Source organism: Nomascus leucogenys, chromosome 17 (genome assembly GCF_006542625.1).
Source record: "Nomascus leucogenys isolate Asia chromosome 17, Asia_NLE_v1, whole genome shotgun sequence".
Taxonomy (NCBI): Eukaryota; Metazoa; Chordata; class Mammalia; order Primates; family Hylobatidae; genus Nomascus; species Nomascus leucogenys.
In genome coordinates, this window is record NC_044397.1 from 73,462,339 (window position 1) to 73,750,696 (window position 288,358).

At 39.4% G+C, this 288,358-nt stretch overlaps 2 protein-coding genes across 3 annotated transcripts in view; both read right to left on the bottom strand.

Moving 5' to 3' along the window:
- The window catches only part of PPP1R17 (protein phosphatase 1 regulatory subunit 17), a 21,882-nt gene extending 11,791 nt beyond the window's left edge, over positions 1–10,091 (bottom strand). The window contains exons 1-4 of one of the 2 annotated variants that reach the window (XM_003282279.2): positions 9,802–9,923; positions 4,581–4,698; positions 1,472–1,624; positions 1–127 (exon numbers count right to left, since the gene is read on the bottom strand). The exon at positions 1–127 is cut by the window's left edge and continues 26 nt beyond it. In XM_003282279.2, coding sequence (XP_003282327.1) covers positions 1–127; positions 1,472–1,624; positions 4,581–4,662 — 362 coding nt within the window. In that variant the 5' untranslated portion in view covers positions 4,663–4,698; positions 9,802–9,923. Of the gene's footprint in view, positions 128–1,471; positions 1,625–4,580; positions 4,699–9,801 lie in introns of both variants that reach the window. The other variant, XM_003282280.1, reaches the window with a different exon arrangement.
- Positions 10,092–38,673: 28,582 nt separating this feature from the next.
- ITPRID1 (ITPR interacting domain containing 1) lies at positions 38,674–166,674 on the bottom strand. Its single transcript, XM_030796177.1, has 15 exons — positions 166,613–166,674; positions 143,035–143,220; positions 141,692–141,740; positions 141,314–141,357; positions 126,172–126,223; positions 123,796–123,882; positions 121,266–121,468; positions 117,576–118,147; positions 112,797–112,854; positions 61,783–61,865; positions 60,056–61,360; positions 52,526–52,653; positions 51,752–51,863; positions 51,119–51,284; positions 38,674–38,750 (listed from the first exon to the last, which is right to left on the bottom strand). The coding sequence occupies exons 1-15, from the start codon at positions 166,665–166,667 to the stop codon at positions 38,674–38,676; spliced, it is 3,177 nt and encodes a 1,058-aa protein (XP_030652037.1). The 5' UTR covers positions 166,668–166,674.
- Between the last annotated feature and the right edge of the window lie 121,684 nt (positions 166,675–288,358).

Here is a 288,358-nt window from a genome sequence, read left to right on the forward strand (position 1 = left end):
GCAGGTGTGTCTTTTCTCCTTGGCTTTTTCTGTTCCAGGTCAGTGTTATGAAGAGCAGGGATCATTTTGCCCTTTGGATGTCTCTCTTGAACATCGTATCTTTTAATTAAATGTTCTGAAAACACACCTGCGTGGTTAGGGGAACACAGAGAGAAACAGGGTCAAATACATATATCCTAATATATGAGGACTGCATATTTATAGACATCTGGTGAAGACAGTCAATATAGCTTTCCAAACTTACTTTAATAAAGCAAGTCTTTTCATAAGAAGCATTAGTATTTATTGAGGCTCCACTAGGAACCTTGTCTATACAAAAGGCTTTGCATGCTTGATTTTATTTTAGCCTCACTAAAACCCTGAGGAATTTAGTATTATGGCCACCATCACAAAGCTGAGGGAAGTCAGGCAAAGAAATGCGCCCAGGGTATTACAGCTCATAGGTGTCACAGAACAGTTGAGCCCAAGTTTTTCTGCCTCCAAATCTCACCCTCTTCAGCCAGAGGATTTCATTTGATGTATTGCAAGCTGCATCTGCACACTTCCACCCTGATACCTCCACCCTCCTGCTTTCTCACCTCTATGCTACAGTGAAATTTTTCTCCATCATTGAGTAGCTCTCTAAAAACAGCCTCTTGCATAAAATTTTCCACAATTCACTACCCACACTGAGCCCCAACAGTCCTTTTTAAGAACTCCCTTATGATGTCACTTCTTACTACATATTTCAGCTATTATGTGCTGTTGTTATTTTTTAGAAAACTGAAAGATCATTCCCAGAAAGATCTATGTTTCATTTGTTTTGCAACCCTCAAGGTGTGTTGTGAACAGAGATGACAGTAAATTAGTGATCAAGAGGGAGGAAGAAGAGAAAGCAAAACAAGTCAAAACTTTTGAGAATAAGAGAATGTCATGTATCACATCCAAGGGTGTTACAGAGACATGTTAGCTGTTCACCAGACTGCTTTGCTTTTCTCTTGGGCATTGAGCTGGGTCCATTTCCCAGCTTACTTCATTGTCTGCGGAGGCCTCGTGACTGATGAAGGCCTGGTTCATGTAAATCTCCCTGTCAATCCTCCACTCTGTCTACCTCCCATGCCTGCTGGACCTTGGTACTCATCGTGTCTGTGGACGCTTGTGGTGACTTTGCTCACCATGTGTTTATGATGTCAAAACACATGAGACTGGGTCTCTGAATGACTCTTTGGAGCAGAGCTTGCCTCCCCACCCCATGGTTTCACTATTGGTAGGTAAAAAAATAAACTTTTATTTTATTAAGCCTCTAATATTTTAGAATGTATCTAAATGTTATAGCAGCTTGCTATATTGTAACTAATAAAGAGATACAGAGGTAAGGAGTGCACAAATTACTTTAAAATACCTGAATACTTAAGGAAAAATGTGTATGACCAATGCAACCTAGTGGCAAGTGGCTCTCCTTTAGAGCTGTGCAGATGACTTTGTCCATTACCTGGTATGAAAGGTGGGATGTGCAGCGCCGGTGTATCTTTCCTCCTTGGTTTTTTTTGGTCTGACTCAACATTCAGGGTGGCCTGTACATTTTTTCCCTTTCTAGGCTTCTTTTTGAGATCACAGTCCTTAATGAACTGGTCTGAAAGATCATCTAATTTTGACAGGATACAAAGAAATAAATAATATAACATGATTAAGGATCCAGTCACAAACTGTTTGGTTCCTAATTGCACTTGATGACAAGGCAGAGGTGATTTGGCCTGAAAAGGAAAAGTGTTTATTTATTGTGGCCTATTCCACAAAGGACTTTATTAGCCTTGCATAAATTCATATAACAAAATCAAAAGCTAGACTGCTGTAAAACTCCAAATTAAGGAAACTCAAATGGATGGATCACCAAGGCAAAGAAAAACTTAAAAAATATGGTCCAGCAAGCCACGGAGTGGGTTTGAGTTAACTTTCTGATGGGAGAATAGGTACTCTCTGCTAAACGCGCCTCCATTCTTTTTGCTCAAGACTTGCTCTCTTTGGAGACCCCAAAGGCCAGTAAATCTCCCTCGATCTTAGAAGGGTTCCCTCGGTCCTCAGTGAATTTCTCACTTGCCTTCATCATTGTGCCAGTCTCATCCTCCTGGTGATCCAGACCTAGGGTTTTGTATTTGTCTTTTCACTGTTCCTGGCTTTGTAACCCTCCTATTTGCCCAAACTAACTCAAGATCCTACTGTCTTCTAGCTCATTTATTTATTTTTCTCAATCCTCTGCATTACCACCAGAGCTTTGAAGCCTGGCTTTTACATCGAGTCTATCAGAAGTCGTTACGGGTAATGAATCCAATCTGATCACGCCCTGCCCATTCAAGTCTCTCCTCTGCTCCCTCTTACTCCTCTATCCTTTGTGTTGTTCTGCCTTGGGCTTCGCTGTCATTGTTTCAGCAATGGTTCACTGTTTCATAATGGTTTACCCCCTGCTCCAGACACATACTTTCTGGAGATTAAGGATTATAGTGTTTTTGTAATTTTATTCTTAATTGCCTCTCCCTCCAATAAATGGATGTTGAATGTTTAAATGGAGTCAAGCTGATCTGAGTTCAAACACGGACTCTTATCATTTTCTAGTTCTGAGAACTTGGATTTTCATTTCTAGAAACTTTAATATTCTCTCAATATTTAGAGTGGAGATAATATTAATATTAAATCTGTGTGTGTGTGTGTGTGTGTGTGTGTGTGTGTGTGTGTTTGAGAGAGAGAGAGAGCTAAAATTGTTAATGTTTGCAAAGCATCTGGTACAGTTGATATATTTCAGATGTCCCAAAATATTCACTCTGGCCATTGCTCACCCTGTAACCTTCCACTAAACTTAAGGGAAAGCTTCCCATCTTCATAAATCTATCTGTATTAACTCCAGTCCTGAGTGTTCTTTCTCATTTTCTTAATATCCACAGCATTTTTGTTCAAGTAACATATTTAAAAGATGATCTAGTTATTATTTCTGCGTATGTCTTCTCTGACCTCTTTACTGACAGGTGCTTTATCTTTTAACTCTTCAGCAGCAATTAATAAATATTTGTTGAATGAATGCTTGATGAATAAACTGGAATATATTTTGTATAAGGAACTATTCTGTTAGGATTCAAAGAAGCCACAAGACAGTGAAGCTTTTTGTCTTCTTTGGACACTCTAACTATGGCCTGGATAAAGTTTGGCTAGATCTACAGATATGAATAAATATGGAGAAATTTTAAAAGAGTAATTGGATATTTTAGCTCCTTCCCTTCCCTTTCATTTCCTTCTCTTCCTTCTCTCTTTCTTATTTAAAAAGTATTCAGGTAAATTTCTCTCTTTCCTTCTCTCTTTCTTATTTAAAAACTATTTGGGTAAATTTCCTTAAAATGTTGAGGATTAAATGTCTTAAACCTTGGTGTGTCTAGATGCAAACTCTGTTATTCATTCATTTATTACACCTTTTCTGATTTTTCAATGCCTATGCTTTATCAGTTGTTAAATATGAATACTATCCCTGAACATATGATCTCATTGAGTTCTCATGCTAAGTCTACAACGGTGTTATACTCTTCTCCATGTTGAAGATGAGGAAACTGAGGCTCAGAAAGCAAGGTAAAAAGCTGAGAGGTACACTGCTGGCAGGTTATGGTATCAAGATTAAACCCAGCCTCTTGGGACTATATATCTTAATGTCTGGCTGCAAACACAATTTTAAAAGTTTATTGCCACATAGCACAGTTAATCTTTCCCCAATATTTTACATGCCATAGTCATGTGTTGAATAAATGAATGCTGCTGTGAATGGGTACTGCCCTGCTGTAGGTCTCTGGAGGTACAAACCTGTCATGGGCTACAGTTCAACCCCAGGATGCTGCTCAGTGCACAGCCATTTGCTTTAATTTTGACTTTTACTTCAATTGCACTTTTCCCCATTTTTGGAGAAATCTTGAACATAAAATATCTTGATGGCAAATGGGGAGAGGGTAGAGGAGGGGGGAGTCATAACCAGGCGAGGCATAGACAAAGGCTATGAATATGCAAAAGGCCCATCCATCAAAAGTCTGAGTGTCTCATTTTTAGAAATGGGTAGAGGCAGAAATGTTTCTGGTATTTTCATTACAAAGGTTATGCAAAAAGTCAGTTCTGGAAAGGAAACAGATTGACAATAAAGCAGAAAAAGGCTATTTAAAATTCTGTCTTGATAGGCAAAGAGAGATATTTGAAATATTTTATTGGCACTGCACAAGGGGTATAAGTGTGTCGGGAAATACTGGAAACAAGCTATACTGACACATTCCATTTATTGCCTCAAAAATGCTCTGCCTGGGACTCTGTCAGACCCAGAAAAACAGGACAATGCTTCCTCTCTCTCTCTTTCTCTCTCTCTGTCTAATGAACTTCTTACTGGTGCTTCAGCTAGTATTTACATGGCAGACCCCACAGACCCATGGCTATTTGCCTGCCCATCTGGTGTTGGCTGTCACCAGAAGGCACAGACTATCAGGTTTCGGGGGGGCTCTCTCTGACTTGCCTGCAAACTGCATGGCTGACACGCCTCTTTTCTGACTTCCACCACTGACATTCACAATGGAGCATTTGTTTACCTAAGTGGCTGCAGCGAGGGTCTAGGTTGTCCAGTCTGTCTTCTGAGAGTTCCAGTGGCTGCATTTGCTCAGTGGACATCATCAAAGGAGGGTGGGTGGATGTATTTCTTCTCTAGCACTGAGGAAGTATAAAAAACAGTTAATAAGTATGGCTCTATTTATTCATTCATTCATTCATTTACTAAGTAAATACAATTGTTGAGCACCTGCTATTGTGTTCCCAATCCAATCCTGTTTCTTTATATGTGCTTCTTGAACTTGGCTATTAGAAACTCTAAACTTGAGATTTAAGCCAAAATAAAATGAACCCCCCCCACCCTCACACCGACATATTTATTCATAACTGTCATGTATCAAATGTCCAATATTTGCCCTCTCTCAGAGACACTTTTTTGAGAGTTTCAGAATGAGCAATTGTCAAGTCTGAATGTGAAGTGAATTAGCTGAGAGTCACAGAAAATCATGCTTAAACCTTGCCTATGTTTTTTCTGTTGAATTCTGCAAAGTAGGATTATGTCTACTTCACAGATGAGGAGACAGAGTCTCAGAAAATTTAATTAATTTAGTCATCTATTAAATAGCCAAGGCTATATCCAGGTCCAGTCCTGCTGACTTCCATTAGACACCTGAGTCTCTTCAAAATAAAATGAATCCTTTGAACCCGAATTGAATAAGGCTTCTGTTGTGGGTTTTTTGCTTGTTTGCTTTTTTTTTTTTTTTTTTTTTTTAATCATTACATTCTACAGCTATTGTATGAAGTAAGGAGACTACCTCCCCATCCACGTTATGATGGTGGTAGAAACATGGTAGGAGAAAATCTGGATTTTGGATAGATCTTTATTTTCTCCCTAGGGATTCCAGACGTGAGAACAAATCTGTCCCCCTCCCCACCCTCCATCTTTCCTGGAAAGTTCATTGAACTTTCCAGAGCTATTAGTTATAGCCGTCGCCCAGGAGCAGTGGAAATCCAGAATGGATATGTGTCAGGTCTGAAGGAGAAGTGCATTAGCTGAGATTTATAGAAAATCTTCATTAGAGCCTGGCTAGATTCTGTATCTTGAGTTCTTTTTAGATCATTTATTACTCATGTCCTACCATAGCAAGAGTGGTGGGGGAGGAATAAATAAGATTAAAATCACCCAACCAATTCTTTTCTTGTGAGATTTCTTGACAACCAGCATGCAGATGAACACACAGACCAGTTGTGCTAATGTTTCAAGCTCATAAAATGAGTTCAACTCTGTTGCCTTTTGAGGAATAAACCAGTCTTCTCTGAAAAGGCAGGAGGGTCTCTTCCTCTGTGTGCTGAGATCACTGGATAGCAGATGGAGCTATTAACTGATCACTTGAGCACGGCTTTTAGTGTCACTCTGTGCAGACTGATTGTACTGAGTGACTTCAGCAGAAATCAATTCAGACCATTGTTTTCAGTGTTTGTATAGAGATTGTCAACTCCCTGCGACCATCAGGAAGTATGCTGTTAGTTTGGATGGGCCATGGGAACATCACTCAGGATGAGTGCTGAGGTCTCAAGGCGGCATCAGATATGGTCTTATGTACCTATTTAACCAATTTTCCTCCTCTTCAGGCAGAGTCATGGGCCCAGTCATACATATTATGTTGAAAATTACCCCATAGGGGATCTGTTGAAAATATTCATTCCTCAGAAGAAGAAACTGAGGCTCAAAAATGTTGAAATGATCTACCATTAGTAAAACACTTAGAATCAGAGTAATCATTTGAAGCCAGGCACTTACTATCTACTGAAGGTCCTATCTGGTATTAGTACCTTTCTCCTCTCCCCAACTCTTGAAAGGTAAGGCGTTTTTTTTACTTGGATCCTATGGCTGTTCTTATGTGCCTAATAGCACATTATTTATTTTGAATCTGGATTCTTGAGTCAAATAGACCTAGTTTAAATCTCAGCTCTTAAACTAAAAAGCCATATGACTTCGAAGAAGTTGCTAAATCTTAAAGATGTAGTGAGAGTGAATGGAGCCCAATGTAATAGAATCATTTTGGCCCCCTCTCCCCACAAGTTAAGTCTGCTATAATAAAATTTGCAAAGGCTAACATCTTTGTGGTGCCCACACAGTCTCGCATCCAGAAACATATGTCCCTCTCTGTCCCCTGAGCTTACCCTGATTTCCTCATCTGTAAAATAGAGATAATCATACCTACTGGGTGGAGTAACTGTGAAGATGAAATAGCATAGCTGCATGCTTAGCATATTGTAGTCATAATCCAAGTGGCAGCTATTTTTATGTAATGTTGTCTATCTACCACGCTAGATTTTTGGCTAAGGAAGACCCATTGTGTAATGAAAAGATTCTAAAAAGCAATTGAACTTTTCTTTCAGATGCTGAGCCATGGGAGGTCCAGGCCTCCTATGAGCAAAGCAGCTATGGTAGCACCAGACTAGAAAAAGAAAGCCTGCCTCTGGCCGATGAATTGAATAATCAAATATGTCAGAGGCCCCTGGACAAGGTGAGGGAAACCAGTGATTCATCACAAAACTGACACATGCTTCCTCCGCAGCATAGCTCATCTTGTCTATGGGAGAAACAACACTGTTTCAAATCAGTGTGATTTAAAGAATGATGGTGGTGAACCAGCAAGAGTGTTTGCTAAGGGGCGGAGAGACAATTTCCAGATCTGGGATTTTACATTACAAAAATATCCCATGCTGTGCAGGATGTGTTTTGCTCATGGGGTTAGAAGATACTTTTATCATGAATGATGTCATTATGGACTTCTTAGGAGAAATTTTTCACACAAAGAAAAGAACAAGTAGGTGGAGGGGAAAGACGTTTGGAGTTTAGTGTTGGCTTATTGATAATTGTCGTAGCCTGTTAGTATAATGACCCCATCTCCCAACTCACTGTCCATTTCTATCCTCAGTGAGAAGGGGCGCTCTTTATGAGTGAGCTGTTTTAAGACATGAGCCAGTCTAATTCTTGACATAGGAAATGGAATATTTCCATTTTCTATTCCTGACTCTACCCATGCCTTCCTCTCTTTAATTCAGTCTCTACCCTAAGCAGGTGTCATAAAGGGATGCTGTACTTGTTGGGCTGCCCAGGGAAGGTTTCATCAACTCTCTGTAACTTGGGAACTTTCTAAGTCACCAGCTCTTTCTTTCATGCCTACATAATTGGTCCTCTGCATCTTCAGAATTCAACCAAAAAGCTAGGGCCTCCAGAGAGGCTTGTTATCTAATACTTCACATTTGGGGGTGTTTTCGTAAACTGTGTCTACTACAAAGACTTGTGACCTTTTTAACATCCTTTTGCCACTTATTGGTTCAGTGTGGGCTCTGAATTCTAACACACAGAGACGTGGACTGCTATTGTCATTGAAATATTGGCCACCCACCCTTGTGACAAGCCTGGAGCCAAATGTGCTGTGGAAATCAGGACTGTTTAAATTATATAACAGCTCTAGAGGGGTCTCAAGGAGCACCAGCAATCACATCCATTATTTCTGCAGCAAAACTATGAATATTCACACTAAGTGACATAAAGACAAACCACAAAAAATTCACATTCTTTCAGGTCAGGCTTTGCTACCAAATGAGTTTGTGTTGAACTTAACAACAAACCTTTTGGTTTTCAAAATGTTTCAGATTTCTTAATTAGAGAATGAAAGATTGTTGATCTGAATTATTCTTCTGGTGGTGGTTGTTTGACAGAATGTAGGTAATCAGCATAGCATGCAAGAGACCAAGAGATATGATTTCAGGGTTTGAGAAAGGATTTCAGGATTTCAGATTTTAAACTCTTGTAACTTCCTCTTACTAATCCTTACCTTCCTTTTCACAAGGGACAAAACCTTTCTTTTCACAGAAAGACGTTTGTAAATGCAAATACCACTAACAGCAGCAATATGTAAATTGATGTCACAATACACAGGGATTGTTAATGACAAAGGTCACCTTCTCTTTTGAGAACAGGAACTGAAAGGGGGAAGGAACTGGGTGCCAGAAAAGGGACCTATATTGCGGAAAGGTAACACCAGCGGAGCTGAAACACATTAGTTGGTTCAGTGTGTGGTCAGAAGTTGGTCTGGATTTTTTATCTTTTCTCTTATCATTGAGCAGTTTTCTCAGTTGGATGTGAGAATGTGTGGTTTAACTTATGGGAAGAAAATTCCTCTCACCTGTAAGATTGGATACTGTGAGTCAATATAAGGTAGAAGCCCATGTTTGGCTGCTTGTACCACTCTCTAGCTGGGTGAACTTGGGACAGTTATCTGTTCTCTCAAAAATTTAGTTTTCAAATCTGCTGAATGGGGGAAGATAGCGGCTGGCTCTTCTCCAGGGTTGCTGAGAGTATTAAGCATAGAATGTGTATGGAGCCCCGAGCCCAGGTCCTGCACACTGACACTTTCATGAGTGTGGGGGGCCTTCTTGGATCTTTCAGTCCTCTGTTTGTGATTATATGTCTATCTAAATTGATCCATCAGAATTATCTCCTTATCCCATCTCTGGCCTTCTCTGAAGCTGGTAACGAGATGAGAATAGTTCAAGACAAAAACCAACCGCAGAATACCCATTTCTAAGTCTTGGGAGCATAATAAAACTGATTCTCAGAAGCGAGCTGACACTTAGCTTACTCTACAGTATTCTGAAGAATATCCCCCAAAGTAATCAGGTCTTGATTTACTTGATAGAATAAAAAGGTAGAAGGTTGTATCCACAGCCTATGTGCTATCTCGTTAATGTACCCTCTGGCTATGTAAAATACATATTCATTGTCAAACCTCTTTTTAACCAGAGGATTGAATTCAGGTCAAAAAGTACCATCTTTTAAAATCAGATTTGTTCATTTAGAAAACCTAAATTGGCAGTATTCCTGGAGGAGAGACTGACTTAAAGTAGGGCATGGAGAATGTGTTTTGAGAAGCATACTTTCTGTACTTTCCCCAGCCTTGGAAGAGAAACCTCTCTATCCTGTGTGAATATGCAGATACACCAACTTCATCTTGAAACTTTGCAAATGAGTTTGTGAGGATTCGGGCTTTTACAGGACTCGTTTCCCTCCCTTGGAAGAATGACTTGAAAGTGGTAACTTTTTCTGCTCTCCACTCAGCCCCAGCTTAGCCTTGCTCCATAAAGCACAACCCGGTGCCACCAGCTACAGCCTTCTTTGTCCTAGTAACTTACTGGAAACTTGCTTTTCTCACCACAAAAGTTCTTGGAGTAAAAATCTGAAGCACTTACCAATCGGTGCAGATGCAGGGAAGCGAAGGCGAGAGACAGGGAGGGCGTGTGTGCTCACCGAAGCTGGGCCTGGCTTCTCTGCGGCAGTGGCTGCTGCTGGCCGGCTCCAGCTCCTCTTATCTAGGGACCAGCTGCTGCTGTTGCCATGGGGATGCTCTGTTTCACAGGCACCAGGGCAAGGGGGATGGAGAAGGAAAGAGGACTAACATCTCCATCGCTGCTCTCCATAGTAATAATTGTACATTACAAAAGTACAATATAGAGTCATGCTTTGAGTTTCCAGTGTGCACACCAAAGAAATTCAGATAAACCAGCTACATCATTGAATTCCCATGCAATGGATTTTTTGGCCTGATTTTGTAAATATGGAAACTGAGGCACAAAAAAGTTAAGTGATATGCCCAATTTGAAAGGCCACAGCTAATTTCGACTCTCAAACCTATTTGAGTTTAAATCCAGAGTACTTTCAATCACTACTGCTGCTTCTCAAAGTATTATCATGAGGAGGAAGAGAAGGGTAGCTACTGCTAACATGTATGTAAGGCTACCAACATGCCAGACACTCTTCTAGAGACTTCACACATATCTACTTACTTAACCCTCATGCCAACCCTGTGAGATGGGCTACAGTCATCATCCCATTTTATTGATGAGTAAGCTGGGGCTCAAGAGTTACCAAATCATCTGACCAAGGTCTCCCCACATGGTGAAGCTAGGGTTTGAATGGGGTAATGAAATGCTAGGGTCCATGCTCGTAACCACTTGCAATACCTCTCACCAAAGAGAGCATTTGAAACAGCACATAGCAAAGAAAGCAGCCCCCAACTCTATGGGTTATAGTGTGCAGGCCAGAAAAAATTTCCTCCTTCAAAGGAACAAAGCCAAGTGTACCAATATTAGGAATACATAGGCACTCATGAGTGGATGTGTAAACAAGGTGGGGGAGGGGGGAGACACGCTGTCTTCTGGAGAGGAAGGGTCTATGTTTTGGCTCTGCTTACTGGAGGAGAGCCCACTGGGGTTTGGAGGAGCAGCAGTTTGGACTCCAAAGCAGGAAGGCCAGTCTGGGAGATCAGGTAGGTATCAGGACCCACTGGAAGGACTCCAGACCCCCTGATGGCAGCCAATGGACCACCCAGTGATGCCCAAGAAATATGTTCTCACAGAAGATACGTGAGCACCATCCACACATCCACATTTTTTCCAGTCTTTCCTGAGGTTCCCTGCAGAGCAGGTCCCTGGCAACCCCTTGTTGGTTTCAACTGCCTGCTTGCCACTGGCAATGTGTTGGTTGGTGCCTCCCTCCCACTTGCCAGGATCTCAAATAACAGGGCTAGAACCATCGTAAACTCACGAAGAGGTTGACTCCTAGGGTTAGACTTTTGCCATGGTAACAGAGAAGCAGAGAGTGGACTTCTTTGCCTGTTCCATTTTGTGGTGATCCTTATTGGGACCTCCTGGAAAGAGATGAGGGTTGCTGAAAGGTGATGCTCTTGTCTAGGAAGGGAAGGCCCTAGATGTTGAGAGACAGGGCCTAGAAGCAGGTCTGTGTTCCAAACTGCCTGCTTTATCTTCTTCATTTTTTAAATTTTATTTTAAGTTCTGGGATACATGTGCAGGACGCGCAGGTTTGTTACACAGGTAAACGTGTGCCATGGTGGTTTGCTGGACCTATCAACCCATCACCTAGGCATTAAACCCTGCATTACTTTATCTTCTTAACAATAGCCTTGTTGGCCAACGAGTTAGCAGCATCTTCAATCCAAACTTGAGTGGAAAAGATATACTTTCCTTCTGAAGTCCTTACATTCTTCTTTTGAATTAAACTGTTTTGAGATAATAGATTTACATGCCGTTGTAAGGGATAATACAGTGAGATCCCCTATACATAAGCAGTTACACCCAATGGTAACATCTTATGAAACTATCCTACAATATCAAAACCAGTATGTTGATATTTACGTGAATATATACAGAACATTTCCATCACCACAAGCCTCCCTTGTCTTGCCGTTATATAGCCACACCCACCCCATTCCTTCCTAACCTCCTGCTCCCAATCACTTTTTAACCTCATCCACCACGAATCTACTTTCCATTTCTATAATTTTGTCAATTCAAGAATGTTTTAATAATGGAATAATACAGTAGGTAGCCTTTTGGGTTTGGCTTTTTTTTTTTCACTCAGCATTATTCCCTAGAGATCCATTCAGGTTGTTGTGTGCATCAATAATTTGTTCTTTGTTATTGCCGAATAGTATTCCATAGAATGGACCACAGTTTGTGTGACATCTTATATATACACCTGGACTGTTACCAATGTTTGGCTATTATAAATAAAGCTGCTATGAACATTCATGCAGAGAGGCTTTTGCATGAACGTAATTTTTAATTTCTCTAGGATAATGCCCAGAAAAGTAATTACTGACAATTGCATGTTTCCTTTTACAATAACACCAAAGTGGCTGTAGCATTTCCCATTTCCACCAGCAATGTACGAAGGGTCCAGTTTTTCTGTATCTTCACCAGCATTTGGTGTTGCCAGTATTTTTAAAAAGCCATTCTCAGAGGTAGGTTCAGTAGTAATATCTCATCATGGTTTTAATTTGCATTCTGTGCATGGCTAATTACGCTAAACATTTTTTCATGTGCTTATTTGTCATCTGTATATTTTCTCTGGTGAAATGTTACTTCATGTCTCTTGTCGACCTTCTAATGGGACTTTTTATATTACTGTTGAGTTTTGAACTGGATCCTAGATATTCCAGATACTAGTTCTATATTAGAAATATGGGTTGCAAATATTTTCTCCCAGTTTGCAGTTTGTATTTTTAATCTTTTCATGGAGTCTTTCACAAAGCATAGCTTTTAAATTTTTTTAAAGTCCAATTCATCATTAATGGATTTTAAAATATATAATTTAGATTTTTCTAAGGCTCTTTGGAGAAGCTTAATTGCGTTAAGCATATTCCAGCCTGTAGATTTTAACAAATCCTTTTGTCACTTAATTTCCACAGTTCAAAGGGAATATTTTCAAAGAGAGAAGAGTATGAATCCCTTATTTCCCCTTTGAATAGACATGTCTACTACTCCCAAGTTCAGGCTGTTGTTGCTGTTGTTGATTTTTCCCAGGGCTTTGTACATACTCTTTAATTGATTATGCCCCTCCCCCTTTTAAGGCAGATGTAAATAGCAACTGACAGGGCAGATGGTAATGTCAATCTATACCTTGGAGAGTTCTAAATAACAACCACATATGTGCAGTGCTGAAGTCATAGACCCTCAGCCTACAGTGCTCCCAGCGTAAGTGCAAGGAGCCGTTGTGTCCATGGCATGATTTGTAGTCCAAGAGCCCTTTGATGTATGGCTGAATTCACTTGTGCCTTCATTCCTGATGGATGCCTAATGGTAACTAGCTTTAAATGAATATATTTTCACTTTAATCACAAATATCCCATCTTTATGAATAAGAATGATTTATAAAATGATTGAACATTTCCAGACAATTTATTTTAGTCAGTAATCTATAAAATGTTCTCTTAAAAGATTTGCCTTTCATAGCCAATCTAGGGGTAGTTTCTGTGTTGATGAGTGATAAGGCTCTACCTTCTCAATTCAGGGAGACGGAAAGAGAGAGGAAGAGAGAGCACTGAATATTCATAGGCCTGTTGTATCCCAGAGATCTTGCTGGATCTCGTTGGTTGTCTCCATCAGCCTCTTAGAGAGGAGAGTGAGCTGTCTCAGATCAATATCCCCTGGTAAGTGAGCACTGTGTCTTTGCTCTGGGCGGTTTTGAACACATGTCAGGTCCTGATAATAGGGAACTCTTTAATCTGTAAGAAAATCTGATGTCATTTATTGTCCTTTCACTGAAAAAAAAAATAGAACATATTTAATCTTTCAGATATGAATTGTCACATTAAATGATAAATACCTACTAAAATAAGAGGCAAGGTGAATGGTTGTCTTTTCCTATTTTATTTTAATTGGCATTTTAATTGAGATAATTGTAGTTCACATGTAGTTGTAAGAAATAATACAGAGAGATAGATCCCTTGTATATTGTGCACACTTTCCCCCGATGGTGACATTTTGTAAAACTACAGCACAATATCACAGTATCTCAAAGACGATATCGGTACAGTCCACCTATCTTCAGATTTCCCCAACTCTGTCTGTGTGTATTGAGTTCTATACAATTTTATCATTTGTATAAGTTCTTGTATCCAGCACCAGTCAAGATACTAAACATTTCCAACACCACAGAGATCTCTCCTGTTGCTCTTTTACAGCCATGCCCCTTCCCTTTACCCTCCCAGACTCCACAGCGGTCCCTGACAACCAATAATCTGTCCTCTATCTCTATCATTTTATTATTTTGGGAAAGTTATAGAAAGTAAATCATACAGTATATATAACATATAACCATTGTTATTGTTTTTTCACTTAGCATAATTCTCTGGAGATTCATTCAGATGGTTTCATGTATCAATAGTTCATTCCTTTTTATTGCTGAAAAATATTCCATGTTATGGATGTACCACAATTTATCTAACCCATTCATCTGTTGAAAGACATCTGAGCTGATTGCAGTTTTGTCTATTGCAAAGGAAGCTACTGTGAACAATTGTGTACTTCTTTTGGTGTGCACATAAGTTTTAATTTCTCTAGGGCAAATAATCAAGAGTGCAATTGCTGGCCCATATGGTAGTAGCATGTTTAATTTTATAAGAAACTGCCAAACTGTTTTTCAGAGCAGCCTGGCCATTTTTCATTTCCACCAGCAATGTGGGATGATCCAGCCCCTTTGCATCCTCACCAGCTCTGATGTTGTTACTATTTTTTTTTTACCCATTTTGATAGGTGTGAAGTAATACCTGACCAAGTTCTTAATTTGCATTTTTTGATGGCTAATGATTTTGAACATGTTTTCATATACTTATTTGCCATCTGTATATCCTCGTCTGCAAAATGTCTCTTCATGCCATTTGCCCATTTTCTATAATATTTTGTCCAGACCAGAAGTTCTCTCTTTTCCTTTCCTATGTTTAACATAGGGCAAATTGTCAACAAAAATGTTTGGTGCTTAAGTGGTTACTACATGCCCGACACTGTTCTAAGCATTTATTACCTATTTGTTTAATTCTCAGTACAATCCTATGAGATAGGTACCATTGTTATCATCCCCTTCTTATGGATGAAGAAAGTGAGGCCCAGGGAGGTTAAGCAGACAGTTAAGAATTGGTAGAGACAAGATTCAATCCCAGACAGTCTGACTCCAGCATCCACGCTCTAAACCACTAACAAGACTCCAAATCTAAAGCTGCTTGAGAGTGAGAGAATACATACAGTTCAGGGAGACTCACTTTCAGAAAGACACAAGAGGACATTTTGCTAAAATTTTAACTTGTTATGGTTACTGGTGCTGACTTCCTTGGTGAATTTCATCAGAAGATACCAATGTGTGGACTTCTCTGCGAGGCCTTAAAACATCTGCTGTGGATCAAATAAAGCAGCAGCCAATTTTCGGCATCCAAGAACTGAAAGGAAGGTCTTCTTGCATGAGGGGAATAAGTTTATTCAATTATCATTCACCGAACGTTGACCTGGTGTTGTTCCTGGTGTTAGGGAGTAAATGTGAATAAGAGAGAGCATGCATCTTTTAAGAGCTCGTAATCTCATGGAAATGAGAGAAACAGATGCAGAAAAATCACAAGAAGGTGCACTGGGTGCTCTACCAGAGATATGAGCCAAGTGCTCTAACAGCCCAGAGCAAGACACAAGAATCTGCTTCTGAGGAAATAAGTTAGGGTGGCTGAAGAAAGGAGAGATGGTTTTGAATAAAAGGGAGGAAAAAGATAATCTAGGAAGACAAATAATAGCATATTTATCCATCCATCCAACCATCCATCCATCCAACCGAACTGTAAGGAATTTCATGAAGGTGGTATGTTAGGTACTGAGATCCAGTGGTGAATAAAGTACAGTACCACCACAATTTCAAAGTCCTTTGTGTGGATTGAGGCAGGGAAGATGGCCAAGTACAGCCAAATTCTGAATGTTAGAAGAATGCAGTAGCTGTTTACCTACCCTTCTCAAAAAGAACAAAAAATTCCAATCTGTCTGTAGGAACAGTGTCATATGGTTTCAAGAACTACCAGATTTTAAGTAAACCATTGAATTATTTCTGATGTTTTGGCCTCAATGATAGCATTTCCCCCAGGAATGTAGGTGAATCACGTTAAGTGGCTAGGCTGATCCCTACTTCCTGAGGTCAATTGGCTGGCCTGAATATCTCTGAGGATGCACCACTCACTTGTCAGGACCAGGTATCAGAGCTTTCTGATGCTTGACTGGGCATCTGATCTGCAACATGTCTCCATTTTCACACTTACCCTATCCTTTGTCCCACCTCTTTGCCCTTTCACTCTTTTTTTGCAGCTGACTTACTTCTAGGGTTTGCCCTATCCAGGTGTATTTTTTGTTCAGTCTCTGGGTCCTGGCCTATACTGGTTTATCTTGTTGAATGGAGACTCAGAACCATGAGGTCCCTAAGTGTCATTGTGACCAAAGGGGCCATAGTCACACTGACCTTGAGCACCATTCTGATCCAAGGGGCCACAGTTACTCTGACCCAGCTACCTTCCGTTAAATTCCCACTGTGATCTCCTAACTATATTCTGGCTAATGCTCATCACAACCCTCTAATGTATATGTTCTCACTTTATGTTACAGGTGTAAAACCTGATTTTCAGAGACCAAGGTCCCTTGCCAATGCCACATAGGTAGTAAGAGCAAGGGAGTGACTAGAATAGAGATCCCCCTTCTCTGAGTCAGTATTCTTTCTTCCACTTCACTCCATAACAGGCTTGATGCCTTCCCCAATTGGCTCTGCATTGATGGTCTTCATGCCCTTCTATTCTCCTGCATCAATGAAATGGGTAGATCTGAATCATCATTTACTTGCTCATGAAAACCAAGCTGATTTTATTCTTTTTGAGTATCATGTTCTCAAAGCTGGACATCTGGCAATTGTATGAAACAGTGATCACCACTCAGCCGAACAGCAAGGGAGCCATGTGGCTTTCATTCGGTTACTAATCCAAAGCTTTGCTTGAATATTAATTTGATCACGGCTTCTCTGATGTTCAATTAAGTAAGTGTACTAAAGATGAGACACATGCTGAAAATATGCTGACTAATGCAGCTCCTGGTTATTAAGGTGCATCCGGACACTCTGGTCGCTGGTTACCACCTGCAGCACATGGGAATGAATAGGCCTGCAGAGAACTAATTCATTGCCCTCTTCCCTCGCTTGCTTTCTTCCAGCTAAGCTATTAGAATTTTTCAAATCTGAGAATTGCCCAGATTCTGAGAAATCTCCACCAGAGAGGCAGCACAATAAAGGAACCAAGCCTAATCCCCACTGTGTCGCCAAAGCCTGTCAAATATTACCTCAAGCGTTCATATAAGGCTGCCTTGTTGGAGGAAATTGGCAAGGGAATTGATGTCAGCTACCAGATGGTAATAACAGCAGACACAACGCACCATTTATGGGGGCTTCTGAACACAGAGGGAGCAAGCACATATATTTTCCCAAAGGGCACATAGAATTTTAAGGTATGTGCAATATAGTTTAAAGCTTCTGTTGCTGAGAGAGAAGTGCTTAGATATGAGGGGATATCACATTTGAATTGTAGCTGCAAAAATATTAATAAGTAAGTTCATTAACTCTCTATGAACATAAGGAAAAGTGTTGACTAAGGTTTTTATGATGTGGAAAAAATCTTTTAAAGTTTTAGGACTTTGCCTCTTTGGTTTCAACTGCATGAAAAATGACACACAATTTAGGAATATGGGAAAGCAAATTTTAAACCCAGCATGTATTCAAAATAGCAGCTATAACTTCTGCACTTGATTTCAAGAAAATTACATGCCTCATATTACTATACTCATAAAGCCCGGTGGGAAACTCTCTTGCCTTTTGCCAATGAGAAGGTCAGCTACCCAGTTTCTGGCAAGGGTCCCTGTGCAGAGTTTTGGCTTTCTTCTCGCATCTGTCCAGCATACCCTGGCCTGGAAGTGGCAGCTCTGGATTGCCTACATAGGAGCAGCCCAGGGGTGCATTCTGGTCGGAAAACGAGGTTAGAGGATCTGCCTCCAAGCTGTATTTACAAAGTAAGCATGTAGTTTTTACTAGATTACATGTTCATTTGGATTTGGATTGGTGGCATAGACTAAATCAACCATGCTTTATTTCTGCCAATGCTTTCAGGGAAACTTTTCTTACATTTGCATCACAATCCAAGAAATTGTAATAATTCCTTTTGCTTTTGAGGTCAATTTTGCATATCTTAACAAGAATCAAGGCTCTCTTGACCTAATCCCATCTTACCTCTTTGACCTGGCTGCCCACTGCGCCCTGAACTATTTCCTCCCTGATCTCCATACACACTCGTTTCACATATACTGGAAAAGAAAGCACAAGATTTGAAGTCATACAGAACTGGGCTTAAATCCTATCTTTTCTATTTATACTCTTGGTGACATCAGAAAATTTAATCTCGTAGACTTCATATCTCAACTATGAAATAGGAATAATAATAACTGTCCCACAGAACTGTGCTGAGTATTGAGATAATACTATCGAAGTATCTGATACAGTGCTTGGCTCCATAGTAGGCACCTAATAAATTCTCACTGTCTTCCCTTTCCTTTGTCTCATCCTTTATTTTCACATTCCCATGAATGGTAAACTTAAGTTTAAAAGTTTACTCCCTTCCCTCACTCTTTTGATTGGTGATGTCATCTTTATCGTATACTAAATTTCTATTTGCAATTGAGTCTACCTCTGAATTTTCTATTCTGTTCCACTGCTCTGTTTTACCTAGTCAAGCACTAACAGTACACTGATTTCATACCCGGTTTATGATATGATGTAGTATCTGGAAAGGCTATCCCCTTCTTTCATTGTTCTTATTTTTCGGGGGTTTTCTGCTATTCTTGCTTGCTTATTTCTTTTAAAGAACTTTAGCTCCAGAAAAATGGTGTTTTTATTTGAATTCAATTAAATTCATAAGTTTATAAATCATATAGGGAAGAACTGACGTCACCCCTTTATGAGCTTCAAATCTACTTTTTTGTTCTTCTGGACTGTTTTTTAGTCTTACTCATAGAGCTTTAGAACCTTTTTTATTAAGTTTATGTGTATATTTGTGAGTTTATCTTTACTATTATAGGTGGGACCTTTTATTGTATCTTCAAACTAGTTTTTATTTATACATATAAAAGCTATTGCTTTTTACATATTGATTTTACAATCTGCTATCTTATCAAATGATCCTATGATTTTTAGCATTTTTTCCGTTGATTCTTTGAGTTTCCCACATATAAAATTATCTCATATGTAAACAGATAATTCTACCTCTTTCTTTTCACTTTATGTATCTCTAAGTTTTCTCTTTATGATAGCATTATCTGATACAATATGATAACAATGCTTAATTGCTGAGGAAATGCCATAGCTGGCATTTCTATCTTGTTCCTGACTTTAGAGAAAAAGCCTAGAAGTTTTCTAATACATAAGGTACTACATTCACTATTGCACTGAGTCATTTGGGAAGTATATAATAATTCTTATAGTTTATTGAGGTTTTTTCTTACATGAATGAGTTTTGAATTTTATCAAATACTTCTGCACCTGGGGAGAAAAAAATATGATCTTTCTCCTTAGCTTGATTAGTATGATGAATTATGTTCAAAGACTTTCTAATGTTTAACACAGTTTATATGTCTGGGAAGAGGAATCACTTAGGACACAATATTTTTTAATTTTGCCGTTATAGTCTATTGGTTGATAGTTTAAGGTTTTTGCATGGATAGTCATAAGTGAGACTGGTTTATAGTTTTTGTGGTATAATCTTTTTCAAGTTTGGTGTCAATTGTCTCCCTTCACAAAATAAATTGGGAAATTTTTCTTCTTTTCTGTGCTTTGGAATATGTAAGTAACATTAGTATTATCTGATCTTTAAAAGTTTGGTAAAATTCACCACAAAACTAAGATCTGATCCCAGCGCTTATTTTGTGGGGAATCCACAAAACTATTTCCTCTTTGTCTTCTGGGGTGATTGGCCTGTTTAGACTTTTGTCTCTGCTTTGGATAATTTTGCTGCTACACATTTTTTAATAAATTATTCATTTCAATTTATGTTTTCAAATTTATATATAGATTTGTGTACCATTAAGGCGAGCATAGAAATTATTTTCCAAATCAGGACATTCTTGATTGCTGCAGAGTGTGGTTACTGGATGGAATGCTGGGAGCATAGGTAGCCACTGAGTGGGACTAATGGTCACTCAATGCCAAAGTCATTTCTTAGGATTTGTTGAGAGTCCATGATTGAGGTTATTTCTCCTTTATCATTTCCCCACCATGACTTTTTTTTTCTTTCATTAGGCTGGCTAATGAATTGTCTATTTAAATTTTGTTCAAAGAAACAATTTTTGTGTTTATCTACTAATTCTAGTATTTTTCTGTTTTCTAACCCATTAAATTCTACTTTTGTCTTATTAGCTCCTTCCTCTGGCTTTTTAAATTTTGCTTTGTTTTTCTAGTTTTTGGAGTTAGGAATTAATTATACACACACACACACAAACACATATATGTGTATTCTTTATATAGCATATATTTTTTCCTTTCAGTGCTTCAACTATACATCTGATATGCAATGTTTCCATTTTTTTGTTTTTGAGAAATTCTGCAATTTTGCTTAGTATTTCCCTTTTGACCTAGGGGCTAACTGTGTGTGTGTGTGTGTGTGTGTGTGTGTGTGTGTAGTTTAAAAAACTATTATTATTTTTAATTCATTCCTAATTTTATTTCACTGGGGTCAGAGAATGCTCTTAGTGTTATTACTATTCTTGGGAATCTATTGAGGTTTTCTTTATGGTCTAAAATATGGACAATTTTCCTAAATGTTCCATGTGCCCTTGTAAAGAAAATGTAGTTTCTATTGCCAGGATTTAGGATTGTGCTGGGTACATCTTAGACTCTGGCTGACATTATCTAGTCCCACTATTTTGTTCTGACCATTGTGTACAGCCCTTGGCTTGGCTGCACTGGCGTTTCTCTTGCTTGCTATCCTGGGCTTCTCGGCTGCTGTCATGCGAAGCATCTGTAGGGGCCTACATAGTCACTCCGGAGCATGTACAAAGCTGAAAGCATCACAGTATTAACAAGGCATTAACATGTTTGAAGGCAACTCTGGGAGATGGGAGCCAATGGTTACATATTCTCTTCCATGTCTCAGGTGGTAGATTCTGAGATATATTATACCCAGATCTTCAGATGGATACCTTGTCACCTGCTTTGCTGTAGATGCTGTCAGTGGGCTTAGATTTTGCTAACCTGTTGCCTATTTCCTTTCTTTCTCTTTTACAAGTGGCTAATTTAGTGATAGTCAAAAATCATATTTTCATTGCTGAAATTTTCCAACAGATTTTCTTTATAAATTTAGCACACATTTTTAGCCCTAACCAATATATTATTTTTAATAATATTTATTTATTATATTTATTAAATTCATATGAATGCAATTATACTGTTGGCATTCTGCTGCCATTGCCTTTCTTTTTCAGGTTTCTGAGATTCATTCCCAGTGATGTTTGTAGTTGTGTGTATCAGTCAAGGTACAGCCAGAGAAATAGAAACCACTCTGCATGAGACAAAAGAAATTTAATACAGGATGTTGGTGGCATGGAGGATGAAAAATCTAGGAAGTCCAGTGGGGGATGTTGGGGCAAGCCAGCTATTAGCAACAACACAAAACCACCACAAACACTAATGCTTGGATGGTGTCAAAGAGGGAGTTAATTCTGATGAAATCTACATTAGCCTCCAGGAGTAGGATCTAGGTTGAGCCTCCAGAAATGACTCCCAGAAATCACGAAACTGACCTTTGCACAAATCTGGAAGAAGGTAATCAAAAGGCCAAGACTGCAACTATTGAATTCAAGGATGTACCACTGTAGCTATGATCCAAGATCAGGAAATTGCAAATTGGCCATGGCCAAAAAATCAACCACATCTTGACAGCTCTGAAGTCAGTGACCAAAGCCTTGGACAGAGCTCAGCTACTGCTGCCAGTGCACCTGCCCCCTCCACCACTCAGGCAGGTGGGCAAGCAGTGGGGCTCTCCATGGTCTTGCCTGATGCAGAAAACAGCCCAAAGTAGCAAGCGTAAGCCTTTTTGCCACCTTCTAAATCCCATGTGAGTGTACCTGAAAGATGAGATCTAATTTGTATCAACATCCTTAGCTGCTGGGAAGTTGGGATTTTGTTTGTTTGTTTGTTTGTTTGATTTTTGAGACTTCCGATCTTTTGTGACACATATCAGAAGAAAGTGGAAATGGATTCTGAACATCAGTCAACTACATCTAGCACATCTTCTAAAACTTTCACAGGTTTGCCCTCCCATTTAATCTGTAAGTCATTTGGCATTACACTGTTAGAAAAGGATATTATTTTATTTTATTTTTCCATGTAGACAACTAATTGTGCAAGTATCATTTCTTAAAAAGTCCATTCTTTCCCCACTGATCTGCAATGCTCTTTCTGTCATAAGTAAAGTTTCTGCATACGTGTAGGTCTATTTCTGTGTTCTCTATTCTGCTCCACTGTCCAATTTTTCTATCTCTATATCAATACATTGCATGGATTTATATATCTTTATATCTTTCTTGATATCTAGCAAGATATATTCTCTGATCATGATCTTCTTCAGAAGTGTTTTAGCTCTTCATTGGAATTTTTCTTTTCTCATTTCTAACATTTTATTATGTAAATTTCCAAGCATATAGAAAAGTTGAAAGCATTTTACAGGAAATAGTCAAATACCTACTACTCAGGTTTTATCGTGGCATTATACGTACTTTCTTTGTTGCATAACTATCTCTCTATTCATTCTTCTATCCTTCCATCAAAGCATACTATTTTTCAAGCATTTCAAAGCAGTTTGTAGATGACAACAGACAAAGCTAATGTATGATGATGAAAAAAATCAGAACAGTAATTGCTTCTGTAGGGTTGGCAGGGGCTGATTGGGAAAGAATATGAGAGAACTTCTAAGGTGACTGTAATGTTCCATATCTTGATAGTTTAAGTTGCACAGGTGTATGCATTTGTGCAAAGTCACTGAATGGTTTAAAGATTTGTGCATTTTACTGTATATTTAAGACAAAAAATGTACACACAGTAAGCTTTTGTGAATGAAATGCATGCCCCAGCAAGTTTTTCTGAATTTTCTTCTTGCTGCCCATGATGATATTTACTACCTGCCCTTCTCCAGCTGGACTCTGATCATTTAAGGATCTGAAAGGCATTTTATCAGTTTAGAGTTTAATTAAAATTCACTCTCTGATATTATAATTTCATCAAAATCAAAACTCTTACTGGAAAATCCCTTGCTAGGGAATGAATATGTTTACCAATCAGTGATGTTGAGACAACTGAATATCAATTTGGATTAAAAAAAAAAAAAACTAGTTTCTACCTTATACCAGCATAAATTCCAAATAGGTTAAAATAAGCAATGTAAAGAAAAAAGTAGCACCATAAAATTACCACAAGAAAATACAGGTGAATATTTTAAATCTTTGAATGTAAAAAAGAAATAGAGGTCATAAAAATGATAGTTCCTATAAAATTTTAAAACACATTAGAAAAATTCAAAACTTAGGATCAGTTTGCAATGTACATAAACAAATATAGAATCCCCTTAAATCTATACTTAATATCTTGAATATTAAAGAGAGAGAGACACACATCTTTCCCCTTCTAAGAGACTGAAAATACAAACAGACAATGGCCAGACCACATATAAAAAGAATTCTGACCCTCAACTTCTGCAGCAATTGAACTTGGCCCAAATGGTAAGGACTCGGTCCTGTCAGCTTCTCTAATTACACTTTCAACTTCATAAATCAACCAGAATCTTCATCTATAAATCATATAAAATCTCCTCCTTGTAGTTAGTCAGCCTCCAGCTTCCCTATGCCAACAGTTTCCAATTAGGGCATACCTGAAAGCTTCTTTTTTTCCCCACCGTATTAGCCCATTTTCACACTGCTATAAAGAAATACCTGAGACTGGATAATTTAGGAAGGAAAGAGGTTTAATTGACTCACAGTTCCATGTGGCAGAGGAGGCCTCAGGAAACTTACATTCATGGTGCAAGGCGAAGGGAAAGCAGGCACTTTGTTCACAGGGAAGCAGGAGAGAGGAAGAAGGGGAAGGCACAAGACATTTATCAAACAACCAGATATCATAAAAACTCACTCAGTATCACAAGAACAGCAAGGGGAAAATACTCCCCTATGATCCAGTTGCTTCCCACCAGGTCTCTCCCTCGACACATGGGAATTATAATTTGAGATGAGATTTGGGTGGGGACACAGAGCCAAACCATATCACCCTCACTATAAAGCTTTCCCATTCCCTTTACTGCCCTTGAGTCTCTGACAAAGAGGAGTGATGATGGCTGATGGACTTGCTATGGCAAGCTCTGAATGTATAGTCTCAACTTCTTTTCATGTGAATGGTCTTTATTTATTTCTACACTCCCCAAAATGTACTTAATAGAAAAATAGGCAAATAATTTGAATATACAATTAAAAAATAAAAAATGAAAAAGAAAAAAAAGAAATCAGAGAAGGTCAAAAATGTATAATCTCATTATCACTCAGAAAAATGCAAAACAAATTGATCAGATTAGCAAAGATTTAAATAAATGATAATGACTTACTATGGAGAGGGTATGGAGTAAGGTTGTTGTTGGTGAGGTTTTTTTTTATGTGTATATTGAGAGGTGATATTTTAGTAACAGGAGAAGTTATCTATATATCAATATGGGGAATTAGCAGGATAGGAACACAATTTATAAGAATATAATACAGCCATGAAACAACATCCATAATAAGGTTTTGAAAATTCATACGATGTATTTTCTCTTTTTGGTAAAGTATACTTCCATCCATCTTGCCAAGCAGTTTTTCTGGCATTCAGACTTGGCTGAGAGTCTGAGACTTTTTGCTCCAGGAAAGGGGAAGATGGACAGTGCTGAGAACAAAAAAGTCATAGTTCAGCTTTGAGCATTTTAAAGTCCCTATCAAGACAAAAATCATAAAAACAGGGCATTAGGAAAGAAAAATAATACTGTTCTAGAAAAATCCCAAATGGGGTTTTCACAAATCAGGAATCAATCATCGAAGCCTGAAAGAATAGAAGTTATGCCAGAAGGGACATTTCCATCACACAAGTACAAAAGACCTTGTGGGGCTAGGGGTAGGAAAAGCTAGGTGAGAGAGGAGGAAAAATTAATCTCATTTTAGTGTGGGCTTTGTGTCCTGGTTCCGGTGTTCTATTAGATCTCTGGGATTCCCTGTGAGGTTTGACAATCCCAGAGTTCAGGGAATTTATAGCTTGCTTTCCATATGATATTCTGGTTTACCATCTAGCAAAGTGTCTTGTGGCTATGTGGAGTGGGCACAGCAGGAATGCCAGCATGGTGGACTTAGGTGGAGAGGGCCTGAGACAGGGTCCCATGATTCCCCTTAGCCTGAGCATAGTGTAGAAGATAGCCAGACATTCCAGTGTACCCAGTTTGGAGGTGTGTGGTGGGGTGGGTCGTGCACAGCAGGTGACTGACAGCTGAGAGCTAGTGGACCTATCAGGCTACTACCATGGCATAAAGCAATGAGTGATCACGGTGAGGTACAGTGTTACTTGGCAACAGGTGGTAATGAAGCAGGAAATTTCCCTGACTCCTTCGCAGGTGGGAACTGGGGTGCACAGGCAAAGGCACTCAAACTTGCTGTGCTCAACCCCTTGTGGGAGGGAGCACATAGGTGAGCAGGTGCAGGAGCCAGGGTGAGCACTTTTGGGTGCCATCAGGAACGAATCCGTGCTGGCCCCGTGGCAGAATCTATGGGGGTGCCTGCAACACCTGAGGCCCCAGAAGGAATGTTACAGTCAGTGCTCCTTCAGTTTTGCTGTCCATGGATGGCTTAAGTGTTAACAGCTCAGTGAAGGGTCAGTATGGCAGCCTTTTGCAGCCACACTCAAGTTCTTGTCCACTGTCCAGGAGGAATTAGGTCGCATGAACAAATTGGAGATGGCAAATGCAGGGGATTTTATTGCCAGTGAAAGTGGATCTCAGTGGGAAAGGGAGCTGGAAAGGGGATGGAGTGGAAAGGTAATCTTTCCCCAGAATCTGGCTGTACCCAGCCAGACTCCTCTTCGAAGCTGTCCCATCAAGCTGTCCCTCTGAAGTCAAGCTGCTCCTCTCTGACATTCAACCATAGTCTCCGACCTCCAGCTGCTTCTCTCTGCTGCCAGTGGATCCTGTGGTTTTTATGGGCACAGGATGGGAGGCCAGGTGGGCCATGGGTGGTTTTGGAAAAGGCAACATTCAAGTGGGAAAATAGGAATGTATGTTCTCACTTTGGGCTGCGGTTCCAGGCTTGAGGGTGGGGCCCTTGCCAGGAACATGCTCTCTTCTGCCCAGAATTTGCCTGCCTCCTATCCCTATCAGTAAGACAGTGTCATATCAGTTTAGAGACAGGACTTGAGCTTTAAGTTCTAAAGCTACCTGCAAATCTACTTTAATGCATACTTCAACCTTTTTAGAATCTAAGCTATAATTGGGACAAGAATTAACAGTTAAAGGGGTTAGGGGCACAACAAATTTCACAAGGGGGTGCAAAGGATTATGAAGGGTAGAACCTAGAAGAAAATCGCACTGAGACAGGAGCAGATTTAGAATTGATTAACAGGATCTGTAACCAGTGCAGGGGGGATGTCTCAATTTTATAGAGAAATGAATATGTGGTACAGTTTGAGCATCTCCAGTTTGAAAGTCCAAAATCCCAAATGCTCCAAAATCCCAAACTTTTCGAGCAACAGCTTGGTGGTCAAAGGACATGCTCATTGGAGGACTTCAGGTTTCGGATTTTCACATTAGGGATTCTCAACTGGCATAATGCAAATGTTCCCAAATCCAAACAAACAAAAAGTCTGAAATACTTCTGGTCCCAAGTGTTTCAGATAAGGGATACTCAGCCTGTATATGAATGTTTGGGGCTGACTGAAAGACAAGGTGTCAAATCACTTCATACTTTCAAGGTTGATTGGCTCCTGACATAGAAATATCTGGGGCATCTGGAGAGATACCTTGGGAACTGTCACGGGATGGAAGGAAGGCTGGAGGAGTCCTAGATGAGAGTCAGACATTCCGAGGTTGAGCACATTTCCGTGATATGCAAACCTCCTCTCTATTAGATAAACTGACAAACTCAAAGGGTAGGGATTAGAGAAAATAAGGGGTATTTTGTCCTTTTTTACTTTTAAATTATATTTGGTAATCAAAATGTCTGTAGGCAGCAATTTAGCCCTGGGGAAAGTGCCCATTGAAAATTGTGTTGAATAGCAGACCTCAAATCTCATTACATGAGTAATGGTCTAACAAAGCCTGCCTATTCTCTGCCACCCACTTTAGTTTGCACAAAGCAAATAACCCCTTGGGCAAGAAGAGTCTGATGTAAATTCTGTTTTTCTGCAGATGCCTTTTTGTTCCTGTTCCAAATTTAGAACTGATGAACGTAGTTTATGATGAAGAAAACCCATTTTGTTGCTGTGAGCTAGGGAATTAGTGTGGAAAGAGTTGTCAGAGACACAAAAAGTGGCCCATGTTTTACCTTGACAGTGCTTTTTGAAGGGAAAAGTGAATTTAGATACTAAATTGGGATAATACTTCCTTTATAAATACTAATGATATAAGAGTAGCTTAAACTTTTCAGTATTAACAGATTATTTGTTGTATATCTTGTTTAGGGTAGTAAAGATTAACAGTGGGTCAAATATTTTGGCTAGCGTCTTGTCCTGGGATGGCTCATGAGAACTGTTCTATTAAATATAAGGTGACCTTGCTTTTTGCTTATGAAAAAGAAAAAAGAGAAGAAAAAAAAATCTACAGCATTTCTGAGTCTTACCCAAATTGCTACAATGGCTACTGGCTGGTCTTACTGCATCCTTTCATGCCCCCAGAGTCAATACCCACAAGGTAGCCAGACTACTCTTAAAATGCGTCACATCATGTCACTATCTTACAAACTCTCCAGTGACTTCTCATTACATTCAAAATAAAATCCAAACTCCTGGCCATGCCTTAACAGACCCAGGCTGAACTGGCCCCTACTTCCTTCTCCTTCCTCAACTAACTTCAGCCCTACTGACATCCTCTCTGTTCCAAAAATAAAGCAAATTCATTCCCACCTCAGGTGCTCAGACTTGCAGTTCCCTCTCTGGAAACGCCTTGCCCCTCAGGTATTTTCATGTTGGTCTCACTTTTTTTTAATAGTTCATTGATATATAATTTATAAACAGTACAGTTAAAGGGAACAATGTCCTGGTTTTTAGTATAGTTACAGAATTGTGCAACCATCACCATAATCTAATTCATAGTATTTTCATCATCCCCCCAAGAAACCTCCTATCCAGTCACAGTCACTCCCATTCGCCCTTCCCATTCTCCAGCCCTAGACAACCGCTCAGCCACTTTCTGTCTCTATTGATTTGACTATTCTGAACATTTTACATAAACGGGATCATAAAATACATGATTGTTTTGTGGCTGGTTTTGTTCACTCAGTATGTTTGTGAGGTTTATCCACATTGTTGTAGTAGATATCAGTATTTCATTTTATTTTTTTATTGCTGAAGAACTCTCCTTTGCATGGATAGACTGCATCTTGTTTATCCATTCATCAGTTGATGAAAATTTGTGATGTTATTTCTACTCTTTGATTATTATGAATATCACTTCTGTGAACATTCATGTACAAGTCTTTGTGTGAACATACATATTTATTTTCTTGGGTAGACAGAAGTGGAATTGCTGGGTCAAATGGCAACTCTATGCTTAGCACTTTGAGCAACTGACAAATTATTTTCTTAAGTGGCTACAACCACTTTACTTTCCCACTAGCAATGTAAGAGGGTTCCAGTTTTGCTACACCCTCACCAATACTTGTTAGTATCTTTTTGGACTTATAATAAAGTCACACAAAAGCTTGATTTTGTCTATTCCCTCTTTTCATATGTTTACTTTATCTTATGTAAAATGTAGATTTACTGAGCAGGGATAATACATAGTCCAGTTTTTCTCTAGTCCCTCTTTTCACATGTAAAAATGCAGATTTACTGAGGCTAATCAGAGCCTCACAAGAAAGTAACCGTCTTCCTCATTGCCTATCCTCCCTCTCTTTTTATTTTCCCCTCCTGCTTGCCCTTTGAATACTGAAGTTCCCCAAATCCCCTTTGGAAAAAGCACTGGTCACAGATCCTCCTGTGGCTTGAATTTTTTTTTCCTAGATTCATCCTCCACCTCAGCTAAACAAACCTCTATTGATTGAGACCTGCCTCAGTCATGTTTCAGCTTACAACCCCAATGACAGAGCCATCCTACCTCGATGAGCCAGTACAATATGACCCCTGCCATCGTGATCCTATTGTCTATTGATTATATAAAAGCACTTCACCATTATTTGAAATTTCTTTTTTTTCATATTTGTTTACTTGTCTATTCATACTCTGCCCTCCATCACTAGAATGTGAACCATATGAAAGCAAGGCCTATCTCTCTTGTTTTGCCTGTTGTGACCTGCCTGCTGTGACCCCTACAGCGGTGCCCAGCATAGCATATGCGTCAATAGCTATTTAGTGAATAAACCAGTAAATATGGTTTCACTATATTTAAACTGTTTTCTGACTATGTTGTTCTTCATCCAAATTAGCAAAGCAACATATAATTATCAAAGCAAGTTTAGGAGAAGTTCCTTGAAATGCACAGTCACACAGGATAATGACTCTAACTTTGATAGTCTGTGGAATTCCACAGGGCGGAGTCCTCCTAATTTTTTAAGCTAGGGTTAAAGACTCCTTCCCAAGGATCCACTGTCACCCCAGATTCCGGGCCTGAACCTAGTCAGTCACAAGAAAGGGGTATTCCAAAAGCTATAGGCCAGTAGGTCAGCCAGACATCAGTCACCATCTGCTTCTAGTATGACCACCCTTGTGCCCCCATCTCTGTCACCTCAGCTTACTCCTGTAACAAGCTTCCACCTGAGACCCCTGCCCAGTAACCATGTCCCTAATGGTTAGCCCAGATGTTCTTCCTGACTTCATATCTCCCATCCCTAATAGAACAGGGGTCTTTCCTTCTCTGTTGTTTCAATGAATGGCACCTACTCCAACCCCCTAGCCCTTATGCCTAGAGCCCTACAACCTCCTGCTGGACTTTTGTCATGACAGTTTCTCTATAAAAGACACTGTTAAATGACAGTCTATATGCTCAGAGAAAATATTTGGTAAACAACATATATTTGGTAAAGAACTTGTATTCAAAATATACAGGACCAAAAAAAAAAAAACAACAGGGGGGCTGGATTTAAAACTGAGTATTGACAACAAAAAGCATAAGGGGACATTTGAGGTGACAGAAATATTCTATATCTTGCTTTGTGGTGATGGTATATGACTAAATGTATTTGTCAGAATTTGTAGAACTGTACACCATAAAGGATGAATTTACTGTATGTGACTTATACCTTAATAACCTGACTTTAAAAAGCAACTAATTTCATTCCTAAGAAATCCAGCAGATTTACTTGCCAAATTTATTTTCCTTTTAGTATAATCAAACCTATTTATACAAATTACAGCATTAAGTTAATTGTGTAAAATATATAATTTTCAAAACGATTTCAGAAAATAACTTCATTTAAATACATACTAATTGTCCAAATGTTACTAAACTCATTAATGAGGGAACTAGCAAGATAACAAATCTAATTTGAAGGACAGCATGGGAAAGGTTTGCTTATATAATGAGTGAAAGACAAATGTTTGATAAAATTGCTACTTTACATAAAAGAGCAGTTAATTTCTCACAGGTCAATAAACTATACCTTAACTTTTTCAGTTTTCTTCATTGGATTAATATTACTTGCCTTTGTGATTGGATAAAAAGTCATTTGTATTTTATCAGGTTTCTACTAGCTAACATCCAACTTTACAGAGCTGCTAAATCTCTTGGCTCTAACCAATAGCAAGTCAAGCAAGTGTACTTTCCACTGAAGCATCAGATGACCCTGATGTGAATTTATAAAGCAGCTCCCTGGTCTTGGGACAAAGAAGTTTCTAACAACAAAACGGGGCACCCAGCTAAAGTGGTTTCTCCCTAATCTTTAGGTTTTTCCACCAGAAACAATAGTGCAGGTGGCAGGGAAGGAATCTTTTCTGGGCCTGCTCCAATTTGCCTGAGTCCTGCACAGAGGTAAACTATTAATCAACGTCCACTTTTCCTAGTGTTCAACCCCCTGGAATTGCAGAGTATATATTATCTATATACATCAAAGGAAAGAGCTTCTTGAGTGGGAGTTTGTTCCTTTTAGAAGTTTCCCTGAGGGCCTTCTCCTGAGAACTTGCCCCTTTCTGAGCTATTCGCCAACAGGGTAGAAGAAGTATGACTGGATGCCCACAAGTCCGGTTTGCAGCAGGAGAGATCAAACTAATTTTGGCAAAGTGCAGGAAGTACTAGCAGGAGAGGACATAGTTTTCCTCCCCAAACTAAAAATTCCTTGTTGGATTAAACTGCCTTGTTTGTGCATAGAGATTGCTTATTAGTGTTAATATACTGATTGATTAATATTAATTCAGTATCATGAAATCCTTTGTGAACTTACTATGTACCAGGAAGTGCTTTAGGCTTGGGGATAAAATGTGGAGAGAAGAGAGCAAGTTTGTCTTCCATAAGGCTTACATTTCAGTAGGAGAGACAGCTAATAAATAAAAATACAAATAATACACGCTATGAAAGAAACAAAATAGGGTCAATGGATATACACTGTGCAGAGATGTGTGTAGGAAGAGCCTCATTTTGGATATAATTGTCAATGAAGTCTTTTTGAAGAGGTGACATTTGAACAGAGATCTAAATGAGAAGACACCAGCAATGTGAATATCTGGGAAAAGTAGAAAAGCAAATGTAAAGAGGGAAGAACCCCTGGCATGAGAATGAGCTTTAATGCATTCAGAAAATAGCAAGAAGACCCATGAAGTCATGATGTTGCAACACAGTGAGAGAGGAAGGAGGAAGGAAATGGCATGAAATTAGGTCAGAGAGCTATGCAAGGTCAGGTCATGTAGCAGTTTGCAGATCTTGGTAAGGAGTTGAGATTCCATTTTAAATGTACTGAAGAGCCTTCGGAGGTTCTTAAGTAGGTGGCCAATATACCTGATTTATGTTTATAAAAGGCCACTCTGGCTGTTGAGTGGCAAGTAGATAAAGGAAAGAATGAGTTAAATATTATTATGATACTACATTATGAGCATGGATGTTTTGATCAGGTGAGGTAAATTGAGTTTCCCAAGACATAGAATGGAAAATGTCCCTTCCAGCCATTTTTCAGGGATATCATCATGATGTGAAAAGACTCAATTAATCTCTTTGAAGGGAAAGGTTGCTTTGAGAGGCTATTCCTGTTGGATGAGGTCCTGTGCTGTTGGCAAAAGTTTATAAAGCACCTTTCCTTCAAGCCATCTCAGACATGATAATCCAGGAGGATTCAGGTACTGCATCTTAATTCTTGTCATCATAAACAGTTGCATCTGGTTGTTGGGAGAGCCAGACATGTGAGTCTGTGTCCCATTCTTATGGCAACTGGAACATCATTTTCTATTATGTTTTATTTTGTTCTAACAGACAAATGATTAATTAGCACAATCATCATCTCTCCTTGAAAGTGGCCATGGATCAGTGTGTCCCCCTCCATCATGTAATTGAATCAGGGCCCACACACCTGTTTCCACTTCCTTTAAACAAACACCTGCCCAATAACTAACACAAAGCAATATTAAATCTCAACTGGCACTGTGCGTAAGTACATCTTTCAACTTGACCTAATCAATGCTGAAAGCTAGAAAAACATGGGTTTCAGAGCAGACTGCTGCCTACTCCTCACCTGTAATTGGAATGTCTCTGGCTCTGGCCTAACTTGGGCTGCATGATAGAGCTGGCCATTGTTATACTGGACAGTGGTTCAGAGTTTGGTTCTGGAGTTAGACCAACCTGGGATCATACCTGGTTTTCTAGTTGTGTGACACTGAGCAAATCACTTAATCTCTGGAAGCTTCTGTTTCCTCATCTTTAAAATGGGGATGATCCTATTTACTAGAAATGTTTGTTATTCTAAAAAAAGTTTGATAAGAAAATGAACAGAGACTCAAAGAACTGTGGGACAATATCAGAAGTTATTATATTTGAGCTACTGTACTCCTGGAAAAAGAAGAGAAAGAAATAGGTGCAGAAATATATTTGAATAAATAATGGTTGAAAATTTCCCAAATATGGTATGTAAATTATGCATATAAAGAACTTAGCACAGTATTAGCACATGGTAAGCAAATGTCAGCAATTTTTACTATAATAAGAGAATATTAAATACAATTAGGTTGGCAAATTTCATTTCTGGTTCAGATGGCATAAGTACATGCTATATTTTCCACTAAGCACAGTTAAAAGTCCTGAACAGAATATATGAAGCTGAGAACTCTGAAAAGTAAATAATAGCAGGTCAACTGGAGGAGAGAATAAAAAACTCAAAGAAAAGCAACTATGGAAAAAAGTTCCTGCTTTTTTATTTCCTCAGATATTTTCTAGCATAAATTCTAGAGCAATCTCAATCTGGAAATTGTGCAAAAGGTGCTAACATAAAAAGCTGCAAGACAAACTCTCTCTCTCAGGCCAGAGGACTGGGAAAGAAGCCCCCGGAAAGCAGAAATCTTTTGCCTATCACAGTCCTACTCCCGACATGTACTGGTAACAAATGGCATTACAATGGCAAGAGCAGCAGCAGTGGTGGCGGAATCGGGGCTAGCAGCTACAGCAGTAGAGGCTCTGCAGACTCTCTCGTCTTGCCCACTTTTCGCTGAGGTAGACCCAACTGCAGGAAGTTCATGATAATGCAGGGAATCCAAAGCTACAGTTTTCTAGCTGGAGCCAGGAAAAGGAGCCCATGAGAATCGGAGAGTATGAAGAGGATTCACAGACAGGCAATAGCTGGATAGAGGACTGAGGAGGCACAGCAGTGTCCCTCACTGGGAGTTATAAGAGGCATACAGGGTTTGAAGAGGAATTTGGATGGGATAAAGCCAGATAGGGGCGGGATCACGGGGCTTTGTAGGACAAGGAAGAGTTAAGACTACATCTTGCATGCAATAAGAACCCATTGAAGACTTAAATTAGAGAATCGCACAATCAGATTTTTGGTTGTTTTGGTATAAATATGGATCAGAGGGATAAATATTAGAGAAAAGAAATCACCTAGAGGAATTTGGAAATCATCTAGCAGTGTGATAAAAAGGGCAGAATCAAGGCAGTAGAAGTAGGAATGGGAAGTGAATTGAGGGTTTTATATAATTTTCTTACCGATTATGGAAGGATTCAAAGATAATTCTTGGAATTCTGGATAAGGTAACTAGCATTTTAGGTTACTTACACATTTACAGGACAAAATCCAGCACACATACATGCATAAAGTCACACAGAGTCACATACATCTACACAACACAGACACATACACACACTCAGACACAAAAACACTGTGAGTTCCTAATTGGCCAGGTTCCAAAATCTTATTGAAAGTGCAGCGCCCACACAGGTGGGAACAAATACAGCCTACTCGGATTTTTTTCCAGGTATTGAGCTTCTTGGTGGGACACACGGTTAGAGATGATTCTGTCTGTGGAGAGTAGAGTCTTCCTCTTCCAGATCTGAGAATCAGCCAAATTTTTGCTTCATTTCATTTTTTTCTACTTAGGAGTGACCTCATCACTTTAGAATAATCTTTACTAAAATCTCTGTATGTTCATTTAAGGACATTTTAGTGGATATTGGGTTCTTCTGGTCCTTACTCAAAATTAGTGCCAGCAGGACCATATTCCCTTCCAGGGTAGATAAATAGAGGCAATATCTGGGTGCCCTTGAACAATATCACTTTTCCAGCTCACTAGGTTTCTGGAAGGACTGGCACCCTACAAAAGTAAAAGTGATGACAGTATTACCTGATACAGGTAGCATAGGTCACATAGAGCTGGTTTAGAGAAGGAAATGATGACTCCAATAACCATAACCATTTGGAATGGAGAGCAGAGGTCTGAGTTAGATATATGCATATGTGAGCCATCTGTACTTGGAGAATCAAAGGTGCAAATGCGATTGCTCAGGAAAAATGGGAAAAGAAGAGATTCAAGGAGAGATACTTGGGGAATATCAACTGAAGGGAGTAGGCAGAGGGAAAGAAATTAATGAAGTAATGAAGAAAGATGGCAAGTGTGATGGGAGTACTGACTTTTACTTAGAAGAATTAATAGAGACAACAGTATTCCCAATATTATTATAATTATTTTTTGAGACGGAGTTTCGCTCTTGTTGCCCCAGGCTGGAGTGCCATGGCAGGATCTCGGCTCACTGCAACCTCTGCCTTGCAGGTTCAAGTGATTCTCCTACCCCAGCCTCCCAAGTAGCTGGGATTACAGGCATGTGCCACCACGCCTGGCTAATTTTTGTATTATTAGTAGAGATGGGGATTCACCACATTGCCCAGGCTGGTCTCGAACTCCTGACCTCAGGTGATCCGCCCACCTCGGGCTCCCAAAGTGCTGGGATTACAAGCGTGACCCACCGTGCCTGGCCCAATATTCCCAATTATGTAAGTTTTCTTCCAAAGACTCTCTTTCCCTGTGGGGTCAATGATTCTCAGGTGAATCAAGCACAGAAGATTAGCAGTCAATAGCTTTGCAAGGTCTTAACATTTTCTTTATTATATTCTAGAGATAATGATATCATGCATCCTAGGTAGAAACACACTTTCTAATTGACATTGTTATATATATATAAATTACAGGGCTTATTGGATGCTCAAAATAGGCAGCAGGCTATCATATTCATCAACATGATTCTGAATGTGGAAAACTGACTAATATAGACTTATTTGACGATCACATACCTCTCTTGTGGTACTGAATTTCTATGTGTGACTTTTACTGATATTACCTTTTCTTGAGCTTATCTCTACCCTGTTCAACAAATCTGATTCCCTTGCAACCAGGAACTTCATCACATTTCTTTTTCTCATCAACATTATTTCTAAGTGTTTTATTTGTAATCAGAACACTATATATAGACATATATATGTGTGTATATATATGTGTATAGACACATATACACATACATATATGTGTATATTATATATAATATATATTGCATGATTGACTTTCTAATGGTAATACTGCTTAGTTTTCTCTAGATATGTATTTTCATATTTAAATGAATATGTATGTGGTATTAATTGGCTTGTACAATGCCCGTCAAAGAGATTTGAGGTGGTTTACAGAAAGGAACATAAAAAACACCGTGATGAAAAAAGATGAAGATATCAGAAGAATGGAAAAATAAGGGCTGACAAATAAGATAAAGTCAGAAATAATAATTCTTCAAAAAGTTTTGTGCTCCTTTTATGTACAGTAGCCAGAGGTGGGCTGCAAAACAGTCTTGGATTTACTTAATCAAACCAAAACAGAAAAATAAACAGACAAAAAAATGGGGGAGGAACACAATCAATTTTCAGAATAAATAAATCAATTGCTCTGGAACAATCTAACCTTTCTTGTTAGCGATTTAAAATAAATTTCTATTATGTGTCTTTATAAAGGGAATATTATATGATATAGTAGACCATGGCTTTACATAGATATATGTTTAGATATTTCCTTTGATCATAAATAAAGAAATCCCCAAACATTGTTTTATAGACAGAAAAGCAGTTTTTAGAAATTTATTTTAATAAGCATTAATAGAAAAGTGACAATGGGCTAGTGTATTAGTCCGTTCTCAGGCTGCTAATAAAGACATAACCAAGACTGGGTAATTTATAAAGGAAAGAGGTTTAATTGACTCACAGTTCAGCAATACCAGAGAGGCCTCAGGAAACTTACAATCATGGTGGAGGGCGAAGCAAACATGTCCTTCTTCACATGGCGGCAGCAAGGAGAGGTGCCAAACAAAAGGGAGAAATGCGCCTTATAAAACCATCATGAGATTTCATGAGAACTCACTATCATGAGAACAACATGAGGACAACTGCACCCATGATTAAATTACCTCCCACTGGGTCCCTCCATGACATGTGGGGATTATGGGAACTACAATTCAAGATGAGATTTGGGTGGGGACACAGCCAAATCATATCAGCTAGGTACTGTTATTATCAGATGTTATGAAAGCTAAAAAGGTGAGTAAAATAGAGTTGGAAGTTTCTGCTATAGCTCTACATGATTTGAGTGTTTTGCAGAAGGCCACACAAAGTTTTCCTGCAATATAGAGCTTTTCAGAAGCAGACCACCAAACTACAAGAAAAGAGACTGAAGTTTCAAGGAACACCCCTAGTTTAATAAGTAGTTTTCAGAGAAAGCAAATGTGTGGCTCTACATTTATTCAGATTAAATGGAGAATAAGGGATTGTTTTCTGAAACAAAATACAAAAGTCTACACATATAGTGACCAAGTGATGAACAAATAGCCTGGTCTACCCCTTGCACTATCTGGCCCTGAAGCCTCCACTGGGGGCAGAAGAAGAAGCAGAGAGGTTGGTGGAGTTTGGGGCTGTGTGGAACAGACAGGGAAAGAGTGAGGCTGGGCAGGAATCAGAGTGCTGCTGCTGCCCCAGGCAGGAAATCTCCCCTTCCAATGTATCAGTGTCAATGTACTCCTCAAAACAATGTGAAGTTCACAAGGTTCAACAGCTTTCAGCACAGCGTGTAACACAAAATATAAGTAAATTATTTATTTTATACATAGGAGTTGCTAACAAAGCAATGCATTTGACAAATGCCTATCCATGTCCATAGAAGAATATAAATGATCCAAAGTAGAAACAAGTGACTCTAAAAATATATATATAAACACTTGGTTTCGGGGATAGAGAATACTGGAAACATTATTTCTTAAATCGCATCAACTACACAGTTATAAAATATCCCCAAATACTTTCAGTTTTTAAAAAGAAAAATATATATGCCTTGTGACTCTGGTAGATTGCCGTGAGCAAATAAGCAATTACTAGATGATCATGGGAATGAAGAAAGCATTGGTACATTTAGGAAATGTTTTCTTTCATTTTCCTGATGAATGAATAAGGTTTGGCTCTGAGTTTTGGAGGGGATTAGCGCATTGGATGGCATTGAGTTCTTAAAGTACTCAAAAAGTAAAAATCTTCAATTTGATTCTTATGATCTGAAATCATTCTTGATGTGAAGGGTTCTTTCTTAATTGGGGATAGATTCTGAGAGGAAGCATCCCATACCAACCTCTGATCTGCCAATGTTTTAAGATTAGGCAATTAGAGGCTGAGTTTGGGTTAGAGAAGAGTGCCATCCATATTTTGGCTTCTGTTCCTGTTCTCTCAATTTTCAAGAAAAACAATTTGACAAGGCTTTTAATAACCTACAATTCTTGCACATCATGAACTATTTATTGTTTTAAATTACAATTTGAAATTACATATGCAACCTACCATTCCACATTAAAACACTCTAAAACTTTTTCTTCTCAAAGAGACAACACTTTGATACTCTAACCTCTTTACAAATGTTCTATTTTGTTCGACATGTGTTACACCCTGGAAACTGATTATTTTCTCAACAAAGAAAAAACAATTACAACAGACCAGAGTCTTGTGTCTTCAAAAAGTCTTTTGATTTTATTTTTTCATCTTTAGCAGAATTATTTGCTTTTGAAGAAAAAAAAAGGGCTCCAGCTCTGCAGACAATAATTCACCTATAAGAGAATATCTGTTAAATAAACAAAACCTAATGCAACATTTTTTCTGGGGAGTGTTTTTCTGTGGGCTAAAAAACGAATATCCTTACACAAATCTACATGGCCTATGCATACACTGTGGTTCAGAGCAACCTTCAGGGTTTCATCTTTTTGTCTCCATGATGCAACTTGGGTCTTCACTCATGCGAAACGAAATCAAGGAAAATATGTGACTTGAGTTTCCAAGTAATGTTTCTCAAATTGATCTTACGTTTTCAAAGCTTTTGGCTTTGAATACTAAAATGGAATCTGGATGGAATGAAATTAATACAGGGTAGGACCCTGTGCTTTAATGTAGAAGAGGCCACATTTTTCCTTGGCTGATTTCTAAATTTGAAAATAATCACATGGTGTGATTTTACTTTTTCTTCTTTTTCATTTTCATTTAAATGAGATGACTCTAAACTTGAGTTTGGTCTCATAATCAAAAGGTTTGCTATGCTAACTTTCTGCAAATATTTAGTACAATGATACCATTTATTTTCTTTTTTCTTTTTTTTTTTTTTTTTTTTTTTTTTTTTTTTTTTTTTTTTTTTTTTTTTAAGCAATTCTCCTGCCTCAGCTTTCCTGAGTAGCTGGGACTACAGGCACACTCCACCACACGCAGCTGATCTTTTTAGTAGAGACAGGGGTTTCACCATATTCACCAGGCTGGGCTCGAACTCCTGACCTCGTGATCTGCCCGCCTCGGCCTCCCAAAGTGCTGCCTCAAACTTTTTTTTTTTAAATTTTATTATTATACTTTAGGTTTTAGGGTACATGTGCACAATGTGCAGGTTTGTTACATATGTATCCATGTGCCATGTTGGTTTGCTGCACCCATTAACTCGTCATTTAGCATTAGGTATATCTCCTAACGCTATCCCTCCCCCCTTCCCCCACCCCACAACAGTCCCCAGAGTGTGATGTTCCCCTTCCTGTGTCCATGAGTTCTCATTGTTCAATTCCCACCTATGAGTGAGAACATGCAGTGTTTGGTTTTTTGTCCTTGCGATAGTTTACTGAGAATGATGTTTTCCAGTTTGATCCATGAACTCCTCATTTTTTATGGCTGCATAGTATTCCATGGTGTATATGTGCCACATTTTCTTAATCCAGTCTATCATTGTTGGACGTTTGGGTTGGTTCCAAGTCTTTGCTATTGTGAATAGTGCCGCAAGAAACATACCTGTGCATGTGTCTTTATAGCAGCATGATTTATAGTCCTTTGGGTATATACCCAGTAATGGGATGGCTGGGTCAAATGGTATTTCTAGTTCTAGATCCCTGAGGAATCCCACACTGACTTCCACAATGGTTGAACTAGTTTACAGTCCCACCAACAGTGTAAAAGTGTTCCTATTTCTCCACATCCTCTCCAGCACCTGTTGTTTCCTGAGTTTTTAATGATGGCCATTCTAACTGGTGTGAGATGGTATTTCACTGTGGTTTTGATTTGCATTTCTCTGATGGCCAGTGATGATGAGCATTTTTTCATGTGTTTTTTGGCTGCATAAATGTCTTCTTTTGAGAAGTGTCTGTTCATGTCCTTCACCCACTTTTTGATGGGGTTGTTTGTTTTTTCTTGTAAATTTGTTTGAGTTCATTGTAGATTCTGGATATTAGCCCTTTGTCAGATGAGTAGGTTGCAAAAATTTTCTCCCATTCTATAGGTTGCCTGTTCACTCTGATGGTAGTTTCTTTTGCTGTGCAGAAGCTCTTTAGTTTAATTAGATCCCATTTGTCAATTTTGGCTTTTGTTGCCATTGCTTTTGGTGTTTTAGACATGAAGTCCTTGCCCACACCTATGTCCTGAATGGTATTGCCTAGGTTTTCTTCTAGGGTTTTTATGGTTTTAGGTCTAACATGTAAGTCTTTGATCCATCGTGAATTAATTTTTGTATAAGGTGTAAGGAAGGGATCCAGTTTCAGCTTTCTACATATGGCTAGCCAGTTTTCCCAGCACCATTTATTAAATAGGGAATCCTTTCCCCATTTCTTGTTTTTGTCAGGTTTGTCAAAGATCAGATAGTTGTAGATATGCAGCATTATTTCTGAGGGCTCTGTTCTGTTCCATTGATCAATGTCTCTGTTGTGGTACCAGTACCATGCTGTTTTGGTTACTGTAGCCTTGTAGTCTAGTTTGAAGTCAGGTAGCATGATGTCACCAGCTTTGTTCTTTTGGCTTAGGATTGATATGGTGATGCGGGCTCTTTTTTGGTTCCATATGAACTTTAAAGTAGTTTTTTCCAATTCTGTGAAGAAAGTCATTGGTAGCTTGATGGGGATGGCATTGAATCTATAAATTACCTTGGGCAGTATGGCCATGTTCACGATATTAATTCTTCCAACCCATGAGCATGGAATGTTCTTCCATTTGTTTGTATCCTCTTTTATTTCATTGAGCAGTGGTTTGTAGTTCTCCTTGAAGAGGTCCTTCACATTCCTTGTAAGTTGGATTCCTAGGTATTTTATTCTCTTTGAAGCAATTGTGAGTGGGAGTTCACTCATGATTTGGCTCTCTGTTTGTCTGTGATTGGTGTACAAGAACGCTTGTGATTTTTGTACATTGATTTTGTATCCTGAGACTTTGCTGAAGTTGCTAATGAGCTTAAGGAGATTTTGGGCTGAGATGATGGGGTTTTCTAGATATACAATCATGTCATCTGCAAACAGGGACAATTTGACTTCCTCTTTTCCTAATTGAATACCCTTTATTTCCTTCTCCTGCCTGATTGCCTTGGCCAGAACTTCCAGCACTATGTTGAATAGGAGTGGTGAGAGACGGCATCCCTGTCTTGTGCCAGTTTTCAAAGGGAATGCTTCCAGTTTTTGCCCATTCAGTATGATATTGGCTGTGGGTTTGTCATAGATAGCTCTTGTTATTTTGAGATACGTCCCATCAATACCTAATTTATTGAGAGTTTTTAGCATGAAGCGTTGTTGAATTTTGTCAAAGGCCTTTTCTGCATCTATTGAGATAATCATGTGGTTTTTGTCTTTGGTTCTGTTTATATGCTGGATTACATTGATTGATTTGCATATGTTGAACCAGCCTTGCAACCCAGGGATGAAGCCCACTTGATCATGGTGGATAAGCTTTTTGATGTGCTGCTGGATTTGGTTTGCCAGTATTTTATTGAGGATGTTTGAATCAATGTTCATCAAGGATATTGGTCTGAAATTCTCTTTTTTGGTTATGTCTCTGCCAGGCTTTGGTATCAGGACGATGCTGGCCTCATAAAATGTGTTAGGGAGGATTCCCTCTTTTTCTATCAATTGGAATAGTTTCAGAAGGAATGGTACCAGTTCCTCCTTGTACCTCTGGTAGAATTTGGCTGTGAATCCATCAGGTCCTGAACTCTTTTTGGTTGGTAAGCTATTGATTATTGCCACAATTTCAGAGCCCGTTATTGGTCTATTCAGGGATTCAACTTCTTCCTGGTTTAGTCTTGGAAGGTGTATTTGTCGAGGAATTTATCCATTTCTTCTAGATGTTCTAGTTTATTTGCATAGAGGTGTTTGTAGTATTCTCTGATGGTAGACTGTATTTCTGTGGGATCGGTGGTGATATCCCCTTTTTCATTTTTTATTGCATCTATTTGATTCTTCTGTCTTTTCTTCTTTATTAGTCTTGCTAGCAGTCTATCAATTTTGTTGATCTTTTCAAAAAACCAGCTCCTGGATTCATTAATTTTTTGAAGGGTTTTTTCTGTCTCTATTTCCTTCAGTTCTGCTCTGATTTTAGTTATTTCTAGCCTTCTGCTAGCTTTTGATTGTGTTTGCTCTTGCTTTTCTAGTTCATTTAATTGTGATGTTAGGGTGTCAATTTTGGATCTTTCCTGCTTTCTCTTGTGGGCATTTAGTGCTATAAATTTCCCTCTACACACTGCTTTGAATGTGTCCCAGAGTTTCTGGTATGTTGTGTCTTTTGTTCTCGTTGGTTTCAAAGAACATCTTTATTTCTGCCCTCATTTCGTTATGTACCCAGTAGTCATTCAGGAGCAGGTTGTTCAGTTTCCATGTAGTTGAGCGGTTTTGAGTGAGTTTCTTAATCCTGAGTTCTAGTTTGATTGCACTGTGATCTGAGAGACAGTTTGTTATAATTTCTGTTCTTTTACATTTGCTGAGGAGAGCTTTACTTCCAACTATGTGGTCAATTTTAGAATAGGTGTGGTGTGGTGCTGAAAAAAATGTATATTCTGTTGATTTGGGGTGGAGAGTTCTGTAGATGTCTATTAGGTACACTTTGTGCAGAGCTGAGTTCAATTCCTGGATATCCTTGTTAACTTTCTGTCTCGTTGATCTGTCTAATGTTGACAGTGGGGTGTTAAAATCTCCCATTATTATTGTGTGGGAGTTTAAGTCCCTTTGTAGGTCACTCAGGACTTGCTTTATGAATCTGGGTGCTCCTGTGTTGGGTGCATATATATTTAAGATAGTTAGCTCTTCTTGTTGAATTGATCCCTTTACTATTATGTAATGGCCTTCTTTGTCTCTTTTGATCTTTGTTGGTTTAAAGTCTATTTTATCAGAGACTAGGATTGCAACCCCTGCCTTTTTTTGTTTTCCATTTGCTTGATAGATCTTCCTCCATCCCTTTATTTTGAGTCTATGTGTGTCTCTGCACATGAGATGGGTTTCCTGAATACAGCACACTGATGGGTCTTGACTCCTTATCCAATTTGCCAGTCTGTGTCTTTTAATTGGAGCATTTAGCCCATTTAAAGTTAATATTGTTATGTGTGAATTTGATCCTGTCATTATGATGTTAGTTGGTTATTTTGCTCGTTAGTTGATGCAGTTTCTTCCTAGCCTCGATGGTCTTTACAATTTGGCATGTTTTTGCAGTGGCTGGTACTGGTTGTTCTTTTCCATGTTTAGTGCTTCCTTCAGGAGCTCTTTTATGGCAGGCCTGGTGGTGACAAAATCACTCAGCATTTGCTTGTCTGTAAAGTATTTTATTTCTCCTTCAGTTATGAAGCTTAGTTTGGCTAGATATGAGATTCTGGGTTGAAAATTCTTTTAAGAATGTTGAATATCAGCCCCCACTCTCTTCTGGCTTGTAGAGTTTCTGCCAAGAGATCAGCTGTTAGTCTGATGGGCTTCCCTTTGTGGGTAACCCGACCTTTCTCTCTGGCTGCCTTTAACATTTTTTCCTTCATTTCAACTTTGATGAATCTGACAATTATGTGTCTTGGAGTTGCTCTTCTCGAGGAGTATCTTTGTGGTGTTCTCTGTATTTCCTGAATCTGAATGTTGGCCTGCCTTGCTAGATTGGGGAAGTTCTCCTGGATAATATCTTGCAGAGTGTTTTCCAACTTGGTTCCATTCTCCCCGTCATTTTCAGGTACACCAATCAGATGTAGGTTTGGTCTTTTCACATAGTCCCAAATTTCTTGGAGGCTTTGTTCATTTCTTCCTATTCTTTTTTCTCTAAACTTCCCTTCTTGCTTCATTTCATTCATTTCATCTTCCATCACTGATACCCTTTCTTCCAGTTGATCGCATCGGCTACCGAGGCTTCTGCAATCTTCGTGTCGTTCTTGAAACTTGGCTTTCAGCTCAATCAGCTCCTTTAAGCCTTTCTCTCCATTGGTTATTCTAGTTACCCATTCATCTAATTTTTTTTCAAAGTTTTTAACTTCTTTGCTATTGTTTTGAATTTCCTCCCATAGCTTGGAGTAGTTTGATTGTCTGAAGCCTTCTTCTGTCAACTCGTCAAAGTCATTCTCCGTCCAGCTTTGTTCCATTGCTAGTGAGGAACTGCGTTCCTTTGGAGGAGGAGAGGTGCTCTGCTTTTTAGAGTTTCCAGTTTTTCTGCTCTGTTTTTCCACATCTTTTTGGTTTTATCTACTTTTGGTCTTTGATGATGGTGATGTACAGATGGGTTTTTGGTGTGGATGTCCTTTCTGTTTGTTAGTTTTCCTTCTACCAGACAGGACCCTCAGCTGCAGGTCTGTTGGAGTTTGCTAGAGGTCCACTCCAGACCCTGTTTGGCTGGATGTCAGCAGCAGTGGCTGCAGAACAGCAGATTTTTGTGAGACCACAAATTCAGCTGTCTGATAGTTCCTCTGGAAGTTTTGTCTCAGAGGAGTACCTGGCCGAGTGAGGTGTCAGTCTGTCCCTACTGGGGGGTGCCTCCCAGTTAGGCTGTTCGGGGGTCAGGGACCCACCTTAGGAGGCAGTCTGTCTGTTCTCAGACCTCCAGCTGTGTGCTGGGAGAACCACTACTCTCTTCAAAGCTGTCAGACAGGGACATTTAAGCCTGCAGAGATTCCTGCTGACTTTTTGTTTGTCTGTGCCCTGCCCCCAGAGGTGGAGCCTACAGAGGCAGGCAGGCCTCCTTGAGCTGTGGTGGGCTCCACCCAGTTCGAGCTTCTTGGCTGCTTTGTTTACCTAAGCAAGCCTGGGCAATGGCGGGCGCCCCTCCCCCAGCCTTGCTGCTGCCTTGCAGTTTGATCTCAGACTGCCGTGCTAGCAATCAGTGAGACTCCGTGGGCATAGGACCCTCCGAGCCAGGTGCGGGACACAATCTCCTGGTGTGCCATTTTCCAAGCCCGTAGGAAAAGCGCAGTATTAGGGTGGGACTGACCTGATTTTCCAGGTGCCGTCTGTTACCCCTTTCTTTGACTAGGAAAGGGAACTCCCTGACCCCTTGTGCTTCCCGAGTGAGGCAATGCCTCGCCCTGCTTTGGCTCACGCACAGTGCGCTGCACTGACTGTCCTGCACCCACTGTTTGGCACTCCCTAGTGAGATGAACCCGGTACCTCAAACGGAAATGCAGAAATCTCCCCTCTTCTGTGTCGCTCACGGATACCATTTATTTTCAAATGCATGCTCTGGATTTTCCTGAATATAGTCATGTTGAATATGGTCAATGCATAAAGCAAACAAAAAAAGGAATACAGGATCTTGGGACTTGATAATGGAATAGTAAGATTACACAGACAATCATTCAGGAACTGCAAAAGGGCTCTTGCCATTATTCTTGGCAGTGGGCAAGTGGTATTAAGCTAAGAGTTGCTAGCATGGTGGTTTAAAAGGATTCCCACGTGGTGGAACTCATCTCCTTGTATGAAAGCAACTCAGAACCGATACCTGACTACAAGCGTCAGATGCAATTAGCACAGTGCAATGTTTTTCAAATTTTTCTATAGCAATGAGATCTTTGTTTTTTTAAAAAATAAATTTCTGCTAATGTTCAATGTATAATGCAGACAGAGGCAGGATTCCTCTGGTTGACTTGGGCCTAGCGTCAGGCACCACATAAACCCCAAAGCTTGGCAGAGCCATGACAAACCATTGATTTAACAAATCAGGAAATCAGAGAATCAACTCAATCCCTTAATGGTTGCCAGAGCTTAGACAACTTACAGTCTTTTTGAACGAGTGTGCGTGTCTGTGTGTGTGTATGTGTGTAGATTAATTCCTACTTTTCAGGATTGTTGTGAAGATAAGTGATAATGCAAATAGGCGCTTAGCCCTGTCCCTTGCCTGTAGGTAGATATTCAATAAATTGTTCCTACTCTTGTTACTTTAATCACCATCCTAACCATCATAGTACTACTATTTGCTAAGCACTAACTATGTTCCAGGATTGCTGTAAAGGGCTCTGTATGCATTAACTCCGTTAAATTACAGATGATGACACTGAGGCTTAGGGAGGTTACATAGTTTATCCAAGACAAATAATAAGTAGTGGAGTTGGATTTAAGTCCCAAATCCTGAATTTAACCCCAGAGCTCAGTTGCTTCTTATAAATAATAAGCTGCAGGACTCAGTATGTATTTTTGTAGGATAGGCTCACCATATCTTAGCTCTTCCTTACTGTATTAGTCAGAGTTTTCCAGGGAAATAGAACCAGTAGGTTTTCTTTGTGTGTGTGCATGTGTGTGCCTGCACATAGATATATATACACATACATATTTATATGTGTATTCATATATATATATATATAGTGTGTGTGTGTGTATACACACACACATTTATTACACAACCAGGAATGCCAGTGGTATAATTCAGTCTGAGCCTAAAGGCCTGAGAATTGGGGGTGGTATTTGGCGGCAGCATCAGCAAACATTGTTCATCATGCACTGAAGGCAGCAAAGGTCCTGGGTGGGATACAGCAGCCTGTCTACTGTTTTGGTTTCCCTTCTATGCTCTGTTTTGAAGAGTTAGGAGAGTAAACCAGGAAGTACCATTAAATGTTTGGAGACCTTTGGGGATTCCATTTGCTACTCTTCATCAGAAAATAATAAATGGTCTTTTCTCTCCTCCATCACACATGAAGTCATCTTTCTGACTGTCAAAACCATCCACAAATAAGTCCCTTTTTACAATCTAAACTCAGTTCCTTCTACAGCCTATAATCGTGCTTCTACCATAGTCAGTTCATTTTCTTCATTGTCTCCTGAGACTGATAATTTATCCTCATCTCATTCATTCATCAAGCAGTAGGTAATATTCTTTGTGCATAAAGTACTTTGCTAACAGAGTTCTTTTCAACAGAAGGAAGACAGTAATTACAGTTAGCATTTATTGAGTTCTTGGTATGTGCACTTGTAATAATAGCCAACATGCATTGAGCACTTACTATGCAATGGACATTGGATTAAACACTGCACGGGATTCACTGTATTTATTCTGTCCAACAACTCTATGTTGTTTTTCTTCTCCCTATTTTACAGAGGAAGAAACTAGGGTAAAGAGAGCAAGTGCCCGAGGTCACACATGATAAAGAAAGGAGTCTGTACTTTCCTCTAGATAGTCTCTCTTAAACACAGGGTAGTATGTGCTACACAGTCCTGAAGTAGCTTTAAGTTTACTGAAGAAGATATGACCTACATAGATAATGGTAACACAAGACAGGAGGTTTTCAGTGTCCTAACAAAAAAGCAAAGTGATATAGGAGTTTCAAAAAATAAGGATCGCTTCCACCACAGATCATCAAGGAAAGCCTGTGCAGGAGATGGGGTCTGCCCTAGGACTTACTGGTGAGATACTTCATTTGTTTCAGCAAAGGAGAGGGAGCAGGAACACACGAGGTGGTTTAGGGGAGCAGAATTGGAGATTCATCTGAGGGCAGAGCAGGAAATGAGACTGGTAAAGCAGATGGCTGTCAGGTGAGGGACATCTTAGAGCCAGGTGTTCCTCTTCATTCCATAGGCGTCACAGGGAAGGAGCAAGGAAGAAACTGCAGGAGAGCTCGGAGTCTACATGGACAAGGGGAGGTCAAAAGCCCGACCTGGGTAAAGAGTAAAAAGCTTAGGAGTTTAGCAAGGGAAACGATTTGGAGGCACGAATGCAATGCATCAGGAGTCAATTTAGCTGGGAGCTGAGCCATGATATAGGAGCCAAGATGGGGATGTGGCAAAAAGAAATGAGGCAGTGGGAGGCAAGGAGAGGTGCATAATAACTCCAGGGCCTGGACTTTTATTTCTGGTGGAAGGCTGCTCTGGGGAAGTATGATTCTGTGATTTCTCATTCTCTGGGATATTCTAAAAGTACTTTCTGGGTATTCACTGTAGGTCCAGGAAATATGACCCACATGGTGGCTGAGGGAGCCCAACCTGGCAGAAGCCAGTGCAGTTTGGAGAGAAGGTGGCTAGAGGCAGTTAGGAAGCACCTATGTTGCACTGTCACCAGGTAACTGGTTCTGAGGAAACTTCTGGGCGGTATTTTGTGGCAGTAGACTCAGCATTGGTGTGGTCATTGACTGACTGAGGGGGCAGGAGACCATGCACACTGTGGCACTGAGCCTGCAGCAAGGAGAAAGGCTGTGCCACTGATGGAGAGGATCAGGAAGATGAACTGAGTTGGGGCAATGACCAGGTCAGCTTTAGCCAAGAGTGAGACATACAGCCAAGTCTTCCAGGTCAAAATGTCTTGTGGACAGTAAAAAATGCTGGGCTGGGATACTGGAGAGAGCTGGTAATCAGGGTCATAGATGCTTGGAGAGTGTGTGTGTGTATACTGAGGACTGAGGAATAGAGAAAGAGAAGAGAATTCAGGACAGAAAGGGGATGTCCACACTCTGAGAATGTAAGTCCATGGGAAAAATAGTGTGGTGGTCCCCAGGGTAGGAAGGCTCTGCTGAGTCAAAGGCTTTCCAAAAAGCAAGGAAGGGGAAGAGTGCAAGCAGGATGTGAGATGGTTTTGAGTAGTGGGTGGTTTCAATAGAATTAGTTTCTGAGGTTACTTGCTAAGAAGTGACCTCTCCTTTGGCCATCTTTTCATACAGATTATAAGCTTCCCTCATGGCATTAATTTCCAAGCAGTTTTTCCTATTCCATTCTGCATCTATTCTCCATTCCTTAGAGACCCAGCACCTCTGGCCTTTGTGTGCCATTCCCTGCATTTCCACTGGGGTGGGAGCCTCCCAAGCCTCCAAGGCTGGACAGAAGCAACTTGAGGACATTTGCTTCTCACCTTGGGGATGACAGCAACAGCCTCCTAGCTGGGTACTCTGCCTCACTGTAGACCCCCAGGGGTGCTTTCTCCATAAAGCAGCCAGCATGACTTCAAAATGTAAATCAGATTATATGACAACCCTGCTTAAAACCTACAGTGGCTTTCCATTACCCTTGGAAAAAGGATTCAGATGCAAAGACTTGGTCATGGCCTATAGTCTGGCCGACCCCCTCTCAGCCTTCCCCTCCCTCCATCTCCATGCCCCACCGCACTCAGCAGCACTGGCTATCTCTACATCTGGGGGCCTGTTAACTTTCCATTCCTTCTGCTTTGAATGTTCTTTTGCAAAATTGCACTTGGCTTCCACTTCCTCACCTTTCAGGTCTTACCCAAATAGCCTCCCCTTTAGCAAGGCCTTCCACAAGCACCCTGATGAATGCAGTACAGTTTCACTCCACATTTCCCTTTGCAACATTATCACACTGTCTTCTGAGGCTCTTTTCAGGATCGTAATTATTTGCTTGTTGGTTTTTTTTTTTTGGTCTTACTCTTCATCCAACTCTTTCTGAGTAGAAAGTCCATCTGTCTTATTTACGGCTGTCTCCAGCACTAGAACAGTAGTCTGCACACAGTAGGTGCTTCATCAGTACTCCCACTGGCTGCCTGACTGGAGGCTTTTGGACAGTCTGGTACCTCTGAGCCTGGATCCTCCTTCCCTCTTCTGTTGTTACTTCCTCAACCAGGGCTGTCTGAACATTAATCTAAATTGGACTCCCTTCTGTGTTCTCTTTCATAAAACCTGTTATTTCCTTCAGAGTTTTTAATAATAAATGTATGTACATGTTTATATTCTGTGAAAGGAAAATAAACCTCAGGACCCAAAATTATGAAGTAAAAGGGAAAAGTCAAGTTGGGAGCTGCATCAGGCAATCTGCCTCCCATTTTATTTCTAAATGAGATAGCTAAAAAGATTTTTTTAAAAGCTACATACCTCCCTCACAATTTGCCCACTGGGAAATTGTGGGCCCTAAAATCTTTAGTCTAAAACAGTTCTGTTCAATTTTATCCTGACAAAGTACATTGATAGCTTCTCTTAATAGGTACAGGACAAGGAACAGAACTCAAAGCCATCCCTCTGCTCCCCCGAGACAAATGCATATCTGATTGCTTCCTCTGCCCTATGTTTATTTTACCTTCTGTAAAAGTGGAGATCCACTGAGCTAGATGAATGCATAAGTGGCTGTTCCTCTACCCCCTCTCGCATAGAGAAAAGCTGATCAGACTCAAAAGAATGTGACTGTTTGCCTCTTACGTACCCACACCTTTTAAAAATGTCTTCCTCTTTCCCCTTTAGCTACCCTTTCCCCGCTAAATGCTGAAGGCCTCAAAATCATCTTTGGAGAAAGGCACAGACCTGTCTTCTGAGTGTGTATCCTTAACCTTGGCAAAATAAACTTCTGTATGGACTGAGGTCTGTCTCAGATACTTTCTGTTTGCAATTCTATCTCCCCCACTACACTGTAAGTTCCAGCAGGGCAGAGACTCTATACTATTTAGTCACTGTTGCCTACTCTGTGCCAGGCACATACTAGGTGCTCGGTTATTCTATATTGAATGAGTATTAGAGTATTCTAAACTCCTCTTGGGTTTAACCATAGGGTAGAATATGAGAGATATAGCTGACAATGGGTTGGCAGACCCTTCTCCTTGGGGAAAATTGAAATTTCCTTGTTACATCTGTTCTGGGCCTTTACATTTTGTATGAAGGTGAACAAACCTGCTCTGATCTAGAGGAAGACATCTGTATCCTTTTCTCCAACAGGACAATTTGACAAAGGGGTTGGACCTAATTTTGCCCAAGCTGATGACGAAGGAGACATCCTGGTGCTGTTCTCCAAGGTGGGTGGAGTGAAGGCAGCCAACTGGGTCCCACCTGAACAGGGAGCCTGCTGGCCATCATTGGGAGGAAAGACAGTCCTTGGGGCCATGCCTGGGTGGATTTTAGAACATGAAGTCTGGCCATTGCTTTCTTCTATCCAGTTATATTGATGCAGATTTGAATAGTGTTCAGGTGGCTCTGCTGTGAGAACCTCCAGCTGCTAAAAGGAAAACAAGAGGAAAAAGAGTAAACAGCACATCACATTGGCACCAAACAGCTTACTCAAACTTGTGAGCTAGGCATTATGAGGTGGTCAATTCTCTAGAATGGGCTCTTTGAGCCAGCAGCAGATTCTGATAGTGACTTAGCTTATATTGGCTCCAAAGATGAGCTTCACTGTGCCTGTGATTCTTATTCTTATTCGGAAAATGGGCTAATAGGACTTCTCTATGATGTACAGGGCAGGGGGAAGATTGGTATGACAGGTGAACTGAATTCTGATGCAGAATCACCATCAGCTTGCTGTGTACCCTTGAGCAAACTAAAGTGCTTCTCTGTATACTTAAAATGAAGGTGTTGGCATGTAAACCTAGATTCTGAAATGATTGCACAATCGGGTTTCTCATTTAATGCACCTTTCCTGTGGTAGGCCGGATATAGTCAAACTCCACACCCCATCACCCATACCAGTAAAATCCCTTCTCTGATTTGCTGAGCCCGGTCTCCTAACTGAAATTCCAACTCTGCCACCTGCTGCCTCAGGGCCTCACGTAACGTTTGCAGTTGCTTGGCCTCCTCCCTGCAAGTAAATAATAGAAAACAACCAAATGTAACAATCCTTCCCAGGTGCAATCTTCCATTGTCTCCTCATAATACAGGTTCTTCCTTTGCAATTTCTTAGAATGTCATCTTTATTTGTGTCCGTTGCAGACATTACTAAGGTTGTCTTCTTTAAAAAAAAAAAACTTTATTGCAGTATAATATAGTTCCCCTATTTTAAGAGCACAATTTAATAATTTTTAACAAATTTACCAAATTGTGTAATCATCACTACTATTCAGTTTTAAAACACTTCTGTTTTCCCAAGAAGAACCCGTATGCCCCTCCCTTTACAGTTAAACCAGATTTCCATCCCTAGCCCCAATGCAGATTTTCGAAACTCTCATAACTCCTCACATTTGCATTTGCACGAGCCCCATCCCATTGATTAAAGATATCCTGCTGGCAATGCCCCTGACTGCCTGCCTTTTGACCTCCTCCAAGAATAAGTATTGCTATCTAGCAAATGGCTCTCATAGACTCCCACTGAGAAAGCAAGAACAAGACCAAGAAAGCAAAGGAAAAGCTGGCCGGTTTCTCATTAGCTCTGCTCCAGGGTGCTCATCTGTCCTGCCCTGATTATCTTCGTTGCTCTGGGTGTGTGGGCTGGTACTTACTTTTATGGCTCCCTTAGGTAATTACCTTTCCTCCTCTGACATGTCCCTGGAAAAGAGGGCCTGCTGTCCCATAAGGTGCTGTTCAATTTCCTCTAAATACTCCCGGAAACTCTGGCATATCATCTTCATGGCTTCCATCTCATGGACTGTGCACTGAGAACAATGAGAAAGAACTGAGAAGAAAGTCCTTTCTGATCCTCTGCAAGAGCTCACCATGGTGGAGCCTGTCTTCCCATTTGGGCTCACTTTTTTCTCAAATAGGCCCTACTGCTAATATAAGGGGAAGGGAATAGGAAGAGCCCAATATTCGGGCTCACAAAACAACTAGTGACCATGCTCATCTGCGACAGAAGGGCAGCTGTTGTTGGGTGGCCTTTGGGTGACAATCATTATGTCCCAGAGGCTGGAAGGCAGTCTGGAGGCCTAGGTGACGCAGGGATGCAAGGATGTAGGTAGAACGGAGGGGAAAGGCCAGAGTAAGGGTTTGTGAGAAGTTGAGTCTGTTTAATCTTGTTTAACTTTGGTGCTGGGTACTTGCCTCACTCTGAGTATCAATAACATTGAACACATCTGTTCAGCTGGTATGTGTTTGATTAAAGAAAATCTGCTTAGAATAATCTTTATTAGTCTTAGTCCTGCTTAGTCACAGTCCTGGAGGTTGGAATCTGCAGGATCAGATTTATCCACCTAACAAGCCCACCCTGAGGAAGGCAGGCAAAGGTTAGGCATCCTGTCATCTCCAGGAGTTGGAATCTAGAATTGAACTTTGTCTACGCTTTTGATCCTTCCCATTGTTCCTGATGTAGTCATCCTTTAAATCTTACTTTCTCTCTCAGGCTGTGCCTTTGCCTTGGTTTTCTAATTTAAATATATTCCTGCAGCCCCTGAGAACTTTGGAACTCTCCACTAACAGACTTGACCACCCTCCAGTCTGCCTCCCAGCAGCACAAGGCTGTGTCCCTGGGATGACCTTAACCTCCCCATCCCCCATTAAAAAGCCTGCCTGAGATATCTGAAGCCTGCCAGGAAAATTTACTGTTTGCTTTCACCAACACCTGACATAGGCCCTTTCTGAGAGTATTTATTAAATGTTGATTATAATTGTAAACATGTATTTCTTACAACTCAGAAGTGTCTCTCTCAAGAACCTGAGAGCCATTCCTTTGAAATGTAATCATCTGGAAGGTTTGGGCCTCTGTCCCCGGTCTCTGGGAGGGCAGAATCCTAACTTCAGTTACTGCTGGCTCACAAACACAGCTAGTCTAATGGCATTGACATGGACCAATTCTTTGTGATTTTTCACTTTTCTGACTCTACTGAGCCCCTACTCTCCACCCTCCCTTTTTCTCTCTTTAGAATGCCCAAATCACCTCTGCACAAATTGGAGTGGAGCTGAGCTCTTTCCCCTACTGTCAATAGTTGTTGAACACAATCTGTTTTCACGGCTTTAACTAAAGCTATTTACCTTTGGCATCTCCAAGCCCAGTCCCTTTGCCGGCACTCTGATGACTTGCTGAGTTCTTACCCGCTATCCCCTTTGTTTTGTATCCTGGGTTGGATCATGCTTTGAAATCCATGACCCAGAACTCCAGGGCCACTAACCATTTGACTTTGAGTAATATTAATGCTTGTTGGGCTCTAAAGCCATCTCTTTCAGATCCACAGGCTTGGACCCCTTCCCAAAATCAGCGTAGCAGAGGCTGCTAGTTGACTACTCACAATCTTTCTCTCCTTTATTCTTGTTAACAAGAATACTTTAGAGGCAGCCATGTGTCTAGCTAAAAAACTACATTTCCCAGCATTCCTTGTAGAGACAATGGCCAGTGAGATGGGAACAGGGAGCATGCTGTGGGGCTTCTGTGATGTTCTTTCAAACTGATTTTGCAGGCTGGCTCTTTTTAACCTTCTCTTCTTCTTCCTTCCATGGAGACCAACCTTACAGCTAGGTGGACTCCTCTAGCCCTGTTTCTAGGAAGTCTGAGATTTCTTACCCTTCCTCTCTAAACCACATGGCCAACATCCTGGCAGCCTGATGGCTATTTTTACTGGAATTGTCATAATGGAAATACTTTCCTAAGAGTAATGTTTTTATACTGGAAACTCTCCATATTTTGGTTTTGGAGTTTGGTTTTGATTCTATCCTCTCATTTTTATACTGAATAACGTATTTTGCATAGTAAAGCTCTCCAATTACTCTTGCATCAATGTGAGTGAATTTGAACCAGTTAGGGAATCTCTGAAGTGATACTGATATTGGCAGGAATGCTAGATTATGGCTCATAAGACCAGAAAAGATCTTGTAGACCACAAAGGGCATCTGTTATAGATACGTGTTCTGACATAGAATGGCTAGTTAACTTGTCTGTGGTCAAAAAACGGTAGTAAGATTTCAAACCCGTCTCTTGGTTCATTTCTTTTCTTCTAAGATCTGAGTCATAGCAGGGACCACAGTATAGCTGAACACAAGGATAAGTTGCTTGTCCCTTAGCAGCAAGCTGTTTGAGTGGTTCTAGTAGCTTCCTATCAGGTAACCAAGACTTCCCAACTGGTTCAAATTCACTTCAAAGTTCTGGAGACAGTGACACCAGGATCATGGAAGTGTAGTGCTCAAATAGGCTGAACACCATAAACATTGAATTTTATGCTCATCTAGTTACTTTGGGGTAGCCTTTTGTGATTGAAAGGTATAAGACTGGGGTGCTTGGGTTTGGGAATAACTGATGGAGTGTTTGCTCTCTGAGAATGGAGGGATGTGGAAGATTCTGAAACGCTGCCATCTTCTGGTCATTTGGAAACATGGAAAAAAACATTTTAGCCCTAGAATTAAGTATAGAAATGATTTCATAATAAAGAAAACTGTAGGTAAGAAAAAAATAAATAAAACCCCTCAAAAATAGAATGTTTTGAACATTTCTTCTTTTTCTTACAATATAAAGGCTTGATTGTAACCCAAATACCAAATGCAAGTTCTGCTCTACTGACCCAAACCCATTGAAACAAACTTTAACTTCAATGGTAAGAGCACCATCACCAAAAGACAATGAATTTTCACTTTGAATATGCTATTACTTTTTCTTATTTGTATACTTTTATTTTTCTTTAAAACTAAATCATAAACAATATGGAAGCACTTCTAATATTCAGAAATCTTATTTCTGATAGATCTCATCTTCTTTTCTGGAATTTTTTTTGAATTAACACTTTTTAAAGTTAACAAATTATCCTGAAGAATTTACCTATATATAACAATTTAGTTATACCAACAAACCATTTTTTTTGAATTAACAAATTATTGCAAAGAACTCACTTATATGTGAAAATTTAATTATATCAACAAATCATTACCCTAGACAACCCAAAAAGGCCACAAAAATGGCATTTATCAATTAGTCAAATGTTTCTCTGCAGTGTTATATATTGCTATATTAGGGGGGTAAGATAAGGGTGTTTTTGAGTCTTCAAGTCCTTTACCTAAAATTGCTCTTAGTTTCAACATCTGCTCAGAACTCCCATTGTCTTCTTCTTCTTCTCCTTTCCTTCTTCTTCTCCTTCTTCTTCTCTTCTTCTTTTCTTCTTCTTCTTCTTCTTCTTCTTCTTCTTCTTCTTCTTCTTCTTCTTCTTCTTCTTTCTTCTTCTTCTTCCTCTTCTTCTTCTTCTTCTTCTTTCTTTTTTCTTCTTCCTCCTCTTCCTCTTGTTCTTCTTCTTCTTTTTTCTTCTTCCTCTTCTTCCTCCTCTTCCTTCTTCTTCTTGTTCTTCTTCTTCTTCTTCCTTCTTCTTCTTCTTTTTTTTTTTTTTTTTCTTTGAGAAGGAGGCTCTCTCTGTTGCCCAGGCTGGAGTGCAGTGGCATGACCTCGCCTCACTGCAGCCTCCACCTCTCGGGTTCAAGTGATTCTCTTGCCTCAGCCTTCCAAGTAGCTGAGATTACAGGCATACACCACCACACCCAGCTAATTGTGTGTGTGTGTGTGTGTGTGTGTGTGTGTGTCTGTGTGTGTATTTTTAATGGAGACGGGGTTTTGCCATGTTGGCCAGGCTGTTTTCGAAGTCCTAACCTCAGATGATCCACCCATCTTGGCCTCCCAGAGTGTTGGGATTACAGGAGTGAGCCACCATGCCCAGCTTTCCATTGTCTTCTAAGAGATGTCCATCTCTGCTTACAGTCTTCACTTGGTCCAAGAGCTATGTCCTGTTAATATTTTCATAAATAATTTTTCTAGCCCTGTCTAGCACTTGGCATCTAATTTAAAGCCAATTTTCTTCAGAACATTTTTCAGGCCTTACAAACCCAGGCTCACTCACAGTAGATGTTGCTGCATGCACTAACTTGTTCTCTTTGTGCTTTAAATGTCTTTAAGCAGTCTCCTCTGATGGAGGAATGCAATCTCTTATTTCCACTTGCTTTCCAGCACATGTGCCTGTGCACATATGTATACCTGCATAGGAGTATACATATGCACACGTATAAGCATGTATGTTTGAATTGTTTCCTTTGAGTGTATTTTTTTCTATTTCTTTGGATGTAAATAAAGGGAAGTTCATTGTCATCGGCTAAAACCTTATATAGCATCCATTTCAGCAGGTGTATGATGCCAAATCAACTGAATATAAAAGTACCTTTTTTTGTATAATTGCAAATTCTAAGAGGAAAGAAGGTGAAGGCAATAGGAGACAAGGCATTAGAAGCTTTCAGATGGTGGCCCTCACACCCATTCAAACTCCTACTTGTTTAAAATCTACCCATGTCTGAGGATAGTTACTGAGCATAATGGGCCACAAAACCTCCCTGTTTTCTGCAGAAGTGTTGATATGCCAAAGTGTCAAATCAGGAGGAACATCTATTTCCAGCTGCCAAATCTCTCCACACAGCTGGGGCTACTCATGCCCAAAGCCCTCTTTTGACACTAGGCAGGAGGAATAAGAAGAGCTCGGGTCCACACTTGGTCACCCTGGAGCTGGCCCAGGTTTAATCTTCTGCTCCTATTCGGAATAATGTCCTTACCATGAGGAATCTGGTTCTGGATTCCTGTGCCTTTTTCCCCAGGGCCACCTCTTACTCTTTCCAGCCTACCTTCCTCTGAGAAGCTGCAATCCTTCTACCTGCGAATCTGCTCCCAGGTGCTAGAGGCCCACTCGCACTTTCAATCCCCAGAACCACGCTCCTGCAAATTCATCAGGACACCCCCAATACCTCACAGACTCTCAAACCTTTTACACTAATGGTCTTACTGGTCTGTGCTACTGACCAGTCATGCTCTCTGGATGCCGTGGTTTGCCTGATGGATTAAACAGGTCTAGAAAAACCATTTCTTCTGGAGTTTTGAACACAATTTTGTTATTTTTAACAAAATATAAAACTAAATATGACTTAAAATCTTTGTAATGCTTGTCTTAAATGTAAATTAGAAAAATAATCTTTTTTCGGGATGTGCATTCCTATGTTAGACCAACAACCAGCCTTTCCTTGTGAAAACTGGAGTACCTAATTCTAGGATTTAATATTTTTCCCCCATACGGCCTCTCAAAATGTCACCTTCTCCAGCTATCTTTCATCCCTAACATTTTTCCCTTACAAACTATGTGATTGAGTAAATGTTTATTCTCTTAGAGCTGAGTTTTACAGCCTTGACACTATTGACATTTTGGGCCAAAGAATTCATTGTTGTGGTGGCTGTTCTGTGTATTTTAGGATGTTTTGCAGCATTCCTGGCCTCTACCCACTTGTTGCCAGTAGCAACCACCCACCTCCCGTTGTGACAACTAAAAATGTCTCCAAACATCGCAAAATGTCATCTGGGAGTTCAGGGGTGGGAAATTATCTCCAGTTGAAAACCACTTACTTAGGGCATTTAAAATCCCCTCAACAAATGATGTAAATAATGATGATAATAATGATGATGGTGGTGGTGGGTGGTGGTGGTGATGGTTATGGTGATGACAGCCCTACTGTTATCCAGGATTTGAACCAAGGTCTTTTGATACTCAAGAAGGACCCAGCATATATTAGGTTTTGTTCTTTCTTTTCTTCCACTGAACTTTTGGAGAATATGCCTAGAACTGATCACTATGCCTAAATGAAGCTTTCTCTTACCTGTTCAACTCTCACTAATATTAGGTTCATATAAAAATATTCCAAATGCCTGGGAGTCTTGCAATTAAAAAATGATCTGATAAATTATTTAAACTTTCCTGTAATCACTCTCTTTACATCACATTTATGTAACATGATTTCTATACGTTGAAAGGCTAAGTAGTAATTTGCTTTATCTTTCAAATAATCACTTTCTAATATTAATTCTACACTTACATAGATTTAGATATTTTAAAGTCGGACACTTCTTTGCTTAGACTGTAATTTCAAGCAATTTACTGTTACCCAAATTGAATTTGAATTTGGACTTCCCACTTAGTCATTAGGAGGCATTGAGATAATTATTTAAACTCGCTCAGTTCTAGTTTCCTTGTCTATAAAGGAGGAAGGACCTGGCATACATTAGGAGCCCAACAAATATTTATGGAATGGATTAAAATGAAGGTTAAATGACATAACAGAAAATGGTCAGCATAGGCACTCACTAAATATTTGTGGAATTAAGAGAATGGGAAGGTAACTCGGCAGGCACTAAACAGTAGGCGCTCAGTAAATCGTGGTTCCACTTCACCCTGCTCTGAACAGCTGCAACCTACGTTCTCTGTGCCAGCCCCCTTACCTTTTCAACTCTCTATACAAGTGGTTTTATGTGCAATAGTCTTAATTTTTTAATCAATGGCTGGCCTTGAAAGCCTAGATCATTTCTTACCTTGAAAACTTGCTAAAAAGGAGGTACTGGCAGGGCTCATTAAACAATTACTGATTAATCAAGGGCTAGAGAAGGCTGGAGCCATTTAGTCCTCAGTAGGGTCCACCTTTAAATAGGCTCAGCAAAGGTTGACCAAAAGCCCCTCTATTTGACGTGAGAAGCTCTAAGTTCAAGACCTGAACAATGTAAAACAGTCATGAAAATTGATTATAAGAGTAACACATATAAGAGTAACACATCCACACAATTAACATTACCTAGAACTTTTCATGTGCCACATGCCGGGCTGAGTGCCTTACAGGGTTCATCTTATTTACTCCTAAAACAATCCTGTGTCAGTGCATGAATAGTCTCCCTATTTTACAAAAAGATTAAATGGCTTGTGCAAGATTATACAGCTAAACGAATTTAAGACACAGAACTCAGCTAGAACTGCAGATGAGTTACAGATGTATTAATGCTTATAACTTTAGACATACGAATGTATGGTTCTACCCCTTAGTTTTCCCTTCTGTAAAATGAAGATTAATAATAAAATTTGCTTTGCTTATTTCTAAAGGTGATTGATTGGAAGTATTGAGAAGAAATGTGTGATACTATATCATAAACAATAAAGCACTCTACAAATGTTATTCATGATTTAAAATAGAAAGGTTTGCCCCGAGATCTTGCATTCAGCAAGGAAGTCTGAACATTATCCCTGAGGTGTTTATCATGGGTGCATCTGCCTTTCCATCTTTGCAAGGGTGAGCACTTACGGAACATAGCTCCCTCACTGTAGTGTCCTGAAGGGCTTTCAAAGTCACCATGAACTGGGCTTCCCGGTAACCAGTAAGTGAGCACAGGCAGTGCCTACAGACTGAGGGCTCAGGGCCAGGGCTTTGCCTCTCCCCATGGCAGTGAGGGTGGTGATGACAGCAGATGCAGCAGTGGGCAGCTATAGCATGGCAGGTGCCCACTGGGCAGATACTAGGGAAGCCTGAGTCTAGAGAGACGGATTTGGTGAGGGGCTGGGGCCTATGTGTCAAGGCCTTGTTGCTTAGAGCTGAACAGAAATGCCAAGGCCTGAGCTCGCATATGGAAGTCTGAATGGAAGCATCATTTAACTGTTTTGCTTCTGTCCCCAGTCTTGTTTCTGTTGTGGTAACAGGATCACACATAGTGCATTCTAAAGATGTTCCTCTGGGACCAGTCCCCAAGGACACAGCACTCTGAGCAGCCGACATCAGTCTGGAGGACATCTGGGTCGTTATAGACCTGGAGCTGCCAGTATTTAGAGGAAGGTTTTCCATCTCAGCTTCCGTCCTAGGTAGTATCTGACCCAAAGTACCAGACCTTGACTTCACCTGGGCAGGATCTCCAGGCAGTTTATGGAGGTGGGGAATGGGCTTTTCAGATGTTTGAGCAAGGTCAGTTGCATAAGGTGTGATTTCATTGCGCTTGGGGACACACTGTGATGAGCTTTCTGGTACGAGTAAGCTGTGGTTGGTGTGAGGACAGAATCCACTGCTTTCCTCTTCTCGTGGGGCCTCAGAGTCAACATGAAGGAACTTGTCTTGAGCATGATCATTTCCAGGTGATCTTTGAGACTCAATGTAGTGGCTTTGCACTTTGCCAGCTCCCTCAGGCCTCAGAAAACTGTCCTGCATTTCTGTGACATGGGTTACCATAAACCCCAGAGGATGATCATATTTGGAAGTGGCTATGGGTCTGGTGACCTCATATTCAGCATGGGGCATTGGCAGAAGCTGACGCAGATGGCTGTCTTTCCTTGGGTGTTCTCCCCTCGTGGTGGTCTTGGCACAGGCCATGTCTGGGATATATAGCTCTAGTGGCCCCTGCATGGCCTCAAGCAGAAACTCTTCCTCCATCACAGATACTGAGGCCTTTTCTTCCAAGGCATTCGCTTCTTGGCTTGAAAAAGACATGCTTGCCCTACTCTTGGAATCTGGCCCATCTGATTCTAGCTGACAGTCCTGGGATGATACTAAGCTGTGGCTCTGATCTCTTGGCTTTCTACCTCCATTCTCAGCAGGACTCTGGCTGTTTGGCAAGGAAGGCATCTGTAGGGGAAACCAGGACAAAGGGAAACAGGTCAGGAAGTGGAGGAGGCAACAGGTTTAAGGCGAGATTTTCTTCTTGTCATTGCCTTAGGAGTCAGGAGACAAGGGTTGCAACATCAGATTTTCCATCTGTTTACCAGTTTACCAAGGTCCTCCTCTCTAGGAGGCTCAGCTTCCTTGCTTAGAAAAATCAAAAGGAAAGGAAGGCCACACTTTCTGGCACCTTGTCTAATATGACTCCATCATCCCTGCCCCTTGGGTGCAGGTGGCTTGTGCCTTCCCAACCTTTCCAATTGTGGCTTGATTTAAAACACCCCTCTTTCTGAGTTAGCTGTGAGTGAGGTTTGGGTGACAGCCTGGTTGATAGGGCTGAAGTGGGATGTGAGGAATGAGCAACAGGGCCCTGTTCCAAACCCTCCTACCTGGAGGGGCAGCGGTTCCAGCGGCTCCTCCAGGAACCCGCTGCTGTCAGACTGGCAGCTATTTGCTCTGTCCACCCTGGCACCTGCAGAAGGAAAGAGGTCTCGAGGTTATTAAAGGGAAAACATGTGGCCAGCAGGAGTGGGATCAACCCCTCTAGGTGCCTGACACACCGTGGATCCTGCAGAAATGCCCACTGTGTGGAAGAAAAAAACAAATGAGGGAATTCCAAGGACATTTTTTTCTCAATTGTCAGAGAGTTCACATAACATTGCATCACTGGTTTCCTGATACAAAGAATAAAACATGAAACGAAGGAAGAGAAACTAATGTCTCTCAAAACCAAATAACAATATGGTTGTGAGATGAATCTTTACTAAGGGAAAGAAAATCCAGAAGGAAACACACATGCCTTAAATGCCACACTAATAAAATAATAAAAGACCCCATTTTATATATTTGTGTGTGTGTATATATACATATTCTTGTTCTTTTTACTAAAGTTTGGATAAGGACCTTTTGCTAACTTCAGCTGGACTATTTCTATGACTACAAGTTTGTGCTCGTGTTTTAGATCACTGCTCTTTTCTTGCATGCTGGGACATGCAGAGAAAGGGCAAAGTCACGTGTGGGCAGGTTATGACTTTGTAAACAGGAGCATCCATGAAATGTTAAATCTATCTGTAGATTCTTACATAAATATTAAGTTATATATTGTGGGGAAAATAGTTGGCTACCAGAGTGTCAACATGCTAAAGATTAAATTATGGAATTTTTTTTCTCTTCTTTAATGAGAAATGCTTTCAGTTATACCATAGTATAGGCTCTAATAGGAAGTCTCTCAGGAGGAGGGGGGTTGCAAGGTGGCCTCCTTAGAATACAAGGAGCAGAGGGAGGAGCCTTGTCTGTCCTGGGAGATTAGGTATATGTCTGGGAAGTGAATTAAGAGGAAACAATTGATTGTCCATAGATACAGTGCTTGAGTATTTGGTACCTAAGTGATAAATAGGGGATTTGCCTTTGAATGACTGCTGAGGAAGAGTTCAAGGGAGGGAAATGATCCCAGCCTCTGCTTAGATCTCTGCTGGGCCTCACCTTGAAGGACAGTTCCACTCACAAGAGCAGCATCATTCTTCTCCCTGTAGACATCAATCCCCGAGCGCCTTAACGGTCCATGTGTCTGAGCAAAGACAGCAAGTGGAGACAGTCCCAGAGGTGGCCGACCCAGCCCAAACCCCAGCTACCTCAGCCTGAGGCCAAAGTCAAGAGAAAGTAACGGCTCAATTTTGTATAATTGACTATTATAAACTCCATATTCTTTAATTCAGCCTCAAACATAACTAAAAGCTAAAAATCAGAGGGCATACATTTTAAAATAGCTCAATCCTGGAGAGATTCAGAAACTTTGAGCAAAATTTTGAGAATGCATATCTTTGACCTAGCCATTGCCTCTTGTTACATAGTTAAGGGTAAAAAAATACAAAATATTTGCAAGTCATAGATCTAAATGAGATTTCTGCTTCTGGAAATCTGTAGTAATAAGGGACTAGATTTTTCCTCCTACCTGAACCAACTGAAAAACTAGACAAGATATGTGAAAAAAAAATTGGTTTTCGAGACAATGGACCTCAGACAGTTACAGACAGCAGTCCTTGAGAAACAGGAACAAGTGATGTGAACCCTATAGTTACCCAGCTTAATGCTTTGAGAGAGTTTACAGGTCTTGGCATGTGAAAGGGGAACCCAGGCTGAGCCTGGCAGACACTTGAAGCTGAGGAAAAAGAGCTAGGAGTCCAAAAAGACTGAGCCAGCTAGAGTTCAAAGGGCACACAGAGGAGAGGAAGGAGCGAGAGAACTTTACAGGGTCTGTCTTGAGTATTCAGCTGAGTACTGACAAGCTCATGCATGTGAGAAACCACCAAAAGCTGGGAAGAGAACCATCAGAAAGGATCAGGGGAAACACTGCCCATTACTCATCCACAGCCTGGAATAGGGAATGCACCCACCAGCCAGACGCAAAACCTCCTATTTCACAGGACATTGAGGGGTAGAATAATCAGAAGTGTCTTGCTTCAGGCATAAGAAATAATTAGCTTTAGAATGACCACTGCTTTGGTCCCACCTAATGAGCCTTAAAAGCAAGACCTGAAAGAATTAAAATGTTTCCAAGTAACTTGTGTACAAGACATAAGCAAAATAATATTTATGGGAATATAGTACTATCTACCACCTCTATGGTAAAATCCAAATGTCTGGCATATATTAAAAAATAATAGGTGTGCAAAGAAGCAGGAACATATGATCCATTACAAGCAGAAAAAACAATCAATTGAAACCACTATATGACTAATGCAGATCTTAGAATTATCAATTGAGAAAGAGCATTAAAACATTTATTAAAACTATATCCTGTATGTTCAAGAAGCTAGAGGAAAGATGAACTATGTTAAGTGGAGATATGCAAGATATTTTTTAAAAAACCCAAATTGAACATCTAGAGATGAAAACAATAATGTCTCCAGTAAAATTTATACTGGATATATATAGCAGATTAGAGATTGCAGAAGAAAAGATTAGTGACATGAAGACATGGTTATAAGAAGCTATCCCAAATGAAACATACAGATTTAAAAAAAGAAAATACTTTTTCGAACGAAAATGCATCAGCAAGCGATGAGACAAGTCCAAGTAGCCTCAGGTAATAGGTAGCTGAAAAATCCCAAAGAGGAGGGGGAGCTTTCGAAGAAATGTTTCAAAGAAAAGTTTGATTCACAAAGTCCAGCAAACTCCAAGCACCAGAAACATGAAGAAAACTACACCAAGGCACATGAAAATCAAATTACTTACTGGGCGCGGTGGCTCACTCTTGTAATCTCAGCACTTTGGGAGGCCAAGGCAGGCAGATCACCAGAGGTCAGGAGTTCAAGACCAGCCTGGCCAACATGGTAAAATCCTGTCTCTACTAAAAATACAAAAATTAGCTGGTGTGGTGGTGGGTGCCTGTAATCCCAGCTACTTGGGAGGCTGAGGCAAGAGAATCACTTGAACCTGGGAGGTGGAGGTTGCAGTAAGCTGAGATTGCGTCACTCCACTCCAGTCTGGGTGACAGAGCAAGTCTCCATCTCAAAACAAACAAACAATAAACAAAACCAAAAGAAAGAAAAATTACCCAACATCAATGACTTTTTATAAAAACCCTTAAAATCAACCAGAGAAAAGGAATATTACATATAGAGTTAACAAAGATAAGGATGGCAGATTTCTCCTTGGAAATAATCCAAGTAAGAAGAAAGTTGAGTAACATCTTTAGGGTATTGAATGAAAAAATCATGTGGGTAAGCATCGAATATTTTACTATTATCTACATCTTTAAAAAGGTAATTGACTATTTAAACAAAAAAAATTAATGTCATGTGGGATTTATAACAAAGACCTAGAAGAGTCTACAAACATAAACACCTGTTATTATAAAACCGAATAGTTTGTAGAAAAGGTGCTGCCTAAGAGATTTTCCTTTAATTCTGATGTGCGACTTTTACGGAGCCTTTAACCTGAGTAATAGAACAGCTGTTTACTGTTGTCAGAGGAAATAGCGTATATTCACTATATATTTATTATAAGAAATTTACTAGTGTAATATTTAAGACTTCACTGCTTTTGTTATAATTAGTTCAATCCATATTAAAACTTTTCAGTTTCCTTTAGGGTTAGCAAAAGTACCACCCGTTTTCCTCCTTGTATCAACGGTGGGTACAAAATTCGTGATGATTCTTGCAGTAACCTTTCAAAAGCTCAATGCAGAATTTTTAATGTTTTTTCAGTACTATGCAAATGGCCCTGCACACTTTGGTGGGAGCCCCTCTGCTTAATAACCTGTTGAGTGGGCAGCCCATCCTGAAGAATTTTCCACACGAACTTCCTGTTAAAAGCTCCCTTTATGTGCTTCTGGGTCCACAGCCTGTTAGTACTCCAGAGGCCTCTGCAGTAGACAGAGTATGGAATAGGAGAGCGTGAGACAGGACTAACTTCCACTTCTCACTCCCACTCCCAGACTATATAGGCATTAGGGGAACCAAAGATATTCAGCAGAAGAGGTTGAGCCTTGGTGAAAGATGGACAAGACAGACTTTGGAACCTCTTGCTTTTTCTGTATGTTTTGATGCAAGATTTGCACAACAAACTGTGAAGGACTCTCCATACATCATTATTATTATTTCAACTTTTCAAACAATCTCCAAGCAGTTACTATTCTTGAATATAAGCTTCATATGCAATGGTTGCTATTACCCCTCTTACAATGAATGGATGAAATTATATGTTAGAACACTAGGACAGAGTGATACATTAGAGCCCATTTGTCCATGTGCTGGCTGGTTGATACCAGTCTGGCTGATATAGTATAGCTGTGTCCCCACCCAAATCTCATCTTGAATTGTAGTTCCCATAATCCCCACATGTCATGGGAGGGACCTGGTGGGAGGTAATTGAATTATGGGGCCAGTTTCCCGCCCCCATGCTGTTCCCGTGACAGTGAGTTCTCATGAGATCTGATGGTTTTATAAGCGTCTGGCATTTCCCCTGCTAGCTCTCATTCTCTCTCCTGCTGCCCTGTGAAAAAGTGCCTTCTGCCATGATTGTAAGTTTCCTGAGGCCTTCCCAGCCATGCAGAACTGTGAGTCAATTAAACCTCTTTTCTTTTTTCAAAAAAAATTATTTTAAGTTCCAGAGTACATGCATAGGATGTGCAGGTTTGCTACATAGGTACACTTGTGCCATGGTGGTTTGCTGCACCTATCGATCCATCACCTAGGTATTAAGCCTGGCATGCATTAGCTATTTTTCCTGTTGCTCTCCCCTGACCCCCGCCCTCCCCTTACAAGCCCTAATGTGTAGCGTTCCCCTTCCTGTGTCCATGTGTTCTCATTTAAACCTCTTTTCTTTATAAATTACCCAGTCTCGGGTATTTCTTCATAGCAGCATGAGAACGGCCTAATACACTGGTCCAAATGAAAATAAACAACTACAAACAAAGGGTCCCTAAAAGGTAGAAAGAGTAATTTCCTCCAAAAGAGGTATACTTGTGATATAACTGTTGCCTTTCATTAACTGTACTTGTGTAAAGCACAAAAAACAAACCAACGTCTGAAACTCAAGCAGTAAAAAATCAGACATTGAGAACCTCACTTTGATGATGAGATCAAATGGTGGAAATGGGCATTGTTATTTCGGGTGTAGAGGCTTATTTATCTTGTGTTTGTTTTAGAAGTGAAATGCATGCATCTCAATCATTTTGAGAGATTCACCAAGCAAAATGTGGGCCAGGTTACTGATGGTTTAGTTTCTTCAAGAGGCTAAAAATCCTTTCTCCTTATAGAGTACCTTCTCAACAACTAGACTATGCACATCTAGATGTAGGATTTCCAATTCTAAATATTCCCTTAGGGTCATAGAAATTAAATGAGACAAAGGATGAGAAATCACCTAGCTCAGAATGGCCATGATGGAGTATTAAACAAACAGACAAATACAAATGTACATCATTTATCACTCCCACACCCTCACACCTAATATGTAATACAATATATCACACCTAATATGTAATACATTGCCTTATGGCATCTGGCAAGAGTAATGGAAGTGCTACCAGCACGCCTGGCCAACCCCACACAGTTCCTTCAGCTAGCTAAGCCAAGACTGGGGGAACTTGAGACGTCTCATTACTCCCAGTGGCATTTTCCCTAGGCACTCAATATGCCGAAGGAGCCACAGTTCTTCCTTACTCTGCTCCAGTGGGGCCTTGACTTCCCACCTGGCACCTACCAGTCCTTTTCCTCCAGCTAGATCTTATCACCTAAGCGTTCTACTGCTGGCTGAATCCTGTTCCAAACCAGTTGCGTAAATGGAATCCTTCACCACCACCAAGCCCTGCACAATTTTTTTCATGCCTCCTTAGACTGCTGATTCTCCCATCTTGCCTATCCCATAGCTCAAGGGGGTCCACTTCTGTACACTGAATGCTATTGAAATCTAGTTAGGCTCCATGCTGAACCATCTAGAAAATTTGAAGCCTGCTCTACTGGGGTCCGATTCTGACTCTCCTACTTAGAGGCTGTGTGATCTGGAGATTGCCTCTTACTGTCTCTGAGCCTGTCACCTCATAGGGAAAGTAATGAATATGGTAATACTATGTTACTTATGGGGTTGCAATAAGGATAATATCCAATAATATATTTCTAATAATATATAGGCTACATAATGTTATATGTAAATTTTTGCTGCAGGACATCATTATTAATATTATCTGTTATAACTCAACCTTCATATCATTAATGATCATGGTTAATACTAATATTAATTAGAAATTACCATTTTCAGCACACAAGTGTCTTCATGGAGATAAATTTTACCCTCCCAATTAGGGGGACCCTGCTTGGGACAGGACTACTCTACTGCCTTGTAAGTTGGGAAACATTTCTGCCTAGGAGGAGACAGACGCCTCAGGCACTTTGTTGGAATAATCACCAGATGGCAGCATTACACCAACCACAGAGTGGAAGACCCGTCCCTGCCAAAGGACCTTTGGAATGGCTAAAATTAGTAAGAAAAGTCAATCTGCTTTTCTGGGCTGGACTGGTAATAAAAGCTTCTGAATTCTAGGTAGAAAGTTCATGTTTAAAATAGTCTGAGTTCATAGAAGCTATGAAATTGAAAGTTACATGGGAAGAGGGAGAAAAAGCAAAGAGGTGATGGGGTGTGAAGTGTGATAAAGTTGTGTAGAGCATGAGAAATGTTTCAACCTCAGACTGTTTGAAGTTAACTCTCTTCATCAATCAATTCTACTTTAACTATGGTCAAGTTCCTATCTCTTCTGTCCTCCAATGGTACAAAATTCTGTGACAGCTCTGTGGTGAAGCTGAGTCACCAAGCAAGTTAGCCTAGAGTTGGAATGGACATTACAGATCAGGCAAACGCCAATGCCTTTAAGAGCTGGGCGGGTGGCATAAATACGTGAAACAGCTAGGCTTCAGGACAATGGGTGGTAGTGTGAGTTGTTTGGACCAGAGAGCAGTTGTTCCTTCGAAGGCATTTTACAAAATTAATTTTCAATGTTTCGTAAAACAAACAAAACCTCTCTATGTTCCCCAGGTTGGAAGACAGGATGGTGCCACCTCCCTTCCAGAACATTCCTTATAGATGGTCGTTTAGCTAGTGCTTACTCACTTTTGGTGACAAGTGATGACTCCTATCTGGTCAGAGAGCATCATACCTTTTAGGAAACTCGTCTTTGTATTGGCCACCTCTACCTTAGCATTTTACATTTGTCGATCATAGCTCTGCTCCTTGGAGTAGTGCAGAATGTGTCGAACTCCTTTCCCAAAGACAGCTCACTTGGACTCTCCAGGCCTTTCTCCTCAGCAAATCCTCAGTAAATCATCCCAGACCTGGCCAGTCGCGGTGGCTCACGCCTGTAATCCCAGCACTTTGGGAGGCTGAGGCAGGTGGATCACGAGGTCAGGAGATAGAGACCAGCCTGGCCAACATGGTGAAACCCCGTCTCTACTAAAAATACGAAAATTAGCTGGGCATGGTGGCCCCCACCTGTAATCCCAGTTACTCGGGTGGCTGAGGCAGGAGAATCGCTTGAACCAGGGAGTCGGAGGTTGCAGTGAGCCAAGATCGCGCCACAGCACTCCAGCCTGGCGACAGAGCGAGACTCCGTCTCAAATAAATAAATAAATGAAAATAAAAATCTCCCCAGACCCTTTAAATCAGCCCTCACAGGGCAGGCTTTTCAGGCTGTTTGTGTCTTGTGCTTTTGAATAGGCTCTTACCTAATGCTTGCTGTAAAACCTGTCACTCAGCTGGGCTTCAGTAGAAGGGATGACGGTCTGACCAACATGGAAAGGAGGAGGACTGCTCTTTTCCTACTTCTAGATTTCACTTCCATACACACAGCCTAAGGTTGTGTTAGTTTAGTCAGAAGTTGTGTTCCCAGTGTTGGGTTACACTGATATCAGTCTCTATTTTGAAATCAATAAATAAATGTTTTGAAACCTAAGTGAATGGTTTAGTTTACATCCTTGTGAAATTTGATCTAGCTTGTTTGGGACCATGGTTCCATCCTGTCATGGATAATTTTTATTTTTATTTATTTTTTGAGAAGGAGTCTCACTCTGTTGCCCAGGCTGGAGTGCAGTGGCGCAATCTCGGCTCATTGTAACTTCTGCCTCCCGGGTTCAAGCAATTCTCCTGTTTCAGCCTCCCAAGTAGCTGGGACTACAGGTGTGTGCCACCACGCCTGGCTAATTTTTTGTATTTTTAGTAGAGATGAAGTTTCACTGTGTTAGCCAGGATGGTCTTGATCGCCTGACCTCATGATCCACCTGCCTCAGCCACCCAAAATGCTGGGATTACAGGTGTGAGCCACCACGCCCTGCCTCTGTCAAGGATAATTTTAATCTTCATTCTGAAATTGATCTGTGTTGTCTATGGCATTGAAAAACATTCTTGCTGTAGGACAAGTCACTGTTAATATTCTGAAGAGAATAAGACACAGGGAAAGAGCATGGTGGAACCTTCCACTGGAAACTTTCATTCCTAACAGGTGGTCACTGGGCCCTGCAGGGTCCTATACTGTGCTAGATACTGGTCGGCCAGCCTCAACAAAGGTATCTGCCATCACAGAGCTTATATTTATCTTGACTCTCATCCTAAAACTGAAGAAAGACTGAAAATATTAGTAGTTATTGAAAATAATCCTGAGACAAGTTAATTCTTTTTCTGTGCCAAAAGTCTCGGGCAGAAGAGTCTCTATCCTATGACGATTTCTACATAACATTTTAATAACTTCCATTAGCACTCTCCTGAGGTTTTGATTTCAAGGTCTTTACAGCCTAGGAATTCTTCCCTTCCTCTCTTCCTCCCTTCTTTCCTTCCTTCCGTTGCTCCAGGTCTAGCAGTCCCTTTGTTCTTCAGTCAAAATAACCTTCCTTCATCATTAAAGAAAAATCCGCTTCTGTAAAATTAACTTATCTTTGGCTCAATACTCTTGCTTTTCAGTATTATAGAAGTAATACAAGGTGGTAAAGAAAATTTGGAAAAATAAAAAATCATAAATAAAAAATAAAGATCATTATAACCTAACCATGTAAGAAAATGACTAAAAATATTTCTGTGTATTTAGGGCATTTTGTTTGTGCACACTTATATGTCTGTGTTTTGTAAAATAATAATTCTAATACACATTTTATATCTTGTTTCTTTTCATATAATGTGAATTTTTCTTTTCAAAAATTATGATTTGTGTGTCTGTGTATGCATGTGCACGTGTGTGTTTGTTAGCACATGCCTTTTTCCCCCAGATTTTGGTAGCATAATTGTGCCACTTCTGTAAAAAACAATTGATGATAGGTTTATATTTTTTTCTCTGCTCTTCAGCAGTTTGGAAGGCTTAGGTAGTATTATTTTCTTATAATGTTAAAAGAGCTTAGCCATAAAACTGCTGACAATGGTATACCTTAAAAGATGAAACTCTTTAAAAACTTTTAATTTCTTCAATAGTTATTGATATTTCGGGATACCTACTTCTTGAGTTAATAACTTGTTTTTCTAATGTCACCAACTGAACCATTTATGTTCATTCTATATTCTCTAAAAAGACTGTTTCTACCTCTCATGCCAGCTTTGGCCTTATTTCATACATTTTTGTATGTATTTTTTTCTTGAATTCGGCACTATCTAATAATGTTGTAATTCCTGTTTTCTTTTTGTTTTCATTGACATACTTTTTGCCCATTCATTTTGCTTTTAACATCTCTTTGATTATTTTAAATGTGGATAAAATTTCTTAATGACCTTTTGAGTCTTTTTCTTTGTAGGCTCATTTATTCCATCTATAACTATTTTCATAAGCTATATATTTAGTCTTATTATTTGTAATTTTATATCTTTTTATAACTGCTTGGTAAATATGTGACATACTCGATGCAAATCTTCCCTCTTGTTCTGAAAGTAGGCATCACTAATAATCCATAATCCAGTCTTTTCTGCTGAGCTGAAATTCAGCCTCAGAATCTTTATTAGTTCAATATTACTAATAGCTAATACTAATCAATGAGAATTGGGACACAAGTTTTCATCTATTTGTCATCCTACTAGTGTATTAATAAAGACAGAGTATAACTTCACATTTAAGTAGACCTGATTTTGAACTGTGTCATAAATTGTTATCTCAGAGACTTAAGTGAGGATTAAAGGAGATAACGTAAAACACTTAGCGTAGTGCCTGGCACTCAATATTTGGTAGTATTACTAATATGATTAATTTTCAATGTTTATTTTTTGCCAAGTAGCCTATATTTTCTTTGATTGCCTTTTTCCTCTGGTAATTTAGGACACATGTAACAAATACTATGTTTTTAAATTTAATTAGTAGTAACATCAAAAATTCAAACATATTTCAAACACCAAGAATTAAACAAGTACCTATTAACTCCCCAATTAATCAGTATTTGTTGACAATTTCATTTTCTTCTGTCATTCAGCTTTCTATGATATAATCTAGCATTTTAGATCTAGCAATTTTGTGTGTGTGTGTGTTTCTTCTCTTTTAAGCATATTCATGATATTTATGATATTTATATTATGTTTGTATATTTTACAAATCTTTAGACTTTGCCTTACCTGTCCTTTTAAGCAAGACTTCCTAATTCAGTAGGCTGGTGTACATCTTTGACATTTCTTTTTCAGGAAGAATATACGGATGCTCTATTTCCTGAGGCCTTTCTTATCTGAAGTGTTGCTTCATATGACAACTTGAAAGGCACACAGTTCGTGAGTTGCGAAATTTCTACTTTAAAATACAACTATGCACCTCCACTATCTTCTGGCATCTAATATGAGGATGCTTTCTGAGAGGTGAGTGAGCAAGGAAAACATTCTCTATTGGACCCATGGTCTGACCATTGTATTTTGAAAGATAAAATTCACACTGCTTCCTCTAGCATCTTTTCATACCATTTTCTTAAAAACTGTCATATCAAAATACTATCTTAAAAATTGTTGAAAAATATCCTTCAGAGTAATATGTTCAGAGGTCACAACCTAATGATAACTGTTCCTATTCCCCCTCCCTACAAGATGTGTTTCTGCCCAGGGGAAGGAAAACAGGCCATTGTGCCTGAAGCTTCCTGGCATGGAGTAATCAGGGGTTTGGTCATGCAGGGACTTGGAATGAAGCAAGTTAGAATCTTAATCCAATGAAATATTTCTGAAACAGAACATTTATATGAATCTATAAAGATTGTATTGTTTAAACACACATACCTTCTTTGTCTACATAGATACTTATTAGATATTCCTGAGACAAAAAGGAGGGCAGATCCGATTTTGAATAGCAAATGTGCATGCAATGTCCTGGAAGAATGCAATGACAAATTTTAATTTGGATCCAGTGCTTACTCATATTTTACAGAAATAGAAGCATAGAAGTTTCCAGGGCTAAGTGACCACTTGAGACAATAGATAGATAGGTTTCAAATTTTGTAGTGCCAATTTTTTGGAGACTTTAATTTTTCTACTAATTCAAGTACCACAGTTCTAGTGATAACCAGTCCAAATGTTTTTTGTTTTTGTTTTTTTCCTTTTGTGAAGCTAGTTGGGAGCAAACATTGTCCTTGTTGAGGCCACTGGTTGATTGGCAGGGATTACATCAAATGTTCAGACAGTAAGAAGAAATAGTCCTTTTACACGGCAGCCCAGTTCCTCAAGTTTCGTAGTTACCAAGCTGAAGAACTAAAGTTTCCATCAAGAATCACACTTAGGCCGGGTGCGGTGGTTCACGCCTGTAATCTCAGCACTTTGGGAGGCCGAGGCGGGTGGATCACAAGGTCAGGAGATCGAGACCATCCTGGCTAACACGGTGAAACCCCGTCTCTACTAAAAATACAAAAATTAGCCAGGCATGGTGGCGGGCGCCTGTAGTCCCAGCTGCTGGGGAGGCTGAGGCAGGAGAATGGCGTGAACCTGGGAGGCGGAGCTTGCAGTGAGCCGAGATCGCGCCACTGCACTCCAGCCTGAGCAACAGAGCAAGACTCCGTCTCAAAAAAAAAAAAAAAAAAATCACGCTTATGTTTCTCTTCCTAGCTGCATTCTGGGGGCCAGATGTGGGACTCCTGGCTCCATCAGAGTCAGAAGGCATTCTCAGGGAGACCAGTTGTTTGTTGCTATTCTCCATTTGTCCTTCCTTGCCCCTGTTACCTTCTATTCTGATCATTCTCTGCCCTGCCTGTGCTCCAGGCTTTCTCTTGTGTTCCATCAATGGAAGGCACCAGTAGGAGTAGGAGGTTGAAGGGCAGAAGAAAGAACATGGATTATTTATTGACCACTCCCTCCTTCAGGGCACTTTTTGAAAATGGCTGCCATCCTTTATTGTGAGAGCTCCTTTTGAGAGGTCTCTCTTCTCAGGCTCCAACTTTCACAGGCTCCAGTAGCCGGCTCCCTCTGCTTTTTTAGGCCTGGGGTGACAATGACTTTCTGCTCTTACTAACCTTGAGGTGCTTCTACATTTCTTGTTGGTTCCTTGAATCCCATCCACTTCAGTAAATAGCCCCTTTCTAAAACTCTCTTCAGTTAAACCCTTTTGGATATGCTCTTTCCTGCCTGAATGATACTCATAGTACAATAACCAGACAACTTAACTTAGTATTCACTTAATATTGTATCTTTTCATTTTAATTCCAATTAATCTCCTTTTTAATAAAGAGGAAGTTTTTGTTTTTAGGGACATAAACCACCCAAGCTTGGAAGAAAGATGTGCAGAGGACTGAGACACTGCTTTCCATCTCTGTCAAGTTTAGTCACTTTCATTTCTGACCTGTTTACCTGAATTTTTTTTTTTTTGAGACAGTGTCTTGCTCTGTTGCGCAGGCTGGATTGCAGTGGCATGATCACAGCTCACTGCGTAGTCGTAACCTCCTGGGCTCAAGCAATCCTCCTGCCTCAGCCTCCTGAGAAGCTGGGACTACAGGTGTGCACCACCCCATTGGACTAATTTTTTATATTTTTGTAGAGATGGGGTATTGCCATGTTGCCCAGGCTGGTCTTGAAATCCTGGGCTCCACTTGACCTCCCAAAGAGCTGGGATTATAGGCATAAGCCACCATGTCTGGTCTTCACTTGCATTTTGATGATTCTCTAAAGAATGTCTTCCAAGATGTCACTCTTTTTTGTTTGCATCACCAATATTACTTTTTACTGATTCCAACCCATTTTAAATTTTGATAAAATTATTTGATATAGTCTCACTTATTCATGTAACCATCATTTACTGATTGGCTGCTCTGTGCCAGGCACTGCGTGGACAACAGGGAGTACTGAAAGACACAGCCCAGCCATTGGGGAGCTTCTCCAGTGGACAAAATCCAAATAAAGATAAAATAGATGGTAATGGAAAACACTAGGAGTGCTTTTGAATTGTATTTGATAGTAATAAAAAAATACTCCAGAACACCTTCCTCAACATATGTGTTTTAGACATACATAATTCATAAGGCATACCGCCTAAGCACTGAAATAAATAATCTTTAAGCTGGGTGACCATCCACTTTCTAGAAGAAAGCTTGCTATATTTATTTGTTTATCCCACAGACATTTTTCTGTTGGGTGCTTACTGTGTGTTAGGCAATGTGCTAGATTAGGGGATACAATGGAGACTAAGACTGTGCCTCTGCCCTTTCAAAGTTTATAGGCTAATGTTCTGAGAATGAAATCTGAGCATGTGTAATAGCCCTTATAAAGATGAAAACTGCCACAACAAGAGTTTTGGGGCACATTTAAAACTAAGTCCCTTTGGGGATCCAGAAGCACTGACTCCTCCTTTAGAGCATGGTGTCACCGACATGTCAAAAACTGTTTTGATTCAAATGCTAAAAACTATTCAGAAGAGAAATTCTGAATAACTACTGCAGGAAAAATATCAGATTAAACAGTTGTATTCATCTTTGTGATATTCATGACAGCAAAGGGAAGCATAATACAGAAAGAAAATAGTAAAATGCAAACAGAAATATAGTGGAAAAACTTACTTCTATCTAAGTAGCACCAGATTAATTATGATAATTTTAAAAGTTATCAGTGACACTTCAAGGTTACACACCCAAAGTTAAAGCATGATTATGGTCACTAGGTGACTTATTTCCAATGAACTGTTCAAAAGGAGTTATGCAGTTGGCCTAATTTTAAAAAGCAATTTTAATATCTTTAGTCACACAAAGTATACTTCTTTACTTTATGTGATGTTATGATTCTTTTTTAAAGAATTTTGCTTTTGCAAAAAGAAAGCCCAAAGATGCATACACATAGTCACAGATTTTTAGATGGGATTCGTTTTCCTTTTTTCTTGGTAAAACATGTTTTTGCCAAGTTTACAACCCACTTGAACTTCTGTCTGTTCTTTGATTTTAGAATCAACTTGGACTCCTTTTAACACTGGAAAAATCACAGAGTTAGTCATAAAGTTTTTTTAAAGTCTTAGCAAAGTTTACTGAAGATTTTTTATTATCACCAAATTATCTGTAAATAAAAACCCTTCTTAACTAACATTCAGTGTACCTGTATCTGAAATACAGCGTTTCAATTTTAGATGAGATCACTTTATAAAGAAAAAAATTTAAAAATAGACATTCTAAGAAAAGCTTATTCTAATTCTTTAACTGTTAAAAGAGCACTCTTTACAAACTTACTTGACCATTGATTTCCTCAGCATACATGAGGTAAATTCTGGAGATTGAAAACAAATCAGATGTCATTCTTATCAAAATGCTATGATACAGTAACTTTACCTGCTTTAAACTTAGCTCTGCACATATGGTTTAAACAAAGAATAAGGAACATGTTACATAGAAAACCAATTAATTGTAAAATAATAAGAATTGAAAATTCAACACTGAGAGTTTGGGGTCTGGATTTGTCACCAATCATTGTTGGCACCTAGAATAAATCACTAACTTTATGGAACTTTCTTTCCTCATATGTAAATTATGAGAGTTTACCTAGAAATCTAGTCATTACGCCTTCCATTTTACAATGACAAAAATGTTATCACCTGAAAATAGACATAGAAAGGACACCTTGCCTGTACTTACAAAGAAAAGAGCAACTAAAACTGCTTTTGAAAGACTAATAAAATGCTGTGACTAATATACACAGATTAAAGGTAATGTCACCATGCTTTAGAAATTGAAAGAAGACAAAAGTCAATATGGAATCAGAGAAGAGAGCAGAGAGGGATTTCCTCTCTCAGAAACATTGTAAGGGGATGAAGAATCAGGTCTTCCACAGTGAATCCTAGAATGCTTTGAGTCAGTCACCTACTCCCTTGACACGTGATAAACCATTTTATCCACTTTGGCTTCTTACAACATGCAATCTGCACAGCAAAGCATATTTTATAATAAAGTGATATCCACAACTTATATTTGCAGCATGGAATTCGGGCAGGGCGTACCATTTGGAGTCAGAGGGACCTGGGTTTCATCCTGATGCCAACACTTGCCAGCTGGGTGAACTTGAGCAAGTTGCTTAGCTTTTAAGAGCCTTGGTTTCCTCACTCATAAACTAAAAATAATTATTGGTAAGCCCTAATACTCAACTATAATTATGGGTTTCTACATTGTGACATTAATGGAGGGGAGTTTATGGAATTTGCTTTTTGGCCTTTCTGGACTCCCTGTTGGTTTCAAAGCCTTTCCTAACATCATCTCTACCTTTTCTGAGAAGAAGGGGCCCCTGGAGGCATTTTTGCTTGGGATTAGACTTTGGATCAGGAAAGAAATATTTCCCTTCTTGACCAAAAGATTCATGAAACTTGGGTGCCAAGAGTTGGCAACAGCCAGATGCCCCTTCTTCAATAGCATAATTAGTAGTGGTATGTGTTAGCAGGAAAGGACAGGGGAGGAACCTCCCAAAGAACAATGTGAATTTGCCCCCTTTGGATTTTCTCATGAACAATCCTAATTATTTGTTATGGCGTATTGGTTGTATTGTTTAGGGAGAAGTGAGGGGGCACAAACTGGGTGGTGGCTGAGGAAGACATACATGAAGTGAAAAGGCTGATCTAAAGTTTGGGGAAATGGTCACACCTTTGATCTGGGTGACTTAGTCATAGTCCTTGCTCCTATCACAATGATGGACACCAAGAGGGCTTTAAGGTTTCCTAAAAGTCTGTGAACCGGATAGGCTTCTGTCATCTCGCGGCTTCTTTAGGATCCCATGGATGCCACAACTACTGGAAATGCTCTGACAGCATCAACAGTTTCTCTAATGACAATAAATATGTGTGCTTCTAAAATTCATTCCCCACCATTTTCTTTACTACAAATAGAAAAGGGACTTTATTTTCTTTTCCTGCAGTGATTTGTTGTTTTAGAAGTAAATATAAGTAACTAAATATAAGTAACTCTCTTAATAAGTGAAATGTTTTCTTCTGAAATTTAAATATTCTCCAAATATTTTATCTTCATTTTCATTTTATCTTTATTATCTTCAATTTCAACCAAACTCATTGAACTCATTTTAGGTGGAGTAGTATCCTTAAAGTACTGTGGGGGTGGGTGGGAGCACTAGTATAAACCAGAAAATGACAAGAGTATGGTGGGGTTTTTTTTTCTTTAAAAGATGGAGCATTAAATCATTTAGAAGGTAAAAGTTGTCTCTAAAGAGCTGCTGTTAATGGAAGAGACTAATCAGGATGTATTTTCTCTTAAATAATTTTGTCTGAACTCTTATCTCCACTCACAATGAAGTTGTTTTTTGTCTTTTTACAAAAAGCAGAATAGTTTTGATTTTTATACTAATTCACATTTTCTTTTAATTAAACTGTTGGGGAGATTTGGTTATTATTTCAATGACTCTCTTGCCTACCTCAGAAATGCTTAATACTACATAGAGGTATGATATCTTTGGCAATCTAAAATTTAACACTTATTCTTTAATAGCTTATCAATGAAATACTTGTTATTGAGAAACCCATTTATATTAATCATCCTCTTTGCAAAGATCTATCATTTTTAAATTGTTGTTATCTCCATTTTAACTAGAACAGTGTCTCAAACCTACTGAGGTTATAGAAGAAATAATAGGATCTTCCCTTCGCCAGGCTTTTCTTCCTGAAAGATGGCAAATGCTTCAAAAACTGAACAAGTTGATAGATAAATTATACTGGGACGAGCTCACCTACCACTGAAGTGCAACCGTCTTTGGGGTAGCTCCCTCCAGCTGTTTACCACCATGCAGTGGTGCCTAGGAGCAGTTTGTCATAAAGAAAAGAAGAATGCACTTGGAATATAAGCAACAGGGAATTTGCAGAAGAGAAGATATAATTATCTAGATTGGAATATAACCAGGACAACCATACCATTCCCACAAACCACCAAGAAGGCAAAAAGTAAGCAAGAGAGGTTTGGGCATCTGATAATTGTTTGAATCACAATCTAATAAATATTTTTATGCTACCAAAAAATGAAATTTAGAAACCTTTTTGGTCTTGTCTCTTGTCTCATTCACATGTACATAATCCTTATGCTGCTTCCTACTTTGGCCACAGAGGAAATCAGAAAAAGGCCATTGAAAACTACTCTTTAAGCTATCTGGGGAATTTACCTTATGATCTAAGATACTATGTATTTCTAAAGCTGAAATAACATTGTGCCTGTGGAATCAATGAGATGATGAAAAAAATGGACTTTTTCAGTGGTTGGAGGGATGTGTTGATGGGCAGATGACCTCTTTCTCCTCAGGGTCCCACTCCCCTACCGTACTTCCTCAGAACACATCTTAATACATCACTTTAACACAAACTCTCCCTGAGGTCCATTTCTGGGGAATCTAACCTAAGACAGGTAGTAGGGATGATTCAGAATAAAACTCTAAGACTTGCACATTTAAAAATCTGATTGTTGAAATCAATAGGACCCCACATGCATATATTCACTACTAGACCCTGAAGGGATAACCATAAATACAATAATTTTTTAGAGCGATAAATTAGCAATAACTTATACATTTAAGTTAATCAAAAACAGGCACGATTAAAAACCATGGTTAATTTAAGATGTTATTAATATATTTATAACAAATCATAATTCTTGAAAACTTCAAGAATTCCAATAATTTATATTTTTGCATGTACAGTAGGAACCTTGCAACATTGTCAAAGCATTGCATAGCAGCCAGGCCTTTTAACAGAAAACGGAATTAGAATTCTCAGTAAACTCAGCACTTTGAGAGGCCGAGGAGGGCAGATCACGAGGTCAGGAGATCGAGACCACAGTGAAACCCCATCTCTACTAAAAATACAAAAAATTAGCCGGGCGTGGTGGCAGGCGCCTGTAGTTCCAGCTACTCGGAGAGGCTGAGGCAGGAGAATGGCATGAACCCAGGAGGCAGAGCTTGCAGTGAGCCGAGATTGCACCACTGCACTCCAGCCTGAGCGACAGAGCAAGACTCACTCTGTCTCAAAAAAAAAAAAAAAAAAAAAAAAAAAAAATTCTCAGTGAACTCTAACACACTACTGGTATTAGCCTTTAATTAGTCGCTTAGTATGTTACTAGTAATGATCTTGGTCATGTCTAAGAATGAAAGTCTATGTAATTACACAACCATTGTTCATAAGACTCAAAGAATCTCCATTTTTAAAAATCACTTAATGTCTTATTTTGCTTAAGAGAGTACCAAGGACTATACATTGATAATCACTCACATCTTCACATCTTTGTCCACAGAAATAGCATAAGAGAATTTGCAAATGACTTCAAGATGCATCCATAGTACTAATAGCTGCCATTTACTGCTTGCCATTATTGTTCGTGGTATTCTGAACTCATTGTCTGTAATCCCTACAACTGCCAAGCTGGGTAGATTTTATTACGCCCATCAAGAAGATGGGAACATTGAGGTATGAAGGCCTCCAATAACTTACCATAGGTTACACAAGTAATACTTATGACCTGATCCTATCTTCGTGTCTTTTCTATTAAAGCATGCATATCAAATCTTTGATTTTTCACTAGTCAGCCCTATATCCATGAATAATAAATGGGAAAGAATAAATGGGAAAATATCTACAGTACGTGTTTAGCAAACCTACATCACCTTGTTTCTAAGGGCTAAGTTCTGGATTATATAACTTTTAGAATTTTGCTAATTACTATACACTTTCTAGAAGTCACCTTTATTCTCCTTAAGAAAATTACTATAAAATTAAACTGAAACTAAATTACAGTCTCAAGGCTACAGCCTATAGCTTAAAAATAAATTAATCCCTTGGCTAATGGTGATAGAAAACACTAGCAATGGACCTTCAGTGAGGTATGGTGTTCATTCCCGCCATACCCCAGGGAGCGACAAAGGACATTCTAGGGTTCCTTGTGATAAAAAACATAAATGGGGCCCCCGAATCAGGAGTTTTCTCAGTGGCTGTTTCTGAAGTAATTTCAAAAAAATGATCAATGACTGTTCTCAAACCAGATGACAATGATGTTCAATGCTCTCTCCTCAGAGAACCTTTCCTGGCTACCCACTATAATGCAGCTCACTGTGCCACAATGCTCTACACTCTACTAACCCATTTTGTTTTTTATAACCTTCAAAAACATGTGAAATTATCTCAGTTAATCGATTAATTCCATAATGTTTATTGAGCATCCATATGTACCAGGAACTGTTCTAAGGATCTGGGTATATGGTATTAAATAAAACAGGAGAAAATTACTGCATTCATGCAGTATATATACCTATTAAGGGTCTCTCATATCTTCCTTTTGTAGAGGCTTTTTCTATCTTACTTCGAGCCCTGGACACATAATGGGTGCTCAATAAATATTTGTTTAATTACTAGAATAAGTGTAAATCTGAAACTCTGCATGGAGAGTTTTTTTTTTAACAAGTTATTGAGCTAAAGTTGAGCCTCGCCCTCACTTTTACTCCCATAATCTCACCAAAGTAACTAGATCTAGCCTTCCCCTGTAAAGCATAATTTTATTGGAAAGCATTTATGAAGTTACTTCTTCACCTGCCCTAGATGCACAAGAAGGTATTGGATACTGCACCTTCTAGAGGCACAAGAAGGTATTGGATACTGTATAGGTATTTTAAGCATTGGATGGTTTAGACTAAATGACAATCTAAGACTCCGTAATATCTGGGGTAAAGAACGTTGTGTGGTAGAGGGAAGGAGTCCCTAAACTTTGATATACCTGACCTGGATTCAGCTGCCAACCATGGTGCCTACCAACTGGTTGTTCATGGCAAGTCACTTTACTCCTCTGAGCCAAAGTTGAGCATCTGAAAAATGTGTTAGATAATCCTAACTGCTTAAGGTACTTCACAGGGAATATGGAATGTTTCCATAAGGAACTTCCCTCCCCCTATATATGCACTAGCAAATATTGAAGCTCTCATTAATGGCAAGAATAACACAAATGTAACAATGTCACTATGCTGTGCAGAGGGCAAAAAGAATTCAAAGGGAGATCTGCATTGCTGAGAAGCCACCTTGCAAATTCAGAAAGGCCCAGAGTGCTGTTGGTTATTTAACATAAACATAGACATAGCCACTGGATTTGGCTTTAGATAGAAACAAAACAAACTGCTGATCATGTGTGAATTTAAAGGAAAAATGGCCTTAAACAAGAATGTCTTTCTTTCTGATTTGTCTTCCTACCTGATATTCTACTAGCAGAAAAATTGAAATTCATTGTTACTAACAGAGCAAATATAGACTCTAAAATGGTAGAATGAAAATACATATTTTTCTTTGCAAAAATCCCACAGAAACTACAGTAAGCAAATTGGTTTAATTAAAAAGACAAAGAGAGGGAAGTACTTCTGAGGTAGTGGAAAAAGAACCTCTGGAACCCCATTCCTCCATAAAAACAACAAGAACACTAGCAAAACCTGTCAAAATTAACTTTTTCAAAACCCTAGAAATTAACCAAAGGCTTTCAATAATCTGAGGAGCATTTATACAAGAAAAAAAAGAGTTGAATATCAATAAGAACAGTGAACTTCATGGCACTTTAACTTACCCTATTTCCATTACCTTCTCCCCAGCTCTTCATTAGCCTTAAAACAATCAGCCTTGGAATAGTGGTAGCTGTGAAAAACAGCATCCTATCAGTTAAAGGAAGCAGAAAGGGTGTGGACTCTCAAACAAAAAGTCCCATTTCTGGAGAATTATCACTATTAGGCCTATCTGGCAGCTCTCTGGCAAAGCCCATTCAGTAGGCCTGTCTTTATTTGACCTAGTTCAGAGATTCCTAAGTAAGGAAAGCCATACCAGCAGGGTGTATATTTAAAACAATTAATGGTAATTGTTTAATATTATAGCTGCCTGAGATGGTGATACCAATGGGGCAAAATAATAAGCTTAGCTAATAGTGGACTTTGAAAATCTCTGACATATTCATGTGGATCTATAAAAGGCTGGCTGTGCACATGTGCAGGGCTGTTTTCATGCCCAAGAAAGATCTGAGAAGACCCTAATTTCTCACATCTAGAAGACCTTGAGGCTGCACAAACAAGAAGGGAAGACTAACACTGAGTTGTAAATAGGTGGAGCATTGAAGGCATGATCCAACAAAAACACAGAGACCTTCAGAAAAGGGTGGTAGATGTATGTGTTCAAGTCACTTAAAAAAATTTCTGTCCAGTCATTAACTAGGCTATTCAAGTAGGAAGTTCAGTGCTGCACTTGACAAAATATATAGGCTTTATAAAATTAGTCCAGGAAAGTCTGTTTAAAACAAACAAACCAGAAACAACAACAAACCACCACAACAAAACCTAGGGCTATATCTAAGTTCAAGAGTTTTCATATTATTATATTATTTTAAATGTCCAGTTTACAACAAAACATCACAAGACACACAAAGAAATGAGAAAGAATGACCCACACACAGAAAAACAAAACAAAAGCCAATCAATAAAAACTGTCCTTGAGGAAATGCAAATATTCTCACTAGACAAAAACAAAAAATTAGCTATTATATATGTTCAAAATAACTAAAGGAGTGTATGAGAAAGAATGTCTCATCAAATACAGAGTATCATAAAGAGGTAAATATCATAAAAGGACCAAATAAGAGTTTAGAGTTGCAAAATATGGTAATTTAAATAAAAAATTCAGTACAGGACCTCAACATCAGATTTGAGATGGCAGAAGAAAGAATCAGCAACCTTGAAAATAAGCCAATTGAAATTATCCAGCTGGAAAAACAGAAAAAAAATGAATAAAAATGAAGAGAGCCTGAGAGACCTGTGAAACACCATCAAATATACCATCACACATAATGGGAGTCCCAGAAAGAGAAGAGAAAAGAAAAAGGCATAAAGAATATTTCAGTAAATAATGGCCCCAAACTCCCCAATTTTGATGAGAAACAATGTACAGAACCAAAAAGCTCAACAAACTCCAGATAGGAAAAACTCAGAGAAATACACACTCAGACACATTATAATAAAACTCAAAAGACAAAGTATCTTGTAAGCAGCAAGATAAAAATGACTCATCACATACAAGGGATATTTAAAAAGATTAACAACTGACTTCTTAGCATAAACCATGCAAGCCTGAAGGCTGTGTGAAAGGATAAAGGAATGTCAGTATCAAGAATTCTATAGAATATAGAATATTCAGCAAAACTGAATATAGAATTCTATAGAATACAGAATATAAAGAGACAATTTAAGACATTCTCAGATAAACAAAAACAGAATTCATCACTTGAAGAACTGCAATATAAGAAAAACTAATGAAAGTCCTTCAGGTGGGAGTGAAAAAACACTAGACAATAACTCAGATTCAAATGAAGAAATAAACAGCACTCATTAAAATAACTACATAGGTAAATATGAAGATGATAAAAATGTATTTTTGCTTGTAATTCTTTTATTCTCTTATCTGATTTAAAAGACAATTTAATAAAGCAATAATTATAAAACGGAATTGATATAATCATAATGTATAAAAATGTAATATGTATGACAATAATACCACAAAGGAGGGAGGAGGAAATAAAACTATACTGGAGCAAATTTTTAACATGCTATTGAAATTGTTGGTACTAATCCTATCTAGATTTTTTTAAGTTAAGATATTGGAATTCCCAGGGCAACACCTAGAAAAGTAACTTTAAAAATATAATAAAAGAAATAACAAGATATTTTAAATGGCATACTAGAAAATACCCGTTTAACTAAAAAATGCAGTAATAGTGGAATAGAAGAATAAAAAGACATAAGACATATAAAAATATAGTGAAATGACAGACATAAATCCTACCTTATCAATGATTACATTAAATCTAAATAGATTAAACATTCTAATCAAAAGAGATTGGCAGCATGGATAAATATAAAACTTAATCTAACTACATGCAGTCTACAACAGAAACATTTTAAATTCAAAAAACACATAGGTTCCAAGTAAAATAATGAAAAAGATATATTATCCAAATAGTAGCCAAAATGTAGCTGGAATGGCTATATTTTTATATATTATATCATATCATATTACATATTACATAGACAATAAGATAAAAATTGTTAATAAAGACAAAAACATTTTATAATGATAAAAGAGTCAATCTATTAGGAAGACATAACAATTAAAAACACATGTAGACCTGAAAACAGAGTCCCAATTAAACAAACTGACAGAAATGCAGAGAAAAACAGATAATTCAATAACAATGGTTGAATACTTTAAAACTCCACTTTCAATAATGGATAAAACAATTAAAAGACCAACAACAAAACAGAAGATTTGAACAATAATAATAAATTGAAATGTTTAATCTATTTAGACTGAATGTAATTATTGATTAGATAGTATTTCTGTTTGCCATTATACTATGTGTTATATGTCATATCTTTTTATGCCTTTACTCCTGCATTACTGCATTTTTTTGAATTAAATAGGTATTTTCTAGTATGTCATTTTAAATAAATCAAGTAGTCCTAATAGACATCTGTAAAAGACACCACCTAAAAAAATATCTATGAGAAGAATACTTACTTTTCTCAAGTGTACATGGAACATTCTCCAGGCAGAATAGACCATATGATAGTCCACGAAATAAGCCTCAATAATTTTAAAGAATTGAAATCATACAAAATAACATTTCTGACTGCAACAGAATGAAATTAGAAATCAATAGAAGAAGAAAATTTAGGCAATTCACAAATATGTAGCAATTTTTAAAAACACTCCTAAGTAATGGGTCAAATAAGATATCACAGGGAAATAGAATATACTTCAAGATGAGTGAAAACCAAAACAAAACATATCAAAACGTACGAAATGCAGCAAAAGCAGGCTTTGAGGGGAATTTTTAGCTATAAATGTCTATATTTAAAAAGAAATAGAATCTCAAAAATTACCTAACCTCTTACCTTAAACTACAAAAACAGCAAACTAAATGCAAAGCAAGCAGAATGAAGAAAATAATAAAGACTGGAGCAGAGATAAGTAAAATAGACAATGGGAAAACAATACAAAGAATTTTTAAAAAGAAGTTGTTCTTTGAAAAGATCACCAAAACTGACAACTCTTTAGCTAGAATGATAAAGAAAAAAGTCAGAAGATTCAATTAATAAATTATGAATGAAAGAGAGGATGTTATTACTAATTTTCTAGAAATAAAAGACAATTATACAAATACTGTGAATGACAAATTAGATGACTCAGGTGAGATGGATACATTTCTAGAAAGGTACAAGGTATTGAAACTTATTCTGGCAGAGACAGAAAATTTTAATAGACCCGTAACAAGTAAAGTTATTTAATTAGAAATTTTAAAACATTCCACAAAGAACATTTCAGGCCCAGATGGCTTTGCTGGTATATTCTACCAAATGTTTAAAGAAACATTAATAATACTTCACAAACCCTTCCAAAAGATATAAGAGGAGAGGACACATCCCAACTTATTCCCTGGGGCCAGTATTACTTTGATACCAAATCTAGACAAAGACATTACCAGAAAAGGCCTTGTGAATATAGATATAAAAATCCTAAACAAAATACTAGCAAACTGAATCTGGAAATATAAAAAATTGATTATATACCATGATTATGTGGAACCCATCTCAGGAATCCAAGGCTATTTTAACATCTGAAAATCAGTGAATGTAATACACAATGTTAAAAGAATAAAAGAAAAAAAAACACATGGTCACCTCAATTGATGCCAAAAAAGCATTTGACAAAATTTAACACAATGTTATGATATGAACACCCAACAAACTAGGAAGAGAACTGAATATCCTCTACCTATAAAAGACATCTACAAAAAGGCCATCGCTAACATCATACATAATGGTAAAATACTAAAATTTTTCCCCATAAGATTAAGAAGAAAATAAGGATGTCCACTCTCTCCAATTCTATTTCTAGGATAATAAGGCAAAAAGAAAAAAGAAAAAAAAATTCAGAATCAAAGGAAGAAGTAAAACTATCTCTACTTGCAGATAATATGATCTTGTATATAAAAATCTACTATAGAATTATTAGAACTAATAAATGAATTCAGCAAAGTCACAGGATATAAGATCAATATATAAAAAATAATTTTATTTCTATATACTAGCAATGAGCAGCCCAAAATTAAATTGACAAGAACAATTTCATTCATAATAGCATTAAAAAGAATAAAATATTTAGAATAAACTGAACTAAACAACTACAAGACTTATACATGTAAAACTACAAAATGCTGTTGAAAGAAATTAAAGAAGAACAAATAAATGGAAAGATATTCCATGTTATGAATCAGAAGACTTAATGTTGTTAAGATGGCAATAGTCTCCAAGTTGATTTGAAGATAGAATACAATTTCTGTCAAAATCTCAGCTACCTTTTAATATGGAAATTGACAAGCTGACCCTAAAATTCTTATGGAAATGCAAAGGACATAGAGTAGTCAAAACAATCATGAAAAAGAAGAACAAAGGTGAAAGATGTATTTCCTTATTTAAAACTTACTACAAAGGTACAATAATGAAGACAGTGTGTTAATAGTATACAGACAGACATATAAATTAATAGAATAGGACTTAGATTAGAAATAAGATTGTACACTTATAGCCAACTGATTTTCAACCAAGGTACTAAGGTAATTCAATGGAGGAACAAATGATTTTGGGATAACTAAATATCATGATAAAACAAACTATGCAGTGAGAAGAAAACTTTACAGATACATACATAAATATGTGCATGTATACACAGAAACTATCATTGATCTTTTCGAAGAGACAAAGGGAAGCATTGCAACCATGACAAAAAAAATATAGGATGCTATGGGAGAAAACATTCTGAGAACATAAACTTCACAAGGTTAAATACATAAAAACAGAAATAAATTTAATTAAAGTGCTGGAAGATAAACTGAGAAAGTCTTCCAAAAATTAGGCTAAAAAATAAAGAAATGATAAAACAGGGGAGAAAATTTGAGAAAGAGGACTAATTCATGAGTACCAGTATTCACACTGTAGATTTTCCTGAAAAAGAAAATTTGTGCTTAAAATTATTGACAGATAATTTAAAACTGAAGGGCATGGGGTTGTGATTGAAATGGACCCTGAGAACCCAACCTAATGGATGAAAACAGACCAATGCATATTATTATAAAATTTCGGAGCAGTCGAGTCAAAATGAAAATCTATAAGCTTCTGGAGAAAGAGAGAAACAGAACACAGTTCACTGTAGCTTTAGACTTCTCAACAGCACAACACAAGAAGACAATGGAGCAAGGCCTTCAATATTCTGAAGGAAATAATTTCAGACCAAGAAGCTGATGCTGAGCCAACATACTTATCAGATGGATTAAACATTTTCAGATACACGAGTTCTTAAAAAACTTGCCTCCTTTCCACATTTCTTAGGAAGTTACTCAGACAGTCTGGCATCAAAGTGAAAGCATCAGTCAAGAGAAGGAAGTGGCCCAAAAATGGGAGATCCAACAAGGATCCAAACAAGAGAATCTCCAAATTAATTTTGCTAAGATATCCTAGAATGACAACTGTACATCAGGCATTAAGAGCAACCATCTTGCAGGTGGGAAAGCACACTGAGGACAGAGTTTTGTTTTCTGATTCTACATTCTTTGAATCTAATAAAATTGTTGGAGCATGTTTCAAAAATAGAAAAAAAGGACTATCCAAAGAAAGAAAGACATGAGCTCTAGGAAAGAGAGAATTAAACTCAAGAAAAAGGCAAAGAGAAACCCAAAGATGACAGCTTCATTGCAGTCTTGGAAAACATCTTATCCAGGGAGAAAAATCATAAAAATGACCAGAAGAGTAGATACCAAGAGTAAGTTAAAATTATTAGATTTATTAGATTACCTGAAATAAAAATTTACCTTGTGAAAAAACATATTGAGAAGATATTGAAAGGCATAGAAAGAGTTGCCAATATGCACAAAAGAAAATAACCAGAAAGAAAACAATTTCTTTGCTGGAAATACCTTGGTTCATATATTTTTTTCCACATCTCCATGTACATTTTCGGTTTCCCCTTCAATTTTCCTGATGAAAACTCCAGTTGATATAATATTTGATACTTATATTTGAAAGAAATAGTCTAATGGACATAAGAATTTTCAAAAATTTCTCTAAGCATGACGTTCTTTCTCCATATCAAGTCTGATCAAAAGCAATCTATGGTACTAGACTACATATCTTTGCAGTTTTACCTAAGTGGCATTTGTTTTATTTAAACATCTAGGGTTTAACCATCATGAGTTATCTTTTCCTTTGTTTTTCTCTCTCTCTCAAGTTTTCTTTCTGTGTCACTTCACTATGAAGATATTTAGCGAAGGATTTGGCTTTGTTGACTTTTTTATCATAGATATAAATACAGCCCCTGAGAAATCTTTGTTGATCTTACTCACCCATTGAACAAACATTTATTGAGCTTCTAGGTGGTGTCAGGTCCTACACACGGGATTAACAGGGTATGCATGTCAGAATTTTTGGACCCCTAGGGAACCATAATTTGTTCACATCATAGTTAACAGAGAGCAAATACTGGTTTTTTAAATAGTCCTATTTATCAGAAGGCCAGAATTTATACTATTAATTTATCTATTAATAGAGTAAGAATCATTATGATAAACACAGAACTTTGAAACTCCCTTAGACCAACTCTACACATTTTAATGAAAGTTATTTAATGAACATAGAATATCTACACGTTCATATTTTTATAAAATAAATTTCAAAACCTATTGGCTAATGCATCAGTCCATGACCAAGGTTCCACCTGTGAGACTGCCATGCAGGTGGGCAAATTGCACATGCTAAAGGAAATAGACCATGTCAGATATCATCATTGAGGTCTGTATGGGCACCAGAAGCCAGCTAGAGTTGGCAGCAGAAGAAACCAATCAAAATCTCAGCTGCTCTGGCACTGAGCCGCTTTCCAACCTCTCTTCCCAGGAAGAAGAATCACCCTCACCTCTGGCTTCAACTTTCTCAGGAAGACTAGAAGGGGGAAATGCCAACTCTTTTTTCCAAAGCAAGAATGGCCAGAATACGATCAGTTATGAGAGAAAGAACCCTAATACCCAAAGCCTCTTCTATCACCAGTTTCCTTTTTACTGGTATGCCTCATTTGCTCAACCTTTTCTAAAGTCTCATGCTCATCATAAAGGATGATGTTTGCTACAGGAGACAAGAACTTGGATCTTCCTTCCAACAGGTCCCTGAAAAGGAGGGAAGCTATGATGTTTCCCTTGCTTGCTCCCAAACCATTGATCTTTAATTTCATACTACCTGAGAATTTTAGCACAACACAAACTCCTTAGTGAATGGCCTAGGTTTCTTGATGCAATATTCACCTTGAATTGTTTTATACTAGCACTTGGGCAGTAATTAAAGGGACCTAGAAAGAAGCAGGGGAATTGTGGAGGTGAGCTGGGGAAAGAATAGGGAAAAAAAGTGAGACAAAGAGCACCTGAAATACATCAGCTTTGCCTCCCCTTCCACCTGCCTTGAAGGCTTCTATCAACTACCTTGGCTACACCCTCCCTTCCTACCATAATCACATCTCCAGATTCAAAAAGGCCTGTGAAAGATTTATTTTCTCTTTCTTTTTTTTGAGATGGAGTCTCCGTCACCCAGGCTGGAGTGCAGTGGCACGATTTCGGTTCACTGCAACCCCCACCTCCTAGGTTCATGGGATTCTCCTGCCTCAGCCTCCTGAGTAGCTGGGATTACAGGTGCCTGCCACCATGCCTGGCTAATTTTTTTGTATTTTTAGTTGAGACAAGGTTTCACCTTATTGGCTAGGCTGGTCTTGAACTCCTGACCTCAGGTGATCCTCCTGCCTCAACCTCCCAAAATGCTGGGATTACTGGCATGAGGCACCCTGCCTGGCTGAGAGATTTATTTTCTAACCTCCTTCCAAAACACCACCAGGCTAAAATAAAAGGGTTCTTGATTTCCTATCTGACATAAGCTATCCCTTAAAAAAACTGAGAAACACATCTCTTGTTAAACTTGTTAAATGTAATTTTTATAGGAAGCATAGAAAAGCATGCTCTTTTCTATCTTCATATCTAGCATAGTTCTAGGGGTGGGTGGTAGTGGTTTAGGCTTCTTATTACTAAGCTTGAACTTAAATCAACTCAACCCCTAGTTAAATCATAAATTTGGTTTGTTCCCCGTTTAGTGTGGACCATTTCAACCATACCTTGATTTTAATACACTCTTAGAACAGAGGAGTTTTCTCTGTTGAACCGTAAATCTAGTTCTACCAACATTTTTACATTAGGATGGTATATTAACTATACAAACACAGCAACATTAAATTTTTTGCTAGAGAAATAAAGGGATGTCTTAGTAAGAATCAAAGCTTTGAAATCACATAGATCTGTGAATACTAGCTCAGTTACACCCTTGCTGAATTATTTTGATCCAATGACTTATCCTCTCTGAGCTATGGTTCCCTCATCTGTAAAATGGGAGTAAAGTCCACTTGCTCCCATGGTGGTTTTAAGGATGAATTAAGAATGTAAAGTGCTTTATGTAGTGCGTGTCACACAGAATGCTCAAAAAAGGGCTACTTCCATTCCTTAACAGCCCCACATGCTAGCCCCTGTGTAGATGCCACAGCAGCCCTTAGCTGAGAGATGGCTACAAAGATGCATGCAAAGGGTCCTTAAAAGGAGTAACAATTTAGTTAGGTACATATGTTTTGTATACAGCTAATTATAATACAAGGCAAAATGTATTAAGGCCTATGGTAAAGGCAGGCATCAACAACATCTACAGGAGCACTAAAGGAGGAGTATGTCTAGGGAGCAGGGTTCTTGGAGGAGACAGAAGAGGTAGTCATCTCACTAAGGCCTTGAAAGATGGATGACTTTTGACATATGAAAAAGGAGATTGGAAGTGAAGTCTGTGAAAAAAGGGCAATTCTGGGGGACACTAAGCAATCCAACATATGCAGAGTCTGGGCTGTGGGAGAGGAAGTAAGGTGGTAAGAATGGGCTGAGGCCAAAATAAGTAAGACCTTGAATTCAATTCTACGGGGATTCACATTTATTATTTAAACAATTAAGATAAATCAATATTTAAAAATTGTGAATGAACACTACAGTGTCCTTATGGAAGTAAAATGCCCCAAACAAGTGTAGTGTGTTATATCTATAGAACTTAGCATCAAGCAACTGCCCCTTTCATTCGAGAGTGAATAATACCAGGCTTCACGCTATTGGAACATACTCAGTCAATTAAGAAAAGTACTGATTGCCGGCTGCAAAATATCCCCATGATGCCAAAGTGTCTGTGGAGTGGGTGGGGAGGGGGAGGGAAGGTGTGATAATTAAAAGAATTGTTACTTGCAATGTCACAGGAGCCAATGTGTTAACTCGGCATGCTGGGAAGCTAGAATGCTCCCAGCTGCCATGGGGAGGGAGGATGTGGTTTGATCCCTGGCACCACTCGTTGGGACAAGATGAATCACAAATGTGTTAATAGTGAGGTTCCATGTCATAATGTGCCAGATGGAGGTGGTTACATCTCTGATTGATTGCCTCCTGGCCAAGACAGGAGTTTTCCAGAAGGCAAACGTCTCCAAATTGGCATTCGAGCTCTAGGGATCAGCAGGTCTTTATCATGGTCAACATGGACCTGACATTCTCGACTTTATGAAGTGTGGCTACCCCCAAGACATGGGCAGCCAGAAACAGTATCTGGAAGAGGAAAGATGCGATGAGGGGGTGATATATGGAAGAAACGGTTTGTGCTTGACAGAGGTCCTATGGCTAAGCATGACTATTAACGAATCTATGAATGTACTGGAAATAAAGGGGAGGGGGTAGGGAGACACAGGGGGTACCCTGCTTGTGAACAAAATGAATAACCAGAGAGAGAAAAAGAAAGGTAAAAAAGAGAAAGACCAGGACAGAAAATAATTCCCAGCCTCAGACACCAAATCCCCAAAGCAGATGAGTCTAGATGCCAGGCTGAGGCCACCGGGCAGGAATATAGAGCAGGGGACAGCAAGATGACTCTCCTGCCCATTCCCTTCCACTCACCCCGATGGTGACTACCCAGCCCTTTGTTGTTGCTGCTTTTTTCCCCCAATGCAAGCTTCCAACTATAAACAGCCAACTACAAGGGCAATAACTGTGGTGTCCTACTGGGAACTAACACAGCCTCTCGTGCAGGCGCTGGGTCCTAATACAGGACAGTGAATAAAGCTTCATTACAGAACAATGGAGTTAGCTGCCAGAGCCTACAGATTTGAATAAACAACAAATAAGCAACATCTGCTCCAGCATATGTGTATGGTAAAAAAAAGTCACAAAATAAAAGAATTTGTAAATGCCAAAAGCAACACTAAACTGCCAGTGCTACTGTAGAGTGAATTTTTAATTGCACATGCAAAAAGGCAGGCTGTGGGTATTAGTCTCACATATGTCTTGTTGCTGCCAACCTGGGAGTATAGATGAATTTAATTAAATAAGGATTATCCCTTCTCCCCAGTACAATTACTTATTTATAACAATGATAAAATTGCCTAATAAAAAAATGTAATATTTTAAAAACAAGGCTAGAAAACACCCTGCTTTCTGTGTAAGTCGTTCAGGGCTGTTTGTGTTTGAGTGTGTCTTTTAAAATTAAGTCTATGCCTACTGCCAAGGAAGAAAAAAAAAAAAAAAACCCTTATCATAAAGCCTGCTGCAGTTAAACAGCCAGAGACTACATTATGGAGAAATATAAAGAAGACACAGAGCAGCATGGGAATTGACTTTTATGGGTGTGTAGAAAATTAAGCAATTGGACTCAAATTGAGGCCAGGTGACTAAGCCAAGGGACAGGGCCACTGAGACTTGTTCTCCACCAGTGTTCTGGTCGCTGGTGAGCAGTTCCCTTCATGTTGGCTATCCCTCTTCCGTATGCACTAATTCCCTGAAAATGAACAGCACAACTAAAAACAAACCAACAACAAAAGAGATGGGCACTCTCATCCCTCTTCTCAGTGACAGCAGAGTCCCTTTTTACCTCCACATCAGCAACCTGCATCATCACGGAGGCCAGTGGTAATAAACCAGGTATGAAACTAGAGACAGCAAAGTCGACTCAAGTGTAGGATGTTACTACAGAAATCAGTATCTTCTGAGTCTCGGGATCTCAGTTTCTTTCATCTTTGAGCAATTTTGTTATTTAATCACTTTTCCTCACTAGGATTCAAGGCAAGTCAGAGCGCTTGACCAGGGGCATTCTCTCAAAGTTAATTCAGAGGGCAACCAGAACCAAAAGATAGTCAAGGCCTCTAAGTGTGTGGCTGTGGGCAGTTACACAATCGTTCTACCTCAGTTTCCTTATCCGTGCAGTGGCAGTGGTAAAACCAGAATTCACCTCCAAGGAAAATTTCCATGAATTAATACGTGTAAAGTGACTGAAGCCTCAGTAAGTATTCACTCAATCAACATTGCCAAGAATTTAAAAGGATGCTTTATAAGGCACCTAGATCTGTATCTGTCTCTCCCTGGATGTTAGCAGCTTTCTATTTATCTATTGTTTTATTTCTTCCTGACACTTATCACAATTGTAATTCAATAATTAATTGATTTCTTCTGATACTTACAAATTCTGTGAGACTAGGGTCTGTTTTCCTTCTATTTGTATCTTCAGCATTCTCTTAAGGTGGACTCAGGGGGCAACCAGAATCAAAAGACAGTTAAAGTCTTACAGGTGGCTAGGCATGAGCAGGGCAGAAGACGGCTCTCCCCCAACCCACTAGAAGTGTTGGGTGATGTTTTGGCAATTATTGCATTGCCTCTTTAAAAACGGCAACTCGGCAACGCCAGGGAGAGGCCATTTCCTGATGATCCACACCTGTTAACATCAAAATAGTAGTTGAATTCAAGCCTCAGGAAGAAGCAACTTCCTGGGCATGCATGTTGAGAGACAAAAATGGTGAAGTATGATCTTCTGGGTACACTCCACCAGAAAAGGGAAGAAAGCCTCGATGATTCCCATCTAGGAATAACTCCCTAAACAGACCACCTGTGGTCACTTCCCAAGGGTAAGGAGGGTTCTGCGCATGCAGGCAGCTCACCCCAAGGGAAGAATCATGGGAAAGAGGCGGGCTTATAAAGTCCTAGGATCCCGGTTATGCAAGGCACTTGACTTTCTCTCTTTAACCTTTTTCTGCAGAAGCATACATTTTACTTTATGACTTGGTTTTGTCCCTTAACTATAGGCCTTTAAACCACTATGTCATGAAATACCAGTTGTGTTCTCATTTTTAAATGACTGCATGATTGTCCACTTTATGCGTCATTTTTTATTTAAACAATCCCCTTTATTGAATGTTTAGGGCAGTTCTAATTTTTTACACCTCTCTTATAATTGCCTTAGAGCAACTTTTTAGAGGTTATACACAGGTGAAAAGGTAAATAGAGTTAAAGCTTTCTGATACATATTGTTATAATTCCTTCCAGAAAGCAATGTGCTTCCTTGCCAACGTTAGCTTATATGAACTCTTAAACCTCCACCAATTTTATAACTCATTTGTCTATTTGACTATAATTTTAAGTTGTATTTCTTAGATTATAACTGAGGTTGAAAATTGCTTCATTTACATATTTCTTATTTAGTAAAATTTCTACTGACTTTTTTGTTAAACCTTTTGTTAAAAATATTTTGTGAAATATTTGGAAATACTTCAAACACATAGAAAATATAAAAAATAACTGGCCGGGTGCGGTGGCTCACGCCTGTAATCCCAGCACTTTGTGAGGCCGAGGCAGGCGGATCACGAGGTCGGGAGATTCAGACCATCCTGGATAACATAGTGAAACTCTGTCTCTACTAAAAATACAAAAAAACTTAGCCGGGCTTGGTGGCAGGCGCCTGTAGTCCCAGCTACTCGGGAGGCTGAGGCAGGAGAATGGCCTGAACCCGGGAGGGTTCAGTGAGCCGAGATCGCGCCACTGCACTCCAGGCTGGGCGACAGAGTGAGGCTGGGCGACAGAGTGAGACTGTCAAAAGAAAGAAAGAAAGAGAGAGAGAGAGAGAGAGAGAAAGAAAGAAAATAACACAACAAATATATATTCTTAACATTTTGCCATCATTACTTCAGATTTCTACTGTATTTTATCATTAACTGTTAAAATTTTAAGTTTTTTAAATGTTTTCAATTTTAGATCATAAAAACTAATCAGCTTAATTGCTATTTTATGCTGAGCTTTAAAAACCATTCTCTATATTCCAGTATAAATATTCATCTACATTTATTTCTGTTTCTTTTATATTTTGAGGGTGTTTTTATATTTAATAATTTATCTGAAATGTCATCTATCTTCAATTTCTGATAGGGAAATATTTTTTATGCACACATCTTTTTCAAAATCTATCAAGTTGATGATGTCAAGTATTTCCTTTATCCTATGACTATTTAAATTATATTAGTTTTTCAATTGTTAATACATTTTTGATATCTTATACTAAAAGCTATTTGTTTAAGTATTAGTATTTTAAAATATTTTACTGTACTTAAATCACCATTAGTTTATTTAAAAATTTTTGCATCTATTTTCATAAGTGAAATGTATCAATTTTCTGAGACATTTTAGTCAGAATTTCCTATCAGGCTTCTTCAAAATCTAAAAGATGCTTGGAAGATTTACAAATGTTTGCATTACCTGAAAGACTTACATATACAAGAAATTATCTCCTTCTTTGAAAACTGAAAGAACCAGTCATATAGCAATTTTTTCTCACTGCTTTTCTCAGAAGTAATTTCTGATAAACTTAGTTTATGTTTATTTATTTTTTCCCTGTGGTATTAGCTTATTTTTTCTATTATGTTACTTTATTAATTTTTGTTATATATATGATATAAATATTGGTAATATACTATCAATATAAAATTTGATAACACAAATTTTATATATCATAAATGACATATGCAAAATATATTTATCTATCTAAATTTCCTTAAGTGGCATCAATAGTAATTATCTCTGATTTTAATTACATTAGTTGTACTACTCTTCCTTTATAATTTTAAAATGGGTTTTGCATATTAGGTCATTTGTTTTCTATATCAGTGATTATACTTCTTTTCTTTATTTTGATTCTCTAATTTTGTTTGTATGCATTTTCAGTTTTTTGTGTGGATTTTTTCCTATAAAAATTTAGTGCTTGGATTTTACTTATCAAATCATTTGTTTCTTCTTTCCACATTACCAATTTCTACTTATCTTTATTAATGTCTAACTTCTAATTATGTTTATTTTATTGATTTAATGATGACTTCTTAAGGCAAATACCTAATTTATTTTAATTTTTTCTGCTTTGATAATAAAAACAATCAATGCTATGAATTTGCCTCAGATTACTGCTTGTGGTAGAACTCTGATTTTATATAAAATGTCTTCATCATTATTATTCAAGTGATCTGAATTTGTAATTTTAATTTATACTTTTCTATACTTTTGTTTAGGATGGAGGACCCAGCCCCCAAGTACTGGGTTTGTCATTTTGTTTTGTTTGTTTGGGGTTGGAAAATGTCACTTTTACTTCTATTATTGAATTCAAGTGTTACTGCACTGCATTTGCGTCTATAAAAATGTGGCTCATACAGTTTGTGTGTGTGTGTGTGTGTGTGTGTGTGTGTGTGTGTGTAGGCCGGGCATGGTGGCTCACGCCTGTAATCCCAGTACTTTGGGGGGCCGAGGTGGGTGGATCACCTGAGGTCAGGAGTTCAAGACCAGACTAGCCAACATGGTGAAACCCTGTCTCTACTAAAAATACAAAAATTAGCTGGGTGTGGTGGCGCATGCCTGTAATCCCAGCTACTCCAGAGGCTGAGGCAGGAGAACCACTTAAACCTAGGAGGCAGTTGCACTCCAGCCTGGGTGACAGAGCAAGACTCCGTTTCAAAAAAAAAAAAAGAAATTATAAAAGAATCTTTGCATTTACATGTTGTTAGATATTTTAATAAATATTCTAAGAACACTGGCAAATAGCACTCATTTTAATATTTTTCTATCGAGTACATGTTATTAATATATTTTATCCTCTTGTATTATTTTATGCTTGATCTGTAAAAGACTGAAAGGAATATTAAAAGCTCCCCCCACCCCTTTTTTTTTGAGATGGAGTCTTGCTCTCGCACAGGCTGGAGTGCAGTGGCACGATCTCAACTCATTGCAACCTCTGCCTCCTGAGTTTGAGCGATTCTCCTGCCTCAGTCTTCCGAGTAGCTGGGACAACAGGCGTGCACCACCACACACAGCTAATTTTTGTATTTTTAGTAGAGACAAGGTTTCACCATGTTGGCCAGGCTGGCCTCAAACTCCTGACCTCAGGTGATCCACCAGCCTCGACCTCCCAAACTGCTAGAATTACAGGCATGAGCCACCACACCCAGCCAAAAGCTCCCATTTTTATTGTATCCATTTCCTACGGTATTGCCAGAATTATTTCTTGTGTAGTGTTTTGAAAATAACATATGCACATGGAAACAAAAGAAAATTAAAATATGTGAACTAATTAAAAACATATCAGTTTTCTTTTTATCAAGCTACCACCATTAACGTTCCTTATACATTTCTCCAGAAGCAATCTGTGCATGCCTTTCCCCCAATAGAAATATTATACAATCATCTGTCACTTAACATCTAACAACAGGGACACATTCTGAGAAATGCACGCTTAGTTGATTTTCTCATTGTTTGAACATCATAAAACGGACTTACACAAACTCAAAAAGTATAGTCCACTGCACACCTAGGCTAGATGATATAGCCTATTCCTCCCAGGCTGCAAACCTGTACAGTATGCTATTGTACTGAATACCGTAGGCAACTGTAACACAATGATAAGTATTTGGGTATCGCAACATAGAAAAGGTACAGTTAAAATATGGTGTTATAATTTTATAGGACCACTGCTGTATATGTGGTCTGTCATTGACCAAAGCATCGTTATTTGGTATATAACCATGGATATACCCTTTTTAATACAAAGGAGTGTACAGATAAGACTCTTTTGCATGTAACTTTTTTTCTCATTTAACAACTCTATGTCTCAGAGACCTTTCCATATGAACACATATTAAATTCTTCCTCATTTTAAAAAATAATGACTGAATAGTTTTGATGTAAGGATGTACTGTAATTTTAAAAGTAGATTATTATTGTGAGCATGTAGGCTGTCTCTAGTTATTATGAACATTATATATATTACAGTAAAATTCTTTGTGTGTACATTTGAGTCTATTGGCAGGTCAAGTTACAGAACTGGAATAAATACATCAAAAGCTGCATCCATTTAAAATTATGAGGTATCGCCAGGTCACATTTTAAAGTAGTTAGGAAAATTTAAATTCCAACCAACAGTGGGTGAGTGTCAGTTTCACATTCTTACTGTTACTCTGTATCATTTAACTTTTAATTATTTGCTAATGTAATAAGTGAAAAGGTGAAGTCAATCTTGTTTACCATTTTTGTGGAGCTTTTATATTTCTTCTTTGAACTGCCTATGTATTTCCATTCCCCATATCTAATAAGATATTGTTTTTCTCATTGATTTGTAGGGGCTTTCTTACAAATTGATAAAGTCAGCCTTTATATATTAGATGCTAACTACTTGGTATGTAATGGTGCATGTTGTTTTGTTTTTATTTTTGTTTTTGATTTTTTGAGGCAGAGTCTGGCTCTGTCTCTCAGGCTGGAGTGCAGTGGTGTGACCTCGGCTCACTGCAACCTCACCTCCCAGGTTCAAGCAATTCTCCTGCCTCAGCCTCCAGAGTAGCTGGGATTACAGGCACGCACCACTACGCCCAGCTAATTTTTGTATTTTTAGTAGAGATGGGCTTTCACTATGTTGGCCAGGCTGGTCTCGAACTCCTGACCTCAAGTGATCCGCCCACCTTGGCCTCCCAAAGTGTCAGGATTACAGGCATGAGACACTGTGCCCAATGTGATTGTTAATTCTTAAATGAAATTGTGATAAATTTTTAAAGGGCTTAATTAAAAATATTTTATTTAATTTTAAAGTAAGCATTATTAGATTTTAGTATTATAACCCCGATTAGTTTTTGTCTTTATTCCTTGCTTATTCTAGGTCCAACCTTTCACAATTAACCTTCCTTGGTTTTATTACTTGAGTTCAATTTTTCCATACCCTATTTTTATTAATATAGAGCAGTGTTCCCCAACCCCTGGCTTCAGTCCATGGCCTTTTAGGCAGTGGGCCATATACCAGGAGGTGAGCGGTGGATGGACAAACGGGCATTACCACCTAAGCTCTGCCTCCTGTCAGATCAGTGGTGGCATTAGATTCTCACAAGAGCACAAATTCTATTGTGAACTGCACATGCAAAGAATCTAAGTTGTGCACTCCTTATGATGATCTGAGGTGGATTAGTTTCATCATGAAACCACCCACCTGCCTTAGTCCATGGAAAAATTGCTTTTAATGAAACTGGTCCCTGGTGTCAAAAAGGTTGGGGAAGGCTGTTCCAGAGTACTTTATTTTGAATAACATCTTAATCAACTTGAATGGTAGTAAAAAGAGCTGATACATAAAATAAGGGATTTACATGTATTAGGCTAATCTTTTTAACAATCTCATGAGATAGATGCTGTTATTATGCTTATTTTTATTTTCTTTAGATGAGGACACAGAAGCATAGAGATTGAGTAATTTGTCTAAAGTTACACAGTTGGCAGTTGCTAGTGGGACTGGAATCCAGGCAAGCTGCCTCCAAAATTCTTGCTCCATCCATGGTCTCACTTACTTGAGGACATTGTCCTGGAAAGGTAGTGGATGATATACCTGGGGAGTCCTGTTATCTTTGAGAGTGACATTATACTGCCCTTGTGCATAAAAACAGTAGGGCTGGGTATAAAATTGTCAGTTCGCATTTTCTTCCCCTTCTAAATTATATGTGTATTAATTTATTCCCATCTGCCATTTTATGTTGCTAATGAGATATTTGAAATTATTTTTTCTTTGTAATTAATCTGCATTTTTTTGGTCCAGAAATGTGAGTTAACTCGCATCCCACCGTATCCTTCTACTTTATATATTTTACTGTCATATTTAGATGTTTTCATTTCATTGATGTGCCTGAATTTAGTAAAAACCATTTTTGTTGCAACAGTTATTTATTTATTTATTAAAGTATAATATATACATTAAAAAATCAAATAGTGCCAAAATACTGTGTCATGGAAAGAAAATTCCCCAAAGACAACTGCTTTTAACCCTTTCCATATGGGATCCTAAGAGTGGCAATGTCAAGAGATCAGCTGTTAGTCTGATGGACTTCCCTTTGTTGGTAACCCCACCTTTCTCTCTGGCTGCCCTTAACATCTTTTCCTTCATTTCAACTTTGGTGAATCTGACAATTATGTGTCTTGGAGTTGCTCTTCTCAAGGAGTATCTTTGTGGCGTTCTCTGTATTTCCTGAATCTGAATGTTGGCCTGCCTTGCTAGATTGGGGAAGTTCTCCTGGATAATATCCTGCAGAGTGTGTTCCAACTTGGTTCCATTCTCCCCGTCACTTTCAGGTACACCAATCAGACGTAGATTTGGTTTTTTCACATAGTCCCATATTTCTTGGAGGCTTTGTTCATTTCTTTTTATTCTTTCTTCTCTAAACTTCCCTTCTCACTTCATTTCATTCATTTCATCTTCCATCACTGAAAGCCTTTCTTCTAGTTGATTGCATCGGCTCCTGAGGCTGCTGCCCAGAAGAGAGTGGGGGCCAATATTCAACATTCTTAAAGAAAAGAATTTTCAACCCAGAATTTCAAATCCAGCCAAACTAAGCTTCATAAGTGAAGGAGAAATAAAATACAGACAAGCAAATGCTGAGAGATTTTGTCACCACCAGCCTGCCCTAAAAGAGCTCCTGAAGGAAGCACTAAGCATGGAAAGGAACAACCAGTACCAGCCACTGCAAAAACATGCCAAAATGTAAAGACCATCAAGGCTAGGAAGAAACTGCATCAACTAACGAGCAAAATAACCAGCTAACATCATAATGACAGGACCAAATTCACACATAACAATATTAACTTTAAATGTAAATGGGCTAAATGCTCCAATTAAAAGACACAGACTGGCAAATTGGATAAAGAGTCAAGACCCATCAGTGTGCTGTATTCAGGAAACCCATCTCATGTTCAGAGACACACATAGGCTCAAAATAAAGGGATGGAGGAAGATCTACCAAGCAAATGGAAAACACAAAAAAGCAGGGGTTGAAATCCTAGTCTCTGATAAAACAGACTTTAAACCAACAAAGATCAAAAGAGACAAAGAAGGCCATTACATAATGGTAAAGGGATCAATTCAACAAGAAGAGCTAACTATCCTAAATATATATGCACCCAATACAGGAGCACCCAGATTCATAAAGCAAGTCCCTAGTGACTACAAAGAGACTTAGATCCCACACAATAATAATGGGAGACTTTAACACCCCACTGTCAACATTAGACAGATCAACAAGACAGAAAGTTAACAAGGATATCCAGGAATTGAACTCAGCTCTGCACCAAGCAGACCTAATAGACATCTACAGAACTCTCCACCCCAAATCAACAGAATATAAATTTTTTTCAGCACCACACCAAGCCTATTCAAGAATTGACCACATAGTTGGAAGTAAAGCACTCCTCAGCAAATGCAAAAGAACAGAAAGTATAACAAACTGTCTCTCAGATCACAGTGCAATCAAACTAGAACTCAGGATTAAGAAACTCACTCAAAACCGCTCAGCTACATGGAAACTGAACAACCTGCTCCTGAGTGACTACTGGGTACATAACGAAATGAAGGCAGAAATAAAGATGTTCTTGGAAACCAACGAGAACAAAGACACAACATACCAGAATCTCTGGGACATATTCAAAGCAGTATGTAGAGGGAAATTTATAGCACCAAATGCCCACAAGAGAAGATAGGAAAGATCCAAAATGGACACACTAACATCACAATTAAAAGAACTAGAAAAGCAAGAGCAAACACATTCAAAAGCTAGCAGAAGGCAAGAAATAACTAAAATTAGAGCAGGGCAGAAGGAAATAGAGACACAAAAAACCCTTCAAAAAATTAATGAATCCAGGAGCTGGTTTTTTGAAAAGATCAACAAAATTGATAGACTGCTAGCAAGACTAATAAAGAAGAAAAGAGAGAAGAATCAAATAGATGCAATAAAAAATGATAAAGGGGATATCACCACCGATCCCACAGAAATACAAACTACCATCAGAGAATACTACAAACACCTCTATGCAAATAAACTAGAAAATCTAGAAAAAATGGATAAATTCCTCGACACATACACTCTCCCAAGACTAAACCAGGAAGAAGTTGAATCTCTGAATAGACCAATCACAGGCTCTGAAATTGTGGCAATAATCAATAGCTTACCAACCAAAAAAAGTCCAGGACCTGATGGATTCACAGCCGAATTCTACCAGAGGTACAAGGAGGAACTGGTACCATTCCTTCTGAAACTATTCCAATCAATAGAAAAAGAGGGAATCCTCCCTAACTCATTTTATGAGGCCAGCATCATCCTGATACCAAAGCCGAGCAGAGACACAACCAAAAAAGAGAATTTTAGACCAATATCCTTGATGAACATTGATGCAAAAATCCTCAATAAAATACTGGCAAACCAAATCCAGCAGCACATCAAAAAGCTTATCCACCATGATCAAGTGGGCTTCATCCCTGGGACGCAAGGCTGGTTCAACATACGCAAATCAATAAATGTAATCCAGCATATAAACGGAACCAAAGACAAAAACCACATGATTATCTCAATAGATACAGAAAAGGCTTTTGACAAAATTCAACAACCCTTCATGCTAAAAACTCTCAATAAATTAGGTATTGATGGGACGTATCTCAAAATAATAAGAGCTATCTATGAAAAACCCACAGCCAATATCATACTGAATGGGCAAAAACTGGAAGCATTCCCTTTGAAAATGGGCACAAGACAGGGATGCCCTGTCTCACCACTCCTATTCAACATAGTGTTGGAAGTTCTGGCCAGGGCAATCAGGCAGGAGAAGGAAATAAAGGGTATTCAATTAGGAAAAGAAGAAGTCAAATTGTCCCTGTTTGCACATGACATGATTGTATACCTAGAAAACCCCATTGTCTCAGCCCAAAATCTCCTTAAGCTGATAAGCAACTTCAGCAAAGTCTCAGGATACAAAATCAATGTACAAAAATCACAAGCATTCTTATACACCAATAACAGATAGAGAGCCAAATCATGAGTGAACTCCCATTCACAATTGCTTCAAAGAGAATAAAATACCTAGGAATCCAACTTACAAGGGATGTGAAGGACCTCTTCAAGGAGAACTACAAACCACTGCTCAATGAAATAAAAGAGGATACAAACAAATGGAAGAACATTCCATGCTCATGGGTTGGAAGAATCAATATCGTGAAAATGGCCATACTGCCCAAGGTAATTTATAGATTCAATGCCATCCCCATCAAGCTACCAATGACTTTCTTCACAGAATTGGAAAAAACTACTTTAAAGTTCATATGGAACCAAAAAAGAGCCCGCATCGCCATGTCAATCCTAAGCCAAAATAACAAAGCTGGAGGCATCATGGTACCTGACTTCACACTATACTACAAGGCTACAGTAACCAAAACAGCATGGTACTGGTACCAAAACAGAGATATAGATCAATGGAACAGAACAGAGCCCTCAGAAATAATGCCACATACCTACAACCATCTGATCTTTGACAAACCTGACAAAAACAAGAAATGGGGAAAGGATTCCCTATTTAATAAATGGTGCTGGGAAAACTGGCTAGCCATATGTAGAAAGCTGAAACTGGATCCCTTCTTTACATCTTATACAAAAATTAATTCAAGATGGATTAAAGACTTACATGTTAGACCTAAAACCATAAAAGCCCTAGAAGAAAACCTAGGCAATACCATTCAGGACATAGGCATGGACAAGGACTTCATGTCTAAAACACCAAAAGCAATGGCAACAAAAGCCAAAATTGACAAATGGGATCTAATTAAACTAAAGAGCTTCTGCACAGCAAAAGAAACTACCATCAGAGTGAACAGGCAACCTACAGAATGGGAGAAAATTTTTGCAACCTACTCATCTGACAAAGGGCTAATATCCAGAATCTACAATGAACTCAAACAAATTTACAAGAAAAAAACAAACAACCCCATCGAAAAGCGGGTGAAGGATATGAACAGACACTTCTCAAAAGAAGACATTTGTGCAGCCAAAAAACACATGAAAAAATGCTCATCATCACTGGCCATCAGAGGAATGCAAATCAAAACCACAATGAGATACCATCTCACACCAGTTAGAATGGTGATCATTAAAAAGTCAGGAAACAACAGGTGCTGGAGAGGATGTGGAGAAATAGGAACACTTTTACACTGTTGGTGGGACTGTAAACTAGTTCACCATTGTGGAAGTCAGTGTGGCAATTCCTCAGGGATCTAGAACTAGAAATACCATTTGACCCAGCCATCTCATTACTGAGTATATACCCAAAGGATTATAAATCATGCTGCTATAAAGACACATGCACACGTATGTTTATTGCGGCACTACTCACAATAGCAAAGACTTGGAACCAACCCAAATGTCCAACAAGGATAGACTGGATTAAGAAAATGTGGCACATATACACCATGGAATACTATGCAGCCATAAAAAATGATGAGTTCATGTCCTTTGTAGGGACATGGATGAAACTGGAAACCATGATTCTCAGCAAACTATCGCAAGGACAAAAAACCAAACACTGAATGTTCTCACTCATAGGTGGGAACTGAACAATGAGAACACATGGACACAGGAAGGGGAACATCACACTCCGGGGACTGCTATGGAGTGGCGGGAGGGGGGAGAGGGGGGAGGGGGGAGGGGGAGGGATAGCATTAGGAGATATACCTAATGCTAAATGACGAGTTAATGGGTGTAGCACACCAACATGGCACATGTATACATATGTAACAAACCTGCACATTGTGCACATGTACCCTAAAACTTAAAGTATAATAATAATAAAATTTTTTAAAAAAGATTTGTTTTTATTAAAAAAAAAAAAAAGAGTTGCAATGTCACCCTGATGTTTCCTAACCTAGGATTTGGCACTATTCATTGTTGGTTTTGCTAAAACTTGCTCACACTTTCATGAACACCACTGCTGGTTACCCAGTTTGAGCATGCCATCTATTTTTCTCTTTGGTAGAAAGTCCCCACCCTTTTCACCAGTTTTTCTTCACACTTCCCATCAACCACTTCTCAACAGCTACATTTTTATCTTCAAAATACTCGGTTTGCTAATATTTCTAATTTGCTATGTGATTGGAATTGTCTCCCTATTTGTCTCATTGTTGATTCTCAAAGCAGAAAGCCAATCAAGAGTGTTTACATTGTTATGGCTGCATACGTGTCTCACAGCCGGGCCATAGTTTCATCAGATGGCATTACCTTTTCCATATGTCCACTGTCATCAAATATTAGATACCATCGGGTTTAAGACTCATTATTTTATAATGAGAAAAAAATAACTATCTACCAATTAAACTAAGACCTGTCATCAATTATAACATGTATCTTGATTGCAAGGATGACAAATTGGGAAAAATCATTCATCTTATAATTGTTGAAATACTGGGGTCAACTCCTCTCTTGCTCACTAGAGTTCTTGACCTGGAGGCACAGCCCATTCCACAGTCAGTGTTGATGTTCTCATCCATGAGCCATGAGTCTCCCAGATGCAAGGGACTCATTTTCTAGATGCATAGCACAGCATTCAAGAGTGCAGACTCTGGAGCTAGACAGGCTGAATTTGAAACCTGGCACCACTTTGAACTCTATGAGAAACTGAGGCACATTATTTAACCTCTCCGTGCTTGTTCCTTCATCTAATACACGGAAATAGTAATAGTGCCTACCTTAAAGGTTTAAGAATTAAATGAAGTAAAGCATGTGAAACACTTAGAACAGTACCTGTCACAGTGTGTCTGTATTTATTAAATATAATGACACTGCTCTGTGAGTGATCTCCTTGCAGGCTTCTTACTGCTTAGGAGTGAAATTTAGTGTCCTCAATCTTCCTCCAAAGAAGGAATGGGGATACCCAGCAGGGAAACAGTGTTCTCCAATGAAATCTCTTCATCCATTTTTTTCTTCTCTCTGCAACTTGTCCGCTCTTTATACTCATGATGGCTGAAAGGTTCAATGTTGTGGAACTGGTTCCTACAAATTCCTTAGAAAACTGCATATATATGCTTGCCACATATTGGCTTTGTATCTGATATATGTCTTCTTTAGAACCCCAGTCAAAACTTAAGACATTGAGAGTCCAACTGCAACCACCTCTTACATCTATGTAGTATTTCTTGGATCCGTCTTCCTTGACATTTTGTTTATTATATTCATTTCTTTTTCTTTTCCCACTTAGTTCTTAAGTAATTTCTCACACATCTCCTAGTTTTCAGTCATTTTTATGTATGTACCAGTCTGTCTCTTACTAATTCTATTGAATTTTAAAAATTATATTTTAATTTTAAAAATGTAGCTGGGCATGGTGGCATGCGCCTGTGATCCCAGCTTCTTGGTAGGCTGAGGCAGGAGGATCTCTTGACACTAGGGGTTCAAGGCTGCAGTGATTTAGGACTGCACCACTGCACTTCAACCTGGGCTACAGAGTGAGATCCCCACCTCAAAAAGTAACTATATATATATATATGTATATAAATTTTTATTAGCATTTTGCTATACCTCTCATTTTTTGTCTGCTTTACATCCTTATTTTTTCAGTCTACTTAAAGTTATATTGTACCACTTCATGTAAAATGTAGAAATCTTGTAGGTATCTTTGTTCATTTACCAACTCCCCTACCCTGTATGCTATAAATTGTCAAGTATAACATCAACATATGGTATACAACACCACAATACCGTGCCCATCTTTTGTCTAAAGAACTTCTTTAGCAATGTTTACAGTACATGGGTGCTGGTGATGAGTTATTTTTGTTTGTCTGAAGGATATTTTTGCTGCATGTGGATTTCTGGCTCATAGTTACTGTCTTCTGGTCTCTATTGTTTTTAATGAGAAGACTTCTGTCATTCAAATCTTTATTACCCTGTATTCAACATGTCATTTTTGTGTGCCTGCTTTAAACATTTTCTTCTATCTTTGATTTCTATCAGTTTGATCCTAGTATTATTTAGGCGTAGTTTTCTTTGTAATTTCTTTGTAATTATCTCCCTTAGAGTTTGCTGGCTTCTTGAATCTGTAAATGTAAATCTTTGAGCAAAATTAGAAGATTTCCCACCATTATTTCTCCAAATATTTTTTTTCTCGCACAGTTTTCTCTGTCCTTTCCCTCTCAGACTGCAACTACATATATATTTGACCTTTGATACTGCCTCACAGGCTTCTGAAACTCAGATAAGTATTTTCTACAATTTTCAAATCTTTTTCCTGATCTTTGGATTGTTGGATAACATCTATAGATATATTAAAATCCACCAAGTCTTTCTTTCATTGTTTCTGATGTAATGTTAAATGAATATTGAATTTCAGAAATTATAGTTTTTATTTACAGAATTTCCATTTTATTATTTATTATAATTCTTTTTTTTAGATTTTCTATCTTTTCATTCATTGTGAGCATATTTTCCTCTACATCCTTCAGCATAATTATAATAATCTCCCTATCTGCTGATTAGAACATCTGGGTTTTCTCATGGTTTGTCTTCATTAATTGCCATTTTTCTTGAATATGAGTTATGTTTTCTTATTTCTTCATGTGTTCGAGTATATTTTTATTGTTCCTGAATATTGTGAATGGTATGTTGTTTAAGGAGGCAGGGAACTTGGCTGTAATCAAACCCCAAATGAAAATCTCAGTTCACTTATTTTAGTCTTAACAGATTATTTAAGTCCTTTCCATGTGTGTTTGGTTCAACAGTTAGCTAGAGATTTGAACGGATTTAATTCCTAGAATGTGGAGATTTTCCTCCTTGGTTCTCTCCTTCTTGTGATTTTCCTCCTTCTCTTTTCAGCTATTATCATTTCCTCAAATTTTATATTCTGATTTTTTTTTAACTCATAAGACTGATAATTTTTTTTTTTTTTTGAGACAGAGTATCACTCTGTCACCCAGGCTGGAGTGCAGTTGACAAAATCCAGGCTCACCACAACCTCTGCCTCCCAGGTTCAAGCAATTCTCCTGCCTCAGCCTCCTGAGTAGCTGGAATTACAGGCGCCTGCCACCATGCCCAGCTAATTTTTGTGTTTTTAGTAGAGACAGAGTTTCACCGTGTTGGCCAGGCTGGTATCAAAATCCTGACCTCAAGTGACCCACTCACCTCAGCCTCCCAAAGTGCTGGGATTACAGGCATGAGCCACTGCACCTGGCAAAGACTGCTACTTTCTATTAGAGTTTTAGGACGGTGTCAACTGGAGCCAACCCTCAAAATAAAAAGCTTTTAAAAAACAGGACACTCACCCAGTGCCACTCCTTCCTTCTATGTGTTGAAACTCCCTCCACATTCTGTTCACTTTTGGTCACTCTTCAGTACCTTTATGTAGGAGTTTTAAAAATATTTTGTCCAGAGTTTATGATTATTCTCTGTGGTAGGGTTGGCTCATTAGGAGTTACTTAGCATCACAAACAAAATCAAGCATTGTGTATTTTATCTGAAAGGAATCTACTCATTGGAGATGGTTCTCTTACATAGATGCCATGTCCTCATACAACTCACTGAGAATATTAATTCCTAAAGATTTGTCATGCTTTTTTGTAATCATTCTTTTTTTAGTGGACACTTATTCTGAATAACTTCTGATTTTTGAACTGCTAAATCTTATAATTTTGCTTGGTTTGATGATTTTATAAGGTGACAGGGAAGGCATATCTTGTCCAAGTTGATAGCTAAGTGAGATTCTCTTGGAAATTTTTACCTTATCATGTTAGTATAGTTCTGCAGTAGACTCATCTTTTTAACCCCTAGATGGGCTCTTTACCTAGAATTGTCTGCAACTTTGCCCACAATGTATCCCACACAAAGTCCTAGTCTTATAGAATATGAATGATAGACTTCTCCTCCTCTTCTTCCTTTTAAATAGTGCTATTATATATTTCCTTTTTTTCCTTATATTCCCTTGTCATTTAAGTGACATTTTACTTTTGGGGGGCTCAGGGAGGATAGAGTATTTGTGGCCTTGGGTCCCAATTTTCTATATAAAGTCAATTTGTTTAAATTCAATTAGGAAATGCTTAAACATAATTTTTCTGCTAGTATGCAGAGTATTGCCCATGAGCAGAGGCAATACAGTCTTAATACTGGTTTTTAATGAATTTTAAAGGTATTTGAAGAGTTCATCATATACCTTCATCTATGTGTTTAAAACAACAATTTACTGTCTCCTGATTCTGTGGGCTGGCCAGGTCAGTGTGGTTTTCTCTTGGATTCTCTCAGGTAGTTGCATCAGATGGCACCTGGGCTAGAGTCATCTGAACGTTTGGGCTGTACATCAAAGATGGCTTATTCACATGGAGCTCATGCAGCACTGTCCACCAGAGAGTCCACGCGTGGCATCCTCACGTCACTTGGGCTTCGTACAACATAGGGGCTGGGTTCCCAGAGGGAATGTTCCAAGAGGAAATATCTCGAGAGTCAGGAAGCAGCTAAGTGAGTGGTGCTGAAACTAGCACAACATCACTACTGCTATAATATTTTGGTCAAAATAGTCCATGTGCTTTCATCTTTAAAATGAAGTAATTGTTTTGTACTTTGAGAAAAAAAAAAAGCATGTATACATATCTCAAAGTGATTACACACACAGTTATCATATACATATGATAATTTCCTTTTCCCATTAATTGAACTAGTTTTACATATTTATTATCAGTCTTACATTTGTTTCAGTTAACAACACTATTTTTCAAAGTAACAAAATCACATTTGCTGTACTATAAGTCAGATTTTATCCATTAGGCTCTCCTTCACCTACCTTACTTTGCTCTCTCAATTCGAGATGAAATGTAGATTAGTAATTTTTGTCTAACTTCCCAAATAATTTTTTGGAATGATTGGGACGACTTACATGGTATTAATTGACCTCTTAATAGAATGTCGAGGAAGGCAATTCCTATTGGCAAGGGGACCTCCAGCTTCATTGAGAAGCATTCAATTAGATGGGAAACAGATGCTTATTTTTGTCTTATAAGCCTCAATGCAGGTTATGTGGTAATTACTTCGAAGAGCAGGATAACAATTTATGTAATCAGCAGGACCCTATAATTACTAACGCATAATTTCTAAACAGCATTTAGCAAAATAAGGCCCATACATACACTTTGTAATGAAAAAGATGTGTTTGACACAGCACTAAATTAAATTAAAAATTTGCATATTTTCTTTCAGGAAATGCATGAGCTTCATCTGCTGTATTTTGCTGGACTAGTTCTGCCTACTTCTAACTCCCTTATAAGACTATGGAAATGCTGAATCACAGTGACAACTGAATGGGGGAATGAAAACCAGGAATAGAGAAGGGTTTCCTTCTCTGTTATTTAGGATGATAACGCATCATTCTGAGAGAAGACTTGCAAAGCTACATCTAGGGAACCTCTGTCCACTGAGAGTTTAACATTAAGATCATACCAAATTTAGAATGCAAGGGCTAGCAGAGAACTTAAAATTATCTGCACTTATTTCTTTATTTCAGATGGAAAAACTGAGACCCAGTTAAATGAAACGGCATGTGCACTATGAAGCAGTTGGTAGAAGGAGTGAAAAAGTACCCCCCTCCCCACAGTCAGGCTCAGTCCCATGAAATTCATTCCACTATGGTAGTCAGATCATATAGTTAGTGTCAGACAAGCCACACACACCATTAGCCCCAGGGATATTGAATGTTTCTGTGGTCTTTTAAAATTTACATGTACATTTGCATTGCCAGTAGGTTTTTTTGCTTTGTTTTGTTTTTTGAGACGGAGTTTTGCTCTTGTTGCCCAGGCTGGAGTGCAGTGGCATGATTTCAGCTCACTGCAACCTCCATCTCCTGGGTTCAAGCAATTCTCCTGCCTCAGCCTCCCAAATAGCTGGGATTACAGGTGCGCAGCACTGCGTCAGCTAATTTTTTTGTATTTTTAGTAGAAATGGGGTTTTGCCAGGTTGGCCAGGCTGGTCTTGAACCCCTGACCTCAGGTGATCCCCACGTCTCAGCCTCCCAAAGTGCTGAGATTACAGGCATGAGCCACCACACCCGGCCTGCCAGTAGGCTTTTAATATCTCAGAAGATGCATGAATGTAGAGTATCTTCTAGAGATAATTTAAGCTCTGTACATATTAAGAAATTTAAATACCAGTTATTTACATTCTGAAAGACCATTGATGAGATCACACACCTTGATGAATTCTTACCTACAGTTCCTGAAGTCATGTCAAGAGGATTACCAGTCTCTTCTTCAAAGCTTTGGACCTAAGATATCAAAATGCATCAATGTCATTAGAAATTTTGTCAAATAAATTCACTTATTTTAATCAACATATAATGAGACTGGCAACTGATAAGAGGGATAAACATGAGTTCCTGAACTCAAATAACTTGCAATCTGCTGGCAGGAGGTAGCGGGGACAAGGTACGCATGATGAAGATTCAAAGAATTAAAGAAGTTGAGGAAAGGGGAAGATCACCTCTGGATGGGAGGATCAATGCTTCTTCTGGAAGATGTGCATTTGAAAGAAATTTACATAGTAGTATTTCTATTCTAGATTTTTTTTTTTTTGCTTCCAAAGAACTTTAAGTATATTTGGAGAAAGTTAATTAGGACTTGATAAATTTATGGAGAGTAATTCAGAAAATTTAGTTGCTATATAGTGCTTAGACATTTTTAAAAATTTTAGTTTCCAAATTGCTAGAACAAAATTTATTTTTGAAATTTTTAAAGAAATTAATAAATACTTCTGTATTGATGAAAATAAAGTTATCATTAAACAAAATAATGCATATTACTTCTAAAATAGCAATACAGCTAATTATAGAAACTGATACATAGAAAAAGAAGGTAAAAAAACAGGGCTGGGCTTGATAGCTCATGCTATAATCTCAACATTTTGGGAAGCCAAGGTGGGAGGATCACTTGAAGCCAGGTGGTTAAAACCAGCCTGGGCAACATAGTGAGACCCCATCTCTACAAAAAATAAAAAGAAGGTAAGAAAACAGTTACTGTTACTCCAAAAACATTTTGGAGTATTTCTTTGCAAGTTTTCTTTGATATACATTTTTCTGGATATTGTCATGTAGTCAAATTTTTTCTCTCAAAAATTTGAAGGCAGAATTTTTATTCCACATCATAAGATTTCTTTGAAAACATCATCTTTAATGACAGGACAATAGGCTGTTCTCAGGAAGAACATTAGTTTACTTAACAATTCTCCCACTGTTGGAATGTTTTCTAAATTTTGCAATTAGAAATAATGCTGAGGTGAATATTCTTGTTCATAAATCTGTTTCTACATGTCATATTACTTATTTGGAACTGATATTTGAGTACAGAAAGCTGAATCAAAGGACATGAACATTTTAAACATTGTGGTATATATGGCCAAAAACGACCTCTAACCCAGGAATAGACTAGGGACCATGAGGATATAGCTCAACTGTAATAAGAAGAAATATTTAATGTCTCTTTTTAATCCTTCACATCTTTTCTTTTCAAATAAGTTACTTTACACTTGTAATCTATTAGACATACTTCTTAGCATTATTTTCACTGGTGTTGGTAACTCAAATCAGTGCACATTATATGCATTTTTCAAGTGTAATAAAAAGTTTTTGCTATGACCATTATCATGGAGAAAAATCCACTTAGGGCAATGTGAAACACAAGTTTGTCTTTTGAAAAAAAAAGGAAAAGCCCCATTAATTTAAAGTGAAAGCCAGGTGTATTCCTGGGCTATTCCACCTGAGCCAAACTTATTAATTAATAAAAAATAAAATAAAGAAATAGTTATAGCTTTTGAAATATTCCCCACCTAATCAAGATGTTGACTGGGATTGTTTAATAATATGGTTAATGTTCTCATATGTGACTTCTAGAGAATAGGATGCTTATATGCAAACAGGAGAGAAAGCTAAAAATTATTTATTATGGATATGAAGAAGCATCCTACCTTGAGTTTACAATTGCACAAATTTTACGAGTATCAAATTCACTTAACGTATTTAGGAATTTAAAAAGAGAGGGGCTGACTCAATTTTACTAAGTAAAATTAAACAAAAAAATGTTGATTTTTCCATTAAAAAATCTATGCACAATTTTGTTGAAATTATACTTTTGAGAAGTGAGACAAACATTGCCAAATTCAGCTTTTAGTACGACTTTAGGGAAAGCATCATTGGTTGATCTGGAGGCAAAATTTGGCCAATCATACTTGAAATTCTGATAGCTAGATATTTAAGTACATTGGCTCTTGTTTTAAATGCCATGAAAATCTGCCAATTTCACACATATTTTTCATTTCTTATAATTGGATTTTAAAATTTGACATTGAAAAATAAATATTAAATCTGGCATTGGCTTCTGTTTAAGATGCAGTCTACCCAAGCTTCATTTACTCATCCACTGGTATTGAGTGAAACAAATATTTTTTCCCCAGTGAGAATGTAATATTTTATATGCACTTTTTATTAAAATGAAATTCAAGTAGTGTGTTTCTTTTTTATCATTTTTAGGACTATCTCTGCCTTACATACACATACAGTCTCTCACACACACAAATCCTAGAATATAATAAGACTGTAAACAAAGACAGCTATGAAGTTTGACAGAATATTCTTTTTCTATGAAAGCCATCCTTAGATTAAATTAATATTGTCAAATTCTTTGGATGTTTACTCAATTAACAAATATTTACTAAGTACCTACTATGTGCCAAAGAAACATGTGAATGTGTTTTCTTTATTTTGGTGTCTGAGTGTGTTTCTACTCTCTCCCCAAATATATACTAATATGTAGTATTTTCTTGAATAATTGTAATTTAAAAATTCTTGAAAGTATACCAATCAAGGACTAACATTCTTTTCTTATTTATTTATATAAAATTTATCAAATCTGATAAATTTGATGTTTGTCTATCCCTGTACTCTGACATTTCGATGGCATACTAGGAACATTATTTTTCTTTAAATCAGTCTAGTTTGAAGGAGAAGAAACTTCAGGGACAATAGAGTCTGATGAGGTTTGACAATGGGTTGGAGTTTGGTGAAACTTTTTGTTTGGATCCTAGCTAATAGCAGATTGATTTGACATTCTTTTTTTTTTTTTTTTTTTGTTTGAGACAGAGTTTTGCTCTTGTTGTCCAGGCTGGAGTGCTGTGGTGCTATCTCAGCTCACTGCAACCTCCACCTCCAGGGTTCAAGTGATTCTCCTGCCTCAGCCTCCCGAGTAGCTGGGATTACAGGCACCCTCCACCACACCCAGCTGGTTTTTGTATTTTTGGTAGAGACGGGGTTTCACCATGTTGGCCAGGCTGGTCGAATTCCTGACCTCAGGTGATCCGCTGCCTCAGCCTCCCAAAGTGTTGGGATTAGAGGTGTGAGCCACCACGCCCAGCCAACTTGACATTCTTTATAGTAATTTAACTATTGGCTTGGTAATTAAATAATTGCAAGATTAAGTTTTTAAAAAATCCTTTTTTTAGCGCCTTCTCAGTTTATCCTCAAATCAGGGCATTTGACTAAAGGTATGTTTTTTCCTTCCTTTTATTATTGTTATTCATTTCAATGCTACTACTTGAATTCAGTTTAACATTTTAAGGTTCTTTAATTTTTATACAAGACATATATGTACACAAACATATATACATATACATAGATATTAGGAACCTTAACATCTACATATTTTAAAGTAATTTTTATATCTTTCTGGGATGCAGCTATGCCAATAGGCATATTCACCTGGTCTATCCTATTCTTCTTTTAAAATTATGGTTAAGCCTTACTTTCTACGAATTTCTTTATCTTCTCAGCCCCAGGCTGGCTGAGAATGCCTTTACTTGCTCCTGGAATACCCGAAAATATGTCTGTATAGTGATGTAAAGTGTTTCTGTAGGGCTGGCTCTGTGTCTACCATCTTATGGTTTCAGTGCCCATCCCTGCCACTTCTCTGTGGCTCCCTTTTCAAGGCAGATTCTGTTACCATTTCTGTGCCTGGCACGTAGAGGGCTCCATGGAGAAGTAAGCCCACTTTGGAATTTGCATGTAAATATCCTGCCCTACTTTTAGATAATTTAGATGAAAGCAGAAAAAAGCCTTGTTCTTCCTTTGTAATTACTTATTTGTAATTATACTAAATAACACAGTTAACAACAAGTTAACTCCCAATCCTAGCTGCCATTATGAATAGACAGATGAGTGGATATGTATACGTATTTTTTGAAAAGAAAAAAAAAAAACCAACTCTGAGAAGTACAAGTGAGAATGTCACCTAAGTGAAGATAAAAACTAGTGTAAATGAATGAAGGCGGGGATGGAGGAGCAAAGAACATGTGTGAAATGAAGGTCAAACTATGTGAAAATCAATACATCCCAAAGCAAACAAATAAACATCACACTAACATCCTAAAATCAAAACCATACCCAAGTCCCTACAGCTTTGTCTGAGGCCTTGTGTTAGGCATTGTGGGGGAAATATTTCCGACACACACCCCCGGCCCTAAAGCAGCTGAGAGTCTTTTTGGGGAAACAGCATTGACACACACTCAATCTCTAACATAACGAGCTCATGCTGCTAAAGCCATGAGAACACAGAGGAGAAGTGGTTAAGGCAAGTTTCACTGAGTGGGAAGTAGTTGAACTGATCCTCAAAGAAGATAAAACATGAAAAGTTAGAGAATAGATAAAAAGCACACATACAGGTACATAAAACAGTTGAGCCAAAGCCAGTCAGAAATGACCCATGGATTCAACTGTGAGCAAGAAAAAGGAAAGACACTGGAGCAAGCAGAGGCTGGTTTCCTACTAGTTTATTTCCTACAAAAGCAACTGGAATGACTTTAAACCACTAAACTGACTCAGAACACTAAGATGTAATGCTGAGGGATTAAAAGATGAAGTGGTGAAATGAGGGCTGGAAAACAGGGGTGTCGTAGTGAAGGTTATTTCCCTTAGGAGGTTGGGTACATTGGTGCAACACTGACCTCTTCCATTTCAAACGAGTCTGGTCCTTTGCCTGCAAGACGAGACAAGCTCTTGAGCTTGTTAGTCTGAAAAAAGTTCTCCTTCTGAGTTCTGCCATTGACTGACCCCTGAGACACACAGGAAGGAGAAGCCTGCTTGGCCGGCATAGATGAGCAAGGCCACTGCTTGCTCAGAAGACCACGAGAAGGATAAGGTAGCAAATCATCACAGGCTTGGAGAGACTGATGTTCTACTGACAGAGACAAATGATTTTGCTTGTGGTTGATTGAGGTTGCTGCTAGCTCTGCTCCACACTCCCATAGTTTTGTAATGGGGATAAAAACTTCATCTTTCATCTTGAAGGACTCCGATGCCTCTGGGTTACAATCCCTCCCAATGTTCTGTTTTGAAGCTCTCCTTAAGAGTTTACCCATTCTTCTTCGATGCTGTTTGGAGGCACTCACTGAGGTTCTTTGCACACTCTCTCCTCCAGCTTTCTCTTCAGCTCTGTTTGGCAGGATGCTGACATCATTCAGCAGAGATGAGAAGGCATTGGTCACATGGTCCAGGATTTCCAGCTGTCGGAAACGACCTGCACAAAACAAGAAACATGACAGTTTTAGATTGGGTCTTTTTTGCTGAAACCGTATTAACGTAGTAAAAACTGAAGGGTCAGTTAACATGAAATTTTCAAGATAGGAAGGACATTAGGCCCTTGAAACAAGTTTTTCCCAGTATATGCCATTACTATTATGGAGATGATTTCCCTGTAATGAGATTTTGCTGTGTTATGGGGAAAGTGAACAGCTTTTGTATTTAGTTGAATACACGTAACTATTTAGATTCATATATGCCTATAGTTTTTATGTGTTAGGTATTAAAAACCGTAGGCATCGGTGAATCTGTATACTAACATATATTAAAGAGTGAATCCAGTGCTATCAACATGAGGCTACCTGAATATTCCTCCATAACTCTATGTGATGTGTATTCCTACCATCACTTACATCATCCCTATCCATACTGTCACCTGATAGTGTGGAAAGATCATGGCATATAGAGTCAGAAGTCCTGGATCCAAATCCCAGGTCAACCATTCACTGGATGTTTGAGCTCAGAATAAAATAACTAAGAGCTACAGTGCTAGACCCACGCCAGGCACATAGTAAATGGCCAGTCTTTTCATCTCTCATGTATTTTTCACATCTGTCATGAGGACTAAAGCAAAATTGTGAAGACACAATGCCATGTAAGTGTCAGTTGTTAAAATAATGATTATAAGTGAGCAAGACTTAGGAAGGGGATATATTCTCCTCAGTCTTTCCAGAGAAGATGGTCATTAGTGTAAAACCCCATTGGCCTTCAAAACAAACCAGCTTATCAACCTGTTAAGCCTTTCTGGATGATCTGGCCTTTATCATTTGGGTCATATGCAAGTACAGTATTGACTTCATTAGCATGTGGAAGAGACCTAATGCAGCAAGGGCTACAGTGAGAACATATTGCCAGCTTGAAAAAAAAAACATGGAAAATATTTTTGGTATCTCAAGATAATAAAACCATTGTAATAAAAATGGAATATTTTGTTTTTATTACCCAGCCTCCTCTTAATCACAGTGATAGCATGTGGGGTTGCATAACTCAGCGAAGGTCAAGGACCACATAGGTGGGCAAGGATGCTGTTTTTTGTTGTGTCTGCACCATCACAGCAATGTCCCTGACTCTCATGAGCCAGTGCCTACCTGTTTCTTTTACCTAAAAGAAGAAGTATTGACTAATCATCCTTCTACTCCAAAAAAAAGTGACAGATTTCTCACAGAGGACTGTGATATTTTTCCAAGACCTATAGGAACTGTGGGGTTCTGGATGTTTCAGAATAATTCTGATTACATTTCCCCCCTAAATTAAGCTGTATTGAAACTGAATCTCTTTCGTGATCCAGAGGGTACAACTGAATGATAATTCAACTTTTATGATTGCTTTACATCCATCCACAGCAGGTTTTTAAATTTAGACTAAAACAAAACCTACCAATTTAATTGGTTAAGTCAATTCAGAGAACACAATAGTCTGAAGCATTGGATAAGTGTTTTCTTTTATTTTTGCCTTTGGGTAGATTGAACAATGGACTAATTGATTCTCATGTCCCAAGTTTAAATGTTTGTATTGACTTTGAATGAGATACAATCTTCCATTCTATCTGCCAACCAGCTTTATTATTGGTTGTTTTATATTTGACCTTCTCTGCTTCCTTGAATCAAGTGTTATGTTGTAGAAACAAGAGTGCACCAGGGATCACAGAATCAGGGGCCAACTCCTAGTTTCTCTATAATCCATATGTCAATTTCATTTGTGAAATATTTATTTCATAGCAGCTCAAATGCTATTCAAATATTGGTAAATGACATTATTCTCCTGAAATAAAGAATTGATCAAAGAATTTGCATCTCTGTGCTGCTTGTGAGAGGAGATAACAAGGAACAACATGAATTGAGTCTAAAAGGTAAGGAAATACTACATGCAAAACCTTCAGCTTTACATACTCTTTTTTAAAAAAATATAATTCCTGAAGTTTTGAGACCCATTTTACCCACATGAAAACAGAGAAACAGGAGCTAAAATGAGAACTCCAAGCGAAGTCCCTGTTCCAGATAATTGCTTGAGAAAAACACTTTGTCTCACATGACTTTCCTTTTAGTGAATTTGTTTATTTAAAAGAATTTAGTTGAGAATCAGAATTTTGTCATTTCCTCCCTCCAGAATTCCTCAAACTCTGTACTATAGAGGAGGTCTTCCTCAATGCTTCTCCAAGAGGCCTTTTGTATTTAAGCGGTTTTGAAATGCTGCACCGCATCCCCTCTAGGAGGCTGAAAGTGCACCTTAGCATATTAAATCAATCCTGCAGTAAATAAACCTATTAAGCTGCAAAGCATCTTTCCCCCAAAATAGTAAGCCAAAACTGAGCACAGTACAGGCACCCCCAAGAAAATGCTTAGTAATGTCCTAGAGAAAAGGATTACATTGATCACCAGCTGAAGAAATATAGCAACATGCCTGATTAGCTATAAGGTTTAGACATAGTTAAATCAGGTGGCATGGCAGATTAATAACTGTCACTTACAGCTCAAGGTATAAATGATAGTGTTCTAAATCTCATAAATGAGGAAATTAGGGTTTCACCTAATGATTCATGATAATCCTTGTCAGATTCTGGTTTCTCTGCCTCCTGGGTGTGTGGCTATGGTACATATTAGTGCTGCTCACCATTACTGCCAGCTTTCCTCCTTCTGGGCAATTGGTAGGGTTGTACATTCCCACCCACTTGGAGTTAGGTGTGGCCATGTGACTTATTTTGGCCAATGAAATGTGAACAAGACCCGCCGTGTGTAAGTTAGGAGCAGAGGTTGCAAGAGCTGAGTATCATTCTCCATTTCTACCTTTCCCTATCATTGCAACTAGTGAGGTTCCAGATTAGAGGCCGTGTTCCTGAGTGAGGACAACATGGAGCAAATAGATACTCCTTTCTCCAAAACATACACACCAACTCCCACTGGACATATAGGATGACCAAGAAATTCATCTTTTGTGTGTGAAGTCACTGTAATAGAGGGTTTGCGTGCTACTTCACACAATCTCCTCGCCTACACTGTGGCCCACCTGCCCACTCATTGCCAATGCTGAGATGCGAATGCCACAGGAACCTCACTTACCGTACAAGTTGGGGTTCTCAATATCCATTCGCTGCTTTTGAGCTTCAAGAAAAACACGGATGTTGATCCCTCTGGCTGCTGAGCCACAGCCAAGGAATCTGGGTGGGATTTGCGTGCAGATATCTGGCTCATCAGCACCAAACCCCAGATCTAAGAGAATCTCCACTGGATCTTTCTCCCAAAATTCCAGCCATTCAGGAATGCTGTGGTAAAAATATGAATATCTTTATCCAGAAACAGTTAACCCAACACCATTTTTTTCCGGTCACCTCATCCACCCAATCTCCCAGATATTGAGTGAAAGAGGATCCTAAATAGACAAATGGTGCATTCACTAGCATTCCTATGTACTTATTTAAAGGACTGACTGGCACGCCCACTCAGGGATGCTTGCCTGTACTTTACATCCAATACTATGAGTTTACTTAACTGGCTTCCCATTCCACAACAGGCACATGATAAATTAGACAGGGCAGGGAGACTGCGGGACAGACACCAGCCAGAGGCAGTGCACTGACAACCACAAACAAGTGGTCACTAAAGGCAAGAAATGAAACAGAAAAAAAAAAAAAAAAAAAAAATGTGAACAGTAGACTCAAAGAAGACTATTTTAATAGAGCACCAGTCTGTGGCATCCTTAGCAACACAGATCTGTCCAGGATATCATTAAATGCAGACTAGAAGGACTGATGTTTACAAATAATGATTGTAAGTCCCTAGGTAGAATTAAAATGTGTTCCGTATTATTTTTGTACTTGGCTAAGAAACAAAAAATGCTTTTATCAACTTGTTGTAGTCACTTTGGCACTTTAAATGATAAACATCAATTAGCTGGAAAATACATTTGTAATTTTTATTAAAATTATATATTTTTTAAATTTGATTTGTATGTATATCTAAATTATTTAATTTTATTATAATTATATACATATTACAATTCTATATTTAATTGTATTATTTATAAATATAAATAGTTACATTATGTATGCCAATTCACGTCTGAACTTCGCCTAAGTTACTAAGCTAACCCAGGAGACTATGGGAGTCTTTCATGGATTCCATGGGAATCAGACCTTTTGATGAGATTTTACCAGGGTTGCTCAGCTCTTTTGTTGAAGTTTTTGTTTGCCTTTTCTTTACATGCAACACTAATGAGCCTATTTGAGATAGTTTAGATAATTTTACTTCAGTGATTTCATAATTGACATCGGATTAACTACAATTCATTTACTTAGCCGTTTACATATTCAACAACAGGTACCTGTCTCACTGGGGATGCCCACCTACCAGATACAACCAGCATCATGCTCACACTTTCTTTTTTTTCTTTAATTATTTTGAGTCTCTTTTTTTTTAACTAATTTATTTGTTTTTAATTGACAAATAATAATTGTGTGTATTTATGGAGTACAGTGTGATGTTTTGTTCTATGTATACATTGTAGAAATATTCAATCGAGCCAATTAAAATACCCACTACGTCACTTGTAGTGAGAACATCTGAAATAATATTCTTTTAGCGTTTTTGAAATCACAATAAGTTAATATTAACTGTAGTCACCATGCAGTGCAATTGATTACTGAAACTTATAATGTGAAGTGGAGATGGCTCCATTTGGATATCTTAATCATGGGATTAACAGAGGAATCAGGAATGCCAATCACTTGATCACACTGACACAGACACCTGAATATAAAGAGGTTCAAGGAAGAAAAAAATTCTGGTGAGAAATCTAAAGTTGCGTGAAAGATTTAATCTGTTATCATATTGACTTCACTGTACAAATGTTTATCCTACCCATTTATACATATATTTATTGAATATTTGTCATGTTCTAGGTTCTATGCTAGGTACACGTGGCACAAAAATGAACATAGTTCCTGCTTTCCAAAGGCTTCAGTCTCTTGACCAAGAATATAAGTATTGATTGGTCATTAAACATATTTTCATATCATCATGAAAATATCATTTTTTTAAGTAATACTTAATAGTGGAAGAAATTAGATATACTGACTTTGTTAAAAAAATTTTAATAGTACACATAATGCTTTCACTCCCCTCAGGTATTACCCCCACCAATCCTAATCCTCTTCCAGTTAAATCTATGTGTATCCTTCCAGACATTTTCCTATGCGGTTATATACATGTTTTACGGTTTTCACTTGTTTGCTTTATTTATAGTAACCTACTCTATGTACCTTCCTGCATTTTGCTTTTTTTAATCTTAAAAAATATGGCACATAGATCTTTCTAAGCCAGTATGTATATGTCTACCTATTCTTTTTATCACTATATGGAATTCTGTAAAATGAACTGGCCAATCATTTATGTGGCCATTTCCCCACTGACAGATATTTAGTCTGTTTCCAATTTTACTAACTCTTTTATATTGTTATTGCAAGATGGGGTTTGAAAATATTTTATTCATTCTCTCATCCATTCATTCAACAAGTGCCTATTTATAATTTCATGAAATCCATTGTTGCACAGAATGATTTCTCTAGATGAAAAGCACCTGGAAATTACATACCTTTGTGGTACAATTGCAGCAGAATAAGAAGAGTTGAAACTGGTCCCTCTGGATAGGGTGGGAGTTTCTGAAAACTGATGCAAAGATCTACAGTGGGGAAAATACCAACAATGAGATGTGTTGATTTAGATAGTCTCCTGGGAGGTCATTGTGAATCTTTTCCTTCCAAAGCAAACATCTGCATTTCCTCTTAGTCTCTAATAATCCCATAATGGCTACACCTTTGCAGAAGAGAGCTTGCAGTGGAGGAGCTGCTCCTGTTTTCAAGAGCGTTGTATTACAGAAGGTGTGAGAATTTAAGCATTAGGTGCCCGCTAGTGCTCATTATGAAGGTGACAGAACGTCTCACTTTTGACAGATGGCATATCATTGGGGAACCTTTCAGGAACACAGCTTTGCTAGGCACCAACTTTCGGGAAGAAGTTAAAATTATATGCTGAAAGAAGTACAGCCAGCCGTCACTGAAGTGACTCTACATTAATTCTCATACTAGTGAAGGATTTCATGTCATATGGCTAACACTCTCTAAGTGCTGTCTCCAGGGCTCCTGCAGCCATCCATATGCATTTCTAACAAACTCCTTTACTATGGAAAAAATGAACATCACTACCCAATAGGCCTGCTTCACAGATCATTTGAAAGTGCTTCAAAAGAGAGTGGAACCCTGTCATAATATAGTTCAGTTTTATACATATAGCTCAGCTATACCATGGATCACATCTAGCCCCATCAAATATAATAGCCAGTTGGCATATATTTAGAATTTATTAAAAATACAATGCAGATATCAATGTTTTTGTTATCCTACTTGGGTTGCTGACTTTGTTCTAGCTATATTTGGTAAGAATAGCTGGGCCAGGCACGGTGGCCATGCCTCTAATCCCAGCACTTTGGGAGACTGAGGTGGGTGGATCACAAGGTCAGGAGTTCAAGACCAGCCTGGCCAAGATGGTGAAACCCCGTCTCCACTAAAAATACAAAAATTAGCCAGGCGTGGTGGCAGGTGCCTGTAATCCTAGCTACTCGGGAGGCTAAGGCAGGGAACTACTTGAACCCAGGAGGTGGAGATTGCAGTGAGCCAAGATCATGCAACTGCACTCTAGCCTGGGCAACAGAGAGAGACTCTGTCTCAAAACAAAACAAAACAAAACAAAACAAAAAACAATAGCTGGGCCCTGTCCTTTAATTGCTTCTGTCCTGTAAGGTTGAGAAAGTGTGTTTTTCTGGATAATAAAAACTCTGGTGTTAACAGACAGTTGAGCTCCTTGAGCCTCAAGGAGAGGCAGAAGATACCTTTTCACTTATTGCCCCACCTCAGTTTTCATTAGGCCTGCCATAATTTATTTTTCCTTCTTCGTTTGAGGGCCACACCTTATTTTGGAAGGTGCAGCAGAGCAACCCAGAAGCAGCCTGCCCTTGGATCCAAGGAGAACCAATACAGAGTCACTGTTGTAATAAAGCCTGGAAGCATGAGTTGGTCACAGAACCTGGCTCTCATTTTCCTCTTCAACAAAACGAGAGTTGCCTGAGAGATTTCTGTGGTCTCCTATAGTTCTATGATTCTATGAGTAGCAAAAACAACCAATCCTGCAAGGAGAAAAATCTATGACAAATAGCATTTTAGGGGTGAATTTGTGGCAGCAGGGGGATGCAGTACTGCAGATTTGGTTTACAAACTAGTTGGAATTATCCTGAAAACGCGAGGGTGACAAAAGCGCAGGAAGGGGGTTCCTAACCTGAAAGAGCTCATAGTCTATTCCAGTGGTTTTTAAAAGAGTGTGGCTGAAAAAGTCGTCTGAAGGACATGCGCAAATGCAGACTTCTGGACCCTACCTCCAAATGATCTGGTTCAGTAGGTCTAGGGTGGGGATTGGGAATTTGCATTTCTATGAAGGTCCCCCATAATGCTAATGCTGGTGTTCTGGGCACCACACTTGAGACCTAGTATTTCCTCTAATGAAGAGACTCTCACTGCTTTCCATCTAACATTGGAAATTGTATATATTGTTGTCCAGTAAATAGAATAATAATCAATTACATTAGCAAAATGAAAATATTGAATGTAACTGTTTTATAAACAGGTCCTTATGAACAGTTGCAGTACAGTAGAATGTCATTTATGCATATGTTCTAATTAAATTTTCCCCCACATCAACATTTGTTGATTTAATTTGCTCACAATTTTATGATTTTTAAGGAACCTCTATTTCTCTCGAAGCTGATGTAAACATTCTAGGCCCTGTGACTAAACCAGTTACCTTTCACGAGATCCCAAGAGCCATGGCAATATTAAGAAAACTTCCCTATTTCTATTTTATTCAGCAAAGATGTGGCTGTAAGATATTGGCATGAAGTAACAGTGATTCTGCTACCTACCTCATGTAGTCTTTCACAGTCATTTGAACCATCCCTTGTTCATACAAAGAAACTGCAACGACAAAAAAAAGTAGAGGGGAAATTTATTTCGTTTTATCTTGTGGAAGATTTTCTCAACCCCAAAGGAAACCAAGGTAGAATTGAATTTCCATATCCAAGGTTATATAGGCATGAAATACAAGGCATCTCTGTAGTGAACAGACAGAATGAAATTAATGGCTACATTGTATGACAAACACGTGAAGAAAGGTACTGGGTCAATGGAGAGGGAAGTCAGTGCTAAATGGAGTATTCAGCAAAGGTTTCAAGGAGGAAGTGGTACTTGTCTTGGATTTTTAAGAATGGGAGAATTTGACAGCTGGAAAAGAGGCGTTGCCCTTAAAAGACGCATTGCCCTTAAAGAGAAGAAAGATTTCTATAGCAAGTGCAAAGCAGAGTGCTAGGGGTAGTCTGATTAGCTCACAGGGCATATAGGGATGCTGTCTCATGGTACAGGAAGTTGTGAAGCAAGTGCGGGGACAGGCAAAAATTAATACATGAAGGGCCCAGCATGTATTAAGCATATTCCCTTCATTTGTATCATCTAATCCTTCCAACAGCCTTAAAATTACAACCTATCCTCATTTTTCAGATTAGAAACTGAGATTCACAGAAGTTTTGTAATGAGCCCATAGTCATACAGTCAAAAGTAGTGCATCTAGGAATTTATTCTTACCTTTATTATTGATTGCAGCAATAACATTGACTATTTATTTAGCACTAACTTAGTGCGAGTTATTGATCTCCACTTAACACAGAGGAAAACCGAGGCTGAGAGAGATTAAATAAATTTCTCACGGCTAGTAGGATGCTGCAACTTATTTTAGCTTTTTGTTGTTTCTGTGACACCACACTGCCAACAGAGCATCTTATAGCTTATTTGAAAGACAGAAAGAGGAGTGTATATGTATGTGTTAGGACATGAAAACCACAAAAGGTTTTTGAGCAAACAGGTAAATGTGAGAAAGATGATGCTGAATGTTCATTTGCCTGATAGTGGTGCTGAAGACAGAATAGAAGAAATAAATACTGGTTATCAGAGAGGCTTATTCAGGGGCCATTGCAAGATTCAGACCCTGTATCATGATATAACATGTGGCTGACACCTGCAGAAGAAAATGCTTAGAATATGGGCAAATTCCTCAGAAGGTTCACCAGTGTTCTTATTCCCGCTTACTTGTTGCTCTCCTGGGTGCAAATGTGTGACGTGTGTGAAACTGGGAGGTGTTGCCACGCTGCATTTCTGTGAGAACATAAAGATTTTTACCATAAGAAAGATAATAGAGGTTAGAAGAAGTTTTGGAAAAGCAATCCTGAATGATGTAAACATATGAAAGAATACTGAAGAGAATAAAGGGCTAGGGTTCTTGTCTGTGTAGAAGGTCTGTGAATAGACGACAGGTACCTGTGAATTTGTCTCTAAATGCCAAATTTTGGGGATGGAGATAAGAATACCCATCATTTTCAGAAGATTTTCAAAAGGCTTAGCGACCCTGTTAAATGGAAAAAGAAGACTGGTCTAGAAGGATAAAGACTGGAGATGTATTACTGACTTGCAAGTAAACAGTGATTTTTTTTTTTTTTTTTTTTTCTTCAGACAGTTCGCTCTGTCACCCAGCCTGGAGTACAGTGGCATGATTTCAGCTCACTGCAACCTCCGCCTCCCGGGTTCAAGTGATTCTCGTGCCTCAGCCTCCTAAGTAGCTGGGATTGCAGGTGTGTACCACCATGTCCGTCTAGTTTTTTGAATCTTAGTAGAGACAGGGTTTCACCATGTTAGCCAGGCTAGTCTGGAACTCCTGGCCTCAACCGATCCACCTGCCTCCATCTCCCAAAGTCCTGGGACTACAGGCATGAGCCACCATGCCTGGCAATAGTGGATTCTTAACTAAGCTCAGAATACAGGACTACAATTTAAAGTAGTGAGAAAATAGGTACAGTAATGTCTCTGCTCTACAAAACAAATGTAACTCTCATCATAAGAGTCAGGCAGGGTGACAGCTACTCAGGAGGCTGAGGCAGGAGAATGGTGTGAACCCGGGAGGCAGAGCTTGCAGTGAGCCGAGATTGCGCCACTGCACTCCAGCCTGGGCGACAGAGCAAGACTATGTCTCAAAAAAAAAAAAAAAAAAAAAAAAAAGAGTCAGGCAGGGTGAGAAATAGAATTGATTTTAAAGGTTTAAATAGTGAGTGGGAATACATATGGCCTCTGTGCTATCACTCCCAATGCTACTCCCATGGCAGACATCACTACCAATTTTGTCACTTTTCTTATCCCTTCTTCAGGAAAACCACTACCAACTGATTGGAATTATCACAAAAGATTGAGTTATTTACTATCCTTTGTTTAGAATAAATTTCATAGGTGGATTTAAAAAAAAAAAAACAGGGTAAGATGGGGTACATATAAACTTTACAGGTTGAAAACATAAAGAGAATATATAAATGCTCATAATAAAACATTATAGGCAGCCATGATCAAGGATGGAATATCAGAGTGAATGACCATTATTAGGAAACAAGTGTGATATTTCAAAAATTTTCCATGTGACATTTGATGACAAATATTTATGTAAGTTACAATAGAATATTTAACTCAAACTTGTGCACCAAGTCAGAAATGAACTTAGAATCAGAACACAAGTCTTTTTTTCCCCATTACCTTCGTAGTTTTAAAACACTACGTTTTATCATAGGAATTCCACAATCATATAAAATCTTTTGCAAAATTCTAATAATTTAAATAAATTTAAAAAGAGCTGTTCTGAATGTAGTGCTCTTCCACATAGCTTTTCCCTCACCCATGAGGCACCTTCAGGAGCCAGAGTTTGAAAACTATCAAGTCAATACCCAATTCAGCTAGGCAGGCATGGCTAATCCATTGCAGCATTCTTGCTCACTGCACCCAACTCCATCTCAGAGCTTCTGAAACTCATAAAACCACTGCCATTTGATTGAAGTTGTCAGATGAGAGAAAGCCCATTTGCCACCTTATTAATCACATCATAGATGCAAGCACAGTATAATTTTTAGGCGATCATATTGTAATAACTTGGTGCCACAATGAATTAAATAATAAGTTGCCTAAATGGAAGATAAAATATTTATTGTTTCAAGCAATTTTTAAAAAATTTATTCCTGCCCCCTTCCTACCAGCAGCACTTCTATCTACTACTTTGCATGTCATTCACAAAGTAAGGCCTCCATTTGTGCCTGGTTTAGCTCTTCGAGATAATTCTGAAGAGTTTTTGAACACCCATTTTCACCTAAAACATTCCATGGTTCTAGGACATTTGGTGGCATATTCTACCAGCACTGACATTCTTGCCACTGCTTTGGTCTTTTTTGTTCGCCTGCTATTGCTCTGGGTTTCCTAGAATGTGTGAATAAACGTGTACATCAGGCCAGGGATCTGGCCTTGTAGCCACAGTGCATTGCACAAACTTTCAGAGAGGAAATGATCCGTCTTTAGATATTGATGAAAAGAGGTAGCTCAGCCTTGCTGAGTTTTCAAAAACCCTAGCCCTGCAGAAAATCGAGTCATCCAGAAAACCCAGTCATCCAGAATCTGGAGCCCTTCACCCAGGGCTTCTTGAAGGGATTCTAGTGCCCACCAGAGCTAGAGGATACACTACATGGACCACGCCCTGTGTCCTGTCGCTTGATCAGGAGCAATCTGATTACTAGGGAGCCAAGGGCACTCTCCAAGAGAAAAAGACCCTAACGGTAACATGTTTGCTAGGGAATGTGCAACGTGGACCATTTGGGTCACAGTCGGATGTCACATATGAAAGCCTTACACAGTTTTAGAACCAGCTGGGGAAAGGGCTTTCTTGCCTTTCACAGTACAACTAGCATCCTGTGGGGCCCAGCAGTCACCGATAATTAGAGGATGTCAGGTCGGATGTCTTACTCCCCTCACTGGAATCTCACCCTCCTACATGTACAAATACAGCTATCAGACTCCTGTACTTTTTTTTTTTTTTTTTTTTTTGAGATGGAGTCTTGCTCTGTCACCCAGGCTGGAGTGCAGTGATATGATCTCAGCTCACTGCAACCTCTGCTTCTCAGGTTCAAGTGATTCTCCTGCATCAGCCTCACTAGTAGCTGAGATTACAAGCATGTGCCACAATGCCTGGCTAATTTTTTTGTATTTTTAGCAGAGACGGGGTTTCACCATGTTGGCCAGGCTGGTCTTCAACTCCTGACCTCAAGCTCTCTGCCCACCATGGCTTCCCAAAGTGCTGGGTTTACAGGTGTGATCCACCACAGCTGGTCTTTACTTTTTCATGATCTTTCTTCAAATGATACAAATGTCTGTCTAAAAACAGTACATTCAGACATACAGCCTTCTCTGCTGCTGAGCTTAGATTTTGGAGAAAACTGAGGCAAGGAAAACTGAATATGATTTTTTAAACTCACAAGACGAACCTCATTTTAAAAATTGTTATAAAATGGCCGGGCGCGGTGGCTCAAGCCTGTAATCCCAGCACTTTGGGAGGCCGAGGTGGGCGGATCACGAGGTCAGTAGATTGAGACCATCCTGGCTAACACAGTGAAACCCCATCTCTACTAAAAATACAAAAAATTAGCCAGACGTGTTGGCGGGCGCCTGTAGTCCCAGCTACTCGGGAGGCTGAGGCAGGAGAATGGCATGAACCCGGGAGGCGGAGCTTGCAGTGAGCCGAGATCGCGCCATTGCACTCCCGCCTGGGAGACAGAGCAAGACTCCGTCTCAAAAAAAAAAAAAAAATTGTTATAAAATTATTAAAGATAGTTTTATTTTTTGATTTCCATTTTATGTTCTGGGCTTCCAGGGTCCCGGGAGACCAAGGGGTATTTTCACAGTGTTACTGTGAGTTTACTTCCTGATCATTGCAGAAGCAGTGATAGCTTTTTCCAACATTTAGACTCAGGCAGTTGGGAGCCTTGCACAGGGCAATACGAAACTGTTATTCATTGTATATTGGGTGGTTGTTTTGTTTTGGTTTTCCCGATTTTGTTAATTTGTAAGGTAAATTTCCCAGGGCCTGAGGATGGGTTTGTCAGGGCCAGGTCCTGCTTCCCTTTGCCTGTTCTCAATAATGAACTTGAATGGAGAAGTGCAAGCTGGTGGCTCACAATGTGCCAGTTCTCACAGGGATTGGGGTTGCTAGACTTTCCTTAAAACTTGGAAGAGCCAGCAGCCCCGGCCCAGGTGTCTTCAGGGCAGCAATCTGTTGAAGACAACATGCTCTCCAATTTTCTGCAGTCGCTATCCCACTTGCTTCTATCATTAGCAATTACCTGTCTGGCTCCAGGAAGCATCTGAGTCTGCTACCTCAGATCAGAGCAGGAAGCTCACGCCTAGGGAATGCCATCACAGGACAGAAAAACTACTCCTGTTACCCGGATTTTCCCAGGTTTCTGCAGGCACCAGGCTTGAGACTGCCCCAGGTAGTACATATGTGTACCTGTAACCCCAACACAAGACCGCTCGCTAGGTCTTCCTCAATTCTATACTTGCTTCTCTAGTTGCTTGGTTTTGATATTTTCTCCCCTCCAGGATACCCTAGTTAGGTTTTTTTAAACCAGATTTTACTCTCTAAGAGTGTTTGGGGAGGGAGAAAGAAAAAAACAAACACTAAGTCCCACTATCCCCAAGTTTCCTAAGGGTTAGTTTGGGGAAAAATTAAAGAGAGAAAAAAATTTTTCCCACTCTATTTGATACATCTCCTTCTAGGGGTTAAAATGTCAGTTTTAACTCCCTTTTAGATACTTGAGTCTCCAGCCACCCTCCCCACTGTTAGGTGGACTTCTGCCATCTGAAGCAGCAGACACCGCACTTAACCCTGCAAAATGTATTACTGGAGAAGATGTAGTTAGATATGCAGAAGGCACTAATTAGCACCTTTATTGGCTTAGAAAGCATTTTTTATTTTGGTTTTCCTAAGCATTTCTGACTGATTCATGGAAGACATTTGGTTCTTTGGAATATCGTCCAATAGACTAATCAAATTACATTTTTGCAGGGCTTTAAAATAATAGCATTCTACAGCTTTCTGTAGATTTAACTCCTGCATGACTGGGACACTTAGTAGAGGCAGTCAGCAGCATTTGTCTCAGTTGGCAAATTATTAATCTATATTCTTATTTAAAAGAAAGTCTCTTACACTCTGCTAACACTCATGCTCAAAACCTTAAAGCCCGTTGGAATGCTTTGCTCTTTTTTCACCCACTTGTCTATTTCCAGATATCATTGACCCTTCCTCCCCATTCCACTGCCGCCCCCTATTGTAAACCCTCATCACCTCAAGCCTGAGTTCATTATAACTTCTTCCCAACGTGTTTCCCCCTCCCCACTGCCAGGATAAACACTGCATCTGTCATTCCTCTTCTCACTACAGTGAGTTCAGGACTCACTATAATAGAGCTGGCAAATGTGTAACATGCTTGCTTCAACTCCCTCAACACCGCACCTGCGACAGATATCACTAATTATTATCACAAATTATTCATGACCTTTTCAGGTGAACAAAGATATGGTGTAAAAATCCTGCTCAGCCCAGACCACAAGTACAACTACCTCTCCATTTGAACTGGAACCTGAGATGACACTCCAGTGTCATCTCAGCCCTAAGACATCAAGTATTATTCCCTCTTTCTGGAATATAAAACATTTATAATATGACCTCATCCTATCTAACAGAAAAATTTCTACCATTGCTCCCTAGCATGAAACCATCTCTTTCATCTGATCACCTTCCATGTGCTTTTCTGAACATATTTAGCTTTCTTCTCATTTCTGTGCCTTTGTTCAAACCCCTATTGCTTCCAGAAAATTAATTTTTCTTGCTTTGCCTCCTTGTTTTTTAAAAACCATATCCCTCCTTCATTTACTAGTTTCAGTCTCACCTCTTTTGAGAAGACTTCCCAGCCTGACAACATCTTCATTATGTTTTACTGAGATCCTTTTGTCAACTAACTTTGGAGAAATCAGATAATTTACAGATGATTCCGTCTCAGTGGGGTTTATAATTTTGTCAGTGAAATGGATGATATCCCTAACAATTTGAGGCAGCACTGGCCAAGAGCCACATGGGTAGAACCCAAAAATGCATGTTAGTGGTGTTCAGAAGAAAGATTCAGTATCAGTGCAGAAGTCAGGAAGGGTCTTATGGAGAATATGGGACCTGGGTCAGGTCTCAAAAGAAGGAGAGGAGAACAGAACAGGAAAGACTTTAAGACAGGAGGAACTGGATGAAGAAAGATAAAGAACTAGGAATATAATGAGAAGGAATAAGACTAGAGGGTCTTGTAGAAAAGTTGATGTAGGTTACATTTGAATTATAATGATCCTGGACAGTTAGAGTGACATTCTGGAGAGCAAGAGTCATATATTTTACATCGTTGTTCCCTTCGCCTAAAACAGATCATTGTTGTGAATACTGTCACCTGACAAGCAGTAAGGGAACATCTGTTATGTTTACTTGGATTTACTTTGAATTTTTCTTTTAATACAGACCAGAAAATTTAGACTTTTTATTTTATAAGTTCCTATTCTGAAACAAATTCCTTTTGAAAAGAAATGAGTTTATTCTTCTGGGACCTCTCTGGGATGGGAGAAGAAATAACTAAATATAAAAAAGACGAATTAACCTATCAAGTAGTAACTGGCACCAAGCATATCTTTGACAGAAACTGTCTTTTTGCTGTAGGAGTTACTTCTAGTCTTTTCACTCACAGTTATGCTTGGATGTGTTGTTAAACAAGTGCTAATTATATAAACCTACATGTTAAAATGTGCACTCATTGTATGTGTCTTATCCTTGCATTATAATGACAATGCATTCTCACTCCCATTATAATCCTGGCATTGTAATGACAATGCATAACTCAGCCAGATAGCACTGATGTTTAATTTGTTTTCTGGTGGTGGGAAAGAGTTTGCTATGAACCAGATACTCTCTCTAGGCTTTTTTTTATTTTTTATTTTTTAATACATAGCTTTCATATGGAATCTGAGATTAAGAATGAACTTGCAGCCTGGGAAGAGGGACCTTAACATCCATGACCATGGGCTCTTTAACACCACTATTGACCTCAAAAGACTCTGCATGTTGTATCTTGTGTTTGTGGTTATATGAAGGTCTGTGGATCCATATTCATCCCAAACTGAGGCTCAAACATGTTTGCTTGTGTAGTTGGTGACCACGAAGAAGAGTTAATCTGCCCACAGAGGTGGTAGTTCTTGGAAAGGGAAAAGAGAAAGAAGTTGAAGGATGCCCATGAGGCTCTTCCCTGTAAGTCATCCAGGTGCCCTGAACAGACAACGCCCTGGAGATGAGACTGTCAGGCCACTCAGCTAAGATGCCCTAACATTTGCCAGAAGACAGAGCAGAAGATGAGAGTCCATCCTTTGGGAAGTGCTTCAGTGAGACTCAGAACATAAGCAGAAAGGGCAGCTGTCCAACCTTTTGTAGTTATTGAAATTCTTATAGAAAGAAGGGGCACAGGAAGGCATCTGTCATAGCTAAAGGGAGAAACCCAAATCATTTCTATCAGCAAATGAGCTTGGGTAAGCAATGTTTTATTGGAAGAGATTTCAATACCCCAAGAGGAGAAGTCTCAGAACAACAGGTCCAGGCTCTGCCCACAGCTTCAGGAAGGCCAGGGGAAGGCACCATATGCCTCAGTACATCTCAGCCACCAATCATTCCCATCACACCTGGCTGCAACAGCTTTCATCTCCTGAAGAGAAAATCCTCCTTGCCTTCACTTTTCTTGCAGTTGTTATTTCAATTAGCTGCTCCCTTTCACCTCTCAACTCCTCAAAGCAGTTTTCTGTTTTCTGTCTCCATTTCTTCTACTATCATTCCCACTTGAAAGCTATACAATCTTCTCCCACCTTTCCTCTGAAATAGCTCTTCTCAAGGTTACAGTGTCGTTCCTGCTCATATATAATCAATTAACAACAGCTGATGGGGTTGATCATTCCACCGCAACACACTGATTTCACTTGCCTTCAGACTCTTCTCTTTTTGTTCCCTTTTTACCTCATTACCTATCTCTTCTCCTTTGCTGGTCCTTCACATCTTCCTGGCCTCTTCTTTGTCTGCATTTACTTGTGTGGTCTTCTGTCTTTAAACACATCTACCCGTCAACTACTCCCAAATGTACATATCTATTCCTGGACCTTTCCTCTTAACTCCAGATTTGTATTTCCAACTACCTACTCAATAGTATCTTCTTGGATATCTATTAAAAATTTGAATCACAACATGCCTAAAATTGAACTTCCTATCTCTGAAGCAAAGCCCTATCCTTCTATTGTTTTTCCCATCCCAATAAATTGCCACTCATTCTTCCCGATGCTTGGGCAACATTTTTTGCAGTCATCTTTGATTTCTTTCTTTCTTTGATATCCCACATACATTCACCAGCATATGCTGCCTTGTCTACATTTTAAACATAACCAGAATCCAACATTTCCACAACAATTGCTACTAGCCCTGTATAGCCCTATCCTCTCTCCTCCGGATTACTGTATTAGCCTCTGAACTGGGATCCCTGCTTCAACCCTTTCCGACCTCCTCCTCCCAAAGCCAATTCTGTGAACAGCAGCTAAAGTTGTTCTTTTAAAAAGAACTAAGATAATACCACTTCTTTGTAACACTTTGAAGGGTTCCCTTGTGACACTGAGTAAGAGCCAAAATACTTACAGGGATATACATAGCCCTAAATGATTTGGCTTCTGGATAATTCTTCAACCCCTAGCCCTCTACTCTCAGCTTTGCTCACTTAACTGCAACCATTCAGGCATCCTTGCTATTCCTGGAACACAGAGGACATACTCCTGCCCCCTGGCTTTGCATATGCCATCTTATTTTCCTGAAACAGCTCATCCCCAGGTAACAAATGTTCCCCTCCTTCACTTCTTTCAGGTAGCTGCTGCAACGTAACCTTACTTGAGATGCCTTTCCTGATCATCCATCCTCCTAGCATATTACATAGGTATTTATTTGTTTATTGTCTCTATCACCATTGCATCTATTTTCTTCAGCATTCTCAGTCCTAATGGAAAGCCTGGTTTATAGCAGGCAATCAACACATATTTGCTAAATACTGAAGACAGGAATAAAAGGGAATCTGTCAGAAATTTTGTGTTCCTGTGGGCAAGGAAATAGAGCTGATGTCATGTTTGTTCTTCAGTCTTCAGTCTCCAGCCTAAGTCTAAGGCTCAAGGAGAGATACGGGCTGCAGGAAGAAGCTGAAAAATTACTTTCATAATGGGTTTTATGTGACATAAAATACTAGTAATGCTGCCTAAATCTCCAGATGATAATCACGTAGTATAATGGACATGAGTGTTTCTTTTTTTTTTTTTGAGACAGAGTCTCACTCTGCCACCCAGGCTGGAGTGCAGTGGCATGATCTCCGCTCACTGCAACCTCCACCTCCAGGGTTCAAGCAATTCTCCTGCCTCAGCCTCCTGAGTAGCTGGGACTACAGGTGTGCACCACCAAACCAGGCTAATTTTTTTTTGTATTTTTAGTAGAGACGGGGTTTTGCCATGTTGGCCAGGCTGATCTCAAACTCCTGGCCTCAAGTGATCTGCCCATCTTGACTTCCCAAGTGCTGGGATCACAGGTGTGGGCAACTGTGTCTGGCCATGGAATATGAGTGTTTCTATACAAATTCTACAATAAGTAGAGCACCATAAAAGCTCAAAGGCAATGATAGTGGTTCCCAGAGGAGCAGAAGAAGAACATGATGCTCAGAAAGTATTGAAATGACTTGTCTACGTGGTGATACTAAGAGGATTCTGTTGGAGTAGTAGCAGGGGCAGTGGAAGGGAGCTCATTTATGAAAATATTTGAGACAGCAAATAACTCCCAGAAATACTTAGGGGGAGATATTTTGCAGATAGACCTTGTGTCACCAAGAAGAGGGCAATAATCCAGCAAAATTTAGGTACCAATGTTATTGTAACCTAATTTGTACCTATAGACTGGTGAAAATTGAGGCAAATTTTAGTTATAGGAGTTATTTATAGGTTAATTTCAGCATAGGTTTATACTTCTTTCTTACTATTAGAACTGTTTCTAAGTAGTAATTTTTCTTTGAATTAAAATCTACTCTATGTGCCTCTATATTTTAGTGGAATTAAAACCTTAAATTTAGAGAGCATTCTTTTCTGCCACCCAAAATTGGCTCAGAGAAGTAAAGAAAAGTTAGAGATAAACTTAATGACAGTTGATTTACACCAGTGTGCAGTCATTGGAGGTATGCTAGTTTCTGGTTAAAAGAGCAGGAACTTTGAAATCAGACAGACTTGAATTCAAATCATCTCCATCTCTTATTGAGGGTGAAAAATACCTCTTTTTGAGGTGAGAATATACTCAAGATCTACTCTTTCAGACAATTTTAAGTACAAACTACATTATTACTAATATAGTCACCATGCTGTACTTAAGGTCTCTAGAACCTAGTCATCTTATAACTGCAAGTTTATACCCTTTGATCAACTTTACGTATCTTTTTAAAGCTATGAATATAGACACTTGACTGACATAAAAAAAAAAAAGTTAGTATTGCACCACATCAAAACAATTGAACTCCAGAGGACTGTGCTGTGGTCCCAAAGGGCTGATGTGTAAGAGTCAGAAGGCCTGGAGGGAGAAGTGCCAGTGGCTTACCCACATTGCTCATGCTTTGACTTTTCCAACAGGGATAGGGATAGGGGTATCTTAGTCTATTTTCTGCTGCTATAACACAATACCGCAGACTGAGTAATTTATAAAGAAAAGAAGTTTATTTGGCTCACAACTGTGGAGTCTGGGAAGTCCAAGATCAAGTGGCTGCATCTGGTGAGGGCCTTCATGCTGTGTCATTCCATGGTGGAAGGCAGAGGATAAGCAAGCACACAAGAGAGAGAAAATGGGGACCAAACCCATCCTTTTATCAGGAGCCCACTCCCGTGATAATTAACCCAATCCTATGATAAATAACTCACTCCAGGATAAGGGCATTAACCCATTCATAAAGGCAGAGTCCTCAAGACCTAATTACCTATCAAAAGTCCCACTTTTCAATACTGTCACCATGGTGATTAAGTTTCAACATGAGTTTTGGAGGGAACATTGAAACCACAGCACAGGGCTTTCCTTCCTGCATAACATTTGCAGTAAATGTTATTAGTCTTCCAGAGGGAGAGCATGGTTATACAGACAGACAGATCTAAGCTGAAATCTCAACTCCCATACCTACTAACTGGGTGGCTTTTGTCAAGTTACTTTACCTTTCTGAGCCTCATTTTCCTCCATGTAATATTCACCTAAAAGGTGGTCTGGTAAGCAAGATAATGTATGTATAGTATCTAGCATGTGGTTCCTCAGTATGCATTAATTTTCTTCCCCTCCCAGTTCTACTGATGAAGAGGCTGAAGTGCCAAGGGCTTTACCTGGCTTAATGGTGGTAAACAAGGTACAAAATGGGCCAACCAGATTCCTGCTTAATAAAAATGAGATTTTAGATTTTAGATCGCTGCAGATGAGCATGACAGCCAGAGAGTCACCATAAAAGGCCAAGCCCCACATTGGCCATCATAGAACCCAGCAGGAAGCCAGGAACAGGACCACTGAAGCCTTATCCCAACTATCTATGTTATTTGGGGCCAGTCCAAGGGCTGAAGACTCACTAGAATGCTTTCTGTGGGAGGCACTGGGTCACCTGTAAGATGCAGACACTTAAATCTTGCTGCTACCTTAGTGTACAAAGCCTCAGAAGTGATTAATAAGGAAACCAGCCTTAGAATGAATTCTAGTTGGTTGACTAGAGTCCCCTGGAATTTCATGTCCACCTGGAACCTCAGAATGTGCTGTTATTTGGAAATAGGGTCTTTGTGGATAGTTAATTAGTTAAGATGAGATCATACTGGATTACATTGGATCCTTAATCCAATGACTGGTGTCCTTATAAGAGGAAAAGACACACAAGGAGAAGAGGCCATGTAGAAATGAAGTCATAGAAAGGAGTTATGTAGCTGCAAGCCAACGAACACTGAGGACTGTCAGAGGCCACCAGAAACTAGAAAGAAACCAGGAGGGATTCTTCCCTAGAACCTTCAGAGGGAGATCAGTCTTGGTGACACCTTGATTTTGGGCTTCCAGACTCCATAACTGTGAGAGAATACATTTCTGTTGTTAAAACAGATAATTTGTTACTGCTGCCCTAGGAAATTCATGTGTCACTCTATGTTTTATCAGTATGTTATGACTTTTGACAGGATTTTCCCTCCAACAGCGACTTCTTTTCTTCCTCCTCTTTGGGTCCTTTTCATCTCCACAGCTTTTCTCCCTGTCACCCTTGCCATGAACTTCAGGTCCCCAGTTTCTGGTACTGTTCTAGCATCCGCCCTTCTCAGTGTGTCTCTCAGCTCCCCCAAGCTCAGTGAAGCTCTCTCATCATGGCTGAAGCCAGCACGCAGCGGGGCTGATACTAATAGAAGGCCAGGCCTCCATTCCTCCACCTGCCTCTAACCAGCTGTGACCAACAATCATGGCACTTGACCACTCTGTGCCCCAGATTCCTCATCTGCAAAAAACAAAAAGACAAAACCAACCATGCTACCACACAGGCCACGGAGTTTAAAATATGATCGATGAGAAAGGGCCTTGTACAAGCGAAGGCTCAATTAAACACGTAAGAAGCTATTCCATTACTATTAAAAAGCTTGCTGAAGATAAAGGACCTGGCAAATCGAGACTGTGTTTCTGATCTCAGAGCCATATCACTATCCCAATTTTCCTCCAGGTCTTTATTTCATGTCTGTGCCTTTCCAGTTCATTGACTTGGTTCAGAAGAGGAAGAGCTGTGATTTGTCTTTAATTTCTGGGAAGTGAAGCTTTTAGTATAGTTACTGATGACCCCAGAACCAGTGCCAGGCCTCTCACCACAACTGGGGCAAGAGAAAACATCAGGAGGATATGAAATGCTGGCTATATTTCTTAAGTTTTTGCTTTTCCTTGAGTCTGAACTATTATGAGCGGAGAGGTACTTACAATTGATTTATCAGCAAAAATCTTTACAGTATTTGGCATCATGGAACTTTTATATTAGAAAAAATAGAGAAGGTTGGTGAAAAGGGAAATTTCAATGATACATATAGGTTTTCTTTTAAAAGTAGTAAAAAAATTAGAAATTTAAACTGATTTGTAGCCAATGGTCAGTCTTAATGTAAGATGGCGGTAGAGGAAGTGAAATAATTAAAACCAGCAAAGTAAGCGACTGCTAGACTAATAATTTTTTCATCTAACCATTAAGTTCCTAATTTGTCATTTTTTTCACACAAATTCTTCACAATATTCCATCCATTTTGAGACATACTTTTTCACATTTTAACACCTGCGAAATCAAGATACGTATTACAGTCAATATTGCCTTCTATTTGTAATTACCAGGTTTTGGTTTTTTTTCCTAAATGGTACTTAAAATATGAATGCATTTTATAATTGAAAGGTCTTAGATTCTATAAAATATGGTATTGCATTTAATGAAAGTGGAAACTGTGAGTCCTGTAATTAAATTTCTTTTTCTTTTTATAATGCTTTTATCAAATCTCAGTGAAACAAGTGTGATACATTTTCTCCTTCAGAAATACTTGTACTGTTTGCTTTAGAATTCAGACATTTATTCTTCTTAAGAACAAGTGCATTATTAGAAAGAGAGAATGTAAGTGCAATTTTGAGACCAAAGAATAGAAAAAAACCTAGATTCAGAAATAAAAGTATAATACAGGATGGGGAAAATTAAACAATTTCATTTTCATAATTACATGCTTGCAAATGTCACTTCATAGAACCCACTGAGTTTATGCTATAGCCTGAGCTGTTGATGATATGGCAAGAGCCCTGGGTTCAGCCCTTAACCTGCTGCTGGGGAAGCACCTATCATTTTTGTCGCAGTCATATGTCAAATGAAGAGATTGAACTGGATAGTTTTTGAGGGCTGATCATTTCTAGAAGCCTCTGATAATTCTCATTTTAAGAAGATTTATTCACATAGATATTTTAATATATCTCCTACTCAGCTTCGCAAAGCATAACTGCTTCTCTTGTCTTACCAGTGTGGTCAATGACTTGTTGAAAGTTTTCATTTGCAGAGACACTGTAAAGAAACAAAAGTATTGTGAGTCAAACAATGTGTGTAAATAAATTATACTAAATTACTTTTTAATTAAACAGATGAGAGCAAATGCAGAGTTAGGTTTTAGTAAGAGAGGACTTTTAGAAACCAATAAACAGTCAGGGACTAGAGTAGTATTTTATTTTGTAGTTTTAAACTGATACATAGTTTTTACAATAATAGGATAATACTTCAAGTACAATTAAAATGAAAATCCCTACACTTCCCCCACCTTGCCCAAGCAGAGTTACACACATTGCTTTCATGGATCTTTGCAAGAGAAACATATAAGGTGCACACACACAAAAACACTTACAAGAATCCAGAGTCCAGCCACTGCTGAATACTTTCTTGCTTGGAATCTTCTACAAGTAAGAAAGAACAGATTAGTTAGTCAAAGCACAACCAGCTAAAAGGACGCTACCCTGTTTACTCAGCCGCCACTCAGTCGCTCCATTTCCCACATATTTAGTCACGTGTTTCCTTCCATAAGCATATTCATTTTTTTTTCCTGAAGGCAAAATCTCCTGTTTTCCATGATCAGCCTTTCCTGAGAATGAAGTGTAAACTTGTCAAAAGACTGTAACTTAAAAAACAAAGAAAGAAAACGTGAGAGAGAAGAAAAATAAACCACTGAAAAACAAGAGATGTTAGAATAATTTTTAAGTTACCTGGTGTGAATACGAAGGGTGAGAAAGCATAAGAGACTTTTGTCTTTCTCTTGTTGGATATAAATCACCACAAAGCCTCTCCTTATTGAATCACGACATTTACCTAAGGCAGCCAGCCAGTGACGGTTATTTGCAAGGAGTTCTCTGCCAGGTTAGAAACCAAATTTGCATTCATTCCAGGGACAAATTGCACTAGAGTCCCTGGATTGCCAAAGGCACCCTGTGTTAAAAAGGCACCAGTCTTTTAAGGTGGATCTTTATCATTGGCTCAACAAATAGTCAACAGGTAAAAAGCAGAGGATGTAAAGCAGCATTTCCTGTTAAATATTTGTTTCCATTCTGCTTAGCAACTGTGCACTCTGGGCTAATTTTGTTTGACTTTATCCTATCAAATAGTGAGGTGCCTGAACTATCCCCCTCACAAGGTGTCAGGTGAACCATAAAAGCCAGGTGGACACAGGAGGTCCATATTGTTCTTCACTTGAACTGCTGTGAAGTTAGAATGAATTGGGTGATGGGCAAAGAAGAAAAACCATTCAACAGTTACATAATGGGGGCAGGGGGTGCTGGAAGTATTTTCTTACTTATTACTCTTTAAATGATTAAAATTTTTGTCAATGCCTCCTGCAGGATCCAACAAATCAGAGTTTTTCAATAAAATGTTTGATGACCTGAAAGAAGCCTCATGCCTAGACCCCACACAGCTTCAGAGTCCTGGGAGCTTAGGATGAGGGATGTTTGGAACAGAAAGGAAGCAGAGTTCATTCATTAATTGGTCTACTTCTTTCAAGGAGGTCTGTGTTCTGATGTCTATAGCAGAAGTCAGAAGTGCCCATTTCATAAATGTTTCCGGCATCATGCCAGGAACACTGGTATATTCAAAGCCAAATACTTTTGTTCCAAAATCACCTGCCCCTAGCCAAAAGCTCCTGCATCCCTCACCACTCACAGAGGAATGTTTTCAAATAGGTCTGAGGGCCCTTCTCACCCAGCATGGGGATGGTGAGACCCTGGCTTTCCTCCTCAGGGTCAGGGGGCAGCCACTCATCCAGCGGAGCCCACGCGTTCTTGGTGCACTTCAGGATCTCTCTCTTGCTCTTTTCCTGGCCTTCTTGAAGGTTGTCAGATCCTTGTGATTTCTGTGCCATCATAGGAGAGTAATTCTGCCAACTAACTTAAAACATAAACACACAAACATATCAGACACAATGAGTTCAGCTTCTGGGCTTGGCTCAGTGAAAGGGAGAAAGAAGGCCAGAATGCCTATAGCCAGATGAACAACCCAGCTTCACAGTCATACATGAACCTGGCTCACCCACCTGAGCCAAGCTCCCTGTCTCAATTTGGTGAAATGCTTTCCTCCCCATGGCAAAGCAGCCTGGGACTCAAGTGGCCATGCCAGTCATCAGACCACATGTACACTCGGCAGATTCGCTTTGGTGGTCTGGGATGTGGATGGAGAGCAAAGAAATTAGACTTGAGGACACACCCAGTAAATAGCCTTCAAATTTATCCAACAGTTATATCTGTAAAATTATTTTTGAGGCCCAAATGTTGGAGAAAAATTAGGGCTTTGGCAACAGATTGGCTTGGCTCAGTCCCATTTCTGCAACTTGTTGTGTGGCCTTACATAAACTGTAGAACCTTTCTGCATTCCCTTATTTCTAAACTGGGGATACACTCTACTGAATTTTAATAACTGTTAACCTCAGTGGAATACTCATTATATGCTAGATTCTATGCTGAATTCTATACATTCATTATTTAATTTAATTGTCAATGAAGAAAGTAATATAACTGTCACAATTTTATGGTAAATTGAAGACCAGAGAGATTAAGTTGCATGTCCAAAGCCAAACAGCCAGCCAGGACTCAAAGCCAGGCACTGGACCCCAAGCATGTTCCTATGACTATGCTGTATATCCTATGGGATGGCTGGGATAAGTAAAATATTTATGAATATATTACACACCTGGCACAAAAAGTATCAGCTGCCTCCATTATTTAACTTGACCTTTATGAACATCCTGTAAAACTAGCAGAGTAAGAGCAGGACACAGCAGCTTAGCGCAGCAACAGAAATTGTTCGGTCTCCGCAGACTATAAGCACTATGAGAACAAGGGCCATTCTCTTACTCATTTATGTATCTCTAGAATTTAACTGGATTTTTGGCACATAGTAGGTGGTGAATCAACAAATACCAAATTAAAATAGCAAAGTGAGGTTTCAAACCACACTTTCTGATGCAATTACTTCCATGACATATGCTTTAATTTGCATTCGTTTATTCTTCAAGTTTAGAGAAATGGCCAAGTAGCCAAACACTTACTTCAGTAGCATTTCTAGGATCCCTAAGCTTATGCCTAGTCACTGATCACATGACATGTAAATCATTTCTAATCTGTTTGCAAAAGGCAAACCATTCAGATTTATTACAGATGTAAATATTTTCTTTCGAATATAGGTGAGCATTCTAGATGCAACTGGAAGCACAATTTTCTTACCTGCTTTATATATTCAAATTCTGTCAGGTATAAATATATACATTTATTGTTGCAATTTTGAATTACTACAAAAATTAACAATTATGATGGCTGTCAATTTTATGTTAAAAACAAAAACGAAGACATTTCAATTAGTTAAAAATTAAGGGAAAAAATAGTTAGATCTATATTAACAGTCAATATTTTAGCCAGTTAACTTTAGGAATATCCGCTGGTAGCAAATTATAAAAATAATAACACAAGACAAAATAATGCAGATTGAATTATATTCCTAACCTTTGGAGAATTGTTTGGTATACTAGAATTCATAACATTAAACAAAATAACCTTTAAAAATGTCACTGAAATTTTAGTTATTTAGCTTCACATAGGTTTTGGGTCTTTCAAGGAAACAAATAAATCTCTTCAGCAGTGCCTTGTATCTTGTGAGCATGAATGATAATAACACCATCAACACTGACAGTGCAAAATTTCACAAGGAGGAAAAACTCCAAAATCATGCTCAACAACATTCATGAAATATCGGATTCAATAAAGGATTAAAAGGTTTGAAGAAAATAATAACATATTACAGAAAAATAAGATCCCCAAAATAATCTCACTCCATTGACCTTGGCTGAAAGTGAGTTGCATTTAGAATGGGAGAGTTTGCACTGTGGAGGAAACAAGAAGCTATCAAGCAGCTGATAGTACTCAAATTGCTGCTTCTATATTATAATGCCAAATTTTAAGTTCGTGACTGCTTTTTCAAATGTAACCCTGGAGAAAATTGTTAAATTTTTAGGTAAAAGTGCTGCTTTGTTTGTACCTCCCCAAACTTCCATCTTAATATGAATGGCATACTTGACCTCAGCCTCCAGCCTTACACAACCAGTGAGGATATTCTCTCTGCCAGCTCTGTTGTACTTGGCCACAGAGCAGGAAAAAGGCTTGCCAAAGAAAATGGGAACCCTTGCTAAAAGCAAGGGTCAGGGACCAGTTCATAAAGAAAACCTCTTTTATTCCCCGTTTTAGTGGATGCCTTCCCAGTTGGTAAACAAATCTGCTTCTGGAAATGGATTTTCTAAAGCTTGAATGGCCTTCCTCTGGCATTCACTTACTTGACCCCCAGAGCAGCCCTTCAGAAAGGGACACGGATCAGATGGTATCCTGGAATTGCTCAGTGGATAGGCAGGGCACAAGTTATGCATGTGACTGCCTGCAAATTTCTCTAGTTAGTCTGTCTGCCCCAAGGACTATTCGGAACCCAGTTCTTGCTAATTCTTTGACTTGACCCCAAGAGGAATCCTCATTCTGGATCATGTCATTCCATGCCTGGGGAATCCAGTACCTTCTATCTCTTCAAATCCCTTCTACTGTGATTACTATGCTGTCATTTATCCTCATGAGTATACAAAACTTCTACTCATGTGGGAAATTGCACATAGTATCACGTTTAACTAAAAAAAAATGGAGGCAAAACCGTATATGCACTAAGAACTCAATTTTGTAAAAATGAAATAAACAAATACCTTGAAAAAGGAAAAAAAAATGTACCAAAATGTTATCAAGGTTTAAACATTTTAAAAATAATCAAAATCAGAAAAAATGGCTTTGTTACATTAATTCTACTTCACATTTTCTTAACTTGAGCAAATTCATCCATACATGCTCCTTTTCACTGTGAAGATTTAGAGCCACAGTGAAATCATAAAACTTGATGCTTTGACACTTAAAGCAGTGACAATGATTACATGCTTGTCCTCTGAGTTATTTCACTTTTTGTATCTTTATGCAAATGGGTTTTCTTGCCAAACAGGCTGTTCATACTAGGAGAATAGAGACTGTGTTTTATTTAATCTCTGTTCCCCATAGATCCTAGCATCTTTGACCCAAGGTAACTAATCTTTATTAGTTAATTGCTTGGTTACTTGGGAAAGGAGCATTCAGTTGGCTTTGTCAGCTTTCTTAGTTCTTGTCTGGTTAAAAGAGCAAATGCTTTCAGGTCAGATAACTCTGGATTTTAATATCAGCTCTGCTGCTTTCTGACATCTTGGGGAAATTTTCAAACTTTTCTGATAATCTATTTCCTCATATCTATAATGAGTATGAAATAAACACTTTATAGAGTTGTTGGGAAAATTTAATGAAAAATATATCCAAAACAATCACCACTCATAGTGGTCAGTTTTCTTTCTTTTTCCTTCTTTTCTGTATGTTGCCTCTTGTCCTTATCCTGTCAGGAACTGTCAAGTAAAGAAGAATCACCAATCAATGCAATCATTTTTCTCATAGAAAATAAACATGACCCTGTTAGTTTGTGGGTAACCAGTGTTGTCTTGAAATTACTTAGTTTGGATGATTGAGAAGTAGATGTATTTGGGAGAGTGAGAATAGAGTATTTCTGTGACCATGAGAATGTGGATTTCCCTGAGATGAGTTAGAGGTGCTTATCAGAGTCTTGAGATTCCTTCAACTATAGACTACATTTTAAGGTTATAATTGTAGCCTGTAGCTCCAGCCTTGGCAACCATTTCTGATTAAACTCGGTGGCCAAGAAGAGAACTGCATAATGGGAGAACAGCCCAAGGCATTCTGCATCCAAATGGATCTCTAACACCCTGTCTACATTTCATCCATGGATCCTCATTGTCATAGCCTCTGTTCAGGCCTTCCTAAGATCTTAAATAGTGTCCAGGCTTGCCTTGTTCTCCTCCCTACTTCATATAGTGACTTCCCCAAGAGCAGCATTGAAGAGAAGGCTACATAGATCCATGTGTTCCATTAAGACCTGCCCCTTTCCCAACCATGATGCCATTCATGGAAGTTTATAAAGGAAGCCTCCAGAACCCCTCCTATTCTCAAAAAAATGATTACCACAAACCTCAGTACCACTCATATTACCTACACAAACTAAGAGACCAGTCCTGAGAGGCTGGCACTCTCAGAGAACTAACTCATCCTTCTTCCCCTGGATGACCACAGGAGCAATCACATCATGCCATTGGGCCATGCTCTTGTGGCAGTGAACATCACTTCATCTGGCCCAATCTTCCACCCTTTCTGGAGACTCTCCCAACACCTCTGCTCTCTAGAACTCATGCCCTGTCACCTACCAATACCCCTTCACTCTAACCTCTTCACTGAATGTCCCTTCATCTTCTTTCTGTAACTGAAACTGGGATATGGCTTCTCAAGCTATGGCCTTTTCATTTCTTCCTTAAAAATCTGTACTATAGTCTTCAAGATAGTGTAAATTTCCTCTATGATCTTCTTTGCTGCTTCCAGACCTTGTTTCCTCTGTCTTTTGAAGCATATGCCATCAGACTATGTAGTCATCAACATCCAGGGCATTCACCTTCATTTACTTAAAATTTTAGGATGGTATTTCTGTCATCTTTCTGGGAGATTTCATTATCTATGTAGGTGGCTTGCCAACACCAGGCCACTCAGTTCAATGACCTGTTCACTTTCCATAATCTTTCCCTCTGCTTGATTCCTATGGTTGTACTTCACCGTAAGAGAACACTCTCCAAAATCCTAATTTCAAACATCCCCCGTCACCTCTATTCTACTCATAGACTTTGCTTGGGCACCATTTTTGTCCTCCTTACTGGATCATTCCCTTTAGTTTGCAATACACTCTAATGTGACCCATCTTAAATTTATCTTCCATGTGACCACCTTGAATCCCTCTCCAACTCCTACCTTAGTTTTTTATGAAACCAATGATGATTCCCAAATTCTCATTTCCGAATCTGGTCCGGCCTGTGAGTTTACTTCACACCAGGGTATTCCCACTTACTTAACATTTCCACTTGAATTGTCTATACATATTTTGTGCCACGCTGAATTCTTTATTCTTTCCTGGACTTCTTGACCCTGCCATATACCTGCCTTTATTCCAGTGTGCTTCATCTCAGTAAACAGGGTCACTATTCGGGCAGTTGCTTATGCCAATGACTTATGAGTCTTCTCTGATTCCTCTATTCCTTTCATTCCCACATTAAACCACTGAAAAAAAGAAGGAGCTGCTATGGTTTGGCTGTGTTCTCACCTCAATCTCATCTTGAATTGTAGTTCCTATAATCCCCATATCGTCGGAAGGAGCCGGTAGGAGGTAATTGAATCACGGAGGCAGTTACCTCCATGCTGTTCTCATGATAGTGAGTGAGTTCTCATGAGATCTGTTGGCTTTTTAGGGGGCTTTCCCCCACTTTGCTCTGCGCTTCTCCTTGCTGCCACCATGGGAAGAAGGACGTGTTTGCTTCCCATTCCACCATGACTATAAGTTTCCTGAGGCCTCCCCAGCCCTGTGGAACTGTGAGTCAATTAAACCTCTTTCTTTTATAAACTACCCAATCTCGAGTATTTCTTCATAGCAGTGTGAGAACTCACTAATACAGGAGCCATTAAAATATATCTCAGACCCACCACCTCCAATGCTACCAACCTAATATCAGCCAGAACTCGCAGTCTCGCTCGTACCACAGCAAAATGCTTTCATCTGCAGTACTGTCCACACCTTCCCTTCTCTTTATAACCCACTTGAGTCAGTATGCTAGTGGTCAACTTTCACTTCTTATCATTTCAGAATTTTTGGCAGCATTTGATGTCGTTAACCACATCATCTTAATGAAAATAATCATTTAACTTGGTTTTAAATATAAGCCTCTCTAAGATTTTCTCCTACCTCAAAGCTTTTTTCCTCAAGCTTTTTTGCTGATTTTATTCTCTCCAACCTCTAAATTTTGAGCGTTCTATACCTCAATCCTAACCCCTTTATCTTTTCTGTCTACATGCCTCCCTATATGAGTGTGGTTTAAAGGCCCCACTGTAATCCCATAGTTCAGTGTAAATCATTATTAAGGTATTTTCACATTGTTTTATAAGTCTGTTACACTGTGTTCCACTTATGTTTAACCATCGTGGGATTTTCTTCAGGACAGAGATCTTAGCGTTTATATCATAATTGCATGGAAAATGTACTCAATGTATATTTGTTGAATGAATGACTATTTAAATGAATACCAACAAGGAATTGAGGAACACCAAAGCCAATATGGTTATGAAATAGTTAAGGACTGTTTGATATTTAGCAGTTAGACAACTTATCAGAAAGTGCACGCTAACCAGAATTAGGTACACAGCATCAGAAAATATAGCATTGTAGATCTGAATTAGAAAAATTATGAGATTATACACACACAGACACATACATGTACAGACATAGACACACAGTCATATGCACACACACACACAATATTTCTCTGTTTTGAAGCAAAATTTTCTGAGTTATCACTTGATGCCTGCTTATTTTGTCATTTTTACAAAAATTATCTGAGTAAATACCTTCTTTTACCTTCTCTTATGTGCCTCCCAACAGCTAACAAGCAGATGAAAAATCTGAATCCATTGCCAAGGAAACAAAAAAGTAATTTATTTTTAATTAACCAGTAAATAGTTATCAATTGGCTGTATGACATTGGGCATGCAGTTTCAAGTTCTTTTGGAATGTAATTTCCTTTTGCATAATATGAGAGAATTAGACAAAATGAGATAATTCCATAAGTTTATTATTCTTTTTCTAGCCTCCACATAGACTGTTTAATGTCTGGCCAATGGAGTTCACATTATAAGACATTTTAAAGTTGTAGTCATCAAAATAATAATAATAATAATAAAAAAATACTCCTATTACTCAAAGGTTTGGAAGATTACTCAAAAACTCAAGCAACAAAATCAAGCCAGGAATGTCCTTCTGCTCTCCCTCCCTATCCAAGTATTAAAGTCCCACAGACACTTGTGAAGATTTCCAAATGATTCAGTGAAGTAGAGGCAGATCCTGGGGAATAGAGTGTTCTGTCAACACTCTGCTAGGAGGAACAAGCAGTCTGTGACAACTTGTTCTGTGGGTGGCTTCCTCCCACCACAAAATATGTGAAGGGTGCTCACTCCTGCCATTTAGGAGCAAGCTGGAGATAAAGACAAGGCAGTTGTGCCCAAGCTGGAACCCAAAATCAGTCTTCCTGGAGCTGGAGTATTCATCTTTTACTGGTGAAAATAAGCAAAAGACTATTAATTCAAAGACTATCAATTCAAAGACACTGCCTCCTGGAAACTTGAAATGACTTCAAGGCTGATAAAGTTGGATAAACTGATTCATCTACTGCTAGCCCTGTTTCAGTCCCTTTCCAACTTTAAAGAGATTTTTTTTTCTCCTCTATGATTTCCCTCTTTATCCACCATTTCTCCCCTTGCCTTCTCAACATTTGCTTTGCTTCATCTTGAGGAGGGGGAGTGAAAGGTGAGAGGGCATCTGTGATCCACCTCTCATCTCCTATTCCAACATCACTGCAATCCAACTTCCTTCATGGACACCATATTTTGGATGCATAGAACTACTTGTTCCAAGATGCATCATCATCTTGACCCTACTAAATTCAGATCTTTCTATAAGCAGTGGCCTTGTCTTCACTAGATACTGTTTCATTAAGCTCAAATAGAACTTATTCTATAGAAACTTCTTTCTTTCTCACTCCTCATCCCTGACTCTAACCTACTTCTGACACTCACAGCAACCTGTGTAGCCCCTTATTGTAGCCTCTTCACACGCAAGTTGAGAGGCTTATTTTCACCTCTGCCTTTCCCACCAATTAAATGAACTCCTGGAAGGCAATGACCGTGACTTATTCATTTTAGCATTTGTGCTACTTAGTTCAAGACACAGATAACAGTGGATGATTAGCAATAACTGTTAATGAATAAATGATTGCTTCTAACTCTGGACTCTGCTCTCAGTACCTGGGAATTATGACTTATTTTTTTTGTAGTCTCTATCATGTCAGGCACAGTATCATGCTCTAGAAGTTGCTTATAAAAGTACATTGTATAAATGACGTATTAAATCAATAGATTCAATGACATCTAATTCAATTAAATATTTGAGTGTCTACTGTGTACAAACAATCTTTGGAGGAGATTACATTTAATTACAAGCAATAGTTCTTACAAACTACATTATGAGGCAGAATGTAATACGCATCTTAAGAAAGGTACAAAGAATTGTTCTCAAATATTAAAGGAGAACGTTGTTTATTTGGGGGGTATAAAAAAAGCTTCTTAGAAGAGGAATCCTTGGTTCTGGTCCTTGAAGATGGGATAATGGATGAATAGGCAAACTTTTCAGACAAAAAGATTGAAATATATGTTAACCTTTACAGCATAAATTTCACCAAAGAGCTGCTAAGCAGTGGCTTTGTGACAATTAAACATATGTTCTTTAATATTAGTTTAACAAAATAACAGGTCATCTTCTGTGATGGTTATTTCTTTTAAGGAAAATTGTAGCTGGGCTCTATCACACCTGCCTTCCATGTACCTTTTCTATTATCTTTAAAAATAACTGGTCAACTAGGAATCTTCAACTTGATAAAAAATATCTACAAAAAATCAATAGCCAACATCATACTTAATGGTGAAAACTAGAAGCTGTCCCACTAAGATAAAGAACAAGGGAGGAATGCTCCCTCTTACCATTCCTTTTCAACATTGTGCAGAAAATAAAACAATAGAACACAATAGAGAGCCCAGAAATAGACATAAAAATAGTCAGCTGGTCTTTGACAAAGAAGCAAAGGCAATACAATGGAGAAAAGATCATCTCTTTAACAAGTGATGCTAGAAAAGTTGGATATCACATGCAAAAAACTAATCTAGATCAAAAACTAGCTCGAAATTGATTATAGACCTAAATGTACAATACAAAACTATAAAACTGCAAGAAGATAACACAGGAGAAAATTTAGATGCCCTTGGATTTGGTGATGAATATTTAGATATGATACCAAAGGGACAATCCATGAAGTAAAAAAGTGATATGATGATCTCCATGAAAATTAAAACTTTCTGCTTTGTAAAATATAGTGTCAAGAGAAAATGAAAAGACAAGCCACAGAGTGGGAGAAAACATCTGCAAAAAAATTTTCTGATAAAGAGAATTATAAACTAAAATATCCACAGAACTCTTAAAACTCAACAGTAATAAAACACAGTCTGACTGGAAAAAGATAAGAGATATCTCACCAAAGAAGATACACAAATGGAAAATAAGCATATGAAAAGATACTCAATTTATCATCAGAAAAATGAAAATTTAAACAACAATGAGACACCAGTAAACACCTATTAGAATGGTCAAAATCCAGAACACTGATTTATGAATATACTCATAAGCAAGCTATGAGTATATTCAAAAGGCCTTTATATTTTCCTCTTCAAAAATCTTGTTTTCCTGGAAAAGGTTTTTTCCCAGCAAACTGAATTACGTTCCTTCACTCTGTCTTGCCACTCTTAGTGCATGTACTTCTGGTGGCCTGGGACTCCTTGGGAAAACAGAAAAGAAACCACAAATCCCATTTTGGGAAAAATCTCTATTTTCCTTATGGAACCCCTGGAATTAGAGGTGAATAACTACCTCTCAAAATCTGTCTTTGTCTTCCAGCAATGCTTGTTTACTAGGCCCTGGAAGTTGTTTTCCTAGGCCTATTCTTAAAAGGCCTCACCCAAAGGCCAATAACCCAGTTGGGAAATCAGCAAAACAACAACAAAAACATAACTACTGGATCTTTTTCTGGTTGTCTGTGTGGCTATATATGTGTTGTGTGTGCAATCTGTATTTAAAAAGCTCTAATTAATTGGCCTAAGAAAAATAAGTGCTTAAATCAAATATTTTTAAGGAAAAAGTAAAAGCTGTGGGACCTTTCAGTTCACATGACCTTAATCTTTAAAACTTACTGGTACAGTAAGATTAGAAATGTCTTAAGAGTTGCCAGCATACATTTTTGTTTGCATATATTAATCAAGCAATTCCATACTTCTGCCAAATAGTATAAGGTGTCAAAATTTGGCATAGAGGCTACAAAACTATAACTCAGCCCAAACAGAATAATCTTTGCTTGTGTAATTTTTTAATAAATGAAACATTAATATTGGTTTAATGAAGAGAGCTACATCTTGAACTATTTAGTAAAATATCCTAACTTCTAATCTTGTGGCCTTAGGCAGTCTAGTCCACAGACATGAAGGAAGTTTGTTTTGGGAAAGAACTGTTATTGTCTTTGATATTAAAGAAAAGAGAATTTATGTAAAAAGAATCTCATATGGCAAATTCTTGTCCTAAAGTAAATTAATTGGTTGTTTAAAGAAAGGGGTGTTTACAAGTCAGAAATTTGAGGCATGTCAGAGATTGTGTAAGTCATAAAAAAATGTATAAAAGGGAATTTATGCAAGAAATGTTGTACAATTTAGCCTCCTGAATGCTAACTCTTAGCTGTACAACTTGCGTGCTTTGCAGCTAAGTAAGACCTAGGACACATGGAGTTAAATGCTAGAATAAGTCAGACCTTATCTGCACTTCTGTCTAGGTCCTAGGCTCTATAACTAGTACAAAATTAAAATCGCAAGCTCACCAGCAAAAGTAAAGGTTGCTAAAAGTTAATAGTGGAACACATATTTAAGACTATTGAAAAAACAATTTACACATACTTTCGGTAAGAAGATTACAAGGAGGCATGAGAATGTGGATTTCTACCTAGATTAAAAGGCTAAAGAATTGTTTTAAGTTGAATAAAATAAAAATGAAGGTTTAAGCAAGTTTTGGAAGGTTAATTGTAAAGGAAATTCTGTTGGTAAACATTTTGGCTAAAGCTAAAGGGGTATCATCCAATTTTTCTGTAAATTGAGGCCGGGCGCGGTGGCTCACGCTTGTAATCCCAGCACTTTGGGAGGCTGAGGCGGGCGGATCACGAGGTCAGGAAATCGAGACCACGGCGAAACCCCGTCTCTACTAAAAAATACAAAAAATTAGCCGGGCGTGGTGGCGGGCGCCTGTAGTCCCAGCTACTTGGAGAGGCTGAGGCAGGAGAATGGCGTGAACCCGGGAGGCGGAGCTTGCAGTGAGCCGAGATTGCGCCACTGCACTCCAGCCTGGGCGACAGAGTGAGACTCCGTCTCAAAAAAAAAAAAAAAAAAAAAAAATTGAGCATTAAAATAAAATCACAACGGGTTTCTCTTAAAGCACTAATCTGCTCTTTAACAAAAATTATAAAGGGTTATTCAAAAGGGTCTATAAAAATCTTACCATATGGTCAAACATTAAAATTGGGTAAATATATCTACAAGGTTTAATTAAAAATTGAGTTTAACATTAACAGCACACTAATATAAAGGTAAAATTTGGCTTGTTATATAATCATACAGGAAGCATTGTCAAATATAAAATGGTATTTGGCTTTCTTTGGGTTATATTTGTATAAATATGCTATTGGTATGTGCTCCAAAGTATGGGAGACTCCTATAATTCTGATATATCTTAGTGTATGTTATCAGTAATAATTATAATTGTTATGTTAAAATTGTTGTGTGCCACAAAGGTAGCAGATATCCTTGTAACTTTAACTATGGCTACCCTAAAACTTTTTGTCATCCATAAACAATTGTTGTCTTGTTTTGGTCCTCTTTAGAAAGTGGTTTTATAATCAGCTATAAAGCTCTAACAGGTGCTCTTGAATGCAGGTTTCTGATAACTTTGGAGATTGTGACATCAGAACAGAGGAAAAACATTCAGGACTCTTGAAGAGCTAAAATGTTCATTAATATTACACAGGACAGGAATTAACTGCATAAACTGAACGAATAGGAGACTGGAGTGATCTTTCTGACATTTTGCTTAAAATATTACTAATCCTTTGTTTTGCTTTTCAAAGTCAAATAAACTTTTCTTTTGAGCTATTGACAGCTTTTAGCAATTTAGCATACTCCCATGAACAATTTGGAGCATACTTGTTTCTCTTTACCTGATTTTCTCCAGAATTTGGAAACTATCTGTGAGTATTCTTAAGTTATGACAATATAGTTATTTGTGTAATGCAATAAGAATCTGTTTTGTTTTGTAACAGGACACAATTGGAAAAACTGGTTATTTTTACCAAGGCTTTGACTGGAATTGTGTGCTTTCCTTTAAGGAATCAAATTTCACTTATGAAGGCAATAAAGCCCTTGGAAAACCGGCCTCATATATTGTGTACACAGTCCATGTAGAGGGTTTCTGATCAGTGGTAAGTAAATAATGTCACTTTCTGACAGGCCAGGAAGCCAAATTTATCTTGGAACCTCAAGAGGAGAGGAATTCATCTAACTCATTGGTATTTGATGGTAAAAATCCATGGCTGGGCTTGGCTTTAAAAAGGTCTTATCTCAGATTCCTTCTCTGGAACAAAGTTCCATCAAAGCCAGTTTAAAAGGACTATGTAACAAATAATTATTCTTGCTGCACTGTATGCAAATAATTAAGCCAAGTATAATAAAGCAAACCAGTCCTACCATGATTTGTCTTTTAATAAAAATGGGAAACTGGAGAGAGAAAATTGTGTTTCAAAAACTATAGCACACATGTTGTTAAATTCTACTCTTGATTAATGTTTTTAATTTTTATTATTTTTTACAGCTTAAATTCTAATTTTTCTGGCTACAAGTTTCCAAAATAAGCTGTGTCCTGAAGCCCTATGAACTGAAAGCTAGATGTTTCAGCAGGCGCTGCCTCTAAGCCCCACCAGTATCACAGGAGGAAATCTCTTTACTGCTGGCACTGTCAACTAATAACTGAGGGTCCCCAGAACCCTTCACCCCCACGTCTAGTGAGTCCATGGAACCCAGGGATCATGGCCATTTCATAGACAACTACCCAACAACATCTACAGACGGTGTTACTCCTACAGTGAATCGGAGACCAGAAAACTCTCCATCCCCTCATCAGCAGGAAGTAGCTAGAACACACCACTCCTCATCCTTTTTATAACTACGGGGTCTGGATTGACAGAGCAGGAGCATCACCATTTGAACAAGCACTGCCATTTTAAGTTCACCTCGATAAAAAACTGCCTAAATCCAAAGGGCATCAGCCTAATGGCTAAGGTCAGCATGACCATAAACCATAAATAACATCTCCGACCAGAAACATTCCAAACCCCTCCCCGATCAGATACATGCCACCCCGAGATAACTTGCCCACCGGCCAGAGAGATATCAGCCCCAAGATAACCTCCCCTTCAACCAGAGACATTCCAGTGCTTCAATAAATTTCTCCCCCACACAGAAACATTCTGAGCCTGTGATTAAGCTGTCTCACCCTGAACCCTTAAATAACCTTAGTCTGTAAGAGAACGTGCACCTGACCAAAATCAGCCAGAAGCCCCTCTCAGGTTTATCTCCAAAGAAAAAAAACCTGTCTTTGACTGTTGAACTGTTTTTCGTGCTTCTCTTTCTTTAACTCTTACAGTACAGGCACTTTGGAAGACAGTTTGGTGGTTTTTTACAAAACTAAGCACACCTTTAACGTATGATCTATCAGTTGTGCTCTTTGGTATTTACCCAGAGGAGTTGAAAATTTATGCCCTGCCAAGTGCGGTGCCTCACATCTGTAATCCCAGCACTGTGGGAGGATCAATAGATTGCCTGAGCTTAGGAGTTCAAGACAAGCATGGGCAACATGGTGAAACCTCATCTCTACAAAAAATACAAAAATTAGCCAGGTGTGGTGGTGCATGCCTGTAGTCCCAGCTACTTGGGGGGCTGTGGTGGGAGGGTCACTTGCGCCTGGAAGGTTGAGACTGCAGTGAGCCAAGATGGCACCACTGCACTCCAGCCTGGGCAACAGAGCAAGACCGTGTCTCAAAATAAACAAAAACAAAAACAAAAAAACTTATGTTCACACATAAAATTGCACATTGATGTTTATAGCAGTTTTGTTAATAACTGTCAAAACTTGGAAGCAACCAAGATGTCCTTCAGTAGGTGAATGGATACATAAACTGGTACAACCAAATAATGGGATATTACTCAATGTGACAAAGAAATGAGCTGTTGTGACACAAATAATGGTAAAAAGAATGACGGGGTTAGAGAATTATCAACTTAACTGCATCATAGTAGTAAATAATTTCAGGAACCACCATAATTGGGTGCAAAACTTAGGGAGTGAAAGTCCAATGCGGAATAGGATATCAAGATAGCCTCAAAATGTTTATTCAAGAAATACAAAAGGAAAAACAATAACTTTGCGGTGGAGAAATTTAGCCGATGCTTCCTTAACCAAGTGATCAATATTCACATCTCGGGTCGTGGGATATAGCAACATCATATTCCTCCTGATATGATGCACTCAGAAAGACAGTGGTTATTTCTGTGCTGTTTCCATGTTTTAATAAACCAAATGTAATTATGAGAAATATCTAATAAATCCAAATTGAGGGACATTTTATAAAATAACTAGCCTGTTGTATTTTACATTTGTTAATGTCATAAAAGACAAAGAAAGATTGAATAATTTTAAAACCCTGAAATGATATGACAACTAGATTAGACCCTGGGCCATATTTTTATGTTTGCTTTAAGGACTTTATTGGGACAAAGGCCAATTATGAATATGGTCTGTAGATCAGATAATAGTATTGTGTCAATGCACATTTTATTATTTTGATAATTATACTATCATTATATAAAAAACTGGCCTGTTGTTTGAGAAAATAAACACTGAAGTATTTAGGGAAAAAAGAGCATTATATCTGCAATTTACTCTAGAAAGACACTATACACATAGTGTGTGTGTGCGTGTGTGTGTAGACAGAGACAATAATAAAGCAGGGGAAGTAAAATGTACAATTAAGAAACTGGAAGAGTACACGAGAGTCCTTTGTATTGTATAGCCTTATGTCCAATAATTTTACTTCAAATATTTTTTCAAAAGAAATAGACATAAATATTTCTGAAGATCAGTCCAGTCTTCACTGTTAGAGCAAAAGTTTAGAAAAAGATCTACATGGCCATCAATAATGAATTGCTATTACATAAGTTATAGATTTTTACCTGATGGAATACTGTGCATCCATTGAAAATAATAGTGACAATATATGGTTCTTGATTTGTCCCAGATGTCTGGAATATTTTGTTATAGAAAAAATGTCACAGAAAAATATGTATACTATGATCTTATTTTGGGAGGAGAAGAAAACAATCAATATTTTTATTAGAAATATACTAATCCAAAATGCTAAATATGGTTATTTCTGAATGGTAGGTTGGGTGACTTGCATTCTTATTTTGTGAATTCAGATTTGTCTGAATGTTTTTTAACAGCCATGAATTATTTTTATTATGAAGAAATAATGTCATTTTTATTTTAAAAATCAATGGAATCAGAACAGTGAAAAACATTAAAATATAGCATAAAAGGCAGGTAATAGTCTCTAAATATAATGTGTCATAAAATAAAATGTCAAATGTCTAATTTTATTTAGAATGTGGGAAGTCACAAAAGAATGTTACTTCCAACCTAACAACAGAAAATCCAGCTAACTTTAAAAAAAATCATAGATTTTTGTTAAAATTGGGGGGAAAAAACTAACAAATTAATACCTAGAAAATGGCAAGTCTCTTGTAGCAGAGAAAAGACCCATGTCTGTTTTCATATTTGTGAAGCAATAAAAGGAGGAGAAAAACTCCATGGGTAAGATAAAATGATATAATTTTCAACAAATTTTTAAACACCAATTGTGGAGTGTCTAATACTTTAGAACCCCTATGGGTCCCAGGTGAAACTGTCGGCCACATAGAAGAAAATATCTTCTATGACCTTTATGTGAGTATTCACCAGGAAGATTGGGAGCAAAGTAGGACAGTAAAGAGACCAGTTCCTCTTCAACAGGCAGTGTCTTTGGAAAGGGAAACACACACACACAACACACACACACACACACACACACAACACACACACCTTCTAGGCATACAATAAATAGGAAGCAAGAGCAGGCTATGGCTAGAGGGGGGCAGGATAGCTAAGTGAAATTTTCACTTAAGCTCAGGCATGCAAACTCTGCTGAAAGTCTCATAATAGAGCAGAATAACTAAAAGAAACTCCTCTAAGCTTTCCAAGACTTACTCTGAATAAGAGGCAGCAGCTACTTATGGCTAAGTGAGGAGGAGAAGAGCTAAGAGAAATGACTTGTAAGGTGCAGGTGAATGAGGCCTGCGTAAGACTGAAGGCAGAACTGAGACAAGCCTTATATAAACTCAAAAATCCCAGCCCCTGATAAAGGGAAGGTTCTGATTCTATCTTTCTATTATTTCAGCCCAGTGATGAACTAAAACTAACTAAAGTGACAGCAAATCCAAGACCCAGCAAGACTACAGACTAGATTGATTCAGTGCTCTATACAAGCGGAAAAAAGGATGTTCCTGTTGAAGATCATAAAAATATTTACTTCAGTTTTTTATCTTTTTTGATTTTATATATAACATTTAGCATTTAATAAGAAATTATAGGAAACAAAGAGAGATGAAAATGAGACCCATCATTAAGACAGGAAATGGTAAATACAACCAGACCCAGAGATAGACCAAGTGGTGAAATTATCAGACAGGGACCTTAAAATAACTGTCATAAATAAGCTAACGAATCTAGTTGAAAACATGGAAAATATGTGAATAGAGGAGACTTCCAACAGGAAGATGAAAAACGTTGAAAAAAACACAAAAAGAATGCAAGACATGAAAAATAATGTGGTACTAGAAATGAAGAATTATTGTGATGAGTATAGCAGCAGACTGGACACAGCAGAGGATAAAATAACTGAGCTTGAAGATGAGTCAGTAGATATTATCAAAACAGAACTACAAAGAAAAAAAGATTTTCAAAATGGAACCTAACACCCAAGATCTATAGGAAAATATCAAGTGATCGTCCGTATTTTTGAAGCCTCAGAAGGAGAATAGAGACAGAATAGCAAATAAATATTTCAAATCATAATAGCCTGATATTTTCCTAAACTGAAGAAATATATTAAACTACAGATCCAGGATGCTCAGTAAATCCCAAGCAAGAAGACTCCACTGAGTCACACCATAGTCAAACTTCTGAAAATGGAAGATAAAGAGAAAAATCTTAAAAGTATCTAGAAGACAAAGACACACTACACAGAGAGGAACAACAAATAAGAACGATCCTTGATCTCTTATCAGGAGCAAAAAAAGGCCAGAGATAATTGAAAGACACATTTACTCTTCTAAAATCAAAACGAACAACTGAAAGTCAATGTGAATCTATAGCTTTATAGCCAGTTAAAATATTCTTCAAAAATAAAGTATAAACAAAGCATTTCAGATGTTAAAAAAAATGCTAAAAGAATTCATCTTCAGCAGACCATATTACAAAAGAAAGTGCTTTTAAAAGACCTTTGGGTTGAAGACAAATTATCTGAGTTAGAAAACTGATTCAACAGGAAGTAAAAATTTGATTTAAAAAACCTTAAAAGTTATTTCTGTTATGTTTAGGAATACACCCACATACACATATGTATACAAATATATATACATCTATATGTATACACACATATATAATTATTAATTACATATCTACTGAGTCTATCTGCATGTAATCTAACTGGTAGATAAAAATACATATATATTTCTCTCAAAGACTAATGATTGGTTAATATTTGCAAGGTACTATGAGATTTATATATCCATAGAATCAAAATATATGAAAACAAGAGCACAAAAGTTAAGACAGTGATATTTTGAAGTATACCATTAGAAGGTTTTTACATTGTGAAATAGTATAATATATTTTAATGATAGATTCTGATAAGTTAAGCAAATATTATAATCTCTAGAACTGTGCTGTTGACAAGGTAACCACTACCCATATATGGCTATTTACATTTAAATTAATTCATATTAAATAAAATTAAATATTCAGTTCCTTGGTTGCATTAGCCATATTTCAAGTGCTCTTAAGGCACATATGGCTAGTGAGCTACTCTACTGCACAGTGCAGACTGGAATGTTTCCATCATTGTAGAAAACTTTATTAAATAGACCATGTAATTCTAGGAAATCACTAAAAAATAAGATAAAAATAAATTTAAAAGAATCATAATAAAAATCTTAAAAAGAGAAGATAAAATGTAATTTAAAATTATGTAATTCAACCACCTCTCCCTAATAAAACAGAAAAGGAGGAACACAAATGAAAAATAGATGGACAAATAGAAAGCAAATACCAATATGGTAGTATTTTAACAAAACACGTCAATAATTACATTAAATGTACATGGAATAAACACCTAACTACAAGACAGAGATGGTCAACTGGATAGAAAAAAAATCAAATTATATGTTGCTTATAGCAATGAACTTTAAATAGACACAGAGAGAGGTTGAAAGTAAAAGGACAGAAAAACATTTAACATCCAAACACTAAGCATGCGAAAGCTGATATAGCTACATTAATACAAGATAAAGTAGGTTTCAAGACAAAAACTATTAGCAGAGTAAAAAAAGCAATATTATCATAACAAAAGATCAAATCAAGAAGACTCAATCTTAAATGAAAATACAATAAAACAGCTCCCAATGACATGAAGCAAATGCGGCAAGACTAAAGAAATAGACAAATCTAATTCAGAGATGGAGATTTAACATCTCTCCTGATAAACATGAAAAGTAGATAGACATTCAGAAAGAATATGAAAGATTTGTCCTAATGGGCATTTTAACCAAACACTCCACCCAGCAAAATACAAATTCTTCCCAAATGCACATGGGACACTCACCTAGACTAGCAGTCCTCAACCTTTTTGGCACCAGGGACTGGTTTGGTGGAAAACAGTTTTTCCACTGGAAGGAGGGTTGTGGAGGTGGCAGGGAATGGTTTAAGAATGAAATTGTTCCACCTCAGATTATCAGGCATTAGAGTTTCATAGAGAGCACACAACCTAGATCCCTTGCATGTGCAGTTCGCAATAGGGTTCACACTCCTATGAGGATCTAATACTATGGCTAATCTGACAGGAGGCAGAGCCCAGGCAATAATGCTTGCTCACCTGCCACTCACCTTCTGCTGTGTCACCTGGTTCGTAGCAGGCCAGGGATTAATACTAATCCACAGCCTGGGGGTTGGGGACTCCTGACCTAGACCATCTACTGGGTCATAAGACACATATTAATAAATTTTAAAAGATGAAAATTATACAGATCATGTATTCAGATACATTAAGTTAGGAACCCTTAAAGTACCTAAAAAATTATCAAATATTTGGAAATTTAACCATAATGCTTTAAATGACCAATGGGTCAAAGAAGAAATCACAATAAAAATCATAAAATATTTGAACTAAAAGATAAAGGAAATATATCAAAATGTGTAGGATGCAGAGGAAGTAATTAGAGAAAAATGCAGTTTAAAATGCATATATTGGAACATAAGAAATTTAGAAAACAAATGACTCATGAATCTCCTTTAGGAAGACAGGGAAAGAAGAAAAATTAAATTTAAACTAAGTGGAAAAAGGAAATAACTTAAAAAGGGTAAAGATCAATAAAATACAAAACAGATAACAAAGATAATTTTAAAAGTCAACGGTTATTTCTTTAAAAGTTTCAAACAATTGATAAAAATTGATTTTTTATCAACTGATAAAAGAGCAGGAAGATATCACAGCAGATTCTGTGGGTGTTCACAATGTAAACATATGTTATCAAGAAACTTCATGACAATACATTTGACAAAGAGATAAACTGACAATTTTTTTGGAAAACTCAACTGACAAAAACTAAGAAACTGAGAAAAAAAAAGATTTTTTAAGAGCTTCATATCCATTGAAGAAATTGAATTTGTAATTAAAACCCTTCTCATGGAGAAACCCTGGGTACAGATGTCTTTACCGAAGAATTTTACCAACCATTTAGAGAAGAAATAACACCAATGTGACATAATTTTTTTCTGAACATAAGAAAGGAAAAAAATTATTTTCAATTTCTTGTATAACTCTGATACTCAAACCTGATAAAGGCATTTCAAGAAAACAAATTATAGACCAGTATTTTTAATAAACATAGACACAAAAATCTTTAACAAAATATTAGCAAATAAATCCAGCCATATGTAAAATGGATAACCCAAGCAGGGTTTGTTAAAGGAATGTGAAATTGGTTTATTATTAAAATATCATCCCAGAGATGTTGTGAATGGCTGAACAACTAGTACATTTCTGTGAAGTGGTCAACTTGCTTGGCCAGCTTGCTAAAACATCATCTGGTATCTACTTTGCATTCTTCTGTTTTCTTTTCCCTCACCCTTTCTACCCTGCAAGTGCATTTCTCATAAAGCATTAAACACTTCAACAAATCAATGAACAAAATTCATCATAAAAACAGAATAAAGGAGAAAAACCATGTGATCACTTAGCAGATGCAGAAAAGGAATTTGACAACATTCACACCCATTCATGATCAAAAACTCTTAACAAACTAGAAATAGAAATACTTCTTCAAACTGCAAGGATATCTGGAAAAATCCTACAGCTAATGTCATTCCTAACAATGAAAGACTGAGCACTTCCTCCTCAAATTGCAAATGACACAAGGATGTCTGCTCTCATCATTTCTATTCAACCTTTTTCAGAATGTCCTAGTTAGCTCAATAAAGCAAGAAAAGAAATAAAATTAGAAAGGAAGAAATAACACTGTCCTTATTAATGGGCAACATAACAAACAGAAAAGAATACTTTTTCTAATAAACAATGTGGAATTATTCAGTTTTAAATATTCAAATATCCAATATTAAAACTGTTGTTACTATAAACTTTAATGTCATTAGAAAATGTTTGATACAATAAACATACATGCAACAAAGTAAAATAAACATGTTATAAAATTGTATATATAGTATCTCAAAATGGAAAGGAATTAGTTCAGAATGCCAATAGCGAAACTCTCTTGGTGGATCGGGATGATTATTTTCTTCCTGTCATGAATTTGTTTAATATACTTACCACCCTGACATCCATTTTTAGGCCTGACGTAAGTTATTTAAAATGCAGTCGTACGCTATTACCTTCAGCTTCAGTTAAAACTTCTCCTCCTTATGTGATTGTTTGTAATATAGCTCACTTGTTCCTCATCTCACTGACCCAAAACCTAACACACCCCACAGCTGCTAAGACAAAACCTAATGATCAACATCAGAGTCATGTAAATAAGCTTTCCCTTGTGTGTGTGTTTTCTTTAAACTATCCAATCCACAACCCCTGTGGGAAAGCCTAAAGAAAAACACCCATGGATCTTAATAGTCCCACAGACTCCCTCTCTTTCTTGCTCCCTTCTGCTGTTTGAATTCCCTGCAGGCTTCCTGTAGGCCTCCTATCAGCACCCCTAGCCGGTCTGGGACTTGTGAGTAATACATTTCTTTGGTTTCACGCATTTTATTTTCACAGCTTCATTGTGTCTCACCTGACTCACACACCCAAACCTAATGCTCCCCCAGTGAATGATCTCCTGAAAAGTGGCTATCTTGGCTTATGGCCACTCAAGAGAGAGACCTCAAAACCAAATTAGAAAGAAACCATAACAATGAAAATCATAATACTTCCTCATATGCTTCTTAATTTCTTAATCTTCTACTGTGTTCATGAATTATTTTTATAATCAGAAAATTAGGTACTCTTAAAAATATTTTCTTTTATACTCTGTGGGATAATTCCAAGTGTTACCAAGGAGAATGCTTATTTTCTCTATATTATTTCCTTCTTCCTAAAATTTATCAACTTGCTTTATTTATCTTTGTAGTATATGGAGATCATCTTGTAACTATGCAAACTCTACAGGATTTCCAACATGCCTAAACTATGCTCTGATATTCTGGTCAGTGCTTTCCAGCTTTTTGATGTGCAGAGCAGCTCTGCACCCAGCTCCATTTGGGCTCTCTCTAAAGTCCTGGAGGAGCCTGCTCTGGGAGATGACCAGCCCTGGAGTTTTCCTAGCCCTGCTCCAGAGGCAGCCCCAAAAGACAAAGTATCAATATCTCCCGGAACATTGGATGCCCACTTGAACAGTATTTGTAGAGAAGTTCTGAGCAAAGCTAATCAGGGAGTACTCTGGTGTCTGAACTAGCAGATATAGATCCTATATATTATCATAATCATGATCGGTTTCAATACCTAGTTGGGAAACTGATTAAGAAAAACTCATGTGTTAACATTATGAAACAAATAATGAACTCTGGACTTGTTATAATTATTTGGACTACTGCTTCCTTTTTTTAAGGTTTGAACCCCAGTATTGTCATTTCCCAATACTGTACAATAAGACAATGATAATTGGGCAAGTTTTCAGTGGAAAATTACAGTGAAAGTTTACAGTGAGAAATGGATGATTTTTCCCATAATCTTCTTCAATTTTCATCTTTGAATTGAATTGTCTTAGCAAATAGAAATAAAAGGCAGTTACATGTGAATTTCAGATCAAAAAATACATTTATGGGCATAACTGTCACCTATTTATTTATAACTGTGCCCCATTATTTGGGACATACTTATAGCCCCCAGATACGCTGTTGATCTAAAACTCAAATGTCACTGGGCATCGTAAATTTTATCTGGCAACTCTATTCCTGAGTCAGCTTTCTCCATTCCTACATGGCTCCAGTACATCACGTTCAGTCTTTATATTTAGTGAATTCACTGATTAATTAAAAATGAGACAGTTCATTTCTTTAGCTTTTTCTTAATGAATTAAGCCTCCTTCAGGTAAGCAAGAAAGACAAAAAAAAATTCCTAAGTACAAAGAATAGCAATAAAAAGAAGGGAAAATATAATTTCTGCATCACTCCTCAGAAACATTGCTTGAACTAGTATTCAGAACATAGAGGCTATATAACCGAGCAATTTTGAGCCTAAAGCATTTTCATCCCCTGTGTTTTAGACCTTTCCATGTTAATGGCAGCCACCTAGGTAGTCCTGGGGGTAAATGAAATCATCTAGGCCTAAATCCATGACAATTAGATCACTTCATCTTCTTGCTAATAGTTTTTCTTCTTAGGAATCACCCAGTCACACAGCTGCAGGTAAAGAAGTTTCAGAACATGCCATCACTGCCCTTTCATTCCAACTGAGAGAAAATGAGAGCAGACAGCTAATACCCCTCCCCCACAGGCTGGATTTAAAAAAAAATTATAAGAGTTACTGTACCAGAATAAAGGAGTCTCAGCAGAGAAATGGTCTTGCAACTTGCTGTAGTTAGCATCAAAACATGTGTGGAGGTCTTGTGTGCCTTTTTGTCTCCTTGAATGTTCCAGCAGCTAAGACTGACTACAAAGCCCTTGTGACTGCAGAACTATGACCCAAGTTTCTATCTGCTCCTATTTAAAAGTTGGTCATAGAAAGCCAAGACAGTCTGTTTGCCTAGAGCCATGGTCAAGTTGAGGGTAAAGACACAAAGTGATTCCCTCTACCCACTTCTCTACAAGAAAGGAAGTGGTAAAAATGTCATTAGGAATGGCAGGAGTTACTAGTAACAACTTCTGGACTGAAAGGAAGAATGTGTGGAGAATGAATACAATGGTTTCAGTTGTGGTTTTATTTCTGTGAAACCTCTTGCTGTTCCTTTAATGCCCTTCGACCTGTTGGCAGGTCTGAATGCAGGACTGGAATGCACTTCACTGAGGAAGTAAAGCAAACTTGTCTTCATTTGGTTACCATGGTTATGACACTGTGTGTTACCAACCCAATGATTTGCATTGCAAACCATCACTGGAAATGAGGACAGCAGAACTTGATATTCAGGATGGAGAGATTCAATTCACTGGAAATTCTATTGGAAAATTCAGAGGGAGCAAAACATACACATACACACGTACTCCTGAACCCATAAAGAAGAAGTCCAAATTGTGAGTAAGAACTAACAGTCAGTCTTATCATCCATAGAATTTCACTATCTATGAAGCATTTTAGTTGAGAGATGAGACGATTTCACATTAGGAAGATGAGTAGGCACATTATTGACTTCATTTCTTGAATTAAATTCCACTGTTACATTTGCCATGCATTCTTATATATGACATAATGCTAAAGCACTACTTAAAAATAATGTTTTTCTTGAGACATGCATTTCAACAATATCCTTCATTTTGATAAGCTGCATTATTAGAGTTTAAAATGATGGAAAAGATCTTGTGCATTTCAAATTATATTTCATTTCAAACAGAGAGGAACCCCAATATGAGAAAAGATGAATTGGAAATGCTGAGATTAAAGAGGAGGGGAACGAGGGGAGGAGGCCTCATCAACTCTTTCCTCTTCCTCTATGACAGCTCGTGAAGTTTCTCTGCTGGGATCCAAGCATCAATGAGCAAGATATGAATACTTTCCTTCTAGCCCTATAAACTAGCCCTCAGCCTATTCTGGGAGATCTCTCTTCTCTCTTAAGACTTCTCCCTGCCTTCATCAGCAGTGGCTGAAATTCTGCCTCTCAGGAGGCCAGGAGTGTGTCAAGGCCGACATGACAAAACAGCCTCCTTTTCCTCTGTGGCATGTGCTGCCTACTCAGCCCTGAGAAGACCACAACTTTGTCTCAGCATCCACCAGGATGTGGTGGCTTTGTAAAAAGGCTAATGACAAAGCATACTTTAACCGAAATGCCACGGCCCGAACTGTACTTGCAAAATGATGTCCTTATTTTAACAGCTTCATTCTAGAAGAGTTTAATAGACTTGATCTTTAAAATAAAACTAGGCACAGAATTGCATCCACACACACACACATAAACAACCTCAATTACCCATACTTTGATTACCCATTAGTTATACATGTATTTATATAACTTATTTTTGTGGGAGAGTGCAGTACTCAGAGCACTGAAGTTTGCATTAGAAATTAGGAGATAAGACCCTATCAAAACACAGTTCCTACTAACATTATCTTGGGGAAATCAATTTCCTTTTCAGAGGCATAGTTAATTCAGAATAATGATGTGTGCACCACTGGATTTTTTTTTTAAAAAGAAACTTCCTTCATGAAAATGAATGTGTTGTGTTATATATATGGTGGTCCATGAAGCAATGGGCGATTCATAACCAAAGCACTGTAATTCCAAGAAAACTCTTCCAAATAGAAGACTTCCCTTTCAGGTCTGTCTGGCAACATACAGATATCATCCTTAGTGACAGATACTTAAAATAAGCTGAAGTAGTTCACTCTCTAAGAAAGAAGACAAAGAAGTTCTAAGACGGCAACATAATTGCTAAGGGTTTTTATTGTTGTGGCTGCTGCTGCTGTTGTTTATGTTTTGGGAAAAGGAGAGGATTCTATGAGATCTAATGGTAAGACACTCAGTCCAGCTTCAAGGGTTTGGAAAAAGCATCCTGGAAATTACAGAGTCTAAGTGCGATTCTAAACAGGGATAGAATTTAGCCAAGGAGGCTGAAAGAAAGGAAAAGAAGCTAAAAGGAGGAGGTGCTCCAGTTAGTGAGGGGTAGAGGGAGATGACAAAAGGTGAGATTGAAAACCTATGTCATGCATTTTCCACATTTTTAATAAGTAAAGCATTCTTATAACCTATTTGGATCTACACAGTTATCCTATAATAGGAAAGTAAGAGTGAGGAAAGTGAGACCCAGAAAAGCTAAGAGATTTGACAGTGTCACAAAGTGAGTTTTTTACATACTGCATACTAGGGCTAAGGTCTCTGAAATCTCTGACATAATGCTTCTACCATTAATGGGAAACCAGGCTAAAAGAAGAGGCACAGTTTTAACATCTTCTAAATTAACTCAGTAATGTAATTAACTTTGACCGGAATAGCCTTCATAAAGTATGAGTAAGTATGAGTAAGTAAATGTCCTTTGCATGGGGTGGGGAGAAGGAGGATGATTCAGGCAGAGAGAAGAGCATGTGCAAAGGTGCAAAGGTCTGGGGTCAAGAGAGAGAATAAATTCCACTTGAAAAATTACAAGAACCTCAGCATGCCTACTGCATAATAAATGAGGAGCCAATGTCAAGTGATGTAACTGGAAAGGGAAGGAGTAACCAAAATATGAAGGACTTTGCATGCCAATAAGGGGTTTGAACTTTGTTCTGAGGGCAGTGGGAAGTGACATGATCAGACTTTCATTCTGAAAAGATCTTCTTGCTTCAATATGGAGAATGGAATGAATGGAAGCAACAAGACTGAAAAAAGGAGGCTGGGGACCAGGTAAGATATTATGGTGACTGTAATCATGGCCCCAAGAGTAGAAATGTAGATAAGTGAGTTATTTTAGAACTATGTGGGAGAAAAAAAACTGCAGGTCTTACAGACTGATTGCTGTTGGGGGACGCAATGGTCAAAATTGGTCTCAGCTTTCCAACTTGTGTAAGTGGTCAATACTATTTCATCTATACAGCAGGCATTAGAGAAGGAAGTATAATTTGAAAATCATTAAGATAATGAGATGATTATAATGATAGCCACTATTTATATTGGTTTGTGCCAAGCCTCACAGTTAAAGTCTTACAACATTTTCTTACTTAATTCTCACACAAAGTTTAGGTGGAAGTTATTACTATCCCATTTTAGAGATGAGGAAACTGAGCTTCACAGATGTTAAACCATTTTTTCCCCTACAACTAGTCTGACTATGCCTCTCTGACTCGCAACATAGGCCTATCTGACTCCTAGAGCTCAAAAAGTACAAATGCTTCTTGATTTATAATGGAGTTAACCCCCAATAAACCCATCATAAGTTGAAAAATTGTTAAGTCAAATCATCACATGTCAGAGACCATCTGTATACCGATTGTGATACACTTTCTAAAGTTATTTTGAGGAAGGAGAGCATGTTATTTTAGAGATATCAGAATCTCTCTCAGTTTTCCAACAATTCTAAATAAAAGGGAAGTAGAAGATTTAGTCTAGTTGTTTTATGTTCACCAAACCAAGCCAGAGAATTAGTTGTCATGTTTATTGATAGAGTTTCCAGGTAGGTCCAAGATCCCTGGCAAGATGAAGGTAAGCTTTCCTTCCTTTCAATTCATGCACAGAGACTCAAGCTCAGTATTTTTTTTTAACATTCCCAATGAGCCAGAAAGTTACTAGAAAACACAATCTCTATGTACAGTACAATTAAATGATGATTTAGACTGATTTATAGGTTAGTAAGCTACAAGAATAAATAGGAGGCAATTCTTTCCTAAGTAATCTTTATTAGATAATATGATAAATCTAGCTGTTAAATGCATAGCATGAGATTGAGTGGCCCCAAATTGCTCTGTGTTCTACTAGATGGGCTTTAAGATGATGTTTCATTTTAACAATGCTTTTATTGTATTTCCCCCCTTAGAGTTAAATTCGACACATCATGCATGCTCCACAAATATTTGGTATTCATTCTCATCACAGTAAGTCCTCCCAGGTCAATTCAATCCTTCTAGAGTAAAGATTCAAATCAAATGCTGCCTCAACTGTGTAGGAGGTCCCCATCTTTTCCCTTCATTTTGCTTATGCCTGTTACAGAACATTTACCACATTGTGCCTGTTACTATACCATTGAGTCTCAACTAGAACTGATTTTTCCCCAAGGGGACCTTTGGCAATATCTGGAGACATTTTTGACTGTCGCAATGGGGTGGAGAATGCTACTACTATCTGGTGGATAGAGGCCAAGGATGCCGCCCTACCCCAAAGAATTTTTTAACCCAAACATCAAGATTGATGACATTGAGACACCCTGTATTTGATAAAGGAAAAGATGGAAAGCTTAGGACTTAGAGTCACAAGTGCTCAGTTGCAGCTCTGGCTCCAGCACTTGCTACCTATGACATTGGGCATGTCTCCATTTCAGGATTCTCATCAATACAATGCAGATGCTCCTTTTACAGATGCTTCCTTCACAGAATTATTGTAGGGATTAATTCAATAATGCATGATAAATGGCCTGTAAACTTGAGAGAGTCATCATTATATGTTTTATGATTGTATGTGTAATAGTGAATGTAATAATAATACTAATTGCACAGTCAGTTTGGATACATAGATCTAGAGCTCAGTAATGAAATCTGGACTGGATTTCTCACCTGAACCTGAATCTTACTTCTTTGTATTTCATCTCAACAAAGATTTCATATTAAGCCAATCTCTGAGCTAGCACTCTTCTAGGTACTATCGATATAAAAATAAGATATTCTTCCTAAATTAAGGAGCTCTCTGTGTAAGATGAAGATAGACTCATAAACAAATAGTTACAATACTACGTAAAATAAGCTAAGATAACAGAGGATAGGTGAATAAAATTTTTTAGAAGCAGGCCAATTCAAAACATATAAAAAAGTTTATGGGCTGCATTATAACCAGCAACAAAAAATTTCCTTTACTACCTTGCTTTACTGATCCCCATGGGGGAAAATGTACATTCTTATGACTTAGATTGCTCACTCTACAGAATAGATGAAAGTCAGTAAGAAAACTGAAATTGCTTTTTAACAATGAACATGTTAATTCTGGCCATATAGAAAAGTAACAAAATGGAGGCAGCTTTCTAATCTTTAATCTCGAAATGGGACCACTAATCATGACTCAAAATGGCTGCATGTGCTGTGAATTGCTCATTGCTGTAACTGAGATATAAAATGCTTTCAGGACACAAATGAATGTCTGGGGGAAAGTTTTCTAAGACACTCCAGGCAGCTGGGAAGTATTTTCATTTACTTTGCTCATAGGAAATGACTGCTCAATAAATATCTGATAAACTGTACTGGATTGACTTGATACAGTAATATAGGAAGTGAGTATTGATTTTACCCCTTTCTCTACCAACCCCACTGCATGATTGGTTGAAAGGGAGAATCCTGGGACATGTCACAGAAAACTGAGTGGACTCATCTCCTACACCTTGTCTTGGATACTCACCATATCAGGGTCATTAAGTAGTTGTCATATTACTGACATATACTTCCTGCACTGTCCCCTGTAGTATTTTCTGCCATGGATTTCCTGACCTAGAATGTCCTCAGTATTGCCTAGGGTAATGATTCCAAGACATTTTAGTCTAAAGAGCTCTTCAATGGTTCAAGAAGAACCAACACCTTTACAACTAATATTTAGGTCAGCAAACCTTAGTAAGAAAAAAGCCCAGGCTTCTGATTCAGTCCTAACAAGAGTTAGTTTATATTTTGCTATTCCACACCAGGAACACTGAGCATAAAAGAGTCTGAGAGCACTTAACATTCCTGTATTAGGCTATTCTTACATTGTTATAAATACCTGAGACTGGGTAATTTATAAAGAAAGGAGGTTCAACTGGCTCATGATTAAATGTGTGGGGGTGCCACACATTTAAACAACCAGATCTCTTGAGAATTCACTCACTATTATGAGGATAGGACCAAGCCAGGAGAGATCCACTCCCATGACAAAAACACCTCCCACAAGGCCCCATCTCCAACATTGGGGATCCCATTTCAACATGAGATTTGGGCAGGAACAAGTATTCAATCTACATCAATCCCTCATGGATTACTATTGGATATCTCTGAGTACCCAATCACCCTCGGTTTAGTTGGGAGTTACTTTAGGGATATCATCAAGGCAGATCTTCACATGACACCCTTCTCTTGCAATCAGTTTAAAGAGTCAACTAGTTAAGAGTCAAAGAAGCATTTATATCCATTTTTTCCTAGTATCTACTCCTTAGTTAAATCCATACATCTCAATCCTGTATACAGGAATCAAAATGGCTGAATTCTTCTTTGATTAGTAAGACTATAGAATGCTTTTGTCTGCAATTTAGCAAACATACCCTCAACACCAGCAACCTTCTTGTTGTCTTAAAGAATAAATTTGTGTTAAGACAAATTTAGAAAGGAACTAAGCATGGGTATCTACTAAATGCAAGGCACTGTGCTGAGTGCTTTACAGACATCATCTCATTTAAAACTTATATTAGCCCTATGAATCAAAAACTCACTATCTACATTGCACAGATGAAGAGACTGAAGATCCAAGGTTAAATACATTTCCCCACACAATATAGGTGGCAGGATCTGAATACATACATTATATCTACAAACCCCTTAATTTCTCCCTATGCCATATTTTTGGGAAAAGTAATAAATGTGGCTCATATGCAGTCAAACTAACTCTATTTATACCCTTAAGTTAATGAACACTCAATTGCCGTATTATGAGCTACCAAATAAAGAATATGGGATTTTTGGCTTGCTTTGTTTTTAACTTTCTTATAATTTAAGATTGTGTTCTACATGGCTTGCCATCCCTGGAATTTCTGTCTAATGCCTAGCGTCACGAAAACATGCCTAGGAAATTCAGGGAAAGACATTCAAATCAGATCATAAGCAAACAGGAGATTTCCGTGACAGACTGATACTAGGTAAAAAGGATCCTCGAGAGAATGCATCTGTCCCAACTTTGAGTAATATGGACTTGCTCTACACTTTAGAAGGCAGACAAAAGTAAAACCTCATTGCAACAAAAGTGTGGCTTATTCCTTCATGAGCAACTTTCATCGTAAGTTCCATAAGACGAGCATTTATTATGTTTTGGTTCATCAATGTATCCCTAAGAAGGCTGTATAGCACAGTACCTCACAGTGAGTGCTCAATGGCAGTGAATGTGACCTTCACACCGCAATCTTAGTCTACAAGATGGTGAAGGATTTCAAATAGAGAAGTCAAAGTAATAAGGTGGCTAGCCTAATGGAGAGGAGTCAGAGAGGACACGTTCATTGTTTTCACACACTTTAATCGTGGGTCTGTGGAAGAAACATAGGTAGAGTCAGACCCATTGGATGGATCTATAGGGAGCAGCATTGGAGAAATATGAAAAACAACTTCCTAATATTCAGTAACGAGATGTGTAATGAGTTTGCAGTCCCTGGAGGTGCTTAGTTAGAAAAACACTTGCTCACTAACTTTGGGATAAGAAAATAAAAATCTTTTGTTGAAACTTCTGGTTTTTGCTTTTTTCCCATAAAGAGCTTGGAAGTTGTCACTCCTACCCTTATAAAAAGAAAAAATTCCTGGGTAACATAGTAAGACCCTGTCTCTACTAAAAAAAAAAAAAATTAAATTAGCCCATGTGGTGGTCCATGCCTGTAGTCCTAGCTACTCGGGTAAGTGGTGGGGGCTGAGATGGGAGGGTCACTTGAGCCGGCGAGTTTGAGGCTGCAGTGAGAGCTGTGATCACTGCCACTGTGCTATAGCTTGGGTGAGAGAATGAGGCCCTGTGTCAAAAGAAAGAAGGAAGGGAGGAAGGAAGGAAGGAAGGGAGGAAGGGAGGGAGGGAGGGAGGGAGGCAAGGAAGGAAGGAAGGGAGAAAAAGCTGGACAAACTGAAACAACTTTCCTCAGACACATTCCAGAACTGAGGTCTCAGGGACGATCTACATATCATAATCTCGAGTGGCAGGCTCACATGAGACATTTAGCAAGATGGAATGCATTCTAGGTTATGCAATACACCTTAATAAGTTTCCAAGAATAGAAATCACACAAAGTGTGTTCTCATGCTGTGATAGAATCAAACTAAGAACCAATAATTGAAAAAATCTAGAAAATCTCAAGATACTCAGAAATTTTTTAATGCACTATTAAATAACACGTGTTTAAGAAGAGATCCCAAGGGAATTAGAAAAATATTTTGAACTTAATGCAAATGAAAATACAACCTATTAAAAAATTTAAAAAGTAGAAAAAGCAATGCTTGGAGGGAAAGTTATAGCATTAAATGCACATTTTAGAAAAGAAGAAAGATCTATAGTCTAAGTTTCTACTTTAGGAAAGTAGAGAAAAAGAGCAATGTAAATCTACAGCAAGCAGAAAAACTAAAAAGAAATAATAAAAATAAGAGTAGAAATCAATTAAATGGAAAACAATGAAAAAAAATCAATGAAACCAAACCTTGATAAATTTCTAGCCAGAAATGAGAATAAAAGAGAGAAGACAGCCTTTGTAATGTGAAGCCAGGGTTCTTACGGTTGTGGAAATTTATAACTAAGCAAGCAGAAGAGTCTAGAATAATTCATGTAGGAATGGATTAGAGATGGAGACATCAGTATTAACTCATGTTTAACTTAATATAGGTATAGATGATTACATATAGAAGTTTTATGGGTATATGTATATACATGGATTAGCATACACACATATATTTCATCCCTCTAACTGTTGAGAGGGCCTAGAAGCAAAACACTCCACTAGTAATGAACATAGCTGGTATCCAGATCTTGGTTTCTAAAACATTCCGATTCTAGGTCTAGGGCAGGAAATACAAAAGATGAGCTTGTATCATTTTATAGTGCCAGAAAGTAAGAAAAGTGCCAAACTCTCTCTCTCACACACACACACACACACACACACACACAATGATGTGGTATGTCAAAGAGACACAGGAGTCAACTCAAAGAGCTCTTATTGGCCAAAGCTGGGTAGAATAATTCCAAATAATTTATGTAGATACTCTACCTTCAAGGAGGTAGAGTATAACTTCTCACTTCTTGCGTGTGCGATGTGCATAGTGACTTTCTTTCAAAAAATAAGTATGGAAAGAGGAAAAGCGTAACTTAACACTGCAGAAACCTGACAAACACTATCTCAGGCAGGTGCTCAGGTTAACATCAATGGAGATAAGTCAGGTTGATAGTGTGTTTTCTTGACATAATTTGATAAAAGTGCTATTTTACCTTTGTGGTCTCCCTCCCCCAACCCCATAACCCTAGTGTAATCATAAGAAAAACACCAGACAAATGCCACTTGAAAAAAAAGTCTACAGTATACTTGATCAGTATTCTTTGAAAATTTTCCCATCATCAAAAGCAAGAAAAGTTTGAGAAACTGTGACAGTCAAGAGGAGCCTAAGGAGATGTACCAACTAAATATGATATGGCATCCTGGATGACACCATGAAACAAAAAAAAAAATGTTAGGTAAAAACTTAAAAATGTTTAAATAAAGGCGGACTTAGTTAATAATAATGTATCAATATTGGTTCATTGATTATAAACACATGTATCATACTAATTTAAGATGTTAATAATAGAGAAAGTGGGTAGAGAGATCACTACAATTTTGTCTATATTGAAAACAATTAAAAAATAAAGATGTATTTATTTTGTGGTTGGATTAAAAGATATTTTGTATACCTACTCCAACTCTGAGATTCAGTAATTCTAAAATAAGATATTTATGATAATGTGCAAAGAAAGGGACAAATACCAGCAGGATAACATAAGATTTTTATATATGTGTGTGTGTGTGTGTGTGTGTGTGTGTATAGAGAGAGAGATACCAGAAATATAACCATATATGCATGGTTGTGTGTATATATCTATGTGTAGATGGAACATCATTATGTAAGGATATATAACACAATGCTAACAGTGGTCATCTCTGGATGATATGATTTCGAACAGTTTTTACTTTCTTCATTTTATTTGACTGCATTTTTAGAATAATTGGCCAAGGAGACACAGTTACTTTTGTAAAATAACAAGAAGTTAATACAATTTTAGTATTTAAATTTAATGAGTATTCATGATGAGAAATGCCTGTCTGAGCTATGTGCCCCTCCTCCAAGCTCAACCGATACCCTGTGCTAACTTCAATAATTATACCTTACCAACCATTCTATACACATATGTTATTTCTCTATCTTCCTTCCTGGATTATAATCTTCTGGAGAACAAGAAATATCTCATTTTGCGTCACTACCATGTTGAGCGTCTTGAGCATTTGGGGCACCTGCAGAGCACACTGCAGGATACAATCTTAGACAAGTCACTGCCACAGTTTTCTCATATGTACAATGAGAAATTTGGGCTACCGTCATCTCTGGGGATTTTTCTAGATCTAAGATTCAAGGTTCTTTGCCTGTTACAATGAATTAGGGAAAACGTCACAAAATAGAAATCTCAGGGAGATTATGTGACTTGCCCAACTTCTTTTGCATCTTCTGGAATCTGATAGAAGATTAAGATTCAGGAAATGTCTACTCTGTGGGAATTGGTTTAGAAGACTTTTTCTGTAGGTTTTAAATAATTTATTTGCTGTTAAATTCGTCCTTGCAAATTTACAAAACCCTGAACATATGAGGTTGGCTAAAATACAGAAGAATAAAATACAAGGATAATTATTTCCTGAGACCTTGTTAGAGTTGTTTTATAGATTTTTCTACAATACACTGAAAATACCCGTGCGATAAAGTGAGTATATTGCTACGTTTGTTTCATTCTAATGACACCGCTTTTTCCTTGGACCTGAGATTAAGGAAGAATGATGGAAAATCACAATTCATGGTTTATGCACTTCAAGGTCAAACTCAAACGGCCTTCCAACATCATTGACTCTGCCATCTCTCACTCAGCAACATTCTCCAGCTATCCAATTCCTATTCCCCGTGGACCCTGATCACCTGAAACATCGAGTTCACCTAGAAGAGCCTATTATAGTTTATATGTGTTTCCTTTTGCTGGTATAACAAATCATCACAAACAGTAGTTTTAGGCAACACACATTTATTACCTTATAGTCCTGGAAGTCAGAAGTCTAAAAATTCGTCTCACTGGGCTAAAACGTATGTGTCAGCAGGCCTGCACTCCTTCCTGGAAGCTCTAGAGGAAGTCCATCTCCTCGCCTTTCAGAGGCTATCTCCATTCCATAGCTCGTGGCTTCTTCATCTTCAAAGTTAGCAGTGTAGCATCCTCAACTCTCCTGACTCTGCCTCTCTGCTCCTATCATGATGGCTCCTCCTCTGACCCTGACTCTCCTGCCTCTTTCTTATCAGGACCTTTTTATGACATTGGCCCCACCCAAAAAACCCAGGATAATCTTTTCTTCTCAAGATCCTCAACTTACTCACACCTACAAAGTCCCTTTTAACACACACAGTAACATGCTGACATCTTTGTTGTGGGGAAGCACTATTCCATCTACCATACACCCATCTGTCTCCCATCACTCAGCACAGTGGACACCTCTTATGCTGAGTTCCAGTATTAAGAGCTGACAACGTGCTAGCAGCCCTCGCTCTCGGAACCTCCTCAGCCTCGGCGTCCGCTCTGGCTGCGCTCGAGGAGCGCGCTGCGCCGTGGGGGCCGTCTCTGGGGCTGGCTGAGGACGGAGCCGGCTCCCTCTGCTTGCGGGGAGGTGTGGAGGGAGAGGCGTGGGCGGGAGCCGGGGCTGAGCACGGAGCTCGCGGGCCGGCGGGGGTTCTGGGTGGGTGCTGGCTCCGCGCCCGCACTGGCGTGGCCGGCCGGCGCCTGCTGGGCTTGATCGGAGGCTGGGTCCCGTGCGTGGGACTGCCGTTCCCTCTTCGCCCGGTCGTTGGCCATGATGGCGGGTCTCCAGCTCTTTCTTGTTTCCGTTCTTTTCCTCTTGATTGTCTGGGACAAGCTCCCTCTGGGCTGCCGGAGTGCCCAGGCTACGTGTTGCCAAGTCCCGCAGAGACTGCCGGTGAGAGGTGAAGCCGGCTGGGCTTCTGGGACGGGTGGGGACTTGGAAAACCTTTCTGTCTAGCTAAATTTTTGTAAACGCACCAATCAACACTGTGTGTCTAGCTAAAGGTTTGTAAATGCACCAATCAGCACTCTGTCAAAACGGACCAATCAGCTCTCTGTAAAATGGACCAATCAGGAGGATGTGGGTGGGGCCAGATAAGGGATTAAAGCAGGCCACCCGAACTAGCACCTGCAATCTGCTACGTTTGTTTTCCACTTTGTGGAAGGTTATTTCTTTCACTGTTCACAATAAATCTTGCTGCTGCTCATTCTTTGGGTCCACACCACTTTTAAGAGCTGTAACACTCATGATAAAGGTCTGTAGTTTCACTCCTAAAGTCAGCAAGACCACGAAGTGAGACCACAAACCCACTCGCAGGAAGAAACTCCAGACACGTCCGAACGTCAGAAGGAACAAATTCTGGACACACCATTTTTAAGAACTGTGACACTTAACACGAGGGTCCACGGCTTCATTCTTGAAGTCAGCAAGACCATGAACCCATCAATTCTGGACACAATATCACAGCAACTTCTGAGGAAGACATCTCTGGTACCAGTCACATCTTGTCACAGAGAAGTCACCACTTTGGAGGTTCTATTAAAAACTTCTGTTGTAGAAAGTGCAAATGGACATGTAGGCTCTAATTGAGTTTATCTAAGCATGTACTATTTGTATTCAGACAAATTTTTTTTCTTAAGTTTATAAGCTTTGGTAAGACAGACTTACATTCAAATCTGGGTGCTGCCAACTATTATCTGTGTCTGTTAGAGCAAGCCATTTCTCTTCCTGAGCTATGGCATCTCTAACTCAGCCACATTGTCTACCACCGTCCCTGGGATTCCTCTGAATTTGCAGGATATCGAGGGTGTTTTAAATTAGACAGTAAGAGTCATAATTGAATGTAGTACATGTAGTTGAAATAATAAACAAGATTGTATAATTTGGGTCAGCTTTTTATAGAGTTTAAGGTTTGATATATTAGTTCTTTTCTCTGAAAATATTTTCCATATTTATTTCCCAGAACTAATAGTATACACATACATACACACACACACACACACACACACACACGCACACACACACGCAGAAACCTTCAACAAACCTAAATGTCCGATAAGACACTCAGGTGATTATGCACATTATAAACTGTGTTTTACAAAGAGGGTTTGTTATTAATCTTCTAGTCTTACTCTCTTTCCTTTCCTCACCCAATCCTATGTGTCTCTGAGATTCACTATTCACTGAAATTCGCCCAAGTTGGGCGTTGCCCATGGTTCCCTTCTCTTCTTTCCTCTTGTTAATACCGTCTTTAATTTACTGCAAGGTCAATGTTTAGTTAATAACCTAGTATTTTGTTGGCAAAAAAAAACTATTATGAATGATACAAATATGTAGCCTGTTTCTTCTCCTAACACAGTACTTTTATCATCTTATATGAAATAGAAGCTCAGCCCCCTCAAAACTTCACAACATTTTGGGGATCTGCTTGTTCCCTGGTCCCTTCATTCTCTTGTTCTCATTCTCTCTTCACATTCCCTCCTTCCATCATTCTTTCTCTAGATAAGAAATGTATCATTTTGGCTCATTGCAAAAATTCTAAACAATACGATGTGTATAAAATTAAGTGAAAATTCATATCCCTACATTCTCAATCTTACAATGTAATAATCACATCAAGTTGTTGCCAATCCTTGTCCTCTGGACTTTTTCACATACGGACATCATGCTATGTCCAAGTAGATACATTTGACTCTTTTTCTTTTTTTTTTTTTTTTTTTGAGACGGAATTTTGCTCTTGTCCAGGTTGGAATGCAATGGTGATATCTCAGCTCACTGCAACCTCTGCCTCCCAGGTTCAAGTGATTCTCCTGCCTCCGCCTCCTGAGTAGCTGGGATTACAGGCATGCACCACCACGCCTGGCTAATTTTGTATTTTTAGTAGAGATGGGGTTTCTCCATGTTGGTCAGGCTGGTCTCCATTTGACTTATTTTTAGTGGCTACATACTAGTCCATTGCATGGACATACCACAACTTGTTTCTCTCTGGTTCTTCTTTTTTTTTTTTTTTTTTTTTTTTTTTTTTTTTACCACTGCTGTAGAAAGCAGAGCATTTCCCTCATTGCCTTTATAAGTTCATGTATTTTTCTAGTGGAGAAGTAGTGGAAAGGAATGAAAAGGTATTCCTATAACAATTTTTTTAAAAAACAAAACTTTTCCTCTAAACTTTCCCACTTCTTGATCTCTTGCCTTAGAGGAGTTAGGAAAATGGTCTGGTAAAGTTATGAGTTAGCTATTATCCAATAAGAATAGATAATTACTAAATCACCACTTTCTTCTCTCTTGTCAATTCCCCAAAAATTGTGACTAAAATGGGCCAGGCTCTCAGGTCTGAACCAGGAGAAGTGAGAAGGAGCTGTGAATGACTTAATAAAGGTACCTGCTAAAAATACAATTGCTTTTATTTTATATATATTATGTAAAATATTAACCTTTATATATTACATAAAATTCATGTTTATAGTATATATAAAGCAATTTATATATCTGTCTATTTGTATATATATATGTGCAAATATGCCATCTCGTCTGGTTGGAACATTCAATTTCATTAGTATTTAACACATCTTATTCATTAGCAATGTATATCTGTTAAAGGTGAGGTACCAACATACTATTCTGACTTGTGGCATTTTGCAAATTATACTGGAGCGATATCCTCACACAAAAATATTACTAGCTGAAAACTAGAAATGGAGCAACACCGTGCTTATAAGCTGTTCTTACCTGCTGGACTCTCTCTCTCCCTCATTCCCTGGAATTGGCTAGCTCTCAAAACCACAATATTTAATTGTCAATTATTAGCCCCCACAACTCCACATTAGCTTTTTTCCCCTCTGCCCCCATCCAGGAAATGACCAATACTCAATATTCCTTCTTACATTTCAACTCCTTTATCACCAACAACATTTAACATTATTTTATTTGATTCTAACAACTTAAATCTGATCAATTTCACCTGCATTTAAAGGAAGCCTGTTAGCTAGGTTACAATCTAGAGGGAGAGAGGAAGGTAAATGTTTTGTGTCCCTTTTTTGAAATGACCATGGAGAATATTTAGGTTCGTGAAGCACACACATACAAAAGTTTTTGATAAACAGTCTTACCTTCCTTAGTTGGAGGAGGGGACAAGCAATGTTTATCCCTCAAAGCAGATGATCATGAAAGCCCCCTCCAGCAGCCTCTACCCACCTGCCACAAAAGCTCCATTCCTGAGCCATCTGAAAGTTCCTGAAGGAAACAGTGTAGCATTTGACTAATCTTGCATAACATTTTCATAATCCACGCCCATTGTCCTAAGGAAAAACCTGTTTTCCTCATCCAAAGGGATCAGGAAACAATCAAAACAGAAGCCTGGTACAGAATGGCACCTTCAGACAACTAAATCAGACTGAAAGAGACTCCCAGCATTCATGGACCCTCAGGATTTTATGAGCTCTACTTCATGCCAGACCCTTGTCTGGGAAAAGGAGATGTGAAGATGAACAAATTGCTTTCCTCTCCCCCTAAGAACTTGCAGCCTTTTAGGGCCACAAATGTAAAAACAACTAGTAACTTCCGTGGAGGAATATTGAGGCCACAGAGGGAGAGGGGATGAGTTATCCATAGGGAATTTGGGAAGCCCTCTCCCAGGGGATAATGCCTGTGATGAGTTTTGAAGCATAAATAGGAACTTTCCTGATGAACGAGGGTTGAATAGGGTTGGGGCTGTGGGGAGGACATTGAAGGCAAACAGAGCACCATATACCAGAGGCACAAAATTAGCCAACAGAATGGTACACTCAGGGAATTGTGAAGAAGTCTGTGTGGCTGAAACACAGAGTATATGGAAACAAAAGAGAGAGATGAGACTGAAGAAGCAGAAGTGTTGTCTGATGGGCTAACTTATGACTTAGAAAATAATAACTGTGATGGGGGTACTATAATGATTCTACACTTTAGTGTCTGAACGCAGCATATTGTTTGTAATTGAGAACGAGAAGCATTGGTGGAAGTAGTTTAATGTATATCTAATTGTTCTGTGTGCTCAGAAAATGGGTGGTCTGGTTAATCAAATGCCCTAGCTTGAGTGAAGGCACTGATTACCAACTTCCAAATAATTAGAATAACTAAAACACATTAAATGTTAAGGCTGTCATTACTGCACATTAAAATTCCTTTCACAATTCAAAAGGATGTTCAATACTTTAGAACGGTTCAGGCCTGTTTCCTGTGTGAATGTCGTCCACCTATCATTAGTGTGAGTATCATCCTGCCTAAGGACAAAGGTGATTGCTAACAAGGTCTGAGGAGGAGGTGAGCTTAGGGTTCTCCTATTTGAGAAAATCACTTGCGTTTGAGAGTGTTTTTATACCTTCATGTGCTGGGAACCCTCCTGACAGATTGGATTTGGGCCAGTATAATAAATGAAGCACTATTCTAATAATGTTAATACAAACAAATGATCAAAAGAAATCTCATTTCCCCATGTGATCTCAGCAACATATGGTCTTGCGGTTGAATCTTGGCAAGTTAATTGTCATAAGAACCCTGAAAGGAAGACAGAATGAATTGGTAATTTTATTCCTAGGTCAGACCTCCATCCTTATTTCCCTGTTCCCACAGACCGGCAAACCCTTGAAAGAGCAAGTATGTTCTATTGTTAACATTTCTTCCTCCAGTGAAGTCGCATTAATGACTATAATTTGCTCTATTACTACTGGCTTTGAAGTTTCATTAAGTGGTTTTACATCCATTATTTTGTTATGTTTTGTTTTGTTTCTAAAGACCTGTGGGATATCTCGAGCAGGAATCTTGTTTTGTTTTCCCCCCTACATTTAACGTGTCAGAAGCTAAAGCTTAAGAGAGGTGACTTTCTTTGCCCAAGGTCACATGACCTGAACTACAACTCATGTTTCTATCTTCAAGCCTGAATATCCTTGTGTAAGATCATAGTGCGTTGAGCACATTTCCTTAAAAGAGAGTCATTCAAAGAGAGTAAATTGTACTGTTGGTCTCCAAGAAATCCTGACCAGTTTCCATAGCCTCCCAGTGAATATCTTTTTTATAAGATCATAGTGCCTTGAGCACATTTCCTTACAATAGTGTTGTCCACAGACAGTAAATTGTACTGTTGGTCCCCAGAAAATCCTAACCAATTTCCACAGCCTCCCAGTGACTTTTAGATGATCCAGTGCCCATCTTCCTTAGCCTTCAATAATGTCCTGACCAGATCATTAGAGATAGGTTGTTTAAAACTTGGCTTGCTTCCTTTCACCTTGACTTTGACTTGTCTTGCTTTCACCTGGTTTTCCCAGGTTCTGTCTCTTGGATCTACTTGGACTCCTCCTCTCTAGCAGCTACCTGAAATATCATATCTCTTTTGGATGGCCTGTTTGTCCTGAATTTGCTTCTACTATCAGTATTGCTTTTTGATCATTTCTAGGAAGACTATGGACTACAGGTCATGAAATCAGTGGTATCTTAATCTTATTTTTGGCCCGGTGCCATGCTCAGCATCTCAGCCTTCCAATCACCTGTCAGAGAGATTTCATCACTGGGAGATATAAGCATAAAGCCAACAGCCCCCAAATAACATAGACAGGTACAAAGCTCTTCTACTGTACACCAGTAAAGGGGACAGTTGAATCCTCACTGCATCTACTTCCTGCTTTACGAGCCAGAAGCAAACAATAAGACCCATCATCCACTAGGTTAGCACCAAGATGAGCATCATGGGGCAGGTCAGTCCAAAAGGACTATTTACCCAAGGTAGACTGGGTGGATAGTGTAAAAATCTAAATCCTAATCAAGAGGAACCAAAGCCATACCTATGAATACAAAGTAGAATGTAATGTCCAAGGATCAAGATGAGTTTTCAAGATGAAGGTTCTCAGGAATATGGGGTCAAGTATGGTAGGAGTGAGACCTGCTGATATAGGACCCAGGTCAGGACAGGAGACATGTAAACAATAAGGAGTAACTTGCTTTTGGCTTTGGGATTAATTATGGATGCAGGCATGATACAGAGGGCAAAGACAACCAAATACACAGATCCGTGAGTAGCCATCTGTAAGACAAAGACAAAAAGCAGAAAAAGGAAAGGAAGTACCTGAAAGAAGAAATGGTAGGCAGTGGAAAGGAGGATAACAAAGAGTAGCAAAAACTCTGGTTTAATAAAACCAGGGCTCCACCCTCATCCAGCCACACTGAGCTGGTCACACCTTCCCAGATTCTCTGCTCTATCTTGCCTCCATGACTTTGCATGGACTTTTCCTTCTGCTTGACACGTTCCTGGTTGGTCCACTTGAAAAATTCCTAAGTATTGGTGCAAAAGCAATTGTGGTTTTGGACTGTGAATTTTAAATCATTATAACTAGGCTCAAGCACATCTTTGTTAATCAAAATAGGAACTATTCCCATCAACACATTTCTGTCAATAAGAAAGTTTGTTTATTCTGGTAGCATAAAAATCCATGCTTCAGGATTCGACGAACTCTTGGAAAGCATTTTCTGCATCTTTCTGGTTGTGGAAGCATTTTCTCTGCAAAAACTGTTGACATGCTTGAAGAAGTGGTAGTCGGTTGGTGAGAGGTCAGGTAAATATGGCGGATGAGGCAAAAACTTCGTGGCCCAGTTGGTTAAACTTTTTAAGTGTTGGTTCTGCGACATGCAGTTGGGCGTTGTGGAGAAGAATTGGGTCCTTTCTGTTGACCAGTGCCGACTGCAGGCATTGCAGTTTTCCATGCATCTAATCTATTTGCTGAGCATACTTCTCAGATGTAATGGTTTCACAGGGATTCAGAAAGCGATAGTAGATCAGGCCAGCAGCAGACTACACAACAGTGACCATGACCTTTTGTTAATGCAAGTTTGGCTTTGGGAAGAGCTTTGGAGCTTCTTCTCGGTCCAGCCACTGAGCTTGTCATCACTGGTTGTCTATAAAATCCACTTTTCGTTGCACATCACAATCCTATCAAGAAATGGTTTGTTGTTGTTGTGTAGAATAAGAGAAGGCAACACTTCAAAATGACGATTTTTCACATTTTCCCTCAGCTCGTGAGGTACCCACTTATCGAGCTTTTTCACCTTTCCAATTTGCTTCAAATGCTGAATGACCATAGCATGGTTGACCTCGAGTTCTTTGTCAACTTCTCGGTAGTCGTAAGAGGATCAGCTTTGATGATTGCTCTCAATTGGTTGTTGTCAACTTTCCATGGCCAGCCACTACACTCCTCAACTTCAAGGCTCTCCTTTCCCTTTGCAAAACTTCTTGTACCACCACTGCACTGTACATTCATTAGTAATTCCTGGGCCAAATGCATTGTTGATGTTGCAAGTTGTCTCTGTTGCTTTACCACCCATTTTGAACTCGAATAAAAAAATCACTCAAATTTACTTTTTGTCTAACCTCATTTCCATAATCTGAAATAAATATAAACAGCAAGTAATGTCAATAGCAAAAAAAAAAGTGAGATGTGCATTAAAATGATGTGTAACTAACCACATTTATTTAAGAATGTATTCCAATATCAAACAGCAAATTTTAACAATGCAAAAATCGCAGTTATTTTTGCACCAACTTGCCAGGGTTTGGCTTATAGATGATTTTCTTTATAAATCTCCCCTTGATACCTGACTTGCCAATTTATTTGAGCACTATGTTCCCAACACTATTCTAATTTAAGCCGCACCTCAACCCCATGTTATACATGCTGCCGTTATTCCCATTTTGCAGTGGAGAAACCTGAGACACGGAAAGGTTAAGGAACACAACTTCTCCGAGGAAGAATCAGGATTCAAACCTAGGTAGTCAGCTCGGGGGTCTGCACTCTGAACTACACTACCCTGTGTGTTTCCTAAGGCAGAGTTAATCCAGCCTTACTGATGCCTTTAACGGTGCGTTGCACATATTACTGTAATATCACTTACCATACCTCATGGTAAATATTTAAGTGGCTTTCTTACCCATGAAACTTGAAAGTTCTGGATCAGTGAGTCAATAGCAAGTTAATCACTGTTGTTCACAGCCTCGTACCTGTTAACACCAGAAAATGTTCCCCCTGTATTTCTGATCTCAATTAATGACATAACCATTCACTCAGAATCCAAGCCAGAAATGTGGGGATTATTCCAGGCTTATCCTTTCTTCTTCATTCTCATCAAAACCAAGTTCTGTCAGTTCTTTCACCTGAATTCTTCTCAAGTTTATCCTTTTCCCTCCGTCTCCACAGCCACGACCTCTTCATGCCTGAACATTTTTTCCTGAGTTACAGCAGCCAGCTTGTCATTCTTCTTGCTTCCTGACTTCCTCTCACTTCAATCTATCCTTGCAGCTAGTAGTAATTTAACACGCCACTCACTCATCATTGTCACTGTTTCACGGACCCCAAACATTTTTCCTCACACATCACACCCCTGTAGATGCTGCTTCCTCTTTTGGGACAAACTTCTCCTGACTTGTTTCTGTAATACCCACTCATCATCTGAACACCCAACTCAATCAGTTTACGTTACTTTCCATTCCACAATTGCTGGAAGCTCAGTTGGGCTCCAACGCTACCCATTCACCCACAATGAAACTGTAAGCATTCTTGTTTCTTTCATGACTGGTCTTCCATGACCCTGTTTTGGGTTTTGTTTGGAATATATACCTAGAAATCAGATTTAAGGATTTGGGTAGCTAATCAAAGTCACAAAGCCTGGAAAATCAAGGATTGGTGTGAATGATGATTCAGATATGGCTACATTTGCATTTTTAGTTTGTTTTTGTGCAAATAATATACTTAAGATCCATGATGTTGTGAATGATTAGAGCTCCTGGGGTCTCTCTTTAACTGAAGGGGAATCCTCCAACATTTAGATATCTTAGCTAGCCTGAAAGAATGAAGCTCTTGCCATAGCTTCAAAGATGGTCCAAGAGGCCTAGAGCCTTACTTAGACTATCATTTTGTTGTTTGGGGTGTGTAATTAGTTCTTTTGCATTGCTATAAAGAGGTACCCAAGGCTGGGTAATTGATAAAGAAAAGAGGTTTAATTGGCTTACTATTCTGCAGGCTTGTACAGGAAGCATGGCCCTGGCATCTGTTTCTGGTGAGGGCTTCAGGAAGCTTTCCATCATGGTGGAAGGCAAAGGGAGAGCAGGCATCTCACATGGTGTGAGAAGGAGCAACGGTGGGGAGTTGGTGAGTGTCACACTCTTTTAAGCAACCAGCTCTCACATGGACTAACAGACCTAGAACTCACTCATTACCATGGGGAGGGCACCAAGCCATTAGTGAGGGATCCACCCCCAGGATGCAAACACTGCCCACAAGGCCCACCTCCAACATTGGAAGTCACATTTCAACATGAGATTTGGAGGGGACAAACATCCAAATCATATCAGGGTAGGAGCATAAGGTGGGTGTGAGTAACATCAACCATCAGTGGTCCACCTTATTATGATAAGGAGAATTTTATGCCATAGCTGACTTGAGTAATCTGGGTGCATTTCTGTTGATTCCTCCTTATGGCATCACTGTTCCTACTCATCTTCACAGGTCAGGCCATTGTCTACTCAGGAGGGTTTATGCACACTTAGTTTCATTCAGTTCAGCCACATTGCTCTCCAGAAGGGTGTTGTATTGTCCACACTCATATGGGTAGTGCAAGAGAGAGATAATTTCCCAAGCCTTGCTAATTTTGGGTGCACTCTGATTTTCATTCGGGTGGGTATAAAGTGATATGTTTGTATTGTTTAAATGTTATCTAATTATACCTTGAGTAATGAGGTTGAGAATCTCTTCATATACTGGTTATCATTTCATGCCCACCTTTCTTTGAATCCTATAGTCACAACTTTTGCCTGTTTTTGTACTGCATTCATTTTTGTTTCTGATTGATTCATAAGAGTCCCTTGTACTTTCCAGATTAATCCCTTGTTGGTTTTTAAAGTTGCAAATATGTTTTCCTAATCTGCCACCCATATGTTAACGTAATCTATAGAGCGGTTTATTGGACGGAGGTCTTTAATTTTGATGTTGTCAAAAAACAGTTTTGCCTTATGGTTTGTGCTTTGGGGTTTTTATTTAAGAAGTACTTCTGCACTCAATGATTTTTTTTTAATGCTCACATTTTTCTCCACTCACTTTATAGTTCTACCTTTTATATTTAGGTATTTTATACCTCTGGAGTTCACTCTTACATATGATATAAATTCTGGGTTCCGCTTAATTTTTATGTATATGGTGAGCCAGGGTTCTGAATACCATCTACTAAACAATCCATCAGTCCATCTACCTCCCCTTACATCTGTTTATGAGGCTATTTCTTTAATACACCAAATCCCCCCATCTCTTCTCATGTATTTGCCTATCTGTCTTTATCACCATACTGTTTTTAGTTACTGTAGTTTTAAAATAAACCTTCATAATTGGGAGGGCAGGCCCCTTTACTTTGCCCTTGTTTTTATCTTAAACATTATTCTTGAAATGTTACAACTCTGTTGAAATATTAATACTCAAGGTATTAATCCTTGAATATTAATATTAATACTTGACAATAAGCAATAAACAATAAAATAAATAATTTTTCCTCAATAAATGCCTTGTGCATTTTTACTTAGGTTTATTTCTAGATATTTTGTAGTTATTTTACTATTGCAAATGGCATCTAGTTTTTCATTGTATCTCCTCCTTTTTTCTGTTTGAACTTTCTCCTTTTTTTCTTCAACTTTTATTTTAAGTTCAGGGGTACATGTGCAGAATGCACAGGTTTGTTACATAGATAAATGTGTGCCATAGCGGTTTGCTGCACAGATTAACCATAAGCTAAAGCCCAACATCCATTAACTATTCTTCCTGAAGCTCTCCTGTCCTTTGCACCCTCCACCCCTCCACCGCCAGCAGGCCCCAGTGTGTGTTGTTCCCCTCCCTGTGTTCATGTGTTTTCATTGTCCAGCTCCCACTTATAAGTGAGAACATGCTGTGTTTGGTTTTCTGTTCCTGCTTTAGTTTGCTGAGGATAATGGCTTCTAGCTCCATCCATCTCCCTGCAAAATACATAATCTCATTCTTTTTTATGGCTGCATAGTACTCCATGGTGTATATGTACCACATTTTCCTTATCCAGTCTATCACTTATGGCCACTTCCATGTGTTTGCTATTGTGAATAGTGTAGCAATGAACATATGCAGGCATGTATCTTTATAAAAGAATGATTTTTATTCCTTTGTGTATATACCCATTAATGGGAGTGCTGAGTCAAATGGTATTTCTGGTTCTAGATCTTTGAGGAATCACCACACTGTCTTCCACAGTAGTTGAACTAATTTACATTCCCACCAACAGTGTAAAAATTCCTTTTTCTCCATGTCCTCACCAGCATCTGTTGTTTGACTTTTTAATAATCATCATTCTGACTGGCGTGAGATGGTATCTTATTGTGATTTTGATTTGCACTTCTCTAATGATCAGTGATGTCGAGCTTTTTTTCATATGTTTGTTTAGTCTGCTTCTTGTAAATTTGTTAAAGTTCCTTGTAGACTCTGGATATTAGAGTCTACAAAGATTGCAAAGATTTTCTCCATTCTGTAGGTTGTCTGTTTGTCTGATGATAGTTTCTTTTGCTGTGCAGAAGCTCTTTACTTTAATTAGATCCTATTTGTCGATTTTTACTTTGGTTGTAATTGCTTTTGGTGTTTTTGTCATGAAATCTTTCCCCATGCCTATGTCCTGAATGGTATTGCCTAGGTTTTCTTCTAGGAATTTTATAGTTCTGGGTTTTACATTGAACTGTTTAATACATTCTGAATTAAATTTTGTATAAGGTATAAGGAATTCATAATATCTTCTAAGTGGTTAATTGATGTGATGCTAAATTTTATGTGTCAACTTGACAAAGCTATGATTCCCAGATGTTTGATTAAGCACCAGGTATACTTTAGATGAGATTAATTCTTAAATCAGTAGACTTTCAGTAAAGCAGATTACCCTCCCTAATGTGGGTGGGTCTCATTCAATCATCTTAAGGCCTCAAAGGAAAAAAAATTGAGGTTCCCTGAAAAAGAAAAACAATCTGCCTTCAGAATAAAACTGTCTCTCCAGCCTGCTAGCCTGCCCTGCAGATCTTGGGACTTGCTAGCCCCAACAATTGCATGAGCCAAATCCTGAAAATAAATAAATAAATGAGAGTGAGGGAGAAATATATATACAAAATGAGCTGTGTATATATATATATATATATATATATATATATATACACACAGATAAATATAAATATATACACACATGTAAATATATATGCACATAAAAATATAAATAAAAATATATATACACACTATAGATACACACTTATATATATGGCTGCTTTTGTTTCTCTGGAACCCTAATACACTGACACAGAAGAAGGACAGATGTCATTAATTATGTTAATTAATAATCCTTAGTATTATTCGTTACTATTTCTTTTCACGGATTTATCAAGATAAAATTTACATATCACAAAATTTATTCATTTTAAATATACAATTTTATATATAAAAGAATTTTGAAAATTCTTCTGGTGCAGACAATCATGTTTTTGATGCAGGTGATCACGTAAGTCACATGATACATATCATGTTGTCCCTTTCCTTTCTATCTTCATAGCTTAGTGTCTTCTTTCTCCACTTTTATTTAATTTTTTGTCTTACTGCATTGGCCAGAACTTCTGATACTGTTTTAAGCAATATAGTAGTAATGATAGTGAGAAAAATCCCTATCATATTCCCTACATTAAAAGGATTGAGTCTATATTTCTCTATTGCATAGGATGTTTACTGAAGGTCTTTAGTATGTAGACTTTATAAAGGTAAGGAGACTGTCTTCTAGTCCTAATTTTCTGATATGTTTTCTAGGTTTTTCTACCACTTCCTGAAATAACTCTTCACTAATTATGGCATAATATCTTTTAAATATACTAAGTATTTTATTAGCTAACAATTAAATTTATTATTAATATAATAATGTGGTATAGCCGGGCACGGTGGCTCACGCTTGCAATCCCAGCACTTTGGGAGGCCGAGGTGGGCGGATCACGAGGTCAGGAGATCGAGACCACGGTGAAACCCCGTCTCTACTAAAAATACAAATGGTGCTGGGAAAACTGGCTAGCCATAGGTAGAAAGCTGAAACTGGATTCCTTCCTTACACCTTATACAAAAATTAATTCAAGATGGATTAAAGACTTAAATGTTAGACCTAAAACCATTAAAATCCTACAAGAAAACCTAGGCAATACCATTCAGGACATAGGCGTGGGCAAGGACTTCATGTCTAAAACACCAAAAGCAATGGCAACAAAAGCCAAAATTGACAAATGGGATCTAATTAAACTAAAGAGCTTCTGCACAGCAAAAGAAACTACCATCAGAGTGAACAGGCAACCTACAGAATGGGAGAAAATTTTTGCAACCTACTCATCTGACAAAGGGCTAATATCCAGAATCTACAATGAACTCAAACAAATTTACAAGAAAAAAACAAACAACCCCATCAAAAAGTGGGCAAAGGATATGAACAGACACTTCTCAAAAGAAGACATTTATGCAGCCAAAAAACACATGAAGAAATGCTCATCATCACTGGCCATCAGAGAAATGCAAATCAAAACCACAGTGAGATACCATCTCACACCAGTTAGAATGGCCATCATTAAAAAATCAGGAAACAACAGGTGCTGGAGAGGATGTGGAGAAATAGGAACCTTTTACACTGTGGTGGGACTGTAAACTAGTTCAACCATTGTGGAAGTCAGTGTGGCGATTCCTCAGGGATCTAGAACTAGAAATACCATTTGACCCAGCCATCCCATTACTGGGTATATACCCAAAGGACAATAAATCATGCTGCTATAAAGACACATGCACACGTATGTTTATTGCGGCACTATTCACAATAGCAAAGACTTGGAACCAACCCAAATGTCCAACAACGATAGACTGGATTAAGAAAATGTGGCACATATACACCATGGAATACTATGCAGCCATAAAAAATGATGAGTTCATGTCCTTTGTAGGGACATGGATGAAACTGGAAACCATCATTCTCAGTAAACTATCGCAAGGACAAAAAACCAAACACTGCATGTTCTCACTCATAGGTGGGAATTGAACAATGAGAACTCATGGACACAGGAAGGGGAACATCACACTCCGGGGACTGTTGTGGGGTGGGAGGAGGGGGGAGGGACAGCATTAGGAGATATACCTAATGCTAAATGACAAGTTAATGGGTGCAGGAAATCAACATGGCACATGGATACATATATAACAAACCTGCACATTGTGCACATGTACCGTAAAACCTAAAGTATAATAATAAAAAAAAAATTAATTTAGAAAATGAAAACAAAAAAACAAAAAACAAAAAAAATTAGCCAGGCGTGGTGGTGGGCACCTGTAGTCCCAGCTACTCAGAGAGGCTGAGGCAGGAGAATGGCGTGAACCCAGGAGGTGGAGCTTGCAGTGAGCCGAGATTGCATCACTGCACTCCAGCCTGGGCGACAGAGCGAGACTCCGTCTCAAAAAAAAAAAAAAAAAAAATGTGGTATAATAATGTTATTAATAATAATATTATTGTAATATTATTGGGAGGCTGAAGCAGGAGAATCACTTGAACCTCAGAGGTGGAGCTTGCAGTAAGCCAAGATTGCCCCACTGCACTCCAGCCTGGGTGGCAGAGTGAGACTCCGTCTCAAAAAATAAAATAAGATAAAATAAAATAAAATAAAATAAAATAAAATAGAATGAAGGAAGATAAACAATAAAAAATATGTCAGATGTTAATAAGTGCAGAAAATAAATGTGAAGCAAGTAAAGGGATAGGCAATGTGTGTAGCAGTCATATTTTAAACCTTTTTACTTTGACATAATTTTATTCTTATAAAAATCTTACAAAATAACACCAGTAATGTATACATGTCCTTCACCCTAATTCCTTATTTTTAGCATTTTACCATATTTGTTGTCCTTGCTCTCTCTCTCTCTGTTATTATATAGTCGAATATATCTATAGATGTGAATATATATCTAAATCATCTTAGAGTGAATTGCAGATGTAGTGCCTCTTTATCCTTATGTACTTCGGTGTTTATTTTCTAAAAACTACCCAGTGCTCTGGAGGCTTAGGCGGAAGGATCATTTGAGGCCAGAATTTCAAGACCACCTTGGACAACATAGTGAGAACCCATTTCTAAAATAAAAAGTTAGCTGGGTGTGGTGACACACACCTATAGTCCTAGCTGTTCGGGAGGCTGAGGCAGGAGGATCACTTGAGTCCAGGAATTCGAGGCTCCAGTAAGTGACGATCATGTCACTGTACTTCAGCCTAGGTGACAGTGAGACCCTGTCTCTAAAAAATAAACAAATACATAAATACATTAAAAAATGTAAAACAAGAATAATCTCTTACATACTACTATACAATGATCAAAATCAGAAAATTAATGTTGATAGAATACTATTATTTTATCTATAAGCCTTATTCAGAATTCACCAATTGTTCCCAAAATGGTTTTTTGTTTGTTTGTTTGAGATGGAGTCTCACTCTGTTGCCCAGGCTGGAGTGCAGTGGCACAATCTCGGCTCACTGCAACCTCCACCTCCTGGGTTCAAGCGATGCTCCTGCCTCAGCCTCCCGAGTAGCTGGGATTACAGGTGCATGCCACCACATCTGGCTAATTTTTTGTATTTTTTGTAGAGATGGGGTTTCACAGTCTTAGCCAGGATGGTCTCAATCTCCTGACCTCATGATCTGCCCGCCTCAGCCTCCCAAAGTGCTGGAATTACAAGCGTGAGCCTCCACGCCTGACCATGTGTCTGTTGTTATTGACTCAGACCACAGCCTGATCCAGCCCTGCTCTGACTAGGTGTAGCCCTAGGTGCACTGGGCTGGCTGCTGATTTTGACTTTCAGAGGCAGGTAGGTAGCGACTATAGTATACTCAGAGTAATGTGGGAGAATCAAAGGACACTTGTAAATTTCCTTCCTCTACCACCTCCCTCATCTGCAGCGCTTGTTCTTCTCTGATCCAGGAATGTCTCCTGTTTTATTTACACGGGTGGAGTCTGTCTTTGTCTTCTTTTTTCATCTGAAGTAGTTGCAGGGTTGGCCCTTGGAAAGGGGGCCTAACGCCATGTTAATTTTCTATCTTATGTGGTGTTTTTATGAGCATTAAATGAACTAACTGTATAAAAGCACCTGGAGAAGAGCATGTCATCAGTAAATAGTATCTACTACTATTATTAATGATTAGCATTATGATCATTAATAATAACCTTTGCATTTTTCATAATAAGGATTCTCATTAACACATACTAAGTCTCTTTTGCATTTGAGACTCCATGCTGAGTGAAAAGATACAAAATATATTCCACAAGGGCTTCGTGTCTGTAGGTGACACAAACTATTGAATGTTTTCAATGCACACAGCTGAGGGGCACTTTCCCACTTGGGACAGAGAGGGTGAGCATGGCACATCAGAAAGGAAATGATTTCTAAAACGCTTTGTTGGTTTGCCAACAGCTCTTACTAGATTTTACAGAGACCCAGTGATAGCCATGAACATCAACATGCAGGGCCATGACTGTGGCTAGAGATCCAGGTGGACATTCAAAGGGACTGAGTATAACATTTGTGATATGGTGGGAAGAGTTGGAGATGAGGAGTCTAATAAGTTTGCAGTGTATTTAATTGTTCTGGATTTAAGAACTGGACCAGCCACTTGGTAGCCCTGTGACATTGGCCAGCTGACGAACTTTTTCTGATCCTCAGTTTAATTTCCTTATGGACCACCTCTTCAAGGAGAACTACAAACCACTGCTCAATGAAATAAAAGAGGATACAAACAAATGGAAGAACATTCCATGCTCATGGGTTGGAAGAATCAATATCGTGAAAACCGCCATACTGCCCAAGGTAATTTATAGATTCAATGCCATCCCCATCAAGCTACCAATGACTTTCTTCACAGAATTAGAAAAAACTACTTTAAAGTTCATATGGAACCAAAAAAAAGCCCGCATCGCCAAGTCAATCCTAAGCCAAAAGAACAAAGCTGGAGGCATCATGCTACCTGACTTCAAACTATACTACAAGGCTACAGTAACCAAAACAGCATGGTACTGGTACCACAACAGAGACATAGATCAATGGAACAGAACAGAGCCCTCAGAAATGATGCCGCATATCTACAACTATCTGATCTTTGACAAACCTGACAAAAACAAGAAATGGGGAAAGGATTCCCTATTTAATAAATGGTGCTGGGAAAATTGGCTAGCCATATGTAGAAAGCTGAAACTGGATCCCTTCCTTACATCTTATACAAAAATTAATTTAAGATGGATTAAAGACTTATATGTTAGACCTAAAACCATAAAAACCCTAGAAGAAAACCTAGGCAATACCATTCAGGACATAGGCGTGGGCAAGGACTTCATGTCTAAAACACCAAAAGCAATGGCAACAAAAGCCAAAATTGACAAATGGGATCTAATTAAACTAAAGAGCTTCTGCACAGCAAAAGAAACTACCATCAGAGTGAACAGGCAACCTACAGAATGGGAGAAAAATTTTGCAACCTACTTATCTGACAAAGGGCTAATATCCAGAATCTACAATGAACTCAAACAAATTTACAAGAAAAAAACAAACAACCCCATCAAAAAGTGGGCGAAGGACATGAACAGACACTTCTCAAAAGAAGACATTTATGCAGCCAAAAAACACATGAAAAAATGCTCATCGTCACTGGCCATCAGAGAAATGCAAATCAAAACCACAGTGAGATACCATCTCACACCAGTTAGAATGGCCATCATTAAAAAGTCAGGAAACAACAGGTGCTGGAGAGTATATGGAGAAATAGGAACAATTTTACACTGTTGGTGGGACTGTAAACTAGTTCAACCATTGTGGAAGTCAGTGTGGCGATTCCTCAGGGATCTAGAACTAGAAATACCATTTGACCCAGCCATCCCATTACTGTGTATATACCCAAAGGACTATAAATCATGCTGCTATAAAGACACATGCACACGTATGTTTATTGCGGCACTATTCACAATAGCAAAGACTTGGAACCAACCCAAATGTCCAACAATGATAGACTGGATTAAGAAATTGTGGCACATATACACCATGGAATACTACGCAGCCATAAAGAAGGATGAGTTCATGTCCTTTGTAGGGACATGGATGAAACTGGAAACCATCATTCTCAGTAAACTATTGCAAGGACAAAAAACCAAACACCACATGTTCTCACTCATAGGTGGGAATTGAACAGTGAGAACACATGGACACAAGAAGGGGAACATCACACTCCGGGGACTGTTGTGGGGTGGGGGGGAGGGGGGAGGGACAGCATTAGGAGATATACCTAATGCTAAATGACGAGTTAATGGGTGTAGCAAACCAACATGGCACATGGATACATATGTAACAAACCTGCACATTGTGCACATGTACCCTAAAACCTAAAGTATAATAATAAAATAAAAAATAATAATAATAATAATTTCCTTATGGACCAAATGGGGATATTAATGTCATACCTATCTGACTCAGAAGGTGGTTTTGAGGTGCAAAAGAATGAATGGATATTCACTTGCTTCGTAAATAAGTACAAACGCATTGCATTGATGGTGTGCTATAGAGCGGATTGTCTTAGGGTAGCTTTAAATCCTGGATGTGGTCAAGCTGCATAACTGGATCCAGTACTTTATTTTGTAATCACTGATGAATTCCTGAGTGGTGGGCCTAAGTTCATTTGCTAATTTCTTCTTCAGGGCTGAAAACTATAACTATTACAATCTCTCTTCCCCCACACCACAAGGTAGTTTCATTTACCTTGAGTGTAGAGGTGAGTTAATCACATCAGTTACTCACAGTCTAATTTCCCTCTTCTGCAGCCAAGTATTTTAGGCCACTGGCCAAACACTGTGGTTAAAGAATGCCACAGGTGGAATTTAGCTATGATGCTGTTATCCCATTACAATGAGTTATGGAGCAGCTCCCCGCAATGATAAAATATATTATATTTCCACCAGAGAAAGAAAAAAAAATGTTAGCCCAATTCAAAAAGAGGCCATCCCTGTGCTTTCATTATTACGGAATTCTACTTGTGAAAAGTTCTCCCATATGCAACAATCATTCCTTGTCTCTCTTCATGCTCCCACCAAACTAGAATGAATCCACAACCTTTGGAGCCGATTAGTGATGTTGAGTATGTTAGCACTCCGAGACCACTGTGAAAATATCCTCCTGCGTCTGTTGAAAGAGCAGGAGAGGCAGAAGCATTTCTTTTCCCAATTAAAGGGTGTTGAGACATGACTTCATTCCTTTCTCCCTCCAGTGGTTGTAGGGAGACAGTGTTGACCATTTCACCCATTTCACAGTAGAACTGAAGGCACAGAGGCTTGACTACGAAGACATTATGTGCAGTGAGAGGAGAACAAGAGCTTTCCGACTTTCAGTTTTTAGGAAATATGACCCTCTCCACTCCCCAAACTTCTTCCATGATGATAACAAATCAGTTCTCCCCACCATAATATGTGACCTAAATTTCATAATAATCTTGCCCAAGACCAAACAAGTCTTGGGCAAGACTTGGGGAATCTGGGGTACAAATCCAGGTCTTTCTGATCCCAAAGCTTATAGACTTTCTACGACGTCATTTTGTTAGATGCTTTTCGTGTGCTGTCTCATACCAATCCCCACAGGCTCCAAAACTTATCTTCCTTTAACTACCTGAAGCCCAGAACAAAGAGGCCATATTTTTTCCACAAAGAATCAAAATAAAATAATACCTTTATGTATAATAACACAGAATGTTGAAAATGAAGAAGGTTCTGGAAAAATCTAGTATGCATTGTCACCATATACCTTTTTCTTGGGCTCTAATATTTCCAATAAATATTCACTAAATGTCTACCGCCTTTCTCAGCCTGTGTTAGAAGATCAGTAAATTTAAAATATGGGCAATCAGACCCTGTCATAGTGATTTATCTTCTCTGCTTTAGGAATCCAGCTCCCATCTTACTGACTCTGGCAAAAAGGCTCAGAAACAGGACCTTCTACACAATCCAAGTCCAAATTAGCATACTAGTTTTCACTCTATGAATCACTAAACATTATGGTTCAACAAAGCAATAACTCCAAAACGTTCAATGCCAGTAGTGTATCAGCATTGTATTCAAAAGCAGTTAAAGAATTAAACGCATCCTGCTGTTTTCAAAACCCCTGCGGAATTACCCGTGGAGCAGCATGTCAAGACAGCACAAAGCTGATGGGCACCTAGGCAGGGGAAGGGAGCAAGGCCACCTGCAAACCACTGGGCCTGAGCACAGCACGGGACCCTCCCATAGGTCTGTGACCCACGCCGCAGGCAGCTCTGCCCTGTAGGACTTGGATAAGAGCCAGGAGTCAGGGCCTGAACTTCTGGGAAGATTCTACGGTCCTCAGGGGACTGGTTTTTCAACTTAAGCAAAGAAAAATAAATAATTCAGATAACCTTGTAAAGAACAGGCTAAGGAGGGGAATAAAGAGAGTTTGGTGACACATATTTTCCTTCTTAGTGAAGGCTCACCCTTTTGGAGGAAGGAAAAGAATGTTTATAAGATCAGTAGCAAGTAAGTGAGCACATGCCCAATTTGGCAAACGTTTACTGTTTCTTTCAAGCTATTTGGAGTCAAATTACTCTTATAAAATATTTTACATTTCTTACAAAATAAATTTGACCTGAAGAGTGAGGCACCACTTGGCAATAAGGGCCATTAAGGAAAAAAAATGTTTAATATCCTCTAAATTTCACATCTTACCTCTCCTTAAACTAGCAATGTGGCATCCTGTTCAACACCTACTCACCGCTGAGATTAAAACAAAGGAAACGTCATTTTCCAAAGACTTTCAACATATAGCACCTAAGCTAAAAAAACGAAACCCAAAAACTTCATCTGGTTTATTTGGAAATTCTATTTTTTTTAATCTATTGGTGTTTTTATAGGTTAACCTTTTGGTATTAAATTCTATTATTATTGCATTAAGTCAGAGATCAAGACACTGAGACATGCCTCATTGTTTCCTTGGAATTTTTGATGCTGATTTTCAGTTAGCATATAATTGATTTTTGTACATGTTTAATTGGCACTGAAATTTAGGAAAAACTCTTAGGTTGCAAGGATGTAAATCTGATGTACATTTTTAAGAATCAGCTGTATTAATTATATTATTCATATCACCTATAATCTTTGTATGTATGTACGTATGCATACAAACTACTTTGATCTGCTTCTACTCTCAACGCTCTGACACCAAATGTGTGTGGTTCTGCTACGCCAACAACCAGTTCTAAAACTCTCTGGACATCAACTAGGTGTCCAGTGATTCAGCTGAATTTTGATATTAAACTAGAAGTTAGCGTCAGACCCCACAGCTTCTATGGTTCAATGCCACAAGACTGCTCCCACTTCAGACACCAGTTGGCAAGCCCAGGCCTCCTATACTTCAGAGTGACTAGCTATAAATCAAGCCTCTCCTTAGGCTCAATAATTTGCTATAACAGTTCGCAAAACTCATGAAATGTTTATTTACTATTACTGGTTTATTATAAAGAATACAACTCAGGCACAGCTAGATGAGAGATGCATAGAACAAGATATAGGGGTGGTGCAGGGCCTGGAGATTCCATGCCTTCTCCAGCATGCCACCTTCTCTAGCACCTCAATGTGTTCACCAACCCAGAAGCTCCCTCAACCCCTTTATTTAGAGTTCTTTTAACGGAGGTTCCATTACATAAGCATGATTCATTAAGACATTGACCATTGATGATTAACTCAATCCCCAGCCCCTCTCTGTTCCTCAGAGGTTGGAGAGTGGGAGCTCAAAATTCCAACCCTTTAATTACATGCTTCGCTCTTCTGGCAACCAGCACTCATCCTCTAAGAGTTACCTCAGTAGCATAAGCTCAGGAATGGTTGAATGAGGCTTATTATGAATAACAAAGAGGTTCCCATCACCTCTATCACTCAGGAAATTCCAAAGGTTTTAAAAGCTCTGCCAGAAACCAGAAAGAAAGACCAAATATACATTTATTATAACACAGTATCACAATGTAAGTATTCACTATTCATTTGTTCTCACAACGGATGGCTAAACAGGCCAGTTTGTACTCAAAGTCACTCCTTTTATATTATGACTTCTTCATTCTTGAACTCCTCCTAACTTTGCTTCATCTTTCAGTTAATTGGAATGGATCTTCAAATAATTATATCAGGAAGGGCAGGTACATTGTTGGCATATTTTATGAGCTTCTGTTTATCAGAAAATATATTTCTACTGCTTTCTCACAATTGATTGAGTCTAAAATTCTTGGGTCTAAAGCTCTTCAGCAAGGGAGGAAAAAAACATTACTTTCTTGTCTACTGGCATTTAGGGTAATTAATGAGAAACTGAGCTAAACTGATGTTTGTTTCTTTATAGAAACCTGTTTTCGTTATTCGGATCATAATTGATTTTTATCTTTATTCTTGTCATTTGTCTTTATCCAAATGTCTAGATTTATGTGCCATTTCTTTGACTCACATGGATTTGCAGAAAGTGTTATTTCATAGTTTCAAAACTGCTTTTGCAAAAATTATAATTAAGGAAACCATGACAGTGAAAGAGATCTGACCTAACCAACTCCATCTTGCTTCTAAATCTCTAAGCTGTTCCTGTTTATTCCTGGACATAGGCTAAACTAACCTTGGGAAATAGTTTAGATTATAGTTTAACTTTGAAACAAAAATGATAATAGCCCCGTCCCAAAATAAACCCCCTTCTTGCCTGGGGACCAGTCTGCTTTTGTAGGATTAACAAATTAGCTACAAGATTAGAAATGACAGTTTAGGAGCCATGCAGCCTCTGGCTGTAAGAGTCTGAACCTCCCCAAATTACTTCTATAAATAACATCACTGTTGATCAGTGCTTGTGGTATTTTGTAGACCCTGCTTTCTGATGCACCAGCTGACACGACCCAGACAGGTAATCTGGCTCAACCAGTTCTGTGATCCCGTCCAGGAACAGAAGACAGCAAGACAAACTCATTTTGACTCCCTGTGATTTCAATTCCAACCCAACCAATCAGCACTGTCCACTTCCAGAGCCCCACCTACCAAATTATCCTTTAAAACTCTGATCCCCGAGTTTTTGAAGAGACTGATTTGAGTAATAATAAAACTCCCATCTCCTGTACAGCTGGCTCTGCATGAATTACACTTTCTCTATTGAAATTCCCTTGTATTGAGAAATCCGTTCAGTCTAGGCAGCAGGCAAGAAGAACCCACTGGGCGGTTACAGTTTTGATTATAGTAGCCTTTTCTGCTTTTCGTAGGGTGTCATTCAGAAATGATAGTTATTCACAAGTTAGCCATCTATATCTGTCTTTAGTTTTATCATCTTTTTTCCCATTATGGTTCTTCTCTTTTTGTATAATTTCTCTACATTCTGGAAATTTTTTTACAAATGTGCCCTTCATATCACTGATCAGTTTTTTTACACATCAGTCTACTGTCCTCCAATGTAAACTTTAGCACTGTTATTGTCTTTTAAGATTCCTTGAAGTTCACTATGAGTCTATTTTAATCCTACATTTCGATCTTTTAATCTCAATCTGTTCTCTCTTTATGGCTGTCTGCTTATATTTCACATGGATATCTTTTTTTTTCTCTAGTGAATTTACCAAACAGCATCCCAAACTTTTCTTTGGGATCATGTATTGGTATTTGTAGAAATGTCTTCCTTTTATTTTTTCCCAGTAATAAGCCAGAGGTCCTGCATGGAGGTTATTTTCTCCAATTGTCACCATGCTGTTTTCTTACAATTTTTATTCCTTAAAGAAATATGATGTCTAATAATTCTCCATATTTATTTTCAGATAGAGTGAAAAGTAGCCTTTTTCCTCTTCTCTTTCTACTTTATTGATTCCCCGTCTGCAGTCTAAAGTGCAGGGCAGGTTGATGGCCATTTCTTCCAGATCCATGACCAACGTCAGTGTCAAAAGACAAAAATCACAACACATTTAAAGATTCCAGTTAGCTTTATTAGCAATTCTAGAATCCATCAAATAGAGTAAGTGTTCAGAGGAGCTGAGCAGAAAGGATTGGCTTTATAGGCAGAGATGGGCTGAAGAAAGAGAAAGCAAAGAAGAAATGTGTTGGTTTCAAAGTTACTTTCTTCATAAGGCAGGGGCAGGGAGACAGAGCAATAGAAAAATAAGTGATTTGTTAACATCGGGTGACTTCAGGCTACTTCTTTTGGGTAAGATTTAAAGCAGGGCCTACTGAAGATTGAAATTGATCTGTTTGTGAAATTGGATATTATGTCTCCTGATTTCTCAGAAGGTCAGAGAACAACTTAGTTTGTGTTTGGTGACTTGGAACTTTAGCATGAGTAACTCCATTTTGATTTTTTGTTTAAACTGTTGGAGTCTAGCACAGAAACTTATTCCAAAACTTATCATTTTTATTTAACACTAGCAAGATTTTAACTAGTGAATAATCTTCCTGCTGCTTTCCCGCTTTAGTTCTCTGATGCTGTGAATCCAAATAGTATATGAAAATTGATCATTCCAAATGATAACGGAAAAAACAAACTTCCTTAAAGTGGTTTATTTTGAGCCAATATGAGTGACCATGGCTTGGGGAAACACAAAGTGTGATGGAGTAAGTCAGGTTGTAATTTGGTTTTGTACATTTCCGGGAGACAGGAATTGCAGGTAAAATCATAAATCAACACATGGGAGATATATATTGGTTTGGCCCTAAAAAGTGGGACATCTCAAAACAGGAACTTACAAGTCAAAGACGGCTTTTAGGGATTCTTTAGTTGGCAATTACTTGAAGTCAGCAGAAAGGAATGCCCGAGTTAAGATAAGGGGGTTTGTTACCTGGCATGTGATGCCATGCTAAGGGTCAGATTGGAAGTAAGCCACACTCTACTGGAACAAAAAATCTGTTTAAGGAGATTTTATGGCTTATAAGGTGTTAAGTTTTCCCAGACCCATTGAAAACTATTTTGAGCCAGGAAAAAAGGTCAGAGTTCAGTCTTCACAAGCTTTCAGTACTGTGTGAGTTTTTCCTTCCTCAGCCTCAAACTTCACTGAGTTTTTATGGGATGGAACTTTTCAGAATGTACTCTGCTGAAGTTCTGCCCTTTATATGTCCTAGTTGAGCTCTGAGATTTATAGTCCCTGCCTTAGAATTAAAAAGTGGAAGGTGGAAGGAAGACTGAAGGATAAAGACAATGCTCATCTTTTAGATACAGGTCCTAGTTCTTAAGTCTGCAGGAGATGATATGGAATGAAAGAAACACCTATTATTTCATTAAATACTGAACCAGGTCATGGCACAAACTGATTTTTTTAAGTATTATATTGAGTATTGAGGCATTACAAATCCTAACAGTAATGTGTCTATAAATTCCAGTTTCTAATTCTGGGAATTTTCTCTTATTCTGCTTCCTTAAGAGTATTTTAGTGAGAAGCTGGGAGAATCCACACTGGGAGCTACTTACCAAGCAGCATTCTGAACAAGAATTCTATAATGATGGTTGTTAGTAACCCTTTTGTACAGATGGTCAAAATCATCAAATCTTCAGGTATTGATCAGTAAGTAACCTTAAATATTGTCCAGTCCAATGCATCTACCTGATATATGGATCTAAAATTTTAGAGAAGACTCTAAAATTTCCCTCTCAGCCCCTCTCTCTACTCCTGGCTATAGGTCAGGGCTGCATCTGCAATGTCTCAGGGAAGTTGGGTCCTGACTGTCCTGACGGCTTTCCTCAGGGATCCTGGTGCATTCTGTCACATCTCACAGTTGCATCCTCTGTTCACACCAGGAAATGAATTCGTGTCTCTACCTTTCCTTTCCTCCTCATTCCCCCTCCCTCCCCAACTCCCACCACCCCCAGCAAAACATGCTAATCTCTGACGAAATTATTTCCCATTCATAATTATTTCCATTCACACTTGCAACTTTCATACGAGAAAGGGTAAGAAGAAAAGTTGAGGCAGATCCTTGAGCTCAGTTGCAGGAAAAGCAAGTGAAGCGACACATTTTGTTTATCTGTGTACATTCCCCTGTTCCTCTTCTCAATTAGACATGGGGATGGTGCTTAGGTGCTCCGGCTCGTGTGCTCTCTGTGTGTTCTTTCTGTCTCTCTCTCCCTCGTTCTCTTTCTTTCTCTCTGTCTCTGTCTCTCATACACACATACATACACACAGAGTATTAACGATGGCCTATCCCTGTCATAACCTTGATTGTCTCATCAGAGCAGAATAAAGTATCCAGTGAATTGTAATCCAAAGTGCATGCGATGTTAATATATCTTACATGGAAACAAAGAACAGTCTCTTGAACAACAACAAATGGTGGTAGGAAGAGGCATGATGGCAAAACACATTTGGGAAATGGTGATTAAGCAGGAACAGTCCTGGTAGCAGAAACTCTTAGGATTTTCACTAATGTGAAAAAGGCTAATGTGCCTTGAGATGCTCCCAGCCAGGGTGGAATGAACAATGCTTCCTAATTTATTGAACCATGAATACCTCACAAGGATTGGGGCTTTTGCCCAGGACAATCATTTTTCAAAGTAGTGGACTAAATGTCTTCTCCAATTTCCCCCAAACCTTCTATATTTTTGGACTTTAGAATGAGAAAGAGCTGCATTTAAAACCAGATTAAGCTACTTGCTAGCTATGTGGCCTCTGGCATGTTGTTAAATCATGCTAAGCTTTAGTTTCCTTTTCTACAAGAATTTAAATAATAATATGTGTTTCATTGGTTATTGTGAGCATTAAATGATAAAAATTTCACTCAAGTGCCTAGTAGAATGCTTTATTCCTTTCCCCTGAAGCAAACATTTCTGATTAAAAATTTTCAGATATAATAAATTTTGTTGACCCTGCTCAACACACAAATATCCAACAAGCAGCTAGTGTTTGCAGAAAATCTCCCGTGCTCCCTCAGACCTCTATGTATTTGCCAAGGTGCCTAGACACTTCATATACTGAAAATTTGTTCAGTATATGAAGCATTGAAAACAATGCTAAAAGGTAGAGGCCCCGGTGAACAATAACAGCACTTATGGGTGTCAGCTTTTCAGATCAACATCTACAAACCCACAAGGCCCCTACAGAGGGAAGTGGCTGAGAGATCCTCTGTGTGGGGCCAACACTGAGGGGCAGGTTTTAAATTCTTACTCTACAACTCACTGGGTGGGGATAGGGTGACCAGTTCTTCCTTGTCTGCCCAAGTCATTCCTGATTTCAGCATTGAAAGTCCTGTATTTCAGCAACCCCTCAGTGCCAGGCAAGAGGGACAATTGGTTCATCCGAGATGGGGATCTGAGGCCCATCATTAAACTCTTGAAGTCTTGGTATCCCATGTGAAAATAGGGGTCTAAGCCAAACAACCTCCAGCGACCATTCTGGGGCTCAACTTTGATGTTCTGGGACTTTTTTTTTTTTTGAGACAGAGTCTCACTGTTGCTGCCCCAGCTGGAGTACAATGGTGCAATCTCAGCTCACTACAACCTCAGACTCCCGGGTTCTAGCAATTCTCCTGTCTCAGCCTCCAGAGCAGCTGAGATTACAGGCGCCCACCACCATGCCTGGCTAATTTTTGTATTTTTAGTAGAGACAGAGTTTCACCATGTTGGCCAAGCTGGTCTCCAACTCCTGACCTCAGGTGATCCACTGGCCTTGGCCTCCCAAAGTGCTGGGATTACAGGCATGAGCCACCACAACCAGCTGGGACTTTTTTTGTTGTTGTTGCAACCTAGAAAAGAATTCGAGTTTGTCAGGGCTCAAAACACGGTACCCCAAAAAGGATGGTGCTTTCATATGTGGAATACTTTCAGCTGAAGGAGATTAGAAACGTCTCAGAAGCAAGAAATTCTCTGACCTTCTCCTCAGACATACACCTCTTTCTCTTTTCCTCATCTCTCCCTGAAGTTGAGTCATAGAAACTAGAATTCCTCTCCCCTAAAGCAAGCCATAAAACCTGGGAAGGTAACTCTCTGACCTCCTCTCGTTTCCCTTGAAGGTTCTCATGTGACAGGAGTCCTGCTCCATTCCTGGGAAGCAGTGGTGGGGAAAGGAATATCATAGAGACATGCAGGAAAGAGTCTGAAGAAACAAGCCTTGCAAAATTCCCCCCAGTTTACCATTAGATCATATCCTTTTTGTACAATCACATTTCTCTACAATTGTCCACTTCATTCATCAGACTTAGCATAAAAATACAGTTTTCCCTGGGTGTTTGAGTCTTCATTTCTGATGGCCCCTGTGCCACCTAAAACTTTGTACATGAATTTATTGTGCTTTTCTCTTGTTAATCTAGCTGTTGTTTTAGGGGTGTCAGCTGTGGACCTTGTGATGGGTGAAGAAAAGATATTACTTTTTCCTCCTTACATGTTCTAGCAGCAGTTATGAATATAGACAGGATATAAAATGATTTACTTTTAGGAAAACCTCATTGGCTTGTGCTCATCAGCATGATCATTTACAATAAAGCCTTGATCCTATGACAACTGCTGTGTGACACTGGACAATTCCCCTAGCCTTTGCATACTTTGTTTATGGAGACTGAATGATATAAAACTCTTTAGCATAATACCTAGTACCTTGTAAGTACTTGATTTTAAAAGTACGTATGTATGTGTTATTAGGTACTCACTGATCAATCAAATATTTATTGAGCAATAACTGTGTGCCAGGCACTGGGGATACAATTCTTGCTCTCATTATATGGAAGTGTTCACTGAGAAGTCCATGCACAGTTTAAGTAGTATTAGAATATTCAATTCTTAAGGTTGCTATAATTCACTCTCTACCATCCAATGATTGAATCCACTTCACATGTTACCCCAAGGGGTCTCCCAGGCTCTGCAGGACATGTGAATGGAAATGGGGATCACTCCACTTTCCAAGACCGCTGATTCAAATGTAGAGGCTATGGTGGTGGTATCATCTCCCTGCCTTCAAGGGAATCCATACCTCCAACACTGCCGATTTTGCCTCGCAAAAATAACTGGCATGTGCATGTCAAATAGCCTTGACCCATGTTAAAAATCACAGCCAGCATATTCCTTCCTTTCTTTTTTTTAACAGTAATTCATAGCCAAGACATTATCTTTACCACCCTTCCTTTTGTGTGGTACCATTAGGGACCTCTGCCCTTCTTTTGTGTCAAATAGAGCTGATGCCACAATATCTGACTTGATTAACTACAATGTCCACATGGCTGTTTGATTAACTGCAAAGTCCGCTTGCCCTCCTGCACAGCAAGGACTTCCCGTTATCATCACAGGATGCAGCACAGAGTGTTTATGCTCACATCAGCGGTGAGGTCTGCTTCCCTAGGGGACGAGGTAGCTGTTTACTGCTGTGGAGCCAGAACAACAGAAGGAGAGCCATTGTCCTTTGCTTATTCAGGGTCCTCATGGCCTCCATCAAAAGAGCCCCAGGATTTCTATCTTCCCCTTTAGTGAAGGTGTGGAAAAGCTAAGGTGGAGAAACAGGGTAGACATGCTAAGGATCTGGAAAAACTCCTTTTTTTTTTTTTCCATGTTTGGAAGGGACAAACACAAAGATTATTCAAAATATTTTTTTTAAGCACAAATGTTGATGTGCTGCATCATCTCCTGTCTTCTTTTTTCTCTATGCTCAGATGCAGCACCCACTGGTAGTCAAGAACTTAGATCAAGTCTCTTTTCCTTCTCTTACACTTCCTCATTTCTTCTAACAATGATTGGCCAAACATTAAGGTTGGCTGATTGGGCAAATGAGTCTTAGGAAGATTTGAGAATTTCAGTGCTATTATCTCATAGGGCAAATGTGACTATCAGTGACTGGGATCAAATTCTGGTTTGCCCTTGGCTAACTATCTCATCTTGAATTGTAGTTCCCATAATCCCATGTGTCATGGGAGGGGCCCAGTGGGAGGTAATTGAATCATGGGGGTGGTTACCCTCATGCTGTTCTCGGGAACTCTCGTGAGCGAGTTCTCACGAGATCTGATGGTTTTACAAGGGGCTTTTCCCCCCTTTGCTGGGCATTTCTCTTTGCTGCCACTATGTGAAGAAAGACATGTTTGCTTCCTCTTCTGCCATGATTGTAAGTTTCCTGAGGCCTTCCCAGCCCTGCAGAACTCTGAGTCAATTAAACCTCTTTCCTTTATAAATTATCCAGTCTTGAGTATGTCTTTATTAGCAGAGTGGGAAAAAACTAATACTCCCTCTAACACTCCCTGTTTCCTCACCTTCAAAGTGGGGGTAATGAGAGTACACTTCATAGAGATGACCTAAATTTTAAATATGGTAATTGGTGTAAAACACTTAGAATGGGACCTGGCACTCAATGAAAGAGTAGTAAATACATGTGCTTAATTCCTCCAAGAAGCTAGAGTTGAATTTGGAATCTCTTATCCTTTTACCTATATGTACCAGCTGCTTTCCCCTTTTAAACCTCAATAACATTTATAGAAGTTAATGGGCATGATTGATGCTGAGCAAATAAGTGTGGCCTCAAGGTCAGGATGAGGTTAGAGTTAAGCCAAGATCACTAGGCTGCCTCCCATACCTCTCGAGTACAGAGCAAGGAGCTTCTGCCTGGCCTGGGCTCACCTTTCTCCTCACAGCTCAGAGTGGACTGTTATTAAACATCTAGCTTATTTTGGGTTGATACTGTCTCCAGTTTCATAAAGGGGATGTGAAGTGGCTTATAAAATGAAAGTATGCAAGTGAGACAAGAGGAGGAGAACTAACATTTGTGGAGCACCTATTATGTGACCAATACTTCCTTGTATACTGCGATATTTTATTCTCAAAATGACTCTGGAAGATGTGTGTTAATAACCTCATTCAAGAGAAGAGAAAACAGTGGTGAGAGAGAAACGTTACTTGCCTGAAATAAAAAAGAAACTGTTCCAGAGTTAGGTTTTTTGTGGTTGTTGTTGTTTTTCTTTCTCTTTTCTTTTTTTTTTTGAGACAGGGCCTCACTCTGTCACCCAGGCTGGAGTGCAGTGGTGTCGTCACAGCTCACTGCAGCCTCAACCTTGCGGGCTCAGGTGATCCTCCCATCTCAGTCTCCCAAGTAGCTCAGACTACAGGCATGTGCCAACATGCCTGGCTAATTTTTGTATTTTTTGTAGGCATGGGGTTTCACCATGTTGCCCAGGCTGTTCTCAACCTCCTAGGCTCAAGTGATCCACCCACCTCAGCCTCCCAAAGGTCTTAAATTTAAGTCTGAGTCCAAAGTCCAAATTTTTGTCACTGACCAAGCTGCCTGGCCAACTAAAAGATGCTGAATGAAGCCATGCCAATTGCTAGAAAAGACTGAACTGTGAGGAGCCAGGGGAGCTGTATTTGTGCAGCTATCATCTCTTAATCCTGACACTATCCCATGAGAGAAGTGTTTCTTGTCTCGTAGATGAGGATACTGAGGTTCAAAGAGGTTAGGTGACTTGCTCTGTAGGCAAAATGGAACTTGGTCTCAAAGCCAGTCCCTTTGAGAGCTGTTTCCTGGGTCAGTGCTACTAAAAAGTGATATAGATTACTCCAGGAAAAATCTGTCACTGACAAGGAAAATCCACGCATGGGAGGCCTCAACTTCCTTATCTAAGAGACAAGAAAATAACACTTCTCTCATGGGAGAGTGTCAGGATTAAGAGATGATAACTGCACAAATACTTTTAATCCCTAAAGCACTTTATATGAGCATAAAGGATTACTAGTACCATTGCCATTGTGGTGACTCATCCGGGACTCTGGGGGCAAGAGCTGTTATGCAACAACACGAGCTCCCTTTTTGCCAAAAAGATAAGGAACGTGTAGAGGAAGTGGCCAAGTCCCCACTTTCAGATGCAAATAGAAAAGGAGTGGCCTCAGTGCATCATGGAAGAACTATTCCTGTTGCAATGTGCAAAGAACAATGAGGAAACAAAGAGGCTTTGAGGAAATGGCATTAATGAGCATGCCTCAGCCCAGCAGTCTGAGTTCTTCAGAATGCAAAAATTTGACTGGTGATTCAACCAGGGGCAGGAGCAAGGGGAATTTCTCCTCATATAGTTACAGTTCAGGTATTCATTTGATGGCATCCTTGATCATATTACCTCTTACTCAATTACTATGCCATCATTGTACATGCAGCAGATATTTAACAAGTATTTGTTATGCTCCAGGTTTGGAGTAAGGGAAACGAACAAGGCCAACAAAGTTCCTGGCCTCATAGAATGTACCTTCTAGTAGGGGAGGATGAACAGGAAACAACCAAGCAAATAAATAAGAAGAGGGTTTCAGGTGATAATAAGAGTTACGGAGAAAACACAAGATGGTAGAGTTGAATCCAATAAGGGATTGGTGAAAGTCTTCTGCATCCTGAGGAGATGGCAGCTAAGCAATGGGCAAGAACTTGACCAGTGAACTGGCAATGCTCCACTCGCCCCATGCATGTGCCTGCCCTGCTCTTCTTTAACTCCACAAATAGCACCATTGCCCGGATCCCTTTGCAGCTGGTTTCCAGTGAGCTTTGGTCAACGACAGACTCCAGGAGGCAGGAGGAGGGACGGGTGGGGACCTTGTTTCTCCTCCTCTTCCCTGCTTAGGAGTCTTTGGAGAGACTGTGGCCCTCTGGGACTGCAGCTCCCATTGAGTGGTCCCTCCTCTGTGACTCCCGCTCTTCCTGGTCTCCAGTGGCATAGGTCCTCCCACCACTACCCCAGGCCCTCTGACCATAGAGGGAGTAATGGCTTCTCACTGTTGTTACTCTCTGGGTTCTCTCCTTTCCTGGTTGTTCCCTTAACCCTACCCACACTTCTATCCCTTCATTACAGTATCTGCCTTAAAAACTGTGGAGTAGATTCTGCTTCTTGCTGGAATCTGGACTCATACCCCTTGTGAAGGCATAGGGATGAGCATTCCAGAGAGGACACTATTATTTGATGGACAAAATAAAGAGGATGATAACTAACCTTTGTGTATTTTTTTATAGATTATGAAGCATTTCCATAATGGTATCTCATTTAAATCTCATGACAACATAGAGAGCTTGGGCAGGTGTTATTCCTGTTTATTTGTTTATTTATTTAGATGGAGTCTCACTCTGTAGCCCAGGCTGGAGTGCTATGGCACGATCTTGGCTCACTGCAACCTCCACCCTCCGAGTTCAAGCGGTTCTTTTGCCTCAGCCTCCTGAGTAGAAGGTATACAGGCACCCGGCTAATATATATATAAAATTTTGTATTTTTAGTAGAGGCAGGGTTTCACCATGTTGGCCAGGCTGATCTTGAACTCCTGACCTCGTAATCCACCTGCCTTGGCCTCCCAAACTGCTGGGATTACAGGCATAAGCCACCACGCCCAGCCCGTTATTCCTGTTTTACAAACAAGGTACCAGAGGTTCTGAGAAGTAAATTACTCACCAGATGCTATGAGTGGTCAATGCTAGAACCTAATCTCAAACCCAGGTTTCTGGCTCTAAGCCCAGGTTTCTTCCCCTGACACTGTGACCTAGCAGGCAGGTGGTAAGGAGAATCTAAGGACACTCAAGAGACCAGCTTACCAGTTTCAGTAACAGCTTACGGGATCTGTCATAGACAACAAATCACCAACTAGACTCTAGTTTAGTCATAGATCACATGGATAGGAAACTTCTCTCAAGCTCAAAAGTGATCAAGACAACTATCAATTCTTATTATGGGGAAAGCCATGTGATTAAACCTCACAAGTTGACACTTTTGTTTCAGAGTACCTGCATCTCCACCTTACTCAAAACATTTCTTTCTCCTAACAGGTGTGAATTGTCACAAATCACCTATTTTAGAGGAACCAGAGAAGCTAGAAATTTATAAGAATCATTTGGCCAGGTGTAGTGGCTCATGCCTGTAATCCTAGCAATTTGGGAGGCTGAGATGGGCAGATTGCCTGAGCTCAGGATTTCGAGACCAGCCTGGGCAACACGGTGAAACGCTGTCTCTACTAAAACACAAAAAATTAGCAAGGCATGGTGGTGCATGCCTGTAGTCCCAGCTACTGACTGAGGCTGAGGCAGGAGAATCACTTGAACCTGGGAGACAGGGGTTGCAGTGAGCCGAGATGGCACCATGCACTCCAGCCTGGGTGACAGAGTGAGACTCCATCTCAAAAAAAAAAACAAAAAAAAGAATCATTTGATTAAAAATTATTAATAGAACTTTAAAATTCAAACAACTACTGTATGTTAAATCTATTTTGAACTTAAGATTTTTGTATAAATAGTTTTCATAAAGTAGGTCATGTCTTCATAATTATAAGACTGCCTTTATGAGCAATATAGTATAGATCTAGGATTAACAGAAGAATTTATTCTTAAAAGCAAAGCCACAGAAAAATCCAATTTTCAGCAGTAGATCATTCCTTCTAAGACGTCCAGAAGCCACCATCCAAATGAACTTATCATTTGCAGTTTAAAATATCTACATGCACCTCTGCAATACACCAATAGTTAGTCCTCTGGGGGTTTAAGAGCCAGATTGAACATCTGGATTTTGCAGCAAATCCTAAAGGTCACCAGCTTCAGCGTGGTGGAAGTAGATGAATAGATGGGCACATGAGAATATGCAGCCACCGGGACAAACTGCTCCTGCTAGCCCAGGCCAGCCTCTGAAAGCTTAGATGCATCAGACCACATGGATATCTGCTGAAGGATGAATTGTTATATGGCATTGGAAAAAGTCAGTGTTTCCATTTCTTTCTCTCCCACTTGGCATTTTGGAGCCTGCTGTCAGGATTCACACCGATTTTTGGCTTGGTTTCTAAAGGCTTTTATTTTTTTTCCTACTACAGTTGAGCTTAAAGAAAAATAGCACAAAGAAATTGTTCAGAAGAAAGAAAACTGTGCTCCAGATGGTTTTAAAGAATTCTAAACTGACCCAGAGCCCAAGTAAAGGCCTTTCCTTTATAAAACATCGAGGAAAATGGTATTGCTTTCATTTGGTCATAAAAGCAACAACTGAAATTGCCCTGTACGTCCATAAGAATGCACCCTAGCATGTGTGTATGTGTGTGCACTTGTACATCTATGAAGAGACAATACATATGTCCTATCCCAGGGACCTCATAGAATCTCTGGAGAATACCAACTTACAGTCTTCCAATTCCTTAACTGCTGCTCTGATAAAGGCCATCTCAAAAAAATCGGGAGACAGTCAAATTCAGTTTCCCAGTAGTAGAAGTTTCTGACAAACATGCTTTGGGAAACATGGACTTTTCTTCAGCATATTTAAAATATGTCAGGAAAGATGAAGTCCCAGGCAATGTGGGAATATGGGGAAGAGTGATCCCTGGAGGTCATGAGGAGCCTGGGAAGCTGCATTTTTAACATGTTTTTAATTACAGATCACAGAACGTGAACTCAAACAGGCTTAAGCAAAACAGTAAGTAACAAGGACTTATTAGAAGGTTTCTGGCATAATGCACAGAATGAAGGAAGCAGGGCAGCATCCCAGGCTCAGAGCCTGGAAGGGGAAACTCACCACCATTCCAGCTTTCCATCCATCCAGGCTTTCTATCAGCCAGCCTGTTGTTTATTTCATTCTCTCCCCAGTTTGGGGTCCAATTACAAAAGAGGCATCATCTTTCCTGTTGGTTCCAATTAGAGTAAACCTCAGGGAAATAATCTGATGAGTTCAACTTGGGTCCCAGTTTCTTCTCTTGACCCATCACTAAGTCCAAGCCATGACTGCCCAGCCTGGGTTCCCCAGGGACAGAGATCAGAGTCAGCACACAAAAAAGCGACAATGTGGGAGAAGCTGTCGCAAAGGATGGTGGTGGAAGTGCACAGCAGACATAAAAACAAGTGTCCAGGCCAGATGCAGTGGCTCACACCTGTAATCCCAGCACTTTGGGAAACCAAGGCAGGCAGATCCCCTGAGGTCAGGAGTTCAAGACCAGCCTTGCCAACATGGTAAAACCCCATCTCTACTAAAAATACATAAATTAGCCGGGCATGGTGGCATGTGCCCGTAGTCCCAGCTACTTGGGAGGCTGAGGCAGGATATCACTTGAACACAGGAGGCAGAGGTTTCAGTGAGCTGAGATAGCACCACTGTACTCCAGCCTGGGCCACAGAGTGAGACTCCATCTCAAAAAACAACAACAACAAAAAACCAAGTATCCACCATGGCAGCCAAAGGAGGCATCTCTGGCAGAGTGGGATTGTGCTAATCACACTCAATATCCCAAATCATATACAATTCAAATATGGTGCACATGTTTTGAAGTAGGGAGCATACATCTCACCGTGGCTTACAGATGCTGCATGATGTGGCATGCTACCTCGCCAATCTTGCCTGGCATGTTCCCCTCTGCCTAATGACACTGCTCTCCATTCATGTCCTGGACCACACACAGCAGGCTCTTTCCCTCCTAGGGCTTTAATGCATTGCATTCCTTCTGCCTCTCAGGGTTTCTCACTTGTTATTTGAATTGTTAAGACCTTGTCATCCTTCAGGGATGGTGTCCTCAGGAAGGGCTTTTCTGAACACCCGATTTAAGTAAACCTTATTCTCTTATTGTTTATCAGAACACTTAGTTTAGTTTTCCTAACACTTCACAAGTTTTATACATTTATTTGTGTGCTTAATTGTTCATTTTGCCCTTTCCACTAGACTGTAAGCTCCTTAAGGGTAGGTACCCTGTCAGATTTCATGGATCGCTACTCCCAGCATCTGAGAATGTGCCCTACCCATAGTAGAGGCTCAATAAGTATTTGTTGAATGAATGGATAGACAGATGAATTCATTGTCCAGATGAATGCAGCAGCAAGTGAGAAAGAAAAAGGAAAAATGAAACCCCCCCCCCCACAAAAAAAAAGTTAAGGAGGGGTATACAGAGTGGATGGGCCAGGAGGGCTTGCTGCAGGACTCGCACAGGGCTGCTGCGCTCCCAACACCAGGGGGCGCCATTGACATGGACTACAATGATACCCGGGCACCTTGGAGTTAGTATGTCCAGCCCACATCCTTTCACGGTTGGGTACGTCTCAGTTAGAAACAAATGAATCAATCCTAGAAAACCACAGAGCTTCGGGGTTGCGTTGAATTTCAGAGCAGTGCTTCCTAAGCCATCTGTGATGAAGGAACATTTTTGTAAAATTATTTCTAATCCATTGCTCACCAAAACTCTTGTAAACTGCGATACTAAAAAGAAATTGCTTAAAAAAAGGAAATAACAGAAGACATACAAAATTAAAGCCCAAATTTACAAATGGGTTGAACACACATAAAAATCATTCTGGTCAATTACTATTAAAATATAGAAACACTTTGACCTTCTGTATATTCCAGGCCAACTACAGTTTATAGAGTGCCACTGGTCACTAATGACCAGTAATGTAATGTCAATGAGAAGGGCAGCAAGTGAAGTGAGTCGGGTAAGAGCAGAGTCGGGTCAGATACTGTCTTTATTTACAATTTTAAAATTTTGTTCATCATGGATTTTTTTCACCAATTTTGATTTTTCCAAAAAATATTATATTAAGGTATTTTCTTGATTACTGAAATTTTTGGTGCTTCCTTAATTTTTGTGTCCAAGGTAAATCCCTCAGTCACCATTCCCTAGTCCCAGCTGTAGGAAGAGCATAAGATTTTCTATTATACACAGAGAAAATTAGGCTAAAAGAGGTTAATTGCTCAATATCAGTGGATAAGTTTCAGAGGCCTTAACACAAGTCTAACCCCAAATCTATACAGGTTCCATTGCATCATACAACCTCCCATGCTGAGCAAGCGCTATTTATTCATTCATTCACTAGCAGTGCCCCCGAAGACCTACTTTCAGTGTGCAGGACCTGTGTAGCTGGGAATGAGTACATCTGGAGCAGTAAGTAGCGGGTAAGTGATAGGTGACCTTCAATGTGAAGCTGAGGAATATGGATTTTATCTGGAGTTTGTAAGTTCTAGTTGTTGCATTCCAGAAGTGGTAGGTCAGATTTATATTTAGAAAGTTCATTCAGAGAGCAGTAGGGTGAATGAATAGACTGGAATGGGCAGAACTAGAGGCAGGTGCCCAAATAAAAGGATACAGTAATCCAGGGGAAAGATGACAAGGGAAGTAAAGATGTTGGCCATATTGGAAAAGGCCCTTATCATTGGTATCATGAGAGTTCAAGAGAAGAATGAGAATGAATCACCCCCGATACCCCCAGGCTGTGCCCGGGCATGCTCACTGGGGTAAGGAAACACAGCATAGGTCTGCTGGAGAAACCAAGCAATATATAACTATGTGTATAGGGGGTGGGGAGGGATAAGAAGGAAAACACAGTAATGAGAATCTGAAGTAAGGAAAACGGGTACAAGGAGACATGGAAATGCAAGAAAATGGTGAAGGAGAGAGCAGAAGGCAGGCAGCATCTGCGTGCTCAAGGACAGGAGGAAGGAGGAAGGCGGGAGTGGGCGGAAACAGCAGTCAGATTCTCAGCAGCACTAAAATTGTCCCTGCCACTTGGCAGGAGGCAGTTCAGACATCGCAGATCCAAGAGCCTTGTCCTTTCCTCATTCATGTAACTGCACAGGGAGCCACTTGGTGAGATTCGTGGAGCAAAGGATCCCTTGGCAAATATCAGTTCTATCCTCGGTGATGTTTTAAGCCCTCAAAGCTTTGTTTATCAAAGTGATGACAATGACAATGAGTTATTTCTGCTAGAGTAGACTATAAAAAATTTAGTCTGGCTGATAAAAAAAGTTTATGAAGTGCAGTTCAAACATATTTATAATGTCTCTTAGGAAAAATTAATTTAGAATAAAATAAATACATAATGGACACTGTGAGTCAATCTTTAGAGACCCAAATGGCACTCTTGATTAATGACCATTTTTCACCCATATTATGCATTTGATTCTTTCAACAGCACTATAAAATAGAAAGGGCAGGGATTATTACTTCCATTTTGTGGAAATGAAAACTGATGCCTACCAGGGTGCAGAGATTTGCCCAAGGTTACACATAAGCTAGGTGGCTGAGCTGGCCCTAGGACCTGGCTGTCTTGACCAGAGCATTTCTTCCACTAATTTCCAGGATTCCACCCAAAGCAGCCTGAGTTTGTGGCTTTCTGGGAAGGGCATCATGATGATCATTCATTATCCTCTCCGGAGGATCTGCTGAGTAATAGTTTTTAAAGGATCACATTGCTCCCAGGGAGGCAGCTGCAGAACCATGGACTCGCAGTCAAAAGTCTTAGATGCTCCACACTGTAACTTACCATCCCTATGGCTTAGGGCAAGACACTAACCCCTGGACTCTCAGTTTTCTTTTGTGGAAAAGAGTGGCAGTTGTCCCTATCTCATTAGGTTGTTATAAAGTGCTATTGTCCATCATAAGGCAGGGGACAAAGGGGAGGAACAAAGGAGCCAGCAAATATGATTGGGGGAAAAAAAAGAGAGAAACCCAGCATATTTAGGGCCCCCAGGGAGAGGCAGACCACTCTAGGTGTATGAGTGGGGACGGAGGCACTCAGAAATATGGTTTGGAATGAGCATGAGTCTTGTGAGCATCTGGAGGACAGAAGGAAAGCATACTTCCTGAGTACCTACTGTGTGCAGAGACTGTGCTAGACACTTTCGAGTACACTTTTTTAAAAAAATTATTTATTTCAATAGGATATTAGGGAGCAGGTGGTGTTTGGTTCCATGAATAAGTTCTTTAGTGGTGATTTCTGGGATTTTGGTGTACCCATCACTCAAGCAGTGTACATTGTACCCAATATGCAGTCTTTTATTTCTCACCCCCTCCCACCCTTTCCCCCAGTCCCCAAAATCCAATGTATTATTCTTATGTCTTTGTGTCCTCATAGCTTAGCTCCCACTTATAAGTGAGAGCTTACGATGTTTAATTTTTCATTTCTGAGTTACTTCACTTCGAATAATGGTCTCCAATTCCATCAAAATTGCTGTGAATGCCATTATTTCCATACTTTTCATGGCTGAGTAGTATTCCATAGTGTATACATATATATCCCACACTTTCTTTATCCACTCACTCATTGACGGGCATAAAGGCTGGCTCCATATTTTTGCAATTGCAAATTGTGCTGCTATAAACGTGTGTGCAAGCATATTTTTCATATAATGACTTTTTTTTCTCTGAGTAGATATGTAGTAGCGCATTGCTGGATCAAACGGTTCGAGTACATTATTTATTCAATGACTGCTTTTTGACCTCTTACCATGTGCTGAGCTCTGTTGTAAGCATTCACAATACCCAAGTGGGAAGAGAGGTGTTGGGATGGCCCTGGAGGCTCCCCTCTTCCCCTTGCTGTGGGTTAGCAAAGAGAGGTAGTTCCTGAGACAGTGACCAAAGCACACAGCCACAGCACTCTGGAGGCTCCACCTCTCTGATGAGGTTGCTTCTCTATTAGGAAGCTTTTACTTTACAAGATCACCCATTCTTACAAATATGGAGGACATGGTGGGGGTGGAGGCTTTCCCTCTGCCAGAGACCTATCTACAGTCAACCTGACCTGGTCACCGTTCTCTGTGGAATAATGAACTTGGAGGATCATGAACACGCAACAACTCTCCTGCTTGTAATTTTCTCTCCAAGGGTTTGCTGTCTTGCTACAAGTCATAGGAATGGCTATCTAAGCCTTTGATTATTTCAATAATTCTACAAAATAGAAAGGGCAAGGATTATTATTTCCATTTTGCAGAAATAAAAACTGAGGCCTTCGCTAGAAGGTTCTCTTTCTATCACATGCTATCAGTGGCAAGTGTGTCTATGCCTTTGCTGCAGAAAACAAAGCTAACATGAAGCTAATATCCCTGTGGATGATGCAGTCATTCAGCAGTTAAGTAAAACATACTATGCCATAAGAACCTCTCGTCTTTACAAATGTGCAGGTTTGAACCCCCTGAGGCGAGAGTTGTAACTCTCACCCAGCTATGTCCAACACAAAAGCACAAACCTTTCTTCCCCTGCACTAGCCAATGCCAAGGGGTTTGGGTCTTGTTGCGGATAGTCTGGAGATCCTAAGGACAAGCTCTGCCAACCTGACAATTTGGTGGCCAACTGACCCTGAAAAGCACACAGCAAGACCTCCTAGGAGCTTTTCTAAAACAGTCATTGCTTTGTGGGCAGCAGATTTAAACACTCTCAGAGTGTGGACCTCAGGTCACCTCAATGATCATTGCACTATGAGGAATAAAGTGGCTAAGACATGACTAGTGCACGAACAGTTTACAAGCTAGTAAAGAGAAATGCATGTAATTTGAATCTCCACGTTCTTCACATTTGTGCCTCAGGTCTCCAGGTCCCCTGGGCATTCTCAGCTGCTCCCATGGCTTCTGCTGTCATCTACAGGCTTGATGAATTCCCAAAACCTTTATCCCCAGCCTAGGTCTCTCTTTTGCACACCAGACCCATCCACTCAGCAGCCTCCCAGGTATTTCCACGTGTATTCCAGAGACACTGCAAATTCTGCCCTCTCCCTATTTTCAGTCTTCCCTTACGTAGTCACCATCAATCCTGCCACCAAGCTAAGAACCAAGAATCAATTACCCTCAATTTTTCTCTCACCCTTTCTTCCTCCAGCCACTACGTTACCAAGCCCTGCCAAGTCTTGTATCTCTGGACTCGTCCTCTCCCTTTCCACACCTCCTCTGCCTTAGATCCAGGCCTAGCCCTCTGACCTTAGGCTCAGAATAGTTTGCTGACTGATATTAAAGAAAAAATTATTCATGACACTTGTTACAGATGTCAAGAAAGACTTTATTCGGAGGTGGGAGATTGTGGGGTAGGTAGGAGATTTCTGCAATGAGGTCTCACAGTTGGGGAGAGAGACTGGGCTCAACTCCAAATACAACAAGGACAAGTGGAGATTTATAGCCAGGGAGCAGGGTGGCAGTCAGTACATGACAAATTACTAAGAGGAGACATCCATGTAAGGGGGATTCCAGCTAAGCTGAGGACAGGATGATTGCTGAAGGCAGGCCAGGATGATAAGATATCAAGAGAAGGGCAATAAGAAATTTGATCAGATTATCAAGGGTGGTCAGACACCAAGACGTGGGCGATTTTTGCTCAACCAACCCAGCATCTTGCTTTGCTAAACCAACCCAGTATCTTGCCCAAACTGGACAAAATGGACAAAGCCACTGGATTAAGGGTCAAGCCCACTTCAGTTACCCCACTCTAGTCCCGCCTCCACCGTGCGCCACTGGGATCATCCTGTAGTGTACCTTTAAGCAGTTACTCTCCTGTGCCCAGAAGCTTGTAGAAAGGCCACACTCCCAAGTATGGCTCAGCAGTCTCTCTTTCATCTCCTCTCTCATTCTTCTTCTGGAAGGGACCTATGTCTGGCTCCATTAAACCCCTCACCGATCTCCAAACATAACTTGCCATTTGGGGGCAAGTTATGTTTGGAGCTGTTTGCAGACTTAACTTGCCATTTAAGTCTGCAAACCCTTCCTAGAAGCCCTACCCTCTCATCAGCCTGAAGAACTCCTCGCATCTTCTAAGACCCAGCACCATCCCATGGCTATTAAAATGCCTTTCCCATTCTCCCCCTAGCTAGGGAGAGTTGGGCTTCTCAAAAATCTCAGAAAAACATAGTTTAATTTATCTTCTTAACATGCTTGTTCCTATTCAACTTTGAGCTGTGTAAAGAGCTCTTTGTATCTTTAGGGCCTAGAAGTTTTTACATAATAATAATATTAATAGGAACTGTAATAACCATAATGTCTATCACTTATACAGTGATAGACTACTGTGTTCCCGGCAACATGTATGTGCAGGCATGCATATATATTCAAGTAATCTTGTGAGGCATGATTCTCATTTTACAGATGAAGAAACTGAGGCAAAGATGTTACCTGACTAGGAGAATATCACACAGCTAGTATGTGACAAAACTGAATTTCTAAGTCAAGACCAGCATCCCTGCTCTTTAGTAAGAAGTTTTACTACATCACACAGGGGTGCTCTGTGACTGTATCTAAGATACAGCTGGCTGTCTGAGCAACTGAAACATGAGCCACAGGGCGATGAGGATAATGAAAAGGGTTAAAGCCAAGAGACCAGGAGCTATGAGCACCTCAACAGTGGCACGTAAGTGGGTGACATTAGAGTGTTTGCCGAGTGGAGAAGATGGTGTAGACAGAAGGAATGGGGCAAACAGGCAAAACTTGGGAAAGATTGCAGCACATTTAGGAGAACATTAGGGAATCAAGTGTGGCTGCAGAACTACAGAGCAATATTTAATTCAATAAAGGGAATGTCTCCCTTGGAAATTAGAAGTGTTTTCATTGCTTGGCACTTCTCTCAAGCCTGCAGTATGACTTCCGTGGGCCCTGGGCGCTTTTGCCTTTGTGGGCCCTTCTCCTATAAAGAACATTAAAAATTATATTTTATGACTGCATTGGTATGAAGATAAACATATTAAAATTATATATTAGGGGCTGGGTGCTATGGCTCATGCCTGTAATCCTACCACTTTGGGAGGATAAGGTGGGAGGATCACTTGAACCCAGCAGTCCGAGACCAGCCTGGTCTATACAGCAAGACCTTGTCTCAACAAAAAAATTAAAAAGTAATAATCAATTAAAATTATATATTAAAATATTATATTTAACTTCAAAGTTCATTTTTTCCCTGATGTTAAAATAATTTAAAATGGGCCCTGAAAAGATCATAAGCCCTAGATACTTTATCTTTTGTGCTTAATGAATAAATTGGCCCTGACTTCTCTCTTAAAGGTACAAATTGACAAAGCCCTCAGTTGTGTCTCAGGACCGAACTGAAGGTAACTCTGGCTGAGTTAGTGTCCTCAAAGGTCATTGCTTATTATTAATTTTATTACTCGCAAAGTAAGAAAATAGGCTGTCTCAGCTCTGTGGAGCTTTCTGACTAAAATGTTTCCTTTGTCATTTGTGAGGTACTTAACAGCTCATAAATCTCTTTTAAGCTTATCGTCCAATGTAATTCTCACAAAATCCCATTAGGGAATTGCGGCTGACGAAGGTAGGCTGCCTGGTTTCACAGCTCGTATGTGGCAGAGGACGAGGCAAGCCCAGGTCTTCTCACTCTCACCCCACACTCAACATCAGTGGGTTTGTCCCAAGAAATAACCACTGGGATAGAAGAACAGCTGCTTAAATCCACACATGGTTTTAGGTCATGAACTTGGAGCCGGCCACGTGGTGTAGGGGAAATTGACCTGGGATTGGTGTCGGGGTCCTCAGCTTCTACCATGTCATAGCCATGTGCCCTGGGGCATGTTGCTTAACCATTCAGGGTACCATTTTGTCTTAGTCTGCTTAGGCTGGAAATCTGAGATCAAGGTGCTAAACGATTGGCTTCTGGTTGGGAGCTGTCTTCCTGGTTTACAGGTGGCTGCCTTCTCTCTGTGTCCTCACATGGCCTTCCTCAGTGCATGACCTGAGGGACAGAGACAGCTCGCCTCTCTTCCTTTTCCTACAAAGCCACTAATCCCAGGATGAAGACCCTACATTTATAACCTAATCGAATAAGGTTACATTACCTCCCAAAGGCTCCATTTCCAAATACCATCACATTGGGAGTCAGCTCTTCAACATATATAGTTGTGAATTCATATATATATATGAATTGTGTCCCCCGCACTGGCCCCAACATATTTGGGGGTGGGGCCCACAATTCAGTTCACATTGCTTAACATTCTGAGCATCACTTCTTATGTTGGTCAGCTTGAGCCAATTAGCACTTCTTGAATCCAAGATGCGGGCATAACAGAACATTTGGGAAAAAAATAAACTGAAATTCAATGAGCAAATAGATATTTTTAAAACTACCTTACTAAAGAATAGATATTTGACTTTAAAATGATTAATTTCTTAGACTTTATCTTTGCTGGTGTTCTCGTGGTCTGCCCACTGGCAGGTGATAAACTGAACTCAGGTACTAATCCCTCATCTAGTCTTCTTCCAGACTAAATGCACCTGTCCAAATCCTCAAACATTTCACTTTACAGTACTTAAAATGTTTCGGGCACCATGCTGGAACCAAGCAGGGCAGGGGAAGGAGAGAAAGATACACAGCCACACGCTAACACTGGCATGAGAGTCTACACAGAAAGCAGGTTTTGACAAGAAGAGAATGACCAGGATTATACTGGGTGCTGGAGCCGAGCTGGAATAAGGAGGAAGGAAGGGCAGTAAGAAGGAAAGCCCAAGGTCTTCTCTCCTTTCCCTGGGGCTGGTATGCTCTTCCCCCTTGCTTCTTCACCTCACAGAAAGAGAAATCAGGAACAGAAACAACTAATACAAAAAGCAAGATTTGTTTCTATCATTTCCTACAAAAACCGTAAAAGCTGGCCTGATCTGAATCAGCTGAATGCTCCTCCCCCTCACTGTTGGCTGGGCTAATAAGAAAAGCATTGTATTGAGGAAGTTTAGGCATGAATTTTATCACTCCCTGAACATTTCTAAGCAATAGAAAGGGAGGCATTACTATGAAGTTTTAAAATGCGTACTACTTTGAAATTATCACGTAAGAATAGTCACAAGGGAACCCAGTAAGACTGCAATTTTTCCTTGTTTTACACCACAGGACTGAAAAGGGAGTTGAAGGAGATTAATTACATTCCCTGCTAATCAATGCAAAGACATATTTTTCTGCTTCTCCATCTCATAATTTTTATTTCATCTAGTTTGGGCTTTTTTAGGGTTGCCAGATGTCCCAGTTTCAGTGGGACAATCCTGCGTTTTGAAGGTACGTCCCATCTGCTCTTGAAAATATTTCTGTTCACTGCTCTCTCATCGACTGTAGGGTTTTTAGAGCTGCCAGCCAGAGTATGGCTGCTGGAGAGGATGATAAATTATTGTAACACTATAAAAAAATCACTCACATCTACCGCTACCCCACCTCAGCAATGCTGTGAATTAATTCTGCAAGAATGTTTGTCATGAAAGGTGAATCTCCACATCTCCATATGGAAATTTGAAGCTCTTTTCACAATGGCTTTGAGAAGATGCTACCAGGCAGGAGAGAATGCATGGAACGAGTCCTGGACTAGTCCTTGGAACATCTGGCTCTGCCATTTTCCTGAAAACTAACAGTGGGCCAGTTATTTAAGAGAAGAGATTGTTTTTGAGCACCTACTCTCTACTCAACTTAACACTAGGCACTTTAGATAAAATATCCAATTCATTTCTACAATAACTTGGATAGCATAGGGTTTATCCCCACTTTATAGATAAGGTGTTGAGGCTCAGATCCACTGAACCCAGAACTCACTGGTGCCAAACCTCGCTTTTTCCACTACAGACGTCTCACTTGCTTCATCTGTTAAGCAGGAATAATAATAACAGTAATAATAATTTATACCTTATAAGATTTGAAACAGAGGTTGACGAACAGACTCTCTAAAGGTTTCTTCCACGGCTTCTATAACAGGGAGTAGGGGAACTTATCAGTTAAGTTCCTGTCCATGGGAGGTTTTAAGTGGACAGGTTCCACTGAGCAAACATTCCTAGTGCTGGTCTACATACTTTTTAACTTGGTCTCAGGGTAGATGCCAAGGCCAGCTCCATCACAGATAAACTGAGTCACCTTAGTTAGGACCATGGAACCACAGTGTCTTCATGCTTGGTATTCTCATATTCCTCATTTCTCATAATTGAAGCATTGAAACTGCTGCTTCAATTCAGCTGTCCTCTGAATCAGGCCACTTATTACATTATTAACAGCCACCGTAACTTACTGAGAGTGAGTTTATCATAATTATTCTAATAGAACAAGGCCCTGACAGCAGAGGCCAGGCAGGGCAAACACTAGTGGCAGTTGCTGTCCTAGGCAATGGGGTAATGTCTGGGAGTCACACTTTGCAGGGAAAGCTTGTTACACCAAGAGGCTAATGAGAATGTTCCAGAATCCTGAGAAAAAGCACTGGATGATTTCACTAATATTCATTGCCCAGTTTTCATCACACCAATAGCTTGGTGTTCTTTTCCAGGCCCATAGCTTTTTTTATTGTCATGCTTTAACAGGCCTCAATGGAAGGAGAGTTGATAATCATCTCAAATATGAGCCTTTGTCAGTGTATCTAAGTAACAAACATGTAGGAGGAGAGATCTTAAAATACTACAAGCACGTCAGCTGTCATCACTTAGGATGTTTTGCTGGTAGCGGCATCACATGGCCTACTCATTTTGTTGTTTTTCCTCTTGCCCTTCACAGAGGCATTTTCTCCCAGTAACGATGAAAATCTTTTTTCTTAGATTTCAGTTCCTTAAACTCTTACCTGGTCTCTCTCTGCTCCTTATTGGGGGCAAGGAGTTTTTGTCTTATAAACTATGGAAGACACTTCAGGAGGTCAATAGACCCCTTGCAATCTTTTCAAAAGCATGCATACATGTGCATATGCACATTTCATCAAATTCTCAGAGGGATGCATGATATCAAAATGTTTAGAAATAAGTGCAGTAAAATATCCCTTTCTCTGGGGTTACAGGGCCAGACATAAGAATCTGGATGGGAGGTTGAAACCATAGCTAATGTTCTACTGGTGAAGAGTTATTTCGAATCCTCATTGCCTATGTTACTATAAGCAAATTAGTTTAATTCCTCTGTTTTCTCAGCTGTAAAATGGGCTCCATCTATCTCTCCCATGGACTCCATGGCCCTTTGTTTTCCCTGTAGCTCTGTTCCTGGCACATGAATTTTCCCACCAATTGTGAATATTCCACACTCTCACAGCCTGCGCTGTCACATGGTGGTTTCTCTACGCCAGCATAGGGTGAGAAAACTACACTTTTCACATGTTCCCAGCTGGTCCTCTGGCATGGTTTGGTTAGGTTAGGCAGAGATCTGGCTATTAGTGTGTTGGAAGAAAACTGAAAACTCTTCCTGAGATCAGAAGAGCGCCTGTCAGGGCAGGACAGAAGCTGAAGAGCCGAGGGAACTGTTCATTTCCTTGAGTGTCCTCTGGCAGTGCCGTGCAGATGCCTCCACCAATAGACGGCAGTGCCCTTCTGGGCTCTTGAAAACTCATTTCTCAGGGTTAGCAGTAGGATGGGCTTCTGCTGTGGGGGCAGGACTGCCAATGCCAGGGATTTACACGAGGTTACCTCTGGCAAGCACGCGGTTCTCCACCCTATTTCTCAGCTCATCCTGATTTGTGGAGAGAAGGTCGTTTCAAAGGCAGGACGATGTGTCTGGGTCTCAAGGGCACTTGTTGCTTCTCACACAAAGTGAGATGACAATGGCAGGATGTTCAGTGACTCGATGCGTCACTTTCCTCCTTGACTGTTGTTTTTAATTACAGAGGCAATACATGTTTTTGTAGATGATTTCAAAACAGGCATATAAACAAAAATAATTTTTAAAAGTCAGCTGAAATCACACCACCCACAGATAACCACTGTTAACATTTAATGCATATCCTTAAAACGATACTGTTTGGTAACCTGCTTTTTCTAACTCAACAATATAACAAGAACAGATTCCAGGCTAGTAAGCACATATAAATCATTTTGGAAAGTTACATACTATTATCGTAGTTCATTTACAGATAGACAGTGGTTTATTTAACCAACCCCATATTGCGGGACATTAAAGTCCTCTCTCTCTCCCTCTCTCTCTCTGTTTCTTTTTCCTTCCCTTTTTTCCTTCCCCCCTCTTTAAGTGTCTTTGTCTTTTATGGCCAACTCTGGCAAAGGCATTCTTACAGTTAGTTAGTTACATTCCTGAGTTAGTTACTTAGTTGCCCCTTTCTATCCTTGTCCAATCATTTCCTAGAGTGTAAATTCCTAGGAGTAGAATGTCTGGGACAAAGTTTTATGGATAATTACAAATGCTTATCACCTTCTGGAAAGTTTGCCCTTTTTACCCACATCACCAGTGAATGAGAGGGCCCTCCCTAAAGGGACCCTCTGAAGTCTTCTGAGAATCTTCTGCTGCTAGTCTGGCAGAATTCTGTGCTAAATCAGCTAAAGGAGACAGGAATGGTGGCTGTGGAATGCCTCCACAGAGGGACCGTCAGTCCTGCCAGATCCTCACAGAGGAGTCTGCAGGGCCAGTCTGCTCATCCCCTCCCACCCCTACCCTTGGTGAGGGGCTTGGGAGCCTGTAAATTTACTTGAAGTCCTCCAGAATTAGTCTGAGAGAAGAAATGTGGGCAAGGCGTGGCACCCTAAGCAGTGGCTGATGTACATTTGATGTCAACTCTATCGCCTCCTCATCTCTCTTTTGGAGAACAATTATGACGGTTTTTCCTTCCTGCCACTCTCAAGTCCCCAGGAATGGGCAGTGGGAGAGTGACCAGGACTTCGTGCATTGCCCCATTGTAGGTTATGAGGGTTCCAACAACATTTATAGACAAACTGTTGGACTATGTTTTATCCCAAAAAAAAGGGACAGGGGATGGAGGGAAGATCTGTTTACCCTGGCAGGAGCTGAAATTCCATATGGCCATGAGGTTAGGATAAAGGAAAGGCACAAGGTAACAAAAAACAGCAAAAGACATAGGAATGAACCAACCAAAGACCAAGAAGTAAAAAGAGGCAAGAAAGTTGCCAGAGGATATCAGAGGCAGCCATTGATTTTGGATAGAGAGTCCAAAACCTGAAGCCAAGAGTCCAGGAGAAAGGACAAGTGGTTGGAAGCCCTGGGCACAGTCTAGAGTGTCTTGTTGCTTAGAATTTGCTTTAATCAGCCCACATGGACTCAGTGCTTGGATGGATGATGCACTGCTTGGCTTACACAAGCTCACAGGCCCGCCTGTGCAAAGGCCTCAGGGCAGAACAAACTGGCAGATACAGCTGGATCCTCCATATGCACAATGTGATGGCCATAATGAAATCACCAAGTAGTGGAACGGACCTTTGGCAGCCAGGGTACCTGGGGTAGGAGTAGGGGGCAGAATATTTTACAGAGTTAGGCAAAAACTAGCAAGGAAGAAATGTCTCTGGCTAAGGAGAAAATCATTTCTAGACCAAGAGAAGTCACGTACAAGCACTCCTATCCAATTCTGCAGCTCAGCTACAGTACATTGGCCCCAAGGAACAGGCCCCAGAGAGTCAGAGACACCCTAACAGCAAGAGGTGCTACTCAGGCCAGGCATTTTTGCAAAGTGTGCTGGAGATGAGACAGGGCTGGGTGTGGGTAGGGAGAGTCCAGGCCCTTGTATACCCCTGAGTTGTCTTCCATATGAATATATATTTTTCACAATTAAAAAAACAATTAAATTGGTTTCCCAAACTGTTTTCATAGAATTTCATATAATTTTGCATGCCGTAACAACATACTGTTGAGAAAAACAAAGCAGAGTATAAAATTATGTATATGGTATAATTTCAACCCAGCAGAAATGTTTATATATATGTATAGAAAGGGTCTTAGCAGGAAATAAACTAATATTTTAACAGGTTGGGCAAAATATTGAACTTTGATCTATTTTTCCACTGATACAGACCATTCTCTACCATGGGTGATAAGTCTCCTGTTTAAGGAAGAAGAAAGCAACAGCCCCATGCTGCCGCCCGCCTGTGATAAGAACTGACTTGAGCCCAAGCAGAAGCATTTGTGGGACCTGGGAAATGAACAAAGAGGCACAGCGGCTCCCCAAGACAAAGCCACATCCTTGGCCAAGTATGAATGAGAACTGCTGTGTTTTCCTGAGCTTTTTCTCATGTCTTATTTTTGCTCCCTCTGATTTCTTCCATAATATTTTCAGCTTGTTAAACTGTTTATACATTTTCATAACCAAGCTAGATATCAGTCAATTAACTAATTGATTACAATGAGGCAGACGTGGCAAATGATGTCAGCAGGAATATAACGATTACACTTAAGTTAATTGAAGAGTCAACTGCAGCTAGCTCTTATCCCGTGATGCAGATTCAGCCATTTTCACATAATCTGTCTTTGTAATTCTCTGATTAAAAAACACCTCCAAGGGTTGTTAGAGATATCTGGACTGGGAGGGGAGGCAGAACTGTGTGATGAGAAGCAGCTTGGATAGAGCAGAAAAGATCATGCATGAAGAGGAAAGATTTGGGGTTTGATCCCAGCCCCACCAACTCTTGCCAAATTAACAGCTGTGTGACCTGGGACAAGTCCCAGACAGTCTCTGAGTCTCCATTTTCTTATTTTTGTAATGGGGATATAGTACCTATTCTCTGGGTAAATAAAATTTATATAAAATGAGAGCTAGAGCAGCGGTCCTCAACCCCCATGCCACAGACCAGTACCAGGGGGTACTGGGTCACACAGCAGGAGGTGAGCGGCAGGTGAATGAGCAAAGCTTCATCACCACCTGAGCTCCGCCTCTTGTCAGATCAGTGGATGGCATTAGCTTCTCATAGAAGGGCACACTCTATTGTGAACTGTGCATGTGAGGGATCTAGGTTGCGTACTCCTTATGAGTATCTAATGCCTAATGATCTGTCACTGTCTCCCATTATCTACAGATGGGACAGTCTAGTTCCAGGAAAACAAGCTCAGGGCTCCCACTGATTCTACATTACGGTGAGTTGCGTAATTATTGCATTATATATTACAATGCAATAATATTAGGAATAAAGTGCACAATAAATGTCATGTACTGGAACCATCCGGAAACCATCCCCCACCCCCTAACCCTCCCAAGTGGAAAAATTACTGGTCCCTGGTGCCAAAAAGGTTGGGGACCACTGAGCTAGAGGACCCAGCACCAAGATGACAGCTGCCATATTCTCCACCATCTCTGACCCCCCACGCACATAGCAATTTCCCCTCCAAGTTATTGCAGTTAAGACTATTCCTGAGAAGACAGCTCTCTGTTCAAAGTACAACTCCTTGGACCAGAGCTTCAAAATGGGAGCCTTCCTTCTCTGCTCCTGTGTGCGCCTGGGGCTGGAATTCTCCCTGTGGAATTCACTGTGAACTAGTTTTACCCCCCGTAGGCTGAAACTTTAGCTTTGCTAAGTCCTATGTGTCAGGACTCTGAGCCCAAGCTAAGCCATCATATCCCCCGTGACCTGCATGTACACATCCAGATGGCTGGTTCCTGCCTTAACTGATGACATTTCACCACAAAAGAAGTGAAAATGGCCTGTTCCTGCCTTAACTGATGACATTACCTTGTGAAATTCCTTCTCCTGGCTCATCCTGGCTCAAAAGCTCCCCTACTGAGCACGTTGTGATCCCCAATCCCGCCCACCAGAGAACAACCCCCCTTTTTCCTTTACCTACCCAAATCCTGTAAAACGACCCCACCCCTATCTCCCTTTGCTGACTCTCTTTTTGGACTCAGCCTGCCTGCACCCAGGTGAAATAAACAGCTTTATTGCTCACACAAAGCCTGTTTAGTGGTCTCTTCACATGGACGTGAGTGAAATTTGGTGCCATGACTCGGATCAGGGGACCTCCATTGGGAGATCAATCCCCTGTCCTCCCGCTCTTTTCTCCGTGAGAAAGATCCACATATGACCCCAGGTCCTCAGACCAACCAGCCGAAGAAACATCTCACCAATTTCAAATCCGGTAAGTGGCCTCTGTTTACTCTATTCGCCAACCTCCCTCACTATCCCTCAACCTCTTTCTCCTTTCAATCTTGGTGCCACACTTCAATCTCTCCCTTCTCTTAATTTCAATTCCTTTCATTTTCTGGTAGACACAAAGGAGACATATTTTATCTGTGGACCCAAAACTCCAGTGCTGGTCACGGACTAGGGAAAGCAGCCTTCCCTTGGTGTTTATTCATTGCAGGGACACCTCTCTGATTATTCACCCAGGTTTCAGAGGTGTCAGAATATGCAGGGATGCCTGCCTTAGCAGCAAGTCCCGCTTTTCTGGGAGAGGGGCAAGGACCCCAACCCCCCTTCTCTCCATGTGTCTATCCCTTCTCCGCTTTTCTGGGGGAGGGGCAAGAAACTCTCAACCCCTTCTCCTTCACCCTTAGCAGCAATTCCCACTTTTCTGGGGCAGGGGCAAAAACCCCTCAACCCGAAGGGTGGAGCCAAGATGGCCAAATAGGAACAGCTCCGGTCTACAGCTGCCAGCGTGAGCAACACAGAAGACAGGTGATTTCTGCATTTCCGTTTGAGGTACCGGGTTCATCTCACTAGGGAGTGCCGAACAGTGGATGCAGGACAGTTGGTGCAGCGCACTGGGCGTGAGCCGAAGGAGGGCAATACACTGCCTCACTCGGGAAGCGCAAGGGGTCAGGGAGTTCCCTTTCCTAGTCAAAGAAAGGGGTAACAGACAGCACCTGGAAAATCGGGTCAGTCCCACCCTAATACTGCGCTCTTCCTACGGGCTTGGAAAAGGGCACACCAGGAGATTGTGTCCCACGCCTGACTCGGAGGGTCCTATGCCCACGGAGTCTCGCTGATTGCTAGCACAGCAGGCTGAGATGAAACTGCAAGGCGGCAGCGAGGCTGGGGGAGGGGCGCCCGCCATTGCCCAGGCTTGTTTAGGTAAACGAAGCAGCCAGGAAGCTCGAACTGGGTGGAGCCCACCACAGCTCAAGGAGGCCTGCCTGCCTCTGTAGGCTCCACCTCTGGGGGCAGGGCACAGACAAACAAAAAGTCAGCAGGAACCTCTGCAGACTTAAATGTCCCTGTCTGACAGCTTTGAAGAGAGTAGTCATTCTCCCAGCATGCAGCTGGAGATCTGAGAACAGACAGACTGCCCCCTAAAGTGGGTCCCTGACCCCTGAGCAGCCTAACTGGGAGGCACCTCCCAGGAGGGACAGACTGACACCTCATTCGGCCAGGTACTCCTCTGAGACAAAACTTCCAGAGTAACTATCAGACAGCTGAATTTGTGGTCTCACAAAAATCCGCTGTTCTGCAGCCACCGCTGCTGACACCCAGCCAAACAGGGTCTGGAGTGGTCCTCTAGCAAACTCCAACAGACCTGCAGCTGAGGGTCCTGTCTGGTAGAAGGAAAACTAACAAACAGAAAGGACATCCACACCAAAAACCCATCTGTACATCACCATCATCAAAGACCAAAAGTAGATAAAACCACAAAGATGGGGAAAAAACAGAGCAGAAAAACTGGAAACTCTAAAAAGCAGAGCACCTCTCCTCCTCCAAACGAATGCAGATCCTCACCAGCAACAGAACAAAGCTGGATGGAGAATGACTTTGACGAGTTGAGAGAAGAAGGCTTCAGACGATCAAACTACTCCGAGCTATGGGAGGAAATTCAAAACAATATCAAATAAGTTAAAAACTTTGAAAAAAAATTAGACGAATGGATAACTAGAATAATCAATGGAGAGAAGGGCTTAAAGGAGCTGATGGAGCTGAAAGCCAAGTTTCGAGAACTACACGAAGATTGCAGAAGCCTAGGTAGCCGATGCGATCAACTGGAAGAAAGGGTATCAGTGATGGAAGATGAAACGAATGAAATGAAGTGAGAAGGGAAGTTTAGAGAAAAAAGAATAAAAAGAAATGAACAAAGCCTCCAAGAAATTCGGGATTATATGAAAAGACCAACCTATGTCTGACTGGTGTACCTGAAAATGACGGGGAGAATGGAACCAAGTTGGAAAACACTCTGCAAGATATTATCCAGGAGAACTTCCCCAATCTAGCAAGGCAGGCCAACATTCAGATTCAGGAAATACACAGAACGCCATAGAGATACTCCTCGAGAAGAGCAACTCCAAGACCCATAATTGTCAGATACACCAAAGTTGAAATGAAGGAAAAAATGTTAAGGGTGGCCAGAGAGAAAGGTCGGGTTACCCACAAAGGGAAGCCCATCAGACTAACAGCTGATCTCTGGGCAGAAACTCTACAAGCCAGAAGAGAGTGGGGGCCGATATTCAACATTCTTAAAGAAAAGAATTTTCAACCCATAATTTCATATCCAGCCAAACTAAGCTTCATAAGTGAAGGAGAAATAAAATACTTTATAGACAAGCAAATGCTGAGTGATTTTGTCACCACCAGGCCTGCCCTAAAAGAGCTCCTGAAGGAAGCACTAAACAGGGAAAGGAACAACCAGTACCAGCCACTGCAAAAACATGCCAAATTGTAAAGACCATCGAAGCTAGGAAGAAACTGCATCAACTAACGAGCAAAATAACCAACTAACATCATAATGACAGGGTCAAATTCACACATAACAATATTAACTTTAAATGTAAATGGGCTAAATGCTCCAATTAAAAGACACAGACTGGCAAATTGGATAAGGAGTCAAGACCCATCAGTGTGCTGTATTCAGGAAACCCATCTCATGTGCAGAGACACACATAGACTCAAAATAAAGGGATGGAGGAAGATCTATCAAGCAAATGGAAAACAAAAAAGGCAGGGGTTGCAATCCTAGTCTCTGATAAAATAGACTTTAAACCAACAAAGATCAAAAGAGACAAAGAAGGCCATTACATAATGGTAAAGGGATCAATTCAACAAGAAGAGCTAACTATCCTAAATATATATGCACCCAACACAGGAGCACCCAGATTCATAAAGCAAGTCCTGAGTGACCTATAAAGGGACTTAAACTCCCACACAATAATAATGGGAGATTTTAACACCCCAGTGTCAACATTAGACAGATCAACAAGACAGAAAGTTAACAAGGATATCCAGGAATTGAACTCAGCTCTGCACAAAGTGGACCTAATAGACATCTACAGAACTCTCCACCCAAAATCCACAGAATATACATTTTTTTCAGCACCACACCACACCTATTCCAAAATCGACCACATAGTTGGAAGTAAAGCTCTCCTCAGCAAATGTAAAAGAACAGAAGTATAACAAACTGTCTCTCAGACCACAGTGCAATCAAACTAGAACTCAGGATTAAGAAACTCACTCAAAACTGCTCAACTACATGGAAACTGAACAACCTGCTCCTGAATGACTACTGGGTACATAATGAAATGAAGATGTTCTTTGAAACCAATGAGAAGAAAGACACAACATACCAGAATCTCTGGGACACATTCAAAGCAGTGTGTAGAGGGAAATTTATAGCACTAAATGCCCACAAGAGAAAGCAGGAAAGATCCAAAATTGACACCCTAACATCACAATTAAAAGAACTAGAAAAGCAAGAGCAAACACATTCAAAAGCTAGCAGAAGGCAAGAAATAACTAAAATCAGAGCAGAACTGAAGGAAATAGGGACACAAAAAAACCTTCAAAAAATTAATGAATCCAGGAGCTGGTTTTTTGAAAAGATCAACAAAATTGATAGACTGCTAGCAAGACTAATAAAGAAGAAAAGAGAGAAGAATCAAATAGATGCAATAAAAAAATGAAAAAGGGGATATCACCACCGATCCCACAGAAATACAATCTACCATCAGAGAATACTACAAACATCTCTATGCAAATAAACTAGAAAATCTAGAAGAAATGGATAAATTCCTCGACAAATACACCCTCCCAAGACTAAACCAGGAAGAAGTTGAATCCCTGAATAGACCAATAACAGGCTCTGAAATTGTGGCAATAATCAATAGCTTACCAACCAAAAACAGTCCAGGACCTGATGGATTCACAGCCGAATTCTAGCAGAGGTACAAGGAGGAACTGGTACCATTCCTTCTGAAACTATTCCAATCAATAGAAAAAGAGGGAATCCTCCCTAACACATTTTATGAAGCCAGCATCGTCCTGATACCAAAGCCTGGCAGAGATATAACCAAAAAAGAGAATTTCAGACCAATATCCTTGATGAACATTGATGCAAAAATCCTCAATAAAATACTGGCAAACCAAATCCAGCAGCACATCAAAAAGCTTATCCACCATGATCAAGTGGGCTTCATCCCTGGGATGCACGGCTGTTTCAACATACGCAAATCAATAAATGTAATCCAGCATATAAACAGAACCAAAGACAAAAACCACATGATTATCTCAATAGATGCAGAAAAGGCCTTTGACAAAATTCAACAACCCTTCATGCTAAAAACTCTCAATAAATTAGGTATTGATGGGACGTATCTCAAAATAATAAGAGCTATCTATGACAAACCTACAGCCAATATCATACTGAATGGGCAAAAACTGGAAGCATTCCCTTTGAAAACTGGCACAAGACAGGGATGCCTTCTCTCACCACTCCTATTCAACATAGTGCTGGAAGTTCTGGCCAGGGCAATCAGGCAGGAGAAGGAAATAGAGGGTATTCAATTAGGAAAAGAGGAAGTCAAATTGTCCCTGTGTGCAGATGACATGATTGTATATCTAGAAAACCCCATTGTCTCAGCCCAAAATCTCCTTAAGCTGATGAGCAACTTCAGCAAAGTCTCAGGATACAAAATCAATGTACAAAAATCACAAGCATTCTTGTACACCAATCACAGACAAACAGAGAGCCAAATCATGAGTGAACTCCCATTCACAATTGCTTCAAAGAGAATAAAATACCTAGGAATCCAACTTACAAGGGATGTGAAGGACCTCTTCAAGGAGAACTACAAACCACTGCTCAATGAAATAAAAGAGGATACAAACAAATGGAAGAACGTTCCATGCTCATGGGTTGGAAGAAACAATATCATGAAAATGGCCATATTGCCCAAGGTAATTTATAGATTCAATGCCATCCTCATCAACCTACCAAGGACTTTCTTCACAGAATTAGAAAAAACTACTTTAAAATTCATATGGAACCAAAAAAGAGCCCACATCGACAAGTCAATCCTCAGCGAAAAGAACAAAGCTGGAGGCATCACGGTACCTGACTTCAAACTATACTACAAGGCTACAGTAACCAAAACAGCATGGTACTGGTACCACAACAGAGACATAGATCAATGGAACAGAACAGAGTCCTCAGAAATGATGCTGCATATCTACAACTATCTGATCTTTGACAAACCTGACAAAAACAAGCAATGGGGAAAGGATTCCCTATTTAATAAAAGGTGCTGGGAAAACTGGCTAGCCATATGTAGAAAGCTGAAACTGGATCCCTTCCTCACACCTTATACAAAAATTAATTCAAGATGGATTAAAGACTTAAATGTTAGACCTAAAACCACAAAAACCCTAGAAGAAAACCTAGGCAATACCATTCAGGACATAGGCATGGGCAAGGACTTCATGTCTAAAACACCAAAAGCAATGGCAACAAAAGCCAAAATTGACAAATGGGATCTAATTAAACTAAAGAGCTTCTGCACAGCAAAAGAAACTACCATCAGAGTGAACAGGGAACCTACAGAATGGGAGAAAATTTTTGCAACCTACTCATCTGACAAAGGGCTAATATCCAGAATCTACAATGAACTCAAATTTACAAGAAAAAACAAACAACCCTATCAAAAAGTGGGTGAAGGATATGAACAGACACTTCTCAAAAGAAGACATTTGTGCAGCCAAGAAACACATGAAAAAATGCTCATCATCACTGGCCATCAGAGGAATGCAAATCAAAACCACAGTGAGATACCATCTCACACCAGTTAGAATGGTGATCATTAAAAAGTCAGGAAACAACAGGTGCTGGAGAGGATGTGGAGAAATAGGAATATTTTTACACTGCTGGTGGGACTGTAAACTAGTTCAACCATTGTGGAAGTCAGTGTAGCGATTCCTCAGGGATCTAGAACTAGAAATACCATTTGACCCAGCCATCCCATTACTGAATATATACCCAAAGGATTATAAATCATGCTGCTATAAAGACACATGCACACGTATGTTTATTGCGGCACTATTCACAACAGCAAAGAGTTGGAGCCAACCCAAATGTCCAACAACGATAGACTGGATTAAGAAAATGTGGCACATATACACCATGGAATACTATGCAGCCATAAAAAATGATGAGTTCATGCCCTTTGTAGGGACATGGATGAAACTGGAAAACATCTATCTCAGTAAACAATTGCAAGGACAAAAAACCAAACACTGCATGTTCTCACTCATAGGTGGGAATTGAACAATGAGAACTCATGGACACAGGAAGGGGAACATCACACACCAGGGACTGTCGTGGGGTGGGGGGAGGGGGGAGGGACAGCATTAGGCGATATACCTCATGCTAAATGATGAGTTAATGGGTGTAGCAAACCAACATGGCACATGGATACATATGTAACAAACCTGCACATTGTGCACACGTACCCTAACACCTAAAGTATAATAATAAAATAAAATAAAATAAAACCAGCAAAAAACCCTCAACCCCTTCTCCTTCACCCTTAGCGGCAAGTCCTGCTTTTCTGGGGGAGGGGCAGGAACCCCAACCTCTTATCTCTGTGCCCCACTCCCTTATTTCCACACCCTGACCTCTTATCTCTGTGCCCCGATCCCTTATTTCTGTGCCCCAACCTCTTATCTCTGTGCCCCAACCCCTTATTTCCATGCCCCAACCCCTTCTCTGCTTTTCTGGAGGGCAAGAACCCCCCACCCCTTCTCTGTGTCTCTACTCTCTTTTCTCTGGGCTTGCCTCCTTCACTATGGACAAGCTTCAACCTTCCATTCCTCCTTCTTCTCCCTTATCCTGTGTTCTTAAGAACTTAAAACCTCTTCAACTCTCACCTGACCTAAAATCTAAGCATCTTATTTTCTTCTGCAATGCTGCTTGACCCCAATACAAATTTGACAGTAGTTCCAAATAGCTGGAAAACAGCACTTTCAATTTTTCCATCCTAGAAGACCTAAATAATTCTTGTTGTAAAATAGGCAAATGGTCTGAGATGCCTGACATCCAGGCATTCTTTTACACATTGGTCCCTCTGTAGTCTCTGTTCCCAATGCAACTTGTCCCAAATCTTCCTTCTTTCCCTCCCACCTGTCCCCTCAGTCCCAACCCCAAGCGTCGATGAGTCTTTCTAATCTTCCTTTTCTACAGACCCATCTGACCTCTCCCCTCCTGGCCAGGAGGGCTATGTCTCAATTCTTCCTCAGCCTCTGCTCCTCCACCCTATAATCCTTTTATCACCTCCCCTTCTCACACCGGGTCTGGCTTAACAGTTTCATTTCATGACTAGCCCTCGTCCACCTGCCCAGCAATTTACTCTTAAAAAGGTGGCTGGAGCTAAAGGCATAGTCAAGGTTAATGCTCCTTTTTCTTTATCCCAAATCAGATCGCATTTAGGCTCTTTTTCATCAAATATAAAAATCCAGCCCAGTTCATGGCTCATTTGGCAGCAAACCTGAGATGTTTTATAGCCCTAGACCCTAAAATGTCAAAAGGCTGTCTTATTCTCAATATACATTTTATTACCCAATCTGCTCCCAACATTAAGTAAAACTCCAAAAATTAAATTCTGGCCCTCAAACCCCACAACAGGACTTAATTAACCTCGCCTTCAAGGTGTACAATAATAGAGTAGAGGCAACCATGTAGCAACATATTTCTGAGTTTCAATTCCTTGCCTCCACTGTGAGACAAACCCTAGCCACATCTCCAGCACACAAGAACTTCCAAATGCCTAAACCGCAGTGGCCAGGTGTTCCTCCAGAACTGCCTCCCCCAGGAGCTTGCTACAAGTGCCAGAAATCTGGCCACCAGGCCAAGGAATGCCCGCAGCCTGGGATTCCTCCTAAGCCATGTCCCATCTGTGCAGGACCCCACTGGAAATCGGACTGTTCAACTCACCTGGCAGCCACTCCCAGAGCCCCTGGAACTCTGGCCCAAGGCTGACTGACTTCTTCCCAGATCTTCTTGGCTTAGCGGCTGAAGACTGATGCTGCCCGATTGCTTCGGAAGCCCCGTAGACCATCACAGACGTCAAGCTTTAGGTAACTCTCACAGTGGAGGGTAAGTCCGTCCCCTTCTTAATCAGTACGGAGGCTACCCACTCCACATTACCTTCTTTTCAAGGGCCTGTTTCCCTTGCCTCCATTAACTGTTGTGGGTATTGACAGCCAGGCTTCTAAACCTCTTAAAACTCCCCAACTCTGGTGCCAACTTAGACAATATTATTTTAAGCACTCCTTTTTAGTTATCCCCACCTGCTCAGTTCCCTTATTAGGCCGAGACACTTTAACTAAATTATCTGCTTCCCTGACTATTCTGGACTACAGCTACATCTCATTGCCGCCCTTCTTCCCAATCCAAACCCTCCTTTGCGTCCTCCTCTTGTATCCCCCCACCTTAACCCACAAGTATAAGATACCTCTACTCCCTCCTTGGGATCATGCACCCCTTACCATCTCATTAAAACCTAATCACCCTTACCCCGCTCAATGCCAATATCCCATCCCACAGCATGCTTTGAAAGGATTAAAGTCTGTTATCACTCGCCTGCTACAGCATGGCCTTTTAAAGCCTATAAACTCTCCTTACAATTCCCCCATTTTACCTCTCCTAAAACAAGACAAGCCTTACAAGTTAGTTCAGGATCTATGCCTTATCTACCAAATTGTTTTGCCTATCCACCCCATGGTGCCAAACCCACATACTCTCTATCCTCAATACCTCCCTCCACAATCCATTATTCTGTTCTGGATCTCAAACTTGCTTTCTTTACTATTCTTTTGCACCCTTCATTACAACCTCTCTTCCCTTTCACTTGGACTGACCCTGACACCCATCAGGCTCAGCAAATTACCTGGGCTGTACTGCCACAAAGCTTCACAGACAGCCCCCATTACTTCAGTCAAGCCCAAATTTCTTCCTTGTCTGTTACCTATCTCAGCATAATTCTCATAAAAACACACGTGCTCTCCCTGCCGATCGTGTCCGACTATCTCTCAAACCCCAACCCCTTCTACAAAACAACAACTCCTTTCCTTCCTGGGCATGGTTGGATACTTTCGCCTTTGGATACCTGGCTTTGCCATCCTAACAAAACCATTATATAAACTCACAAAAGGAAACCTAGCTGACCCGGTAGATCCTAAATCCTTTCCCCACTCCTCTTTCCGTTCCTTGAAGACAGCTTTAGAGACTGCCCCCACTCTAGCTCTCCCTGACTCATCCCAACCCTTTTCATTACACACAGCTGAAGTGCAGGGCTGTGCAGTAGGAATTCTTACACAAGGACCAGGATCACATCCTATAGCCTTTTTGTCCAAACAACTTGACCTTACTGTTTTAGGCTGGCCATTATGTCTCCGTGCAGTGGCTGCTGCCACCCTAATACTTTTAGAGGCCCTTAAAATCACAAACTATGCTCAACTCACTCTCTACAGCTCTCATAATCTCCAAAATCTATTTTCTTCCTCACACCTGACGCATATACTTTCTGGTCCCTGGCTCATTCAGCTGTACTCACTCTTTGTTGAGTCTCCACAATTACCATTGTTCCTGGCCCGGACTTCAATCCGGCCTCCCACGTTATTCCTGATACCACACCTGACCCTCATGACTGCATCTCTCTGATCCACCTGACGTTCACCCCATTTCCCCACATTTCCTTCTTCCCTGTTTCTCACCCTGATCACACTTGGTTTATTGATGGCAGTTCCACCAGGCCTAATTGCCACACACCAGCAAAGGCAGGCTATGCTATAGTACAAGCCACTAGCCCGCCTCTTAGAACCTCTCATTTCCTTTCCATTGTGGAAATCTATCCTCAAAGGAATAACTTCTCAGTGTTCCATCTGTTATTCTACTACTCCTCAGGGATTATTCAGGCCCCCTCCCTTCCCTACACATCAAGCTCAAGGATTTGCCCCCACCCAGGACTGGCAAATTAGCTTTACTCAACATGCCCCGAGTCAGGAAACTAAAATACCTCTTAGTCTAGGTAGACACTTTCACTGTATAGGTAGAGGCCTTTCCCACAGGATCTAAGAAGGCCACCATGGTCATTTCTTCCCTTCTGTCAGACATAATTCCTCAGTTTAGCCTGCCCACCTCTATACAGTCCGATAGCAGACTGGACTTTATTAGTCAAATCAGCCAAGCAGTTTTTCGGGCTCTTAGTATTGAGTGAAACATTTATATCCCTTACAGTCCTCGGTCTTCAGGAAAGGTAGAACAGACTAATGGTCTTTTAAAAACACACCTCACCAAGCTCAGCCACCAACTTAAAAAGGACTGGACAATACTTTTACCACTTTCCCTTCTCAGAATTCAGGCCTGTCCTCGGAATGCTACAAGGTACAGCCCATTTGAGCTCCTGTATAGACGCTCCATTTTATTAGGCCCCAGTCTCATTCCAGACACCAGACCAACTTGGACTGTGCCCCAAAAAACTTGTCATCCCTACTCTCTTCTGTCTAGTCATACTCCTATTCACTGTCCTCAACTACTCATACATGCCTTGCTCTTGTTTACACTGCCGGTTTACACTGTTTCTCCAAGCCATCACAGCTGATATCTCCTGGGGATACCCAAACCACCACTCTTAACTCTTAAAGTAAATAAATAATCTTTGCTGGCAAGGCTATGCTGAACCTCCTTAGGCACTCTCTAATTAGATGTCCTAGGTCCTCCCAATTCTTAGTCTTTTAATACCTGTTTTTCTCCTTCTCTTATTCCGTTTAGTTTTTCAATTCATATAAAACTGTATCCAGGCCATCACCAATAATTCTAAATGACAAATGTTTCTTCTAACAACCCCACAATATTATCCCTTACCACAAAATCTTCCTTCAGCTTAATCTTTCCCACTCTAGGTTCCCACGCTGCCCCTAATCCCGCTTGAAGCAGCCCTGAGAAACATTGCCCATTATCTCTCCATACCACCCCCAAAAATTTTCACCGTCCCAACACTTTACCACTATTTTGTTTTATTTTTCTTATTCATATAAGAAGACAGGAATGTCAGGCCTCTGAGCCCAAACTAAGCCATCATATCCCCTGTGACCTGCATGTACACATCCAGATGGCTGGTTCCTGCCTTAACTGATGACATTCCACCACAAAAGAAGTGAAAATGGCCTGTTCCTGCCTTAATTGATGACAGTATCTTGTGAAATTCCTTTTCCTGGCTCATCCTGGCTCAAAAGGTCCCCTACTGAGCACCTTGTGACCCCCACTCCTGCCTGCCAGAGAACACCCCCACTTTTTCCTTTACCTACCCAAATCCTATAAAACGGCCACACCCCTATCTCCCTTCGCCGACTCCTTTTTGGACTCAGCCCGCCTGCACCCAGGTGAAATAAACAGCTTTATTGCTCACACAAAGCCTGTTTGGTGGTCTGTTCACAGGGATGCGAGTGAATTAGTCCAGGGTGAGTGCCACTATCTTTCAGGTAGGTAGAATGCCTTTTAGAAGAAATAAATTGGTACTCAGAAATACCAAAACTTACTGTGAATATTTTCTTTACTTGACAATACTAAAAAGTAGCAAAGCTGTCATTGCTACTAAAATATGTATTAAAATACATATTCCATCAGCTAAAATATATATTTCATCAGCTCTGAATTTCCAAAGATGAGTTCACCTGGTATGAATAATCATGTCCAGTAATTTACCCTTTCTTTTAGCAATTTTTTTTCCTGTGAAAAGTTGGAGTTTTCTGCCCAATCATCAAGCTAGATTTTTTCCCTCCTTTTTCCAGAGACTCCAGTCTTAGCTCCCAAACTCTAATTCTAGTTGATAAGCAATGGCAATGTTAATATCCCTCGTGGGCTACAGTTCTGTAGTTTGAAATGTAATTCACAAAGCAACCTTCTACAGTCCCATTTGCTTACAGAAATACTGAGAGCTAGCCTTCCCTATGTGTCAAGTGTCTGAAGACAGTTTCCAACTGGTCCTGATTGTTTGAATAACAATGACATTGACATGAATAGTGCAGCAACAGTTATTTTATCACCATATCAAGTACCTTTTAAAGAACAATAGAGGGTTAGCATTCAAGACACCTCTAGCAATTAGGAAGACAATCACCTCTTTCTTATTCTCCATCACTGCTTTCTTTCACATTCAGTTTCTACACACAGTTCTGCTTTAGTGATCATTGTCAAATCCACTCAGAAGTAGAGATCAATCCAAACCTCCTGGATTGTTTTAAGGCTCTGGTATATTAAAAGATGTATCAAGAAATGTCAAAATAGGTCACAGATATGATGGTATTTTTAAAATATTTACATTTAACAAATTTATGTTTCATACCTGAAATACGATCTAATATAATCATGCTGTTGTTCACAAGTGTCTGGTAGAAATAAAAATAAAAACAGCTTACATTTATTGAGTGCCTACTGTATGCTAGATTCTGCTCAAAGTACTTTTTATATATTATGTCATTTAATTTTCCCCTCAATCTTATCAAGTAGATTCTATTACCGGTATTTCAAAGACAAGGAAGCTGAGGCAGAGATGTTCATTAGCTTGCCTGGGTTGATAGGCAACAAAACATAGATTTTCAGTTTTCAGCTGACTTTTTTCCAGTCCTGCTTGTGTACTTCTGAGGCTGTGCTTTTGGACTCAGTGAGAGTCAGGGATGTAAGTTCAAATTTGAGACTGAATGTGAAACCTGTGCCTCCATGGGCTCTGGTCATTTGCAATAACCAGGAGGCCACTTACTTTGCAGTAATGCCAGGACCTCACCCTAGTCCCCAGTTGGCACATGACCTCTCAGTGGAGTGCACACCAGCCACACACTTCCTCTTGGTTCTGAGTCCTGGCATGGACACAGGAATTAGGTCTTCCCCACGTGAGACCACAAATACTGCACCGAAACTCTTTGCCTTCTCAAAAGGAAACACTTTAGCCCACTTCCTCAGTGGCTTTCCCAACTCCAAGCATCACTCCCAGACAAAGACTTGGAGCTGAACCTGAGTCAGGGAAATCACCTTTTCTGTCTCACCTTTTTTCATCAATCCAGCAGGAAAATTGTTTCTTCCTGGACACCTCAAGATATGTCTCAAGCTTTCTCAACAAAGTGAGTGAGCAAAATGGAGAATGGCATGGCTTGATTCTTTGTAGCTTTCAACCAGAGAAGGAGGGAGAGAAAGAGGCAGAACAACAGCAAGAGTGCATTTCTGCCATTTTTATCCCATCCACTACTCAACCTACCCTAGCCTGTCTCTGTCCTGATGACCTCTGTGATACTTAATCTAATGAACATGTCTCTGTTCTCATCTTATTGTACCTACTTGTAGCTCTTGACTCCACTATTGCTTCTTCTTAAAATAATCTTTTCCCTCAGCATCTGTTCCTGACATAGTTCAGGTTCTTCTTCCCCAACTCTCTGCCCCCAGCCCTTCTCAGGCACACAAGCAGACCTATCTATTCTACAAGGATTGGTGGCTGCCTCTTTTCTTCTCTCTCCTGTATTTTCTTTGCTTAGGTGATCTCATTGATAGGGCTAAGACCTCCATCACTGATTACACACAGGTAACTTTCAAACTCTTGTCTCCAGACCAGACATTTCCTTTTATCCCCGAATGCATGTGTCAAAAAGATTACTTATTACATCTTTAAAGCACATGGGATTCAACATTTCATGTGCTTCTGAAATCAGACTTATAATCTTCCCACCATAAACCGAGTTCCTTTTTGGTGTTTCCTTTATCAGTCAATGGCCAGAATTTACCATGTTCCTTTCTTTCCCAAGATGCTTGACACATGCTATTCCCTCTTCCACATTAATATATGTTATGTAAATATATGCATGCATAAATATACGAGTAAACACAAATATCTACATACAAAATGGCAGATCAGTAGAAATAAGTCCCATTTTATCACTGGCTAAATTTCAGTCTTAATGACCACTTTCATTTATGTACTGAGGTAGTTAAAAATCACTTATTACCAAAAAGTAAATGTAAACTTGGTGTTGAATTCTACACACATAAAACGTGGCTCTCAGCACACATTGCAATTCTTTCCATCATAATCATCATAATTTCAGCTGAAATTATAATCTGCCATTGCAAACAACTGGTTGAATTTTTTTTTCTATTTCTTGTTTTCCCACTCAGTGGACAGCTGTTTACACTGACGTTTTTCTGATGGAATCATACCAATAATTTTATTGCTGCCACAGGTCAGCTGTCAGTCACTTTCCTAATCTAAAAATAAGGATTAGAAAGGAATGTATGTACTGGCTTATTTCAGTTTAAATAGAAGCACATGAAAAAAAGATTCCAAAGGCCCAATATCTCACTTTTATCCAGATGTAACCCTCAAGTGCAACTTCATCCTTCCAAACATTTTCTAAATATTTAATTTCCCATTTACTTCCACCATCTGTACACAGGACTGGCTAAGTAATTTGCAGGGCCCAGTGCAAAATGAAAATGCAGGACCCTTGTTAAAAAAAAGTATTAAGAATTTCAGAATCCCAAAAGCTGAGCATTAAACTAAACGTGAAACCTTCCGAAGCCCGGGGCCCTGTGTGAGTGCACGTCACTACCCATGAAGCAAATACTGCCAAAACTTATACAAAGTTTTCTTTTAATTCCTTATATTGCAAACCTCATGTTTCCAATTCTTTTGAAATTTTCATACCTTCTTCAGCTCCTTCCTATATTAATGTACTCACATTTTATTTGTTCATTCGACAAACACTGAATTAATGAATAGTTTTCATATGTTAGGACAAAGTATCTGAGTGCTGCAGATGCAGAGATAATAGTTTTCATATGTTAGGACTAAGTAGCTAAGTGCTGGAGATGCAGAGATAAATTAGTGATAAATATTACCCTCAGAGGTCTGGAATCATTCTCCAGAGAACTTCAGGTCCCAATCCTTGAGCTAAACTCTCCTCATGAGGTAACAAAAGTGTTGCAACCCTTTTGCTCTTTGAAGGTCAATAAGAGCATGATATGAAGCTCAAAGGTGCTCAACATGAAAATTGGATATTTGTCATGATGTCCTCATAAATTCTATAAAGGTAAAAATTGGAATTGCCTCCTAACTACTGAACCCATTTTCTTCTTTTTCCTTTCCTTCTCCTTACCCTCTCCAAAGTTCATAAACAATAAGGACTAGGTTATGTTGCAATAACAAAAGACCCCTAAATCTCAGAAGCTTCTAGCACAGAGGGCTGTCCTCACTCATGCTAGGACCTAGCACTGGCTGCAGCTCACTCCAATCACTTCCACTCTAGAACCTAGACTGATGGAGCAGCCTAGGGCATTGCAGCCTCCATCTGGCTCATGGCAGAAAGAGAAGAAAACATGTCAAAGGCCACACAGCTCTAGAACTTCCACCCACAAGTGGTAGATGTCACCTTTGCTCAGGCTTCATTGCCCAAAGCAATCTCATGGCCACACCTGATTTCAAGAGGAAGAGATGCATCATCCTCCTGCTGGAGAGGATGGTAAATCTGGTGAATAATACTACAAAGAACAACATGAAGAATCACAATTAGCAGCCCACACTGACAGCAAGGTCAAGACTTAAAGTAAAGGGCCAGCATGGAGAATAGGCAAGGCGGCAGAGCAGAGAGTCTAAACCAGCCAGCCAGTGTTTTTTTCAAATTTTATTTTAGCTTTTGATGAAAGCCCACATACCAGCTTTTGCAGAGACAATGAGGGAGATCAGAAAGTATTCTAGAGAAGCAGTATAGTTCAGGGAAAAAAATCAAGAGACCAAGAATCAAAAAACTAGATTTGTAATATTGTTTGTTATCCTCTCTAAAGCAGCACAGTTCAATAGATAAATAATTCTAGGCACATATGTAATTAAATTATTAGTAGTCACATTAAAATGAGGTACAAAGAAACAGGTAAAGTTAATTTTAATAACTTATATTTAACTCAATATATCCGAAATATTATTTCAATGAGCAATCAATATAAAACTTATTGATGAAATGTTTGCATTTTTATATTGTCTTTTAAATCTGATGTGTGTTCTATGCTCACAACATGTCTTGATTCAGATGCTAAATCTTCCTCAGAAATAATCTGTATTTAGATTTACAGTTGAAAAAGTAGATTAACAAAGCCAAATTGCTTCAGATGTACTTAAAATTTTCCAATAACTAAGTAAAATATCAGTATGTAAATTGAAATTAATTAAAATAAAATTTGAGTCAATTTTTTAGTTACTTTAGTCACATTTCAAGTTCTTAATAGCCACAGGTGGCCAGTATCTACCTTATTGCATCAGTTGCTGTCTTGAAAATCAGGTTTACTGACTCGATCATGGGGTGATTGGATTAGTTCTTTGCTTATACAACTTGGGGTTCTGTCACTTGGTAATTCAAAATGACAAACAACAAATCAGAATTACACAGCATCTCAGAATCTCCTCTTCACATCCTTGAACAATCACTGGGCTGGTTTCTGTATCAATGAGTTTCAGATATTTCTGAGAGTGTTTCAGAAATCTGAGGATGCTACTTTGAAGTGAATAGAGCCCATAAAATATTTTCTAAATAATATCTGCAAAATTAATCTTGAAGTCATTCTATCATGATCTTCGAACGCCTTTTTGTTCTTGTTGTTATATATTTAAGTGTTTGCCCTAAACTTCTGGAGATGTGCAAGGTAGCTGTGCCAGAATCAGTAAGGCCTGGAACATAACACAAACCACCGCCAATTGCTTCCCCATATCATTCGTCATCTGATCAAGGGCGGTTCCTCTCCATCTCCACATGAGCTTGTTTTCTACTTCACCTACCTGTCCATAGGGGTTAAATTCAACTCTAGTTTTCCGTATTATCTAAGAAGCCAAGAAAATAAGTTCAGAGCCAAATATTTTTGCTTTCATATTATTTCATATTTCATATAATAATTATGAATTTCATGTTTCATAACTATGTGCAATAACAGCCTACATAAGGATCACACTCTATACATTTTGAAAATAAATCATCTCACTTGAACATTCAATATTCAGGTCAATATGAATGACAGGAAGAGAGCAGTTTAAAATCAATCACGCAGCCAGTACATAGAAACATCTATATTACAAAAACAGACTGTAAAGTGTTTGTCTAATACCTCACCCTACATCAGCCACACTGGGTTTCTGCTGGGACTAACATGACTCTAATTCCACTTAGTACATGATCAACCCTCAATATGGGCACTTTCTTCTGTGCTCAGGATGTGCTGCAAAAAGCAGCCGTATAAAAAATAGGGTATCTTTCCACTGGTTCCAAAGTCATACTTCTGGCAAGTTCTTTCAACTCTCCACAATAAAGTCCTGAACCCAAAATAAAAAACAAATAAACACAAAATATTCTATTACTTGCTACTGAGCAACAGCTGATTAAGTGGCGCATCAGGCACCACTGTTTCCAAGGAGTTGTCACTTGGAATGTTCCACAGCATAAAACAATGGGGAACATTTTCTAACTCAAGATTCAAAACAGGAAGCCAGCCTTCCCTCCTGTTGGATGCTTTTCTCACAAGAAAAGAGCATGGGAAAGAACAGGGCACAGAGGTATAATCAGGGACAACAAACCATCCTTTATTCCTAAGCACAAGGAGCAGGATGAGATGAGGCTCGCTGGAGGTAATGGAGTGGTCCCATGAGTGGGGAGACTTAGTATTCAGCCCATGCTTTCAGCATCCCAACAAATATGGGATGCAGTAAGTCAAAGGAGAAGTAACAACCATGTCTTCTCATCACAATACCATTCGAGAGAGCATAGACTTAAGAGACTTCAGGTTGGCGAGACAGAGAGATGCAACTTCTCCCAGCTATTTCAGGGTAAAGAAGCACACTAAAGGCCAGGTGCAGGGGCTCATGCCTGTAATCTCAGGAATTCGGAGGGCCAAGGCGGGTGGATCACTTGAGGTCAGGAGTTCGAGACCAGCCTGGCCAACATGGTGAAACACTGTCTCTGCTAAAAATACAAAAATTAGCTGGGTGTGATGATGCACACCTGTATTCCCAGCTACCTGGGAGGCTGAGGCAGGAGAACAGCCTGAATTGGGGAGGCAAAGGTTACAGCCAAGATGGTGCCACTGTACTCCAGCCTGGGCAACAGAGTGAGGTCTCAAAAAAAAAAAAAAAGGCACATTAAATTTGTATGTAATAATTGTCTTAAAGCAAGAAAGGGATACAGTCATGCATTGCTTAAACAAAGGAATATTTTCTGAGAAACTATATTCTGAAAAATGCATTATTAGGTGATTTTGTCATTGTGAGAACATTATAGAGTGTACTTACCCAAACCTAGATGGTATAGCCTCCTGCACACCTAGGCTATATGTATCACCTATTGCTCCCAGGCCACAAACCTGTACAGCATGGTACCCTACTGAATCCTGTAGGCAACTGTAACACAGTGGTGAGCATTTGTGTGTCTAAACATATCTAAACATAGAAAAGATACAGTAAAAATACTGTGTAAAAATTTAAAAATGGTACACTTATATAGACAGCTCCATTATAATCTTAAGGGACCACTGCAGTATATGTGGTCTGTCACTGGCCAAAATGATCCTTATGTGATGCCTGATTGTATTATTAAAAAAACTCACAGCCAGGCGTGGTGGCTCATGCCTGTAATCCCAGCACTTTGGGAGGCTGAGCGGGGCAGATCACAAGGTCAGGAGATCGAGACCATCCTGGCTAACACGGTGAAACCACGTCTCTACTAAAAATACAAAAAAATTAGCCAGGCTTGGTGGCAGGCTCCTGTAGTCCGAGCTACTCGGGAGGCTGAGGCAGGAGAATGGCGTGAACCTGGGAAGGCAGAGCTTGCAGTGAGCCGAGATCGTGCCACTGCACTCCAGGCTGGGTGACAGAGTGAGACTCCGTCTAAAAAAAAAGACAACAAAAAAAACCTGACAATTACAGTAAAATTAACAGTATTAATGATAATGATGACACCAATGACAGTGAAATATTGATTTCCTTTCTTCTTTTTTTTTGCTTACTTGCAGTTAGTGAACTAAGGTAGGTCTGAAAGGTCCGGATCAGGTCAGCACAATTACCCCATCCTAGACATTGTGATGAAGTTTGCTCTGACTACTCTATGGCCATCTGGCTCATCTCCAGGCAGGTCTTTCCTTGCCATTGGAGTAGAAGATATGGAGGACTTGAGAATCATGTGTGAGCTTAAGGGAGAAGGGAGCAGAAGAGGTGGCTCAATTGCTTTAGTCTAGGCCGGAGTCTTCTGCATGGTTCAGTCTAACTCCCCAGAAGAGTCTATTTTGATTTGGGTCCCAAACAAGTTCTCATACAATACCCAACACAAATCCCAACTTGCCATGAAGTGCCTCCTTTCCCAGCCTTGTCCTTTGTGCAGATGGTGTTTTGGTGAGCAGTGAGATTCTGGCAGAACAGACCTGGTGATGGGTTCCTGGAACCTTTGGTGAACGTCCAAAAGACCAAGGTCATGTATGCACAGAGGGCTAGAATGTGAGCAGCTGAGTCCCACATTTTGGCAGGTACAATTGGCATTAGGAGAGGCCTCCAGGGCCCTGTTTCCAAGTATTATCCACAGATTTCTAAGTGGAACTACCCTGAAGATGGGCAGGGAGGATGTGTATTTAAGGCTCTGGGCCAATTACCCTTACTTCAACCAGAGCAACTCTTTGTAATTACTTTATACATTGGCCACCTAAGAAAGATTTTATTTGAGTATAGGATTCTATATAATAAAGCAAGATGAAACAAAAAGTCCTGAGAACCACCTCTTTAATATTTGCACCCCCAGTGGCAAACTGTATTAATTATGTCCTTTTATTTTCTGTATTCTGATGCTTTGATATCTGGGATCTTGCTGACTTTGAATGGACTGCCCCACCTGTTAGGAGTGTGCTTTTCATATACAAACCAAGCAAACGAAATTAACCAACATCCCTAACCTCTTCTTTGTTAGACTATCATATTCCAAGCTACTATTTCCCTGCCCTAATCACCCCAGGGCCAGGTACCAAATAACTAGGGTCTGACCCTATACCCCAGTGCCAGCCAAAATTATTCAAACTAGCTAATCCTAAACCTGCATACCCTGCCTTGCTTCTTCCTTCCCATAAAACCATAATAAGGCTCTTGCACATATTTCCCCTTCCCCCAATGCATTGTTCAAATATTGAACACATATCCATGCTATTGGTTCCCTTTACTTCATTTGATTTTTCAAACTTGATGTCATGATGCAGTTTCCCTAATTAGCTTCTTTAATGATAAAGCTTGGAATGTTATTTAGAATTCATCAATTCAAAATATATTTTCAATTTTTTTTCTTTAAATACAGAACAGGGAAAAAAAATTCAAGCAGGACACAAGGATATATAGAAAGATATAGATTTCCGACATCTATTCTCAGCCCCCTGCTTTCCCCACTTTCACCAGTTTCGTGTATGTGATCCTAGAGAACAAATACACTATTGCTGTTGGTTGTACACATCTTAGCCATTGTGTCTTTTAGCTATGCCACAGTCAGGGAGGGGAGGGGTGCCCACGCGAACAGCATCTGCTAAGGGGAAGAACAAAGATGCTTTCCTGAATTCACATCCTACCCTTGCTCCTGCTGCTCCATCATCCTTTCTCTGCTTTGCCACAAGTGTAAATTCCTTCCTGAAGGCCCAGGTCAAATATACCCTGCTGGTGATGATGACCTCCCTGCCCACTAAGTCCTGCCTGCTGCTCTAACTCTCCAGGAAGAACCATCGTCCCCCTTCCAGTGCCCCACTCCAAGCTCTTTGCAAGTATCAGTATTCTAACATATTTTTCCAAGAGTCCTAATTGTTGGAATGCTTGTCCTCCCCATGTTTGCTCCCTGTAAGTTCCTTGATAGCTGAGACCCTTCATTAAAAATCTTTGTGGTTCTACATAGGAGAGTGCATTTCACATAGTAGGGGGTCAGTAAATTTTTAATAAATAAAAGAATGAGGCACAGACAAGCCCTTCCCACCAGTGAGTGGAATCTAATTGAGATGTGATTGAATCCTAAAAGCAAACCCTGGCTGGGTTTCTTGGTAAGTAACTGTGATTTTCTCACTGCGGCTCTCCGGAGGGGCCTGCTTCTAAGGGCTCAGTGTGTGGTCTAGAATCATGTGCACCGACATATTGCAACGCGGTATTTTAATGATGCCTTAGGTAGGAGGCAGCGCTGTCACATATGAAATAGATCGAGAAAGAGACGGCTCTTCCTCTTCCCATTTTGAAAGTTATCAGATATTTTGGAGGAAGATGCAAATATCAGATCCCTTTCAGACACACAGACATGGGCAGAGACACATACGCACACGGAAACGTTGTGTCTTTGCTAAATATAAACCTTTGTAGCGACAGTATCTCAATAATTTTAAAGTGAAAAGATAACGAAGGGGAGCCAAGTCTTTCATAATGAATGCGAGCCTATAGCTTTTAAACAGGGCTAACATATGGGCCACTGATGTGAATGTGAATGCAAATTAGGTATTTTTGATTGCTTGAAATAAAGTCAGCAGAATCAAAGCCTCACACAGCAAATGGTGCAGCTTTAACTACATCGGTGCCAGGTTGGAAACAAGAGCTCTTAACACATCCTTGATGGGGGAAGAAAAGGGCTTTCAGGCTGGCATTTTGAATTGAGGCCTTTCTAGGAAGGACAAGGATAGGGAGTGCCCTTCCCTTGATTGCCATTCTGGTTCTTCTTTTATGAGAGTCTTTCATTTTTACCGCACAGAACTAGACTAAAGATCAACTTGGATCTCTAACCTTCCTGATTTATTGTAGGTTGTCACAAATCTTGGGGTGATAAGGAGTGTTTAGAGCCATTTTATCCAGCTCCCTTTACCTTCAGGTTGGTAAAGTCTTATGCCCACCGTGATAGGCACTGTCCTGACTGCTGGAGAGCCACAGGGGACTAAAACAGTCACTTTGTTCAAGGAGATTTCTAGTGTTGGGAGAAATGAGACCTCCTGTCTCACTCTTGTGTTGTGTGATGCTGTGGTGGAAGTGTTCTTAGAATGCAGTAGGGGAACAGGTGTGGGCCATCTCCGAAGTGTGTGTGTGTGTGTGTGGTGTGTGTGTGTGTGTGTATGGGACACGGAAGGCTTCCTGAAGGAGTGACTACTGAGATAAACCTGGAAGGATAATGAGCAGCCAACCAGTCAGAGGAAGAGGGACTAGCCTGTGCAGAGACACGGAGGTGAAAGAAGGTCCCATGCAGTGGGGCACATAGTTCCCTGTGAGGTAAAGGGTGAGGGGTGCTGAGTAGGCAACCTGTGTCAGCGGAGCTCGCCCTAAATCCCAGCACACAAGCTACCTGACCTGGTTCCCAAGAGCAGTAGGTACGGGGCCAAGGTCAAGATAAAACCTCTAGGGGGTGGATTGCATAGCTCAGGAATTCAAGACCAGCTGGGCAACATGGCAAGACCCTGTGTCTACTAAAAATACAAAAAAGTAGCTGTGTGTGGTGGTGCATGCCGTAATCCCAGCTATTCAGGTGGCTGAGGCATGAGAATCGCTTGAACCAAGGAAGCAGAGGTTGCAGTGAGCTGAGATTGTGCCACTGCACTCCAGAACTCTTGCCCCCTCTAAAGAATGAAGTGCCTGTCAACTAGGGTGGCCCATTAGGGTGCCTGCCCAAGCTCAGGTGGTTAAAACCTGAGAGTCAGAGCTGGTCAAGCAGCCCCTGTCCTCTTGTCCTTTATTCCCAGGCCTGAATTGCAGCCTCCAAAGTTTACCACTAAGAGGGACTAACATTGTCAAAGCAGCCCAACACTCTGTCCCCTTTTATTATAGTAAATGCAAGATTCTCCCCATCCTACCCTCTAACTCAGGGTTTCTCAACCTTGCTACTATAGATGGTCCCTGACATAACTATGGTTTAACTTAAGATTTTTAGATTTCACAGTGGTACAAAAGTGATATGCATTTGGTAGAAATTGTATTTCAGGCACTCAAACAATCATCATTCTGTTTTTCACTTTCAGCACAGTATTCAATAAATTATGTGAGATATGCAGCATTTTATTATAAAATAGGCTTTGTGTTATATGATTTTCCTCAACTGTAGGCCAGTGTAAGTGTTCTGAGCACATTTAAGGCAGGCTAGGCTAAACTATGATGTTCAGTTGGTTAGGTGTATTAAATGCATTTTTGACTTACAATATTTTCTACTTACTAATGGATTTATCAGGATGTAACCCCATCATAAGTCAAGGAGGCCCTTTATTGACATTTTGGACTGCATACTTTTTTTGTGGTGGGGGGCTATTCTCCATATTATAGGCTGTTTAACAGCACCCCTGACCTTGACACACTAGATGCCAGTGGCACACATGCCTCTCCCCCACTGATTGTGACAATCAAAAATGTCTCCAGACATTGCCTGATGTACCCTGGGGATAAATCATCCCCTGCTGAGAACTCTGGCTCTAGCCAATACATACAGATACACTTTTGGCGGGGGGCAAATGCTTATTTCTCTATTCCAACACTCTGAATTTGATGGGGACTTTGGGCCTCACAGACTTCTCCTCCTATCCCAACTATGCTTGAGGCTGGATTCCTGGTTTGAGCTGTAGCAACTGGAGCACTTCTGAGGTACTCTCTTGGACCAGGGAGGCTCTCAGTTTCTTCCTGGAGCAACTCTGCACGACATGAGCCTGCTGGTGGCCGTGCTACCAGCGACAGCCTTTACTTCTCCAAGGTAGTCAAGTGATGAGGCAGAGATGTCACAGAGCAAAATTCTACTGGCATTTGAGCACCTGGTTCTAGTTTCCCTAAGACCCACTTATATTCCCTGCTCATCCTGTGGTTTTTCTCCATGAGCACTACTCTCCCCTTTATACTGAGTTAGTTTGAGTTGAGTTTGTATCATTTACAACCAAAACAGACCTAAAGAATACACCATGCCAGGATGAGAAAAGTCCAGTACAAAGAAAGGCAGACAAGTCAACAAGATGAAGTGAAGTGAGAATGAGACTGTGTTTCTTTCCATGTCTAGAGCACAGTGGGTGGCCCATGTCAGGCTGGCTTAGGCATGGCTGCTGGCTGGGGTTCATCTTACCTCCCTGAGACGAGCAAAGAGACAGCAGTGAGACAAATAACCAGGAGTCAATTCTTGAGTGGGATCAGATCTTTAACCCTTTTGTTTATCCCAGTGAAAGTTCCTATTCCCAAAACTCTTACCTAATGAAATGTATGATGATTGGAGGTATCCTTGCTCAAGGGTCAAGCAGAAACTACCTAGTCTCCCAAGGATAAATCATACTCACACTGCAATGTAAACTGCTAAGAATTGCTCATGTTAACAGGAGTGCATGCTGAAGGAGAAAGGAATAAGAGCTGTGCCACTATGGGGCCTGGTCTGGGATAGCATTCACCTCACAGTATTGAGAAATGATGTCCTCTCTGCTTGGGCAGAGCAATCCTGCACAATGGCCCTGCAAAAAAGAGTATGTGAGAGGGAAATTCTAGCACCATTTGGAAGCTGGGATAGGACAGAATTATCTTTTAAAATTCCTGAAAATCGTGCTTCCTAAGTGGCCAACTGTATACAACTATCTCCTAGTGGTCATTGTTCCCCTCCCCCATGTTTTTCCTTAGCAAGAGGAATGTTTTAACTGAGTCTAAGACCTTCCAACTAGAAACTACATTTTCAAGCAACTCCTGATGGAATTAGGCCAATGAGGTTTGAATACAAGTGATCCTGTAACTTCTGGGTCATCTCTTTAAAGAAGCAGCCGCTTGTCCTGGATCTCTTCTCCTGCTATCTGAGAAAGAGTGATGCTTGGGGCAATTGGAAACTATGTGTTGAAGATGGCAAAGGCATGTGAGAGAGTTACTGCATTTTGAAGTCTCTGGTACAGCAGTTTCACATGTGACCTGTCTAAATGACTTCCTTTTCTCTCTATTGCATTCTGATTCTCTATGATAATACCCACTGCTGTTTGCTCTGGCTGAAGCCAAGGACAAGACATGTCAGTCAATTTGTCAGCCATGCTCAGGTTGCCTGGGAGCCCTGGCTTTACCATTTACAGTGTGACCTGGTGTAAGTTACTCAGTTTCTCTCTGTCTCATTCCCATTTTCCTCTTCTATGAAATGGGGATGATAGTATTATTTTATAGGGTTGTCAGATAAAGCAAATGGGATGGTGTATGTAAAGTGTTTGGTGTGGTTTTTGGAACACAGTAAGCATTAAATAAGTGCTAATTATCATTATTATCAGTAGTAGTAGTGGTACCTTCACAGCTCTTGCTAAAAAAAAAACAGCCCAGGGCTGCTATTGGCATTGCTATTTGCACTAAGATTGAACAAAAGATGAGGCATGGGAAATGGCCTGTACATGGACTTGACATGGAAATCAGATCTGTATGGCCTGATTCAAAATGATGATCCGTGTGCATTATGTACCCTCTTTTGGAATCTGAACAGAATCACCAAATAAAGTCGCCGGTCAGATGGGCAACTTCATCTTATATCCTATAGATGAATCAGAGAGGTTAAGAGGAAGTAGAGAGGAGAGGCTAAAGTACATGTCCTGAGAAAATGAGAGAGAGAGAGAGAGTGCAACCTTGCAGCTTCTACTAAAGGTCGTCCAGGTTCCTGGCCATTTTCCAGTCTGCAGCAGTCCTGGCTGTACTATGGATTCTGTCCTTTGATTTCAGTAAGTGTCCTTTGTGTGAATTTATAATAAATGTCCCCATTTTGAAGCTGACTTGAGGGACTTTCTGTTCTAGTCATCAAAAAAGTTCCAAATACAAATTAGTTGCAGACATGTCTCTCTCCATCTCTAAACTATAGACTGTAATCATCTTTAAGTAAAGCATGAAATCACTTTTCTATTACTTATAAAATATTTCAAACATAAAGAAAAATGAAAAATAATGAATGTGCATTTATGAATCCATAGTTTTAATGATTATTAAATAATTTTGCCATATTTGCCTCACCATTTTAAAAAAATAAATGAGACATTTCAGATGAAACCTTTCAGATACTCCTCCTCAATTCTATTCCCCATTCTCTTCAAAAGTAGCCACTATTTTGAATTTGGTATTTACCATTCACATGTGATGTGTGTGTGTGTGTGTGTATGTGTGTACACACACACATACATACACATTAATAGGTACACACACATACATACACACATATATACACACATATATGATTTTATTTTGCGTTATTTAAAATTTGAAAAATGATATAATTCTGTAACTTCATTAGACAGGTTGAGCATCCCTAATCCAAAAATCTGAAATCAGAAATGCTGCCAAATCTGAAACTTTTTCAGTGCCAACATGACACCACAGGTGAGTGATTCCACTGCTGACCTCATGTGACAGGTTGCAATCAAAACAGTCAAAACTTTGTTTCATGCACAAAATTATTTAAGATTTTATATAAAAATTTCTATAAAATTGTATAAAACTTTCTTCAGGCTGTGTGTATAATGTGTATGTGAAACATAAATGTATTTTGTTCTTAGACTTGAGTTCTATCCCCAAGATATCTCATCATGTATATGCAAATATTTAAAAAAAAAATACAAGGGATATTCAACCTGTATTATGTTTTTGAGAATTATCTATGTAGGTATATAAGACTCAATTTTATTGTATGACTAAATCATAATTTGTCTGTTTTCCTGTCGATCATTTGGGCTCTTCCTAGATATTTTTACTATTACATAAAATGTTTCAATGAATATTATTGCACATATTTTCTCATAAACATTTTGAGACTTTCCCTAGGACAGTTGCTTAAAGGTGGATATCAAGTTCTTCCATCTATGAACACAGTATACATCTCCAATTTTTAAATCTTCCATGTCTTTGAAGTATTTTATTGTTTTTGTAAAGATTTTTCACATTGTGGCAGTATATGGATAGCTACTAAAAACCATTCAAATACATTTCCTTCCTGGCTTTCCTCTGACTTAGACAATGAAAACCAGAAATACTTAACTACTCAGTCTCCCTTACCTAAGAATTATCAAAAGACAGAGTTTGGTCCTTGAGCTGAAAAGCCTTTGGCACATGTATACATATGTAACAAACCTGCATATTGTGCACATGTACCCTAAAACTTAAAGTACAATAATAAAAAATAAAAATAAAAATAAATAAAAACATGGGGACTGCTCAATAAATAAACTGTTATAAAATTAAAAAAAAAAAGAAAACCACAGTGGCAGGTCTGTCTCATATTTTTAAAGTATTACTCTGGCTGCTGTGTTGAGAGTAAACTGTATGTAGGGGACAAGGCGTAAAAGAGGGAGAATACTTCAGGGGCTTTAGCAATAAACCAGAGCAGGAATAAGGGTGCTGGACTAGAGTGGTAGCAATATAGATGATAAGAGATAGTCAGATACTCAACATATTTTGAATGTACACCTGATAGGATTGCCTTGTATGTGGGATGTGAGCATTTATGAAAGAAGTCAGTGATAGATGCCAAGCTTCATGTCTTGAGTAACCAGATGGCTGGAGTCATAATTTACTAGAATAGGAAAAACTATAAGGAGAGCCAATGTGAAGGGAATTTAGAAGTTCTCTTCTGGACATATGTTTAAGATGTATCTTGGACATCTAAGTGGAAAGGTCAACTCAAAAAATGGGTTTATCGGTCTAGAATTTAGAGGGGACATCCAGAATCAAGATACAAATTTGATATTTATGAACATAATTGGTATTTGAAGCACAATACTGGAATACATCAATAGGGGCATAAGCGTAGATGGAGAAGGAAAGAGTTTCTAGAGCTGAATGCTGTGGCACCCCAACATTAAGAAGTTGATGAGATGAGGAAGAACAGCAAAGAAACTTTGAAGACTTGGCCAGTGAGATGGAAGGAAAAGCAAGAGAATGGTATATCCTGGAGGTAAAGTGAATTAGTGAAGGTCTTCTCAAAGAAGAGGGAGAGACTGTGTCTAAAGCTGTTGCTGGGACAAGTACATTAAGAGTAGAGAATAAACCACTGCCCTTAGCAATGAGGAAGTCACTGATGACGTTAAGAAGAGCAACATTTGGTGGAGTGGTTTTAGCAAAAGTCTGATTCAAGTGAATTCAATAAAAAATGAGAGGTGAGAAATTAGAGTAGAGACAATTCTTTGAAGGTGTTTAGCTGAAAAGGGAAGCAGAGAAGTACCCCAGTGGCTGAAAAGGGACCCAGGTTCAAGAAAGAATTATTTTTTATGTGGTAGAAATGATAATACATTGATATGTCAATAGAGATGATCCAGGGAAGAGGGGGGAAGTGATGCTAAAGGATATTGGGAAGGAAGACAATTTATGGGGCAGGAATAATGGGATGGAATCTAGGGCACAAACAGAGGGATTGGCTTTAGCTGGAAGCATAAACAGAAAAGACAGCCTGAGAGGCAGGTAACACAGCCACTGATGGGCACAGGCGAGCAGATGGGGGTGGTGAAATCTCTCCTTTAAATGCTTCTACTTGCTCTTTGAAATAGGAAGCTCAGTCAGCAATTAAGAGGGTAAGGGATGATGTGTTAGGGCTCATGCCTGTAATCCCAGAACTTTGGGAGGCCGAGGTGGGCGGATCACAAGGTCAAGAGATCGAGACCATCCTGGCCAACATGGTGAAATCCTGTCTCCACTGAAAATACAAAAATTAGCTGGGTGCGGTGGCACCTGCCTGTAGTCTCAGCTACTCGGGAGGCTGAGGCAGGAGAATTGCTCAAACCCAGGAGGCGGAGGTTGCAGTGAGCCGAGATTGTGCCATTGTACTCCAGCCTGGGTGACAGAGCGAGACTCCATCTCAAAAAAAAAAAAAAAAAAAAAAAAAAAAAAGAAATGCTACTCTCTTCTTTTGATCTGATAAGCTTTTGGAAATGGAAGGCCAAAGTGAACCAAGAAGACTGTTCTCACTGTTCTAATGTGACCTGTGCTTTAGGATACTGGAAAGCCTAAATCAGTTTCACAGTTAATTGAGAGGAATTACTTTATAGATTTGTATATCCTCTATCCCCATAAGGCTATTTTCTATAATCTACCATTCATTTTCCTTGTACAGATTTCACTCACTTACAACCATAACTCATCCCTCACACTCTGCAGGTTTTTAAACACACACATACACACACACACACACAATCATTTTATTCCCCATATTTGCCAGCTGGATGAAAGACTCTTTGACAGGCAATGTATCATTAAGCATGAGCTTTGTAATTAATAGACCTGAGTTCAAATACCACTACAGCTAATTACTAGGAGTGTGAATTAAGGAAATTTGCCCAACTTCAATGAGGCTCAGTTTTCTCATCTATAAAGTGGGGATAATAGCCACCTCATAATGCATCCATTAAAATTAACAATTATGCATGGAAAGATTTGAGCATACTGCCTGACACAAAATAGTTGCAAATAAATAGCAGCTATTATTATTATTGACCTCACTCATTATACCCTTCAAGCCACACAGCCTCTAGTCACACATGACTACTCGCCAGTTTTGAAACATGCTTTTTCATGACTCCCTGCTTTTAGCTATGCCTTTCCTTGTACTTTAAACAGCATGCCCTCTTCTCCACCTGGTCAATACCACTGGACAAGTTTGGGCTTAAATGTCACCTCTGTAAACTTCTCACTAAACCAGACTCCCAATTCTGCTAACCAGAGTTAATTTATTTTTCCTCTATGTTCCCATGATACTTTGTTTAGGCAGCCTCAGTGGTATTTATCACATGGTATTTAAATTATCTGTTTGTATGTCTGTTTCACAAACTGGACCCTGAGCTGTTCAGGCACAGCTGTCCACAGTGTCTGGCAGACAGTGTATGTGAAATGAATACTCATTGAACAAGTAAGGAGTGGGGAGACATGTTAAAACTCTCCACCAAGCACTGTGCAGGGTTCCTGGAAGAAATGCGCTTAGTCTAAGAGTCATTCTGTCTTTTATTAAAGCGTATGTGTAGATTTCAGGTGGTGTTTGTACATGCCCATGTGGCATCTAACCAAGAGTTTTGGAGAAAATGAAGCTCCAGGGCATGCGCCCACTACCCTCATTTTCTCCTTTTTTTGGTGCTTTCAAGACAAAGCTTGGGTTTCTGAGGAAAAGTTCAAGACAAAAGTTCTCATTGGCTGACAACAGATCATGTATGCATTCTATTTCATTTATAATGTTCTTCCAGGAGCACAAAAAGAAGAGAGAGAAGACAGCTGTAGTTAAAGTTAGTATGTTTTAGAAACCAGTTATTCAAATAATCAATATTTATTGAGTACCTATTTTGTGCCCCAAACTATGGCAAGACAATGGTTAGAGCTTTCAGCCCTTGGGTGTCCTGTGGGGTGATGTTTGCACTCGCAGGCATTGGACTAAGACCGACGTGAGTCCAAAGACTGTCTCTTGATCTTCAGTGGCTGTGTGATTGTGAACAAGTGCCATAAGTTATCTCTGTGTGAGGTTTCTCTTCTGTGAAATGAAGTATTGTGAGACATCAACAGCAGAATGCGTGTAAGGAAACTTGCACAGTGAATGACCTAAATAAGTGGTAGAAAAATAAATAAATAAAACTGAGGCAGGAGAATGGCGTGAACCCGGGAGGCGGAGCTTGCGGTGAGCCGAGATTGCGCCACTGCACTCCAGCCTGGGCGACAGAGCGAGACTCCGTCTCAAAAAAAAAAAAAAAAAGAAAATACTTATAACCCCGTTGAAGTTTGAAAGGTAAAAGTGAACTCAGGGTATCATCATTAAAAGTCAACTGGTTGCCCCAGAATCTTACAAGGTTGGATTTTTACCATAGTGAATTTATATGATCCAGAAATGTGCTTTTATCAGCACAATGAAAAATCTACATTGTGAAGAATTTACATGGTCCCAACTCACAAGAGCCTAAATAAAAATAAATGAAATGTATTAATTTATACTGAGAAACGTATCCATTAGATGGACCTTAATACTTCATATCATCAGTGCACGTAATGAATGAAAATTTAAGGGAAACTGAGATTTTCCTAACTGTTTTTCAGCTAAACTAGTTTGTAGCATTCTGCTCTGTTATATATGGCCATGTAACAAATGACCCCAATGCCTAGCAGCTTAACACAACAATCATTTTATTTTATCTTGGAAATTTATGGGTTAAGAATTTAGGCAGGGCTTGGGTGGGTTATTTCTCTGCTCTGAGCGGCATCAGAGGTCAACCAGTGTCCAGATGTGCAGTCTAGAAGGTCCAAAAGGATTTCTCATACACACCCAGTGTCTTGATATGGATGGCTGTAAGAGTGGTCTCCACTAGGGCTTCCAATCAGAAGGCCCCCATGGAGCCTCCCCTAGATGCTGGTCTCAGGATACTTAGACTTCTTACATGGCTTCCACAAAAAGAGTTCCAAAAACCCTGGGTAGAAGTCCCAGACTATTACCTCTGCTGCACTCACTAGGGCCAGTCTAGAAACAATGGGTGAGAAAGCAGATGCCAGCCCTCAAGCGGAGAAGTAGCAAATAATTTGTGGCCATTTTTAATCTACCACACACTCTTTCCCAGAACAAGAATTGCTTTACCAATGACCCCAGATTATCCAACAGCTCTTGGCATGAACCCCTCTTCCTTGAACAGTACTCTGACGGGCATTTCCTTTAGAACTTAAGTTTTTGTGTCTGTTTCTGGAACTGAACTTCTAGGCAACACAGTCTATCTATACAGCTGTTACGTGGCTGTGGTTTTGTCTTGCTTTGGCCTAATAGTGTATCAATTAGTCTCTTTTAGGTGATTTCATTTATCTATAGATTTTTCACAAATCCATTTAGCACCTTAATCAATTTATCTCTTCTATGTTGTACTCACCTTGCCTGTTCGCTGCTGAGTGAATGGAGGGAAAAGGTAATAAAAAGAGACAGAGAGGAAACAATATTCTCTCACATACCTGAAATGGCAGTAAAAACAAACAAAGCCATATTGATATTCTAAAGTCTACTGAACCCATCTCAAGGCATTCTAATAAATGAGATTAAGAAAGAATTGAAAAACTCACAAAGTTCTTATGAAAGATGTAAGACTTCAGCTAAGTTTAAAGGATGGACAAGAATTTAAATAGACCAAATTGAACTTTCAAGAAGGACAAAATGAAATTTAAATCCTGAATTGAGTCATTTTAAATCAGTAGGTGACTAAGTGATCCTTCTAAATGGTAAACCTGTTCTTTTCACTCCTTGCACAAAGTCTTCCAATGACTTGGGGTCTGCTGGCCTGGAATGCACTATTCAGAACAGCACTCAGAAACTCTGAATATGTTGTATCTAAGCTGCTTTATCACCTGTTCTTCTCTTTTACGTATCCAAAGCTGCAGACACATGAAAATGTTCTTTCTCTCCTGTCCTCATAATTTCGGTGTAATGTTCTAGTGCCTTCCCCACCCGATCTGAATGGTGAGCCTCTCTTCACCTTCCATAGCAATTCTAACATGAGCTCTCTGATGCAGCTTCTTGTGGGGGTTTTCTCCTCTCCTCCCACTGCCTCTTGTTTCTACCACCATCAAATTAGTCATCCAAGTATATTGTAATTAACTGTTTGCATGTCTACCTCACTCACTCATACAGAGATCCTAGAATAAGGGTCAGCCAACTTTTTCTAGGCCATAAAGTCTCTGTCACAACTCTGCAGCTCTGCTGTTGTAGTGCACAAGCAGCCATAAACAGTACCTTGCCACACGGACATGCCTGCATTTTAATAAAATTTTATTCATCAGCACTGAAATTTGAATTTTATATGATTTTTACATACCAATAAATATTATTTTTCTTTTATCTTTTTTCAACTATGTAAATATGTCAAAACCATTCTTAGCTCACGAGCTGTACAAAAACAGGCAGTGGGCTGGATTTGGCTCACATGTCATAATTTGCCAGCCCTTGTTCCAGAAATCTGAGATCAGGCCTCTTCCGCTTTGCATCTGTTTTGCCCGTCCAAGTGCCTGACACATAGTATGTGTTTATCAAACTTTATTTGAATAAATTAATGAAGAAACAAGAAGGGGCAACAGGAGTAAATATCTGCTGTCTCTATGCACAAGATATAGAGCCCAAAATGTTCAGCCTGTTGAGTTACTAGAATATAAACAAAGTATACACACAGCCTAGGACCAGCGTCCTCTAGGATTCTCTTCTCAGTGGGGCCACCAAAATCACTGAAACAGGTCACAATCAGGTTAGCATCCCCAAAGGAGTCAAAACAAGAAGGCAGTGCCTAGATGTGGAGCTTAGCTGGATGGAAAAGGAGGAAAGTTCATGGGGTCCATGAGTGGGCTCAGAGCAGCCCTATGGCAGGATTAAGCCTGGGAGGTTAATGTGATACATCGGTAGCTGCCAGGGCCTTTATTTCTTTCCTACAGCTGCAGACAGTGGTGTCCCGTGTCCTTGAGAGAACAGCTTGGGAAATGAGGCTTATATGAGATGACAGGAAGAGTCATTGCAGCAGAGGGATGGGACAGAGCAAGAAAAAATGTGAGATGGCTGACATGGTGCCAGGTTGGAGGGAATTTTATAAACCAGGCAGAGGGTGTTAGACGTGAAATATTATTAGAGAGGCAGAGCCATGAGAGTTTTTTTATTGGGGTGAAGACATGATTGAAGAAAGTTTTGTTGCCACTTACAGGATTGGAGGACACAGAAGTAAAAAAAAAAAAAAAAAAAGAACAAACCTAGAAGTTTCTTAAATAAATTCAGGTGTGACATGATAAAGGTTGGCAAGAGAAATGAGAAAAAAAGGGTGACTTTAAGAGAGACTTCAAATGAACAATCTTTAAGACTGTGCATAGCCTCAGTAGGTAGAGAAAGGTAAACTAAAGCTGATACCAAGATTATATGCTTAGCTGATTGAAAAATGCACCATTTCTGGCCAGGCACGGTGACTCACGCCAGTAACCCCAGCACTTTGGGAAGCCAAGGCGGGTGGATCACCTGAGGGCAGGAGTTTAACACCAGCCTGGGCAACGTGGTGAAACTCTGTCTCTACTAAAAATACAAAAATTAGCCCAGTGTGTTGGCGCGTGCCTGTAATCCCAGCTACTCGGGTGGGCGAGGTATGAGAATCACTTAAATCCAGGAGGCAGAGGTTGCAGTGTGCTGAGATCACACCATTGCACTCCAGCCTGGACAACAGAGCAAGACTTCATCTCAAAAAAATAAAAAGAAAAATGTGTCATTTCTTTCTCAAAAGGGACACAGGGTAGAGAAGGAAAAGGAAACAAATGTGAGACTCAAGTTTTACCTTTTTCCAGTACAGTTTGAGATGGTCATGATACATTCAAATAGTTATGTCTATCAGGCTGAAAGTTACAACTTGAGTGGAGAGAGGTTTACTGGTGTGCTGATAAATGTTTAACAACTGGCTCTCCAGGAAGGAAAGCACTCTGGTTTATATCATTTGCCAATTCTGCAGTGTAAATGCTTCCACCATGGCTGATTTTATGCTGCCAACCTGAAGTCACTGAATGCAGAGTTGGGAAGAACTGCCTGTGGGAACTGATGGGAGCTGACCCCAGAACAGCACTGGAAGATGATAGGGATGGAGACTTGAAAATCAAAGAAAACATAAAGTCAAGTCCTGCATTTTACGATGATGAAACTGAGACTCGAAATGGGACAGAGAAGAGAGCTGAACACTTGAAAGCAGTAGGATGGTTTCAAGGCAGAAGACCAAAGTGTCAGAGGTTTAGCCTTTATCTCTATAGACAGAGCTTGGTGCTGCTGCAAAAACAATTCATTTGAAGATCAAGAAGATTATGATATTTAAGGTAAGAGAAATATAATTCCCAATGATTATGAGTAGATAGAAGAAAGATAATGCTCAGAGGGTTGGTTGCAATTTTCTATTCTACCTAAGTTCTGATTTGCCTATTGTCTGTCATCCTTAGCTGCTAGCACAAATTACTTCAGGTACTAAGGCTCTGAGCTTGTATGCACATTCTATTTGGCTTATTCCTGCAACAGGTCAAAAGAAGGAAATGAGCCTTGTGTGTTCTTACCTAGGCATTCTAACAGAAGGCTACAAACCCATTACCTCTCACATCCATTCAGAGCACGGTGACACCAGGAGCATGGTGAGAGCTCATCTATCGTCTTTGGGGATCTTAGGGATCTTTTCTTACTTCCTCATCATGACTCATAAAACCTTATTCTAGAGAGCCTGCCTTGGGAACACTTGCAGCTTTTACTGCCCCCCTAGTGGATATCACACATTACTTCATCCTTCACGGCTTTTGTCTGCTGAGAGGGGTTAGAGGTCTCATCAAGCCCTAGAGTTCAAGGAAAGCCCAATAAATAGCTTTCTCCTGATAACTTAAGCTTCAATAATGTGACGGTTCTCAATAATCTTAGCACTCTGAGTATGCCCAGCATTGCTTTTAGGGAAATACAGGTTCATTCGACTTCGTTGTGTGACACTAGATTGTCCCCCAAAAGTCTCATTTAAATGTTGTTTTAGCCTCGTTTCTTATTCTAAAGCTTTTTAATCAATTGAGAGCATCTGAGAACTTGACTTTAAGAAGGAGGAGAATCTCTTGTTCTATGACTATTCTATGGGTTTCCTTCCATTTTGTGGAAATAAAAATAAACACAATTTTCTCTTCAAGATTTTGACCTTTGTGAGATTAGACTCTGTAGTCCATTAATAGATCTCAGACACCAAAGTTGATATGGGCTTCAGAAACTTAAAAAGCCATATTAAAATTTTAAGTGTGAAAAGACCACGTTGTTCACCAGGCCCTCTTTGACCTTGCTAAGAAAATGTTTATAGGGAAACATCTGCAGTCTTGTGTGCAAATACTTAGGAGCGTAAATCAAATCTACAGATAACGTCTTTGAAACCCACTTGTAACTCACTCATTCTTTATTATTGGGTGTTCCTCTCAATTGCTCAATCAGTGGAGTCAACTTACTAGTTACAACTATGATTTTACTTTACTTATGTAATCGGAATTAAATTGGCCTTTTGACTATGACTGTAAGGCTTATTTTATCATACACAAAATACCCACCCTCACATCACCCCCCCAACACACACACACATATCTACAAAAGCTTTAAAGGGGAATATAGCCCTTTTCTGAAGGTTTTCTTAGAGGTGGGTAGGATGTCAAGGAAGGAATTATACCACACTTGATATATCCAGCCTTCTAAAAACCATCTTAACTGCATAACAGGGTTTCCAGTCTCTTTTCATTCTCAAACTTCCCCTGTCCCTCCTTCTCCTCTCTGCTCTCTCATGTTGGTCCTTCTGGCCTCCTCTCTGTTTCTTTCCCTCTCTGTCCATCCTTCTTGTTAAGGTGACCAACCTAGTCTGTTCTTAGATCCTCTCAAAACCTTATTCAGATAAAGCCCATCTGAGAGAAAATGTAGTAAGTATTTTCACTTCAACTTTTTGTCCTACGAAAAAAAAACTTCTTTGTGATGATTATTGTGCAAACACGACAGTTTGCCCTTGGACCAAATTACTGATGTCATCCACATGGAAGTGGCAAATGCTGATGCTTCTCCTCCTCCTTATTTCTTCTCGTCCATACAGTGTGTCTCTAGACATTCCTCAGGGAGCCAGCAGAGTGGAATCACTGCATTATCTGTGGGCTCTTGTATACAGGCCACTTGGGTGTCTACAACGAGGATAGTCCTGATCTCATTGGAACTTAGACAGGAAGGAATGCTTCTTTTCAAATTTTTCCTAATGCCACTACTCCCTTTCCTCTAAGTGAAGACAGCTGTACTAGTGTATTTTCAATTATGGGCCATGACCCATTGGGAGATCATAAAATCAACTTAGTGGGTCACATTGGGAGTTTTTAAAAAATGAAATATAATAGAAGAAAATATCAGGGTGCATCACCTAGGAAGGGTGACTACTGTTTTATGCAACTTTTCAGTCATAACTAATGCATAGCCTATCTCCTACTGTGACCTGGAAGTCAAACATATCTGAAAGTTTGAAAGACACTTTTTCCAGATTTTTTTTATGTGAAAGTTCAAAAATTGTCTCCAAGTAGATGTGGGTGGGGGAAATTAGGCATTGTCCTGATCTGTCCCTTGTGTGCCTTGTATCAAAGTAAAGTGTCCCTCTGGGCCTTTAAGGGAGACAGTTCTCAAATTTTCTCCCTGCAGGCTTTCAGAGGGTGTTCCATTGGGATAGCTATCATTACAAAACTTTCTTTTCTGCATCCCACAGGCCTCTCCCTTTAAATCCCGCTTCATATAGAGTCCAGTTCTGCCTCCAATTTTGTTAAACTGGGACTCACCATTTCTCCCTAGAAAATCTACTAAAGCTTAGCCATCATTACAGTCTTCAACAGGGTGATATACTTAACAACTTCAAGTATTGGCTATCTGCTTCTCAAGGGTTAATGAGCTCCGGTGTCCCTGAGCGGGTGTGTGTGTGCTTGCCTGAAGGGAGAAAACTGTCCCCTATACAGTGCTTCTCAGACTGTAGCAGAGATGTTGCTATAATGTAGGTTCTGAGCCTGTGGGTCTGGGGTGGAGCCTAAGATTCTGCATTTCTACCATGCTCTCAGGTGGTGCTGATGCTGCTGGTCCTTGGACCATGCTTCGAATAGCAAGGCTTATAGCACATAAACACATTTAGCCACCACTAGAATTAACTTCCCACTTACATCCCCTTCTTCTCTAGTATATGTAAGAGATCCACATCTCTTGTGTTAAGACAGCTTGATTCTTTCTTAAGAACTAGTACCTTGACCTTATTATGCTAAGAAGATACAGGCACTCTCCCTCTCCTGAGTCATCACTCATGGGACCAGGACATCTCCAGTAATTTAACAATGAAAAGCATCATGCCCAGTCCTCTTTTTCCTGCTCCCTAGAGATGGAGGCTGCGGAGAGGTCTGGCTTTGTCATGTCACATCTACAACTGCTGTACCAATTAGTTCTCATAGGTTAGAATGGCTTGTTAGGATGTATCTCAAATCATCATTTACAATATGCACTCTCAAACCCACAAACATGTTAGCATCTCTGAAAACTGGGTGTCTTCCAACTATTGTCAACCAGGTGGCAGGCTTGAAATGGTTGAGACTGCCTATGCATGAGAAAGTCTTATTACTGGTGGGATAATCAAGTAACTTCAATTGTTGAAACTTTCAGTCAACAAAGAAAGCATTCAAAGACCATTTGAGGGGGGAATATCAATCTTGGTAGTTTCCTGAAAACATCCAGTTGAAACCTTCCAGTAAAACTAAGAAACTGTCAAGGTCAAAACTTGCATAATGAATGTCAGTAGCTTCAAAAGAAAATGCTAAAACCAAAAGTGGCGTGTTCTTTCAAAGAAACATACATCATTGGCATTCTTGATGATGCAGATGATGATGTTGAGTGGAAAAGCGTGGACATCAACAGCCCTGAGCTAACAACTGATTCAGAAGACTATAACTGTGAAGAGTGTTTGATTCTGTTTTGATTTTTCCTTGCTGTGTACCAAAAAAGGATATATGATTGAAGAAAACTGATGTTTAAATAAGTCTAAAAGAGCTCTCCCAGTATATATACAAAAAAAATTCCACCTGGATAAAAAAGCATTTTGTCATAGTTTAGTAAGCAGTTTTTATTTTATCTTAGTGGCACATTAAATACGGTTCTTCCTACATTCAACAGCATCTTAAATTGATGAAACTTGGATTTACATTTTGAACCTAGTTTCCTTACTTGTGAGATGTCCAGGTCACAAAATACGACAAATCCAGGACCATCATTCACATTTCCTAATTCTTGGCCTATTCCATCCCCCTACAAAATCAATGTTTGTGCTAAACCATCAAGTTTTTAGAGGCAGCCATTGTCTTTCATTACATGTCAGCACAGTGGCTAGCATGTAATGTCATTCAACTAGTATTTGTTGAATACTAGTTGAATGGGTAACAGTATGGGTATCTAAGCACTCAAAGCAAAATGATTTTAGCTTTATAAGAAGTAACAGCCAGTAAGTACCAAACTCAACTGCAGAAAAAGGTGACCATCTCCTTTCTTCCACAACAAATAGAATGTGACCAAAATATAGGTCTAGAGGCAGTGACTCGTCCTCCATGACTACATCACTGTTTAATGCCATTTATATAGTAAGAATGAAGAAGAAAAGATTTAGATCCATCTAAATTTCATTAGCATAGCAAAATGAAAGGAACCTTATTTGTGAAGGATTATTATTTCTTTCTATGTGGAAGAACACATTTTTCTTTAATTTGTGCATGGAATGGCTAAAGATGACAGGATGTTCAGCCCCAACTCTAGATAAATTCAAACCAGTACCCGAGACACTCTCTGAGCCTTTCAAGAGGCTCATCAGTGATGGAAATTTGTCACTTTTGCCTAAGGCAATGTCATTGCTCAAGGGAAAGTAAAGCACAAGTGTTAGGTCAAGGGAGTTGTAGACACAGAACACCCACGGGCATAAGAGGTTTCTTCAAAGAAAAGTGTAAGGAGAACTAGGAGTGAAAGTATGCAAATTGCCTTGAAAATGAGATGAGAAAGTCTTTGAGAACTATGCAAAGCCCTTGATAAACCCAGAGCCCTGATGCCTCATTTACATGCCAATTAATTAGAGGACCCTTCTAAAGAAGACAGACAGAAACGTTGGATTGAAAACAAAAATTGTAGCAGTACTTGGGCCCTTAATTATAAATTATCAATAAATTTTCTGATCGACCAATATTATACCTATGACATTTCAGCTCAGTTTGGAGAAAAAATTCCTTTCATGGGCAAAGAGAAAACAGAAGTCATCAGTTGACCGTCAAGAATAAGCCAGAATACCTAACTCAAAAGCAGGGTCAGGGCCTGACCTCCCACAGAAAATAGTCACCTAGCCATTCACTTAATCAAATTTGAGAACTGTCTTGTCCTCCATTCCTGGAGTAGGGGTGGGGGGTAATTTTTAATCCTTTTATTATACCTCCTTTCCCAAATGGCTAAGTCATCGCTCCGGTTGGGGTAGGAGACTGGTGAAGGCTGGGGAGGAGAGAAACAACAGTTCACTGATCTACAGTAAGAAAATGACCTAAGAGAAACTCCACACTCAGCAGCAACAGGGACTCAGCCCAAGCATCAGACTTCAAGTCCCAAACTGCTACTCTACTGCCTTTTGATTAAGGAGAGCCCTGGGCAGAGAATGTTCCAGGATAAAGAGTCCTGCAGCAAATCACCCACTTTCATTGGTGTGAACCACTGGATAAAGTTGTCAGAAAGTCTAATCCCTCTCCCGGCTCTGTCTTCAACTAAATATGCAACCTGGGAATATGCAGGTCATGTCTTTGAGTCTCAGTTTCTCCATATTTAAAATGAAGACACGTGAGATTACAAGACCTTACAGATCCATCATGATAATCACTCCAGCTCTCAAAGAGTTCTATTTTAGCCAATAGAAAGAAATACAACTACAAAGCAGAAGCACAACTTAGGAACTGACAAGTTCCAAAAGGGAGGAATAAATAAATTCTACATGTGTTCAGGGGAAGAAGAAATATTTCAGGAAAGAAGTTCTCATGGAGTTTATGGCCAGAGTATCATTTCGGATGGGTAGGATCTGAACTTTCAGAGAAATAGGAGAAACTATTTTAGGCAGAAGGTAGTGCAAAAGAAATTATGAAAACAGGAGTGATTTCTGTGACATATAGGAAAGAAAGGACAGGATAAAAAGAGAGAAGGAGAAAACTAAGATTTATGAATTTTCTCCTGTATAATAGACTGTGTTAAGAACTTTATATATGTTAACTCACTGAATCTATAGAGCCATAAGAAGTAGTTATTATTAAGCATACTTTATAAATGTAGAAATTAAGGGTCAGAAAAATTAACAATATGGCTGAAGTCTCATAGTGAGTAAATAATTATTAGAGTAATGATATGGATTCGTGTCTGCCAGGCTCCAACCTTCAGGCAAAAGCTGGGAGCCGAGCAGAATCCTAACAAATACCCAGAAGTGGCATGATTTGAGAGAGATAGGAATTGGCCATGTGGGTAAGATCTCAATGTTGGAGATGCGGCCACTTCCCTGGAGAAGGGCCACATCTGCCTTGCATGACATGCATCTCTGCAAGCATCACAAGCCCCCAGGGCATCCTGTCACATTAGGGGATGGGGATGTGGAATGAATGGGAAGGTCTCAATGTGGAAATAATTCATTTTTGCATACAGGCTGTGCTTACTCACATGTCAAAGGTGCTTGTATTTTTCACCTCACTTCTTCCTGACTCTCTGGGGAGGGAGTACAGGAGCTATCAGAATCCCTTGATGGAGGGGAGCCTTGATGAGTGGCCATGGCCACTTCCATAGTTACTGACAAGCTGGGCACTCTCCAGTTTCCTCTCTTCTCCCTCCCTTCCACTCTCTCTCAGATCATCCTCTCATTAGTGTTCATGCCTTCTAATTTGTATAGCACTTAGATTACATAGGAGTTCATGAAATGAAGTCCTCCCAACAATTTATCCCCATTTTGCATGTGAGAAAACTGAAGTTCAGAAAGGCCAAGCATTTAGTAACAGTAAGTGGCATAGAAGACACAATTAGGAGCTGTGGATGAGACACGGGTGGTTTGCTCAGGAGCTTGAAAGGCAGGGTGATGTGGAATCACAGGTATATTAGTCCATTCTCATATTGCTATAAAGAACTTCCTGAGACTGAGTAGTTTATAGATAAAAGAGGTTTAATTGACTCACAGTTCTGCAGGCTGTACAGGAGGCATGGCTGAGGAGCCCTCAGGAAACTTACAATCATGGTGGAAGGCAAAGGGGAAGCAAGCATATCTTCACATGGCTACAGGAGAGAGAGTTCACATGGCTACAGGAGAGAGAGAGTGAAAGGAGAAGTGCTACTCACTCTTAAACAACCAATCATATCTCGTGAGAACTCACTTACTATCACAAGAACAGCAAGGGGTAAATCCACCCCCGTGATCCAATCACCTCCCACCAGGCCCCTCCTCCAACACTGAAGATCATAATTCAGCATGAGATTTAGGTGAGGACACACAGCCAAACTATATCAACAGGTACAGCTAAAATTCTTGGTTTGCAGCTCTCTTCTAATATTTGAACACTGTCCTATATAAGAAGGAGTAGATTTGCTTACCCCTCTATCTCTATGGAGGCACAGGAAGCAATGACTTAGATAAGAGGAAGGGAGATTTCAACTCAATATAAGGAAGAATTTTTTTAATGTTTTCTGCTTATAGAGGAAATACATGATGATTCAAAATGCAATTTTAAAACAAAGAAAAATAATAATTATTCATAGTCCTATAACCTACAGGGAACAATTCAAAATATTTTAGCATATTTCTTTCCAGCAATTTTCAATGAGTATGTATGAGTAAATAATTGAGATGATCCTGTATATAAAATTTTGCATGCTATTTTTTCACTAAACATTATATCATCTTATAAGCATTTTTTAGCTCATTAAAAGCTCTTCATAAACATAATTTAATGACTGCATAATTTTCAATTGTATGGCCGTATCACAATTTATTTAACCAATCCCCTATTTTTGGACATTTATGTTGTGCATAATCTTTGGCTATTATGAAATAATGCTTCAGTGAAAATCTCTTGTGCATAAATCTTATTCCACCAGTTTTAGAATTGTATAGGCTAGATTCCTAGGAGTTGAATTACTTAATAAAAAGTGTGATTATCTTTAAGACATTGATACATATTGCCATTTTCCCTCCATAAAATTTACACTAATTAACCTCCGCATCTTCACTTTTTTTCTCTTATTCAAGACTTGGCACACTTCTGTTTTTATTTTACTTCTTCATTGACTGTTCCTTCTCCATCTTTTTGTTTGCCTTTTCTCTTCTCATTGGCCCCCAGCTACTGGCAATCACAGGACTCTCTTTCTGAGCCTCCCTTCTTTCCACTTTTAAGGTATTTTCTCTACGTGAATTAAAACAGTCCCTTGATTTTGAAAATTATATAGAACTCCCAAACTTACATCTTCACCTCCATCACTGACTTTTCACTGCAAATTAAACCTGATGTAACCAATTCTTCCTTGACATCTACAATTGGATGTCTACCAGATATCTCAAACATAACATGGCCAAACTCTTGATTTTCCTCCAAAACCACCCCAGTCAGCTTCTCTGTAAGCCTTTTACATCTCAGTAAATGGAAAGCCCATCCACCCAACTGTTCATGATGAGAGTTATCCTTGACTCTTATCTTCCTTGTACTCACCAAATCTAATCCACCAGCAAGCCCTATCAACCCCTTCTCCAAAAATTATCCTAACTATCCTAATAGGATTCTCTGCTATCCCATCTCTTCCAACCTAATCCAAAATACTATATTCTCTTGTCCTCTCACAGATGTAAATTCCTAGGAGAAGTTCTAATTTTCAATCTTGCTATGCCTACAATTCCTTGTCCACTTAATTGTCATCTTTTTTCTTGCATGCATCCATTCAACAAATATTTTTGAGCATCTAGCACATATTAGGTACTCTTCTAGGCACTGGGAGTATATCAGGAAACAAAATAAAGTGTCAGCTCTCAAGTAATTTACATTCTAGTTGGAGAAGACAGACAATACACAAATAAAACATAGAATATAAAAAGGAAAGCTGCAGGGGGAGATCAAATTACTACTGCATTTTTGGTTATCAGGGAAGGTCTTTCTAACGAGGAGGTATTTTAGCAGAGATGTGAGGGAAGTGAGGGAATGCTCCATAAACTTATCTTGGGAAAGTATATTACAGGTAGAATATACACCAAGTGGTGTGTATACCAAGTACAAAGGCAGGAGCACGTTTGGAATGTTCAAGGGGCCATCCACATTGAATGTCCTTGGGTTGATATGGGATTGTTCAGCTGAGCCAAAGATAAACTCCACAACATCTACAGAATAAGTAAGGAACAGGCTTTATTAGGGAATCTTACAAGTGAGGAATCCTCAGGATTGGAAAAGGCATACAATTTTCTAATCTCTCCTCATCTCATTATGAGGCACGCTGGGGTTTGACACATGATGGGCTTGTCCTCCCACGGAGTGAGCCAATTCCCTGGGAAGGTGAGGGTGACCTTCTCAGTGGGAAATAAGTGCTGCTTGGAGGCAAGCAGGTGGGATTTGAGGTGTAAGATGTTTACTAAAGTTATTTGGGGATCTTGGGGTCCATGAGTATTTGTAGCCCTTCCTGCCAGGGGAAAGAAGCCAACAGACCCAAAGGAAGCTAAGATTTGGGGAAGCCCCTTCTGCCAGATCAGTGTCATTCCAAACAATTCATTGTGTAGGTCACCCTAAGTGAGCTTCCAGGGCCACCTTTGAACATTCTTGCTTATCAAACCATAGCAGGGAACAAGGAGGCCTTTGTTTTGGAAGCAAGAAGCATGAGGGAGGAGAGTAGTAGATGACAACCAAATGTCAATGGCAGGGGAAGATCCTGTCCCGCTTGTAGGCCATTGTAAAGATCTACTCACATATGCGACCTGTACTCTTGTCACGAGAGATAACAAGTACACGCTATTTTCTAAGGCTTCTAGTGAATGCCTTCAATTTCTCTTAAATTATCCATTTTTTTTCTCTGCACTAGATCATGTAACATGTCATTGTTTTCCAACTTTGAAAATCCTTCCTTTCTCCAGATCCCATGTCTCCATCCTGCTCCATGCCCTGAGAGTTTTATGGATGGCAACTCTCACTGTGCCCTGCTTTCCGGTTTCTGGTTAAATTTACTCATGGAGATAGGGTTGCCAGATTCAACAATGGCAACACAGTTTGAAATTTTTGACAAATGAGTCATTTGTTTTTTAGTATAACTATATCCAAATATTGCACTAATATTTAAAAAATTCCTTATTTCTCTGAAATTCAAATTTAACTGGGTGTTCTATATTTTATCTGGTAACCCCACATGAAAGTCACGGAGGAGATTGTGGTAAGGACTGAGAAGATTTATCTTCTACCACTCTATCCCTGAAGGACTGTAGTGTAATAGCTTCTGGGATCCTCTACCTAGGGCCCCAGCTCCTGTCGGGGAGCCCCTCTCCCAGGGCCACAGTTCTCAGTTTTTCTGCCCCTTCTGGCCTGGGAGTGACAAAACCTTCTTGCTCTATCTAGTCCATGAGTGCATTACCATCTCTGTGGTTCCGTGAACTCTGTCCACCCCACTGCAAATAGTTTCCCTTCATTAATCTTTCTTTGATTACCCACTTTGAGTATGCTGTTTTCTGCTGGGACACTCAGACATACAGCACTTATTTATTCTCCGCCACTTGAAGTTTCTTCCTGAGGGCCTGGGATGGTGTCTGATTTGTTTCCTGAGCCTGGCACTAGTACCCACTCCATAAGTATTTATTGACTGACCAGTTGATTGGCTACAATCTATTCATTCATAAATATTTATTGAGCCACTGATTCTCAAAGTGTAACCTTTGGACCTTGGATAATTTAAGAAGCATCAGCTGGGAACTTGATAGAAATACAAATTCTCAGGCCACACTGGGCCTATTGAATCTGAACCCCGGGGATGAGGCCCAACCATCTGCAGTTTAACAAGACTTCCAGGTGATTCTGATTGCTGCTAAACTGGAAAACTATTAGGCTAGGGAATGGGAACATAGCAGTGCACAAAAACAATGAGGTCCCCATACTCAGAGTAATTACCAATAGAGCAGACACATCTGCACACATTCATCTTAACGAGTGACATAGCTGACTTTAAGAGACAACATCTGAATACAATCTACTCCCTTATTCTTGTGAATGAGTGCCCTACGTGATTCATAGTCTGGGCATGTCCTCTGCAGGAAATCCTTGGAAACTTCCAGCAGGCCCTTTTAGAACCTGACCTGAACAAAAACTGAGCTTTGCCAGTTCAGAAAAGCTGAATTCTCTACCCCAAATTAGAGTTTGTCCTAGGCAAGATGGGTACTTGAGATTTTCACAGAAAATACAAGAAAGCCTGAAGAATTGTCCTATAATGTGCACTACTTTCAAATATTCTACCTGGTATTAAAAAAAAAACAAACCTGAATCAGCATAAACCCTATTTATAATTATACAAGTCTAAAGACCTAACTCCATTTGACATGTAAACACAAAGCATATTTTGCATCATTTATTATACATTGTATTTCCAGTAATGCAAACATTATGCAAATGGAGGTACCTTGTACTTTGTTTTGTTCTCAAGAGTTGTTCATCATTTCCAAAAATCATATCACCAATGGATGTTTGAGTTGACAACACATCTGTATAGTCACATTTGCAGCTGTGGGATTCACCATGATTCTACAAGTAGTGAGAAACATCTGACTACATTATGTCTTCCAGCACTGCATGTCCCAAGCTTTAATGCGTACCCTGAGTCTCTTGGGAATGTTGTTACAACACAGATTCTCATTGAATAAGTCTGGGCTAGGGCCTGAGGTTCTGCTTTCTTAACAAGTTCCCAGCAGGTGTTGATGTTGGTCCGTGGACCACAGTTTGAGTAATGAGGTGCTGGTGTGATCATGCCCCACCATTTGCAGATTGAAATATATATTATTTTATTATAAGCTCCTTTCATTTCTTTTATATTATATTATAATTTGGATATTCTATCAATTTTCTGAGGTTAAACATTTAGTTAAGTTTCTCTGTGGATTTTATTTCATAATAATAAAGAGAAAAATATAAAAATTTAATATTAAAAAAGGGGTACAAATCAGAGATGAAAACTATTGGCCAACCTCTCCAAGGTCATCTCAAGTTGTCCCGCCTTTCTGGACGGAACCAACATACATATTACATGTATTGATTGATGTCTCATGTCTCCCTAAAATGTATAAAACGAAGCTGTGTCCCTACCACTTTGGGCACAAGTCATCAGGACCTCCTGAGGCTGTGACACAGGCGTGCATTCTCCTGCATGTTAACCACATGAGTGATTTGGGGATGAGAAGGCAAAAACAATCTCTGCATGGAAATTGTCTTGGAAGTACAGGTTTAGGAACAGGCATGTCCCAGTTTAGAACAGCAAATCTCACAGAACGTTTTGCTGGGAATTTTGGGGAAAGAAACTTCCGCTGTCTCCTGAGAGTGGGTCCAGGATTTATCCTTCTTTTTTTCTGTGGACATTGAGGAGTGAGGATCTAAGGTCTCAAACAGCAGAAGCCCTGTCAGTAACAGCTAGCAGACAAAACTGGCACATGGCGTGGGAAGGGGAGAGACAAGAGAAGCACCGCCAATCGGAGCCATAGTCGCTGGATTAAGCCAGCCATGGAGCTCACCTACTTGCGTTTGCCTGTGATACGTGGTCAATAAATGTCCCTCTGTTTAAATCATTTGGAGGTGAAGTTTGTGTGTGAATGGGGCATCAGAATAGAGTGTCAATTAGATGAAAATGGGTTTGAGAGACAGCAACATATTTATTTCCATAGGATAGGCACTCACCTAAGGAGAGATGATCATTAGAGAAGAGGAGAGGCTCAGACTCAAACCACAAACTTGAGACTATGGATAGAGAACAATAGGGAAAGAGTGGCCTGCAATGGGCAAGAGAACCATCGGACTTCTGCCACTGACAGCAGGAAAAACGAATATAAGCCTGAGTGTGTCTTCCTAAGCTCTTGCCAACATAGTGCAATGTTTAGTTTTATTTTTCTCCACTACTGCTTATAACATCTTCCCCAGACTCTAAACTTGCCAAAGCTCTCATGCAAATGGGAATTGTTTTCATGTAAAAATCAATTAATATGCATGAAATGGATTATTTTAGTGTTTGAATTGTATCCCCCCAAAACACATTTTAGAATTCCACGAAGCAGTGTGAATACAAATTTCTCTTTCTTTCTCTCACATGGGGAAAGTCCCTGCTTTAAAAAAAAATGCCTGTAGTACACATTCAGAATTCACTAAATATGTGTGAAGGACAGCTGCTTCTTTTCAGTCTACAAGTATAAAAAAGTGATTGGCCCACATGAGCTTGTGGGCCAGGACCCTGAACAGTGGAGCCATGGTGAACCTGAAAACTTCTCTCCACTTCTCCAGGAGAATAAGAAGAATATGAAAGCAGGGAGGATGATGGACAGGGAGGGTAGGAGCAACAATCTGCGATGCTAGAGACAAGCACAAGGCAAGGCCTTGAGAGACATTGATCTGGCCCATTCTGAGCAGAAATGTCCTGTTTAACATTTGTCCATATTACAAAACCACCTCCACAAGCATAGTTTAGTTTACTCTTGACAGGTGGCTGCTTCCCCTATGCTTATTATTGCCCTTTATCTGGAATAGCATCCCCCTTATGCCCTGGCATTTTCTCTGGGAGCCCCACTGAGTCCTGAGTGACTAAATGGTGGCACCCTCCACCACACTGGATGGTGGAGATTAGTTCCTTTCTAGAATATAAAATATAGAATAGTTCCTTTCTAGAATCCCTACTTGCTCCAAATACACACCATGAACCCTCAACATTCCATTGCAAAAGTGTTATATAGTTCGTATAGTGTCCCATTCAACCAAGTAGATTTTCTGACAAGCCCACCGTGTACACACGCATGCACACATGCACACACACATGCACCCACACACACATACACATGCACACACACACAGCATCTCATATTTCCCTTGAAAGTGCAGCAATTTATTCTAGGAAGGATCTAATCTGCACATCAAATACCTCACTAGAATTGTTCCCATGTGGACCTCTTGCATTATTTTTTCTCCAAGCAGTAGTTGCACACTTGTGGTCTTCTAGCTGAATTTGGTTGGCAGTCGTGTTTTATTTGTCCCATAAATTGTTTTTTTAATGGATATAATTTTAAAATTACACCATTTCAACATAAAAATCTGGACTGCTTGTTTCTCTTGGGCCTGCTGATACTGGGCTTCATTCACACATGCCCACCATTGGACATGTTTTGTTGTTTGCCACAGTCCTCACCATTCCCTACTGTCCCATGACCTAAAGGTAACATAGCATATGCCACTTAGCATCATGTTTGTACTGTTTCTTTTCTTTTTGTAGATAAATATTTCTCTGTGCCCAGGGAAAAATGATAAGCAATACACCACATGTTTAAAGAATAATGAGCTTGGGCCTCTTTGTGAGAGTGAAAATTATTCCTGTGTGCTCTAAAGGAAATGCAGTGCCACTTATTTTTTTTAAGTTACCACAGTTTCTATTTGAATTTGCAATCCTTATATATGAGGCACTGACTTTCACCCCTATATCTCCATATTACAAAAGGAGCTATAAAATCCCACAAAACATTTCATTAGCTTCAAAGTTAAATATGGTGTTCCACCTGTTTACAAAGAAGGGGTAGAAACAAGGTTATGGAGTTGTGAAATAAACAGTCATATTCAAGATTATCCCTCCTATAGCTCAGAACCAAGGCTTGCTTTCTGAGAACAGGTAATATGTTCTCATTTCACAACTGCATATCCAAATATACTGGTAATTTGAATTCTGAGAGTAAAAATATGTAAATCTACTTGCTGTTATGGAGAAAAAACTCTAACACTAAAAAACAATCTAATTGAATGGGAATGGATTTCTTTCTAAAACAATAAATCCAATTCTTTGCCTATATTTAAAGTAATACCAAATTTCAAAATAGCCCTGAAATTTAACAAAAAAGGTAAACATATTTGTCTTTTTTTGCAAAAAATGATAAACATATTTGTCTTTAATTTTTTGCAATGTACAGACTTCAGTTTAAAAGAAAAAAAGTAATTGTTCTGTTTCATTAGGAATTTTAGCAGCAATTCTTCCATTCAAAACTTATTCATTTGGATTAAGATTATGGAGAACACATCACTTCTTAATGGTAGAATGTGACAGTTATTTCTCTAAAAGAATGATCTCATTCAGGCGCATGGTTTCCATTAAATATTTGTTTGTACACTGGCTTTATATTGTTCCTTTCAGTCTCCTTAAATCTTTTTTAGGAGAAGGAAGGGTATTAATTATATGAAAGTATATATTGCATCTTCTTTCTAAATGCGGAAGGAAGGAAGCTAAGATTTGAGTTTCCATGAAATGAAGGAAACTCTGTCACATATTCTCATTTAGATAATTTAACTTTTTAAACTCATTTATTAACCATGTTGTAGGGTAAACGCACCTCCTAGCAATACCTTAAGCATACCCTTAGAATGACCTTGTGTGGCAGACACACCTGAATGTGTGTTCTCAGCTAGGGAATCCAGGAGTGGCCAACCTGGAGATCTGTTCCTTGCCTATGAGGAACGTCTGAGCCCCCCAACATCTGTCCCATCCCATCCCATGGAACACAGGCCATACAGGGGCTCGAGGCCCCGAGTTTGACTTGAATGAAGGATGCCAGGTGGAGGTCGTTATGGGGAGGGTGCTGAGTGAAAACATGCTGTATAAACTGCATGCCTGTTGCAAGCCACTGCAGTTCTCCTGCCTAGCCCACCGCCGCTGGGCAGTATTGTTATCCTGCCCAGCCCCTGCCACTGGACTCCCTCCCCTGTATGTAAGCCCCTAATAAAACCCCATGTCTCATTTGCTGGCTCTGGATCTCTTCTTCAGCCTCTGAAACCTGGTGCCATTCTGATTGCAGCCAATCAGGGTTTGACACGACACAGGTGAAATACATATTATTCAGGCTTTTTTCTATGACAAACTTTGCCCTTTAACACCATTAACATTTAGAGGAGCTGAGATTCAATTTCAGGGTCATGTAGATTTCAAACTCTCTAATTTCCACGCCATTAAAATAAGATGTTTAAAGAGAAAATGTGAATCTTGCCTTCCAATACAATTAATTTGGACATGAAAAATAATGACAAAGAAATGGAGATGCAGATTGAAGCATATATTGATGAAGAAGCAAAAGATTTGGTCCATAATTAAGTACCAATAAATCTGTTATTTAAAATGTTTACTCTTTAATTTGTACTTGGATCTTAAAATGGGAAGTTTCTCAAGGAACCCAGCCTGATATGGGATCCCAGCAGGGGGAATTTCAGGAACCTGATAGTAAAAATAATTTGAAAACAATAACCAGATGCTGGCATGGCCCTGGAAGGAGGCTGCAAGGTATTGACCAGGGACCTCCCCCTCCTCAAAAGGAGAGTCAGCTAGGAGGGCAGGATTCTCTTGAAAAACGGGTCACAGGGATCATCTCTCTTTATCCTTGTAAAGCAGAATTCTCTACCTTCCCTGCACTTTGAAATCACCTGAGAAACTTTAAAAAAATATTGAGGCCCTGCTCCAAGAAATTCTTATTAATTGGGCTGAAGTGTGGCTTGGGTAAACAAGTTTTAAAAGCTCCCTTGTTGATTCTAATGTGCAGCCAGAATTGAGACCTGCTATTAGAAAGGAAGAACACCTCCTCTACCTATACGATCCTTCTTAGCTGGAAAAGCCTTTGTCCTGGCTGGGAAAGGCAGCTGAAAGTAGACCACACTGAAGAACTTTGTTTCCCAGCTTCACGTCAAGATTCAGAAAACCTGAGAGCTGTCAATAATGATTCTCAGCCTGCTATGGGCATCTGTCTCTCCTCTGGGGAAGCCCAGTGATCTAATTACTCAATACCTTCTCATCCTGGGTGCAGAGCCTTGCGTCTCAAACTGTGACCCTAGGTCAGCAGCATAGGCACCATCTGGGAGCAGGTTACAGACACAGTCTCAGGTTCCACCCCAGATTTATTGATTGAGAATCTGCATTTCAAGAAGATCCCACATGATTCCAATGCACATTAAAGCTTGCAAAGCCTTGTTGTAACAGAACATGTATTCTTTTTTTATTTGTAAATTATTTAAGGTTGGCAATAAAACCTGCATGCATTAACACACAATGCATTAGGAATAAACATGTAAAAATCAAGACAAGAAAAATGCAAACTAGAATGGGGTGTTAAGAGATAAAAAGTAGTACATAGATAATTGAATCATAAGAAACTTCTGAGTTAATTAAGCACAAATTTGAATCCAAGTTTCCTACACTCCAAAGAGGAAAACAGAGATAGTTCATCTTGCTCAAGGAGAGAGGCAATCATTTATCATGGGGCTTCATGAGGGGTACTACATGATCTAGTAGAAAGTATCTTTAATACACATGCAAGTCAAAGAGATTCTGCACATGTCATTTCCCGAATGTCTTCACACAGACATGGTACCTAACACCACCAATTCTTAGTTTCATGATGTCTAAGATGGGAATAACACTTTCAATCTGACAAGGTTGTTTTAAGGACCGAATACAGACTGTAGATGATATATGCCAATTCCTCAGCTTGTGGTCAGAGTAAGTTCACATCTGGTTTTTTATTTAAATGAAGTATCTTGGGCCAGGTGCGGTGGCTTACGCCTGTAATCCCAGCACTTTGAGAGGCCGAGACGGGCAGATCACAAGGTCAGGAGATCGAGACCATCCTGGCTAACACAGTGAAACCTGTCTGTACTAAAAATACAAAAAAATTAGCCGGGCGTGGTAGCAGGTGCCTGTAGTTGCAGCTACTCGGGAAGCTGAGGCAGGAGAAATGCATGAACCCAGGAGGTGGGGCTTGCAGTGAGCTGAGATTGCACCACTGCACTCCAGCCTGGGTGACAGAGCGAGACTCCGTCTCAAAAAAAAAAAAAAAAAAGAAAAGTATCTTAAAGCATGAGCTCAATATCTAAATCACAGCTTTCTAATTTTCAAGAATAAAGGTGTGGGTCTTGCCCTATCAAATATCAAATCTTGCCATAAATCTATGATAATTAAAACAATACTATATTGGTTCAGCAACAAACACATAGATTAATGAAATATTAGTCATAAAGCACATCAATACCTGAAATAGAAAACAGGAGGCCTTGCAAAACAGTAAAGAAAAAGATATTTTATCCCAGAATGGTACTGTGACATGCGGAAATACCACAGCACACATTATACAAAAATAAACTCTAATTTAATTTAAAAATTAAATTAAAAAATGTGAAAACTGGAGACAAACCAAACATCCTTTAATAGAAAAATGGATGAAGCAAAATATGTAAATAGTATACACAGTGTTACATGTATAGACACATATATAGTACATAGAGGGAGACAGAGAGACTAAAACAAATGAACTAGATCTAATTCTATTGTATCAAATGAATAACCTTAAAAAGTTAATGTCGAGTGAAATTGAAGGACACATAAAATATAACATTGATATATATTTTAAACACAACAATTTACCATTTATGAACACACATGGGCAGTAAGTGTGTAAAAGCACAGATAAGAAGGTTCACACCACCTATAGAAGAGTAGAAAGAGGAAGGAGGAAAGAAGAGAAGGCAATGAAAATGGATTACAAATACTTTAGCTTTATGAGCAATTGTATTGTTTTTCATTTGAGGAAATATGACAAAACTTTAACGTTTATTGAATCTGGGCATCTGATACTGTGATATTATGATATATATTATTGGTTTTCATCCACGGTACCTGGCTTATAACTCCCACAGCCCTGGTTATTTTTTAAGTGACTATAGAAATAAGCGTACCTTTCGTTAAAGTATTTGGCTTTTTGGCTTTTGTTCCTGGAGCAGCTTCAGAGCCATAAAGGTGAAAGAGTCTTTTGTTAAAAAGTTGGGTGCTTTACTACATAGAAGCAGGCCTCAGAAAACAATCTCTCTCTCTGACCTTCTCCTGCCCTTCTTTTACCTGCTTCTTTTTCTTCCCGAGGCAGGAATCTTCCCTCACTCTTCTTTCTTAGACCATAAAGAAAATCTCTTACCTACCTTCCCTGACTGTAGGTCATAAGACCCCATTTCAGAAGAGGTCCTGCCCCATATCCAGGAGGAAGAAACGCCACACAGAAAGGTCAAGAAGAATCTGGACAGAGAGGCACTGCTGGGCTCCCCACTCTGTTAGTGTTGGATGGTACCCTTTGTGTCCAGTCACATTTCCACATGGTTGTCCATGCCTCCATCATGCCTGTCCAATGTAGTCTCCGTACAAGGCCCAAGAGAATGGGATAGGATGAGCTTCCAGATGGCTTAGCACGTGGAGATGTGGAAGGTGGCGCACCAGGGAGGGCTAGGAGCTCCACGCCCCTCCATGTGCTTCCTCGTATGCATCATCTCTTCATCTACCCCCTTTATAGTATCTTTTATGATAAACGGATGAATGTGTTATTTCGAAGTCCTGTGAACCACTCTAGCAAATCAGTCAAACCCAAAGAGGGGGTTATGGGATCCCCCAGTTTATACGCAGTCAATTAGAAGCACAGATAAAACAACTTGGAGTTTGAGATTGGCATTGGAAGTGGGGTGCAGTCTTGTGGGACTGAGCCTCAATTTAGAGGACCTGACATTGTCTCCAGGTAGGTCATGTCGGAAGGGAACCTAATTGGAGCACAGGAGCTGGTGTCTGCTGCAGAAATGATTGCTTGCTTGGTGTGTGGGGAAAACTTTTACCATGTGGTGTGGGAGCAGAAGAAAAACAGTGTGTTTTTCCTACATATATGTAATAATGTATCATATAATTATATAATATTTATATATTATTTACTACTTATAAATAGTATAATTATAGGTAATCATTTATTATTTACATATATTATATAGTTTATATTATATAATATTTATACATATTTTTTCTGCATATACAAACTACTTATTATTTTATTATCTTTTGTATATTTGAAATGGTTCTTTAATAGATAAAAATGTTCTCCTCCACTTCTACACTGCTGGTGGGAATGTAGACTAGTACAGCCACTATGGAAAACAGTGTGGAGATTCATTAAAGAACTTAAAGTAGAACTACCATTTGATCCAGCAATCCCCTTACTGAGCATCTACCCAGAGGAAACAAAGTCATCATATGAAAAAGATACTTGAACATGCATGTTTATAGCAGCAAAATTCGCAATTGCAAAAACGGGGAACCAACCCAAATGTCCATCAGTCAATGAGTGGATAAAGAAACTGTGGTATTCTACTCAGCCATAAAAAGGAATGAATTAATGGCATTTGCAGCGACCTGGATGAGACTGGAGACTATTATGCTAAGTGAAGTAACTCAAGAACTGAAAACTACACATCGTATGTTCTCTCATAAGTGGGAGCTAAGCTATGAGGATGCAAAGGCATAAGAATGACACAATGGACTTTGGAGACTCAGGGGGAAATAGTGGGAAGAGGGTGAGGGATAAAAGACTACAAATAGGGTGCAGTGTATACTGTTCAGGTGATGGGTGCACCAAAGTCTCACAAATCACCATTAAAGATCTTACTCATGTAACCAAACACCACCTATTCGCCAATAACCTATGGAAATAAAAAATTAAAAAACAAAACAAAAACAACAGCCATGGGAACAACAACCACAACAAAATGTTCTCCTCTATAGATGTCATATTCCTGTGACAAGTCCAAAAGTTTTGGGGTCTTACTCTTTCCAGGAGGTCTGATTAAATCCCTGCAAGGACAGGAAGCAGCGAGCATGCTTCTTTCTCTGGGGAACTCCATGTGACAGTTGTCATGGTTGCAGCCACGTGGTGTCCCTGACAGTCCATTGGGCCAATTTGGTGTAGTCCACTTAAGAGTCATGGAACAGAGCCTGAAACTCAAGCTCTGCTTTACCCCAGGAGTCCACAGGTAGGCCACAGCCACTGCCACCGTCCTGTCACTCACAATCTACATGCAGAGGGTGATGCAGAGGACGAACAGGTGCCAGGTCTCCAACCCAAGCTCCTGGCTGCCAGGCACAGCTCGGGCCATCTACTCACACACATACAGCTCCTCTCCCCAGCTCAGGTCCACATATTCCCAAGGTATGTTCTGGGGCGAGGGTGGGGCATGCTAGTCTGTCTGTCTGTCCATTATCTTAGTATGTGTCCATCTTTCTGACCTTTCTGCAACCCATCCCTCCCTACATAACCAGAAACACTCTACCTCAAGCACAATGGAAGGCTCTGCTCCCCAGTGTCCCAGGCACTATCTCAAGTCTTCCTTCCATTTTCTGTCCCACAAGAGGTAACATCTCCTCCAGGAAAAATCCCAGATGGTTATAGTTTGTTAAATGAGAAATCTCAATATTCTCCCAAACTAGAAGAATATACATTAGCCTAACAATTTTGAAAGCTGCCGTTCTATATGAAGAAAGCTTTTTTTGGTAGATAAGAATACATGGAAGCATAGAATCTGATAGCAGCCACAGATTTGGTTTCACCCAGCAATATCTAGGGTTCCAGGTCCATTTCGGGGGCCCTCATCCTCTAGTCATCCTTCTCACCTTAATCTTTTCTTACCTGGAGGCTAAAGGGACTTTGGCATCTTAATTGAAGGAAGCTTTGGACTGGCCCACAGAGTTTGTTAACAAGGTTAAGAAGGTCTCTCCTAGTGGAAGCCTGGAAGGAAGGCACTAAGCTTCTCTGGCCACAGCCCCCTGTCACTCAGTTCTTCCCTCTGTCTCAGTCCCTTGAATCAGGGAAAAGAAGCCCCTGATGTTGTCCCCAGAGATTGATGCAGTTCCTCAGTGAAGTGGAGGTTTCTGGATCTTCTGCGCCCTGGAGCATTTGCCACCTTTTTTTCTGTATTTATACTTTCCTACTTATCTTTTCTAAAGGATGTCCACATAGGGTAGTTTTATGATTGAGTCCTGACCCTCCAGCCTCAGTCCAGACCCTTATGTGAACAGACTTCTTTTTTCTTCAGCTGAGCCACCTACTGCATTTCCTTTTCTTATTTGATGCTACTTCTTATTCACGGTTCATTTGCAAACAGACCCAGCCCTTGTTCTGACTTTAGTTCCTTCCTCTTCCAACTCAGGTTTCCT

What these genes read in the sequence shown, in the direction of transcription:
- ITPRID1 (XM_030796177.1), bottom strand. Translation starts at nt 166,667, where the DNA reads ATGCTAACTACAGCAAGTTGCAAGACCATTTCTCTGCTGAGACTCCTT. An exon ending in GCTGCAATTGTACCACAAAG is followed by an intron (nt 121,469 to 123,795) that starts GTATGTAATTTC and finishes TTTTTACCACAG; the next exon opens with CATTCCTGAATGGCTGGAAT. An exon ending in TGAGAACCCCAACTTGTACG is followed by an intron (nt 118,148 to 121,265) that starts GTAAGTGAGGTT and finishes TGTTTTGTGCAG; the next exon opens with GTCGTTTCCGACAGCTGGAA.